Source organism: Rhineura floridana, chromosome 6 (assembly GCF_030035675.1).
Source record: "Rhineura floridana isolate rRhiFlo1 chromosome 6, rRhiFlo1.hap2, whole genome shotgun sequence".
NCBI lineage: Eukaryota > Metazoa > Chordata > Lepidosauria > Squamata > Rhineuridae > Rhineura > Rhineura floridana.
Genome location: NC_084485.1, coordinates 13,847,168 through 14,135,525, shown reverse-complemented (window position 1 = coordinate 14,135,525; position 288,358 = coordinate 13,847,168). Strand labels below are relative to the sequence as shown.

The 288,358-nt window shown below is 43.4% G+C and overlaps 1 protein-coding gene and 2 pseudogenes across 1 annotated transcript; 1 reads left to right on the top strand and 2 right to left on the bottom strand.

Annotated features, from left to right (window-relative positions):
* Positions 1-65,225: 65,225 nt before the first annotated feature.
* On the top strand, positions 65,226-226,413 carry NTSR1 (neurotensin receptor 1). The gene is made up of 4 exons (XM_061630259.1): positions 65,226-66,176; positions 202,594-202,795; positions 224,061-224,151; positions 225,619-226,413. The coding sequence occupies exons 1-4, from the start codon at positions 65,481-65,483 to the stop codon at positions 225,866-225,868; spliced, it is 1,239 nt and encodes a 412-aa protein (XP_061486243.1). The 5' UTR covers positions 65,226-65,480; the 3' UTR covers positions 225,869-226,413.
* LOC133386464 (7SK snRNA methylphosphate capping enzyme-like) lies at positions 143,482-190,742 on the bottom strand (annotated as a pseudogene).
* LOC133388188 (U1 spliceosomal RNA) lies at positions 186,092-186,219 on the bottom strand (annotated as a pseudogene).
* Positions 226,414-288,358: the final 61,945 nt, after the last annotated feature.

The window sequence follows — 288,358 nt, the reverse complement described above, 5'->3', positions numbered from 1 at the left end:
TTGCTTGTTAACATGTGTTTTTTAAATAATGTTTTTAACCTTTTTTTAAAAGATGTTTTTTAAGCTTTTTAAAAATGTTTTTAACGTTGTTTTGTTGTAACGTATTTTAAGGTCTGTTTTTATGATGTTTTAAAGTGTTTTTAGTGCTTCTGTTTGCCGCCCTGGGCTCCTGCTGGGAGGAAGGGCGGGATATAAATCAAATACTTAATTAATTAATTAATTAATTAAACTTCCATTATTCTCACATATCACATGTAAAACATAACACAGATGTTTGTCATACAAAATTGCTAGCTACTACTTTTTCTAGAATATACCTAATCTGTACTTCCTAAAACAATATTTGAATCAAAGCTGTCCTTTGAAATTCGCACTTCTCTGGATTTTGTGATGCAGTTCTCCAGCCGAAAAAGGTGTACAAAAGTGCGTATATTAGGGGGAAAGCATGTATAAAAATGCACCTATTAGTGAAAACTACATATAAAGATGCATTATACTGGGGAAAATACATACACAAACATGTATTAGATGAAACACAGACTAACATGCTAATGAATTTTCTGGAAAGCAAACTGCAAACTGTTGCAGAAATGGGACAATGGGGAACTTGTCACCCTCCAGATGGTATTGGGCTCCAACTCCCATCAGCCTCAGCTGGGCTGACCAATCGTCAGGGATGATGAGAATTGTAGTAAGCTACATCTGGAGAGCCCCACCCCTGCTTTATGTCTCTGTGAGTTGGAACTTTCCCTGTTTCACATAGGGATACGGAAGAAATTTGATTCAGTTTGCATTTAAAGCAGAATTTATCAAACTCACACTTTTTGAAGCAGTATGAGAACCAAAACACAACCATCCTTCAAAATTCACACTTATCTGAATTTTGTGATGCAGCTCTTCAACCAACCAATGTTTACAAAAACACATATATTAGAGAGGAAAATGTGCACAAAATGCATATATTAGTGAAAATAATGTACAAAACTGCATTAGATTAGGAGAAATTGCTTGCAAAAATCAGCGCTTGGAAGATTACTTTTAAAAAGTAATAAGTTACAGTTACATGGCCCCAAAAAGTAGTGATTACCGTTACAATTATAATTGCTCTGAAAGTAACTGATTACTTTAATTTTCCCAAAAGTAATCACTACAACTACATTTCAGTTACTTTAAAAAAAACACGTACAAGGTGCTGGCCTTGTAGCCTAAAACAACAATAAAAATAAACATCTAAGTAGCCTAAAACAACATTAAAAATAAACACACACATACAGAGGTAGTAGAATAATTCTTTTTATCCATAAGACAGCAATGGTGGTCTCTCCGCTGGTAAGGGAGGTGGGGAGGGAGGCAGAGGCCACTACTCAGATCTTTGCATGTCAAACCAGGTGCAACCCCCACTCTCAGCCAGCAAGAATAATCATTTCCCCCTGAGATGCAAAAAAGTTAAAATACTGCAAATGCAACACAGTAGCCAGAGAGGGTGGTGGAGGCCACTTTGTGTGCCAAGTGCACAGACACACACACACACACAGTCATCTTTCACCTCCACAGTTCTTTATCTCCATTCTGCTGCTGCCTCCTTCTCCTCCTTTATCCATTCTTCACCACCACCATCCATTTTTTAAAACAATTGTTTTTTCCACTCCACCCCATCTCACTCTCCACCTCCTCCCTCGTCACCCCCTACCCACCCACAGAGCACGAGGGAAGAGTGACGCTGCACAGAAGCCCAGTTTGAGGCACATGATTTTCATCCACGAATCAGAGGAGCAGAAGACTTCCCCTGCTTCCCCTCCCCAAGTAATGCCCAAAAGTAATGCTGGAAACATTACAGTTACTCCACAAAAGTAAGAAAATTACTCCTAGTTCTATTACAGTCAAAATGTAAAGGAATTACCCACTTGTTCCTCAAAAAAGTAATTCGTTTGTACTTCCAAGCTCTGGCAAAAATGTCTACATTAGTCGAAACTGCAGAGAAAAATGTGTTTATTAAGAGAAATTTACACTAAAATGCTGGAGAATTTTCATGAGGACTTTTTAAAAATAAAATTGCAAAATTTCTGCAGTACTATAGAGAACCAAATTTAAGATTGGAAAAATGAGGAATGTAGAGAACTGAAATTGTTAGATCCTTCCACCACTAGTATCCAATGAATCTCCACTAGATGCCCAATCTCATTCAACAGCCAATCAACATCGGATATCACATGCCTTATGAAGCAGACATATCACTTTCTGCCAGTATCTCCTAAGTCGCAGGTTATAGCACCAGTGGTTGCAATAGGTCTTGTAATGGGAGATAACAGATTCAGAATTATACACTCAGGAGATCACTCCACCCAAGCCCATTACAAGCTAAGTAGACTATGGCCAGGAAGACCTGGGTTCAAATCTCCACTTGGCTGCAAAGTTCAATGGCTTATCTTGGGCCAGTCATTCTTGCTCAGCCTCACCTGCCTCACAAGCTTGTTGTGGGAATGAAATGAAGGGAGGAGGAGCAATGAGTGCTGCTTTGAGGTCCTTGGAGGAAAGACAAGATATAAATGTAGTAAAAATTACATAATGGCTCATAATGAGTTTATTTCTACCAAAATTACCTTTGCAATGAGGGGAGAGGGGGGATAGTGATATCGTTGGGTATGTCTCACAGCAGTGGAGACCTCAGTCCTAAGACATGTGCTGCTGCCAAGGTCTATAGTTTTCAAGCCCTCCGGGGCCTCGCTGTGTAGCTCCAGGGGCTACAAAGTTCATAGTCTTCCCAGTGCCCTGTTCTGAGCAGGATCCACGAGACAGAGATGTGGGTGCAATTAAATCGTGTTTTATTAAAGTAATGGATACATCAAAAGCAGTGCGCTTCATAGAAACCCCTAAGCTATCTCACTAGAATTCCCTAACTGCACTCTAGGCATGCTCTTCAACATTGAAAGAAAGTTGACTCAGCATCTCCCACCCGGAAGTGGCAGGCTTAAATAGGCAGGGTCTTGGAGTGTACTCTCTGGCTCCTGCGCAATTCTTGCCTTTGGCCTGTCCGTTTCACCCTGCGTCGAGAGCGTGGTGAAAGGGGGCGTGCTTCCAACACCTCATCCAAAGGAACCTGCTCCTTAGCCAGAGATTCGAGGTCAGGTGGCAGCGAAGTACTGGACTCATCCCGCAAGCCACTGGGTAAAGGGGGAGTTAACACCCACTCCAGCTCATTGTCCAGCTGCTCCTCTGACATGTCTGGGGGCGGCACGCTCTCCCCAGCTGGGACGCTGCCGTCCGTGGGAACTGGCCTGAAATCCTCCTTAGTCCCTCGCTCAAGGTCTTGCGGAGTCTCAACAACTCCTGGGCCATCCTCGCCCTCTGACAGCTGAGAAGCCTGAAACTCATATCCCACCACTCCAGGCCCTCACAAGAGGATTGGGGCTCAACACCCAGTGGCAATGAACGCTTTTGCCTGTGCCCAGGAGTTCTCTGTTGCTACAAGAAACATAAAGTGGAGGTCTCTGGCTTTGCCGGCCTCCTTTCCTGCTGGTTCCCATTCCTCAGATAATTTTGCAAAGAGGGCTGATGATGAAGGGCTGGCAGGGCTTGGTTTTTACAAGGTCTTTCAGAGAAAACCAATACTGCACTCCCTAATTGCACTTCTGGCAATTAGGATTAAAACAATAATGTGAGATTTAGGTGTAATATGTCATAAAGAAAATAAAGCTTGTATCCAATGTAGTGCTAAGAACCGCCACACTAGCACAATGATTTATACTTGCACAGTGAGACTTCCCCCCCCTCCTCCACCACAAGTGCTCCAAAATCTGTTTTAGGGAGACGGGAAATCAGTCCTGAGCAGATTTGGGGAGGCTGTGAGTCATGCTTGGGGGAAGGAGAGGGGGCAAGCCCCGTTGAACAAGCATAAATCCTTGCACTGATGGGATGGTTACTTAGTGTTACACTGGATACAAGCAGAAATGTACACATAAAATGGCAGGCAGCTGGCTAGTCCCTCTTCCTCCATGAAGTATATTAGTGCAATAGGGAATTGCAAATAGAATATGAGTATTCTCTAAAGGAGTAAGGATGGGAAATCTTCCAATGTGAGTCATTTGCACACCAAGCTGTTATTGTTATTTTTATTGTTAACATTTGTTAGTTGCTTCATACTGGAAGGTCTCCAGGTGACTTACAACATTGCTAAAAACAAAAGAAACACATCATTCCATAAAAATCCCAAACAGTAAAACAGAAACAACAACAACCCCCATACAGCCACAGAAAGCTTTGGCAGCACACAAATTACAAATAGCTTCATCCTAGTCTATCATAAGCCTGAGGGAAAAGATTTTGCCTAGCACCAAAAATATGTCCATGAAGGGACCAGGTGGACTTCAGTGGGGAGCACATTCCACAGTTGGGGAGCCACAACTGAAAAGGCTATCTCCCTTGTCACCACCCTCCAACCCTCCCTCAGAGGGGAGACTTGGAGAAGGGCCTCAGAAGAAGATCTATGGGTCTAGGTAGGCTCATATCAGGAGAGGCGTTCCAGAAGATACTGAGGTCATGAACCATAAAGAGCTTTACAGGTCAAAAGTAGTACTTTGATTTGGGCTCAGAAGCATACAGGCAGGCAGTGTAATTGGAACAGAAATGGTATTATATTATCTGTTCGCCTCAAACCTGTCAACAGTCAGGCAGCTGCATTTTGCACTAATTGAAGCTTCCAAACCACTTTCAAAGGCAACCCAACATAAAGCACATTGCAGTAACCAACCTTGAGGTCACCACCGTATGGATTACTGTAGTCAGGTAATCCCTGTCCAGAGAGGACTGCAGTTGGGCCACCAGCCTAATCTGATGGAAGGAATTCTGTGTCACTGAGGCCATCTATGCCTCAAGTGACAGCAATGGATCCAGGAGAACCCCACACCACAAAGCCGCTCCTTGAAAGGGAATGTGATACCATCTAGAGCAGTGTTCACACCACTCAGCTGGTCAGAGGAACCACCCACCAATAGCATCTCAGTCTTGCCTGGATTAAGCTTCAGTTTATTGGCCCTCATCCAATCCATTACCGCAACCAAGCACTGATTCAGCACATCCATTGAGCCACCTGCAGAAGATGAAAATGAGAAATAGAGCTGTGTGTCATCAGCATGCTAATGACAACGTACTCCAAAACTCTGTATGAACCCACTCAGCAGGTTCATGCAGATGTTAAATAACATGGGAACAGAACCATTCCCTGTGGGACCCCACAAAGAGCCCACAAAGCTGAGCAATGCTCCACAAGAACCACCTTCTGGAGCCAGCCATCCAAGTAGGAAGGGAACCACCGCAATGTGGTCCCCCTAACCCCTAACTCAGACAGTCGCCTCAGAAGGATACCATAGTCGATGGCATTGACAGCCACTGAAAGAACAAGGAAGAGACTCACATTTCACATCTCCTGACACAGGTAATCACCAAGGCAGTTTCTATACCAAAATGAGGCCTGAAACCTGATTGAAATAGATCTAGAAAATCTGACCCCTCCAAGAGTACCTGGATCTGACTGGCAATCACCCTCTCAAGAACCTTGCCCTGAAATGGGGCATTTGCAACTGGTCTAAAATTATTAGGATCTTCCCAGTCCATAGAAGACTTCTTCAGGAGTGGCCTTACTATCACCTCGTTCAGGCAGCCCGAGACCACTCCTTCTTGAAGAGAAGCATTAATTACCTCCCTGGCCCACCTAGCTGCCTCCTCCCTGTCAAGTGTTATCAGCAAGGGTCCAAGACAGAAATGACTGAATAAACCCAGCCAAGTATGTTGTCCACATTCTCAGGCCACAGCAACTGAAACTCATCCAATGATATCAGGCAAGAAAGACTCCAGGCATCTCATCCAGCACCAATAATGGAGTCCAAATCCAGGTGGATGGAAGCAATTTATCCTCAAAAAACTTAGCAATCATTTCACAGCGGGCTTTAGATAGCTCTACCACCTCCCTGGGGCCAGTATGGAATAAACTCTTAGCCACTCTAAACAGCTCTGCTGGACAGCAAGCAGAGGACGCAATGCAGACACAGAAGGAAGTTTTCTTCACCACCTTCACTGCCACTGAATAGGCTCAAATGTGACCATGTGCCAGTGTCCGATTACATTTGTTGTGTTTCTCCACCTGCACTCAAGCCATTTCATTGCTCTGAGCACTAGGATACACAACTAAGGCATGTTCAGTCATAGAAACTGTATGTATACTTCTTGAAATTACCTGGAATGGATGGGAGGTTCCAAAAGCCTAAGATGCACAAGCTTTAAGCCACATCTTTTGCTATCTCCCCTCATTTTTTTAATTATGACCAACTTAATCAAAAGAGGTGAAAGGAGAGAAGAGCATCTAGCGCGAATAACGACGCGGACAAAAATGGCAGGTGCTGCTTTTGCAAATGGCTCTTCTGCGCTAAATGGGGTTGTTTCATTTAAATTGGCCCTGCAAATAAAATCCAGCATATAGTTATTTATTTAACTTATTTCAACCATGTATATACTGCTTAATACCATAGTCTGCAAACGGTGTACAGTAAGGTTAATATTAAACAAGTAATAATGATAAGATTAACCATGAAACTGGACAACATACTAAAAATGCCTGATGAAATGAAAAGCTTTTCCCCAAGTACTGGCAGCTCCACAGGGAGCTGGCTTGGTCTGATCTCAGCCAGGAGGGAGTTCCACAGAACTGGGCTCAAAATACTGAACGCAAGGCTCCTAGTGGAAATGAGCCATGCATCTGAGCCACGGGGGAACCACAAAATCTTTTACTGTCCCATCTGCTCGTGCAAATCTGTTAAGTCATTTGTGGCGTAAAAGAAAAGAAAAAAAGAACAGACGCAACCGCCGTTTGGAAAGCAAAGATTCCCTATCCGGCTGCCTGGAAGCTGCTTGCTGTTGGCAAAGTTGGTTTGTGAATCAACAGTACACAATGAGTGAGTGAATGAGTGGGTGGGTGGGTATTTGTGTGTGTGTGTAAGAGAGAGAGACCTGTAACTCTGCTGCAGTCACAGAGACTTCAGACTTTGGTACAAGAAGGAATGCTTACTTTATTGGAAGAAATACATAGTAGACAGGAAAGGCACTCTAGTTCTAACTAGCTAAGAAGGGCTGTGAACACACTAGTCACCTACCCCAAAGCGTTTCCATCAGCCACACCTGGAAGAGGAATGGTTTGATCTGTCGATCAGTTGTGAAATCTCTTTGAAGCTGAATTTTTAAAAATGCACTCAAGCTGCTCCCACCAGGCTTTACAGTAAAAAGGGGTGAGGTTTGACTAGCATCCTGTGCCCGTTTTCAGAAGAGAGAAGTGACGATGCACTGGAACTGGCAGAACACTGAGTTTGTTTTGTTTCTACACTTGGAGGTGCAAAGACCTCATGTGGTCATTGTCCTCATGCTGCAGGTGAGAGAGACAAAAGAAAGAAAATGTCTGGAAGAAGCAGGAAGGAGAGTTGGAATGAGTCATCAGCTTCCCTAAGAGTATCCATTTATAGGAAGGAAGAGTAGCAGATGAGCAAAGGACAGCTGCAGCCTAGCATCCTGGAAGACTCCTCTAAATCTCCCCTCAGACATGGAACTCTTAACTCAATCCAAGGTGCATTCCCACCATTCCAACACTTGCATCCTTGTATGTGTGCATCCCACTTTGCTAACTCCCCAGCAACTGGATCACTGTTGCTTACTGGGGGAGAGAGGGACGAGGCAGTGTGAAAGTTGGTGCAGAGCAAACGCGCAAACAGGAGCATCAGATTAGCTCCTCTGGTGAATTTGTACCATGCCAACCTCCCTGCTACCTCGCTCCTCCCTTGCTCCTTCCCAGGAAGCAACAGCAACCCATCTGCTGGGTAGTTGGCATGTGTATTTTTAATATTGTTGGGAGCTCCCTAGTCTAATGACTTCCATGGAACAATGTGCCCATCCAGGTATCAACAAAGCTGAGCCAGACATAGGGCCGGAGCCAGAGGGCGGCCAGGTTGGGCCCTGGCCAAGGGCCCCTCCTTAGGGTGGGTGGGTAACACTTCGAGTCCATGATCCATAGCAGCATCAGCTCCTGACCCTCGTGCAGATTGCAGAGAGGGAGCTCCCAGCCCCCCCTCCCACAACCGTGCAGGCCTGTAATGCCAGCCTGCACGCCCCACCTACCTTTCCCATTGGGGTGAATGCTGGTCACACTGCATGCATGGAAAAAAGAGGGGCAGAAACCAAGATGCCAGAAAAGTAGAAATTTATTGTTTGTAAAAACCCAACGCATTTCAGCCTGTTGATTTTCAGGCCTTCGTCAGGGGATTATAGGCTGGCGAGAAGTTCAAATGAGCAGACCGCTGACAACAATATAACAATATAAAGGAGGCGTTTATATTGTTGTATTGTTGTCAGCGGTCTGCTCATTTGAACTTCTCGCCAGCCTATAATCCCCTGACGAAGGCCTGAAAATCAACAGGCTGAAACGCGTTGGGTTTTTACAAACAATAAATTTCTACTTTTCTGGCATCTTGGTTTCTGCCCCTTTTTTCCCCTGGTTTGGATGCTAGCCACTTTCCGTTGTCACACTGCATGCATGCCTGCCATGAACCAAGATGGCAGCCAAAGCTTCCCTAAGGAGCTCTGCCACCATCTTGGTTGATGGCAGGCAGGCACGCGCAGTGCAGCCAGCATTTACCGCAGCTGGTGAGATACATGCAGGCGGGTGCCATGGGCCCGGGAGAGGCTGGTGCCCAAGGGCCCAGTCATGCCTGCTGCCAGCCCTGGCCAGATGTGACGTGGCACTCCTAGTGTCTGGATACAAGTGCTCAGTGCAGGTCCCGAGGACACTTAAACCCCATCTAGACAGAGACCCCACCAGTTGCACTTCCCAGAGAGCAGGGGAGCAAGCCAGCAAGAAAAGAAGGCAAACTGTGTTTCAGCAGACCACACCTAGGGATGGAGGCAAATTTAGTCTGGTCCTCATTCTTAAGTGAACCGACCTAATTCACACCTCCCAGAGCAATACACAGATCAGAATGTAATTACATATCCTTTGGATTTTGCAATATAGTTCTTGGTTCAGATACATAACAAAATGTGTAAAACAAGGTGTATTTTGGGATAAATACTTTTAGAGATATGCACACTGGGATAAAATATGTATCTAATTGGTTTGTGATAAAAATACAATCTGTAGTTAAATATATGTTTTCATACATAACTTTTTTAAAAAAAAGTAATTAATGCAGAAATAGGAACAGACTGATGAATAATCACATGCTATATGGATGCGGATCAGAAATAGAGTGACCCACCCCTCCCTAACTGCAGCAGAGCTTTCCGGCATGCACCTCAGGGTGAAGAAGCCACAAAGGGCTAATATGCAGCCATAGCCGCAGAGAGGACTCTAGAGGCAGACTAGTGTTCAGGTGAGTCCTTCCATGCCTCTGATTCAAGGCATATGGAGGGGAGCACTTTTAAAGCCTGATCTTCAGGGCTGCACCTACTGAGTCCCCATCACTCACATTCATGACAATTGCATTCTACTCTTTCTCTAACAGTGGTAGCTGATGGCTCTCTCGTCAGTGGGGCAGTGGAATCTGCTCTGAGTTTTAGTCCAAATTGTTAAGGAGTTGTCCAAAGTGCTGAAGTGGATTCCGCTGCCACGTTGACATGGAGTCACCAACTGCCACTGCTCTCTAATAAACTCTGAGTAATAAAAATTAAAGAAATGCTAAGAATGTAAACAACGGGGGGGGGATCTGGAGCTGTCCTTTCCTTCTCTCCTGCCATCAAATGACTGCCACAAACAGAAAATATTAAAATACACATTGGTCTTGAACTGAGAAATGCCCGTGCACACCAGCAAGCTGACAGTGCAGGAGCCCTATGAACACCTTCTGGTACAAGATCAAGATCAAGGGCATGGCTTCACTTCACCTTATACTAGGGAGATCAGAAAGAGGTGGGATTGTTTCTGCTTGAATGTTCCTTCTAGCAATGTATTTGAGACTCAGAATTTCCAGTCGTATGAGAACTTCCAGCCTGGAGAATGACTTTCATGAAATGACTTATAAATGTAAGCAAATTCCAGCATTCTAATTTGTGTACTTATCATCATTGACCATGCATCAGAGATCATTTGATATGCAAATAGCTGAAACTGGATTTCCACCCATTCACAAGCTTTGTGGGACACTCACATTCTCTTCTTAGGCTTCGCAAACAGAAAGTCTCAGGTTCAATCCCCAGCATCTCCAGGTAGGGGAGGAAATATCCTGTCTGAAGCCCTGGAGAGGTGAGCTAGATAAGACCAATGGTCTGACACAGTATAAAGCACCTTCCTTCATTCCTGTGTTCGGTTAGGTGATCTGCAATTACCCCAGAGTCCTTTGTAATGGTCGGTGAACCTAGAGAGGAGTTTTGTATTTATCAAGGTCTCTTTGAATGACTGGGAGCAATGCTATCTAAAATGTTCAGTTTCTCCCAGCTTTATATTATCATATGCATGCACACTTAGATCTGTATTGATTCGTGGGGGGAATTCTCCAGAGAACCATTATGACAAACACCATCATTACTGTTCCCTGAACCATAATACCTTGCAGTATTTTTCACTGTCCTTATCAAGATTTCACCCTTTGCAATCTATATCCGCCCAAATGGCTTAAAAAAACTGCTTATCTTTCTCCAACACATTTTCACAGGATATATATTACAAGAAAGGCAAAAGGGGATGTATGCCCATGCAAAGCCCATTTCTCTTAAACAAAGGAGGCAATATTTCAGTTCATGGAAATGAAAATCTAGCGGAGATTTGGGAAGTTTATTTAGTCATAAGTGGTGACAGCTATATTAAACCCTCTCCAAACAAGCAATCTGTTTACTTCAATCTCAGTATAAACAGGGAAAACAATTGTAACTTTCTTGTTCCTTTTTTTTTTTGTTACTCAGTGAAGCCAAGCTAGAAAAGATACACACACACACACACAGAGGCCACTTTCAAACCATACATTTATTCAGAGCTTGGAAAAGTTACTTTTTTGAACTACAACTCCCATCAGCCCAATCCAGCGGCCATGCTGGTTGGGGCTGATGGGAGTTGTAGTTCTAAAAAGGTAACTTTTCCAAGCTCTACATTTATTCCGCTATTATTCCACAGTCATAGCTTCCATTGTCAGAGTAGTTTAACAGTCAATCCCTCTTCCCAGAGAACTCTGAGAAGTGTAGCTTTCTGAGGGGAATAGGGGTCTCCTAACAACTCTCAGCGCCCTTCACAAGCTACACTTCTCAGGATTCTGTGGAGGAAGCCAGGACTGTTTAAAATGGAATAATGGTGGAATAAATGTATGGCATGAATGTGGTTACACACATACATTGGTGTTGAATAATTAAAAGTCCTGTCACTTTCCCACTGTCAGAGACAGTAAACGCCTCTCAATACCAGCTGTTGGGAATCACAAGTGAGAAAAGTGCTGTTGCACTCAAGACCTGCTTGTGAGCTTCCCATCGCATCTGGTTGGCTATTGTAAGAATATGATGCTAGATTAGAAAGGCCTTTGGCCTGATTCAGCAGGGCTCTTCTTATGTTCTTAAGAGGGAACTTCAACAGGTGTCATGTGGAATTTCAGCAGGTATAGCTTGCACATCTTTAATAAAGGTTCTCACTAATAATAAAAGAACTTGGCCCCATCCAATGAAGCTGAATGCTGGAAGATTCAGGGCAGGCAAAAGAAAATCTTCTCACAGAGCAGAGTTAAAATATGGGATTCATTCCAACACAAGATATTGATGGCCACCAACTGGGATGGCTTTAAAGAGGGTTGGACAAATTCATAGAGTGCAAGGCTATCAGTGGCTACCGGCCACAACAGCTATGTTCTACCTTCACTGTCAATGGCAGTATGCCTCTGAGTGCAGTTGCTGGGAATCACTAGTGGGAAGGGTCCTGTTGTGCTCATGTCCTGCTTGTGGGCTTCCCATAGGCATCCGGCTGGTCCCTGTGAGAATGGGATGCTGGACTAGATGGGCCTTTGGCTTATGGTCTTAAATAGGCTATGCAGACATAGTTCCCCTCCCCAGTATAACAGATGGGCTTGAAATGCATGTACAGTGCTATCTGCATCTGATGGCGCTATATAAATAAATAATAATATCTTAAAATGCTGCCAATTGGCTATTCAGGTAAGAGTTAATCCATTGCATTCTTCCTCTTCCCCACAAAATAGCTGATCAGAGGTTAACTTTTTAACAGGCTGTGTGTACAACCCAGCTGTACAAATGCTCCAGTGGGCTGGAACCCTGCTGTATTAGATTTATGTAGCTCTGCATTTAAATTTTGGATGTATCTTGAACCAAAGTGCAGCCATCTGGGAGATGAAATGTGTCATGTTCATGCTTCTTGTCAGAGTGAACAGGCTGACACTCATTCCTTCCATTCACCTCAAATGAAATCCAAAGATGTTATTTGGGTGGAATGTGTCAGGAATTTTGAAATACAGATACAAAGCTTCACCTGGGGAGTTCAGTGGTAGAGGCCACATTTTGCACGCAGAAGGTCCCAGGATCTAGGAGCACAGGATGGGGATAACCTCTTCCTGAGACCCTGGAGAGCGTCTGCCAGTCAGTGTAACTAATACTAAGCTGGAGGGACCCATGGTACCTAGGAACACTTGAGGAATTTGATGTTTTGTTTTGTTTTTTGTTGTGCAAATTGTAATACAATCCAGACTAATGACCAAATATCAGGCAGGAGCTGCCAGTATGGTGGGCCAGTGGTTCCATCAGTGCACCCATGTAGTCCTGACTTTACCATTGCTTTGGAATTGTTGTTGATCATAAGCTGAATATAAGGCAACAGTGCGATGTGGCTGCAAAAAAGGGAAATGCTATTTTAGGGTGCATTGATAGAAGTATAGTTTCCAAAACACGTTCAGTATTAGTTCCCCTCTATTAGTTCCCCTGGTAGGCCTCATCTTGAGTACTGCGTCCAGTTCTGGACACCACACTTTAAGAAAGATGCAGACAAACTGGAATGGGTTCTGAGGAGGGCAACAAGGAGGATCAGAGGACTGGAAACAAGGCCCTATGAGAGACTGAAAGAACTGCACATGCTTAGCTTTGAGAAGAAAAGACTGAGGGGAGATATGAAAGCACCCTTCAAGTTCTTGAAATGTTGCCATACAGAGGAGGGCCAGGATCTCTTCTCGGTCGTCCCAGAGTGCAAGACACAAAATAATGGGTTCAAGTTACAGGAAACCAGTTTTCGACTGAACATCAGAAAAAACTTCCTAACTATTAGAGCAGTATGACAATGGAACCAATGACTTAAGGAGGTGGTGGGCTCTCCAACACTGCCGGCTGTCAAGAGGCAGCTGGACAGCCACCTGTCAGGTATGCTTTAAGGTGGATTCCTGCATTGAGCAGGGGGTTGGTCTCGATGGCCTTATAGGCCCCTTCCAACTCTATTGCTCTATTCAAATGACTTGTTGCTTAGTGGAAGTCAGCACAAGGATTCCCGTTACTGCAACAAGAGTTTTCCCCCTCTCCTCCCCACATGCTTCCCTAGCCCTCTCCATATCTGCTCTGGAGAGTCAGGAGAACCTCCAGAACTGTGAGTGTGGGGAGGAGAGAGGAGATCATTCCATTGGGCAGGCAGAAATGCCTGCCCTGATGGAATAATCTCTTTAGTGCTACATTGAATACAACCACAGAAACTGAGGGATCTGCCTTGCTCCGAGTCACACCATTGGTCCATCTACTTCAGTATTGTCTACACTGATTAGCAGTGGCTTTCCAGAGGTTCGAACAAGGGACATTCTCGGGCCTACCTGGAGATGATTGGGTTTATTTATTTATTTATTTCATATCCCACCAGAAGGAGCCCATGGCAGCAGCTTGGGCTTTCTGCATGCAAAGTAGATGCTCTGCCACTGAACTACAGCCATTCCTCAAATATATGCATATTTAAAAACATATGTAAATGTGGATTTTCATGAGGATTTTTAAAACATGCCAACTAACTAATGCAGAACTGGGATGAAACAGAGTTATGAATGAACATGTTATGGTTTATATTGCACTTTGACCCAAAGGCCCTGAAAGCAGTGAACAGCATAAGAGAAAAGAAAGCTACACCAAAAAGACAAGAAAGACAATCCATCAATCAAAACAATGTAAAATGGCAAAATCAACAAATTCCCACTAATCACTGTTTGTGAGCTGCATTCATGCTCTCACCATAGATGTAGCGTCCCAGTATTCCACCTCTCAGTTGGAACCCAGATTTGCACAGACACACCCAACCTGGGCTGCTCACCTAGGAGAAAGTTCATCCACAGCCAGTCACCCATTGGAAGTGCCCCCCCACCCCAAAGGAAAAACCCAAAGGGGTGAACCCCTTGGTGTCATTCCTTTGGGGCCACCCCACTGGGCCTGAGTTGCCAGTGGCCATGTGCCAAAGTGATAACCAGTCAGAAATAGCCCCATTTGTCCATCCCAGGTAATACTTTCATGTGTTCATCCCATGAGCTGAAAGCAACAAACTTACCTAGATTGATCCCTTGAATGGAAAATTGTGCCATCCATTTCTGTTCCGGAGGCAGTTTTCTGCAATATATAGAGTGCCCCTACCTCCACTTCTCGATGCCTTAGAATTGTTCTCAATGAATCAATGTTTTACTGTTATTTTGACTTCCTCCTTCTTCTGCCTGCTGCTGCTGCCACCATTGAATGTATTCCTTTCAAGGGAAAGAATAAGGACCAGCCAGAAACTTTCCCACAAGGCACAAGATTACCATCTGTGTGAAACTATTCCTTTTACTTCTCATTATCTCTCCAGCACAGAGAAAAAGGAAAAGCACTGGAGAGGGAGGGGCACACTGTCACATCTTTTGTTGTGTCTCGACAATGTAGTCTCTTTCTTTCTGTTTACACATGCCTGTCATCACAAAAGAGAGATCCTCGAGTTCCAAAGAATGTCTAACTTTGTAATTGGTGCTGGGGAGAAGCTAACCTTAACATACATATCCTTTGTGGAGATGCTGTCTGGAGAATATAGCAACGGGTGATCTCAAAAGGAGATGATGGTAGGCAAGCTAACAGCCAACAAGAATATATCTACATCTATATCTATATATAGCTGAAGGCATTTGATGGATGACTTCTGATGGCTAGTGGCTACTGCAAACTGGTAGAATTTGGAGATCTCTCTCTCTCTCACACACACATACACACACACACACCCTATCTGCCTGGGTGAGAATGAAAGAAATTGTTTTGCGTTGGTGAATGACCTGTTGTCAATAAAAATCACCCTATATCATAAAAAAGCATTGTGTTGCGGGTGTGGATGAATAATGACAGTAATGAAATGATGGTCATGATGCATCTGACATGAAATTTATGTCTGTGTGTTTGATCTGTAAGCAAGTGATGTATATGTATGGAGGAGCAGGGGGAGGGGAACCAGGTATGTAAGAACTTTTGGGCAAGGGTCTATCTTGATGCTCCTGTGAAGCATCGGGCAAATCTCCCCTCACCTGCGATTCCCATGATGATTGACCCCTTGCTGCTATTACAATTTTCCTTAGTTTATGAGCAGCGTGGGGGACAATTTCTATCAGAATGGTGAGTAAGGGAGGGAAGGTTCAGAAGTTACCTGTCCCTGCAACCCTCCTTGTGCTGCTCAGCTGACAGGAAAAGAATGGTGAAAGGGGGGCTGGACTGCAGGGGGGAAAGTTAAACTTTTTCTGGAGCCCCACACCTTTTTCCCGTTGCTTAGTTGATCGGTGGGAGGGTAAGTTGTGGGCCTTGTAAGATTACACAATGGACCAGAAGCAGCTGGGGGGGGCATAGATTGCACACAAAAGACATGTTTCTTGGAGACTGTGCATACTGACTGAAGAATGCTCATATTGCCCAGAGAATGTACAAAATTCAGTCAAGCTATGTACATTCCCCAAGGCCTGTTGGAGATTATGCATAATGACCAGAGAATATACAAAATTCAGTCGTGATATGCAAATTCCCCAAGGCCTGTTGGGGATTATGTGTATTGCCTGGATAATGTACAAAATTCAGCTGAGATATGCACATTCCCCAAAACCTGTTGGGGATTTTGTATAATGGCTGGAGAATGTACCAAATCCAGGTGGTATATGCACATTTCCTTTTTCTACAGTAAGGGTGGGGACCATTTTTCAGTCCAAGGGCCCACCCTTCCAGGGGCTTCATGACAATGGTGGGTGGGGCCAATGGCCGAAAGGGGGCAGAGCAAAAACAGGGCCGGTTCTAAAGGGCAGCCAGGTGGGGCACTGGCCCGATGGGCCCTGGAGCTACAGGGGGGCCCTCAGCCACCCCTCCGCTCCCCTTCCACGATCCATGGCCCCCTTACACCCCCACCTACTTGTCTGCTGTCTTTTACCATTGCCCTTAATGAAGATGGTGGCCGCAATTTCCCTAAGGTACTGAAGCCCCTGCCGTCATCTTAGTTGATGGCACAGATGCACGCATGTAGCACACATGCGTGCCATCAACAAAGATGGTGGCGGAGGCGTCATCCCCTTAGGGAAACTGCGGCCGCCATCTTCATTAAGGGCAATGGTAAAAGAAGACAGCAGACAGGTAGGCGAGGGGCCGCATGTGTGCGTGCGTATGCACACACGTGTGTGCACATGCACACACACTGGGGCCCAGGGCAAGCTGATGCCCAAGGGCCCCAGCGTCCCTGGAGCCAGCCCTGGCAATAGATGTGACTCTTCTCCTTTGTACAGGAGGCTACATTCCACCCACGCACCAGTCAGAGGTTTGAACATACACACACACACACACATCCATATACCTCTCCATCCTCCATGCAGGCAAGGAAGAGGCATTATTACTGATCAAGCACACATTCTAATCAGGCCAAAGCACTCATAGATCAGACCTGGAGAGGCACTCAGGAGAGTCGCAAAGCCTGAACAGAGAGGCCTGGATAGAGAGCTACATTTGGCCTCCAGGCTTGAGGTTTCTGGCCCCTATAGCTCTGTTTCTGATTGTAGTAGAATCATTTCCTGTCTTGCAATGCAAGTCCTCTTCTTTTAAATCCCCCCCTTTTTCTTCCTTTAATCTTTTCACTCATGCTAATTCAAACACTTCAGTGCCGTAAACACACATACACACACACAGCCCATGGTGCTAATTGCAGGGGGGGGGAACAACTAACTGAAGCATTTGCTTTAAAATGTCAGGAGATGGGGGGGTGAGCTTTTGCCTTCGTTAATCCTTATGCTTATGCTTCTGGCTCTCCACAGGGGCAGATCCTTAATTAATTGCTTCCTGAACAACTTGTTCCCTCCCTGAACTGAAATCACCTGTGTAATTATATGGATTCAACTGCCCTTTGCTTGTTTTTATTATTTTAATCATGAGTGCTATTTTGCGCTGTCAAAATCACGCAAGTACCTTTTTTAAAAAAAATCATTTTAATTATTTGGCGCAGCTTATTTAGTCATTTGAGTGAAGGCTTGGGGGTTGCAAGGTTTTCTGCTGCACTCAGCTCTGGAGGTAATGTGACAAAAGCAGAACAAAGCTTTGTGAATCAGAGGGGCATTCCCTTCCCTTGAGTTGTCTCAGACTCCACCTGGATCTTCTGTCAGTGAGAGAGCATCTCAGGATGCATCTAGATGTATGTTTATGGTGGGATCAGTGTGCCTCACATGCAGAGCATGGCCACTGGATTGGGCTGACGGGAGTTGTAGTTCAAAAAAGTAACTTTGCCAATCTTTGCTCACATGTGCAAGTTTTTCACAGCATCCATGTGTAGTTGTGGAAATACTACCTCATATATACTACCTCCCTCCCATTTAACCTGGATTTAGCCTTTCTAGGGAAAACCCAATACTTAAAAAAAAAATTCCAGTGAGTCATTTGTGATATCTCAATGACCCCCTTTATTTGCTTATTACTTCATTTAATTTCCCACCTTTTCTCCAGGAGCTCAAGGTAGCTTACAAACATGGTTCTCCCCCCTCCTGATTTTATCCTCACAACAACCCTGTGAGATAGGCTAAGAGACAGTGACTAGCCCAAGGTCACTCAGTGAGCTTCAAGGAGGATTTGAACCCTGGTCTCCCAGTCCCACTCTGACCACTACATCACACTGCAACCTTTGTCTGACAGCATCCTCACACTCTCTTAAAAGAAGCACAATCTCTCAGGCTTCTTTTGGTATTTGGAATAGCTGTTGTGGAGCAGGGGGAGGTTGATTCTAGTTGAAACCATGATGATAATAAAATCCCATTCCTCTAATGCCATGGTCCCAGGCTGGTTGTCCTCTCCAGCAATTTAGGTTTAAATAACTATGCATGCAAGGCCAGACCATATCACATGTAATTTGTCCCATACTTTGGGAAATGAGAGGTAAACTAGGCTAAATGATCTTTTCCCTGTATATGCAATTGTACAATAGTATGAACACTAGTGTGGCACACACCCCGGAATCACCAACATCCTTGTAGTGTGAAAATCAGCTGCAATACTGATTGTAGCTTATGGTGCAACAGCAATTATTTTGGAGCCTCGGTCTGGTAGTAACCAAAGTCTTTAGCTCATGCACCAATGCTCGGTGTGAAAATAGAAGTGTTAGAAAAACATATTTGGTTGGAGGAGATGCAACATCTACAATCCATCCCATCATACCTGAGTGCCTTGAGGAAACACAAAGGTCATTCCATATTAGCATTTATTCAAAATGTGCATTGCAAAGCAAACCCTGAACAATGAGAGGTGGAGGGAGTAGAAGAGTCCATCACAAACGTCATTGCCTTTCTGTTAAGGTGATTCTGTGAAGGCCAGATCAGATAAGATATGGAAGATTGCCCGTCTCTGTATTTATGAAGATGTAACTCTGCCCAATCCACTGATGACAGTGGCTTACAACAAAATTATACAGCCATGACAGTGGCTATATACTATAGCCAGCATGGATTTTCTGTGTTCCGCAATGCTAAATTGAAAATACCCTCTATGCCATCTGCTTCCCATAAGCTTATTTCAAAACAAAACCTCACAAAACTTATAGTCCTGAACTCAGAAATGCTTGCTTAACAACCCTCTAAGTTTTCATGGCAATACACAAAACACTCAGAGAGAATTGAGAATTCAAAGAGTAAAACAAAAAAATTCAGACCCCTGTTGTACTTTTTTTCTGTCAGTGGTCTCATGATCTGTTGAAATTAATTAAAAATCAGCCATGTTCACAGAGTATCTGTAATCCTATTACTAACCTTGCCCCATACTCTTCTGCCTTCATAGTCAGCAGTTTAAAAGTTAAAAAATATCTGGCTGATTTTTAATTAATTTAAGAAATTTAATATTGAAGTCTATTATAGCGCTGGGCATGCTCAGTAAGAACCAACTGTCAGTGTTCTAAAAGTCACACTCACAGGTGCTTGGCTTGGCTAATCGAGGGTCACACCCACACCAGACCTTTGTTTCACTTTAGAGAGTCATGGCTTCACCAAAGGGTGCTGAGAGATGATAGGAGACTTTTATTCCTCTGACAGAGCTCCAGTGGCCAGAGTGGTTTAACAGTCAGCCCCTCTTCTGGAGATTGTATCTCTGTGAGGGGAACATGGTGTCTTGTAGCAACTCGCAGCACCCTTCACAAACTACACTTCCCAGGATTTTTGGGGGGGATGCCATGACTGTCTAAAGTGAAATAAAGGTCTGGTGGGGATGTGGCCAGTGACAGCTTTGGTTTAAATTTGGGTGGGAGGCTACATGTGCCTGCTGTAGAATAAAAAGGTGGCGGAAACCCTGAAAAGCAATGATACTGTTCACAATGTTTTCCTTTTGGAAAGGAAGGGGCTTTCCCTCTGCCCAGTGCCCACCCATCCAATCTCCTCCCCTCCCCCTCCCTCCCTCTTCCCTCTACCTCCCTACCCATTCCCTTCCTACCCTTCTCTCCTCCTTCCCCTTCCTCCCTCTCCTTCCCCTCCCCAGGTCAGTTTTACCTATTCTAAGCATTATTCCATGGGAGTAAATCCCACTGAACTCAATAAGCATGCAAATGATCAGACCTGTCCTCCCCTTCCCCTCCCCTCCCACCTGCTCCCCTTCCTGGCTGTTTTTGTTCTGTTTTGGCTGTTTTTGCTTGTTGTCTTGGAGCAAGATGGAAAAAGGATGCTGACAAAATCTTATTTCTATGCACACCTACATAGGGATAAGCTCCATCTAACACAGTGGGACTTACTTCTGAGTAAACATCTATAGATTACATTGCATTACTGTTTCTTTGCTGGGGAACACTGCTTAGTTGATGGGAATGTGACCCGGAGAATGCTCATGCCCTGCTATTAGGCTATGCACAGTCATCAGGTAAGGAACAGAATGCCAGACCAGAATCATAGAATAGTGGAGTTGGAAGGAGCCTATAAGACCATCGAGTCCAAATTCCTGCTCAGTGCAGGAATCCAACTTAAAGCATACTTGACAGGTGGATGTTCAGCTGTCTCTTGAATGCCTCCAATGATGGAGAGCCCACCACCTCCCAAGGTCACTGGTTCCATTGTCTCACTGCTCTAACAGGAAATTTTTCCTGATGTTCAGCCAAAATCTGGCTTCCTGTAACTTGAGCTCATTATTCTGTGTGTCATGGCCCCGTCAGAGGACTCATCAGACAAGGATGACTCGGGAGTAACAGCAGCAGACCCAGAAGCAGCAGACCCAGAAGGAGAAACGGAGGAAACTCCTGAGAACCCAGCTCCTTCTCCCCCTCAGCTGCAGAGCACCCCAGACACAGCTGAAGCCCTTCAGCCAGACGCAGACAGCAAACAGGATACTCCCCCCTCACCTGCACAACGTAGACAGCAGAAGGTCAGGCAGAAGAGGGGCAGGCCTGTCCACTTAAGGCCAAAATGCTGATGGCTCACACCTGCTGACAAACCTGCTCCTTAAAAGACAAACTTTGGCTTCAGCTTGTTGCTGACTACAACGTCAGGCGTGGCTTCGTGTGTTTCTAGTTTCCCTGAACCTTATCTTGGACTGACCTCTTGGCAATTGAACCCGGACCTCTACTGACCTCGCTTCTGGACTTCTGGCTTGGCACATAAGCTTGGAAAGGGCCTTGCCCTTATCATGCTTCATCCTCGTTAGCCTGGCAGATTTACAACCAGACTGCCAGCTAAGGACTTTCCCGCCCTGGTAAATACCCAGGAATTTCCAGCCCCCACCTGCACTGCTGTCTCAGTGCAGAGCTGACACTGTGTCCTGCACTCTGGGATGATTGAGAAGAGATTCTGGCCCTCATCTGTGTGACAACCTTTCAAGTACTTGAAGAGAGCTATGATATCTCCTCTCAGTCTTCTCTTCTCAGGGCTAAACATCCCCAGTTCTTTCAGTCTCTCCTCACAGGGCTTTGTTTCCAGTGCCCTGATCATCCTTGTTGCCCCCCTCTGTACCCATTCCAGTTTGTCTGCATCCTTCTTAAATTGTGGTGTCCATTACTCAGGATGAGGCCTAACCAGTGCCGAATCGAGGGGAACTAGTATTTCATGCGATTTGCAAACTATACTTCTGTTAATGCAGCCTAAAATAGCATTTGCCTTTTCTGCAGCCACATTGCACTGTTGGCTCATAGTCAGCTTACGATCAACAACAACTAGATGGCTCTTTGGTCTGCTCCAGCATGGCTCTTTGTATGTTCTTATGCTTAATGTCCTCTGGCCTAGCAGAAGTGAGCATAGGGACTTCCTCATCAAAAGCAGGGGGTTGGATTTGATGGCCTTATAGGCCCCTTCCAACTCTACTATTCTATGAAATCAAGGACTGAGATGGAAGTTAGAAAAAATGCCATGTGGATAAGCTTGTCAAAATTTTCAGAAAATTCCATCCCTATATTTGATGAGGGCTATCATAAAACTTCTTACATGTGTTCTACCACCAAGCTAAGGTCCTCATTATTCTGCCTCAAGCAAAAGACCTACATTTCCTAATGTCCCTCATTGCCCATTTTGTGAACATGTCCTGGCTGGACCCAGGTCACATTCCATTATTACCCTACCTTTCTTCTATAGAGGGACTTGTTCAGACACCTTCACTCTCGACCAGGCCATCAGAGCTGGGGAGGGGCAATAGCTCTGTGGTAGAGCATTGGCTTTGCATGCAGAAGGTCCAAGGTTCTAATCTTCAGGTTAGAGAACCTTCTCTGAATCTCTGGAGAACTGTTGCCAGTCAGTTTACTGAGCTAGATGGACCAATAGCCTAACTAGGCAGCTTCCTAGGTGCCTATGACATCCTAGAGTATTGAAGGAACTGGCTGAAGAACTTTCAGAACCGTTCTCTATTATCTTTGAGAAATCATGGAGGACCGTTGAAGTGCCGGATAACAAGGAGAGCTAATGTTGTCCCTATCTTCAAAAAGGACAAAAAGGAGGAACCAGGGAACTAAGACCAGTCAGCCTAACATCAATCCCTGGAAAAACTCTGGAGCAGATTATAAAGCAGTCAGTCTGTAAGCACCTGGAAAACAATACAGTGATTACTAGGAGCCAACATGAATTTATAAAGAACAAATCCTGCCAGACTAATCTTATCTCATTTTTTGATCGGGTAAGCTCCCTTGTAGACTGTGGGAATGCTGTGGATGTAATATATCTCGATTTCAGCAAAGCTTTTGACAAAGTGCCCCATGATATTCTGATTAGCAAGGTAGCTAAATGTGGACTGGATGGAACAACTATCAGGTGGATCCACAGTTGGCTCCAGGATTGTACTCAAAGAGTGCTTATCAATGGTTCATTCTCAAACTGGAAGGAAGTAATGAGTGCGGTACCACAGGGCTTGGTCCTGGGCCCAGTGTTCTTCAACATTTTTATTAACGACTTGGATGAGGAGGTACAGAGCATGCTTATCAAATTTGCAGATGATACAAAATTGGGGGGCACAGCTAATACCATGGAAGACAGAAACAAAATTCAAAGGGACCTTGATAGGCTGGAGCATTGGGCTGAAAACAACAGAATGAAATTCAACAGTGATAAATGCCAAGTTCTACACTTAGGAAAAAGAAACCAAATGCACAGTTATAAGATGGGGAATAATTGGCTCAGCAATACGACATGTGAGAAGGATCTTGGAATTGTCGTTGATCACAAGCTGAATATGAGCCAACAGTGTGATGTGGCTGCAAAAAAAGGCAAATGCTATATTAGGCTGCATTAACAGAAGTATAGTTTCCAAATCGTGTGAAGTATTAGTTCCCCTCTATTCAGCACTGGTTAGGCCTCATCTTGAATACTGCATCCAGTTGTGGTCTCCGCACTTCAAGAAGGATGCAGACAAACTGGAACAGGTTCAGAGGAGGGCAACAAGGATGATCAGGGGACTGGAAACCAAGTCCTATGAGGAGAGACTGAAAGAACTGGAGATGTTCAACCTGGAGAAGAGAAGACTAAGGGAAGATATGTAGCACTCTTCAAGTACATGAAAGGTTGTCACACAGATGAGGGCCAGAATCTCTTCTCAGTCATCCCAGAGTGCAAGACACGGAATAATGGGCTCAAGTTGCAGGAAGCCAGATTTTGACTGAACTTCAGGAAAAACTTCCTGTTAGAGCCATACGACAATGGAACCAATTACCTAGAGAGGTAGTGGGCTCTCCAACACTGGAGGCATTCAAGAGGCAGCTGGACAGCTATCTGTCAGGAATGCTTTGATTTGGATTCCTGCATTGAGCAGGGGTTGAACTTGATGGCCTTATAGGCCCCTTCCAAATCTACTATTCCATGATTTTATGACAGGGTTCACATGAGATTTCACAGTCTCTTCTCAGAGTAATGCAAGTATGCCTCTTGCTATCAACCTCCTCCAGCACTTCAGATTAAAAGCATCTGCCTCTGGTGTTCATAAGCCCATTTGTGATATTATGAGCTGTCCCCATGACAACCACTGCTGATGTCACAGGGCCTCACATTGTCCCCATCTCATTGGGATTCAAAGCAGAAAAGCAGGTGAAGTTATGAGGTGCCAGCCAAGATAAGGCATAGATGAGCTGACTGGTGTTTTAAGTTAAATAAAGACCCTTTATCCATATCAGCTGTTGTGATGCTCTTATCAAGGCATCTTTCCCAACAGCCACTGATCATTTTGGCACATGAGGAACCACAATGCAACACAGCTGGAGAAGCGACAGAGACACCATCTGATAAATAATTATTAGCCATATTGAAACATGCATAAAACTTTCAATAAACAACATCATGTTAATACTGGAGCAAAGCAAGGAAACCAGTGCTTCTAGAGAACGTGTGCTGAATCACTCTGTCTTTATTAAGGATGGAGAAGAAAATCAATTCAGTCCACATTCAAAGGGTAATGTACCTAATTTGCACTTTCCAAACAATACAAGAATCAAAACACAGACATCTTCCAGAAATCAAAATTCTATGAATTCTTCAACACAATTCTCCATTCAAGTAATGTGCACAGAAAGGCATATACTAGGGTAACGTGTCCATAAAAATGCATACAACTGTGAAAATAACATACAGGAATGCACTAATTTAAGGGAAATTGCATTGCAAAAATGTGCATATCAAGAAAGCTTATATATGCTCATTTATTTATTTATTTATTTATAACCCGCCTTTCCTCCAAGAAGCTCAAGATGTTGTGCAAGCATGGTCCTTACCCTTGTGAGATAGGTAAGGGTGAGAGACAGTGACTGGCCCAAAGCCACCCAGAAACATGTGTATATTGGGGGAAATTTGCACTAAAATATTGTTGAACTTCCACATGAATATTTTGTTAAATGGTTCACAAACTGAGGAGGAAATGTGGTGAACTGGACTTAAGACTGCAAAAATGAGAAACTGATTCTGACAGATTTGCCCATTTTTAGTCCTGGTACACCATATCTTTTTGATCCCCATGCCATATAGAACAATTTCTTAATTCAAGTCGATTCCCACTCCCTTAGTAATCAGTGAGATATGCCGAAACTGAGGCAAATTGTGTTAGTGTGTCCCCGCTTATGTTAGATGTAGCCAATGCGGTGCTCTCAAGATGTTGTCAGGCTCCATCTTCAATCATCCCTGACCATTGCCCACATTGGCTGGGACTGATGAGAGTTGTACCTGCAAGATATCATATTGCCGATATATTGCCGTTGTATAAATCTATGGTGCGGCCGCATTTGGAATACTGTGTACAGTTCTGGTCACCTCATCTCAAAAAGGATATTATAGAGTTGGAAAAGGTTCAGAAGAGGGCAACCAGAATGATCAAGGGGATGGAGCGACTCCCTTACGAGGAAAGGTTGCAGCATTTGGGGCTTTTTAGTTTAGAGAAAAAGCGGGTCAGAGGAGACATGATAGAAGTGTATAAAATTATGCATGGCATTGAGAAAGTGGATAGAGAAAAGTTCTTCTCCCTCTCTCATAATACTAGAACTCGTGGACATTCAAATAAGCTGAATATTGGAAGATTCAGGACAGACAAAAGGAAGTACTTCTTTACTCAGCGCATAGTTAAACTATGGAATTTGCTCCCACAAGATGCAGTAATGGCCACCAGCTTGGATGGCTTTAAAAGAAGATGAGACAAATTCATGGAGGACAGGGCTATCAATGGCTACTAGCCATGATGGCTGTGCTCTGCCACCCTAGTCAGAGGCAGCACGCTTCTGAAAACCAGTTGCCGGAAGCCTCAGGAGGGGAGAGTGTTCTTGCACTCGGGTCCTGCTTGCGGGCTTCCCCCAGGCACCTGGTTGGCCACTGTGAGAACAGGATGCTGGACTAGATGGGCCACTGGCCTGATCCAGCAGGCTCTTCTTATGTTCTTATGTTTAAGATCCGGAAGGCACCCCATCGGATACCCCTAGGTTTAAGCAAATAGAAACTTGGAGAGTGTGGATGTTTCCATTTTCTGCCTCTACCTCTATGGTTTCCCAGTTCTTCTAATCCACACCGATGGACCTCTTTCACGATCCCGCCAACAGCTGTAGCATAGCAGTGGAGGGGGGACAGGGAGTAGGAGAAACAGGATATTTTCAACTGTGGTGTCTATGCTTTGAAATTCAGTCCCAAGGAAAACCAAATTGGCATATATATTCATCTTAGATATGGAAACTGATGGCTGACGGAAGACCTTTTGGCAGTAGACATGATATTGATTACATTGCTAGCTGCTTTATCTGAGCTCCAGAAGATGTAAATGTTAGCTCCCATGTTATTTTGCTTTGCAGATAGTTGCTTGTTTTGCTTTTCTTTTATTAGCTGATTTGGACTCTTGAATGGAAGAAAAGTAGAGTAAGAAAATTAAATGCATAAATAATTCTGTATTTCCAGGTCAAAACTAGAGATTTGGTGTAGTAGACTTTTTGTTTTACACAAGTTGGACCTCATGAAAATTACAGTGTCCAGTTCTGGGTGTTCCACTTTAAAGAGGGATGAGGACCAGGGATAGCCAGCACGGTGTTCTCCAGATGCTATCGGACTCCATCTCCCATCAGTCCCAGTCAGCATGACCAATAGTGAGAAATGATGGGAGTTGTAGACCAATGATGTCTGGAGGGTACCACATTGGTTACCCCTGATGTCAACAAATTTGAATGGGTCCTGAGGAGGGCAATGGAGATTGTCAGTAGGATGGAAAACAAGTATAATGAGGAAAGGGTGAAGGAACTGGGTATGTTTAGCCTAGAGAAGAGAAGGGCAAATATCTGGAGGATTGTCATATGAAAGAGAGCAAACAGGATTTATTCTTGACAAATCCATGGTGGCTTCTGCTAACCTCAGTGATATTGCCTACTCTCTGGAACTTAAATGTCTATTCATACTTTCCTGGATTCTGATTCTTCATGTTTAATCCTCTGATATGTACACTGCTTAGTCTTATCAGTGATATATAGGTTTTTTCTGTTGTTAGGAAAGTTTATAGAATGTTATTGTCATAATCCCAGACCCCAGCAGCAATGGGGACTCAGAGTCAGAGGTTGCTGAGGATAGAGGCTCTTGGTCTATAGCTGGAGATCATAAGTCCACTGAGCCTGAATCTGACAGACAGGAGCCCCCAGAAGAACCTCCTGTACCATCAGAGCCTGCAGGTCCAGAGCCACAACCTTCACAGACACCTATCCCTGACCAGCCAAAGGCCTCCCACAACACCTCACCTGTCCAGCAACACAGACAGCACAGCAGGTGCAAGGCTATGGAATGGAGGAGGAGTGCCCTTCTTCAGGCCAGAGGGTTGGCCCTCTAAGAATGCTAAAGTTATCCATAAGGGGCCAGAGCCTAGGGAAGTAGTCTGGGGGCAGAGGCTTAAAATGGCTCAGTTTGCTCTCAACCTTTGTTAGAACAAGTTATTCAACTAGAGCTATCCATGGTCCTGAAACTCTTCATCTGCCTTCTCTGTGGGATCCAGAACACAGCAGTTCTCATGTAAACCAACCAGAGATTTTTACTATGTTGATATAAAAGTACCACCTAGGCAAATTATTTGCACTGAAGTGCCATGTCTTTCCTGCCCTGCTTGTGAGTATCTACAGATCTGTGGTTGGCTACATCTAGAAACAGAATGCTGGACTATGATAGCACTCTTCAAGTACTTGAAAGGTTGTCACACAGAGGAGGGCCAGGATCTCTTCTCAATCATCCCAGAGTGCAGGACACGGAATAATGGGCTCAAATTACAGGAAGCCAGATTTCAACTGAACATCAGGAAAAACTTCTTAACTGTTAGAGCAATACAACAATTACTTAGGGAGGTGGTGGGCTCCACAACACTAGAGGCATTCAAGAGGCAGCTGGACAGCCATATGTCAGGGATGCTTTAACTTGGATTCCTGCATTGAGGGTTGGACTCAACAGCCTTATGGGCCCCTTCCAACTTTACTGTTCTATGATTCTATGACTATATGGTTCCAGCAAGGCAGTTCTTACGTTCTTGCAACTTCCTTGAAGATGGCTTGATTAAAGCTGATGATTCACACCACTTGGATGTTCAAGAAAGCTTTGTTTTCTGCTGCTGAACTCTTGTTTTTCTCTTTAGCTTTGTGGGAAATCCACACATTATTTTTTCTTTCATTTCCCATTTTGTACTTCATTTGTCCCCCTGGTTGTTTTGATGTTGGCTCAACAATGAAATGCACCTTCTTGTTATTTCCATCAGATCCACTGTAAAGAAGAAGAAGTGTGTTTGCTAGTTTCTCCAGTCCAGAGTTTCTCAAGCTTCAAACACACACATACCTCAAATTAAAATGAGAGGCATACTTTTATACCTAAGTAAAAGAATTACATTTTAGGGTGCAAAAGAGAAAGAATTAACCACCCTTCATGGAGCCCACTCTCTGCATGTCATGGCTCCAAGTGTTTCCCTTGATGGTGGCAAGTCCAGCACTCATGCTGGGATACAATGGGAAGCCTCCCCAGAGGACAGGATTTTTAAGTTCTCCACATTTCTTCAGCAATCTGTGATTTTTTTTAAAAAAAATCCTCACGAAAATTCTCCACCATTTTAGTGCAAATTTTTCCAACACATTTTTGTAGGAAGTTCTGACAAAGGTACACATTTTTGCAAGCCATTTCTCATCACATCATGCCTTTCTGCATGTCATTTTCACTCATATATTCATTTTTATGCATGCTTTCCCCTAATATATGCATTTTTGTAAATATTGTTTAGCTGGCGAACTGCATCCCAAAATTCTAATAAAAGTGAATTTCGAAGGAGGGTTGTATTTCAGTTCTCATTGTTTTGGAAATTGCAAATTTGATAAATTCTGCATGAAATACGAACTGAATTTAAATTCTCACTCATCCCTACTGTAGGCAATGGATATCATGGCTGGAAACATGATTCACATTCTCACCCCACCTGTAACTGCCATATGGCCCCCAGAAGAGGAAATCTATTCGATTTCAATTTATTGCATTCAGCCATAGACCATTGCAAAATACAACAAGTTTAACAATTAAAACAACATAGAATTAAAATAGGCCAAGATACAGAAGTGCAGAAATACTCAAAGAATATTATGATTCTGCATATGAGCCACATGCAACTTCTTGGCCACCAACACAGGATCGGCTGCAATGTCGTCAATTTAACAGTAACAGTTACAGTTAAAACAACATGCAAATAAAATGAGCGAAAGTACAGAAATAAGAAAGTGCTCAGGAGATTTTATATTTCTGAATATGGGTCGCCCGCAGCTTCCTGGCAGCCAACGCAAAGTTGGCTACGGCTAACGTCACGTGATTCTGATTATCACATAAAAGCTCCACGACCTGTTCCTGCGTGGATTTATCAGGCGAGGTGTAAATATGATGGCCCAAGAATTTCTGTCTAGGCTCATCATACAATGGGCAATTTAACAAATAATGAACAATGTCTTCCACTGAATTGCACCCCAGGATGCATCTCCGTTCGTCAATTGGAATGCCCAAGAATCTCCCGTCTAAATAGGCAGAGGGCATCAGCTGGACCCTTAGTTCCGAAAAGGCTCTACGGACTGGGGCAAATGTTAGCCTCTCGAAATAATGTGGTTTGGCTTGATTAACATGCAATAAGGGATACCAGCTAGAAAATGGGGCAGCTACGATGGATGCCCAATCCTGTCTCACATCCTGATCAAAGACCCAGTTCCTAAGGGCTCAGGGGCTTAGACTTAAATATTCCCCCATAGTGAGGTTGTACATCTCTAGCTTTGCCTGGCAGCCAAAGGCCCATCCCCCCTTTGTAAATTGTTCTAACCAGCATGATTTGGTGAGGGAGTGATCGGCCATCCTAAAGACTCTGCGCCAGTACCTGAAACAGGCAAGATCAATTCTGGCTGCGAGCGAGGGAAGACCAAACTCCGCTCTGAGATGAGCTGCCGGTGTTCCAGGGGGGAGAGAGGAAATCTAAGCCTTTGGCTGAAAAAAAAGTTTCTCCACCCCTGCTTTAATGATATGTGGGAGGTGTTTCATGCAGCACTGAAGTGTGCCCTAGCATACAGTTTGAGAATGAGCATTCTGACCTGTTTTGCATATATATGAAACATAGAGAGTTGACTAAATGACTCCAAGGAAAGGGACCTTTCTAGTTCTAGAATGTTGTAAGTGAACTTCTCTAAACCTTCATCCCCTGGTCCCAAGGATCCTCAAAACACTAGGATGTCTCTTATGTTCAGAGGCTCCTGGTGAGCCCAACACTCAGACTGAGATTAGGGCCCTTATCGTCATGGGATCTCCTCTACAGCAAGGTATTACAATGTCTCCAGTGGACAATATCACACACAAGTTCTGTGTGCTATGTCCCTGCCAAAATCAGCTTTCCTGCTAAGGTAGTTCCTCTCACCCCCAGCCCTTCCTTTCTTCTACTGTATCTTGCCTTTTATTGCTCCTTTGGGAAACTGACTGTCAATTCCTCTTGGCCTTTCCACTCTGTCTTTCTCTCTTCACTGCCCTTGTCAGATTCCACAGTATTTATGTTTCCCTTTCTGTATCTCACTAGCAAGTCTAATTGTCCCTTTTCCTTTCTCTCTAATCTCCCCCTCCCTGGGGCTCTCTCAGACATGCTTAAAACTGCCTTGTTATGTTGCTACTGATTGTGCATCTCTCTTTTCTCTGGCATGCAGCCTTGCTACACCCTGTATGGCACACCCGACTCTGTCTTGAAGTGTGCTGAATGTGAAGCATTCAGAGTACCTGATATGCAACTGCCCCAGCAGCTCCTTACACTATGATTCTGTAGCTGCAAAGCTGTTTCTGGATTGCCACAGTCTCCACTTCAGGGGTCCGGGCAGAAAGAGGAGACAGGTCCTCAAGGATGTTTCATGATTCCTGGAAGAATTCTTGGTGTCCCTCGTTCCCCAGATTGTTGATATGGACGGTGCTGTTTTGGATGCATAAGGATCCACTCTCAGACAATGGATTCATGATTAGTATATAGGATAGAGCAAAATGTAAAGAAGGGTTTATGAAGAGCAGTGACTATATTCACATTATCTAACCCAATATGCATTTCACCAATCTTCACCCATCTGACTCCCACACCGTCTTCATTTTCCCGAGGTCGATTCAAGGGGCTTGTTGAGCACAAAGAACGTCTCAACACCAGTGATGTAGTATTTCAGAGAAAAGATCTAATCATAGCTGGAGTGGGAGCAATGCCTGGATTCCTCAGCTGCACCAAGTATGGCATCTTAGGGATTTTCAGATATGGCAACTGCGCTTTTACATCTTCATGCTTTAATTACTCCACCATGCTGATATATTCAAGTGTTCCAGCTGGCAACATCATAAGAACATAAGAAGAGCCTGCTAGATCAGATCAATGCCCTTCTAATACAGCATCTTGTTCTCACAGTGGCCAGATGCCTATGGAAAGCCTGAAAGAATGACCTCAGCACAATAGCAATCTCCCCTTCTCCAGTTCCCAGCCATTGGTAATCAGAAGCAGTGGTGGGTGGTGGCTCCATACCAGTGGGGCAGCTCCTTGAATGTTTGGACTAAAACCCAGAGTAGATTCCACTGCCCTGCTGAGATAGGCACCAGTGTTCAGGAGTATACTGCTTCTGACAGTGGAGAAGAGCATAGCCATCAGGGTTAGCGGCCAGTGGAGGTACTCCAGTGTTGAATTGCTGGCCACCATCCCATTTGGCTCAGGATGTCTTGTTTCCAGTGCATTTGATGTTGCTTCATTCCCCAGCCCCATTCATATAGTTAATGGGTGGGGATCCTCCAGACCACTGGCCAAATTAGGCCCATGGGATTCTTCATTTGGTTCATGAGGACATTTAAGTCTGGAGTCAAATGCAGGCCATGCTGCCAGGGTCAGACCCATTCAGGAGCACCCGACACGAGTGGATCTGATACCAGCGGAAAGCAGCGTGCTTGCATCCTGTGCCAAATTTAAACAGCATCAAATGCAAGCTAAGCTTGCTAAGGAACAATCAGGAGCATTTGGAGATCTGATTCAATTGTGCCATGTGTGTGTTTAGGGGGTAACCCTTTCTCTTGCACTGTTTTCCGAATGAAAATCCACCTGTCATTGCCTCTTCACTCTTCTGCTTTCCTCCTTTTCTCGAGGCTTATTCAACCAAAGATGAGAACACTTCAGCATAAGTTATGTAACGTTCCAGAGAAAAGCTCTGAACATGGGACATAAAGCTGCTTGAGGGTAAACAATTTTTGTTGGGAAAATGCCAGGGGGTGCCCTCAAACCACCAGCCCCATAGTCCCAGTTACATTCTACCACCCCTGCAGTTGCTATTAAACATTTGAAGCACAGACGGAGATACAATAGCAAATCTCCCAATATCACAAATCTGTTTGGGGCCTTAACAGGTAACAGATTAATTTTGGAGAAAAGTGTTTAATTGGTTACTTGGGACTATAGTTATCTCTTTCAATTTCCCCAGCAGCACAAACCAGCTACTATTTGGAATTTGCAAAACAAATAATCCCATCTCTTCCATTAACACCTGCTCCTGTGCCACTGAAAATAATACTTTTCCTTGGAGTACATTTGTCATTTTTTTTAATGAAGCAATTCTTCATCTCCATAAATCCGTTCCTCCATCTTACTCAACTTGTAAATGTGCTGAAGAATTTTCTGACACAGAAAGAGAAGTTTTTCATGTAACATGGCTGCTAGAATCCCTTCCAATGTATCCCCAAGGTTGGTATTTCATTGCTGAAAATCAGAAAGCTTTTAAGTGTGCCCCCGTTAAAACTGGCATGTGGATAATCAAATTTAGGTTTCATTCATGAATGAGGAATGTTATGTGCAGGGATTCATTGAGTGTACAAATGAAACCATGGAGAGGGGGATCAGGATTACAACCGCTGGCTCTACCCCTGCCTTTGACACACTCAAGGTCCCACCTGCACTACTGTGTTCAAATTCATGTCAGCTCCTTATGCGTGACACAGAAAGAAGACTATGTGCATTTGGGTATACATTAGGGATGCTCAAAGTTTTTGTTAGATCTGTATTTTTAAGCGAAACAGTCTGATTCGCATTTCCCAGAGTAATGTGTGGACTGGAATGCAGTTAGCCTTCATTTTTTTTGCACTTCTTTGAATTTTGCAATATAGTTCTTAGCTCAAAGAACATACTAAAATTTACATTAAAATGCCCAGAGACATTCTGGGAAACAAAGGGAATAGTGTGGAGCAGCTGGAGATCTGCACTACTCTTTCAAGCCACCCAGTCACCATCCAAGTTAAAAGAAAAATACTCTTCCAAAGTACTGGGATTGGAGACCACTGATAAAATCATGTATTAGGAGCTTTACCACCACCATCTCCAGATCCTGGCATTTTTCTTATGCTAGAGATCTAATTTTCAGTTTTGCAAAAATGCTCCATCTTCCCCTCAACACCCATCCTCTGGCATTTTCCTTAAATGGTAGGACTAGATATATAATTTTGATTTGCAGCATTTTTTTCATGTCTAAATCATCAGGGTGCCACAAAGCATTTCAGAGGTTTCTTTTTCAACTTGGACAGCCTTGCAAACATACTGCTTCTCCTTGTACAAGACCCCAATTCCTCCAAGGCACCCTACCTTGGCATGGAATTTTGGATTCATTCAAATTCAATGCACACCTCTACCTAACAGTATTTTATAAGGATATACTGGGGAAAAGGAACAAACTGTGTTGCATATTACAATATACAATTCATTTTCAAATGAACACCAAACAGAAAGCAAACCTATTTACAGTGCAATCCTATGCATATCTAGTAGGGATGAGCAAGAAATTTTATTCAGCTTACATTTCACACTGAATCTATCAAATTTCTGAAACAATGTGAACAAAAACACAGCCATCCTTTGAAATTTGAACTTATTTGAATTTTGTGATGCAGTTTGCCAGCCAAACAATATATACAAAAATGCATATGTTAGGGGAAAGTGTTCATAAAAATTAATATATGTGTGAAAATAACATTAAAATGCATTATTTGATGACAAATTGCTTACAAAAATGTATACATTAGTTAAATCTATCTACAAAAATATGTTTATTAGGAGAAATTTGCACTCAAATGCTGGAGAATTTTCATGTGGATTTCTTTCTTTTTTTAATCGCAAATTGCTGCAGAAACTTGGAAAACTGAATTTAATATTGGAGAAACTGAGAGAACCAAGATTGATATATCTTTATATATCCATTGGGCTACTCAGGAGTCCCATTGAGCTCAGTGGGGCTTATTTTTTGAATAAACATGCATAGGATTGTACTGTTAAAGGGTTAAGATAAAGACTTCACAGAAAGGTGGGTTTTGAAGCAGGTTTTGCCTCCCTAGCAGGATATATCTCAGTCACTTTTCCTTTTTACAAAGCTACTGAATCAGGCAAATCAATATCCCTTTAGGGAGAAAATCAAGATTTGTTTTCCCTTGCAAATCATGATTTAGCTCTCAATTCCAGCTTCTTTAATTGGAAACATTTCTTCTCATTCTATTTTATCTCTCTCACACACATTCTAGCATTGCTTGGGGAGGGATGTGTAAGAAAAAAAATCTTCATAAAAAGAAGAAAACCAGCATTTTCTGGAAGCTGTAGAATGTACTTCCTGAACAGACATCACCAGAGTTTGTTTTATTGGTTCAGAAAACATTATAAAGTGGTAATGTTTTCTCCAGGTCAAACTTTGTATAAGCTCTATTAGAGCAGTTACTATCTGATGCGTTTCATTCTGGAGGAAGCAACAGTCTATTAAAAATCCCCTTTCTTTGCACAGATGCCAATATATACAGCTGAATGCAGTTCAGAGGCTGGGCTATGCAAGTCAAGGCAAATTTATCTGAATGCAGAATAGTTTAAATAAAACTTTAAATTATTCTTGGTAAATAAAAAGGTGATACAGCCAGGGTGACATTGTTAGCCCCATTTAAATGCAAATCAAGAATTTCTGCTTTGGGATTTTATGAATTGTCATGTGAAGACAACTGAAGATCAAAGCATGATAACATTTTGCATTCAGGTAGCCTCTTGGAAAGCTTTAGTTCAGTGGTCCCCCAAACATTTTCCCCGTGAACCACTTGAAAATTGCTGAGGGTCTTGGCAGACCACTTAGGGCACATCTACATGGGAACATTTATTCATAGCAAATACACTGGTTTTATCTTTGTTATTGATTTGCACTGTCTGCAGTTACTGCTCAATGGTAGCTGCCAATAGGTTTTTCCCATTCACACAAGCAGGCATTCCTCTGGGAAGGATTAGTCTCACTGTTTCCTTATGGTCCTGCCTTCTTATTATACATTTCCACTCCCTCTGGTTGCTGGTGACTGAGCATACTCATTCTGTTCTACCAGCTGCATTAAGTTCCTTTAAAAAATCCTGGAAATATGAATATCTGTGTTTTCTCTGCCTATAATTGGTTTGTTGTTGTTATGTGCCTCCAAGTCGACTACGACTTATGGCTTTTGTAGCAACATAAAAAAGGCCAGCAGAATGGAGGAGAGCAGCCAGAAGTTGCTTGTCAGCCCACAGGAAACAAAATGAAAGACGGGAGGAGATAGTGGGCGTGGAGAGGGGAATGATTCACACACGTACCTAAAAGCAAAAGAGCAAAGCATCTGCAACCACTAGAGAAATGGAGTTGAGCTGTTTCCCCCCCCACACACACACTTTTCATATTATTAGCGGATTGGGTTAGTACAGATTTACAAGGGGAAAACTGCATGATAGCTTCTGCTTGCCAGTAACATCATGTGAACAATGCAAATTTAAAGGAGATGGCAGTAGCACTAAACACCCAGTAAACCACCAGGTAGATGAGCCCTTAATGATTTTTCAGGCCATTGTAGCAATCATAATGTGCTGTGCTAGATGCTGTATTGTTTTTAACTTTATTTTTGCAGACATGCTGAGGACCACCTGAATGAAGTTCATGGACCACAGTTTCAGGAGCACTGCTTTAGCTTGTCTGAGAAGAACAGAGGGGAGTTGGGAAATGTCAGTTGTTCCCAGGCTCAAGAAACAATCCTCCTCTTGAACCTTAACTGTACTGCAGTTAAAACCCTGGGCTACTAGCCCCTATGAAAAACAGTGAAGGAAACTGGGTCAGGATGGAAGGCTCAGTATGTAACTTCAAGAGAAAATGTTCATTTCAAAGCTTTTTCTTCTTCTTTTGGTCTTCCCTTATAGGGAAAGTATTGTTCTTAGATTGTGAGATCCATTATTTTAGTATAACTGTGAATGTGGAATAGTGTGTACATCCAAAAGCAAAAGGGAGCATCAAAACCAGGGATTCAGGTTCTATCTTACTCAGTTTGATTTCATGCAAAAAAATTTACAATCTCATACTGCTGCAGCATTTGTGTGAATATCCCAGTGGCATATACCTTTTCAACAGGTTGTTGTTATGTTCCTTCAAGTTGATTATGACTTATGGTGACCATATGAATCAGCAACCTCCAGTAGCATCCGTTATAAACCACCCTGTTCAGATCTTAAAAGTTCAGGTCTGTGGCTTCCTTTATGGATCAATCCATCTCTTGTTTGGCCTTCCTCTTTTTCTACTCCCTTCTGGTTTTCCCATCATTATTGTCTTTTCTAGTGAATCATGTCTTCTCATGATGTATCCAAAGTATGATAACCTCAGTTTCATCATTTTAGCTTCTAGTAATAGTTCTCATTTAATTAGTTCTAACACCCAATTATTTGTCTTTTTCGCAGTCCATGGTATGCGCAAAGCTCTCCTCCAACACCACATTTGAATTGAGTTGATTTTTCTCTTATCCATTTTTTCACTGTCCAACTTTCACATCCAAACATAGAAATTGGAAATACCATGGTCTGAATAATCCTGACTTTAGTGTTCATTGAGACATCTTTGCATTTGAGGATCTTTTCTAGTACTCTCATAGCTGCCCTCCCCAGTCCTATCCTTCTTGACTACTATTTCCATTTTGGTTAATGACTGTGCCGAGGTATTGATAATCCTTGACAAGTTCAATGTCCTCATTGCCAGCTTCAAATTTACATAAATCTTCTGTTGTCATTACTTTAGTCTTCTCAACATTCAGCTGTAGCCCTGCTTTTGTGCTTTCCTCTTTATTTTATTTATTAATTAATTTATTTATTAAATTTATTAGTCGCCCATCTGGCTGGTTGTCCAGCCACTCTGGGCAACGTACAAGATAAAAAACAATACATTAAAACGTTAAAATTTAAAACCATAACAGGAAAAACCTAACCCACCCCAAAAGCCTGCCTGAAGAGACAGGTCTTCAAGGCCCGGCGGAAGCTCATCATAGAAGGGGCATGATCATTTGGGAGAGAGTTCCACGGGGTGGGGGCCACTATTGAAAAAGCCCTCTCTCTAGTCCTCACCAGTCTAGCTGTTTTAACTGGTGGGATCGAGAGAAGGTCTTCTGAGGCTGATCTTGCTGAGCGGCATCCCTGACGATGCTGGAGGCGCTCCTTCAGATAGACTGGGCTAAAACCGTATAGAGTTTTAAAGGTCAAAACCAACACCTTGAATTGGGCCCGGTAAACAACCGGTAGCCAGTGCAACTCCTTCAGCACTGGAGTGATGTGATCTTGCCGGCGGCTGCCTTTAATCAGACGAGCCACCGCATTCTGTACCAGTTGCAGCTTCTGGACCGTTTTCAAGGGTAACCCCACGTAGAGCGCATTACAGTAGTCTAGGCGAGAGGTGACCAGGGCATGTACCACCAGTGGGAGCAGATGGTTGGGAAGGTAGGGGTGCAGCCTCCGTATCAGATGGAGTTGATACAGTGCCGCCCGGCTCACAGCTGAGACTTGAGCCTCCATGGACAGCTGGGAGTCAAGAATGACCCCCAGGCTGCGGACCTGGTCTTTCAGGGGCAATCGTACCCCATTGAGCACCAGGTCCACATCCCCCAGCCTTCCCTTGTCTCCCACAAACAGTACCTCGGTTTTGTCAGGGTTCAGCTTCAGCTTATTCCTTCCCATCCAGCCACTCACCGACTCCAGGCACTTGGACAGGGTTTCTACAGCCATCAGCATTCATTTCAGATCATTACTAGTTTCTGCTAATTGTATGGTATTATCTGCATGTCTTAAATTATTGATATTTCTCCCTCCAGTTTTCACACCTTCATCTTGGTCCTATCGCACTTTTCATGTTATATATTCTGCATATTGATTGAACAAATAGGGTGATAAAATACACCCCTGTCTCACACCCTTTCCAATTGGGAACTAATAGGTTTCTCCACTTTCTGTCCTTACAGTGGCCTCTTGTCCAGAGTATAGGTTGTACATCAGGACAATGAGATGCTGGGGCACACCCATTTCCTTTAAAACATTCCATAGTTTTTCATAATCTACACAATCAAAGGCTTTGCTATTATCTAAAAAGTACAAGGTGATTTTCTTCTGAAATTCCTTGGTCTGTTCCATTATCCAACATACGTTTGCAATATGATCTCTGGTACCTCTTCCTTTTCTAAATCCAGCTTGGACATCTGGCATTTCTTGTTCCATATATAGTAAGAGCCTTTGTTGCAGCATCTTGACATTACTTTACTTGCATGGGATATTAAGGCAATTGTTTGATAATTCAACATTCCTACTCTGTTTAAATTTCCCTTTAATTTCTCTAATCTTTTAGAATAGGGCTCTTGTTCTACCTTTTTTGTTTTCCTCTTCTATTTCTGTACAATAAATATTGTAATAGTTTTCTTTGTCCCTACGCACTAGTCACTGTATTATTGCATCTAGGGTTCTGACCATGCTTCTATCTCCTTTTGCTTTTGCTTTCCTTCTTTCTTTAACCATTTTAAGAGTTTCTTCAGTCATCCATTGAGGTAGTTTTCTCTTTGCGGTATTGTCATTTTGCATTCTTCCCTGATAACGTCTCTGACTTCAATCCATAGTTGTTCTGGTTATCTATCAACTAGGTTTAAAGCCTCAAATATGTTCCTTATTTGATCCTTATATTCTTCTAGGATGTTATTTAAATTGTATTTTGGCATTTTGATTGCTTTGTTGTTGTTCTTTAGCTTTACTCTGATTGTCGATATGACCAGTTCATGATCTGTACTGCAGTCTGCTTCTGGTCTTGTTTTCGCAGAAAGTATGGAACTTCTCCATCTCCTGCTACTAATTATATAATCAATTTGATTCCTATATCGACCATTTGGTGATGTCTACATGTACAGTCCTCTTTTCAGTTGCTCAAAAAATGTGTTTGCAAGAAACAAATTATTGGCTTTGCAGAATTCAATAAGTCTTTCTCCTCCTTCATTTCTATCTCCTAAGCCCCATTTTCCCACAATTTCTAGTTCTTCTCTGTTCCCTCCTTTTGCATTCCAGTCTCCCATGATCATCATCACATCTTGTTTTGGTGTGTGATCAATTTCTTCCTGTACTTCTGCATAAAATCTCTCCAATTCCTCTTCTTCTGCATTTGCTGCTGGAGCATAGACTTGGATGATGGTTATGTTAATAGGCTTCCCATTAAATCTCATTGATATCACTTGCTCAGACCTTGCATTAAAGCTCCTAATTGCTTTTGCTACATCACTTCTCACTGTTAAAGCAACCCTGTTTCTTCTTATTTTATCATTTCTTGCCTAAAATATTTTGTAGTTGCCTGATTGACAATTTCTAACTTTCCCTGGTTCATGCTGCTCACATTCCATGTTCCTATTGTGTGCGTCATACAACTCCAGACTCTCCTTTCGCATCTGTGCACATCAGCCTCTGGGCTTCCTTTTGACTTTGACCCAGCTGCGTCATTAGTCACAGCACTACTCATGCTTGTCCATTGTTCTTCCCCAGTAGCTTGCTGAGTGCCATCTGACCTGGGGGTCTCATCTTCCAGCACTGTCTTGTGTTGCATTTTGGAAACTCTGTTCATAGGGTTTTTGCGGTAAGAGGTATTCATTCCCATTGCTTTCGTCTGAGTTTGGATGCATTTTTGTCTGGTGTCTCAGCTTTGACCATTCCGCCTTGGGTGACCCTGCTAGGAGTCTAGCCTCTTGGTCTAGACTCCTGATAGCATTGCTCTCAGCTTCTTCAACACTCTCAAACCCCCTCACCACATTAAGGTGTCCTTTTCTGCCATATAGAAAGGTCTTCGCCAGTATTTCCCAACCTGGTGCCTTCCAGATGTTTTGGACAACAGCTCCCCAGCCTCAGCCAGCACAGCCAATCGTCTGGGATGATAGTGGCCCAAAATATCTGGAGGCACTATGTTGCAGGAGGCTGATTTACACCATCAGCTCTCATGACTAGAATATTCAATCAGCTGAATGAGCATATTTTTATCCTACCCTTTATCCAAGGATGTAAGGACAGCCCCTGTGGTTCTCCACCTCATGTGAAAGGTTGCCATCACTCACAAAGCCCACTGGCATGTATCACTTTCTTCTCATCCATGTGGGAATGAATGACACTGCCAATCAGGGCAACATAGAAATCACATCAGAATTTGAAGCTCTGGTAAGGAAACTTAAGGACTTTGGGCCCAGATAATTTTCTCATCCATTCCCGTACTTAGAAGAAGAGTGGAAAGGGAAAGAAAAGAACGATGGGTGAGTGACTGGCTACAAACGTGGAGCCAACATGAAATACTTGAATTCTGGGACCACGGGCTATGCTTCCTGGAAGATGGACTTCTGGCAAGTGATGGGTTGCACCTCACAAGGACTGGAAAGACTGTGTTTGGCCACAGCATGGAGAACTTCATCATTTAAACTGAATCCTAAGGGGAAAGAAGACATAAACTTGAAGGTAACAATTGATGAAGGCTTATGCACAGTAATAGGAACTGAGAGAACAGCTCTAATGGGACCCAGTTATGTGTGTGTGTGGAGGCTGGGCCCGGCAACCAAGAGGTCTTCTGTATCTTTAAAAGTTGTGCAGGGGGAAGGGAGAATTCCACCTTGTGGTTTTTCCTATTACAGGGTTGCAAGAACACCTGCACTTGGCTGACTTTCTCTTCTCCTAAAGATACAGGATCAGTCTCAGGCCCTGAACCTGGCAACCCTAGTGAGGTAGGTCACCCTATAAGCTCCGCAGCCGAGTGATGATTTGACGTCAGGTCTTCCAAGTCCCAGTGTGGCACTCTGACCACTATACAACCCCACATTACAAAGATGCAACTCCCACAATTTGGTGTGTGGCAGGGGTTTTAGTACAAGTACCATTTCAAGCAGGAAGGGGCCACAAAAGTTTGCCTATGGTGTCCCTCAAAGGACATGTGAAAGTTGTTGTCTTGCACATACCAAGTATGCCTTAAACGTATTCAAGATTAAACTGCAAATAAAAAATAAAGTGCAGGTAAGAGTATTTGTTGCTTGTGGGCACTTTTTGAAACAGCATATTATATTATTGGGGGGGATGAGAAAGAGAGAGATTGCCTCTCCTGCCCTCCAGATGGGTAATTGATAGTACCTGCTGAGTTACAACTACACCATTAAAACTGTGAAACCTTTTCAGCCTATGAGCCATGAAGTCCTGACCACTAAGTGGTGCTATTGGCAATCTTCACCTACATATGTGATCTTGAAAGCACAATCAAAGAGATATAGAATATGGCATTTTAGGAGGAGGAAATGGAATAACAAGTTAGGAAATATAGTGGCTGCTGCTGAATGATGTAACTCGTCAACATGGCCAGAAAGACAGGGTAGGGAAGGGCCATAGCTCAGTGGTAGAGCACATGCCTGGCATTGAGAATCCCCATCATCTCTGGGAAGTACAGGGAATTTTCCCCCATCTGAAACCCTAGAGAGCCATTGCCAATTAGTGAAGACCAGGAGAGGGGAAACTTTGGCCCTCTAGGTGTTGCTGAACTACAACTCCCATCAAGCCTAGTAAGCATGACCAGTGGCCAGGGATGATGCAAGTTGTAGTTCAACAACACCTGGAGGACCAAAGGCTTCCCATACCTAGTGTAGAAAATATTGTGCTATCAGACCAATGGTCTGACTCAGCATGACAGTTTGCTATGTTCCTATACGCGACCAACTCCTTTATATGTCCTTTGGCTGTGCTCTTGTCTTATTCTTCTTAAAGGCAATCTGCCGTGGTCCTCCTTCTTGTCATCTATTGTTTTAGGCATGGCAGAACATCCTATACAACCTCCTGGCATGAGTTTATACATTACAAAGTATATACCTTGACATAAGCCCTATTCAGGCATCCCAAACAGGGCTTAAACTAGGGGAGGTAACAGAGACACACATGCAGATCATGCCCCCCAGTGACCCAAGCAGGCTGTCTCAGGAAAGGCCATAGCTGAGTGATAGGGCATTTGCTTTGCATGCAGACAGTCCCAGGTTCAATTCCCAGCATCTCAAAATAAGGCTGGGATAGACTCCTGCCTGAAACCTTTGAAAGCTGCTGCTCATCAGTGGAGATAGTGCTGAGCTAGATAGGCCAGCACTCTGACATTTTTTGGTATGACAGAACATAATGGCCATAGACTTGGAGAATCATAGAATAGTAGAGTTGGAAGGGACCTACAAGGCCATCAAGTCCAACCCCCTGCTAAATTCAGGAATTCAAATTAAATCATACATAACAGGTGGCTGTCCATCTGCCTCTTGAATGCCTCCAGTGTTTGCACTGTTGGCTCATATGCAGGGATATAGCTCAGTGGTAGGACATCTGCTTTGCATGCAGAAGGTTCTAGGTCCAATCCCTGGCATCTTGAGGTAGGGCTGGGAGAAAACCTACTCTGAAATCCTGGAGAGCTGCTGCCAGTCCGTGCAGACAATAATGAGCTCGGTGGACCATTGGTCTCTGTCAGTATAAGGCAGCTTCCTATCTTCCTATGACTCCATTTCTGACCTTTGTGCATGGAGCGTCAAGGTCTGAAGCAGAATTCAGATCTTCCCACATCTTATCTACCTAATCGATCATCGTGCTTTGCAGGTGAGGGCCTCCTGCAGATACCATCTTATCAGAAGGTCCATTCTGTACGATATAGGAATCGGGCCTTTAGTGTTGTGGCACCGACCCTTTGGAATTCCCTCCCGTTAAATATTCGATACTATGGACATGCACTGGATTTGGCCCAGTGTTGAGACAAATCGGGCCTATTCGGGGCTGTTCAACCCTCAAACAAGTCGAGTTCAGACAGCCACGGACCACTATGGGTCAGGCTGGATGACCCAGATCTATCCTTGGCTGTCAGGGGCTGGGGCATCAGGCAAAAAGAGAGCTAGGCAGTGCAGGAAAACCCCACAAAGAGGCCATGACCTTCTGGGAGAAAATAGAGCCAGCTTCCTGCCTGCCTGAGAGTTATCGCTTCCAGAATGCTTTTCTTTTTGTTGTTAAACTGTTTTTGTTGACGTGTTTCTCACCTTGGAAGCCTTCAGGAGGAAGGGCGGGATATAAATTGAATAATAATGATGTTTTTGGCTGTTTTAATTGTTTTATCATTTGTGTGTTTGCTGCCCCTAGCTCCTTCGGAAGGAAAGTCGGGATATAAATTTAATAATGTTTTTATGATGTTTTAATGTGTTTTTAGCTTTGTTTGCCGCCCTGGACTCCTGCTGGGAGGAAGGGGGGATACAAATTAAATAATAAATAAATAATAATTAATAAATTCTGAGCTGCTTTTATATTGTATTACTGTATTTTATCATATTGTGTTTTAACGATTTTGTACGTCGCCTAGAGTGTCCATTGGCCAGATAGGCGACACAGAAATTAAATTTATTATTATTATTATTATTATTATTATTATTATTATTATTATTATTATTATTATTATTATTTATTATGAGCACATTCAGCTGGTTGTACTTCGAATCTTCCCTCAGTTCTGAACAGCACTCACTTAGAATTTCCCTTCAGACTTTCACACTCAACCCATGACTGTCTGAAGCTTCGTCCTGTGAAAGTGGGGCTGTTGGTTATAAGGCTAATGTACATGGTCTCTCCCCCCCATACATACATGTTCATTTTGAACTGAAGTGGGCTACAGTAAATGAGTAAAATGGATTAGAACCCTGATAGCTTCATCTTGATAGGTAGAAATGTGGATCTTCTGTGTGCATGCATTTGAATGATAAAATGTGTTTCCAGATCAATGTTGTACCAAGTGTGCACACAAGGGTCACATGATCCTGTTTTCCTGAAAAAATGTGAGTTTTTAAACCCCAGATGGGGAACTTTGTGGGGAGCCTTATTGAAGGACTTCAGCTCCCATGAGCTGGCATGGCCAATGGTCAGGGATGAGGGGAGTGGGGGGAGGGACACAGATTCCTCACTCATGCTTTTAAAATTGCCTTACCAACCTATGGGAAATGGGGCAGAATTTTTTTTTGCAATCTGACTTCTAAGTAATTATCTGTTATCAGGACTGTACAAAATTTGGTGCGAAAGCTTGATTTTAGAAAATTCCTAAATTGTATGGATGTTATATAGCAGCCTTTGCCAACTGGGTGCCCTCCAAATGTTTTGGACTACAGTTTTCATGGGGATTCATAATCTAAAACATCTGGCAGGCGCCAAGTTGGCAGAGGAAACTATACAACAGGGATTTGGGACCTGGGACCCTCCAGATGCTGTTGGATTATCACTCCAGCAGGCATGGCCAGTGACTAGGAATGATGGGAGTGGTAGTCCAACAACATCTGGAATTCCAGGAGCCTCAAAATTTGTCTCAAATTTTCATTGAAAGTGATATTCGAGAGCAATTTGAGCCCCAGGTCTTATAAACTTTGATTACTGCCTGGTGAATTCCTTTTAGAGCAGAGTCAGAAGACATTCCCCCCACCCCTTTTCCCCTAGAAAAAGAAGGCAACTTGACGGCCTTTTCTCTGAATATTCTCTGCCATTTGGGGGTGGAGGAGTGGCAGCTGTCCGTTCCCAGGGCCTCTATCCCCACAATGTCCTGAAAGGACACAAATACCACTTTCCCACCATACATTTATTCCACTATGTGGTGGCCACCCAGCTTCAGGGATTCTTGGATGAAACAGAGTATCTAGATCCATTTCAGTCTGGTTTCAGGCCTGGTTATGGGATGGAGACGGCTTTGGTTGCCTTGGTGGACAACCTACGCAGAGAGCTGGACAGGGGGAGTGTGTCCCTGTTGGTTCTCCTGTACCTCTCAGCGGCTTTTGATACCATCGACCATGGTATTCTTCTGGGTCGCCTTGCTGGGGTGGGACTCGGGGGCACTGTTCTGCAGTGGCTCCGTTCCTTCCTGGAGGGACGAACCCAGAAGGTGGTGCTGGGGGATTCCTGTTTGACCCCTTGGCTGCGCGCCTGTGGGGTCCTCTATGCTATTTAACATCTACGCCATCAATATACTGATGACACCCAACTCTATTTCTCCTCGGTTTTAAAGCAGTGCCTGGCATCAGTGGTGGACTGGATGGGGGCGAACAAATTGAAGCTTAATCCAGATAAGACAGAGGTGCTCCTGGTCAGTTGTAGGGCGAATCAGGAAATAGGGATATAGCCGGTGCTGGATGGGGTTACACTCCCCCTGAAGACACAGGTTCACAGTTTGGGTGTGCTCCTGGACTCAGCTTTAAATCTGGACTCCCAGGTTTCTGCGGTGGCCAGGAGCACTTTTGCACAGTTGAGACTAGTGCGCCAACTGCACTCGTTCCTTGAACCATCGGACTTGGCCATGGTGACACATGCCTTAGATTACTGTAATGCGCTCTACATGGGGCTGCCTCTGAAGACTGTTCAGAAACTCCAGCTGGTTCAATGTGCTGCTGCCAGATTGTTAACTGGGGCGGGTTACAGGGACCATATTACCCCCCTGTTAAAGAAAAGCTCCAATGGCTGCCAGTCTGTTTCTGAACACAATTCAAAGTGCTGATGATGACCTATAAAGCCCTATACGGCTTAGGTCCAGGCTATTTATCAGACCGTATCTCCCTGTATGAACCTGCCCGGGCCCTGAGATCTTCAGGAGAGGCCCTTCTCTCAGTACCCACCTCCTCTCAAGTACGTTTGGTGGGGACGCGGGATAGGGCCTTCTCGGTGGTGGCCCCTAGGCTGTGGAATGCTCTTCCTAGGGATATAAGAATGATCCCCTCCCTGCAGTCCTTCCAGCATCAAGCAAAGACTTTCCTATTCCAACAAGCTTTTGGTACTGATGTTGCTAAAGTTGGGACTGCTGGGAACTGCACTACTAATGCCGAATTTTACTATTTTTAAATTGGTTTTGATTCCTTTTTTTATCTAGCAGTATGATTGGTTTTAATATTGGATGTAGTTTAATTTCATTTTAATGTAGATTCTGTATGCATTAATTGTATGTGCTTTTATCTGGAAGCCGCCGTGAGTTCCAGTATTGGAAGGATGGCGGGATATAAATAAAGAATAACTAACTAACTATTATTCCACTTGAAATGGCCATGGCTTCCCCCAAAGAATCATGGGAAATGTCATTTGCAAAGGGTGCTGAGAGTTCTTAGGAGACCACTATTCCCCTCAGAGAGCTACAATGCCCAGAGCTCCCTGGGAAAAAGGGCCCACCAAATCTATTCCCACTCTATAAAAGGGTTGTCCAATTATAGGAAGGGGCTTTAAGGGTGCCTTAGTCTTTACTCCACTTTTCCCCACCTTTTGGCATATTCCACAAGATAGACAATGTTGTTTTACATCTTTGGAGATATTTGGCCAATAATAGTGTGCAGCCAATCTCCTCTTGGTCTTTTTTATTCCCAGATGTCCTGCACATGGGACATCGTGGGCTACCTCTAGCAATCTGGTTCTGTATTTGCTAGGTACTATTAATTGCTTCACTGGTTCACATTCATCCTTTCTCTCAGCAGGCATCCACAGTCTATATAAAATCCCATTCTCACACACAACTTGATTCCTTAGTTTGTCAGTGAAAGGAATCTGTTGGGTCAGAGCTTGTTCCTTTATCTGCTTCAAACTTATATCTTTATGCAGCTCTTCCCTGAATTGCTCTGCTTCTTTCTTATCAGCGACCACATGATACAGTTTGTCTCCTTCAGCAGGCCTGCTAGTGGTTGCTATGGTGACCTGAGGCTGGTTAACAGATTCCACCCTGTTTGTTTCAGCCCCCCTTAATATGGCTTCTTTTTCTCTGCCAATTTGCTGTCTGGTCACTACATAGATCTTTCCTTGGGCGCCCATTACATCTCTTCCCAGTATTACTGGCTCTTGTTGCTGGGCATTAATGCCTACTTTATATCGGCCCTCTCGGCCTCCCCAAGTCATTTCCACCAGGGCCACAGGCAAACTTTCTGGTTGACCCCTCACTCCTTAGATAGTCACTGTTCCTGAGGTAATATTACCTCAGATTTTATTAAATCTGGCCTCAGTAATGTCTGAGCGGCACCAGTATCAAGCAATGCCCAATAATTTGCCCCTTGTACACTCACTTCCTCTCTCAGACTTGAATCAAGGTCTGTTACTCCTGTCCAGTTTATCTGGCAGAACTGAACCTTTTTCGCTGTTTCTAAAGCCTTAGGCTCTATTTTCACTGCCCTTGTCTGAGCAGGATTACTAATGGGGTTGGCAACCTCACATTGAAAATGTAGGTGCCCCGGTCTACCACATTTGTAGCATAATTTCTCCTCACTTTTAGGGTACACAGATCCACTCTGGGGTGTCCTGTGCCCTTCAGATTTTACTGGAGGTCTCACTCGCTGTGGTACCACATCCCTTCTGCCACCATTATATGGTCTGGGTTTAAACTCTCTTGATGTTTTCCCCACCCAGCCAGTTCTGTTGGAGGCGAAGTGATCCGCCATCTCTGTGGCCTCCTGCACCGATGTAGGGGAACGGTCTTTGACCAGGAGCCTTATTTCGGGTGGCAATTGATGGTACAACTGATCCAATATCATGAGGTTTTTCACCTCCTCCACAGACTGAGCTTTTGCACTTGTCAGCCATTTCCCAAATATGTCCATCAGTTTTGCCCCCAGCTCCACAAAAGACCTCCCTGTCTGTATCTGGCAGTTTCTGAAAAGCTTTCTAAAATAATCAGGCCCCAGTGTGAATCTTTTAAACACTGCTTCTTTGAATTCAGCATATGTTACTGGCCTGTCTGAGGGGAAGTACTGATATACCTCTGCCAATTCCCCTTTAATCAAATTTGATAAATACTGCATGTATTTATCTTCAGGTAGCCCCCACAACTGAGCTGCCTTTTCAAAGGTTGTGAGATAAATTTGAGGATCTTGACCAGGCTCATAGACAGCAAAGTCCTTTGGAGTAATTTTTATTTTTGCTCCATCTCTGTCTTTCCTTGTCTCCTCAGAGTGAAATTTCTCTCTATCCAATTTTAATTTTTCTGCCTGTAATTCCGCATCCACTCTCATTCTCTCAGTTTCCATCCTCAATCTCTCAATTTCCAACTCCCTCTGCTTGTCTTTTTCCTCAGCTTCCATCCTCAATCTCTCAGCTTCCAACTCCCTCTGCGTGTCTTTTTCCTCAGCCTCCATCCTCAATCTCTCAGCTTCCAACTCCCTCTGCTTGTCTTTTTCCTCAGCCTCCCTCCTCAATCTCTTTCTGGCCTGAAGCAACGGCGGAGCAGGTTGCTAGGCCACGTTAGGTGCTTTAGGCCTTAGGCAGAACAGGTTGCTAGGCCACGTTAGGTGCTTTGGGCCTTGGCTGTGCTTTAGGCCTTAGACGGAACAGGTTGCTAGGCCACGTTAGGTGCTTCGGGCCTTGGCTGGTTATCTGTTTCGGCGGCGCACAAGGTGGGAGAGAGAGGACCTGGTGGGTCAGCTTCTCGGCATTGGAGCGTGAGAGAGAGGCTTGGAGTTGTTGAGGCAGGGGGCCTGCAAGGTTTGGAGTCTGGGCAGAGAGAGTCTCTGCTAGCCCTGGCAGGCCTGCTTCACTTAGCAGCCTCCTGTGCAGTCTGGCTGGCCTGTTAAGGGCCTGGAGGGCTGGCATTGCAAGGTTTGGAGTGGGGGCAGGGAGAGTCTCTGCTAGGCCTAGCAGGCCTGCTTCATTTGGAGGCCTCCTGGGTGGCCTGGCTGGCTTGTAAGGGCCTGGAGGGCTGGAATCATTTGGGGCCTACAGTTAGTGTTGGAGCATGGGTGGTAGTTTGGGGCCGTGTGACTGTGAGGCAGCCATTTTGGGAAGGTTGTCATTTGATAGGTGATTGGCAGCCATTTTGGAAAGGTCATCTGGAGGACATTTTGGTGAGGTCATCTGGAAGGCAGACATTTTGGTGAGGTCATCTGGAAGGTGGCCATTTTAGTAAGGTCTTCAGGAAGGTGGCCATTTTGGTAGGGTCTTCTGGAGGGTGGCTATTTTGGTAGGGTCTTCTGGAGGGTGGCCATTTTGGTAAGGTCTTATGCTGGCAGCCATTTTGGTAAGGTAATTTTTAGGTAGTAGCCATCTGGGTTGTGGGCCATGCCTCCTAAGAAGGGTGAGGGTGGCCCTAGGAGATGGGCAAGGCCCCAAAGCAGCCTGCTCAGCAGTGGCCTCCTTCACTCAGGACATGTTATCCTCTGTGGATTAGGGCCCTGATATTGTATCTGCATATTCAGGGGCAGTATTTGCTGGATATGGAAGGGGTGTTTCTCCTTCTGCCCAGAAGCAGCCTATGAGTGATGATTGTAGATAGGTTGGGGCCTCTGTGGGCAGGGGCTGCCTACCTCACTGCCGACTCTTTGTCTTCTGTCCAGGTTGGTGCAGTTCCATTTGGGGAGATGTCAGCTCCTCTGGGGGCCCATTTGCTGTTGGCAACAAGGGAGCGTGTTTGGAGGGAAGAATGCATGGATGTGTTTTCCCTGTTATACTGAGAGCCTGAGCAGAAGGAAAGGGATAAGCAGGAGGAGAGAGACAATGAGAAATTTTAAAAAGAAAAGGTGGATAGGACCTGGGGTAATAGGATGGCAGGAATTTTAATTTATATGGGGTGGTGATTCAGCACCAGCCTATGAGGGCAGCAGCGCCAGCCTATGAGGGCAGCAGAAATACCTGGACATAATATTTAGGGTGCATACAGAATTCATGGGGTCAGCATGGCTGGCCTATGATAAATCTTTTCGGATGAGAGTGGCAGTGGATATAAACCTACAGTGGAACAGAAAGGACCCTGGTTGTGGTTGCAGTTCATGATTGCAGCTCGACCCGTGCAAGAGGATAGGGCAGATAGTAGGCATTTACTGGGTCAGTCTGACACTGTGGCGCCTTCCTGTGGGTCCACGGGGCAGGGGATTCAACCCTGCCTGCTCTGTTAGGAGTTCAGTGTTAAGGGCTTTTGCAACAGGAACCTGTGTAAAGTTAGTGTTCCATCTGAACTGGCTCCCATCCTTTTACCAGCTGCTCTAGAGCTGAGGGGTTTAAGGGTTTTCAGAAGGGGAAAAAGCTCGGATCTGGAGGGCAGCCTTCAGGTAAGGGGTCCCACCCTGATTAATATTTGTGGGTTTTGGCTTTGCTCCATCAGCATCCTAGGCAGGCGGACGCACTCTGCGTGGGGAAAAGTTTTTGGTTTGGTTTTAGGATTTCATTTGTTGGGGAGCATAGCCCTTATGGAATTTTAAGTTGGTAGTTGGAATGGAGCTAGTGGTGGAGGAGAAAATAGATAAGGATTTTTTTTTTAATTGTTTTAAATTTTTAAATTGAGTTTTAAATTGTTTTTAAAAGATGTATTTTAAATTTGTATATTTGTTTTTAATGATTTTAGTTACTGTAAACCACCCAGAGAGCTTCGGCTATGGGGTGGTATATAAATACAATAAATAAATAAATAAATAAATAAATCTCTCAGTTTCCAACTCATGTTCCCATCTTAACTTTTCTCTCAAATACTCTATATAAGCGGGATTGCTTGAGTATCCTTCTGGGGTCGCTTCCCTGACAGGTTGTTTTTGCTGGGCAGTTGCAAATCCTATAAATCCTACCCTCAATTCATCTACCCCTTTACCCTCGTGAGGTAAATTGAATGTTATGCACTTCTCCACCAGCTCCTTTCTTTTCATTTTTATGTATTCAGCCATGGTCACTCACTCTTTGCCACACACTCTTTGCCAGTCACTCTCACAAGTAATCTTGTTTTTTTATTTCTGTTTGCCACACCACTGTTAGGGATTCTCCAGTATTCGTATCTCACTACTACAGCCAACACCTGTGACGTATTCTCCTGTGTTCGTATCCCACCGCTACCACCACGTGTGACGCCCTTCCCTGGCTCTCCCTGTCAGGTTCCTACCTGCGCGTGGCTACTGCCTGTCACTAGGCACCACCAGGGACTCCACCAGTCCGGACTGTCCTTTTTTATTGTTTCTCTCCCTGCTCTAGCACAGATCTCAACAGATCCCCCTGCTAGGCAACCACCAGTAATGTCCTAATACTAGTATTCCCAGAGACTCTGAATACTGTATTGTTATTCTCTTCACCGCTGCCACCATTTGTTACAGTTCCCCTTCAGCCTTGGTCATTACCTTACCCTCCTTTCTGGTCTGTGAAACCCCAGTCAAGGATCAGGCCTTTGGTAAACCAAATTAAGTATTTATTAAAGATAACAAAGCTAACAAGATTAACAAGATTTCTTCTTAAGGCACATAAGCATATGGTTTTACTCAATACTAATCCGAACTCCACCTCCCTCCTTCTTCACTCTCTCCTGGCAAAACAACTCTCTCAAACCCCACCAAGCAACCCACTCAGTTCTCTTCTCCCCCCCGATTCCACTCACACTCTTCCTTTTATACATTCAGCCATTTTAAACATTCAGCCAATCATCTAGCATTCTACTGCCCATTCACTCCCCCTCCTCTTTCACTACTTACCATGTATTTTCTAAACAACCAACACTTACCATATATACAGTAATATAGGAACATCACATTGACCATTAAACCAATCAGGGAATTGTAGCTCTGTGAGGAGAATAAGGGGTCTCCTAACAACTTTCAGCACCCTTCACAAACTACACTTCCCAGGATTCTTTGGGGGAAGCCATTACTGCTTAAAGTGAAATAATAGTGGAATAAATGTATGGTGGGAATGTAGCCTTAGTCCAGGGCATTGCATAGGATTCAAAATGGTGGCCAGGCTGCCATCACAACACAAAATAACCTTGATGGAAGAAAGACGCTGAGCTACTGTCATTGGAATGGTGAGTCCCATCTAAAAAATAAAACCTGTTAGATAATTTCTCCTCCTCCTGGAGAAATCTTGTGACAATCCCCCCCCCCATTTCTCTGGACACAAATAGGGTGAAGAATTTCGAAAGGCCATTTGCACACAACTCCACTAGCTTTATCAGCCTTGGATTGCCAACAGAACACCCAGTGCTGTTGAGAAGCAGAAACGATACACAGTTTAACAACCCATGAACAGAGGAAGCTACCTTATACTGAGTCAGACCATTGGTCCACCTTGCTCAGTATTGTTTACACTGACTGGCAGCAGCTGTCCAGAATTTCAGGCAGGGGTCTACCTGGAGATGCTGAGGATTGAACCTGGGAGCTTCTGCATGCAAAGCAGTTCCTCTGCTACTGAGTTCTTCCTGCATTTATATTCAGTAATACGACAAATTTGTAGGGCAGTACAATATCTCCGAGAGGAGGTCGGGTCTCCTGCTCCCCTGGTGCATTCACTATTGTTGTTGTTATGTGCCTCCAAGTCAACTACGACCTATGGTGACCCTATGAATCAGTGACCTCCAAGAGCCTCTGTCATGAACCACCCTGTTCAGATCTTGTAAGTTCAGGTCTGTGGCTTCCTTTATGGAATCAATTCATCTCTTGTTTGGCCTTTTTCTACTTTCTTCTGTTTTTCCAAGCATTATTATCTTTTCTAGTGAATCCTGTCTTCTCATTATGTGTCCAAAGTATGCTAACCTCAATTTCATCATTTTAGCTTCTAGTGATAGTTCTGGTTTAATTTGTTCTGTCACTCAATTATTTGTCTTTTTTGTGGTCCATGGTATCCGCAAAGCTCTCCTCCACCACCACATTTCAAATGAGTTGATTTTTCTCTTATTCGCTTTTTCCACTGTCCAATTTTCACATCCAGAAAAAGAAAAAGAGCGCCAAGCTTCCACAGGTATGCTAGAATAGCTCAGCTCATGCTGCCATATGTTTGTGTGCCCATGTTAACCCTGGCTTCAAACGTTAACTTTTACAAATTTTAGAAAACTTCCAAAGACCAAGACATAGGTTTGCCTTAAATTTCTGGACGAAAATGACCCTCCGCCTCCAGCAATTGGTTAAAAGTTGTGTTTGTTTTTACTTTGGAACTCTATATTATGGAGATGGAACAGTGTTGTTAAGGCAAATCTCCAAATGTTGGCAGCAATGTTGGGAATGTAAACAGGTCTCCCGTTGTTTCTCAGCCCAGCCGACAGCAAGCTCAATTTCACTTTACACAGTCATGGCTTCTCCCAAAGAATCCTGTGAAGTGTAGTTAGTGAAGGGTGCTGAGAGTTTCTAGGAGATGCCCTGTTCCCCTCACAGAGCTACAATCAGAGTGGCTCACTCTTGAACCATTCTGGCCACTGGAGCTCTGTCATGGGAATAGGAGTCTCCTCTCAGCACCCTTCACAAACTACACTTCCCGGGATTCTCTGGGGGAAGCCAGGATTGTCTCACATGAAATCAAAGTCTGGTGTAGGTGTGGCCAGCTGATTAGGGAAGCCCAATAGCTGGGAGTCTGGCTTTTAGAACGCAGACAGTTGGTTCTTACTGAGCATGCCTGACATTATCATTCAGTTCAATGCAAATTTTCTTAAATTAATTCAAAATCAGCCAGATTTTTTTTTAACTTTTAAACTGCAAAAGATGAAGGCCAGATTATGGGGCAAGGTCTGTAATAGGATTACAGGTACTCTGTGAACACAGCTGATTTTTAATGAATTTCAACAGATTATGAGAACTCAGAGAAAAAAGGCCAAAAGGGTCTGCGTTTTTCTCTCTCTGTTTTTACGCTTTGAACTCTTGATTATCTCTGACTGTTTTGTGTATCACCATGAAAATTTACAGGGTTGTTAAGCAAGCATTTCTGAGTTCAGGACTCTAAATTTTGTAAGGTTTTGTTTTGAAATGAGTTTATGGGAAGCATCAGAATGGCATGGGGGTATTTTCAATTTAACATTGCAGAATGTGGAAAATCCATGCTGACTATAGTATACAAGGTGGCTGTATAATTTTCTGCAGTTCACAGGTAAGGCACATTAAAAAAAAGGCACAATAAACCTTGGTAGTGTATTTTTCTTCCCTTTCTCAAAATTCCTTGAATATTTCACCTGTACAAATTCCCTGTGAAATTTTGCTTTTAGGCAAAATTCAGTATTGACTCTTGGTGTTACCCACATAAGTCTATTTATTTAGAGAAGTTCTGAAATGGCAAAATTGCAAGTCTACATCTGAAACTGGTTTGGGGGGAAATCTGTTTCCATTCATTGCATTTGCCACACAGAGTATGTGTGCACCTGCGCAAGCATGCATCTGTGCTCTCGCAAATGCTTGTGTTTTAAACTTCCCCTTGAACCATAACAATACATTACGTAATACAGAACATCGGAACCCTTTAATTTTTTACACCTCTCTTACCAGAGGAGCTATTTGTAAGCAGGGAAATGGCAGCGCAGCCAAGAATGTAATTACCGCCTTGACCATTTGTACAGGCACCTTGGTGCTCTCTGGAGCCAGACAACATCCTAAGTTAATTTAAAGCCCGAGGCCAGCAGATCTGCTGCAGCAATTGGAGTAACAAAAGAAAACGGGGTGTATGCTATTAATTTACTTGAGCAACCATAAATCAGTTGAGGGCATCATGCATTGGGGACATTTGTCCAAGAGTGTTTCTGGCAGTTGCTTCCACGAAAAACGAAGTATGTCTCTCCAGAGTTACTTTACAACTAAAGGCTTCTAAATCCCTTGAAGTTATCCAGCCAAGGGAAATTAAAGTACAGTTGCATTAACTGGAATAAAATGTTCCAGGTTGTGGTACATAAGGGCATTAACAAAAATAAGTTTTCCTGACATTTGGTAAGCTTTCCCCTTAAGGTTTCAAGTGAATCTTTATTTAAAACCCTGTTCATAGGAAAGGTCTTTCCGGTGATATTTTCCTAAAAGATTTTCAATCAGTGTAACATTTGGGGTTGTGCTTTCTCTCCATTACACTGATTTTTTTTAAAAGAAAGCTCCTGGCACAAATGCACCCAAACAGTCAAGCTGAGTACAAAGGCCGCAGAAGTTAGAAACAAATATAAAGAATTTAGGTTGGAGCCAGGATTAAATAAAGGATTTTTAAATTTTTTATTTTGTTTTCTCAGGATTGTTTACAATGCATCTATGTGGTTTAAAGGATATATTGGAGGAAAGACCTTTGATATTTCTGAATCAAAGGTTTCGCTTTTCCTGTTACAATGTCTTCCTGCTCTGAAAGACAAATCTGCCAATCAATATGAAAAGCTCCATTAGACACAATTACAAGTGAATGCTGTAGAGGCTACAGATCTGAAAAAGGCATGGGAAGAATTCAGATTGTGGTGTGTCTACTTTTTAAGATGACAATAAAATAAATCTGCCAGAACATCATTGGTCATCCTCCAAGCTGGCAAGGCTCATCTGACAACAACAAGAACTCAAGCCTTTTGTGTTATCAACCCAATCCTGTGGAATGCTCTGCCAACAGAGATTCAGCAAGCACTTTCTATTCTGATTTTTAAACACCTGTCACCAGGCTTTGGAGACAATTGAGGCAATTAAGACAATATCTGTCTATAATAGTTAGTTGATTTCTAATTTTATTTTTTTTAATGGTTTGTTCTGTGTTCCTTTATGTTTTAAACCACTTTTTTGTCTTTGTCTTTGTTTTTTTAAATGAATTGTTGTTGTTATGTGCCTTCAAGTTGATTATGACTTATGGCGACCCTATGAATCAGCAACCTCCAAAAGCATCTCTTGTAAACCACCCTTCTCAGATCTTGTAAGTTCAGGTCTGTGGCTTCCTTTATGGAATCAATCCATCTCTTGTTTGGCCTTCCTCTTTTTCTACTCCCTTCTGGTTTTCCCAGCATTATTGTCTTTTCTAGTGAATCAGGTCTTCTCATAATGTGTCCGAAGTATGCTAACCTCAGTTTCATCATTTTAGCTTCTAATGATAGTTCTGGTTTAATTTGTTCTAACACCCAATTATTTGTCTTTTTTGCAGTCCATGGTATCCGCAAAGCTCTCCTCCACCACCGCATTTCAAATGAGTTGATTTTTCTCTTATTCGCTTTTTTCACTGTCCAATTTTCACATCCATACATAGCGATTGGAAATACCATGGTCTGAAGGATCCTGACTTTAGTGTTCAGTGATACATCTTTGCATTTGAGGACCTTTTCAAGTCCTCTCATAGCTGCCCTCCCTAGTCCTAGCTTTCTTCTAATTTCTTGACTATTGTCTCCATTTTGGTTGCCAAGGTATTGATCATTCTTGATAAGTTCAATGTCCTCATTGTCAACTGTAAAGTTACATAAATCTTCTGTTGTCATTACTTTAGTCTTCTTGATGTTCAGCTGTAGTCCTGCTTTTGTGCTTTCCTCTTGAACTTTCATCAGCATTTGTTTCAAATCATTACTGGTTTCTGCTAAGAGTATGGTATTGTCTGCATATCTTAAATTATTGATATTTCTCCCTCCAATTTTCACACCTCCTTCATCTTGGTCCAATCCCACTTTCCGTATGATATGTTCTGCATTTAGAGTAAACAAATAGGGTGATAAAATACACCCCTGTCTCACACCCTTTCCAATTGGGAACCAATCGGTTTCTCCATATTCTGACCTTAAAGTAGCCTCTTGTCCAGAGTATAGGTTGCGCACCAGAACAATTAGATGCTGTGGCATTCCCATTTCTTTTAAAGCATTCCATAGTTTTTCATGGTCTACACAATCAAAGGCTTTGCTGTTATCTATAAAGCACAGGGTGATTTTCTTCTGAAATTCCTTGGTCCGTTCCATTATCCAACATATGTTTGTGGTACGATCTCTGGTACCCCTTCCCTTTCTAAATCCAGCTTCGACGTCTGGCATTTCTCACTCCATATATGGTAAGAGCCTTTGTTGTTGCATCTTGAGCATTAATTTACTTGCATGGGATATTAAGAAAATAGTTCGATAATTACTACATTCCCTATGATCCCCTTTCTTTGGAATTGATTTATTTATTTATTATTTGGTTTATCTCCCACCCTTCCTCCTAGCAAGAGCCCAGGAATTGGGATGTATATTGAATCCTTTCAGTCTGTGAACCAGTGTTTAGCTGTCCATATTTTTTGACATTTTTTCCCCAAAATCTGGACAGATTCGGCCTCAGTAGCTTGTAGCAACTCGACTGGTATGCCATCTGTTCCTGGTCATTTATTTCTTCCAAGTATTTTAAGAGCTGCTTTCACCTCACATTCTCAAATGTCTGGTTCTTCATCATACGGTTCCTCTGTGAATGAATGTGTCATCCTGGCAGGGCTGGCTCTAATGGGCAGCAAGGTTGGGCCCTGGCCTAGGCTGCCATGGCCCAGAGGGGCCCCTGAAGGCCCCCTCTTTAGGGTGGAAGAGTAGCACTCCCCTTCCACGATCCACGGCAGAATCGCTGCCACAGATAGCACCGTCCGTCTGTTCCGTCGCTCTGCCTACCTTTCCTGTGTGTTGTGGCTGTGTGCACAGCATTGCCCTTAACCAAGATGGCAGCTGAGGTTTCCCTAAGAGGCTGCTGTGTCCGCCACCATCTTGGTTGATGGCAGACCTGCATGCGCATAGCACACATGTATGACATCAACCAAAATGGCGGTGGAGGCTTCAGCCCCTTAGGGAAACGTTGGTCCCCATCTTGGTTAAGGGCAGCGCTGTGCGAGCAGCTGCATCACACAGGACAGAAAGATAGGTGGAGCGAAGGAATAGGCGGGTGGTGCAATTTGTGGCAGCGTGTGCCGGGGCCCAGGGCAGGCTGGAGACCAAGGGCCCCGGCATGCCTAGAGCCAGCCCTGGATCCTGGCATCTCTTTTATATAATTCTTCAGGGTATTGCTTCCATCTTCCTTTTGTTTCATCTCGGTCAGTCAGTGTGTTTCCCTGTTGATTATTCAACATCCCTATTCTTGGTTTAAATTTCCCTTTAATTTCTCTAATCTTTTGGAATAGGGCTCTTGATTTACCTTTTTTGTCCTATTTCTTTACAATAACTATTGTAATAGTTCTCTTTGTCCCTACATACTAGTTGCTGTATTATTGCATTTAGGGTTCTGGCCATGTTTCTGTCTCCTTTTGCTTTTGCTTTCCTTCTATCTTTAACCATTTTACATTCGGTCATCCAGTTATGAGTGCCATCTGACCTGAGGGTCTCATCTTCCAGCACTATCTCGTGTTGCATTTTGGATACTCTGTTCATAGGTTTTTCATGGTAAGAGGTATTCAGGGGTGGTTTACCATTGCCTTCCTCTGAGTCTGGATTTGTCTTAGTTTGATGTCTCAGCTTTGACCATTTCCCCTTGGGTGACCCTGCTAGGAGTCTAGCCTCTTGGTCTAGACTCCTGATGGCATTGCTCTCAGCTTCTTCAACACTCTCAAACCCCCTCACCACCTTAAGGTAAAAAAAAAATCCTCATGAATATTATTCAGCATTTTAGTGCAATTTTTCTCCTAATAAAACATTTTGTAGGCTATTTTGACTAATGCAAAATGTGTAATATTAGTCACATCAGCCTACAAAATGTTTTATTAGGAGAAATTTGTAATAAAATGCTGGATAATTTTCATGAGGAATTTTTTTTTTTAAATGCAAATTGCTGCAGAAATCTGGAGAACAGAATTTCAGAGTGGAAAAAGGAGAAACCGAGAGAACCGAAATGGTTCTTTCCTTCCCTTGACTTGAATCAAGCTTTAGATGAGAATAAGTCTCCCTCAGATTGTCATACTTGCTTTAACATGGTTTTCTTTTGAGAGATAAACAAGAAGGTTGATTGTTAGGCAGGCTATTGACACCATGAGAGTCTTACAAAGTTCAGACACCACAAGATGTCCCATTAAGAGTGCTTAAGCGAGAGTGCAAAGGCCTCTGGGCCAAAAAGTAGTCTACTTTTCCTCTGACATCTATGACTGCTGTGGTGGACACTCTAGCTGAAATAGAAGGGGTGACATTTTTGCTGGCCTCCCTCCTCCCCTCCTCTGGAATCCTTATCCCAGGATGGTTGGCATTAGTCTTGTGGTGGGAGCAGAGATGGGCAAATATGTCAATTTGCTTTCTCTCTGTTTCACAGTGCTCCACATTTCCACATCCATTTCTGATTTAAAAAAAAAAAAAGTTGCCATGAAAATTCATCAGCGTTTCAGTGAAAATTTCTTGTAATAGCCATTTTTGGAAAGCAATTTTCCTTAATATAACGTTATTTTTATGCTACTTTTGCTGATATATGCATTTGTATGCGCACTGTACCCTAGCACAGTGATTCCCAAATGTCCCCCCCATGGACCCCTCGAAAATGTGTTGGCAGACCACTTCATCATCTTTCTGCCTGTTGTAGAAATTGTAATGTGCTGTGCTAGGTGCTGTTTGATTTTTAATTGTACTTTTATTGCTTCTTTTCCTTCTTATCTTGTGTTTCATTGTTTTACAATTTGCGTTCCATGGAATTCAAATTGCAAATTGCAGTGAAAGACATAAAAGAAGCAATAACAACACAATTGCAAATCAGTATGAATATTTAAGGTGGACAGGCCACAGGCCACCTGAGTGACACTCATGGACCACAGTTTGGGAACCTCTGTCCTGCCATATGCATTTCTGTACATGTTACTTGCCTGGAGAATTGCGCATTCCAAAGGATGGCTGTGTTTCACTTTCCATATCGTTTTGGAATGGGTGAATTGGTATGCCTTTAAATGCCAACTGAATCCAATTTCTCCCCCATCCCTAGATGGCAGAGGGGACAGTCCATCTGAAACAGAAGCAAGCATCTGCTGTTGTCTTTGTCTGCTTCCCTCTCTTCGTTGGATTCCTTACCACATCATTTGCCATCACACCACGAAGCCTGGCGGTTTCAAGCTTTCTTCCTTGCTGAGATAAAATTGAAGGTACAAGTCGATGTCCGCTGTTCCATTCTGTTCTTAGTCCATGGGTTTACTCCGCCCTGCTTCCTGCTCAGCTTTCATCCTGATTGAATGTGAAGAATTTCTAATCTTCTCCATAGCTTTTGCTTACTTCCAGGAACTGATATTCAGATGCAGGCTACCTCTGAAAGGGGAGATAGCCATCAGGGTTAGTAGCCATGGATAGGCTTATACTCCGTGAATTTGTCTAGTCCTCTTTTAAACCATCAAAGTTGGTGGTCATCACTACATTTTGTGCATCAATTATTCTTTTTTTCAACATCCCTTTTCCTCAAGAACAACGTTACTCTTCCATGGCTTGGGGGCATGAAAGCACTTTCTACCCTGTCTTTCATCTTCTACGAAGTGGCCTGGCTCAGTTCTTCAGTGTCATGGCATTAATGACCAGGAATTAATGGGCTACTGAGAGGATATCCAGTGTTTCAATACTCTATATCTAGTGATGAGTGAACGTGTCAATTTCAGTTTCTATTTATTTCAATCTTAAATTCAGATTGCTACATATGTCAATTAGTTATTTTTTTAAAAAAACTCCTTGCGAAAATGTGTCAGCGCTTTAGTGTACATTTCTCCTAATATCCATATTTTTGTATGCAATTTTGACTTGTGTAGATATTTTTTGCAAGCAATTTCTTTTAATATAACACATTTTTGCAAGCAACTTTCCTTAACACATTTATGTATGGTGTTTTCATGAATATATGCATTTAATACACATTTTTACCATAGAATCATAGAATAGTAGAGCTGGAATGAGACTATTAGGCCATCGAGTCTAACCCCATGCCAAATGCAGGGATCCAAGTTAACGCATTCCAAACAGGCGGCTGTCCAGCTGCCTCCTGAATGCCTCCAGTGTTGGAGAGCCCACCATCTCCCTAGGTCATTGGTTCCATTAACTGGAAAACTACAGTGCAAAATTCAGAGAAGTGGAAATCAGATAATCATAGAATAGTATAAGAACATAAGAACATAAGAAGAGCCTGCTGGATCAGGCCAGTGGCCCATCTAGTCCAGCATCCTGTTCTCACAGTGGCCAACCAGGTGCCTGGGGGAAGCCTGCAAGCAGGACCCGAGTGCAAGAACACTCTCCCCTCCTGAGGCTTCTGGCAACTGGTTTTCAGAAGCATGCTGCCTCTGACTAGGGTGGCAGAGCACAGCCATCCTGGCTAGTAGCCATTGATAGCCCTGTCCTCCATGAATTTGTCTAATCTTCTTTTAAAGCCATCCAAGCTGGTGGCCATTACTGCATCTTGTGGGAGCAAATTCCATAGTTTAACTATGCGCTGAGTAAAGAAGTACTTCCTTTTGTCTGTCCTGAATCTTCCAACATTCAGCTTCTTTGAATGTCCACGAGTTCTAGTATTATGAGAGAGGGAGAAGAACTTTTCTCTATCCACTTTCTCAATGCCATGCATAATTTTATACACTTCTATCATGTCTCCTCTGACCCGCCTTTTCTCTAAACTAAAAAGCCCCAAATGCTGCAACCTTTCCTCGTAAGGGAGTCGCTCCATCCCCTTGATCATTCTGGTTGCCCTCTTCTGAACCTTTTCCAACTCTATAATATCCTTTTTGAGATGAGGTGACCAGAACTGTACACAGTATTCCAAATGCGGCCGCACCATAGATTTATACAATGGCATTATGATATCGGCTGTTTTATTTTCAATACCTTTCCTAATTATCGCTAGCATGGAATTTGCCTTTTTCACAGCTGCCGCACACTGGGTCGACATTTTCATTGTGCTGTCCACTACAAACCCGAGGTCTCTAGAGTTGGAAGGGGCCTATAAGGCCACTGAGCCCAATCCTCTGCTTAATGCAGGAATCCAAATTAAAGCAGACTTGACAGGTGGCTGTCCAGCTGCCTCTCAAATGCCTCCAGTGTTGGAGAGCCCACCACTTCCCTAGGTCATTGGTTCCATTGTCATACCACTCTAACAGTTAGGATGTTTTTTCCTGAAGTTCAGTCGAAATCTGGCTTTCTGCAACTTGAGCCGATTATTCCATGTCCTGCATTCTGGGACGATCAAGAAGAGATCCTGGCCCTATTCTGTGTTGCAGCCTTTCAAGTACTTAAAGAGTGCTGTCATATCCCTCAGTCTTCTCTTCTCAAGGCTACACATGGCCAGTACTTTCAGTCTCAAAGAATAGCTGCATTTTGTTTCGCATATTGTTTCAGGAACTGCAAATTATGGAGATTTGCATTAAACTGTGAACTGGACAGAATTTCTTCTCCATCTCTACCTATGCCAGATACTGCCAATGGTAAGTCTCTGCCCATCCACCCGCCCACCCACATATCTTTCACTGATATTTCCCTCATGAAAAGCAGAGGCCAGTGGGACAAAATTTATGCACGCACACACACAGAGTGAGAGTGAGAATGAGAGAGTGAGTGAGTGAGCGAGATTTGGAAAATTCTCCATGGAAATGTTTCTGCCCATGAGATTAAAACTGGAGGTAGGTCGTGCTTTCTGTCCTATGTCATCTTATGTCACCTCACCAGTTCACATGCCTCTCTTGTAATTTAAGGATAACTTCTGAACTTCTAGAGGCACTCATCAATTTGACACAATAATGTGTGCAATATGTGGCATTCCTATGGCCCTTCAAAGCACCTCCGGTGCATTATCAGAGCTGTCCTTACAGCAACTCTACAATAGAAAGCAGGGTTATTGTCCCCCATGTTGCAGATGAAGAGGTGGGATGAGGAAGAGAGAACAGAGGCTTATCTAAAGTTGTTTATTGCGTTCATGGTTGATGCAAGATTTGAACTCAGTACATCTCAGTTCACAGTGCAGTCTCTTAGCGAGACCATTGCACTAGCTCTTGGCCAGAGCTGGCATTGTCATGAGGCAATGATCACAAATGGGCAGCAAACAGAGCTTTGAGGTGGTATTCAATGTGTCCTATTCACAGTAGACCCATTCAGGTTAATAGATATGACTAATGTAGGTTCATTAATTTCAGTGGGTCTGCTCTGACTAGGCATGGAAGAATCTATTGATTCCACTTCTCCCATTCTCTCATTTTTCTAAACTTAATTTTAGTTCTTCACATTTCTGCAGAAATTTGTGGTTTCTTTTTTTAAAAAAAAAATCCTCATGAAAATTCTTCAGCATTTTAGTGGGAATTTTGCCTAATAAACACATATTTATGCAGTTTTTTCCTACTCATTTTTGCAAGAAATGTCTTATGTAATGCATTGATGTATATTATCTTTACCAATATATTATTTTTATATACATTTCCCCCTAATGTATGCATTTTTGTAAAACACATTGCTTGGTTGGAGACCTATGCTGCGAGATTCAGAGAAGTGTGAACTTTGAAGGATGGCTGCGTTTCATATTGTTTTTGAAAGTGTGGATTTGATAGATTTAGCTTTAAATGCAAACTGAATTGAATTTCTTCCCTGTCCCTAACTCCAAGTAGGACTTAGTTGAATACAACCCTGAGTGCCACTTTGTCCCTAAGTTAGCCTGATGCCTTCTGGTGCCATGGAGAACTCTGTTCTATCACCAGAGCAAAAGTAAGAATCAACTACCAGTCTGGTCAGCAGGGCCGGTGCCAGAGGGTGGCCAGGTCAGGCCCCGGCCGAAGGCCTGTGTGGCCCATAAGGGCCCCTAGAGGGCCCCTCCTTAGGATGGGAGGGTAGCACTCCCATTCCATGATCTACAGTAGTGGCGGCACCCGACCCTGCTGTGGATCACAGAGAGGGAACTCCCAGGCACCTCCCAATACAGACAGCATGGGCTTCAATAAGCCCACACACATGTCCTGCCTACGTCTCTCATCCCTGTGAATGCCATGTGCCCTGTGTGCACATGCCTGCCATCAACCAAGACAACAGTGGGGACTTCCCTAAGGGGCTGACACCCCTGCTGGCATCTTGGTTGTTGGCAGGCATGTGTGCTATGCATGCACATCATTCATATGAGATAACATGAGAGGTAGGTGGGATGCATGGGGCGGTGCTGCAGGCCCAGGGCAGGCTGGTGCCCAAGGACCTAATCATGCCTGGTGCCAGCCCTGTTAGTCAGTGTTTGTGCATAGGATAGGTGAGGCACCATCTTGTCCTTCACCTTGGGCAGCAAAATGTCTTGAGCTCACCCAGTTCAAGGATAGAGCAATACGGTGATCCACCAGACAAGAAGTGTGACAAATTCATCTGCTAGAGCAGGAATGGGGAATCTGTGGCCTTTCAGATGTTGCTGGGCTACAACTCCCATCATCCCTGACCATTGGCCAGGCTAGTTGGTGGCGATGGGGGTTGGAGTCCAACAACATCTGGCGGGCCAGATATTGGAGATGGTTAACTCCCTACCATCTGCGATCCTGTTCCACTGCTTCATTCCTTGTGGACAAAACACCAGGGATGGGAGACCTTTCCAAACCTCAGTGATGTCCCAGTCTCAAGAAAGCCTTCAAAAATATATCCAACTCCTTATGGAATTCATTTACCTGAACACTTTGCAAACACTGACACATGAAGGAAAACTGTAAAGTAGATTTTTCTTCTATATTCAGACGTTTGGCACAGATGGAAAATCTTTGTGGGAGAGCACTTTCACTGTTTCTCATTTTTTCCAGTCTTAAATTCAGTTCACATTTCTGCAAGAATTTACATTTAAAAAAAAAAAATCCTCACGAACATTCATCAGCATTTTAGTGTGAATTTTTGCCAACACATTATTTAATGCAGTTTTGACTAACATACACATTTGTGCAAGCAATTTTCACTAATATATTATTTTTGTGCACATTTTCCCTTCACGTGCTCGTTTTTGTACACATTGGTTGGGGGAGCGCATTGCAAAATTCAGAGAAGTGCAAATTGCCAAGGATATCTGTGCTTCTGTCTGCGTATTGTTTCGAGAAGTGTGAACAAAATGAAATTTCTCCTCCGTCGTTACTCATGTAATGTACACACAACAGGAGGAACAGCCGAGTCTCTCACTTGCCCGCTGTCTCGCTCACTCATCTTGGGGAATGAAAGGGAGAGAGAAAGAGATTATTATCCTGCTAAACCACATTAGCGCTATTCACATCTGGAGAGTGCAGGAGCCTAAAGAATGAGGCACACACAAAAAGAAAGGGATGGGAGGAGAGGAGAGTCAGAAGGAAAGACACAGGAGCTGCTTGCTGCTCTCACACTGGACTGACAACTGAAAACTGCCGCACGCTTTTTTTGGAGCTGCCTCGGCACCAGGCTGCTTCAAACTGCTCTTCCTTTCCTCTCTCTCTTATGCACACACAGAGAGAGAAACGCTTGTCAAGCAGGCTCCTCCTCTCCATCACATTAAAAAACGAGACAAGTTTCCACTTTGCGTTTTTGCACTCGCCCTGCTTGGCGGCGACGGGCACCAGTCACACCCTCCGTACAAGCTACTGTTGGCAGGCAGCCTCCCTCGAAGCTCGGTACCCGTTGGGACTCAAGAGCATCTTTAAGGCAAGCATCCTCAGCAACGTTCAAGGAAGCCTTGTCTTCTGCAAGGAGAATCAACATGCACCTTAACACAACTTCTTCGCTGTACCAGCTGGAATACCTTATGGGTCAATTTTACTTGCTTCCCACCAACTATGTGCTGCCTTCATCCGGGAATGTCTCCAACAGTTCAGAGCCTGAGTCCAAGATGCCCGATGAGGAGAATCTCGATGTGAACACGGACATCTACTCCAAAGTCATGGTCACCATCATCTACTTGGTGCTCTTCTTGGTGGGGACCATCGGCAACTCTATCACCGCCTACACCCTGGTGCAGAAAAAGTCCCTGCAGAATCTGCAGAGCACGGTCCATTACCACCTGGCCAGCCTGGCATTCTCTGACCTGCTCATTTTCCTCCTCTGCATGCCCATTGAACTGTACAACTTCATCTGGGTGCATCACCCCTGGGCTTTTGGCAATGACATCTGCAAGGGCTACTACTTCCTGAGGGACGCCTGCACTTATGCCACGGCCCTCAACATTGCCAGCCTCAGTGTCGAAAGGTACATGGCCATCTGCCACCCCTTCAAAGCCAAGAGCATCATGTCCAGAAGCAGGACCAAAAAATTCATCAGCTGCATCTGGGTTGCCTCATTCCTGCTGGCCGTTCCGATGATCTTGACCATGGGAGAGGTATACAAGCAACCCCAAGATCCAAGCTCCGTGATCTGTACCCAGATAGTGGAAGCTTCCACACTTAAAGTTGTCATCCAGGTCAGTCTCTCTGCTTTGTTTAGTGTTGCTGCTGGCAGCTTGTCTAAACTGCCGCCGGCTATGTTTAATACCTAGAGAGCAGGGATTAGTTAGTGATTAAAAAAAAAAGAGGGAAAGGGAAAATGTAGCAAGCAGACGCTCATTTTCCTATAAAGCCATAAGCTTTCCTCTGTCACAGCAGATGACAGCAGCTCTCTCTCTCTCTCTCTCTTGCATGCTCAGTTCCTCGTGTTGCTCTACAGTTGGGAGTCTTTGCATGATGCTGCTCCCAAATAACTAAAGCAAGCAGCTTGCTGAACTGTGCAGAAGACCTGCTTGCAATGGGCAAGGCAGTTGCAAGGATGCATCACGCATTACACTGTGGAAAGGGGCATCTATGGTTTTTAGAAAAGTGTTCACCTAAAAAAAAGGTGAAGTGTACATGCAACAAACACATGTTTGCAGACACAGGGAATCCTATATGTACAATCTTGCAAGTGCTACTGAGTTTGGTTCTGGTCTCCCTGTGGCAAGTATGCTCAGCTGCAAACCCAGGTTTGTTGGCTACGCAATGTGTGAAATAGTCCTAAGGATCAACAGCAGAGCTGTGTGTTATCTGCACCAGTGAAGTAAGTTCTGTGGTGTGCAACTCTGCAAACTGTACAAATTGCACATATACAGCAGATTTTGCTTATTTTACACAATTCATTCTGTAATGTTTACTATTTTGTATAAATTTACACCACTTCTGCTACTAAAGAGGCAAGGAACTAGTATGCAGGGCACTGAAATCCCCTGTCAACTGGAAACATTATTCAGAAACTCACCGGAGGTCTGGTATTTCACCACACATTACTAAAAATTCTTCTCAACAGTGGGGACTAGAAGCTTGCTTTTATTTTATTTATTTGTTTGTTTATTTATTATTTGATTTTTATCCCACCCTTCCTCCCAGTAGGAGCCCAGGGCACCTCCAGTTGTATACATAACTGAAGGTTGTGTCCAGTGCCAAATTGCAGCATTTCTCTGAGCTTATACACAGAATGGCTGTATACACACACTTGCCTGCATACAAGGCTCAGTCTATCCATGATGATAAGTGTGCAAAAGTTGCAAAAGTATTAACTTATGTTACACACAAGCATATTATTTGGAAACTGGAAAGGAAGAAAAACGAAAAGTGTAATTTTGCATGCAAACCAGCAAAGCAAACCAGTACATGTGCAAGGAATCATTTCCACAGAAGCACGCTGAAATAAAGTATCATGTTGTTGAAAAATACCAACAGGGCTACTGTTCAGCAGTGTGGTATTTTCTCTACTTACTGCTAGAAGGGACACACACACTCCCAAATGTGTGCCAGTGTGCATGGTGGAGGATAACATAGTAAGGACAAATCATGGCATTTGGGCTGGCAACTGAGTGTGTGAAGACAGTTACAGGACCTTTTCATTTGTGGCTCCCTATCTGTGGAATATGCTCCGCAGCAAGGTCCACCTGGAGCCTTCATAGACATCTTTTCGGCGCCAGGTAAAGACTTATCTTTTTTCTCCAGGCATTTGATAGACTAAAGTGTTGTTTATATTAGTGTTCTGCCAAAGTTTTTTGTGCCTGTATGGGGGTGGTGGTGGTTGTTTAATATTTGCTTTTATGGTATGATACATTTCCTTTTGCTGTTAACAATGTTGTGAGTCGCTTGGAGACGTTTGGGTAACAAGCGACTAATAAATATAAACAATGATAATAATTGCTCTTGGATTTAAACCTCACTATACCCTGATACTGTGCATGTTTATTGGGAAGTTTATTTGGAAGTGTTCACTGGGACTCATTCATAGGACTACAGCACTCAACCCAGTGCTATGTGTGTTTCCTTAGAAATAAATTCCAGTGAGTTCCTAAGATTTACTCCTAGCTAACTGTACATAGCCTTACAGCCAAATCCTATACATATTTATTGGAAGTGAGTAGGCATAAGGGTATCATCCACAGCCTTGTAGACTCCAGTGCTTTAACTTCAGTGGCTTAATAATCGATTGGGACTAGGGTTGCCAGGTTCAATCCCTGAGACTGATCCTGTATCTTTAGGAGAAGAGAAAGTCAGCCAAGTGCAGGCGTTCTTGCAACCCTGTAATGGGAAAGACCACAAGGTGGAATTCTCCCTCCCCCCTGCACAACTTTTAAAGTTACAAAAGACCTCTTGGAAGCTGGGCCTGACAACCAAGAGGTCTTTTGTATCTTTAAAAGTTGTGCAGGGGGAAGGGAGGATACCACATTGTGGTTTTTCCTATTACAGGGTTGCAAGAACTCCTGCACTTGGCTGACTTTCTCTTCTCCTAAAGATACAGGGTCAGTCTCAGGGATTGAACCTGGCAACCCTATTCATAATATATTTGCACCATCCACAGTTCTTGCTCAATGTTAGCTGCCGATCAGTTTGTCCTATTCACACAAGTAGGCATTCCTCTGGGAAGGATTAGTCTCACTGTTTCCTTGTGGCCCCTAGGGCTGTGGAGTCGGAGTCAGGAGCAATTTTGGGTGGAGTCGGAGTCGGGAGCCCCTGTTCCTAAAAGGAAGCACTTCAGGACAAACTGTCTACAGATCCATGGGAGAACAAAGACAGTTTCCTGTCATAGCTGGGATGTATCCAAGGCCCAGAGGGAATGCCACAGAAAGTAAATGAGCAACATCCTCCTCCAAAAAGAAAGGCAGAGTGAACTTTGCTTCATAGTTCACACAGATGTAGGAACAAATTATTTAAGAGCACACCAACTTTGTTGTTGCTGTTATGTGCCATCAAGTCGACTACGACTTATGGTGACCATATGAATCAGTGACCTCCACTAGCATCTGTCATGAACCACCCTGCTCAGATCTTGTAAGTTTAGGTCTGTGGCTTCCTTTATGGAATCAATCCATCTCTTGTTTGGCCTTCCTCTTTTTCTACTCCCTTCTATTTTTCCCAGCATTATTGTCTTTTCTAGTGAATCAGGTCTTCTCATTATGTGTCCAAAGTATGATAACCTCAGTTTCATCATTTTAGCTTCTACTGACAGTTCTGGTTTAATTTGTTCTAACACCCAATTATTTGTCTTTTTCGCAGTCCATGGTATCCACAAAGCTCTCCTCCAGCACCACATTTCAAATGAGTTGATTTTTATCTTATCCACCTTTTTCACTGTCCAAATTTCACATCCATACATAGAGATCGGAAATACCATAGTCTGAATGATCCTGACTTTAGTGTTCAGTGATACATCTTTGCATTTGAGGACCTTTTCTAGTTCTCTCACAGCTGCCCTCCCCAGTCCTAGCCTGCTTCTGATTTCTTGACTATTGTCTCCATCTTGGTTAATGACTGTGCCAAGGTATTGATAATCCTTGACAAGTTCAATGTCCTCATTGTCAACTGTAAAGTTACCCAAATCTTCTGTTGTCATTACTTTAGTCTTCTTGACGTTCAGCTGTAGTCCTGCTTTTGTGCTTTCCTCTTTAACTTTCATCAGCATTCATTTCAAATCATTACTGGTTTCTGCTAAGAGTATGGTATCATCTGCATATCTTAAATTATTGATGTTTCTCCCTCCAATTTTCATACCTCCTTCATCTTGGTCCAATCCCGCTTTCCGTATGATATGTTCTGTGTATAGATTAAACAAATAGGGTGATAAAATACACCCTTGTCTCACACCCTTTCCGATGGGGAACCAATCGGTTTCTCCATATTCTGTCTTTACAGTAGCCTCTTGTCCAGAGTATAGGTTGCACATCAGGACAATCAGATGCTGTGGCATCCCCATTTCTTTTAAAGCATTCCATAGTTTTTCATGATCTACACAGTCAAAGGCTTTGCTGTAGTCTATAAAGCACAGGGTGATTTTATTCTGAAATTCCTTGCTCCATTCCATTATCCAACGTATGTTTGCGATATGATCTCTGATGCCTCTTCCCTTTCTAAATCCAGCTTGGACGTCTGGCATTTCTTGCTCCATATATGGTAAGAGCCTTTGTTGTAGAATCTTGAGCATTACTTTACTTGCATGGGATATTAAGGCAATAGTAATTACTGCATTCTCTGGGATCCCTTTTCTTTGAAAGTGGGATATATATTGAATACTTCCAGTCTGTGGGCCATTGTTTAGTTTTCCATATTTCTTGACAATTTTTTTTCAAAATTTGGACAGATTCAGTCTCAGTAGCTTGTAGCAACTCTATTGGTATGCCATCTATTCCTGGTGATTTGTTTCTTCCAGGAATTTTAAGAGCAGCTTTCACCTCGCATTCTAAAATTTCTGGTTCTTCATCATACGGTTCCTCCGTGAATGAATCTGTCATCCTTGCATCTCTTTTATAGAGTTCTTCAGTGTATTGCTTCCATCTTCCTTTTATTTCATCTCGGACAGTCAGTGTGTTCCCCTGTTGATTATTCAACATCCCTACCCTTGGTTTAAATGTCCCTTTCATTTCTCTAATCTTTTGGAACAGGGCTCTTGTTCTACCCTTTTTGTTGTCCTCTTCTATTTCTATACAATAACTATTGTAATAGTTTTCTTTGTCCCTACGTACTAGTCGCTGTATTGTTGCATTTAGGGTTCTGACTGTATTTCTATCTCCTTTGCTTTTGCTTTCCTTCTCTCTTTAACCATTTTAAGAGTTTCTTCAGTCATCCATTGAGGTCTTTCTCTCTTTTTAACAAGAGGTATTGTCTTTTTGCATCCTTCCCTGATAATGTCCCTGATTTCAGTCCATAGTTCTTCTGGTTCTCTGTCAACTAAGTTTAAAGCCTCAAACCTGTTCCTTATTTGATCTTTATATGCTTCTGGGATGTTATTTAAATTGTATTTTGGTGTTATGATTGCTTTGTTGGTCTTCTTTAGCTTTACTCTGATTTTCGATACGACCAGTTCATGATCTGTATCGCAGTCTGCTCCTGGTCTTGTTTTTGCAGAAAGTATGGAACTTCTCCAACTTCTGTTTCCAATTACATAATCAATTTGATTCCTATATTGACCATCTGGTTATGTCCACGTGTACAGTCATCTTTTTGGTTGCTCAAAAAATGTGTTGGCAAGAAACAAATCATTGGCTTCACAGAATTCAATAAGTCTTTCTCCTGCTTCAGTTCTGTCACCTAAGCCCCATTTCCCCACAATTCCTAGTTCTTCTCTGTTCCCTACTTTTGCATTCCAGTCCCCCATGATTATCATCACATCTTGTTTTGGTGTGTGATCAATTTCCTCCTGTACTTCTGCGTAAAATCTCTCCAATTCCTCTTCTTCTGCGTTTGATGTTGGAGCATAGACTTGGATGATGGTTATGTTAATAGGTTTCCCGTTTAATCTCATTGATATCCCTCGCTCAGACCTTGCGTTGTAGCTCCTAATTGCTTTTGCTGCATCACTTCTCACTATTAAAGCAACCCCGTTTCTTCTTGATTTCTCATTTCCTGCATATGTAGTTGCCTGATTGAAAATGTCCCATTCCAGTCCATTTTAATTCACTCACATCAAGTATTGTAATGTTGATATGCTCCATTTCTTGCTTGACAATTTCTAACTTTCCCTGGTTCATGCTTCTCATGTTCCATGCTCCTATTGTGTGCGTCGTACAACTCCAGACTCTCCTTTCGCATCTGTGAGCATCAGCCTCTGGGCTTCCTTTCGTCTTTGACCCAGCTGCATCATTAGTCACAGCGCTACTAGTACTTGTCCTTTGTTCTTCCCCAGTAGCTCGGTGAGTGCCTTCTAATCACTCTCAGGGCAGTTAGGGAGCATGAACTTAGGGATGGAGGGGGAATTTGATGCAGTTCGCATTTAAAGCCAAATGTATCAGATTTGCACTTTCTGAAACTGTGCAAGTCATATTGTCAGTCATCCTTTGAAATTCACACTTATCCAAATGTTGTGATGCAGTTTTTCAACCAAGCAATGTTTACCAAAAATGCATATATTAGGGGAAAGGGTGCACAAAATGAACATATTGGTGAAAATAACATGCAAAAATGCATTATATTAGGAGAAACTGCTTGCAAAAATGTGTACATTAGTTCCAGGCTTGACGAGTAGTGCAAGGCTCTTTGCAAAAGGGCTTTTTGCTCTTGGAACCTCAGGTTGGACCAACATTTTTTTTAAGTCCTTGAGAATATTATCATGTCATGGAGAAGGGTTCTTGCTTAGTTTTCTCTCTGACAAGCAGGCCAGTTTCTTTGCCTTTTTCTTTTTTCAAAGAAGAGGGCATTCCAAGAGATGGTTCCCTCACTTTTATAGGCAGAAATGGCAGAGCCCTCAGAACTTTGTACCTATTGCTTGTTTCTGAACATTTGGATTGACTAAGAGTAGACCCACACCATACATTTAAAGCACATCCAACACACATTTAAAGGACCTGACTTCCCCAAAGAATCCTAAGAACTGTGGTTTTCTCCTCACAGAACTTCAACTTTCCAGCACCCTTAAACTACAATTCCTATAATTTTGGGGGGAAGTCACGTGCTTTAAATGTACATTGGATATGCTTTAAATGTATGGTGTGGATCTGCCCTTAGCACGGAATGTAGCTCGGATCCCAGACTGGTGCAGACTACAAAGGTGCATTGCTGTGTAGGGTGCTGGGGAAATGAAATACAACCAAGCTAAGCAAATCAACCATAAAAGGATTGAGTAACATATAGTTTTTTTTCTAAGGCAGAGATGGGGGGCTTTTTACATCATGAGGACTGCAGTCCCTCATGGGAAACTTTCCAGCAGTTGTGTGCCAGTGTCATTTATTTAGCAAAAATTATATACCACTTGATACTAATAAAACCTCAAAGCAGTTTATAATAAAAAATAAAATATTAACATTATTTTTAAAATCCAGTTAAAACAATGTTTTAAAAACATTCAAAAGATTATTCAAAATCATCAGTAAGCTACAAAGTGATTAAAACACATCAACATCTTTTTTTTTATATAGTTTTTATTCAAATTTTTCCAAAAAACAAACAAAACAAAGTAAGAAAAAACATAACAATACTACAACAAAAAATAAAAATAAAATGGTTGACTTCCGATTTGTCACAGATCAGCTATAAGTATATAATATACATCAAACCTGTCCCTTAATATGTACATACAGAATCCCTTTTCTCCATAAGCTGTCTTAATTAATCATCAAATCCCAGTATCATCATTTTATTTTGATCTTTCGACAAAAAGTCTAAGAGAGGCTTCCAATCCTTAAGGAATGTATCTGTCGATTTTTCTCTAAGTAAACACGTCAATTTATCCATTTCTACTAAGTCCATTAATTTCAGTAGCCATTCTTCCATTGTTGGTATTGATTCCATTTTCCACTTTTGTGCATATAATAATCTTGCTGCCGTAATCATATATAATAATATTCTTCCATATTTCTTTTCTATTTGTTTATCCATAAAACCCAGTAAAAAAAATTCTGGTTTTGACTGAATATTTATCTTTAAAATTTTTTGCATCTTCCTACCTATCTGTGCCCAGAATAATTTCGCCTTTTTACATGACCACCACATATGATAAAAAGATCCTTCTTGTTGTTTACATTTCCAACAAACATTAGAGACATTACTATACATTTTTGACAGCTTTTCTGGAGTCATGTACCAACGGTACATCATTTTATAAAAATTTTCTTTAAGATTATAACATATTGTAAATTTCAAGCCTTTTTTCCACATATTTTCCCATTGATCCATTTGTATGTTATGACCAAAATTTTTTGCCCACTTTACCATGCACTCTTTTACTTGTTCTTCCTCCATATCCATTTTCAATAAAAGTTTATACATTTTTGCAATTATGTTTTCATCATTTGTATACAAACCTATTTCAAAATCAGATTTACTTATTTCAAACCCATACATTTTCTTGTCCATTTTATATCTTTCTAACAATTGTAAATAGGCAAACCAATGAAAACTATATCCTTCCTTTATCAATTGTTCTCTCTCTTTCATTGTGTATTCTCCATGTACATTTTCTAATAGTTCTTGATAAGTTAACCATTTCTCTTTTCCAGACATTTCTCTTCTATAAAACGCTTCTTGACTTGAGACACATAATGGTATTTTCGAATAAAACCTTGGTTTGTATCTATTCCATATTTTCAACAGAGAACGTCTTATAAAATGATTGTTAAAGTCTACGTTTACTTTTACTTTGTCATACCATAGATATCCATGCCATCCCCACTTCAGATTGTGGCCCTCCAAATCCAATAGTCTTTTATTCCTCAATAAGATCCATTCCTTTATCCAGACTAAACAGCAGGCAGCAAAATAAAGTCTCAAATTTGGTAATCCCAGTCCTCCTCTTTCTTTAGCGTCTTGAAGTAATTTAAATTTAACTCTTGGTTTTTTTCCTTGCCATACAAATTTAGAAATATCTTTTTGCCATTGTTTAAAAGGTAAATCAGAGGATATTACAGGTATTGTTTGAAACAAAAACATCATTCTCGGTAATACATTCATTTTTATCACAGATATTCTACCCATTAATGACAGTTGTAGTTTATCCCATCTTAGCAAGTCTTTCTTAATCTCTGTCCATAATTTTTCGTAATTATTATGAAACAGCTTTGAGTTTTTATTTGTCATGATGATGCCTAGATATTTCAACTTTTTTTCTATTGTAAAATCTGTCTTGTCCATTAACTCTTTCTGTTCCCTTAAAGTTAAATTTTTCACCAACATCTTTGTTTTTTGATTGTTGATCTTAAATCCTGCTAACGGTCCAAATTCTTTTAATTTGTCCATCAATATATGAATTCCTTCCAAAGGGTTTTCTAGTACAATTATCAAATCATCAGCAAATGCTCTCAATTTATATTCTTCTTTTTTTATTTTTAATCCCGAAATCCTTTTATCTTGCCTTATATCTCTAAGCAGCACTTCTAAAACCAGAATAAATAAAAGGGGAGATAATGGACATCCCTGTCTTGTACCCTTTTGTATTTCACATGAATCCGTTAAGTCTCCATTAACAATTATCTGGGCCTTCTGTGATGTATAAATCGATCTGATCCATTTTATAAAGTTGTCTCCAAAATCCATTTGCTCCAAAACCTGGAACATAAATTTCCAATTCAAATTATCAAATGCTTTTTCAGCATCTAAAAAAATCAAAGCTGCTTGTTTATCATTTCGTTGTTCTAAATATTCCAACACATTCAAAACATTCCTGACGTTGTCACGTAATTGTCTTTTAGGTAAAAACCCTGATTGATCTTCCTGAATAAATTGTTGCAATATTATTTTCAATCTTTCAGCCAAAATCATTGTAAAAATTTTATAGTCATTATTCAGTAGAGATATTGGCCGATAATTTTTTGTTTTAGTTAAATCTTGGTCCTCTTTAGGTATTAATGTTATATTAGCATTTTTCCAACTATCCGGTATCTTTCCCTCTTGCAAAATAGAATTCATTGTAGACTGTAAGGGTAGCAAGAGTTCTTCCTCCAAACATTTATAATACATTGCAGATAGCCCATCTGGTCCTGGCGCCTTTCCTAATTTAATTTTATTTATAGCTTCAGATATCTCTCTTGACGTAATAGGGCCATTAATAACTTGTCTCTGAAAATCTGTAATTTTCGGCAAATTCTGTTTAGATAAATACTCTTCTATTTTTTCAGATGGAATTTCTTGACACTTATACAATGTTGAATAATATTGATGAAAAATCTTTTTGATTTTTACATTATCTGTCAGCGTCTCATCTCCTTCTTGTATCTTTAAAATAATATTTTTTTGACGTTCTTTTCTTAATTTATATGCTAACCATTTCCCAGGTTTATTTGCAAATTCAAAAGTCCTTTGTTTAGCAAAATTTAATTTCCTTTCAATTTCTCTAACTGTCAACATTGATACTTGCTTCTGTAACATTTTAATTTGATTTACAATAGAAACTTTAGCTGGATTCTTTTTCAATTCTTCCTCTTTTTGTTTTATTTCTTCCAAAATTAATTGCATTTTCTGTTGTTTCTTTTTTTTTAATTCAGAATTACATTTAATAAAGTATCCCCTCATAAATGCCTTACTAGTATCCCAAACAATATTTTCACTTGTTCCTTTATATAAATTATATTCAAAGAACTCCTTTAATTTCTTCTTACATTCTTGTACTACTTTATCATTCTGTAATAAAGATTCATTTAGTCTCCATCTAAATCCAAGATTTTTTTTTTTTAAAGTTAATATCACAGGATTGTGGTCCGAAAAAGTTTTTGGTAATATATCCATTTTAAAAATATCCTTCGCTAAAATTTTTGACATCCAAATCATATCAATCCTCGAAAATGTTTTATGTCTTTCTGAAAAATAAGTAAATTCCTTTGCATTATCATTTATATATCTCCAGGTATCCACCAATTCTAAATGTTCCATGAGTTCAAAACAAATCTTCGGTAATTTACCTTGTGTCTCTTTGATATTTTTTTCAGAAAGCCTATCAATTTTTGGTGAGATTACCCCATTCCAGTCACCCATGACACACCAATGCTCATATGAAAACTCTGACAATTTTTCCATAAGTCCTGTATAAAACCTTGTTTTATCTTCATTGGGGGCATAAATACCCACTATCAAAATGTTTGTACCTTGTAAAGTAATTTCAACCCCCACAAATCTACCACTATCGTCCAATAATACCAATTTAGGAAGCAATTGTGGGTTAATATAGAGAACAACTCCATTTTTTTTTTTTTGGTCCAGCTGAAATAAATTCTTCACCCAAATTTTTACAAACCAAATATTTGGAATCTTTCTTCTGAATATGAGTTTCTTGTAGACAAATTATATCCAATTTTAATTTTTTCAAATAATGAAACACTTTCTTTCTCTTCTGCGCCGTGTTGGCTCCATTTATATTCCAAGTTAGGTATTTGTAATCCATCATTAAACGTGTATTTTAAAATTTGCCTGATGCTCCTTTTGATCCATCATCTTCCTTCCCCTCCTCTGCATATCCTTGTTGACTTTGTTTCCCAGGAACTATATCCATATCTTTGAGTTTATCTTCTTCCATATCTTTTGAAGCTTTTCTCAAGAAGTCCCTTGCTTTTTGAACAGTATTCAGTCTGTATTTCTGTTGTCTGAATGTAAAAATCACTCCTTCTGGAACGTCCCACCTAAATTGAATTTTGCATTGCTTAAGTTTTTCTGTAAGGAAAGCATATTCTTTTCTCTTACGTAAAAGTCTAATAGGAATTTCCTTCATCACCAGTATTTCCTTACCATCAATTTTAAAGGTATATTTAAAGTGTTGCTGTAAAACCATATCTCTGGTCGTCTTCTTTACGAAATGAACAAGCACATCTCTTGGAATTTTTTTCATTGTTGCATATCTGGAGTTAATTCTATAAACTTTGTCTATTTCAAATTCCATCCTATCTTCATTCAAGTCCAGAAATTTTACTAAAGCATTAACAATTTTATCTCTAATGTCTTCACCTGTTTCCTCAGGGATTGCACGGAATCTCAAACAATGCTCTTTATTTCTCATTTCAGTCACAGCTAAATAGTCCAAATTTTTTTCTAGTTCCAGATTTAGTATATCTGTTCTATTCTCCAAGGTTTGTACCTTTTCTTTAGTATTTTTTGCATCTTCCTTTATTTGCCCAATTGTCCCTTTAATCTCATCCACTTGTGTTTTAATATAGTCTTTTATATCTGTCAATTCAGTTTTCATTTCCTGTTTCATTTCCTGTTTTATAGCATTAATCCCTTCCATTATTTTTTGAAACATTTCTGGGGGTATATCCTCTTCCTGTGTATCAATAGAACCTCTTCGCCCCTGGGCCTTGGTTGTTTTTTTAGTTGTCATTTTCAAAAAGAGGCCTTTAATTTCTAATATTAATCACTGTTTCAGAACCTAAGGGCAGTCTATTTCTTTTCTTTTTTTCCCTCCACCAAAAAGAAGAGTTAATATTCCAGGCCTATTATTGAAATCCAGCCAGCACAACACAGTCCTTATCTGCTTCCAAGAATGCAAAACAATTCTGGTTGCCAAGACTAAACAATTAGTAGCATATACGAGCAGCGGATTCATCCAACAAGAAATAGTCCAAAGAGAAAAATAGTCCAAAATATAATAATTACCTCTCATCCGTTTTTAAACTTTAAAAGTCCAAATTCAAGCCAGCTTTTTGTCGTAAAAAAAGTATATAAGTTGTTTATATTTTCTTTCTTCCTTAATTATATTTAAAAGAGAAAAAGTATGACTCACCCAGGTTTCTCAATTGCTGATTCATAAACAAATCCCTTTTATTGCAGTAATTTAAGCCGAATGATAAGGTTTAGGCAGAAGTGGGCTCGCTGGTTAAGAACGTTTTTTTTTGAGAGAAGAAAAAACGCTTCGCTTTATTCCAGTTCAGCTTGCGTGGAATTCCTGACTCCGTCTTCAGCCGATCGGCTTGCCTTCTTATCTCAGGAATTTCCTGATCAATTCCAGCCGCCGACAGCTCAACGAAGTCTTGTGGAAGATCTGATCGGTTCTCCTATACCTTGGGGAACATTTAAGCCAGTCCAAGATTCCTCTTGGCTGGCTTTTAACCTGAAAAAAGCTTCCTCTGAGGCAGAGCTCCCTCAGAGACAACCACCAGCCAGCACCACTTCCCGGAAGTCCCCAAAACACATCAACATCTACAGGTCTGACTATGCTTGCCTAGACAAAAATGTTTTCAGCGGGTGCCGAAAAGAGTACAGAGAAGATGCCTGCCTGATGTCAATAGGCAAGGAGTTCCAAAGAGTAGGTGGAACAAAGGGACTTGGCTCTTACCATTGTGTTGTAAGCTACATTCCAGCCATGCAAAAATCAGAGGCTTCCACACCCGCACCTTAACCCACCCACTCATCTCTCCATCCTGGCACAAGAGACGTTGTTACAGTTCAAGGACGCATCCAGGTAAAAGCACCTCAAGGAGGATGCAAAGCATGCTGGGGAGCTCTGTCACCCTGGAGAGGAGGTGTGGCCTAGGGTCAGTCCCAAGGACCAGATAGAGAGGTCTGGAGGGCCACATCTGGCCCGAGGGCCTGAGGATCCTCACCCCTGGTATGACAGGGAGCCAGATATCGTATCACGAGGGAAAGAGCACACAGCGGTTAACAGGACAACTAGAGGTGAGGATTGCTCCCAAACACCTCCTCCTAGTATTCTGTGCTAGGATAAGACAGCTTGCTAGAGATCAAGCCCCACTTCTTTCTCCTGCAGAAGTTGGGAAGGGAAGCAATGGCGTCAATGTGGGCACAGAAGTGATGCTTATCGAATTTGCAGGTGACACAAAGGTAGGAGAGAAGCTAACACCACAGGAGACAGAATCGAGTGTCTTGCCCAAAGCCAAAAGACTCAGTGACGTCACATCATGTCTGTGATTTTCTCTCTTTTTATTAAGTTATAGATATATCAAAAGCCTTGCGGCTCATTAACCTCTCTATGCTTTCTAGGAACTGAACTACCACTGACTAAGCATGTCTTCGCAGTTGTCAGATGTTGACTTAGCAACTAGCCCCTCCCCTGAGTCAACTTAAGTAGTCTTGGCTTTTGCGAGTAAATGAAGGCTCCTCCTCAACTCCGTCCATTGGGCTTCCTGCCTCTGAAGCCTCCAAGTGCAGGGCAATGGGGGTTGGATCTCATGTTTCCCCCTCCGACTGGTGGGGGCTGACTGCCTGCTCGAGCATGGGAAGCTGTAGGGTACTCAGCTGGGGAGCATCAGATGGACCAGGCGATGCCTCTGGCGTGGTTGAGGGGGGCATGTCTAATGAAGCAGTCTCTAACAGGGCAGTCTCTGACAGTTGAGGTTACACTTCAGCAAGAAGGCCAAGATTGGGGGGAGTTGAGCATCCAGTGACCTGGGTCTGAGCATGCCATGAACTCTCCTCGCTGCTAATCCCTTCCCCCAGCTCATCACTCCAGTCCTCCAAGTCGGTATCACCCTCATCAATGCCTCCCCTCCCAACCTGGGCCACAACATCAAGATACAAGGCCATCTTGACAGACTGAAACCCTGGGCTGAAACTTGTAAGATGAAATTCAGCAGAGAAAAGGGAAAGTTAGTTACTGTAAACCGCCCAGAGTGCTTCGGCTATGGGGCGGTATATAAGTACAATAAATAAATAATAAAAGTCCTGTATTACAGCTGTGCAGAGCACCAACTCCAATCCAATCTGGGGCCAGTCTGGGGGACCCCCAACCCAATCTGGGGGCTGATCTGGCCCTTTGGATCAGCCCTGATCTTTCCCGGGATGATCCGGGGCTGACATGAACCAGATCCAGGCCCTGAAACCAATCGGGGGCCAAGTCCTAATTTTAATCAGTATAATTCAAGCCTAATTTTAGACATGCAGTCTGGGAAGGTCAGAAGGAGACGCAGGTTGTGTCTCCTTGTGGACCCTATTTCCCGACTACATGTTTAAACACGGTTTTACACCCTGATTAAACATGTGGGGGGAGAAGGCTGTAGCAGCAGGCCTCCCTATCAAGGGAAGAAAGTGCAAGGGAGCGTTTGTTGTCAGGGGGGAAGAGAGAAAGAGACTAGAGTACAGTCACAGTCAGAGCTTGGAAAAGTTACTTTTTTGAACTACAACTCCCATCAGCCCAATCCAGTGACCATGCTGGCTGGGGCTGATGGGAGTTGTAGTTCCAAAAAGTAACTTTTCCAAGCTCTGGTCACAGCCCCCTCCCTCCCAACCTCCTTCCCTCTCTTCTTTTCTCTCTTTCCATTTTTGCCCAGGCTGCACTCCTGCCACTGCTGCCTCCACCTGGCCTCCTCTCGCTCCCTCCTCCCATCCCGCAACAGGAGCCTGAGCCAGGGCAGAGGTGGTGAAGCAAGCAGTGGCAACACCAAGCAGGCTGGGAGTTCTGAGCATCAGGGGACATGGGCTGGGCTGACATATTTCCCCCCTCCTTAATGGGGTGAGCCGCTCTGCCTCTCAGACCTGCCACTGCAGAGGAGCACCAAGAGGTGGCCTAGGCAAGAAGCAGTGTCTCCCCCAGCCACTGGCCACCCCCTTTGGACAGCCACAGATTGTTCCAGGTGCGTCCAATTTGACACAATCCAGTATAGTCTCACCTGGGCTGGATTCAGCCATAATCCAGGCTTCGGCCAGATCAGTTGCTCAGCCATACTGTATACACACATACAGACACACACAGTGTATACTTATAATTTTTAGTTGTAATTTTATTATGTATATTTGTTTCAATATTGCTGCTTTTATTTATATTTTGATGAGATTATTATTATTACTGTTATTATTACTATTATTAGCATTAGCATTTATTGCCCTTTACCAATAGGTTCAGTATAGGTTACAAAGTCTAAAATACAATATCAAAAAGAATTAAAACACATTTCAGTCACAAGAATAGGGTGGGTTCTGAAAACATACATCTCAAGAGCTGAAGACCAGAGTAAAGAGGTGTGTCTTTAGCATTTGCCAAAAACTGTATAGCGAAGGTGCCAGACGGACGTCTATAGGGAGGGAATACCACAACTTAGGGGCTACCACAGAGAAAGCTCTCTCCCGGGCCACCATCCCCTGAATTTCTGAGGGTAGCAGAGTTACCAAGAAGGCCCCCTCTGCTGATCTGAACATGCAAGAGGGCCTGTAGGGAAGGAGATGGTCTCTGAGATATTTGGGGCCTAAGTCGTTTAGGGCTTTCAACACTGTCAACTTGTCTGATTTTGTTGGTATTTTAAATGAATATTTTATATTGTTTTAAACTGCTTAGAGATTTTTAATGATTAAGCAGCATATAAATATTGTTAAATAAATAGAAATAATTTAAATACATAAACAAACAAACAAAAGCAAAGTACAGAATGGAAGTAGACTTGGCTTGGCAGCATCATACATGAAAGAGATCCTATGTATCTCAGTTGACTGTAAACTAAACACAAGCCAGCATTGTAATGTGTCTGTTAAAAAGGGAAATGTGATTTTAGGCTGCATTAACAGAAACCTAGTCTCTCAGTCTTCTGAAGGAAGAAGCTCTGTCCAAGACTTCTAGGCTCATGCAACGAGAGGAGAATGGGGACGTGCTTGCTGACTCCAGTCCCTCAGCTGAGTCCCCGGCACCTGGGGGTGAAAGCTTGCATTGGAGAGCATGTTCTACACATGTAGGGTGTGATATATAACTCTGACCATGCACTGTTTTAAATCATGTGTGGAGTAGTAGTTAGAGTGTTGGACGAGCGGTGGGTGCATCTGTGGATTTCCATCCCTCTCAATTTCTCATTTCTCCAGTCTTCCGTTCTCCATATTTCCACCTCAATTTTGCAAATTCCTTTTTTAAGTCCTCATGCAAACTTGTCAGCATTTTAGCACACGTCCAACCCAACACCCACATTTTTGCATGCAATTTTACCTAATATACACGTTTTTACAAAGCACTTTTGCCTAATATACACATTTTTGCCATTTTCACCAATATAATGCATTTTGTATGCTCACTAATCTATTCATTTTTATGCACACTTTCCCCTAATATACGCATTTTGTACACTTTTCTCGAGGGGAGCATTGCAAAATTCAGAGAAATGCACATTCTGAAAGATGACTGTGTTTTGGTTCATGTATTGTTTCAGGAAAGGCAACTTAGAGAGATTCATCTTTAAATGCAAACTAAATCAGATTTCCCCCCCCCCCATCCCTAACTAGGACCCGGGAGACTCAGGATCTGGTCCCCTCTCTGGCATATAGTTCACTGATTGCCCTTAGGCCAGTCACTCAGCCTAACCCACCACACAGGGTTGTTGTGTGGACAGCATGGGGAGGGGAAAGAGTGTATGCACTGCCTTGAGTTCCTTGGAGGAACAGTGAGATATTAAGGTAATAAACTAAATAAATAATAAAGCTTCACCTGGCCTAGCTTCGGAAAGAAGGCAGACGCATATCTTTCCCCATGACTGAGGCAAGTCGTAGAGGCAGATTTAGTCAAGGAACTGTTCTCACATGTTTCCTGAATCCTGCAGTAAAAATGCCACTGGGAACATTGTAAACTACTGGAGCAGGAAGGCCCTGCAATAGTTTTTTAAGGCTCCAGGAAGTTCTTCGTTGCCGAATGTGTTTTTTGAACAAATGTGACCCGGGGGCATTTTGCACAGCAAATGACAGTGCTTGTGCTGTTCAAATGAGTAATATCTATTCACATATTAAGAGCACTCAAATCCCCAGCGCTTCTGATTCCAAACAAAGTGGCTTCTTAACAAATGAGCAATGATGCAAAGCTGTCCATACCACTACTAAGAATGACAGAGCAGTAGATAAAATGTTACGATAAAAACAAGGCAGACGAGAGAGGGATGGGGAAAGCATCACAGAATGTTAAGAGTGGGAAGGGACCTTCTAGGTCACCTAGTCTCACCCTCTCTGCTCAGTGCAGGAATCTTGCAATTACAGCATCCCAGACAGGTCCGCGTTGTGCTGAAAATACCTGAGAGCAAAGGGGAGTTCACCAACTCATGGGGCAAATCAGTCCCATTGTCAAACAGTTCTTACTGCTAGGCTGTTTCACCTAATGCAGTCTCTCCCAACCTTTGGCTCCCCAGATGTTGTTGGACTACAACTCCCATCAGCCTCAGCCAGCATGGCCAATGGCCAGGAATGATGGGAATTGTAGTCCAGCAACATCTGGGGACCCAAAGGTTGGGGAAGGCTGGCCTAATGTTTAGCCTACATCTGCTTCCCTGCAGTTTCCACCTATTAGTTCTAAGCTCAGCTCTCTGAAGCAATAGGGAACAAGCCCTTCTACTACGTGAAGATGGGCATTGTGTCTTTGTTTCATTTTCTCTTCTCCCACCTAAACACACCCAGGTCTTTCAACTGTTCCTCATAGGGCTTGGGTTCCCATCAGCCAGTGAGAAATGAGATTTGTGTGCACAGCAAGCAGCAGAGGCTGGTGGCTCTGATGCCAGTGACACCTTGGACAGTTCCTTCAATGTTCAGATTCATTGCCCCACTGACATCGGAGGCACCAGCCTCCAGTGAGAGGAAGGAATGGAGGAATCAGCAAGAGGGAGGCGGGAGTGATGTTGTAAGGGAGACAGACATGCAAAGGTCTTAAATGCAAAAACACATAATCAGAGTAGACATTGGCAGTTAAACGATGGAATTTGCTCACACAAGAGGCAGTGATGGCCACCAACTTGGATGGATCTGACAGAGGATTAGACATTCATGGAGGATAAGGCCGTCAGTGGCTACTGGCCATGATGGCTACTCTTTGCCTCCATAGTCAGAGGCAGGATGCTTCTGAATACCAGTTGCTGGAAGCCGCAGGAGGGCAGAGTACTGTTGCACTCAGGTCCTGCTTGTGGGCTTCCCTTGGGCATTTGGCTGGCCACTGTGAGAACAGGATTTTGGACTAGGTGGGCTATTGGCCTGATCCGGCAGGGCTCTTCTTATCTTCTTATGTTCACAGCACTTGTGGGACGATACCTTCAGACGGCGGGTGTTATTCCATGCTAGTCCTACTCAGAGTAGACCTTTCAAAATTACTAGAAATGGCTTATTTAGGTTCATTAATTTCAATGGGTCTACTCTAAATGTGCGGGGTGAGGGTGGGGAAACGTTCACATGCGCTTCCATATTTTGTTAAACTCCCAACATGTTTTAGACAGTGGCTAAAATAAAATTTAAAAAATAGCTTGGGAAAGGACAGTAGCTCAGGGCTTAAGCATCTGCCTTGGAAGCAAAATGTCTCAGATTCACTTCCTGGCGTCTTGAGGTAGGGCTGGGAGAGGCCCCTGCCTGAAACCCTGGAGAGATGCTGGCAGTCAGTGTAGACAACACTGAGCTAGATGGACCAATGGTCTGAGTCAGGATAAGAAAGTGAGAGCAGAGCTTGGAACAGTTACATTTTTGAACTACAACTCCCATCAGCCCCAGCCAGCATGGCCACTGGATTGGGCTGATGGGAGTTGTAGTTCAAAAAAGTAACTTTTCCAAGCTCTGAGTTAGAGTTATGGCTAAGTAAGCAGGTGAGGGGGAGGCAGTGGGGACAAGCATCCCAGCGCTGCTCTCTTCTAGCTCATGGGAAGCAGTCTTCTGGAGGGCTTCCTGCACTTGTGGAGCTCCCCACACATTTCAAAACCAGATTTTCCAGGGTTCTAGAACACACCAGATGCCTCCACAAGTGCAGAGGGCTCCCTGCTTCAGATGACTGTCTTCCATGAGTCAGAAAGCCACAAGAATAGGAATGCAGGAAGCAGCCTTATACCGAGTCAGACCCGTTGGTCCACCTGGCGCACCATTGTCTACACTGAGTGGCAGCAGCTCTCCAGGATTTCAGGCAGGGTTCTCTCCCAGCTCTGTGTGGAATAGGGTTGCCAGGTTCAATTGGATGAGTTTCAGTTGGTGCAGCTTGAGGAAGTGGACAAGGTACTTGGAATGGTGCGGGTGACTACGTCTGCTCTGGACCCTTGCCCATCTTGGCTGGTGAAGGCTGGCAGGGCTGTAACCACCGGCTGGGCCAAAGAGGTGATAAATGCCTCCTTGAGAGAGGGAGTAGTCCCTGGTAGTCTTAAGGAGGCAGTAGTGAGACCTCTTTTAAAGAAACCTTCTTTGGACCCAGGTATTCTGAACAACTATAGACCGGTGGCGAATGTCCCTTTTTTGGGCAAGGTTTTGGAGCGGGTCGTCGCCACCCAACTCCAGGCGCTTTTGGATGAAACCGATTATCTGGATCCATTTCAATCCGGTTTTAGGTCCGGTTTTGGAACTGAAACAGCCTTGGTCGCCCTGTATGATGACCTCTGTCGGGAGAGGGACAGGGGGAGTGTGACCCTGTTGGTTCTCCTTGATCTCTCAGCAGCGTTTGATACCATCGACCATGGTATCCTTCTGGGGAGGCTCGCGGAGTTGGGAGTTGGGGGCACTGCTTGGCAGTGGCTCTGCTCCTACTTAGCAGATCGTCGCCAGAAGGTAGTGCTTGGGGAACATTGCTCGATACCCTGGACTCTCCATTGTGGAGTCCCTCAGGGATCGGTTTTGTCCCCCATGCTTTTTAACATCTACATGCAGCCTCTGGGTGCGGTCATCAGGAGTTTTGGAGTGCGCTGCCATCAGTACGCTGATGACACGCAGCTCTACTTCTCCTTTTCACCTTCTTCAGGTGAGGCTGTCGATGTGCTAAACCATTGCCTGACCGCGATAATGGACTGGATGAGAGCTAATAAACTGAAACTCAATCCAGACAAGACCGAGACACTGTTGGTGAACCCTTTTTCTGCCTAGATGGTGGATGTTCGACCTGTTCTAGATGGGGTTACACTCCCCTTGAAGGAACAGGTTCGTAGTTTGGGCGTCTTTTTTGACCCTTCCTTGTCGCTTGAGGCTCAAGTGGCCTCGGTGGCACGGAATGCGTTTTACCATCTTCGCTTAGTCGCCCAACTACGCCCCTATCTGGACAGTGACGATCTCGCCTCAGTTGTTCATGCTCTGGTAACCTCTAGATTGGATTACTGTAATGTGCTCTACGTAGGGCTGCCCTTGAAGACAGTTCGGAAACTACAGCTAGTGCAAAACGCGGCAGCCAGGCTGCTGACGAGGACCAATCGGTCTGCGCATATAACACCTGTCCTGGCCCGTTTGCACTGGCTACCTGTTTGTTTCCGAGCCAGATTCAAGGTGTTGGTTTTGACCGATAAAGCCTTACACGGTGTGGGACCGCAGTACCTTGTGGAACGCCTCTCCTGCTATGAACCTACCCGTCCACTTCGTTCAGTATCTAAGGCCCTCCTCCGGGTACCAACTCATCAAGATGCCCGGAGGATTACTACTAGATCTAGGGCCTTTTCTGTGGTGGCCTCCGAATTGTGGAACAGCTTACCAGAGGAGATACACCTGGCGCCTTCGGTATTTTCTTTTAGGCGCCAGGTTAAGACATGGCTATACTCCCAGGCATTTTAATGTTTAATGTTAATGTTTAATTTTTAATGTTTATGTGAATGTTTTAAATTCTCCTGTTGTTTGAAATAGATTTTATTGTAACATTGTATTTTAACTCCGTTTTTGTACACCGCCCAGAGAGCTACTAGCTATGGGCGGTTTAAAAATGAAATAAATAAATAAAAATAAAATAAATAAAATCCCTGAGACTGATCCTGTATCTTTAGGAGAAGAGAAAGTCAGCCAAGTGCAGGTGTTCTTGCAACACTGTAATGGGAAAAACCACCAGGTGGAAGTCTCCCTTCCCCCTGCACAACTTTTAAAGATACAAAAGACCAGAGCTTGGAAAAGTTACTTTTTTGAACTACACCTCCCATCAGCCCAATCCAGTGGCCATGCTGGCTGGGGCTGATGGGAGTTGTAGTTTAAAAAAGTAACTTTTCCAAGCTCTGCAAAAGACCTCTTGGAGGCCGGGCCTGGCAACCAAGAGGTCTTCTGTATCTTTAAAAGTTGTGCAAAGGGGAAAATTCCACCTTGTGGTTTTTCCCATTACAGGGTTGCAAGAACACCTTCACTTGGCTGACTTTCTCATCTCCTAAAGATACAGGATCAGTCTCAGGCCATGGACCTGGCAACCCTAATATGGAGAGGGATTGAACCCGAGACCTTCTGCATGCAAAGCAGATGCTCTATAAATGGGCTAGGGCCCTTCCCCAAATGGACTTGTCCCTCTGCTTCTCCTGGAACAGGGCTCCTGACATGCTAGTTTTTAGTATGTGCAGGATGTTGTTGTTAGGGAGTGTTTAAACAGAGGGCATTTCCAGACACACAGTTTATTCACCTCGGTGTGGTTGTCATCCCACACCATTTAGTGCAATCATCCTGTCACTTTTTGAACTGTAAAAAAGAAAAATTATGGAAAATTGCACCAGAAAGTGCAGGATAATAACCAAACGTTGGCAGTATTTTATAACGCCTGCTAGGGATAGAAAGATCTGTTGATTTCGGTTCTCTCAGTTTGTTATTTTTCCAATCTTAAATGTAGTTTTCCACATTTCTGCAGCAATTTTGTGCAGAAAATTTGTGATTTTTTTTTTAAAATCCTCATAAAAATTCTTTAGCATTTTAGTGTTAATTTCTCCTGATAAATTATTTTTGTATGCAGTCTTGACTAATGTATACATTGTTGCAAGAAATTTCTCATAATATACTGCATTTCTGTATGTTATTTTCACTAATATATTCATTTCCATGCACACTTTCCCCTAGTATATACATTTTTGCAAACACTGCTTGGTTAGAGAACTACATCACCAAAACCAGATAAGTGTGAAATTTTGCTTCTCATATTGTTTCGGAAAGTGTAAATTTCATGGATTTGGCTTTAAATGTGAACTGAATTTCTCCTCCTTCTGTAACCATCACATGTATCAGGTAGAATGCTCAATAAACCAGTGCTGGTGTGTTATATAGATGGTCTTGACTTAGTATACATAGGCAGCTTCCTATGTCCTTCTTTTTCACCGGCCACTTAGATTTGAAGGATAAGCAAATCATTTGGGCAGATTCTTATCAGGGAAGGTGGAGGTTCATGTTCTACTGCACATATTGCCTCTGCATGGAAAAGCCAGGCTGAATCTGTCCTCATGCATTGGCTGTTCCCAGCTTTGGTAAACTAAACAAGGATTGTTAACTTGTGGTCCAAAGAGAGAGTATCAGAAACAGCTATTTGGTGCTAGTTACTTGACTCTCTGACCTCATGGATCGGGTGTAGTATGTTTTCTCCTTTGAGTAAGAATTAAAAACGGCTAGACAAGAAACCCATTTACTCTCCCTACCTCCACTCCCCCCCCTTTTCATCCCATTCAGCTATTCTTTCTCTTGTTTGGAAAATGTCAAGAGATGTCAGGTTAAGCACACATCCTACTTCCTTCCTTCCCATCTTGAAATTTGCTTATACCGTCAGACTCCCTCTCTATGGCAACAGACCATGGCTGCAACAACAGCACACAAAGTTTGAAATGAGCAGAGTTTTTGCAAAGCAATAGCATAGTAGTGAAGGTACAAAGGGTTGATGTCTCCCAAGTACTTTTCTACACCGTTTGAAAAAAAAAACAAGAATTCAGCAGAGAGAGAGAGAGAACTCAGCATTTTGGGTAGCTCAAGGCTTTTTTGTTTTAGCTTTGGGGAGGCATAAAGCTGTGGGTTAAATGCAGGAACCAAACATATTTATAACGTCTATGTGTCAGCTCTTCCCAGTCTCTGGCTGGGACATGCTCATGTGCCACATGAAATGAATTCAATAGTTAAAGGCTGCTCTGAGTCACAAGCACCCATCCAAAGCAGGCTGTTTACAGTGCTTCGCTATGATTTACTGTCCTGGATCTGCCTGCTTCCATGGGAAGGGAGAATTCTGCCACGTGTCTTCTCTACATCAGGCTTGATTGGAATGTTCCATCATTCCAGTGTTGGCACACAGCAAGAGTACACAGCCACAGCTCTGGGCTCACACAGGCAGCTGCCTTATACATAAACTGAGCTGCCAGTCAGAGTAGACAATACATCGGACCCACTATTGTCTACTCTGTCTAGCAGAAACTATCCAAATTTCAGGCAGAGTCTTTCCCATCCCCTGCTGCTGAGCTCGTCTATATTTATTTATTCATTTATTCAATTTATATCCCACCCTTCCTCTCGAAGGAGCCCATAGCAACAAGCACATCATGATAAAGCAACTCTCTGAAAAGCATTCGAAAAATAGTTTAAAACATTCAGGCAGTGATCTCAGGGTTGCCAGGATCAGTAATACCTGGTAAACAGGAGTGCTTTTAAATTCCTCCTGCAAGTCAATAATTAAGGAGACAGATGCACCGCAGAGGGCATTCCACAAATGGAGAAACACCACTGAAAAGACCCTGTCACAGGCCATCGCCAACCAAGGCACCCCCAATGGCAACACCACCAACAAAGGCAATTGTAGGGTCTGAGATAGCTGATATATGCTATACCACTGAGATAAGATCCTTCTCTGACCAAAGGCTGACCTCTGCCCAGCATCCTATAGGATCATGAAGACACGCAGGGAATAGGGTTCTCAGAGGTGGACCAGTCTTACTCCTTAACACTCTGAAAGCAAACCTTTTCATGCATACTAGTGAAATATGCCTCCAGTTAACAGGCATTTGAGAAACACTGTTGTACATCAATGGTAGCCAGGGGTTTATACTGACAAATAAAGCTGACAAGAGGAGGGAGGACAATTCACACTGCACCCTGTGAGCTGTCAAAGTTTGCCTTCCATCTCCTGGTTTGCATTGTCTTAATATTTGCTCTTTAAAGAGGGGCAAACTGTTGTGTAAATAAGGACATAAGAACCTATGAAGGGCCTGCTGGATCAGGCCAGTGGCCCATCTAGTCCAGCATCCTGTTCTCACAGTGGCCAACCAGATGCCTAAGGCAAGCCTGCAAGCAGAACCTGCATGTAAGAGCATCCTCTCCTCCTGAGGTTTCCAGCAACTGGTATTCAGAAGCATACTGTCTCTGACAGTGGAGGTAGAACATGATCTGGACAGACATTTTGCCCTGTTCCTTCAAGAGGGCCAGCATCATTATGCCTTTGTCTGTGGCTCTCCAGAGCTCTTCCTTCCTTCTTCTTTTTAAAGTCCTGCAGCTCTTTACATTATGGAGACCATGTAATTCAGATAACAGTGTGAACCAATAACCCATCAGCCTCCTGTTGCGCATGGACCTTAAGACATTATACCTATCCTTCCTTCCTTTCTTTTGCATTTTGGATTTGATCGTCTCAGACTGTGACAGTCCTCATCTACGGAAACTGAAGCTGAACAGCAGTACCTTGACCAAGGCCAGTCACTGAATTTATGGCTGAGGAGGGAGATCTCTAATTATGTGGAAATGCCTTACAATGTATGTACTGCCCTCAAGTCAATTCCGACTTATGGCGACCCTGTGAATAGGGTTCTCAGGAGGCTGAGAGGCAGTGACTGGCCCAAGGTCACCCAGTGAGCTTCATGGCTATGTGGGGATTCGAACCCTGGTCTCCCAGGTCGTAGTCCAACACCTTAACCACTACACCACACTGGCTCTCAATGCCTTACAACAGGGATGTTGTAACTAGTGCTCCTATCACCTCCGACTCTTGCCCATGCTAGCTGGTCCAACAGCATCTGGAGGGCCACAGGTGGAGATGGAAAAAACTGTCCATTTTGATTTCTCTTAGTTACTAATTTTTCCAATCTTAAGTTCCCCATTGGAAAGGGTGTGAGACAGGGGTGTATTTTATCACCCTGTTTGTTTAATCTATATACAGAACATACCATATGGAAAGCAGGACTGGACCAAGATGAAGGAGGTGTGAAAATTGGAGGGAGAAATATCAATAATTTAAGATATGCAGATGATACCATACTCTTAGCAGAAACCAGTAATGATTTGAAACAAATGCTAATAAAAGTTAAAGAGGAAAGCACAAAAGCAGGACTGCAGCTGAACATTAAAAAGACTAAAGTAATGACAACAGAAGATTTATGTAACTTTAAAGTCGACAACAAGGACATTGAACTTGTCAAGGATTATCAATACCTCGGCACAGTCATTAACCAAAATGGAGACAATAGTCAAGAAATCAGAAGAAGGCTAGGACTGGGGAGGGCAGTTATGAGAGAAGTAGAAAAGATCCTCAAATGCAAAGATGTATCACTGAACACCAAAGTCAGCATCATTCAGACCATGGTATTTCCGATCTCTATGTATGGATGTGAAAGTTGGACAGTGAAAAAGGCGGATAAGAGAAAAATCCTTTAAAATGTGGTGTTGGAGGAGAGCTTTGGGTATGGACTGCGAAAAAGACAAAAATTGGGTGTTAGAACAAACTAAACCAGAACTATCACTAGAAGCGAAAATGATGAAACTGAGGTTATCATACTTTGGACACATCATGAGAAGATAAAAGATAATAATCCTGGGGAAAACAGAAGGGAGTAGAAAAATAGGAAGATCAAACAAGAGATGGATTGATTCCATAAAGGAAGCCACAGACTGAATTTACAAGATCTGACTAGGGTGGTTTATAACTAATGCTATTGGAGGTTGCTGATTCATAGGGTCGCCATAAGTCGTAATTGACTCGAAGGCACATAACACACACACAAGTTTAGGTCTCCACATTTCCACATCAGTTTGCAATTTTTTAAAGAAATCAGAATAACAACCTGAATTTCTCCTAAAGTACACATTTGTATGCAATTTTGCCTAATATTTACTTTTTGCAAAGCAATTTCCCCTAACATAATGCATATATGTATGCTGTTTTTACTTGCATATGTCTTTTTCATGTACACTTTACCCTAGTATATGCATTTCTGTACACATTACAGAACTGCTTTAATTTAGATTCCTGCACTGAGCAGGGGTTTGAACTCAATAGCCTTATAGGCCCCTTTCAACTCTACGATTCTATGATTCTATGCAGTGGAAAATTCAGAGAAATGTGAATTTTGAAGGATGGCTGTCTTTTGATATGCAAATTGTTTCTGAAAGCACCTTTAAATGAGAACTGAATCAAATTTCTCCCCCGTTCCCTACAAGGCATCACATGAGCTTGCCACAAGTTGTATTTTTTCCCTTGGATTGGCAGTGGCTCTCCAAGACCTCAGGCACATATATTTTTACCAATATTGTTGATTTTGGATTCTTATAATTATATATGCCAAGGGCTGGACCTGGTGGTGACATAGTAAAGCAGGAACATGCGGGAGCACGGCCCCAGTACTTTTTCCCAGCAGGAAAAAATGGCATCATTTTCTGGAGCAGTAATTGCCAATGCTAACTCCAGCTCCCATATCTCTGACCCTTGGCCATGCTGGTGGGGGCGGATGGAAGTTGGAGTTCAACAACATTGCGGGGGGGCAGTTCCACTATCCGTGCACTGCTGTGCAACAGAGCCTTGGGAACAGTGTCTCATAAGCGATGAGGATTGTGGGTAGGATTGTGTTTTAAAATTTGATATAACTGTTGGAGACCAGCACCCGAAGAAGCAGAGGGATGAGAAGATATCAGACTTGTGGACCTGAAGTCTTTCTTCCTATGGCATGAATCTTTTATTAAAGGGAAGGCTGTGCAACGTCACATCACAAAAGAAATGCAGCTTATCTTCACAAACGTGCACGGCATTTACTTAGAATAACTAATCCTAGCCTCTTTGCACTGAAACCAGTCTTATGGCTGGATCAAAATTAAATAAGTCTTTCCTTTCACTGCTTTATATAATCACTTGGCTTACTGAGCTTTGCTAGTTCTTAGATAATTTTATGTATGTGTCTGTTGATCATAATGCATTTGCTTCTTCTTGCAAGCCATCAGCAGCCGTGAATTTAAAAAAGCAAGGAAATATGGGCAGGTGGAGAGATGGAGTTTGCATCACATGGTTTCTTTTTTTTCCCATGGAAGTCTGCACAAAAACCAAAGGGCAAAAGTTAATTTTGCTGGTCCTTCATTGCAGAAGAAATCAAGTGCATCTCATACTTGGCTTTAATATTAAAAGAAGCCATTCGATTGTCTCATTTCAATCCTCAAATGCTTTAACTATGGGGTCTTTCACACATGGCTGCATACACAACATACATTTAACGCACATGACCTTCCCTAAAGAATCCTGGGAACTTTCAGAACCTTGGACAACTCCTTGAAAGTTTGGGCTAAAATCCGGAGCAGTTTCTATCGTCCCACCGTCATAGAGCCACCAGCCGCTACTGCTTGACACAGTTCCCCATCTTTATGATGAATCTTTGCCAAGCCCTCTTACATCCTAACGCTCTGAGCAATTTAAGACGTGTGAGCAAAGAAAGTTTATTTTCTGCGGTGCTTCAGGCAATCTAGCCTCTCTCTCTCTCTCTTCTTGGGGTAGAGGACAGAAAGTTTCCAAGAGAATATCCAGCTTTTAGCATTTTTCCTCCCAACAGTCATCTTTGCGATTCCATGTACCTTCTCCTTTGATCTCCAAGTAGCTTCATTTTCTACATCCCATTTACTTAAAATGCTGGCCTTTTAAAAAGGAAGAGGAGGCAGCCTAAGGACTTCCGCTGAACAAGCAATAAACTTTGGGGACCTCCATGGACCAGAATGACCTCAAGCCTCACCCTCTCTCTGGATAGAGGCAGGTGCTGGGTCTCTTCAGTGTTGCTTGCATGGCCAGGAAACTAGGAGGGCATCCTTTATTTGTGTACAACAGGCTTCCTCAACTTGGTGCCCTTCATATGTTTTGGAATACAACTCCTGTCATCTCTGACCATTGGCCATCCTGATTTTGGCTGATGGGAGTTGCAGTCCTAAACATCTGGAGTTACGCTTGTAGCTGGTGGATGATCTTTAGTGAATGAAAAATGGCTGTGTTCTACCTCCACAGCTACAGGTAGTATGCTTCTGAATACCAGTTATGGGAACTGCAGGAGGGGAGAGTGCTGTTGCACTCAGGCCCTGCTCTCAGGGTTCCCATGGGCATCTGGTTGGCCACTGTGACAACAGGATGCTGGACTAGATGGACCATTGATCTGATCCAGCAGGATCTTTCCTTATTTTCTTATGAAAAAATATTTTCCTATTTGATGGGCAAAACAGCCCTTCTAGAAGATTCCACAGTTAAGGGATCATTTTATAAAAAGTAACACAGGGATCAAGAATGGATAGTGATACTACTTGGAGTTGTTGCACATTGCAGTTCTATAATGCACAATTTCAGGAGCAAGGTGAGATAGTTCATCAAAATCCTCCCAGAGAGAGGCTGGAATAATAAAGCTGAATTGACTAGAAGTCTGACTCCCAGACTCCCAGATCATTTCTTACATTCCTTCTCACCTCAGAATACTGCATAGAAGCTGTAGGAGGGGGAAAAGGTTATGCCTATATGTCACCTTGAATCATTTCTACCTGAGCACCTTTTTCTTAAAAAAAAACTACTACAGAAAAAGGGAATTCATGTACACAGGTTGGTCTTATAGGGGTTGCAATAGGCATACCTCATTCAACTCCATCATGAAGGGGACCCAAATGTAGATTTGCAGATTTAAACTGTGTACACATGATTCACTAGAAAAGACAATAATGCTGGGAAAAACAGAAGGGAATAGAAAAAAAGGAAGGCCAAACAATAGCTGGATTGATTCCATAAAGGAAGGCACAGACCTGAACTTACAAGGTCTGAACAGATGGATCTGGTTTATAGTAGATGCTACTGGAGGTCGCTGGTTCATAGGGTCGCCATGAATTGTAATCGACTTGAAGGCCGGGCTGGGCCCGGCAACCAAGAGGTCTTCTATATCTTTAAAAGTTGTGCAGGGGGAAGGGGGAATTCCACCTGGTGTTTTTTCCCATTACAGGGTTGCAAGTACACCTGCACTTGGCTGACTTTCTCTTCTCCTAAAGATACAGGATCAGTCTCAGGCCCTGAACCTGGCAATCCTACTCACAACTGGGGGGCATTGATTCACCCTAAACCACTCTCTCAGTCTTTTTCTGTTTTTCATTATCTTTTTGAAAGCCCCTCCAAGATTGTCACCATTCCCAGCACACACACACACCACAGGTGGTGGAAGCAAAATGAATATATTTTGATGCTTACAAAATTGGAAAAATATGCCTCCTGCTGAAAATGCAAATTTAAACCTACACACCCAAATCAAAATTCACACTCAACCCTAATTCTTTTTAAGCTGAGTGATTGACAATATGTGAGAAAATACATATAATGCAATCTGTTAGAAACAGTATTCTTAACAGGTTTCTAAATTTCTGCAGATTATCAACATCATCCCATACATGTCTACTCAGAAGTAGACGTCACTGAGTTCAAAGAGATTTACTCCCAGGTGAAGGAGTCTAGGATTGAAGCTTCATTTACCTGTGATGAGATAAAGTTTTCCTATCTCTTCAAATTTCAGTGGTGAGTCAGCAGGGACATCAGTCTTTTCACAAATCTCATCAAAATTCATTTCACACATCCCTAAATCCCTACAGTTGTTTATCTGACCAAGACGCTCCAAATTTGTCTATGATTTTGCTCTTAACTGAGCAATACTGCTCAGTGTGACTCACTGTCAAGGTTAACTGACAGACATCCCAAGTGGTGGTAACTAGTGATGAGGGACAATTTTGATTCAGTCTGCATTTTAATGTGAACCTACGAAAACCATAATACAACTATCCTTTGAAATGCACACATCTCCAAATTTTGCAATGTAGTTCTCCAACCAGAAACAAAACAAAACAAAGGTGTACAAATGGGCAGTGTTCCATGCAACTGTTGGATAAAATAAAATATTTAAAATGAGGATTTGTTTAATCCTTCAAAAATCCAGAGACCATATCAGAGAAAAGGAAGAGGAAAGAGAATATGTATCTGTAGGCAAGGATGATGCTATCAAATTGTCTGTAGATTTCTGAAAAAAGATCTTCTGCGCACTGCCTATTTAACTTCAGAAATCAGGCAATAGGAAGCAGCGGTGGCAGCAACCAATACCAAGGAACTGGGTGGAAAGTAGAGATGAATGAATGAATGAATGAATGAATGAGATGTGGGCAACTCCCAAGAATGGACAGATCTGTCCATTTCATTTCCCTCCATTCCTCACTTTCCCATTTCTTCACATTTCTGCAGCAATTTGCATTTTAAAAAGTCAGCATTTTAGTGCAAAAGTCTTCTCTTATACATGTTTGTATGCAGTTTTGTCTCACATACACATTTTTCCAGAGCAATTTTCCCTAAAATAATGCAATAATATATACATTTTTTATGCACACTTTGCCCCAGTATACACATTTTTGTACATATGACTTGGCTGGAGAATTGCATTATAAAATTTTGGAGAAGTGTTTTGGTTCTCATATTAGTGAGACTTTGGTAGGCTCACCTTTAAAAGCAACTACAATTGTTTCCCTCCCCCACCCCTGAAAACCACAAATCTGTTTGGGGAGCTGCTTCAGCCATTCTGATCCACAATCCAAAGTAGCCTGAGTTAGGTTATTTCATGCTTTCCCAAGACAGTGTACACCAATCTATGGGGCATTAATCTGCTCTGTTATACGGCACGGGACCACAATACCTGCTGGAACGCCTCTCCCGATATGAACCTGCCCGTACACTGCGTTCTACATCAAAGGCCCTCCTCCGAGTTCCGACTCATAGAGAAGCTTGGAGGGTGGTAACAAGAACTAGGGTCTTCTCAGTGGTGGCCCCCGAACTATGGAACAGTCTCCCCGATGAGGTGCGCTTGGCGCCGACATTGCTATCCTTTCGGCGCCAAGTTAAAACCTTCCTCTTTTCTAAGGCTTTTTAATCTATCTTAATTCAGTTTTAAAATGTGTTGTAACTGTTTTTAGATTTTTTTTATTCTCTGTATTTTTGCTGTATGTTATTATGGGATTTTACTGTATATATTTGTATTTCTTTGTTGTACACTGCCCAGAGAGCTATGCTAGTGGGGCGGTATAAAAATTTAACAAATAAATAAATAAATAAAATAATAGTGCAGCGATTTTTAGTGCCATGTAAAGGGAGGAGAAGCTATTTTGGCCCAAGGACCACATTTCCTCTTGGCTAGCCCTCTGGGAGGGTCACATGCCAGCAGTGGGCATGACCAAGACGAAGGTGGGTATAGATACACCACCCCAGAAACTACAGACATACACGCAATCATACCTGCAGGCACACATTCAGCACAGGCCACACACATATATATGCGTGCACACTAGGGATGGGCGAGAAATTCAATTCAGTTTCCATTTCAAGCCGAATCTATCAAATGCACACTTCCCGAAACAATACGAGAACCCAAAATTCACACACATCTGAATTTTGCGATACAGTTCTCCAACCGACCAATGTTTGCAAAAATGCATATATTGGGAGAAAGTGTGCACATGAAGATATGAGTGAAAATAGCATGCAAAAATGCATTATAGTCGGTGAAATGGCTTGCAAAAATGTGTACATTAGTCAAAACCGCCTACAAAAATCTGTTTTTTATTTGATTTTTTTAAGTTGCGCATTGCTGCAGAAATGTGGAGGACTGAATTTAAGATGCAAGAAATGAAAAACGGAGAGAAGCAAAACTGACAGACCTTTCCATCCCTAGTGCATACACACACTGTCCTCATGCCAGCAATTAGGTTTGGGGAGAAAAAGAGCTTTGACTTTTCATGCGGAAGGGGAGTGTCTTCCTAGAGACTGCAGCTGAGATGGGAGGGTTAAGTCTACCATCCCCTGCTGCAGTCTCCAGGAGGATTGTCCCCCCTCCAACACACTCTTTCACACAAATTTGGTTCAAAAAAAGAGGGTGTCGCAGCAGACATGGAGGGAAGAGTTATCCATTCTCTTCCCAGCTGTGACCCCCCCCCAAAAAAACAGTCCACACACTGTAGTTTGGCTTCAGAAAGCCATCTAATAGAAAGGGTTTTCCCCCCAAGTCTAATTGCAGCAGGGGGAGGTGTGTGGAGCAAAGAAGGGATGCTGCAGACTAGATTTTTTTTTTTTTTGAAGGAGCAGTGGCTGCACCCAGGCCTCAGGCTGGCCCTTCCCTACCTTGATGCAGAATGATCCCCATCAATAGTTGCAGCATTGTGGATCTGAAAATACTGCCAATATATACTAATTTGTCATTTGGGCCACAAGGGGAAGATTAAAGCTGTCAACATATTCAAAACATTCATTTGAGTTTTTCCTTTTGGTTTAATGGCGCATCATTAAAATCACTGAGTTGGTGAAGGTAACTGCTGTTTTGAAGTGCCTTATAAATAGACGCATTGGATGGCAAATTATTGTAAGCACTTCATTTCCATCTGGGAAGAGATCCATTTCCATTTGTGTGGTGGCGGTTGTTTTTTAAAATTAAATTCTTGGCTTTGGATACTAGCTGTGAAAAGGCCAGCTATGGAATGAAGGCTTCGAAGCTGTACACTCACTGGAATCCTGGAGTTACACTTTGATCTCCAGAGCTTGGAAAAGTTCCTTTTTTGAACTACAACTCCCATCAGCCCAATCCAGTGGTCATGCTGGCTGGGGCTGATGGGAGTTGTAGTTTAAAAAAGGAACTTTTCCAAGCTCTGGATCTCTCTGTTTGCTCTTGTCCTAGAATTACAACATAGTAAGAGCCCTGCTGGTTCAGACCAAAGGCCCATCACAGAGCTTGGAAAAGTTACTTTTTTGAACTACAACTCCCATCAGCCCCAGCCAGCGCCATGCTGGCTGGGGCTGATGGGAGTTGTAGTTCAAAAAAGTAACATTTCCAAGCTCTGCCTATCTAGCTAAGCATCCCTTTTCCTGCTGATTGGGGCTGATGTGGGTTGGAGTTGTGGGGAGGGGGAGATCTGTCAGTTTCAGTTCTCTCAATTCCTCATTTTCGCAATCTTGAATTCAGTTCTCCACATTTCTGCAGGAATTTGCATTTTTCAAAAAAGAAAAATTAGTATGAATTTCTCTTGATAAATACATTTTTGTATGCAGTCTTGACTAATGTACACATTTTTGCATGCAATTTCTCCTAATATAATGCATTTTTGTATGTTATTATCACTAATGTACTGAATTTTATGCACACTTTCCCCTAATATATGCATTTTTGAAAACTTGCAGAAACTCAAACATCTTTAGGGGGGAAACCTAAAGCAGGGAGAGACCAAAAAATAATCCAGTGAGCACTGCACGTGGGCACTGAATGCAGACTGATTGCTGGGAGGGAGAGGTGGAAAACCAGAAGGGAGGGGGAATGGAATGAAGTGTCCTGAACATTTGGTTGCAGCAGATCCATCTTCTCAATCTTGATGCCCTGGTATCAAGATTCTTTTAGTGTGTTGTGTTATTAATGCACAGAAGCACGTTGAGCTGGGCCCAAATGTCTTACCAATTTTGCCACCATGCTTGCAGGGAGCAAAGCTGGAGGACCATTTTGGGGATTCGGGGAAGGGGCAAAAGGGGGAGAAATGGAGGGAGCAAAGTTACCATTGGTGTCCCGAGGTGTGCCCATGCCTGGAAGATGCTCCCTCCTCCCAGGCATCAAGGAGGGGACAGGAAGCATTGTCCCTCTCACCTCATCTCAGTGATGCCCCTAAGAAAATAAGAAGAGCCTGCTGGATCAGGCCAGTGGCCTATGTAGTCCAGCATCCTGTTCTCACAGTGGCACCCAGATGCCCATGTGAAGCCTAAAATCAGGACATGGGTGCAACAGCTGAAATTCCCAGCAACTGGTGTGCCTTCAACAACAGAGGAGGAATATGGCCATCCTGGCTAATAGCTACTGATAGTTCCTTTTAACTGGAGACACCTGGGACTGAACCTGGGTTGTTCTGCATATAAAAGCATAAGCTCTGCATTCTCCCATATCATTCATTCATTGGCGATCACTCGTGGCCGAGTAAGATTGTCTTCCAAGATAAGATCTTTAACGGTGGGTCCATAAGTGACTGTGGAAGCCACTTCTGGATCCACACAGCCTCCCACAGTCAAGATGAGGATTTGCTTGACGTGCCTTCCGCTTAGCTCGTTTGTCCCTTTCGCCCTGTACTCGTGCTTCTTCAAAGTCCATAGCACCTTTGATAATAGCTGACCTCCAATTGGGATGCTCATGGGCCAAAGCTTCCAGTTCTCAATGCTCATGTTAAATTTTTTTAGATAAGCTTTAAGAACATCTTTAAACCTCTTTTGCTGTCCACCAATATTCTGTTTTCCATCCTTAAGTTGAGAGTAATGTTGCAGCTTTGGAAGACGGTGATCAGGCATTCAAACAACATGGCCAGTCCAGTGAAGTTGATGTTGAAGGATCATTGTTTTAACACTGGTAGTCTTTGCTTCTTCCAAAACACTAACATTATTCCGTCTGCATTCCCAAGTAATTTGCAGAATTTTCTGGAGGCAGCGTTGGTGGAATCTTTCAAGAAGTTGGGAGTGGCGTTTATAGATGGTCCATGTTTCACAGGCATACAGTAAGGTCACTAGTACAATGGCTTTGTCAATAAGCATTTTGGTCTCCCTGCGAATATCCCAGTCGTCAAACACTCTACGCTTCATTTGGAAGAATGCAGCACTCACAGAGTTCAGATGATGTTGAATTTCAGCATCGATGTCAGCTTTTACAGAGAGACGGTTGCCAAGAAAGGAAAAGTGATCAACGTTCTCCAGTGTTGCACTACTAAGCTGGATCAATGGTGCTACAGAGGGACTAGTTTGCACCTGTTGATGAAGCACTTTGGGTTTTTTTTATATTAAGTGAGAGCCCAAGCTTTCCATATGCTTCTGCAAAGACATTTAGGATAGTGTGAAGAATGTACAGAGACTACATTATCATCGGCATATTGAAGTTCTATGACAGAGGTTGACATTACCTTACTTTTTGCTTTCAGCCTACTGAGATTAAAAAGCTTTCCATCTGTTTGATATACTATTTCCACACCAGTAGGAAGTTTCCTCTCAATAAGGTGTAGAATCATAGCAATGAAGACAGCAAATAAGGTTGGAGCAATGACATATCTCTGTTTTACGCCTGATGCGGCTCTGAATGGATCGCTCTGAAAGCCATTGTTATCCAAAATTGCCACTGTCATGTTGTCATGAAGGAGTCACAAAATATTCACAAATTTATCAGGGCATCCAGTTTTCAGAAGGATGGTCCAGAGAGTGGTTCAATTCACAGTATCAAAGGCCTTAGTCAGATCAATAAATGCCATATATAAAGGTAAATTCTGCTCCTGGCATTTTTCTTGACGCTGTCATGCAGTGAAGATCATGTCCACTATCCCCGTGGAAGGGTGGAAACCATTTTGAGATTCAGGGAGGACATCTTCTGAGATAGGTAGGAGGTGATTTGCGAGGATCCTTGCAAGGATTTTACCTGTGATAGCAAGAATAGAGATGCCTCAATAGTTCCCACAATCTGTTCTATCACCCTTCTTTAAAAGGGTGATAATTATGGCATCCCTAAAGTCTTCTGGGATCTCCTCCCTCATCCAGATTTTTTCGATGAGCTTATGAAGTTGTTGTGTAAATTCAGACCCACCTTCTTTAAAGACTTCAGCAGGAATCCCAGCAGGTCCACTAGCTTTGTTGTTCTTCATTGGATTGATGGCTTTACTGACTTCATCCAAATTAGGGAATACTGCAAGCTTGTCTCTAGTTTGTTGTTGTGGAATTTGCAAGACCTCACCAGCCACAATAGAGTTACAATTAAGGAGGTTGTGGTAATGATCTTTCCAACACAGTGCAATAGATGCTTTATCCTTAAGAGGTTTGATACCATCTATTGAACATAAGGGATTTTACCGTAATTTGTTGGTCCATATATGGCCTTTGTGGCATTAAAAAAGCCCCTTGCATCATGAGCATCTGCAAAATGCTGGATTTCTTGAGCTTTCTTTATCCACCAGGTATTCTTAAGTTCTCTAGTTCTTCTTTGGACCTCAGCCTTTGCACTGGCATAGATTTTTTCTTAGCAGCACACTTAATGTCCTTCTGCCATATCTGGAAGGCTTTCCTTTTCTTGTTGATGATATGTTCAATCTCACTATCATTCTTATCAAACCAATCCTGATGTTTCTTAGTTTGGTGTCCAATAGTTTGTTCACATGCTGCAATAATGGGAGTCTTCAGTTTAATCCAGTGTTTCTCGACGTTTTCAGGGAGTTCCGTAGGTAGATGTTTCTTGAGGGTTATTTGAAAGCAGTCTCACTTAATAGGCTCTTGAAGGGTGTGGATGTTCATTTTACGCCTTGGTTCTCTTCCTTGGAGCCTACATTGAGGAACAATATTAATGGCCATAGTGGATTGTATTAATCGGTGATCTGTCCAGCAGTCATCAGCACTTGTCATGGCCCTAGTGAGGAGTAAATCATGACGATCTCTGGCACGGACAATTACGTAATCCAGGAGATGCCAGTATTTTGACCAAGTGTACTTCCATGATGTTTTAAATTTATTTTTCTGGTGAAAGAGTGTGTTTGTAATAACAAGATTATGCTCTGCACATTTAGCCAGAAGTAGAATTCCATTCAGGTTGCTATTGCCAACTCCTTCTTTCCCAATGGTTTCTGGCCATAAATCGAAATTCCCTCACCATTGAGGTGAGTCTGACAACTTCGCTGTAGAGTTTAGGCAAATGCTAAAGATACACCCCCTTACCTTGGCCTTTGACACCTGAGACACACATTTTTAGGACCCACCCTATTTTGGGATTTGAGGTTGTTTTTAAATTGCTTTTCATGCCGTATTTTAAAATGGTCGTAACCTGCCCTGGGATCTTTGGGTGAAGAGCGGGTAATAGATGATGATGATAATAATGGCATTGAGGGCTAACAACGTTTAGCCGTTTGCGTTATCATGACATCACATCAACATTGTCATTATAATCATTTTTTTGTGTGTGTGACAGTGCTTATAGAGTACTGGTACCTGCTTTTTTATCTCCATGCCAGCCATTTTCTGCCGGCAACCACGGTACTTTTATCAAGATATGAGTACCAGCACCTTGTTTTCTACCAAAAAAATCCCAACAACAACCCCACAGCCCGATTTTTATTATTACCTACATTCATATCCCGCCCTTACCCCCCAAAAGGAGCCCATGGTGGCAAACATGTAACAAAACAACCAAATGATATTCAAATTATCTTAAAAACAATTCCATTGTAGATGCGCAGTGGGATAAAGGTATCTACTTTAAAGGCCTGTTGGTAAATTAGGTAAATTGCCACAACCAATAGGATTAAATGGCGAATAATTCCCAGGTCAGTGAGGACAAGTAAAAGGAAGTAAAACAGTTCAGAGAGTAGCAGTGCAGGGTTGTATTTGCAAGTGCTGGCAATGAAAATGGAAGGTGCTTTTGACACTCGTGAAAACACAAAGCAAGGCAGGTTGTCCTTTGACGAGTCTTGATGATTTGCCACTTGTTTTTTAGCACATCCTCTCCAGCGCCACGAGGAGTTCATGCTTTTTGCAAGAATAACAGCTGCTGAGCTCAAGGACCAAGACTGATTTCTGACCTCTTGTACTCGTCCATCGGCTTACTTGCAAAAAAACCAAAACAGTGGGCCACCATATGTCTCTTCTCATTTTTCAGTAATAGAGCTCATTTCTGTTTTAAGCTGGCTGTCAGGAAATATGAATCTCACCAAGTTCAAGATGACATACAGGAACTTGCTCTGGTGCCCTGCAATTAAGGCAGAGTGACTTTATTCCTTGTTATGGGCATGAGGTGACTCTGCCAGGTGACGCACTCAGAATCCTAGGAATCTTCCTTGGAATCCATTAACAGCTTTACAGGCCAAAGTCCTCTCTGATTCCGCAAGCAACCTGCAGTTAATTTGGCACTTTGAGCACTCAGCTCCCTAATATTTATTTCAATGCAAAATGACTAGAAACAGATGTAGACTTTATCTGCCACATTCTCTTAAATGCTGCCAAATGCCAGCAGCAGCACAGCAGCTAAGCCTGCAAGTCAGTGTTCAACTTGCTGTTTAGTGAGTCAGGTGTTTAATCTGTCAGGGGATATGAAGTTGGATAGAAAATATCAGGTCTGGACTCTTTTTGGTATCACTTTGTTGATTATATTTGTTTTATTGATGCGGTTTTAAACAGTACTTTGGGATCTGTGTTTACATCGTTTTGAGCACTTTAAGTAAACCACTTTGAGGTCACATTGTGACAGAAAGCAGTAAGCAAAAGCATCCATATACAAATAACAGAGCTTGGAAAAGTTACTTTTTTGAACTACAACTCCCATCAGCCCAATCCAATCCAATCCAATCCAGTGGCCATGCTGGCTGGGGCTGATGGGAGTCGTAGTTCAAAAAAGTAACTTTTCCAAGCTCTGACAAATAACATTTGTGGGTGGAGACACTAACAGAGGGAGAAGGAAGGAAGCTGTTTCACACTCCAGCGGCGGTTGTTGCTGGCTCCATGTCAGTGGGGCAGTGGAATCTGCTCTGGGGTTTAGTCTGAACTTTCAAGGAGCTGCACAAAGTACAGACTAAAACCCAGAGCAGATTCCACTGTTCCACTGGCATGGAACCACCAGCCACCACTGCACTCCAGGGTAAGAGTCAGCTGTTGTGGATCTTGACCTCTGGATGGGAAACAGGAGGGAAGTGGGTGTTGTGCATCAGGTTTGTAGGGCTCTTACTTACTTACTTTCTCATGGCTCTAGTTATCATCATCATCATCAAGGATAAAGGAGAAACTCAACATAGTTTGCATTTAAAGGCAAAGCTATGTAATTTGCACCTTCCGAAAAAAATACATGAACCAAAACAGCCATCCTTTGAAATTCAGACTTCTCCAAACTTTGCAGTGTCATTCTCAAGCCAAGTAATATGTACAAAAATACATACGCCAGGGTTTAAAATATGCATTAAAATGCAAAATAATACACAAAAAATGTGTTGTATTGGGGAAAATTGCTTTGCAAAAAATGGGCATGTTAGGCAAAATTGCATATAAACATGTATGTGTTAGGAGAAATTTGCACTAAAATGCTGATAATTTTTTATGACTGTTTTAAGGAAACAAATGGTTAGCTGATATAGAAATGTAGAGACCTGAACATAAGAATGGAAAAATGAGAAGCTAAGAGAAATCAAAATTGGCAGATTCACCCATCCCTAACCATCATCATCATCACCATTATTTGTATGCCATCTTTCTGTAGAAACAAATAACGGTAACAAGACTAGGAGCTTCACATTCTTTCTGAGATGGAAAGAGATAATGGGATTGTGTATAGAAGAAATTGAAGACATTTACAACTAGTTTCACCACCAGCTTCTTTACAGAGTCCGGAGTGTTGTTCTGAAAAATCTACATCTGATATCGAGAAAGCGATTGGTGAGGAAAAAGACATGATTCTGAGTTAGGAGGTTCCTCATGCACCAGGGTACCACCAAAATGGTTAATTAATTATGATGCATGAAATATCAGATTTAGATTGGTAGCTTAAGATGTTCTAATAATATATATTTTTAATTGGGCTGTGTGTAAAAAGGGAAGATGCAATGATACATATTACTGTATCATGGTAAGGTACTTATTTATTTAGAGTATTTGTGCCCTACTGTTCTAAAAAGGCTCCCAGAGTGGCTTACATACAATCAATTAAAACAGTTTGGGACAGCCCCTGCCCACAGGCTTGCAGTGTAAAAAAAATGACATAGGGAAAAGGGACCTGGAGGGAAGACCAAAAAAAAGCAAACTCAGGCACCAATTCCTAAATAGTAGTTTATTTATTTATTTGTTAAATTTATATCCTGCCCTTCCTCCCAAAGGGAGGCCAGGGTGGCAAACAACAGTGATTATAGTCAGCATGGATTTCTCACATTCCCCAATGTTAAATTGAAAATACCCCCATGCCATTCTGATCCTTCCCATGAGCTCATTTCAAAACAAAACCTTACAAAACTTATAGTCCTGAACTCAGAAACGCTTGCTTAACAACCCTTTAAATTTTCATGGCGATACACAAAAAAGTTAGAGAGAATCGATTGTTCAAAATATAAAAAGAGAGAGAGAAAAACAGACCCCTTTTGGACCTTGTTCTGTCAGAGTTCTCATAATCTGTTGAAATTCATTATAAATCACCCATGTTCACAGAGGACCTGTAATTCAATTACTGACCTTGCCCCATACTCTGACCTTCATCTTCTGCAGTTTAAAAGTTAAAAAGAAATGTCTGGCTGATTTTTAATTAATTTAAGAAATTTTGGCTTGAATTCAATGATAATGTTGGGCATGCTCAGTAAGAACCAACTGTCCATGTTCTAAAAACTAGACTCCCAGCTGCTGGGCTTGGCTAATCAGGGGGCCACACCCACACCAGACTTTGATTTCATGTGAGACAATCATGGCTTCCCTGAGTGAATCCTGGGAAGTGTAGTTTGTGAAGGGTGCTGAAAGGAAACTCCTATTCCCCTGACAGAGCTCTAGTGGCCAGAGTGGTTCAACAGTCACCCACTCTGATTGTAGCTCTGTGAGGGGAATAGAGCATCTCCTAGCAACTCTCAACACCCTTCACTAACTACACTTCCCAGGATTCTTTGGGAGAAGCCATGACTGTGTAAAGTGAAATTGAGCTTGCTGTCGGCTGGGCTGAGAAACAACGGGAGACCGGTTTACATTCCCAACATTGCTGCCAACATTTGGAGATTTGCCTCAACAACACTGTTCCATCTCCATAATATAGAGTTCCAAAGTAAAAACAAACACAACTTTTAACCAATTGCTGGGGGCGGAGGGTCATTTTCGTTCAGAAATTTAAGCCAAACCTATGTCTTGGTCTTTAGAAGTTTTCTAAAATTTGTAAAAGTTAACTTTTGAAGCCAGGCTTAACATGGGCACACAAACATATGGCAGCATGAGCTGAGTTATTCTAGCATACCTGTGGAAGCTTGGAGCTCTTTTTCATCGGAATGGGAAAGAATGGGACTTTTCTGACCTTCCTCCTCCCTGTTTAGAAAACAGATCTGCAAACGTTGCCACCCGTGATCGGTTTTGTGAAAGCTTTCTCTTAAGCGATAAACACAAGCTTTCCAAAATCAAGCTTGTTATAGGTCAGAACCAAGGACTTTGCAAAAGAACTCTTCATCAGTTTGCAGTGGAGTTTTTTCTTTTCATCAAACAAGACTGCAACACCTAAAACACAGGAACATGGGAAGCTGCCTTATATTGAGTCAGACCGTTGGTCCATCTAGCTCACTGTTGTCTACACTGACTGGCAGCCACTTTCAATGGTTTTAGACAGGGGTCTCTCCTAGCCCTTCCTGGATACACTGAGGACCTGGGACCTTCTGCATGCAAGGCAGACACTCTACCACTGAGCTACAGCCCTTCCCTAAGACTTGATCAAAACATAAAAAGCAAAAGTAGATGTGTAGGTCCATAAAGGGGAAGGGGTGCCAAAGTCCACAGCTGTGCAATAGGACTAGGGATGGGGGAGAGATTTGATTCAGTTCACATTTAAACCAAACCTATCTCATTCACACTTTCCAAAACATTATGTGAACTCAAACGCAGCCATCCTTCAGAGTTCGTGCTTCTCCAAATTTTGCAGTGCAGCTCTCCGGCCAAACTTAATAGGAATGGGCCGCTGGCCAGTGCTCATTCAAAAGCATTCCGTCTGCCTAACAGGCTGGTATTGATTTAAGTTCATTCTTTGTCCACAAGCTGCTGCTTTTACTGATCCATATTCCCTCCTCAGAAAAAAATATAATGATATTGATGTTTTTAAATTGAAGGAAATATCGATAAAATATCCATATCAATACCAATATATTTGATGCAGTTTTTTTTTAATTTTCAAAAATCACTACGTAAAAATCCGATCTGCAACACTAGCAAATAAGCAAATTAATGGAAAATTCGGTACCAAATTGGGTGGGATTCTAGCACATCCGTAAAACTGAATTCTCCATCTTACAGTTCATCAAGTTGCAACTAATGTCAGTGGTAGTTCTGGCTGCCCTACCCTTGATAAAGAGCAGTCCCTCCCCTGAAGCCTAATCTTTCCCCTAGATCAGTTCTTAGGAGCAGAGCGAGTTACATCATCCCTGCCAGGAGGACACAGAGCCTCCTGCCATGAGCATCCCCCAGACAGCTGACTTGATGGCAGTTACAATCCTCACAGGAGGGAGCTTGGAGTTACTCTCCCTCCTCAACAATGTCAGTGGCAGTTCGTGCTGCTTGGAAATATAGGAGAAAACATGCATCTGAGTAGATGTAACAGGTTTGTATTCAACTAACTTTTGCTCAAAGTAGACCCACCCATTGAAATTAATGGCCACGGCTAACAAGTTTTGAGTGAGCAGACTTTTGGGGGTTCTTCCAGATGAGGACTTGCCTTATTCCCTATTCTTACATTGCTCCTCCTCTTAAAACAAGCTGTTGTTCTTTCAGTGGAGATTGTCATTGTCTGTCATGTCACAAATTAAAAAGGCATTTTTATATAAAAAAAGAAATCCCAGGGAGAGGGAACCACAGCTCTAGGGGGGTGTCCCCATGTGCCCCACCCTGGCCTCAAGGCATCAAGGGCGCAGTCCCTTTTGGTATTTACTCCGCTGCTCTGCATTTTAATCTAATGTAATCATTCTATGGCTGTTATTTATGTTAGATGGCTGTTTTAATGATTTCTCATATGATACCACCCTGTGTTCTGGATTGCAGGAAATGCAGGGTATAAAAACATCTAATAAATAAACAATATTCTATGATGGAAGTTGTCTGGGAGGGTTTTCCCCTTAAAGGGAGCTGGTAAATGTTTTAGTTGAGGAGAAAAAAATTAAGGTGGAGCTGATTTATTCTGATTTAGCATCAGGATAAAATATATTCTGAGCCTGGTAATGCTCTGTGGTCACATCCACACCAGACATTGAAAGCAGTATCATACCACTTTAACAGTCATGGCTTTCCCCAAAGAATCCTGGGAACTGTAGTTTGTTAATGTTCTCCTAACAATTCTCAGCAACCTTTACAAAATACAGTTCCCAGGATTCTTGGGGGAGAGTGGCCCATGACCGTTAAAGTGGTACAAGAGCATTTTAAATGTATGGTATGGGTGTGACCTTTGACTCACAATTAGCACTGAATGAGACAGCCAAACAAACAACCCAGCTGATAAATTAATATTCCTGTAAGGAAAAGATGCGTAAGCATCCAGTATCCTGTTTTTCACAGGGGCCAAACAGATGCTTCTTGGAGATACATAAGCAAGGCACAAAGGCAACAGCCATCCTCATTCTACTGTATGACCGCCCCCCCCCAGCAATGGTTCTTCAATGGGTTATTGCTTCCAAACAGAGAGATATCATGGCCAATAACCATTGAAATGCATATCCTAGAGAGCCAGTGTGTAGTGGTTAGACGAGTATTGGACTAGGACATGGGAGACCAGAGTTCAAATCCCCATTTATTCATGCTTGGGCCAGTTACTCTCTCTCTCTCAGGCTAACCTACCTTGCAAGGTTGGTATGTGAGAATATACTGGAGGGGGAGAAGGAATCATGTATGCTGTCTTGAGCTCCTTGGAGGAAAGGTAGGATATAATTGTAATTAATAATAACCACCACCATGGGGGGGGAGAAGAAGAACCACAGCTTGGAAAAGTTACTTTTTTTGAACTACGACTCCCATCAGCCTCAGCCAGCATGGCCACTGGATTGGGCTGATGGGAGTTGTAGTTCAAAAAAAGTAACTTTTCCAAGCTCTAGGAGCAAAGGATGATGGGTGCAAATGCAGCTTTCAAATCTCACTTCAGCCATGAATTCTCTAGGCAGCGTATTGGGAACTTTTATTCCCCAAGGCCAACACAAATGTGACAGCAGATTCTGAACTAGGAATTTTGCAACACAATCCAAACCCAAGATCTGCTGGGATGAGGGAGTTTGGATTTACCCCATCTTGGTCTTTTCTGGCTGGGCTGGGGCTTTGCCAGGCCTTCACCAAGATAAATCCTTCACCCCAGCTGAGCCGGAGATAGGCCAGAGTAAGTCTCTTACCCAGTAGTGTAGTGGCAAATTTAGAAGTCCAGGGTCCCTCCATGAGTCATCAGAATCAGCCTTGTTTCTTTCTCCTTGCACAGACTCACTGCAGCCAGAAAGGAGAGTGCATGGGGAAAGTGAGGCAGAGGGCTAAGAGTGGGAAGAGAGTGAGGTGAGGTGGCATTTCCTCACAAAGGGAGCAAAGGAAGGCTGAAGAGAGGGAGAAGGAAAGCTGCCTGTAAAATACAAGGCGAATTGCTTGTGAAGCAGTTATTTTTCCTTCGATTGTGATTTTTGCAGATTGTCTGTGAGAAAGTGGAGGGGAGAGAGACAGTGCCTCACGGAGGGTGGGGGGAGATAGAAAGAGCAAAGGGCTAAGAAGAATGAGGCTGTCTGTATTTTATAAGGGGAAGAAACCTACTTTTTGTAGATAAGCTGTGAGAAGGAGTTCTGTCTCGTGCAGTGATTTCTGTAAAATACCCCCACTCTTCTTAGCTCTTTGTCTCTCTCCCCCACCCTCTACTTTCTCCCAGACAGTGTGCAAAAACCACCGCTGAGAGAGGGAAAAAAGCTTTACAAGCAATGCACCTTGTATTTTACAAACAGCCTTCCTTCCTTCATCCCCCTTTTCAGAGAAAACCCACAGCTTTGTTGGGGGTAGCGTGAGATGTTTCTGCCACTCCAGGCGCTTGCACCACACTGTCTTTTCATTGGAAGTTTTGTAATCACTGTTTTCTTAATAATGTTATTTGTTATTTAATTTTGTAAATTGTATTGTTTTATGGATGTATTCCTGTATTTGTGTTTTTCTTGTAAGCCGCCTTGAGGGCCTTTTGGCCGTAAGGCGGGGTATAAATAAATAAATGAATTGTTGTTATGTGCCTCCAAGTCGACTACGACTTATGGTGACCCTATGAATCAGTGACCTTCAAGAGCATCTGTCATGAACCACCCTGTTCAGATCTTGTAAGTTCAGGTCTGTGGCTTCCTTTATGGAATCGATCCATCTCTTGTTTGGCCTTCCTCTTTTTCTACTCCCTTCTGGTTTTCCCAGCATTATTGCCTTTTCTAGTGAATTGTGTCTTCTCATGATTTGTCCAAAGTATGATAACCTCAGTTTCATCATTTTAGCTTCTAGTGACAGTTCTGATTTAATTTGTTCTAACACCCAATGATTTGTCTTTTATGCGGTCCATGGTATGCGCAAAGCTCTCCTCCAACACCACATTTCAAATGAGTTGATTTTTCTCTTATCCGCTTTTTTCACTGTCCAACTTTCACATCCGTACATAGAGATCCAAAATACCATAGTCTGAATGATCCTGACTTTAGTGTTCAGTGATACGTCTTTGCATTTGAGGACCTTCTCTAGTTCTAATAAAATGCTGCTTAGCCTCACTCTTAGCCCCATCCTCCCTCCCCCCCAGTTTGGCTGTCTTCACCTACCCTCCATGTTGGCTGCTATGCATCTGCGTGGGACTGTTTGAAAGCCCTTCGTTTTAGTAAGATTCTGATGCAAGCCGCATCTTAAATCTGGCTTGGCTGTCCCTCCTCAGTAGACTCCCCTCCCTTAATTCCTGTTGACTCTCTCCCTCCTCATGTTTCTCTCCTCCCCACAACAATAGATGGTGCAAACCAATTAGCATGCAAGGAGATTCATACTGACTGCTGATTAGCTATAGTGACTCCTGACCTTGCTGGACCTAAGGCAAGAGGAAAGGGCGTAGTTTTTCAATGCAAGCATGCACTTGCCATTGGGGAATTGCATTGGCTTGATTGTCTGTAGAGACAGACAGAAGGACTCCAGGAGGGAGCCAGCTGCAAAAATAGTAATGGGGCACCATCCAGGAGTGTCCCCTCAGGAAAACCTGCTGTTACCCCAGCTGAGCTGGGCCTCTGCTGGCTCAGTTGAGGCTCAGTCAGCAGAACGTGCACTGGCATAAGTCCCCCAACACACCAGGCATGGTAGGTGAGGGATGGGGCAAGGAGACACTTACTCCCTATCCCAATCTAGGGATGGGGGAGAATATCTGCCAAATCAGACTTAGTACTGGATTTCAACCGAATCCGACAGTCTGCTGTCTTTTCGGACCAGCACTGATTCCTTGCAACACAACGCGGTTATAACTGGCACGGATTTTTAATTTTTTTTCCTGATTTTACGTAATTATCTTCGTAATTGTATTTCCTCTGAGCTGATGCATTCATAATGGCTGTGTAGGTGTGATAACGATCGCCATTAACATCCATTAACCAGAGGCAAGAGACAGACTCAAAGGCGATTATCTGCCTTGTTGATATGTAAATAGGGGGGGAACCAAGTGGAACACACATTTGCATAAGCATTTCCGCAATTATTTATTTATTTATTTTTGCCAACAAAAAAACCCAAGCAGATCAAATCGGCAAGTGCAAAATATAGGCGGATTGGGATCGAACGATGGGCTATCGGAATACAAGCAGATTGGAACCAGGCACCAAACCCCATCCCGATCAGTTTAATCATGTGACCTAGGGCCCAATCTTCATAACTCAGGCCCACACTCACCTGGCAGCTCAGCCGGCAGTAGCCCCTCCCAGAGGCTCCTGAATGGAGTTTGGAATAGGGATAACTAACACTGGCATTAAGTTATGTCGGTATAAATTATGCTGGCTTCCTGTAGTTAGGATTGCTCTGTTGGTTTCCATCCATCCTCTAGTAAAATGTGACAGGGAGACGGGGCAATACAGAGGTGAGAAACAGCGAGCCAGAGGTTGGGTGCTGAATCCTCCATCAGTTGCTTCCTCCCTGCACTCCCCTCTCCCAGCTGAGATTTCCAGAAGCACATTTTCTGTGACTAGAGCACGGAAAACGCTACAGAAGCAGTTGGGGAGGGTTAAGCTCACCTTCCTTAAGGCATTTGGTAGGCATCCCGGTTTCCAGAGTCAGGTTTCTGCCATGTAACCAGCTTGCTTCTGACTCAGCCTCCACACATCTGCAATGTGTAAGGCAGTAAAACTAACAGGTCTTGCAGGATTGTTGTTATAAGGATTGTTGAGATAAAGAATATGTTATGTTATAGTAAGTTATGGTTTATTTCTAGGCCACCTTTTGGCCAAAAAGGCCCCCAAGGTGGCTTACACACAAATAGAAAAACAGAAATACAAATAGAGACAATACGATTTACAAAAATTCAAGCCAACAAAATCCTAGCATTTCTAAAATACAACAACAGCTACAAACGAAAAACACTTATCTTCCTGTCAAAGCACAGTCCCCAGAAAAATGTCACTGAGCAGGGGTGAGGTGGCAAGGCAGGTGGACAAGCTTGCCCCTGATGGTCCAAGAACCGTCTCATCCCTGCAGCAGCATCTCCCAGTCTGCAGCTCCTCCTTAGAAAGGTCCAGGCAGAGGGGTGGTGCAAGGCAAGGCAACTTACACTACAGCAGCCATTCCAAACCATTGGGTCCCCAGATGTTGTTGGATGACTATGCCCATCATTCCTAGGGTTGCCAGGCTCAGGGCCTGAGAATGATTCTGTATCTTTAAGAGAAGAGAAAATTCAGCCAAGTGCAGGTTTTCTTGCAATACTGCAACAGTGTAATGGGAAAAACCACAAAGTGAAATTCTCCCTTTCCCCGCACAACTTTTAAAGATACAGAAGACCTTGTGGTTGAGCCTCCAAGAGGTCTTCTGTATTTTTAAAAGTTGTGCAGAGGGGAGGGAGAATTTCACCTTGTGGTTTTTCCCATTACAGTGTTGCAAGAAAGCCTGCACTTGGATGAATTTTCTCTTCTCTTAAAGATACAGAATCATTCTCAGGCCCTGAACCTGGCAACCCTAATCATTCCTGACCACTGGCCATGCTGGCTGGGGCTGATGGGAGTTGTAGTCCAACAACATCTGGGGACCCAAAGGTTGGGAAAGGCTGCGCCACAGTATTCATTTATACCCCAGCCCACAAATAGTAGAGGCTGGTCCATTGGGGGAAATAGGGCACTGCCCCACCAACCTTGGTCTGCCCTCAGCCAACCACCACTTGCCTGGCTTCTTACTTACAACCAATCCAGGGGGTGACCCTGCCTGTCAGCTTCCTCTTCCTTAGTCTAAATGTTGCCCTTGTAGAACTCAGCAGGGAAGAGGGGGAGAAAACTAGAATTAGTTGACTCCGCTTGTCATTGGCTGTTGTCGACCTACTGTGGCATTGTCTGCCAACTGTTGGGCCTCCCTGTCTTCTGCCCCACCGATCCCAATAGGCACCAGCCGCCACTGCCCACAAGTTGCACACAACAGAGCCCAACTAGAATTGGCATTGGCTCCACTCCTTAAGTCCAGCTAGGCTGGACTAACTGGCCCAGACGAGAGCAGTTATCTGGTACAATGCTTGTTGGGCAGACTGGGTCTTTATTTATTTATTTATTTATTTGTTACATTTATATACCGCCCCACAGCCAAAGCTCCCTGGGCGGTTTACAAAAAAGGGCAGAAGGTAAAACATTGAGCCTAGCAAGCATGAAAGCTTTTCTGTACTTGGAAATTGACAAATTTGTCATATAATTTGTTGTTGTAAATTCTCTGTGGAAGCGGTGTGTGTGTGTGTGTGTGTGTGTGAGAGAGAGAGAGAGAGAGATGTCCAAATGCTCTTCCATATTTTGTTAAACTGCCAAAGTATTTTAGAAAGTGGCTAAAATAAAGAGGATTGTAGCTTGGAGAAGGACTGTAACTCAGTGGCAGAGCACCCGCCTTGCATGCAGAAGGTCCCCGATTCAATCTTTGGCATCTCCGGGTAGAGTTGGGAAAGGCTCCCTGTCTGAAACCCCGGAGAGCCCCTGCCACTCATTGTAGACAATACAGAACCAGACGGATCGATGGTCTGACTCGATAATAAGACAGCTTCCTTTGTTCCTAGGCTGCTTAAGTCCTAACAGCCTCTCTTATCTTACATAGTACAGAACTGATCTTCTCTTAATTACCTCTTTGGGGGGTTTTTGGCTCTCACATCCACCAGTTATTTAAAACTTCTTCTTTGACACACCATTAAGGTGAACAAAACCAGAATTCTCTCTGGAATCACATTATCAATTCAGCACTGAAAACTCTCAGCTAAAGTAAACAAAGATCCACTTGCCTATTATTAGGATGTGTTTGGACATACTTGAAATGCCTGGCTCTGGGGAAGAATTAATGATGGGCACTTTTATGTATTATTTTGGGGCTGAATGTTTTATATTAAAAAATGGTTCTTGGGTTGTTTTCCTTCTGTGAACGGGATTTCAGCAAAATGACAACACATGCACATGAAAATACAAAAAGGGAAAAGATGTGTTGAATGCTTTGGTATTGCTTAAAGCAGGGTTTTGTCAGAATGACGGGGGAAACAATGATCTGAGTTCCCCCCCCCCAATGTAAATAATACAAAATAGGAATGTGTTGACTGAACAAATATAGGACGAGCATTTGTTCTGGAGAGGCAAAGGATATGAGTAGCCACAACTTTTTTATTCATTGCAAACTGCATGTGCCGCACAATCCCTGCTACCAAAGTGATGGAAACATAACAAAATAACAGGATAAATCACACCAATAAAATGGATTTAAGACCAACCTTCACAATTAAAAATCCAATCCACAAAACACGTTGCTTTAAAATGCGGCCATAATATGTCAACAAAGGAGGAAAGATTGTTCCAGTTTCCTCAGCCAGTGCAAAATGCCCTCTGCAAAAGTTGTGCTTTAACCTGTCTCTGAAAGACCAGCAAAGAAGTGGGCAAATATGCTTCTTTGGCCTGAGTAATCCCAGTCCCCTCACAGAGCTACAATTTCCAGAGTTTCTTGGGATGAGGGATTGATTGTTAAACCACTCTGGGAATTGCAGCTGTGTCAGGGAAATAGGGGTCTCCTAACAATTCTCAGCACCCTTAATAAACTACAGTTCACAGGATTCTTTGGAGGAAGCTATGCCTATCTAAAGTGGTAATAATACTTTAAATCAGAGTTTGGAAGATTACTTTTAAAAAGTAATAAATTACAGTTACAATTACCTCCCCCCCCCAAAAAAGTAGTAATTACCGTTACAATTACGATTGCTCTGAAAGTAACTGATTACTTTACTTTTTCTCAAAAGTAATCGCTACAGTTACATTTCAGTTACTTTTAAAAAAAAACGCCTACAAGGTGCTGGCCTTGGCTGCTGCACATCTAAGTAGCCTGAAACAACAATAAAAATAAACATCTAAGTAGCCTAAAACAACATTAATAATAAACACACACATACAGAGGTAGTAGAATAATTCTTTTTATCCATAAGATAGCAATGGTGGTCTCTCCGCTGGTAAAGGTGGTGGGGAGGGAGGCTGAGGCCACTACTCAGATCTTTGCACGTCAAACCAAGTGCAACCCCCACTCTCAGCCAGCCAGCATAATCTCTCTCACTTAACCACCTCCTGGACCCTGCCCTGCCACCAACTAAGGGACACTCACCCAAGCAAACATTTCCCCCTGAGATGCAAAAAAGTTAAAATACTGCAAATGCAACACAGTAGCCAGAGAGGTTGGCGAATGCCACTTTGTGTGCTAAGTGCAAACACAGTATTCACACACATACACACACACACACACACACAGAGAGAGTAATCTTTCACCTCTACAGTTCTTTATCTCCATCCTGCTCCTGCCTCCTTCTCCTCCTTTATCCATGTTCTTGACCTCCAGCTCCTTTTTCCCTCCACTCCATTCTTCACCACCACCATCCATTTTTTAAAACAATTGTTTTCTCCACTTCACCCCGTCTCACTCTCCACCTCCTCCCTTGTCGCCTCCTACCCACCCACAGAGCACGAGGGAAGAGCGACGCTGCACATAAGCCCAGTTTGAGGCACATGATTTTCATCCACGAATCAGAGGAGCAGAAGACTTCTCCTGCTTCCCCCTCAAGTAATGCCAGAAACATTACAATTACTCCACAAAAGTACTAAAATTACTCCTAGTTCTATTACAATCAAAATGTAAAGGAATCACCTACTCGTCACTCAAAAAAGTAATAAATTACAAGTTACTTGTAACGAATTACTACCAAGCTCTGCTTTAAATGCGTAGTGCACATGGGGCCCTGATCTCAAATACATTCAGGAGCTGAGAGTAGTTCTCTTCATACTTACCTCTTACTCTCTCACCCGCCCAACCCACTCACTGCCCAGAGCTGGCATCTATTTCAATAATGCACTACCACTGTGCCAGCCTGACGCCAACTTGGCAATTGGACTACACATTCCATTCATAAATCATCTTTGAAAGTAATTACATGGGGAGTTGGAAATAAGACTGCCGTGGAACACAGCCATTCCTTTAATTTTCATTTAATTAACATGTTATCGTTTAATCCATTTGAATCGGGGGTAGAAAAAAGGCAGAGAGAAAGCTTATTTGAGGAGAAGCAGAAATTGTAATAGATAGGTAGTTTGGAGCCAAGGTATGGAAGGTGTAAAACATTCATCAAACTGTCTTTATTACTATAAATCTCTTTGTGTGTCTTGGATGTTAAATAGCAAGAAAACTGGAGGCGGAGGAGAAAGAGAGAGAGAGACTGGCCCTGGTGACATTTCATACTTTCATTAAGTTTACTTTTCTGGAACAAGCAGAATGTCTATTTGCCCCTGAATTTTGCGACGCAGTTCTCCAGCTTAGCAGTGTTTTCAACAATGCATGTATTAGGAGAAAGTGTGCATAAAATTAATATATTAGTGAAAACAATATACAAAAATGCATTACATTAGGAGAAATTGCTTGCAAAACTGTGTGCATTCGGCAAAACTGCATACAAGGATGGGTTTAGTAGGAGAAATTCTCACTAAAATACTGGAGAATTTTCATGAGGATTTTTTTTAAAAAAAATCACAAATTGCTGTAGAAATGTGGAGAAGCTAATTTAAGATTGGGGGGGGGGGAATGAGAAACTGAGACAACTGGAATGGATCTCATCCCTAGGTTGGATCAAAGAGAAAGGCAGGACCAAAAAATAACAATGACTACAGGAATGTCCCAGGAGCTCCAGTAAGGCTCAAGTGGAAGCAGACTTATAGTATTTCTGGTCCTGAAGGATCCAGCAGCCAGCCTGGGTGGGCGGAGTCAGCCCAGGGCCTGAAGGTATTTCACTGAGAACGTGCCACTTGCAGTGCGGTGGTTCACCATGTGGGGGAGCTGCACACAGAGCCAGCAGCTCCTGACAACCAACAGCCGACAGCATCACATTAGATCAGGGGTTCTTAACCTGCAGTCCATGGGCTTCAGGGAGTCTGTCAACTGGGCTAAAAAAAGAATCAATTTCCAATGTTTTAAAATAAATTGTATTTATTTATTTATGGGGTCCATAGGTTTCATCAAAGGTCTGTGATCCAAAAGAAAAACTATTGCATTAAGTGTTAGTGCAAAAAGGGGACTATTTACAAGGCTATATGTATGTATCTGTTGTGAAGCAGGATCCCTCTATATATAGACAGGGAAATTTACAGAAAAAAAATATTGACACCAATATACTAGCTTCAGAGGAGAGATTTTCCTCAGGACTGCTGCAGGAAAGGAAAGAGTTACTGTTTCCTCCTCTCCATACCTGCTGTGATCCTGATAAAGATCAAACACACACACACCAGTTTATGTCAGCAGCAGCCTGTGTGGCTCCCACCAATTCAACTGCACATCCCTGACCTTGCCACCATCCTGCGCCAGCCCTGTCCAGGTAAGCTGCAGAGATACAGTTATCAGGAAGACAGCTTTGCCCCACTGTTGAACGATAGTGGCTGGCCCAGGTTCACTAGTGAAATTCATGGCTGAGTCAAAATACAGCATTGTTCTTCTTTGTTTCTTGAAACAAAACTGTGGTCAGCTGCCTATTGCAAACATCAGTTTCCAGTCTATATCATTTTCTGTTTTGTTCTGAATCTGTTCTATCCTGTTTTCCTCGCAGTATGTGATGTATTTGTTTGTTTATTTGTTAAAAAAACCCAGATGGGTCCAATACTAGTTCAAGCTTTTGAGGGGCCCTTAGAAAGGATGTTCTCAGTAGCCCACCTCCTCCTTGTCAGTATTGCCCACTGCCCATTCACTAGCCAGTCCATTTCCTCTGGATTCAATAGGCCTCTCCTCCCAGACAGAGAGGAATGTAGGAAGCTCCTTTTTACTGAGTCACACCATTGGTCCATCTAGCTCAGTATTCCTCCTCTAGGATGCACACCTTAACGTGGTGAGGAGGGTTGAGAATGTCGAAGAAGCTGAGAGCAATGCCGTCAGGAGTATAGACCAAGAGGCTAGACTCCTAGCAGGGGCACCCAAGGCGGAATGGTCAAAGCTGAGACACCAGACTAAGATCAGAGCTTGGAAAAGTTACTTTTTTGAACTACAACTCCCATCAGCCCAATCCAGTGGCCATGCTGGCTGGGGATGATGGGAGTTGTAGTTCAAAAAAGTAACTTTTCCAAGCTCTGACTAAGATGCATTCAGACTCAGAGGAACCACCTCTGAATACCTCTTACAACGAAAACCCTATGAACAGAGTATCCAAAATGCAACACGAGATAGTGCCGAAAGATGAGGCCCCCAGGTCAGATGGCACTCAATGAACTACTGGGGAAGAACAATGGACAAGTATGAGTAGCACTGTGAGTAATGGCACCACGGGGTCAAAGCCAAATGGAAGTCCAGAGGATGATGTGCACAGATGCGAAAGGAGAGTCTGGAGTTGTACGACGCACACAATAGGAACAAGGAATGTAAGAAGCATGAACCAGGGAAAGTTAGAAACTGTCAAGCAAGAAATGGGATGCATCAACATTATAATACTTGGCGTGAGTGAATTAAAATGGACAGGAATTCCACTGAATGACACTTTCAGTCAGGCAACTACAAAATATTTTATGCAGGAAACGAGAAATTAAGAAGAAATGTGGTTGCTTTAATAGTGAGAAGTGATGTAGCAAAAGCAATCAGGAGCTATAACGCAAGGTCTGAGCAAGTGCTATCAATGAGATTAAACGGGAAAACTATCAACATAACCATCATCCAAGTTTATGCTCCAACGGAAAACACAGAAAAGGAGGAATTGGAGAGATTTTACACAGAAGTACTGGAGAGGAGCTTACTGAATTCTGCGAAGCCAGCAATTTGTTTCTTGCAAACGCATTTTCTGAGAAACCAAAAAGGTGACTGTACACATGGACATCACCAAATGGTCAATATAGGAATCAAATTGATTATATAATTGGTAGCAGAAGATGGAGAAGTTCCATACTTTCTGCGAATAATAATAATAGTAATAATAATAAAATTTTATTTTTGAGTCGCCTATCTGGCCGAATGAACGGCCACTCTAGGCGACGTACAAAATACAGTGATACAATAACATACAATATTCCCTTGTTTAGAACTACCGGTATATCAGCACACATCAACAGAAATGAGGGGGGAAAGCCCAAAGTAACTCGCACAGTGAATTTTGGGGCAACTATAGTTCACATGTATACAACGGGTGAGGGACAAAAACCAGACGTTTGTTGCAGCAGTGTGAAAGACATTTGTACAAAATGCCAGTATTCTGGCCGAAAAAGCTACAGTTTCTAAACATAACAGGCATTGCAATGTGAAAGTAATTTTTGAAATTGGGACAGAAGTGCTACCATTTTAATTCCCAAAACTGACATCATTCCTGAACATTGGCCCATGCTGGCTGGGCTGATGAGAGTTGGGAGTTCAACAACTGGAAAATGAAGGAGGCCACAGGTTCCCTATCCAATCTGTCCACTTCAGACATTTGCAATTATAATGCCAAAATACAATTTAAATAACATCCCAGAAGAATTGAAAGATCAAATAAGGAACAGATTTGAGGGTTTAACCTTAGTTGATAGAGAACCAGAAGATCTATGGATTGAAGTCATAGACTACTGTAAGGACAGAATATAGAGAAACTGATTGGTTCCCAATTGGAAAGTGTGTGAGACAGGGGTGTATTTTATCACCCTATTTGTTTAATCTATATGCAGAACATATCATACGGAAAGCGGGATTGGACCAAGATGAAGGAGGTATGAAAATTGCAAGGAGAATTATCAATAATTTGAGATATGCAGACGATACGATACTACTAGCAGAAACCAGTAATGATTTGAAACATATGCTGATGAAAGTTCAAGAGGAAAGCACAAAAGCAGGACTACAGCTGAATGTCAAGAAGACTAAAGTAATGACAACAGAAGAGTTATGTAACTTTAAAGTTGACAATGAGGACATTGAACTTGTCAAGGATTATCAATACCTCGGCACAGTCATTAACCAAAATGGAGTCAAGAAATTAGAAGAAAGCTAAGACTGGGGAGGGCAGCTATGAGAGAAGTAGAAAAGGTCCTCAGATGCAAAGATGTATCACTGAACATGAAAGTCAGGATCATTCAGACCATGGTATTCCCGATCTCTATGTATGGATGTGAAAATTGGACAGTGAAAAAAGTAGATAAGAGAAAAACAACTCATTTGAAATGTGGTGTTGGAGGAGAGCTTTGCGGATACCATGGGCTGTAAAAAAGACTAATATTGGGGTGTTAGAAAAAATTAAATCAGAACTGTCACTAGAAGCTAAAATGATGAAACTGAGGTTATCATACTTTGGACACATCATGAGAAGACCTGATTCACTAGAAAAGACAATAATGCTGAGAAAAACAGCAGGGAGTAGAAAAAGAGGAAGGCCAAACAAGAGATGGATTGATTCCATAAAGGAAGCCACAGACCTGAACTTACAAGATCTGAACAGGGTGGTTCATGAGAGATGCGCTCTTGAAGGTCACTGATTCATAGGGTCACCATAAGTTGACTTGAAGGCACATAACAACAACAAACTCAGTATTGTCTACACTGACAGGCAGAAGTTATCCAGGGTTTCATGCTGGAGATTCTCCAGCCCTACCTGGAGATGCCGGGGATTAAACCTGTAGCTTTCTGCATGCAAAGCAGGTGCTCTACCACTGAGCTGCAGGCCTTCCCCAAAGAAGGAGAAGGGACACACAAGGTGTGCAGCGGTTACTGCTTCTTGTGTCACCGCTCTCATGGCTTGCTGTTTCAAAGAGGGCAAATAAGCAGTAGTAGAGCCAGGATGGCAGATTCAGGGATAGGTAGTAGCCCTCCCCCCACTGGGGAATAGCTTCAGCAGGTACCTATCAATGTCCTTCTTGGGAAGGACCTACAAGCATTGTGGGGAAATTAAAGTAGCAGCTGCAGTCGCTTAGCCTGGCACCTCTCTCAGTGCTGGGCCCGATTTTTTTTTTTACAAATAAAAAGGGCTGGTGCTGCCAGCTTCAGTGGAGCCCCCTGGGTACTTTGGCCCTTGACAATTGCCCAACAGTGTCGTGGGCTGATGCCAGGAATGTCGGAGAATTCCGACAAAAACAGGGAAGGAGGCAAAAATTGCTGCAGTTCACATGTCTGTCTGTGGTCAGGAATGGAAATCAGTCAAGCAAATACCATCAGTGTTTGCTCACATCGTCGTCGTTAAGTCCGCAACTACATGTAACGTTAACAATATTATCTTGACATTTCCTTTACATTGAAATGAATGTAAATTACCCGTTACAGAAATAGTTATGTACCTTACAGGTGTGTTTTCATTGTAGGACATGTCAGTACTGCATCTTGTTACTTTTTCTGCAGGTGGCCTCCTCCCAGCCCCCTCTGATCCATCACTGCCACCACTATGGAGAAGGAGGAGGCTGGAGAGGAGGGGCCCCGGGGCCAAATGGTACAGCAGAGGCCTCTGCAACAGCCTCTCTGACTGCAAAGGAGGAACAGGAAGAGGAGGTGCCACACCATGGGCAAAGAGTAGGGTTACCATCATTTTGTCATTTCAAAAAGAGTACATTTGGCTTCAGTCAGTGAAAAGTAAGAGTATGCTGTTGCACCATCTCAAAAAGAATACATGTACTCTTAAAAGAGTACGGTTGGGCCCCAAGAGGCAGGCTGCATGCTGGGGCAGTTAAAAAATCTGCTTAATTCCAACCATGGGGGGTCAGAATTAAGCAGATATTCATCCAACTCAGCCTACAGCCTGTCTCTTGCTCTGCGGTGTGGTGCCTCCTCTTCCTCTTCTGTGGTCTGGTGCTGCTGGGGACACTGTTGCCATGGCCTCCGCTCTGTTTTTTGGCCCGAGGGGGGCCTTCTCTCCTGCCCCCTTCTTCTCTGTGGTAGTGGGGGTGGTGGGGTGACGAATCAGCACCACCAGTGAATCTGTGGTGTGTAAGAGAGGGGGGGCTGTAAGGGGTGTGGCTGTCCAAGGGGGCTTGGCATAAAGATACCCACTTCTAAATTTGCCACTACACCACTGGTAACTTACAGAACTTACACAACTTATTTTAAATAGCAGGCAGCAATATGAATAACATAATTGGCAGAAACGGAAAGGCAGTAGAACAGAAACAGCTCGGATTGCGATGGCTACAGTTCGGAATGGAAATCGCTGCCTTCTTACAACCCTAGCAGATGCTGGGCCTGATTTGGAAGTGTTCATGTTTTTACACACATGTGCGTGCATATACATAATAAAAACCTTCAGTGTCATGTTATGTAGCCTCAAGTCAAGATTCCAAAGTTGTCAATTGGGGGGGGGGGGCTTGTTCTTTTAAATGAACCAGTGTTCACTCTAGTTGGTAGGAAATGCTTTCTCTTTTCCCTTGCTGTACAGACTGCTGCTGCTGCTGTTTTAGGTTTGACAGCAGCACATTCTAATTTATAGAGCTTCTTCTTTGGGGGAAGAGTGTGGTCCTCACATAGCTCATTTCCCCTCTAAGGTCTGATGACCTTTCATAGAATCATAGAGTAGTAGAGTTGGAAAGGGCCTATAAGGCATTATGCAGGAGAAAACGGACACTCCCGGCCCTACCATTAGGCAGAGTGAGGCAGCCACCTCAATTAGCTGTTTCTGGGTGTCATGAAAGGACGTTGTATTGTTAGTTATGTTATTTTATTTTTTTACTGCCAGGGAGGGGCAGAGGCACTTCTGGGCTTTTCTTTCTCAGGTGCCAAAATTAATTGGCTGGCACTGGGTGCTAAGTATGTACCTGGCATCTCCAGATAGGTTTGAGAAAGACTCCTGCCCAAAAGGGGCTCACAGAGTGGAATGGGACCACTACACTAGCTTCCCGGCATGTGGGTTGCTGCTGCTTACTGGGAGGGAGACAGGGAGGGTTGGGGTGGTGGGGAGATTGTCACGGTGCAAATGCACAGGTGGAGCTAATCCAGTGCTCCTGTTGGTGTATTTGCATAGCCGCAACATCCCCACTGTCTTGCACCTCTCCTCCCACTAAGTAATAGCAGCCCACCTGCTGGGAAGCTACACCACCTAGCAAGCTGCTTCTGCTCCTGTCTGAAACCCTGGACAGGCGCTGTCAGCCAGTGTGGACAAACTGAAATAGATTGGCCAATGATCTGACTCAGTATTAGGCATCTTCCTATGGGCAAAGCCAATGGCAGAGCATGAGCATCGCATGCAAAAGGTCTCCAATTCAATCTTGGCACCTCCAGGTAGGGCTGAGACTCTGGAGAGCTATTTCCGGTCAGTGTGCTTACTATACAAGGTTGAGCTGTACCATTGGTCTGACCAGGCAGCTTCATACATTCATATATAGGACAGGAGGCTAAAGAGAGTGTAGCCGAGTGCAGTGTTCTTCAGCCTTGGGTCTCCAGATGTTGCTGGACTTGTTACAGATGTTACAATCCCCATCATCCGTGACCATTGGCTAAATTGGCTTAGGAAGATGGGGGCTGTAGTCCAACAACTTGGGAATCTAAGATTGACTAACACTGGTCTAGAGGAAGGCTGGGAGGGTGAATCAAGAAGCCCAGAAGTGGTTTTGGAAGGGGAAGGGAAACTGGGAAAGAATAGTTGGAGAGAAGAGGTGCATGAAGTTAGGGGCTTCAGAGGTAGGGAAGGTGCATCAGTTCACATACCAATTTGAAATCACTAGCTGCAGGCTTCTAGCACACACTGTAATGTGCTGCAAAGTTTATTAGCCTTCAAAAACCCACGAAATAAGACATTTGCATCTCTGAGGCATAGGAACGCCATCTCCCTGAGCAGCTTATGCACACTGATCTGATGTGGCAGATGGGGAACATCAGCAGCGTGGAGTATCCAAGTGTGGCGCAAGCTGCCTCTTATCTGTGCCAAAACTCAAGTGGGTCCATTGAGGAGCCATTGAGGGTTGAGCAGAAGCCCACGCCCTTCTGCATTCTTCCCATTGCCCTTCCAGGTATTCCTGCAGCCCTGAAGCAAATGTGCTTTTAAAGTAAGTGTTTACTTTTAGCAGTCCAAGGTTTACCTGAGGTTGAAGAAGTGGAACCTCAGCATCTGGATGAGCTGCCATCCCACTTCCAATCAAGCAGGAGTAACACACTGACTTATTTGTGAGAGACGCTGGTTTTTCTTTTTGTGCTTACCATGCTGTCGCCAAAAAAAAAAAATCCTTCGCTGCAAGGAAGAGTGCCATTTAACAGTAACTGCATGCATATCAGCTGTGGGTGTCTTTGTTTCTATGTGTGGAATGAGGATTACCCCAGGAAAGACTTCAAAACTAAAGCAGAGAAAAAACAGTTGGCAATTAAAGGTCTGAAAGAAATTACCTATGTAAATTGGGCCAGTTAGCACAATCAAGGATAGCCACCACCATCATGTTCTGCTAGTGAGTGCCCACAGCAGAGGTCACCCACTGTGGAGTCCTCTGGATGTTGTTAGGCTACAGTTCCCACCAGCCCCAGCTTGACAGTCAACAACATCTGGAGGATGTCACATTGGTGTCTAGGCCCAGGGAGATCTAGCTGGCCAATGTTAAAAATATTGGGCTACACTGGACAGGCCTTTGGTCTGATCCCAATGGCAGGGCCCACTCAAAAGCATGTGCTACGTACCCTCATCTCTAGTTTATTGAGATGGAGACAAAGGAGCAAGCAAAAGACGTGGCCAGACTCTATAACTTCTGTCCAGTCAAACTACCAACTGCTTTTTCCCTCTCCAAAGTGATAGATGTCACCTGACGAGCAATTCCCAGCTATCAGGAGATCTTTGCCTATTTTTAGCTTCCACTGATGCATCATGAACAGATCATCCTGGTTTATTAGCAAACAATCAACTTTACACAAAGTGACCCATAACCATATTTTCTTTTCTTTTCTTTTGTCCACTCCCTACTGGGTTATTTCAAGGAGTGTCCTCAAGCTGCTAATGAAATGTTCATCAGATTCTAGTCTGGAGCACTGTGTGCATCAGACTGGTGCTTCCAGTTCCTTCATTCCAGTTGTTCTGCCTTGTCTAGCCTGCCCTGGTCCCTTGCTAGTCCAAATGGCTGCCAAGGGCAATTGCATGGGGATTGCAACCCTTTTGTTGTTGTTGTTCTATTGCTTTTAGAAGCAGTCTTTCAATCCTGCCTTCCTATTTTTTCTTCCAAGCTCTTCAGAGGAGCAAATTTCATCAGCCTATAATGGTCTCCTCACCAGCCAGGGACCATTGTGGGAGCTATGTGTAGCTTGTACAGAAGGCATTGGGGTTGTCATGCCATGAAGGTACCAGCCAATCCTTGAGATGAGAACAGGCTATATATTTAAATCAGGGTTTCGGAACCTCAGGCCCAAAGACTGGATAAGACCCTCCAGGCTTCTCCATGTGGCCCTCAGAACTCTCCCCAGGCCATACCATTCATTAGCCGCCCTGGGCTGGGAGGAAAGGTGGGATATAAATTTAATAATACTTAAATAAATAGCTCTGCTTTATACTCTGAGCATTTTTGCCTGGCTGAAATGTGTCCTTGAACTCTGATAATGACTCTTGCTTGTCAGGATGGAGGATAGAGAGACATTGTGACTGTGTTTAGCAACTAGCCTACTGCACAAAAGGAAATGTTTCTATTTGTTGATCTGCCTGCTTTTGCTTCTGGCTCCACTCACCATTGGCCTGTGGCCCCCAGAAAGTTGCCCAGGAGGGAATGCGGCCCTTGGACTGCAAAAGTTTCCCCACTCCTGATTTCATTGAGTGACATAATGGAGAAGGGATTTTGGAATAGATCTGCTGTCTTTTCCTTAAGCTTAAGGTTCCAGTGCTCTAAGCTCTTTAGGCATAGATCTGAAAAACATGCACAGTGTATCCACTTTAACTTTATTCATTGCTCCTCTGGTCTATGAGTTAATAGCATGCAAATACATTTGCTCTGAATATCACAAAATTAAGATGGGAGAATCTCAGGGGTGCAGAGGAAGAAAGTTTTCACAGTCCACATCTTTTTGGCATTATCTAAACTATCTAAAGGAGAGGCTCCTGCTCCAAGGAGCCAGAGAGGGTAGACACATTGCAAACACCAAGTGTGCTTCATCAGTCTTGCTAGGCAACCTCATCTAAACATTTTGTGCCCAGCAGGAGAAAGTTAATCCATTCGCTCAAAAGCAGCTAGTCTTAAGGATGACTAATCTCCTTGACAAGGGCCATACCTGGAAGATGAAGATCTCTCCCGAGCCCTGCGTGGAGTATCCATCATGAGTGGCAACTGTTGCTCTCTGCACGCAAACTGGAAGGCAATTTGTAACCTCACTTTCAGATACTATGAATCTGTTTTAGATCTCAAAAGCCCGTCAAGGGGCCTCTGAAGACAGGCATGCTGAGAAACGTCTGCACCACTGCATGTGGCAGTGACAGGCAGCCCTCCATCTCTTTCACAGGGGCAGAAACGGTCCACTGGAGAAGGATATATTGTCCAGATATTCTCGATGCCCATGCCAGGGAATTCTGTTTGCTAGTTTCTGTGCTCCTAATAGCATGTAGAACAGGGTTAGCCAACATGGTGCCCTCCGGAAGTTTTTGAACTGCATCTCCCATCAGCACTCCCCTCCCTCAGCTAGCATGGCTAATAATCAGGGATGATGGGAGTTGGAGGCACCATGTTGGCTACTCCTGTTATAGAAGAACTTGCCCCAACTTTCCCCTCTCCCCTGATGTTTTGAACTACAGCTCCCATCATCCCCTGCTGATTTTATGGCTTTGGGGTGTTTTGCTTCTGAAAATAAAAAGTGGTATATAAACCCTTTTCATAAATGAAATGATAAATAAATCATCACAGCCAGGCAAAAGCACTATAGGAAGGCGTGGAGCAGGGCCAATCAGGGACATGGCCTGGAGATAGTCAGGAAGGCCAAACAGAGAGTCCTGGAGGGCCACAGGTGGCCTGCAGGCCAGGAGTTCACACACGCTTTAGGAGGAAGACTAAAGCTGAATTTTGCATTTTCCTGTGGATAAACCAGCCCCACAGCAATGGAGAGTTAAGAAAAAAACCAATTAAAAAGAGCACCGCAGCACCTTAAAGACTAAGACCACATTCACACCATACATTTATTCCATTGTTGTTCTACTTCAAACAGCCATGGCTTCCCCAAAGAATCCTGGGAAGTGTAGTTTGTGAAGGGTGCTGGGGGCTGTTAGGAGTCCCCCTATCCCCCTCAGAAAGCTACAATTCTCAGAGTTCCCTGGGAAGAGAGACTGACTGTTAAGCCGCTCTGTGAGGAGAATGGGACTCTCCAAACAACTCTCAGCACTCTTCACAAAAGACACTTCCCAGAATTCTTTAGGGAGAGCCACGGCTGCTTAAAGTGGAATAAAGATATATGGGGTGAGTGTGGCTTAAGTGATTGTTGTGGTATAAGATTTCATGTACTAGAGGCCCTGTTGTCAGCTACATGAAGTGCAGAAGCAGCTCACCTAGTGGAACAGAGCCACAATGTTAGCTTCCCAGCAGGTGTTTGTTCCCGCTTAACAGGACGGGGAAATGGCAGAAAAGTGGGTGGGGTGACAGTGCACTGGTGGAGCCCATCAAGTGCTCCTGCAGATGCATTTCCACTGTGCCAACCTCCTGCTTCACCCCTCATGCTCTCCCTCTTGGAAAGTGGCAGCGACACACATGCCGGGAAGCTTGCATTGGACCTCTGCCCTGCCTGACAAACAACATCGGATAAAGCATTGTCCTCATTTGACAAATAACATACATAGGGGTGTCAAAGGGGGGGGAATGAAAATACTGAAGTGAGAGGGAAATGGAATGCAAAACAGTTTCCAACTGTGACAAAATCCCATTCTCTTTCCAAGTGTTACTTCTTCCCAGAAGACCTGGGATTTGGGAAAAGGCATCTCTTTCACTTCTACATGCTCCAGAAAACCCATAGTCACCGGGAGTTATCTGATGAAGGCTTCCGGGTCAAATCTGCTTGCTGGCTTTTTTAAACGGCCCTGCCTGTGTGCTTTTAACAGCAGCCTCGTATACAGAAATGAAGAAGATAAGCCTCTCCATGCACCTGTTTCCTTGCACGTCAAGCTGCTGTTGAAAGGGGCTCTTGTTGGAAGGGAAAAAGTGAAGGCACAAGAGTGCTTTTTCATTACTCCATTCATTTCCGTAAATATATATTTATATATATATTCCCTCTCATTGGAAATTTTATCCCCTGATTTGGGGACATGTTGAGGAACTGGGAAGGTAGTAATTCCTGCCACTCAAGGTCTTCCCCTGATCCTCCCCTGCTGTGCCCACAAATCACCCCCAGCACACCTCTTATTGGCTCTACTGACATCGGGGCTCTGCAATTGGTAGGGCTGATGTTGCGTATTGCTAAGTAGATGTACCAGGTGAGACTGTGGCCTGTTTCACCCCAATATTTCAGTGGTGAACCTCCAAGGTCAGGTTGGGGGTCTTTCATATAAGAAAAGCTCTGCTGGACCAGACCAAAGGCTCATCTCATCCAGCATCCTGTTGTCACAGCGACCAACAAGATGTCAGTGGGAAGCCCACAATCTTCCCATCGCCTATTAGCTGAACCCTTTGATCGGTGATGCCATGAATTTAGCTCCATGCCATTAAAAAATAAAATCTTTCACCTGCTGATTTCTGCATCTCAAATGTCTGTTTGAAGGACAGGAGCAGAACAGACTACTCTCTGGACAGTTGGCAACCCTATTTACCACTGCTCAAGTTGCACATGCTTAGTTTTTCCTACACAGGATGGGCATTTTAAAAGGCACAACGCATATTTCATATCCCTCAGTAGAGAAAAGCATGCTTCATTACTGTCAGGATTAAACAGACAGCCGGGTTCTTTTTTTTTAAATCATCTATTTTTGTCAAAGAAGCAACAGTTATACTGAAAATAGGTACCAGATGTACTTTCAAAGCCAGAAAAAAGTCTCTTTTTTGGCTATATAATTGATTTTTGTTTTAAATACAAGCCCTTTGGTCTCCCTTCCACCCTGTAACCTCTGTTTTATTTTATGCATTCAAGTGGTAAATCAGAGCTCAAACTGGAGGAGAGTCAGCCTTCCCAGGCAAGACCACGGGCTCTTAATTTTAGAGGCCAGTGGATTATGTGACAATTCCATAAGGAAACAGAGTGACCTGTAAATGACCCAAAATAGGGGGAAAAGCTGTTCTGAAATCCTCTGAGTTCTTTGCTGTCTCAGATTAATAATTTTCCAATAGCAACTTTTGAAAATGAAGTACAAATTGTTCAGCATTTGTCAACTTTGAAAAGACCTAATGTTGGCAGCAATCCTATGTGGTTTTGCTAAGAAGTCAGTCTTGCTGAGTTCATTAGTACTTCGTCTTGGACTCCCAGCTAAGTGGGCAGGATTGTAGCCTTACCAAGTACAGGCCGTTTATGTTTGTAAGAATAAATTGATTCACAAAACTTTATTTAGTTATAATATTTTAGTGGGAAGTGTTTTTAGGAGAACTAATGTTAGAATACAGTTCCCAAAAATGTGACTAAAACATAAAACAGAATCTTAAAGTGCACTCCAAACCCAAGAGCCACTGGAATGAGAGAGCCTGGACTCTGAGGATCTTTGGCTTTGCGTATGCCAGCAAAGTCCCTCACCCAGGTTCAGTTGGTGGAATTTAAACCAGCATAACTTACACTGGAGTATGTCGAAAACAATGGGGGCATTCCAGGGATGTGACAAGATGGGGCAAGGTGAGACACCTATTCCAAACTTTATTCAACTGGGGCCCAATTCTCATAACTGGGGTCCACACCTGCCAACTTAGTTGGCAGTAGCCCCTATCAGAGGCTTCTGAATGAAGTTTGGAATAAGGGTAAGTTATGCCAGTGGAAGTGATGCCAGCTTCTTATTGTTAGGATTGCTCTGCCCATTGTTCAGACATACCAGGTAGTTCAAATCCCAAAGCCAAGTCAAAACCCTGGTTTAATTTACTGAGCTGGACAAGAACTGGGCTGGGGGGAGTAGCTAATTCACAATACAGCCAAGTGTCATGAACTGGACTTTGAACCAAGTCATTTTGAATTACAACAACATCCATATAAATTTCTAATCTAGTACAATTCGTAGAAGATAAGGCTATTAACGGCTACTAACCACAATGGATATGCTCTGCCTCCATGATTAGAGGCAGGAGGCCTCTGAATGCCAATTGCTGGGAATCACAAATGGGGAGCGTGCTGTTGCCTCAGGTCCTGCTTGCGGGCTTCTCATTCAGGTATCTGGTTGGTCACTGTGGGGCATCAAGGCTCTTCTTACATTCTTATGTTCTTTGCCTTCTCTTTGATATGCTAGTTTGTAATGATCAAAAGAGAAGGAAGCATTGAAACGTTCAATCCTCCACCAACAGTTTTAAGTGGCATTGATACATCACCTGAATTGTTCAAATACACCCAATTTTATTTCATTTGCACAAATATGCAGCAAAGATGGTAATCAGTGGGAGGTGAGTGTGTGATTGCTCTCCAGCAGAATTACTTACACCCTGGCACTGACGATCTGATCACATTTTTGTCCTCTTTTTCTTAAAATACATTTAATCACAACACTGCAAGCGTACCATGGCATTCTCTACCTCTGGCAATACCCTGAAAACATAGGCTGAGGATATTCCAGAAAATATGCTAGATATTCTAGATCAGTGCTAGCAACACTAAAATAAATTGCATTGATTTTTATCACAATGGCAATTTAATTACCATGTATTTTGAAAACAGAGAGCCAGTGTGATGTATGGCTAGAGTAGAGGTGGGGAACCTGTGTTGAATTACAAATCCCACCAACCCCAGCCAGGATAACCAATGGTCAAGGGTTATGGGAGCTGTAATCTAGCAAATATCTATAGGCACCCCTGTTCTACAGCAGCCTGGGTCAACTGCAATGTGTAGTCCTGCCCTACTTTGCAAGGAGTTCACTGTGCACAACATGTTAGTTCATTCAGCCTCATACACCAGAGTGCCATAAATGCAGGGCAAGGCACAGCTAGACCTCTCCCCTGATGTTGCTGCCCTTCCCAAATCCATGGAATATCATAATAAATAATAAATAAATCAAATTTAATTTATGTGTCGCCTATCTGGCCAGTGGCCACTCTAGGCGACGTACATACAATAAATTACAACAAAATAGAATACAAAAATACAGTGTAACAGTTTAAATTATGCTAACAAACAATATATGGTAGGCAGTATTTAAATCATAAGAACATTAAACCTCCCCAGAAGTCCCAAAAGCCTGTTGGAAAAGTCAGGTCTTTAAGGCCTTGCGGAACATATTCAGGGAAGAGACGTGCCGAAGATCTTGTGGGAGGGAGTTCCAGAGGGTGGGGGCCGCCACTGAGAAGGCCCTCTCTCTAGTTCCCGCCAATCTAGCTGCTTTGGTTGGCGGGATTGAGAGAAGGCCTTGAGTGGCCGATCTTGTCAGGCGGCATAATTGGTGGCGTTGTAGGCGCTCCTTTAGATAAACTGGGCCGAGACCGTATAGGGATTTGTAGGTTAGTACCAACACCTTGAATTGGGCCCGGAAAACAACTGGAAGCCAGTGTAGATCGAACAGCGCTGGCGTGATGTGGTCCCGGCGACGACTGTTTGTAAGTAGCCGAGCCGCCGCATGTTGTATAAGTTGTAATTTCCAGACCGTTTTCAAGGGTAACCCCATGTAGAGCGCATTACAGTAATCTAATCGAGAGGTGACCAGGGCATGTACCACCAGTGGGAGCTGATGAACAGGAAGGTAGGGTTGCAGCCTACGTATAAGGTGTAGTTGATACCAAGCTGCCCGGCTCACAGCCGAAATCTGAGCCTCCATGGACAGCTTGGAATCAAGTACAACCCCGAGGCTGCGGACCTGGTCCTTCAGGGGTAGACTCACCCCATTGAACTTCAGGTCAACAAATCCCAGCCTTCTCTTGTCCCCCACGAGTAGTACCTCGGTCTTGTCGGGGTTCAGTTTCAGCCTATTCCTTCCCATCCATCCACTCACGGACTCCAGGCACTTGGACACGGTCTCCACAGCCAACTCTGGTGAAGATTTAAATGAGAGATAGAGCTGAGTGTCATCCGCATATTGGTGACACTGCAGCCCAAATCTCCTGATGATAGCCTCCAGCGGCTTCATATAGATGTTGAATAGCATGGGAGAGAGGTTAGAGCCCTGTGGCACACCACAATTGAGAGGCCAAGGGTCTGAAACCTCCTCCCCCAATGCCACCTGTTGGTACCTATCAGAGAGAAAGGAGCGGAACCACCGTAACACGGTACCTCCTATTCCCAATCCCTCTAGGCGATATAAAAGGATACTGTGGTCGACAGTATCAAAAGCCGCTGAGAGATCGAGGAGGACAAGAAAGGTGAATTCTCCCCTATCTAATGCCCTCCTCATATCATCTACCAGAGCGACCAAGGTTGTTTCAGTTCCGTGACCAGTCCTGAAGCCCGATTGGTATGGATCCAAATAATCCGTTTCATCCAAGTGTGTCGACAACTGATTAGCCACCACTCGCTCAATGACCTTGCCCAAGAATGGTAAGTTCGAAATTGGGCGGAAGTTATTGAAAACTTGGGGATCCAAGGAGGGCTTCTTCAAGATGGGCTTTACAATTGCCTCCTTGAGGGCTGATGGCATCACACCCTCTTTCAAGGGTGCGTTTACCACCGCCTTAATCCCCTCACCCAACTTCTCTCTGCAGCTCATAATGAGCCACGATGGGCAAGGATCAGTTAGACAGGTGGTAGGCTTTACAGTCGAGAGCACCTTGTCCACATCCTCAGAAGAGAGAGGCTGACAATGATCCAAACAAACCGGCGTGCAACTGGCCAACTCTGGTTCATCTACTGTGTCCACGGCGCACGGGATCGAGCTCTGTAAGCGTTCAATTTTATCGGCAAAGTGCTTAGCCAAGATGTCACAGGAGGCTTTTGACTGTTCCAAGGGTTCCTGAGCAACTGGACCGACCAGGCTTCGGACCGCTTGGAATAACCTCCTGGGACAGCACTCTGCAGATGCAATAGAGGCAGTAAAGAAAGTTTTCTTTTCTGCCTTTATTGCCACTTGGTAGGCAGTTACTGCTGCTCTAACTTGTGTCCGGACACCTTCGGAGAGGGATTTCCGCCACCGGCGTTCTAGTCGTCTCACCTCCTGTCTCAGAGTACGCAGCCGTGGTGTATACCATGGAGCTAACTGAGTTCTGTTCAGGGGGAGAGGACGTTTCGGAGCCACCCGGTCTAACGCCCCGGTGATCCTTTCATTCCACTCCATCACCAGGGTTTCGCCCGGGCGACCTTAAGCAGGTTCCAATTCCCCTAGCGCAGTCAGGAATCCATCAGGATCCATCAGGCGCCTGGGGCGGACCATTCTAATAGGTCCATCACCCCTGCGGAGGAGGTGTGGCATCGAAAAGTCCATGTTTACCAGGTGGTGATCTGACCATGACACAGGGGTGGAAAGAACCACTCCCAACTTCAGAGCACTTCTCTCCTCTCCCAGGACAAACACAAGGTCGAGAGCATGACCGGCTACATGGGTGGGCCCAGTATTACTAAGGTGCAGTTCCCAGGAAGCCATGGTTTCCAGGAAATCCCGAGGGGCTCCAGTGAGAGTGGCCTCGGCATGCACGTTGAAGTCACCCAGTACTAACAATTCTGGGGGCAACGCCCGTACAGCCGAGACCACCTCGAGCACCTCGGCCAGGGAGTCTGCTGTGCAGCGGGGTGGGCGGTACACAAGCAGGATCCCTAAACTGCCCTTCGGGCCCAACCTCCAGTACATGCAATCAACAAACTTGGTCCTATGGAGAGGAGGTCGGGCAAAAACTAAGGACTCCCGGTAAATGACTGCCACACCCCCTCCCCGCCTTCCCACCCTCGGCTGCTGTGCGCAACGGAAACCTGGTGGACACATGGCCTCAAGAATGGGAGCAGAGGCCTCATCCAACCAAGTCTCCGTAATACATGCCAGGTCTGCATGCTCATCCAGGATCATGTCGTGAATGAGTGAAGTTTTTTATACCACAGACCTGGCATTACACAACAGCAGACGAAGGTCGGTAGGAACCTTGCATCCCCCAGTTATTGTCTGGTTTTGGGCAGACCCGGAACAGGGGATGGGTATAATGCATCTACCCCCCGTTCCCCTATGCTGGCCTGGTCTGCCAACATGTACTCAATGTTTGCTTCTTATTTATTTATTTGTTATCTATGATATTTACATGCATACCATGCCCTTTAGCCAAAGAGGCTTTCAGAGCGGCTTACCAAAAAAATCACTTCTAATGACAGTTATGAAAGTTCCAGCCAGTGTAAGAGGCGTTTCTGGCAGACCTTATTCAATTATATTGTACAAGTGGTGCCTACATGAAAACACTGCATCCTCACATGGAGTACATGGCTGTCATGCCCTAGAATCATAGAATAGTAGAGTTGGAAGGGGCCTACAAGGCCATCGAGTCCAACCCCCTGCGTAATGCAGGAATCCAAATCAAAGCATTCCTGACAGATGGCTGTCCAGCTGCCTCCTGAATGCCTCCAGTGTCGGAGAGCCAATCATCTAGAATACTTCATTCTGTACAACCCCTCTGTCCAGTTTCAAATGTTTTTTTCCAACTGACCCTCAACATTTCTTGGCAGCTAAGCATGCTCAATCTTCATTGGGCTGGGGGTTTTTTTGTGTGTGGGGGTGCTCCTTTAGATTTTTTTTTTAATGGTTGTGCATCTGCAAACTTTGATGTATGCCAGAACAGGCTGATGCTTCCGTCTTATTTATTAGGGACCCAATATGGTTTCAGTCCTATCTACACTCTCCTGTTGAGCTCACAATGATCACTATGAATGTACTGTGCTTGCAGCAGTGAAGCCTTGGACACCAATTGATTGAGCAGGTGTAGAGGCACACACAGAGACAAATACTCTTCATAAACATTCCAACCACTCAAGGAAACTTTTATCTTTTGTTTCTGTCCCTACGAAGCGTAGAGCTATTTTATGCTCATTGACAGAGGTCACACACATTTGCCAAACACTCAGTGGTTCGTGCCTGGAAGGTATGAAAGATTGCTGGCATCAGTCCAACACTGCTTAGTCTGGTGCTCCCGTCTCCCTCCCCTTGACATTCATTACTGCATCTCAGCACAAACACTAATGAGAATCCCCCTTTCCTTTAGGATTGAAATTAAAAAGCTGCAATTACCGAAGTGTCTGCTATTAACAGAAGCTATTATTGTTATTACTATGTAGGAGAATTAAATTTACTGAATTAGAAATTTGGAAATTAAAGGGTGGCTGTTTTATTTGGAATTGGCTTCTTATATCATTAGAGACCCAGTGTGGCATAGTGGTTAGAGTGTTGGACTATGACCTGGGAGACCAGGGTTTGAATCCCCACATAGCCATGAAGTTTACCAGATGACCTTGGGCCAGTCACTGCCTCTCAGCCTCAGACTGAGGTCCACCACACCCGTTTGTTGCTCAGGGTCAACTGACTCCATGCATATTTCTAGAGTTGAAACTACTTCTGTGGGGTGAGAGGGGGAATTCTTTCTTGAGTCAAACTTGTTTTCGAAAATTCAAATTGAGATCCCACCATGTGTGAGATGTGTGGCCTGAAATGGTCATTATAGCACGTGCTTTGGATACAAATAAATGATAGCAAAACATATATGTGTACATGTGTGTGTGTGTGTATAACCTATTAATTTAAGCATAACAGTCATACATGTGAAGCTGATCCCATTCATCCCTACAACAGCTGTACAAGCTTGGTTGCATTGTACAGATCACAAACTGAAGCTAAAGCTTATCCAAAACTATCAAAACAGTTTGTAACTAAGCACGGATTTGAATCCAGGATTTCCTGAGCTGAAACCACAAAAAACTTCATGCCACAATAAGTAATGTATGGGGGGCAAGGGAGTAATAGATCCAGTTACAAGAGAACTACATTAAAATGGCAGCTGGACATTATATTCCCTCCCCCATATCTCCAACAGTGAGAAATGAGAAGACGAAATTGACAGATTCATCCACTAACCTTTCCCAACCTTAGGGTCCCCAGATGTTGCTGGACTACAGTTCCCATCATTCCTGACCATTGCCCATGCTGGCTGGGGCTGATGGGAGTTGTAGTCCAGCAATACCAAAGGTTGGGAAAGGCTGATTTAGCTACAAGATAGAAAAATCTGTCTCGTTTTTCCAGTCTTAAGTTAATCTCACTCCGTTTCCACAAATGTTTGTGATTTAAAAAAAAGAAGTCCACATGAAAAATCATATGCATTTTCATGGGCATTCCTTGTGATATATGTATCTTAGAATGCTATTTCCCCAGGTCCATGCATTTTTGCAAGCAATTTTCCCCTAATAGAATGCATTATGTACATTATTTTCACTGATATATTATTTATTTATTTATTAAATTTCTCCCCTCCTTCCAGAAGGAGCCCAGGGCGGCAAACAAAATACTAAAAGCACTTTAAAACATCTTTAAAACAAAACATCTTGAAAACATATTTAAAAAACAACTTTTTGTTGTTGTTATGTGTCTTCAAGTCGACTACGCCATATGGCGACCCTATGAATCAGTGACCTAAACAGATGCAGGCTGAGATAAGGTCTCTACTTAAAATAATTGTTGAAAGAGAAAGGTCTTCAGTAGACACCAAAAGGATAATAGAGTTGGCGCCTCTCTAATATTTAAAGGGAGGGAATTCTAAAGGGTTGGTGCCTGTCTGCTTTCTGTCTTGTGTGGAACAGACCTCCTGATAAGATGGTATCTGCAGGAGGCCCTCACCTGGAAACCGTGCTGACCAACTGGGTATATAAGGGGTGAGACAATATTTCAGGTATCCTGGTCCTGAGCTGCATAGGGCTTTGTATGCCGGTACCTTGAACTTGGCCCAGTAGCTAATGGGCAGCCAGTACAACTTTTTCAGCTGTGGAATAACATACTGTATTGGCAATATCCTGTCCCTGTGAGCAGTTGCGTTTTGCACCAGCTCTGGACCAACCTCAAGGGCAGCTCCATATATAGAAAGAGTCGAGATAATCTGTTTCATCCAAGAGTACTTACAACTGCTGCACCACAAATCTCTCAATCACCTTCCCTAAAAGGGGGTATTTGTGACCAGGCAGTAGTTGTCACAAACCAAGGGGTCCAGGGGGGTTGGATCACTGCCTCTTTCCGGGCAGCTGGGACCACTCCCATAAAGCCGCATTGACCACACCCTGGATCCACTAGATTATACCCCCTCAGCAAGCTTTCATAAGCTAAGAAGGGCAAGGGTCAAGAGGATACATTGCTGGCCACATCATCACAAGCACCTTGTCCATGTCATCAGGCTACATCTGTTGTTCAGTAAAGCAAGTTATGAGACTCACAGACAGGTTTTTCAGTGAGAGAAGGAAACCTGAAGCAAAAGAGTTAAGCAGAGCAGAGGGGTTGCCAGGTTCCTCAAGGCCAGCAGGTGGTTGGCAAGGGCAACCTGGAAGATAAGAAGCTGCTCTCGCAGAAGCTCTGGTGTGGGGGGAAAGTCGTTTGGAGTGAGAGAACTGTGTTTTTGTATTTTGTCAGTAAAGACTCTTACAAGAAACTTGCCTGGCCTGGCTTATTTACTGGATCTATTTGACACCAGAATTTCTTACTTGTATGATAACTATACGCACGCACCGACAGGGGTTATGGGCCCAGCTTATCATACAAAGTAAGGGGTTCAAGAGTCGTTTACGTGACGTTGTTGCAGAGAAAAGAAAGTGCAAGAAAGAGGCAAGTAAAGAGTGGACAACATGGCTGTAAACCTGTCATCCGGGATGCCGATGGAGAGACTGAATGCTGTAAACTACTCCAGCTGGAAATGGAGAATGAGAGCAGTTCTGATTAAAGAAGATTTGAATGATGTCGTAGAAAACCCCCCTCCGGCAGCTCCTTCAGCAGCGTGGACGAAGAAAGACGAGAAAGCGAAGGCTTTTATTACTCTGGGGCTGTCTGATTCTCAACTGTTGCTGGTGAGTAATGAGCCGACAGCTAATCAAATGTGGGAGAAGCTAAGAACCGCTCATGTGCAGCAAACCGCAGAGAGCCGGCTGTGTTTAGCGCGGAAGCTTTATCAGATGCGTTTTACAGATGAAGTGACTATGACAGAGCATCTGGCTGAATTTTGTAGATTATTTGCTGAACTTCAAGATAGAGGAGTACATCATAGTGATATTCAGATGGTCTATATACTGTTATCTTCTTTTGATCGAAAATGGGATGTACTGGTCTCTAGTTTGGAAACTTTACCAGACGGAACTTTATCTCTGGACTTTGTAGAGCAGAAACTTCAACAAGAATGGATTAGGAGACAAGAGAGTAAGAGGACTGAGTTAAAAGAGACTGAGGCTGTACAACAACAACAATATCAAAGAAACAGGCAAGAGAATAAAATATGTTATTTTTGTGGGTCCCGAGGACATATACAGAGACATTGTTTAAGTAAGAAGAGAAGTAACAGGGACTTTGGATGTCAGAGACCAAGCGTGAACTTTATTACTAAGGAGGACAATAAACTAATTAACTCTAAATGGCTGTTAGACAGCAGAGCATCTAATTGCCTGATCACAGACTCTAGTTTATTTTACACATCAAAGCCAGTGCAAGAGAACATTTATCTGGCTGACGGATCGACTCAGGACGCAATTGCAAGAGGCACACTCAAGTTAAGTAATTCGGGAACTATATTGACAGATGTGTTATTAGTTTCTGGTTTAAAATATAACATACTATCGGTGAGAAAACTGGCTCAAATAGGTTGTAAAATTACATTTGAAGGGAATAGATGTTTTGTGAGAAAAGATGGTGAAATCTGTATGCAAGGGAAATTACAGAACCAAATGTTTATAGTAGAGAGTAAGCTTGATAAACCCACGTGTGCCTGGATAGGAGTAAATAAAAACATACACGAAAACTGTATACATGAATGGCACAGAAAGTTAGGGCACGCACATTTTGAGAAAGTGAAAAATACTCCAAAGCATAGTCAAGATTTGGAACTAACACATTGTGAGCATGTGGATGAATGTGAGGTATGCTATAAAACAAAAATGACTGTGACTCCTGTCAATAAGAGCTGTGAAAGTACTACCACTAAACCCTATCAGCTCATACATGTGGATTTGGCTGGACCTTTCCAGTGCTCAAAAGGTGGGGCAAGATTTTATTTAGTGATTGTAGATGATTTTTCCAGATTTACACATGTATTCTTATTGAAAAAGAAAAGTGAAGCAGAAGATAAATTAAAGGCATTTATACAGAGGACAGAGACACAATATGGGGTTGTTATCAAAAATATCAAATCAGATCAAGGAGGAGAATTTACCAGCAATTCGTTTAAAACATATTTAGAAAAGAAAGGAATAATTCAAAGTCTCACTGCTCCTTTCTCACCATCCTCCAATGGAACTGCAGAGAGGAGGAACCGGTCACTGCAGGATTCAATGAGAGCCATGCTGGCTGATGCAGATATGAATAACACCTATTGGGGTGAATGTATTCTGTACACTGCTTATATTCAGAACCGCCTTGTGCACAGAATAATAGGCATGTCTCCATATGAGAAACTGACAGGAAGAAAACCCAGGGTAAAACACATAGAGCGTTTTGGAGCAAAATGCTGGGTGCATGTTTCAAAGCAGAAAAGGCATGGTAAATTGGCCTCAAGAGCTCAGGCAGGTCGCATTTTGGGATTTCAGAATTCATATTATAGAATTTGGTTGCCTGAGAAACACCAATTAGTGTTAAGTAGAAGCATAAAGGTAATAGATAAACCTTGGAGAGACAGTCAAACAGTAATACTTGATGATGCAAGCAAGCAGAAAGCAGCAGATGTTCCTTTGGGGCATCAAATACCATTAAGAACCGCATTGACTGACTTAATTCAAAGTGGCAAACGTACTGTGAAAAGACTGAGGAGTGAAGACATGGCAATACAAGATAAAGAGGTGCCAGGTACTAGTGCAGGAACAAGTGCAGACACAGGTGCAGGACCAAGTAAAATTGAGAGTGATGAAGAAATGGAAATAGATACTGTTAGACGGTCAGAAAGAAAAACAAAAGGAAAACCACCTCATAGATTCACATTTAACGTTACACATAAGAATGATGAGACAGATGAATATCCTGTAGAATGGGAAAAAGAAGGTCCAATAGACAAAGAAACAATGGATCTCATGTGGAAATACTGTATTGAAGAATGAAATATAAATGAGTGTTATCAAATAAAAGTGAACAAAATGCTGTAAAACTTGTATGAATAAAGAAACAAAAACTGAAATGTAAATGTAAATAGATACTGTAATGAAACAAAAACCATGTACTGATGTGTATTGAAATGAAAAGTTAATATTGTATAAATGTAACAATGAACATGTAGTTTTGTAATCTGTGAGTCTCAGGTGGGGGCTGTTGTTCAGTAAAGCAAGTTATGAGACTCACAGACAGGTTTTTCAGTGAGAGAAGGAAACCTGAAGCAAAAGAGTTAAACAGAGCAGAGGGGTTGTCAGGTTCCTCAAGGCCAGCAGGTGGTTGGCAAGGGCAACCTGGAAGATAAGAAGTTGCTCTCGCAGAAGCTCTGGTGTGGGGGGAAAGTCATTTGGAGTGAGAGAACTGTGTTTTTGTATTTTGTCAGTAAAGACTCTTACAAGAAACTTGCCTGGCCTGGCTTATTTACTGGATCTATTCGACACCAGAATTTCTTACTTGTATGATAACTATACGCACGCACCGACAACATCAACTGAAACTGATCCCAAGAAGTTGCAGCAGATGTTGCACTGGACACCTCACTGGGGACTACAGTAGATGTGGATGGGACATTAAGATTGCTACGGAGGCAAGCAACTTTACCTCAAAGTGCCTTGCAAACAATTCACAGTGGGCTTCCGAAGGGTCTAAAACTCCATTTCCAACATGCATGTTGACATGCACTTTTCACTAATATATGCATTTTATGCATTCTTTAGTTAGATAACTGCATCACAAAATTCAGAGAAGTGCAAATTTTGAATGAGACCTCTGGTACAGTTCACGTCAGGAGGAGCAAATTTGGAAGGTCTGCATTACAATGCAAACCAAATGAATTTCCCCTCAATCTCAATCAATAGCTGTTGTTGGACTACTTGCGCTCATCACCCCTAACCACTGGCCATGCTAGCTGGAGGAGAGGGCAGCTGGAATCCACCAGCAGCGGGAAGGGTATGTGTCCCCCACATCCGGGCTAGCAAAGCACCTGGACTTGGCTTTCTCTTGACATCTCCAGTGACATTACAGCGAAACAGGAAGAAGAAAGCCCACCTGGTTACAGCTGCCATCAGAAACCCTCACCTCGCCCACCGCCACACCCAAGAGCGCACCCCTCCCAGTCCCCAACATTAAGTAGTCCGGGTTCTGTTCCAAGCAATTCACTGCTGCTCTTTGCCATCAACTGCACAGTTTCCAGGCCCTTTGGTGGGCCAAGACAACTAAAGGTGCTCCCACGCCCGGCCCAGCAGCTCCATCTTGCTCGAAGACTGCAGGAAGACAAGGCTGGCTGGCTCTGTCCCATGTGGGAGAAAAGATGCCTCTCTTCCTCCCTTCAAAAAAGCGTTCAACGTTCATCCGTGCTGGCCCACCACCCCCAGCAGCGGCTGATCCAGAGAGGAGGGGGCAATGGCCTGGGAGTGGTGCTGCTTGAGCCAGAGCCCAGTCTTCAGGGTGCACCACCAGGGCAGGCCGTGTGGAAGAGATAGATGGGGCATTGGAATCCTTTTGACGTGTTCCTGGGGATTGCCACCAACTCACAGCTGGAGAAGCCAATTTCTGGTGAAGTCAAGTATGAGGGAAACTGGTCGGGTTTCAGCTTGATGCGATAGTAATGTCTGCAGATTGTTTCCGTCAGGTTCTTCCTCTTCCCTTAGGAGGACCAGGCCTGGGGTTTGAGGACCAGGATCCCGCCTGGGTGCAGGTGGCGGTAGAAGCGCTTGAAGAGGAGCTTCAGCCCCTCGTCACCCCAGTTGAGGTGCGCCCACTTGGTGAGGCTGAGGCAGAGGATCACATTGTACTCGGGCTTCTGGGCTTCCAGCAGCTCGTCCCGCTCCAGCACGTAGTTGCCCTTGACAAAGAACACATTGTTGGGAAAGATGGTGGCATCTACCCCGTCCTGGGGCACCCTTGGTGCAGCAATTGGCCCTCGGCTGGCCATGAGAAAGGCCAGGAAGGTCTTCTTGGCACGGCTGCCCCCCCGCTGCCGCCACAGCCCCCCTGCTACTCCTGCATCTCCTTGGAAAGGTAGAGCCAGATGTTCTGGCGGGCCAAGTGGATGAGGGCCCCGTCAATGTCCACCCCCACTAGTCTGGCAGGGCCCCACTTCTTGGCCACACTCAAGGTGAGGTGCCCCACGTTGCAACCCACATCCAGCACCTCTTTGCCCTGGAACCACTTGGGGGAGGGCCCAGCAGGGGCCCAGCAGGAGAGAAGGTGGCCTTGTCATTGTCACCGGTCCCACTGCAGCCTGGCTGGGCCCAGGCAGACTCCTGCTGCAGCTGCACCAGGGAAGCGTCCGTGTCCCCCCTCCTCCGCTTTTGGTCGGGGCTTTGAGGCGAGGCAGCGGTGGGACCGGGACTAAGAAGGCCTCCTTGTCTGCGGCCATCTTGATCATACCTTGCATGGGGCGGCGGCGTGACCCAGCGGCCGCCGGTACCTCCGGCTCCAACCTGCTCTCTCCTCCCAATCAATAGCTGATTTGTGTCTTGATACCTTGTTGCTGTGCATTATTTTATCCTACAACATTGGCTGTCACATATGTGGGAACTCAGGAAAAACACAATCCCATAACAGAGACACATTTCCATTGCATTACAGAGAGGGATTTAAAGGTGCAGTAGCCACTTTTGATGGGGGCTGCACATTTCACAGAGCATTCTAGCCACAAGCCTGTAAAGACGTGCCCTTCTTTGTTCCCTCTCTCCCACTAAACTGGAAGATGGACATTAAGGGCCCTCCAGACGTGCTTTTTATGGTGCATTCGTGATTATTTGTGCTCATACACAATCCCACTCTCAATACTATTTGCACCTGCAAATGTTTTGGGGTGGACATACTACTTCATTTAGTGCATGTTCCACAGCTTTCTGCTGAAATCCTGTAACTTTTTATGCCACATATGTTCGGGTGTGGGAGGAGAAGGTGTCACACTTTTATTGCAGGCTTCCCAGAGGCATCTGATTGGCCACTGTGAGAACAGGATGCTGAACTAGATGGGCCATTGGCCTCGTCCAGCAGGGCTGTTCTTATGTTGTGCTGTAATGGCCTTCCAGATTACAATAATGTGATAATATTGGGGAAGCATTGCAGGACAAGTAATAAAGCAGAATGATCCAATCCAGTATAAATTCGCCACCAATGCACTATTACTAAGTCAATTACATGTTGCAGAATACACATACACACACACACACACACAAAATCACCAGTATGAAGGGGCTCTGAGTTTGTCACAAATCAGGAATGCACACCACATTTGCATTGGTGACTGCTGTGGGCTGATTACCTAATCATTCATTGCCTTTCGTGGCTAATTGGGCCTTTGATGGGCTGCTGAAGAGCTTTTCATTCATCTTATCCAATAAAGGGCAGTCAACAAAGTTTGCCTTTGCTTTTGCAACTGATTAATCTGTCTGATAAAATGGGATCAATTGTACATGAATAGAAATGAATACAGCTGGAGTTTTGCAAATTGTAGGAAAAGAACAGTGAAATTAATTAGATCTGAAAATTATCTAATAATGTGGAATTTGAGAAAGTCATCAGTCAGGGAAATGAGATAGTCAATTTGTGCTTTACTGAGACAGATGTTACAAAGATATGCATGCTGCAGGCTGCTTTAGTATGCCTGATAGCGTTTGAGCAAACGTCTTGCTGCATAGCAGGTTGAATTTGTTTCTCTCCCCTTTTTGTTGATGTCCCTGGAGTTTCAGCATTATATGCAATCACCTTAAAAGACACACACACACACACACCTGCATCTTGGCAGCATAATATCACTATGCATGTTAGGAGAAATGGATGAAAAAGCTCCCTGTGCATTGCTGAGGATAACACCCATTGGCAAACAGTAGGGCTGAGCTGAAATTTCTCAGAAAAAGAATTCTTTGCCTTTTTTTTTAAAGCTCCTCCTAAACTAGTGGAGAATTTCATCCTCCCCCAAAGAATGCCCAGCAAAATGGCAACTGGAGCATAGGAAGCAGCCTTATACTGCGTCAGACCCATTGGTCCATCTAGCTCAGTTATGTCTACACTGACTGGCAGCAGCTCTCCAAGGTTTCAGACAGGGTCTTCCCCAGCCCTACCTTGAACATGAGACCTTCTGTACCCAAAGCAGATGCTTTGCCACTGACCTGTGGCCCTTCCCCTAACCTGAACTCATATGAACATACCCATATGCTTTGGTCATCAGTGGGGATCCTCGTCCAGGTGTCCCCCCAATTTTAAAGAAATGTTTTCAATTGCTGGTGGAACTCAAACAAAAAGAAGACTGCCTAGCCTCTTTTTTATTTTAATTTATTATTTGATTTATATCTCACCCTTCCTCCCAGCAGGAGCCCAGGGCGGCAAACAAAAGCACTAAAAACACTTTAAAACAACATAAAAACAGACCTTAAAACACATTAAAACAAAACAACATTAAAAACATTTTTTTAAAAAACTTGAGGCCAGGAGTTCCATATCCAGGGTGCCACCACAGACAAAACCCTCTCACATCTCGCCACCAACCTTGCTTCAGAATGCAGGGGCACATGCAAGAGAGATGGAAAAGTCAATCTTACCTAATGGGTCAATTCAAATAAGAGGAGACGGTCTTTCAAGTTACTAGACCCCAAGCTATTTAGGGCTTTATAGGTAAGTAGCAGCCTCATATCTGGTGAAGCTCGGATGTTCTGAAAAAAAATCAGTGCCGTTTTGAAAGGTTCCATCCACCATCTTGATTCAAAATGGCATCCAATTGCATCCAAACATAGATGAAAACCTGGTTGTTGATCTCAGGAATCATCATGCAAAATTTGGTTACCAAATCTTAACAGGTGTCCAAATGTGTTGTGAAAAAAAACTTTCCAAAATATATAGTAGATGTAACCAGCGCCTTGAACTGCACTTGTAAAAACGTTAGTGCAGCTGAAACAATAAGGATCTTACATAATCCCAGCACTTTGGTATAGTCATGATTTTTTTTTTTAAAGACAGCTTTTGCACCACTTGAAGTTTCTGGGTAGTTTTCCAGGACAGCCCTACATCGAGTCACAGTTATATTATTTATTATCATTTTAATATCACAGAAGGAAACAATTTGCTTGGCCCCTACTCCTTCCAGTCCTCCTCTCTTAGCCCAATTGCTTCCTTCAATATGAATTAAGAAAATAATTTTATTCAACACTCAACAGCACACTGGCACCTTTAACCCCTTTAACACTCAAAGCCTTCTCCTGGGAATGCTCTAGGTCAGGTACCCTGAAGATGTTTTGTACCAGAAGACCCGTCAGAGGGGCAGATGGAAATTATAGTCCAAAGCATCTGGAGGGCAGCAGATTGGAGGAGACCCATCTAGATTCTCCATTCCTGCCTTCTGTTTGATTATGGGGACAGGTGCTCTGATGGGGGAGACATGGCCATCTATTCCAGGGAATGTGTCTGTGCCTTGTGTGCTGGAGAGGTGGTTTTATGCTGAGCAGGATGATGTCAACACAGTGTTCTTGTTGTAACCGTGTATTGATTGGAGCCTTGCCTTGTATGCATGGCAATAGCAGGACATTGTCAGTGAGCAGCATTGTGATTAGAGGGGGGCAGTGGTTTGCAAGGACGCTTTTGGAGTGGTTAGCAATGTTGCTGCATTAGCTCTTGTTTCTACAGCTGTAAGGAGTGCACAGAACCATGGATATGTTGCATCTTTGTTAGTTGTTGTGTAGCAGCTACACCACCTAGCATAGTGGGATCCTTAATCTTGGGCAACCCATTCTCCTAATCTCAACAATTGTTCAAACCACAATGGAGGTTCTTTGTATATTGATTTTTGTGAAATGTTTACCACCCTTCATATGGTTTTAAGAGATGATAAAAGGCAGCATCAAAACAAAGCCCAATTTCTTGGATGGATGTCGAAGGGAAAACAGAGGCTTAGCACAGAAGATAAATAAAAGGATCCATCATTCGCATGCCCAAAGCCAATCTTTAGTTGGAGGAAATCAGTTTGGAACAATAGAAAAACTGCACCAGCTGATTTGCAACTGTGAATATTTATGACAAGAATGAATTTGCACATCTTGGGTAATTAAAACGGTAAAGTCAGAGTAAAACCTTCCCTGTGGAGGCTACGTCTGAGAAAATTAATTTTGATTACCTGTCAGATATGAGGAAATTAAAACCTGCGGTCTTTTGAAAGATCCTGGGAACAATGGATGTCAGTCCTTCGTTGGATATAGGAAGCTGCATTGTTCTGAATCCCAACGTTGGCCCATCTAGCTCAGTATTGTCTACTCTGACTAGCAGCATCTCTCCAGGGTTTCAGACAGGAAGCCTTCCCCAGCCGTGCCTGGACATGTCACGGATTGAACATGGGACCTTCTCCATGCAAAGCGGATGTTCTGCCACTGAGTCCAAGGATGTCCCAGTTCCTCCCAGTCCATTAAGGCTGCTTTTGAAGACTCCTGCTTTCGGGGGATAGTTTGCCCAACAGTGTGGGCAGGGGGAAGAGTTGTTTTCTAAAAGGAGGCTTTGGGCCTTCGTGTGCAGAGTTCACCTTGCAGCTATTTTGACTGGGGTAATTAAACAAATACTCAAGACCAGCTCATTAGTATCTTAGATTGTAGCTGGAGGGAGGAGGATGTGCTTCTGTCAGATGTTTGGGGTGTGGGATATTGTTACAGAGTGCATCTGCAGGAAAAGGAAAACACTCAGAAAAGGGCAACCAACCTGATCAAGTGACTGGAGCAACTCCCCTATGAGGAAATGTTACATTATTTTGGGCTTTTCAGTTTAGAAAGAAAAGCAAGCATCATGATAGAGGTGTATACAATTATGCATGGTGTGGAGAAAGTGGATAGGAAGAGGTTTTTCTCCATCTCTAACAAAGCTAAAACCTGGGTCAATCCAATGGAGCTCAAAGGTGAAAGATTCAAGACAGGCAAAAGAAAACACTTCACACAGGGCATAGTTAAACTGGGGAATTCACCCTCCCAACAGATGTAATGATGGCCACTACCTTGGATAGCTTTACAACAGAGTTAGACAAATTCATGGAGGAGAAGCCTGCTAGCCATGATGGCTATGCTCTGCCTTCACTATCGGAGGCGCTATAGCTCTGAATATGAGTTTCAGGGCAACACAAGTGGGAAGAGCGCTGTTACATAGGGGTAAGGGTGTAGTCGCCCAGGGTCTCAGGGGGTCTTAGACCCCTTGCTTTTTTAGGAGCAGGGTCCCAGTAGGGTCCCATGTCTCCAGCATCTTACGAGCCCATCAGCATGAAACGGGAGTGTGTTAGCCACTGAGAAGAGTCTTTTAACATACTTCCTTGTCGTTTCTTGCTGATTGGAGCCAATCAGAGTGAAAGGAGCTGAATCAGCCACTGAGAAGACTCTTCTCAATAGCCAACACTCCCACTTTTCATGCTTGTTGGCTGCTAGGAATGTTTGCTGCTGTGGGAGAAGGCATTAACAAGGATCTCATTCTCAACCCTGCAGCAAAAAAAAAAGGCAGGGTGGAGGGCAGTGGCTGTGCCTAACATGAAGGGACCCTGCACTTCTGAATTTGGTACTGCACTACTGCACAGGGGTAGCCAACATGGTGCTCTCCAGATGCTCTTGGAGTACAACTCCCATCATAACACATACTTACATGGTGACATTTGCTCCCACAAGATGCAGTGATGGCCACCAGCTTAGAGACTTTAAATGAGAATTAGACAAATTCATGGAGAATAAGACTATCAACAGCTACTAGAAATGATGGCTATGCTCTGCCTCCACAGCCAGAGGTCGTATGCTTCTGAATACCAGTTGGTGGAAATCGCAGGAGGGGAGAGTGCTGCTGCACTTAGGGCCTGCTTGCAGGCTTCCCATGGGCATCTGGTTGGCTATTATGAGAACAGGATGCTGGACTGGATGGACCATTGGCCTGATCCAGCAGGATTCTTGTTATTTTTGTAACAGAGCTTGAAAAGTTACTTTTTTGAAGTACAACTCCCATCAGCTCCAGCCAACATGACCACTGGGTTGGACTGATGGGAGTTGTACTTCAAAAAAGTAACTTTTCCAAGCTCGCCTGCTCAGTGCAGGGTTCTTGCAACTGTAGCATCCCCAGCTTATGGCCAGCCAGGCTCTGCTGAAATGTCTCCAGCAAAGGACAGCCCACCACATCCCAAGGTCATCTCTTCCACTGTCAATCATCTCTTACCATTGGGATGTTTCTCTAAATGTTTAGCCAAATCTGCTTCTTTGCAATTCCCACCCATTAGTTCTAGTACTGTCCTCTGGGCAGTGGAGACTGGTGGCTCCAATGTCAGTGGGGCAGTGAAAGAAGCTCCAGGTTTTAGTCTAAGCTTTCAAGGAGATGAAAGCACCTTGGACACCTCCTTGAAAGTCCAGACTAAAACCTGAAATGGATTCACTGCCCCACTGACATCAGAGCCACCAACCTCCACAACCACAGTGTCCTCCATCTTCCTTGTGACAGCCCTTCAGATATCCCATTTTGACAGCCTCCGTAGACACGAAAAAGCACCAGGCTTATGGAGCTCCTAATGGACCACCTTATATCCCAGGTTATGGTCTGAAGGCACATAAGGCTCGCTCTCTGCTGATGCTAAGCAGGGTCAGGTCTGGTCAGTGCCTGGATGGGACCTGGGAACCATATGTAAGCCGCCTTGGGTTTCTAGCATGAAAAGAAAGGCAGGGTATAAATGTAATAAATAAATTAATATTCAAAAGAACCATGTGGTAGAACCTGGCTGAGACTGTACCACTTGGGTCTAGCGGGTGGAAGAACTGCATATTCCAAGGCTCCTCTGGGGTGGGTGTAGGGGAAATCCCAAACCAAATCATATACCTGGCAATTTCGCAGCAAATGAGCCAATTGTCACTTTTCCCATCATTCTTACTGAACACCACCCTCCCTCCAGCCTCCCGCTTCTGTGGCTTCTGTGAGAAGCCCCAAAGGACTCCCTCTTTCAGGACCATTGCAAGCTTCCTTTGCCGGTAGGTGGAAGGGAGTGTTCTTTTGCATTGGTGCCGACAAGGCCGGCTGACTGGCATGTGCCTCCCAAGGGAGATGTTAACAAGAGGTTATGCATTTCTGGGAATTGTGCGGGACAGGGAAGGAGGCTGTCATTGTTCAAGTTACAAGCGCATATCAGGCTTCTGAGATCCCTCCTTGGTTAGGAGCAGCAGTGGAGATGTACGGGCAAAGTCAGAGGGTATGAATGTAATAAATAATAAATAAATAAATACCTAGCTTAGCTCATTGGGTTGAAGGTATGCTTAAAAGACACACACATAGCTTTGGTACATCTCATAGACATGTGTTGTCTGTTCTACAAATAGAGTCCCAGCCTTGTGCTTTCTGAAATGTTCCCTTCTAGGTAATTCAGAGATACCCTGACTTCATCCTCCGCATCAGCCTTCTTTTTAACAGTGCATAAGCCTCCTCATTCATGAATATGTTTAGTCGTCTATTAATAACAAAATGGAAGTGCCACTTTCCCCTGCGCACATGGGTTCCCAAAGATAGGAGATCCGTCCATCAGCATCAGAGGCAATCATGCGCTCTTGCGCACTCTCTTGTTCCCAAGACTTCTCAGAGCTTTTTGTCTCTTGCTTGCTTTACATAGTGAGGGATGTAAAATGCACATCAGAGTGACAGTCAAGTTTTCCTTTTGAAGCAAGCTTATTCCCATCCCTCAGCTTTCAAGCTTGTGTATTTTCTTCTTTGTGAATGAGGGTGAGTGCTCAAACTCACAAAGCACTTCTGTTCAGCGAAAGCATCAATTTCATTCAGATCTGTGCAAATGGAAGAGGCTTTTTTGAAGTGGCATCTGAAAGGTGAAGCAATTTTAGAGGATGAGTGGGAAATTATTTTTCCAGTGAAACGATGCTGCCGTCTCTCTAATTTTCTTCACAGATCAATGCAGCTAAACATAGATGTAATTACTAGATACCAAAACCATCCTTTAAGAAGGAGAAGAAACTGAGCCTAGGCAACCAAAAAAGAAATCATCACACTGATGAGTTGGAGGCGCAAGAATAATAGTGCAGAAGGCTTAAGCAACAAACTGGTGGTTGTAGTATCTCACTTGGAGAGACTTAATTACTTTACTGGGGAGGGAAAGGGAATAAAAATATTTTATAGCACAGTGGGGAGGAGAACCTTTCTGGGAGTCCAGAGTCTGTGAGTTCAAATCCCCGCTCACATCTCCTGGGCGTCAAGGGCCAGCTAAAGATCACCCCCACAGGGAGTGGCTCAGGGGTGACGTGCCCCGCCACCTGTGCAGCCGTGGGCAAGCTGCATAGTCCCAAGGAGCCCAGTTGCCCCCCAGCTGGCAGTTGCGGAGAAGGAAGGGGCTGGCTTGTGCAGCTGTGGCAAGCTGAGCAGGCCCTAGCCAGCTGGAGAGGACTAGCCTCAGAGGGAGGCCATGGGAAACCCCCTCTGAATACCCCTATTCATAGGGTAGCCATAAGTCGGGATTGACTTGAAGGCAGTCCATTTCATTTCATTGTCATTTTCCCCCCTTAAAACTGTCCTCACCAATAAAGGACACAGAACACAGAGTAGGTGCTCTCCCACATTTCAGAGATAAAAACAGGGACACTCTTGGGTATGTGTAACTCCCTTATTCTCAAATCAAGGTGCACTGTTTAAACACAAAAAGGCTCCCATTGCCCTCTGCTGAATGATGTCCTTTGTCCATTGTGTCTACCCTGCAACAGCATTTCCTGCACTGACTTCTGAAATAAGCTGTTAGTAAACTCTACTGATTTACCTAGCTCTTTAAACCTAATAGGCCCTGCTGAGTCAGACCAAAGGCCCATCTAGTCCAGCATCCTGTTTTCACAGTGGCCAGCCAGATAGGAAGCCTTCAAGCAGGACTTGAGTGCAAGAGCACTCTCCCCACTTGGGGGTCCCAGAATTCCAGTAACTGATATTCAGAGGCCAGCAGCCATTGATAGCCTTACTTATCCTTCTTGAATTTGTCTAACCCTCTTTTAGAGCAATCCAAGTTAGTGGCCATCACTCTAACATTAGTAAATATTCTGGGTTTAGGATGTCAAGGATTGCCTGCACCTAGGGTTGCCATATTGCCCGGATAGCCGGGTTTTACCCGGATTCTAAGCATGCCACCCAGCGCCCGGCTAGCCCCTTAGGTGGCCCGGATACTCAGCTTTCATTTAAAAAAAAATTAAGTTTCTAGGTGGTGCGGTTCTCGAGATATATATAAAAACGTCAGGCACCCCCCCGTTAAATCTTTTTTTAAACTACTTATAGCACTTCGTAGCTTTAACCCCGCCCGTTCAGGATTGCAGCAAATCAGGGATTGTGTTTCAGTTTCATTGACCTGAGGCAGCGTCTAGAAAACAAAATGGTGGTCCCCCCCCCCCCGTTTATCTGAAAATCTCATAAATTGGGTAAGTGTATACATTTCAGTTTTTCCCCCTCTTGTGTGTAGGAGTCAGATCCTGGGCAGTGTTTTGAAAACCTTCCCAATACTTGCTTTTGTGGGGGTAAAAGCATTGCTAATCCCATATGTTCAGAGTAAATCCTATTGAATTCAGTAGGAATTACTTTTGAGTAGACATGATTATGAATGTGCTGAAAATCAATGGGACTTTGGAGTGAATGTAAAAAAGAATTGTGTTTGTGTTGTCTTTCTGTCCCCCCCCCCCAGTCCTATTTTAAAGCAAGTAGGCAGGGCTTACTTAGGTATTACAGTTTTTATTCTGTAGGAAACTAATACTGATTTTTTAAAAACTAACTCTGATTTTTCTGCAATGACCAACTGGTTTGACAACAAACTATTATATGGGCTGTATGTATTTATACATCTGCTGTGTGTGCGTGTATGGAGTCTTTCCAACACCCCTGTGAGGTAGGGTTGGAAACCAAGGCAGCTCCCAACAAGAAATAAAGCCATTTAAAATCCAATGACCATAAAACAAGTATAAACAGTTGCAAAACAGCGTAAAGTGGCATGATTCGGAATTTTGGGTTGTGTGAATGAAGTTGCTTATCACTTGAGGTTGCAGTTCTGTCCCTGTTTGAGTAAGCCCCACTGAATACGCTGGGACTTGCTTCTGAATAAATAAACTTAGGATTGCACTATAAATATCTTTACAATTTGTGTAAATAATAAATATATTTGATAGTCATGCTTATATACATATTTCTTCATTTATCATATTTTTGGTTTTTGGTTAGGAATCCAGACTGGTTGTGAGATGCTTAGTTTTTTGCCTTACTCATAGGAATCTTCTTGTGGTTGGTATGGTATTACATTTAGGAAAGTGTTACTTACTGCCTTCTGTGTTTTTTTTCCTATTTGCATTTCACTTATCTTTAACCTCACTCCGTTACAGCCATAGAAGCAACAGCAGCATATGCAAGATAATTAACTCCCATTAGTGATAAGAACAAGAATTTATAATTATTATTTCAATTAAAACAAGAGGCTTATCATTACTTTGAAGAGGACCAGATATTTATTTTCTTTCTGAGCCCAGGACTGGGTCTTTCATGATGCCCGGGGGGGGAGCAGGAGAGTAGTCGATAAGACAGACATCCTGGCATTGATAATCGAATTAGCAAGGTATGTGTGGGGTTGTTGTACACTTCCAGGCTCAGTTTCATTTTGAGTATGGAGGTGGAACCTGTGTATATGTGGTTATCAAAGGGAGAAGAAATTTTGAGTTAAGCAAAGTCAGAGCTTGGAAAAGTTACTTTTTTGAACTACATCTCCCATCAGCCCCAGCCAGCACCATGCTGGCTGGGGCTGATAGGAGTTGTAGTTCAAAAAAGTAACTTTTCCAAGCTCTGGCAAAGCTCTGCTTTTATAAAACCTAAGAAACATACAGATACTTTGAATGTCTGTGTGCCTGCACCAGTGGAATACTGGAGGAACTTGTAAAACTTGCTGCAACAGTATTTAGAACTGAGCATGTGGTGTGAAAGACTCCTTTTCCTAACATTTTGCCTTGTTTTTCTCCACCCACCACATATCTGAAATATATCGTATATGTAATGGTTAACCGTGCTGCTGCTCTGACTTACTTTATGTTTGTTGCTATTTTGTGTTTTTATTATGTTTTTATATTGATTGTGTATTTTTATTGTTTTTATTATATTTGTAAGCTGTGCTGAGCTCTGTTTTTAACAGCAAAAGGGCAGGATATAAATTCTCTTAATCAATCAATAAATACTCCCTAGTGTTGGAAACTAGAGTCTAGGCATTTAAGGCTGAAAATGTTGCTTTTAAAAAAAAGATTTCTCACATCTTTCCCCAGTTTTTGGTGGTAATTCCTAGGCACAAAAACAAAACAACTGGACAATCCAAATATTAATATGCAAATATTTGCATAATATGCAAATAATTTGCAAATAATTTTTATAATATGCAAATTAACCTACCCGGATTTGTGGAACTGGAATATGGCAACCCTACCTGCTCCTCGGCACTCAGATCAAAATCAGCTTGTCTCACCTGGCCATCCATTGCCCCATTGTCAGAGGCACAGTGGATAATTCATTAAAATGGGGCCTTTTCTTTTAGGATGGTCAGATCTGAAAGTTTTGTTTCTCCCATGTCCTCATTTTTCCAATCTTAAAGTCAGTTCTCCACATTTTTCAAGAAAAGAGGAGTCCTCATGAAAATTCATCAGCATTTTAGTACAAATTTCTCTAAATAAACACATTTTATGCAATTTTGCCAAATATACACATTTTTGCAAAGCCATTTCCCCTAATATAATGCATTTTGTGTGCTAACGTCATTAATGTGTGCATTTTTACTCACACTTTGACCTAGTATGTGTATTTATGTGCACGTTACTTGGCTAGAGAACTGCACTGCAAAATTCAGAGGTGTGAATTTCAAAGGATGGCTGCGTTCCAGTTCTTGCATCGTTTCAGAAAGTGCGAATGTGGGAGGCTTGCCTTTAAATGCAAACTGAATTGACCCTGTTCCCTCATCCCTACTTTCAGTCCCTAAACTTTGAAACGTCCTCTCTTGGGGACAGAATTATTAGAAAAAAATGCTGCAAAGCTGCTGCAAGCAGATAAGATAAAACTTAAACAAATGTATATAAAAACTGCATAAAAACAACCAAACAAGACAATTGCAAAAGGTATATTAATAACCAACAGCCTTGTGGAAGAGGCGTGCCTTACTACCCCTACCAAAAAGTAATCGAGGGAGACACTTTCCTCTCTTCTGTAGGAAGGAGGTTCCACAGATGTAGGGCAATAAAATATTGTAAGAGCTTAATTCCTAGCCAATGCCATCTGACCTTGCCACAAAGGTAGCACAGACCTAAAGACCTTCTGACTAGCCAGCGTTTCCCAACTAGTGGGCCACCAGATGTTGTTGGACCACAATTCCCATCTTTCCTGACCATTGGCAATGCTGGCTGAGGCTGATGGGAGTTGTGGTCCAACAACACCTGGTGGCCCACTAGTTGGGAAAGGCAGGACTAGACTTTAACTGGTGAGTGGGTGCCTCTGGGGAGAGATGGTCCTTAAAGTAGGAAGATCCCAGGCTATGCAAGGCTTCAAGGGTTACTATTATTTTTTATTAGATTTATTAGTCACTTGTTACCCGAAGGTCTCCAAGCAACTTGCAACAATGTTAAAAACAAAAACAAATATATCATGCTATAAAAACAAAACAATAAAACAACCTCACCCCCAAGCAGCCACAGGAAGCTTTGGCAGCATACTAATGCCAACACCATCATCTCAGTCTATCAAATGCCTGGGAAAAAAAGACAAGTCTTTGCCTGGCACCGAAAAGATGTCAAAGAAGGTGCCAGGTGGACCTCACTGGGCAGCGTTTTTCACAGATGGGGAGCCACAACTTAAAAGGCCCCCTCCCTTGTCACCACCCTCCAAGCCTCCCTCAAAGCAGGGACCTGGAGAAGGGCCTCAAAAGAAGGTTAAAACCAGCAGTTTGAATTGGGCCCAGAACCTAATTGGGAACCCTCACAACTAGTGCAAGAACAGGATGAATGTGTGACCATCTTTCACCATCCATTAGAAAGCAAACAGGAGCATTCTGCTTCAGGTGAGGGTTCTGAGACTTCTTCAAGGACAGCACCTTGTAGAGCACATTGCAGTAATCAGCCTGGAAGCTACAGCAGCATGTGTCAGCATGGCACGGTCTGACCTGTCCAGGAAAGGGGACAGTTCCCTTATTAGCAGAAGGTGGAAGAAGGCACTTCCAGTAGCAACTCCAACCAGCTTCTCAAGGAGAAGCACCAGCATCAGGAGTGCCTCCCAGGCTTTTTGCCTGTTCAAATAGTGTCAGAGATGCTATCACTCACAGGCAAGCTGATCACCTCCTGTCAAGACTGAGACATGGGCCGTTGCCCAGAGGTGAGCCTAGACGAACTAGTAGCCAGAGCCAGAAGAACCTCATTGGTCAGGAAGGACGCCAACAAAAACAGAAAGCCTTTTATAGGCCTTCCTGTCCAAGTGGGCTGAATGGGCAGCTTTGGTAGGTAGGGCCTTCCAGAGCCTGAAAAAACTTCACTACCAGGAAGATTGTTCAAGCTGAAGTTTGGATAGTTTGCCCCATGGGCAACTGGAAACAGGACCAGAGATTTAATAATAATAATAATAATAATAATAATAATAATAATAATAATAATAATAATAAACTTTATTTCTACCCCGCCCGTTTTCCAATAGGACTCAGAGCGGCTTACAACTAAAAACAACACCAATTAAAACATACAGAAGTATACTATTAAAAAAGAATTAAACTATGAGAAAAATTAAAACCATAAAATATAGGTTAAAAACAGCGGACAATTTAAAATAATAAAATCATATGATGTAGTCAACCAAACCTATGATGCTTAATCCTGGTTGTTCTTTATCCCAAATGCCCGTTGAGATAAAACAGTCTTTACTTGTCGCCGGAAAGATGGCAAGGAGGGAGCTGATCACACCTCACTCAGAAGGGAGTTCCACAGCCTAGGGGCGGCCACCGAAAAGGCCCTATCTCGTGTCCACGTCATATGTGCTTGCGAAGGTGTGGGGAACACAAGAAGGGCCTCACCTGAAGATCTCAAATCCCAGACAGACTCATGTAGGGAGATACGATCTGTCAAATAGCCTGGACCTGAGCCGTATAGGGCTTTGTAGGTCAAAACCAGCACTTTGAATTGTGACTGGAAACAAATTGGCAGCCAGTGGAGCTGTTGTAACAGGGGAGTTGTATGGTCCCTGTAAGAACTTTAAGGAGAGCTTGTTGGAACAGGCCAGCAGTGGCCAACAAGATGCCTCTGGGGAGCAACTGGCATTCAGAGACATACTGCCTCTGACACAGGAGGTAGTACATATCCATTGTGGTTAGCAGCCATTGATAGCCTTACATAGGAAACTACACATAGCATTGAAAGCTGCCTTGCACTGTCAGACCATTGGTCCATCTAGCTTAGACTGGCTGGCAGTGGTTTTCTGTAGTTTTAGGCAGGGCTCTCTTCCAACCCTGTCTGGAGATACTGAGAAATAGGGATGAAAAGATCTGCCAAATTCAGTTCTCTCCGCTTCTCATTTTTCCACTCTTAAATTCAGTTTGCCATCGTTCTGCAGCAATTTGTAATTTTTTACTGCATTTTAGTGCAAATTTCTCCAAAAAATCCCACATTTTTCGTAGGCAGTTTTGACTAATGTACATATTTTTGCAAGCCATTTCACCTAATATAATGCATTTTTGCATGTTATTTGCACACATGCATTCCCCTGATATGTGCATTTTTATAAACATTGTTTGGTTGGAGAATTGCATTGCAAAATTCAGATGTGTGCAAATTTCAAAGAGTGGCTGTGTTTCGGTTCCCATACTGTTGCGGAAAGTGTGGATTTGATAGATTTGGCTTGAAATGTGAACTGTATCAAAATGCTCACCCATGCCTACCACAAATTACACCTGGAACCTTTTGCATGTGCTCTACCACCGAACCACAGGCCCTCCTTTGTTCAATCCCTGACTGATACCTCTAGCTCATAGCTATTTCTTCCCATCACCAGTACCAGAGCTTGGAAAAGTTACTTTTTTAAACTACAGCTCCCATCAGCCCCAGCCAGCATGGCCACTGGATTGGGCTGATGGGAGTTGTAGTTCAAAAAAAGTAACTTTACCAAGCTGCGCCAGTACCTTTATCTTGCCTAGACTCAGTTTTAGCTCATTTTCCCTGATCGATGTAGGAGAGCCTGGACCTTCCAGAAAAGTAAGCAACACATTCCATTGTGCCGCCACCACATAGATCTACACTAAGTGATGACGCTGACAGACTCCAACTGCACCAGTTTAACAAATACGTAACGATTGCTTCTAGATATGTAAAGAAAGGCTGCCCTGATTCCCATCTTTCCTGACCATTGGCAATGCTGGCTGAGGCTGATGGGAGTTGTGGTCCAACAACACCTGGTGGCCCACTAGTTGGGAAAGGCAGGACTAGACTTTAACTGGTGAGTGGGTGCCTCTGGGGAGAGATGGTCCTTAAAGTAGGAAGATCCCAGGCTATGCAAGGCTTCAAGGGTTACTATTATTTTTTATTAGATTTATTAGTCACTTGTTACCCGAAGGTCTCCAAGCAACTTGCAACAATGTTAAAAACAAAAACAAATATATCATGCTATAAAAACAAAACAATAAAACAACCTCACCCCCAAGCAGCCACAGGAAGCTTTGGCAGCATACTAATGCCAACACCATCATCTCAGTCTATCAAATGCCTGGGAAAAAAAGACAAGTCTTTGCCTGGCACCGAAAAGATGTCAAAGAAGGTGCCAGGTGGACCTCACTGGGCAGCGTTTTTCACAGATGGGGAGCCACAACTTAAAAGGCCCCCTCCCTTGTCACCACCCTCCAAGCCTCCCTCAAAGCAGGGACCTGGAGAAGGGCCTCAAAAGAAGGTTAAAACCAGCAGTTTGAATTGGGCCCAGAACCTAATTGGGAACCCTCACAACTAGTGCAAGAACAGGATGAATGTGTGACCATCTTTCACCATCCATTAGAAAGCAAACAGGAGCATTCTGCTTCAGGTGAGGGTTCTGAGACTTCTTCAAGGACAGCACCTTGTAGAGCACATTGCAGTAATCAGCCTGGAAGCTACAGCAGCATGTGTCAGCATGGCACGGTCTGACCTGTCCAGGAAAGGGGACAGTTCCCTTATTAGCAGAAGGTGGAAGAAGGCACTTCCAGTAGCAACTCCAACCAGCTTCTCAAGGAGAAGCACCAGCATCAGGAGTGCCTCCCAGGCTTTTTGCCTGTTCAAATAGTGTCAGAGATGCTATCACTCACAGGCAAGCTGATCACCTCCTGTCAAGACTGAGACATGGGCCGTTGCCCAGAGGTGAGCCTAGACGAACTAGTAGCCAGAGCCAGAAGAACCTCATTGGTCAGGAAGGACGCCAACAAAAACAGAAAGCCTTTTATAGGCCTTCCTGTCCAAGTGGGCTGAATGGGCAGCTTTGGTAGGTAGGGCCTTCCAGAGCCTGAAAAAACTTCACTACCAGGAAGATTGTTCAAGCTGAAGTTTGGATAGTTTGCCCCATGGGCAACTGGAAACAGGACCAGAGATTTAATAATAATAATAATAATAATAATAATAATAATAATAAACTTTATTTCTACCCCGCCCGTTTTCCAATAGGACTCAGAGCGGCTTACAACTAAAAACAACACCAATTAAAACATACAGAAGTATACTATTAAAAAAGAATTAAACTATGAGAAAAATTAAAACCATAAAATATAGGTTAAAAACAGCGGACAATTTAAAATAATAAAATCATATGATGTAGTCAACCAAACCTATGATGCTTAATCCTGGTTGTTCTTTATCCCAAATGCCCGTTGAGATAAAACAGTCTTTACTTGTCGCCGGAAAGATGGCAAGGAGGGAGCTGATCACACCTCACTCAGAAGGGAGTTCCACAGCCTAGGGGCGGCCACCGAAAAGGCCCTATCTCGTGTCCACGTCATATGTGCTTGCGAAGGTGTGGGGAACACAAGAAGGGCCTCACCTGAAGATCTCAAATCCCAGACAGACTCATGTAGGGAGATACGATCTGTCAAATAGCCTGGACCTGAGCCGTATAGGGCTTTGTAGGTCAAAACCAGCACTTTGAATTGTGACTGGAAACAAATTGGCAGCCAGTGGAGCTGTTGTAACAGGGGAGTTGTATGGTCCCTGTAAGAACTTTAAGGAGAGCTTGTTGGAACAGGCCAGCAGTGGCCAACAAGATGCCTCTGGGGAGCAACTGGCATTCAGAGACATACTGCCTCTGACACAGGAGGTAGTACATATCCATTGTGGTTAGCAGCCATTGATAGCCTTACATAGGAAACTACACATAGCATTGAAAGCTGCCTTGCACTGTCAGACCATTGGTCCATCTAGCTTAGACTGGCTGGCAGTGGTTTTCTGTAGTTTTAGGCAGGGCTCTCTTCCAACCCTGTCTGGAGATACTGAGAAATAGGGATGAAAAGATCTGCCAAATTCAGTTCTCTCCGCTTCTCATTTTTCCACTCTTAAATTCAGTTTGCCATCGTTCTGCAGCAATTTGTAATTTTTTACTGCATTTTAGTGCAAATTTCTCCAAAAAATCCCACATTTTTCGTAGGCAGTTTTGACTAATGTACATATTTTTGCAAGCCATTTCACCTAATATAATGCATTTTTGCATGTTATTTGCACACATGCATTCCCCTGATATGTGCATTTTTATAAACATTGTTTGGTTGGAGAATTGCATTGCAAAATTCAGATGTGTGCAAATTTCAAAGAGTGGCTGTGTTTCGGTTCCCATACTGTTGCGGAAAGTGTGGATTTGATAGATTTGGCTTGAAATGTGAACTGTATCAAAATGCTCACCCATGCCTACCACAAATTACACCTGGAACCTTTTGCATGTGCTCTACCACCGAACCACAGGCCCTCCTTTGTTCAATCCCTGACTGATACCTCTAGCTCATAGCTATTTCTTCCCATCACCAGTACCAGAGCTTGGAAAAGTTACTTTTTTAAACTACAGCTCCCATCAGCCCCAGCCAGCATGGCCACTGGATTGGGCTGATGGGAGTTGTAGTTCAAAAAAAGTAACTTTACCAAGCTGCGCCAGTACCTTTATCTTGCCTAGACTCAGTTTTAGCTCATTTTCCCTGATCGATGTAGGAGAGCCTGGACCTTCCAGAAAAGTAAGCAACACATTCCATTGTGCCGCCACCACATAGATCTACACTAAGTGATGACGCTGACAGACTCCAACTGCACCAGTTTAACAAATACGTAACGATTGCTTCTAGATATGTAAAGAAAGGCTGCCCTGATTTTGGATGTACAGATGATGCAGCTTACCTAGCAATTGTGTCCCTTTCGGCTTGCAAGCATTCTACTCTCTCTGTCTTGCTAGAAAATTGATCTGACAGCTTTGCTGACATGCACTGAATTTCAAACTCTAGGAAAATGAGCTATGCGAGGGGTGACAGCTGGAAATCGATATCAAAACCAGAGCTTGGAAAAGTTACTTTTTTGAACTACAACTCCCATCAGCCCAATCCAGTGGTCATGCTGGCTGCGGCTGATGGGAGTTGTAGTTCAAAAAAGTAACTTTTCCAAGCTCTGATCAAAACAACACCTGGATGCGAAGACTTGATTTCCTGAGTTGTAGGGAAATGTGTATTTTGGAATTTTCAGAAATTCTTACTAGACCCACGGAAGAGAAACAATTTTCTCATTAAACTTTCTAAATACAACAATATGATACAACAAATACATCTATTTCCAGCTGTCAAGCTCTGAGTGATTTGCAGTTTTAACTGCCTGAAGGCAACAGCATCCTCCAAAATAGCATTATGGGGGGCTTTTTAAATTATTCATCACATTCATATCCCACATTTCCACAAAGAAGCTGGGGGGGTTAATCCTTTTTATTTGCGCAACAGACCTGTGAGATGGGCACACAGTTGAAACAACAACTGGCCCAAGGTCATCCAGTGAGCTTCATTCATGAGTGGGGACTTGAATCCAGATCCTCCTGGACCAAATCCAGCACTTCATCCCAATTGGCTCTCTAATTTGAAGCACAGCTTACCAGAGCTCAGCTCCAGAACATCTAAACTGTATTTCTTAGTGGGTCACTTCCCCTATGTCTGGAATTAGGAAGTAAGCCTTGCAGGTCCAAGAACTCCCCCCCCCGCCTTAACCCCTCATATCTTAGGCTGTGCACACACAAGAGTGTTAATATACACATGGATCACAAAAATTGATTTTTTTCTGTGCATGTTTTTGTGCACGTTTGTCCAGACATGAGCACTTTCAGTTGAACTCTGTCTCGGTTTTTCCTGTTCAGATGAGCGGGCAGCGCTTGATGGGATGTATTTGCATTGTGTGTTATTGTCCCCTCCTCTCAACAAGTATTTCCCCACACTCCCAGAATCCTGAAGTCCATTGTGGGCATGTGCTCGGGTATTTGTTCACCCGCGTGTGAGCCATTTTTTAAATTATTCTTGACGTACGCATTTTCTGATATACCAGACTTTCACAAAACAGTGGGTTTAAAAAAGATGTGTGTATGCCTTTCCTTCCCCACCAGCAGTTCACCCTCCCTGAGTTCTGAAAACCTGAGGTCCATTGCGGGCATGCTCAATTATTGTTCCTTCGTTCCTGCCCCAACATTTCACAAATTCGATCCTTTCCAAAGACTCTCAAATCTTTCAAACACCTGAAACTTTGAAAGCAGAATGCATTGTGGAAAATTAAGCCAATCGTATGCAGATTTGCTTGATTTGTGTTCTTTATTTGGATTGCAGAAAGTGAAGGGATTTAGGGTTGGAGCTAGGATGGATCACCTCGATTCAGGGGACAATGCAGAGTCCTGCCCATAGCTTAAAAAGTGGTTTTGTTCTTTGTTACAGTGAATGTGCTGAGTAGAAATCAGAATGCTGAGAAGTGACACAAAGATATGAAGAAAGCTGTAATGCTTTACACTGGCCCCGGGGAACATCAGCTTTTATTTATTTACAGGAAAATACACCATTAACACATTCCACAATCCTCCCCTTCTATCATTAAGAATGCAGTGCCTGCCTCAAGCAAGCGTCCTGAGCCAATTTCATTCTGTGAAATCTTCATACACACAAAAAAATACTGTACCTAGGGTACTTCTCCATAAAATAAAAATACACAAATAAGAGACTGCCTCCTCCCCCTCCTCTTTAATGTACAGATGCTGAAATCCAAGCAGTTTTTCTGTTCCTATATGCCATTCTCACAGGAGAATTGTAAATGTTTTCATCAGAAATGTGGAAATGGCACTTTGATTGTGTATAATGTTTGGACAATTAAGCTGACTCACTGTGCATGTGATGAGCAATGCTAATTCATACCTGTACCATACCCCTTAGGGATTGTTTTTTAATGGTAAAGGATACACAATTAAGCTGATTGCGCATATGATGTGCAACAATGATTTAGAACTGCATCAGAGTGCTTAGCTTTTGAATTGTGGCATAATGCACAATTAGGGCAACTGCTCACATGATATGCAACCGTGAAGAAAAGCATGAAACTAAGTACTATAATTTAGTATTTACTTATTATAAATAAATTACATTTTATAATTTATTTATAGTAAATACCAAGTCATTCCACTGGTCCATCTAGCCAGTATGGCCAACTCCAACTGGAAACGGCTCTCCCAGATCTCAGGCAAAGGTTTATCCTGCTCTGCTACCTGAAGCCCTTTAACATGGTGATGTTGGGGCTTGACTTTCAGCATGCAGGGAATGAGGACTGCCAATGAGCTGTGGCTAGGAGAAGCTCATCCAGCAGGCAGAGCTGCACCAATAACCTCCCAACTGTAGAATCACTGCCACTTACTGGGAGGTGGAGCGGAGGTGTTGGAGCTACAAGGATGCACCAATGGAGCCAATCTGGTACTCCTCCTGGTGCATCCACGAAGCCCTGACCTCAACCTCACCCCTTCCTTTCTTCCAACTGGTAAGCGGCAGTGACTCTGTTGTCAGGAGGCTATTTCTGCAGTGTTGCCCCACTGAGCCCTCCTGAAGTGGACCCTCTCCTTCAGATCAAAATTATGGGTTGTATGTATCCAATGCTGCCATTGCACAAACAGAACAGACTTGTGCTTATGCAATAGGACTTCCCCTTGTCTCCCTCCACGCCACCACAGCCCGCTTTGCACTCTCAAAATCTGCTCCAGAGGCTTGGGAGAACAGACTCAATAGCTCTACTGAAATGTTTTATACAAATCTAAGTTGCGATCACACTTGGAATACTTTGCACAGTTCCACTTGCCACTCCTCAAAAAGGATGTTGTACAGCTGGAAAAGGTGCAGAAAAGGACAACCAAAATGATCAAGGGTCTGGAGCAACTCCCCTATGAGGAACATTTGCAATGTTTGGGGCATTTATATATATTTTTTGGTTTAGAAAAAAGGCTTATGGGGGTGGAGGGGAGACATTCAGGTTCACCGACAGATGGGATAAAAGGGTCCGTTGTCCCAGGCCCAGGCCACCAGTGACCCCAGACTCTTACCTTTCATTTAAAATAAAATAACTTCCTAAATGTTCTGAATCAAGAGATATATACCAAAATAACAGCTGACCCCCCACTGCAACTTCTGTTTTAAAAAATGAGGTAGTAGCCAGCTACTCCCATCCCCATCCTTTCAGTTTTTTATCCAATAAGATGTCAGAGTTGTAATTGTTGAGGGATTTGTTGACCTCAAGGAAATAGCTATAAGTTCTGAAAACAGCTGACTTTTCCTGCTTGTCTGCACATCGCTTGAGTTATAGCAGCCAGAACTCAGTTTTCTTTCTGGGTGAACACATCCGGCATGAGGTCCAGAACAGATCACAGTAGGATCTTGGTAGGAATTCACCGTACACAATTTCAGCGATGATGATAATAAAAATGTGCATGCAGGTTTTTCAATTAGTTGAAAAAATAGCATATTATACATTTAATCTATCAAATAATTTTTGGACAGAAATAAAAAAGGACAAGTACTTTATGATGCCGTTATAGTCAAAAATGTAAGGAGTCAAACAAGTGTACATTTTCCTGAGCTGCTAAAGAGGGCAGCTTATTTGTCTAATTCATTTCCAGTTTTGAAAACCTTTCCAATATGAAGTTTTAATCCTATACTCACTTCTCTGGGAATAAAACTGCAATGCATTTAGTCCCATATACCTGGGAATAAACCCCATTGATTTCAATACTTTTAAGTAGAAATGGTTAGGATTGCGCTGTAAATCAAGGGGAATTTTGAGTAGACATGGCAAAGGATTGCATTGCAAATCTTTCTCTCCCCTTCCAATTCTATTTTAAGCAATTTTAAGCAATTAGGCAGGGCTTACATAAGTGCCACTACTGTTAGGAGACTGAGACTGATCTTTTTTTAAAAAAAATATTCTGCAATGACCAACCAGTTTTAGCAATAAACTATTATATGGGGTATATATATTTTTACTCTGTGTGTGTGTGTGTGTGTGTGTGTTGGCAAGCTTTCTTTTTTTTTTGTATTTGCTGTTAAATATCAGAACTGTGGAATGCCGCAGTTAAAGGAATGGGGGGGGGCTGTCCTTGTCCATGTTTTACGCCTTCAGTGCATGGTTCGTGAATATGACATTACATATTTCCACCTCACTTGTCTTCCTGGGTCTTCCCTCCTTTTATCTTTGCATCAACCCTGTGAGGTAGGTTAACCTAAGAGCTGGTTTAGTCAAGCTGTACATGCTCAGAATATATTTGTGTGTCGGCAAGTTTTGTGGGGGGTGTATTTTGTTGTAAAATATTAGAACTGTGGAATGATGCAGTTAAAGCAATGAGGGGGGCTGCCTCTCTGCAAGTTTTTTCCCCTTCACTGCAAGGATTGTGAATACGACATGTGTTAGCACCTCTCTTTTCTTCCTGAGTCCTCCCTCTCTTTTATCTTTGCAACAGCCCTGTGAGCTGGATTAGGCTGAGAATTGGTTCAGTCAAGCTGTACAATTTTTTTAGCTGCTCCTATATTTTTAATTTTATTTTAATGTTTAAAAATGTAACTGTACTGCCTTCAAGTCGATTCCGACTTATGGTGAGCGTATGAATAGGGTTTTCATGAGGCTGAGAGGCAGTGACTGGCCCAAGGTCACCCAGTGAGCTTCATGGCCGTGTGGGGATTCGAACCCTGGTCTCCCAGGTCGTAGTCCAACACCTTAATTACTACACCACACTGGCTCTCATATTTTAATGTTTAAATGTTATTTAATATGGTGACCCTATGAATAGGGTTTTCATGGTAAGCGGTATTCAGAGGGGCTTTACCATTGCCTTCCTCTGGTTATTTAATAATGATATGATGATTTTTTTTAACTACTGTATTTGTAACTGTTGCAAAATGCCTTGTGAGGGCAGGAACTCTGAAAGGCAGGTTAAAGATCTTTTAAATCAATACATCTTAAATCAAGACTGTGGATTCAAAATAACTGTTCATGTTTGTAATATATATATATACACATAAGCAGAGGTTCTTGCCAATAGATTGCGGGAAGATGGGAAGTGATGAACGGGAATGTAAAGGCCCCAATCTATATATAGTCTACCGGGCCCAGGAAGTCCTGTTTCCTGGAGACACAATAGAGGTTTGTAGAATTATGCAGGATGTGGGGAAAATGGACAGAGAGACATTTTTCTTCCTGTCCCATAATAATGGAGCCCAGGTTCATCCAATGAAGCTGATGGTTGGAAGATCTAGAACAGGCAAAAGGAAGTCCTTCTTCGCACAGTGCACAGTTAAATTATGGAATTCACTACCAATGCATACACTGAAGGCTGACAACCCACACAGCTTTAAAAGACAAATTCATGGAGGATAAGATTATCAACGGCTACTAGTCAGGACATCTATATCACCTCTGAATACCAATTGCTGGGAATCACAAGCAGGGAGCACGGTGTTGCCAATGGTGGCTGGTGCCCATTGAGATTGGTAGGGCAGAAGGCAGGGAGGCCAACAGTAGGTGAGACGGAGCCAATGACAGACAGAACAAACACATTCGTTTGGGCCCCATCCTCCTCTCTATCGAGTGTTACTATGGCAAAACTAAGGAAGCTGACAGGCAGGGCCACCTCCTGGACTGACTGTAAGTAGGAATATGGGCAGGTGGGGGTGGCTAAAGACAAAATTAAGGCTGGTGAGACAGTGCACCATTTACCCTAATGGACCAGCATCCACTGGCTGTTGCACCAAGGTCCTCCTTGTAGGCTTCCAATAGGCATCTGGTTGGACAATTTGAGAACATGATGCTGGACTAGATGGGCCTTGGGTCTGATCCAGCGTGGCTCTTCTTATGTTCTTATGATGTGAGGCCATGATACAGATCCTCTTCCTATCATATTCTGGGAGCCATTACAGTGCAGAGCCTTCTCCTGCAAACACAGTAATATGAGAAGCCATGGGGTTCTTCCCTGTGCCAGTGTTGCCCCCACTTTTGGAGATAAATGATGGTGCTATGGAGAGGACACATAGTGTGGGATCTTCTAATGTGGTCTGACCTGGGAAGGAAACAAGGAAAGGAAATGTACTGCCTTCAAGCTGATTCCGACTTATGACGAGCCTATGAATAGGGTTTTCATGAGGATGAGAGGCAGTGACTGGCCCAAGGTCACCCAGTGAGCTTCATGGCTATGTGGGGATTCGAACCCCGGTCTCCCAGGTCGTAGTCCAACACCTTAACCACTACGCCACACTGGCTCTCAACTGGGAAGGAAGGATGTGTCAATTTTGTTCTCTCGTTTTCTCATTTTTCCAGTCTTAAATTCGGTCTCCATATTCTGCAGCAATTTGCAATTCTTTTTTTTTTAAATCCTCATGAAAATTCTTCAGCATTTTAGTGTGAATTTCTCCTGATAAACACATTTTTGTATGCAGTTATCACTAATGAACACATTTCTGTGAGCATATTCTCCCAATATAATTCCTATTTGAATGTTATTTTCACTAACACATTCATTTTTATGCACACTTTCCCCTAATATATTTACTTCGGTAAGCATTGTGAAGTTGGAGTGTTGCACTGCAAAATTTGGAAAGGTGCAAATTCCGAAGGACAGCTGTGTTTCAGTTCAAGAACTGTTTCAGAAAGTGCGGATTTGGTAGATTTACCTTTAAATGTGAACTGAATTGAATTTATCCTCCATCCCTAGTCTAGACCTTCTGACCTTGCCCATGTCACTGGCGTAAGACCATAGATGCAGGGCCAGTTCTAAAGGGCGGCCAGGTGGGGCACTGGCCCGAGGGCCCCTGGGGCTACGGGCCCCTTTGGTCCCCTGCCGCAGATCGCACGGCGAGAGCTTCAGAGCGCCCGCCATTCCCTTGCAGCACTGCCCTTAACAAAGATGGCGGCTGAGGTTTCTCTAAGGGGCTGAAGCCTCTGCTGCCATCTTGGCTGATAGCACACATGAGTGCTGCGCACGCGCATCCCTGCCATGAACCAAGATGGCGGCAGAGGCTTCAGCCCCTTAGGAAAACCTTGGCCGCCATCTTTGTTAAGGGCAATCGCAGAACAGCTGAGAAAGGTAGGTTAAGCAAGGGAATGGCGGGGTATGCAATCCATGGCAGCAATCCTGCCACGAATCACAGAAGGGGAGCGCCGGAGCCTGGGGTAGGCTTGTGCCCAAGGGCCCTAGCACGTCTGGGGCTGGCCCTGCATAGATGGTCTGTGAGAGGAGGGCCATGCTTTCCCACCCTCCACCCCAGCCATCTTACTCTCCCTCCTGCATCATAAAATTGTGACTTTCCATTGGGTTTTGCTTGCAAATAAATAAGAAACAAGTGTCAATTGCCCTGAATAGAGCAGTCATGTCTAATAGAATAACAAGAAGAGATGTTTCTTTGTTTTGACAGGTGCATCATTAGTGGTAAGGAGCAAAGTAAATCCATTGCCCTCTCTTGGGAGCAACCTTGGCAGACAAGATCTCTTTGTGAACAGGGAGACTCCTGGCTGCTGAGCTCCTGCTTAAGGGCCCTCCTCCCACTACCTCCACCATACCCACAAGTATTATTAAAGGAGAAAAGAAGAAAGACAGAATATCGCCCACAGATTGCAGGTCTGGAGTTTCCAAATGTCAGAAGCACTGAGCACTGCATCGACATTCATTAAAATTCCTAGAGGGACAATAGTGAGCACAGTTTGGTTGGGAACTAAAATTAATTGTGATAGGTGATGGGCAGGAGCCCTGTGGCCAAACTGAAACACAAACTGATTTTGAAAAGAGGAAACTCAATAGACAGATGCATAATTTATAGCCAAATCCAGCTGTTGGTGTGGACTGTTTGGAAGGAATCGACGGATGAGAGACCAGGCTTGCTTCAGCTCGGAAAAAGAAATGGGAGATTAACAGCTGGACTTTTATGTTAAATGTGTGGTTTGTCTCCAAAAATGGCAGCTGTACATTGACTCCTCCCTTCTCACCCCGTTGTAACATTCAGTAGAAAGTACCTTAGGCAGGGGTGTAGTCATCCAGGGTCTCAGGGGGGTCTTACTTTTTTGGGAGCAGAGTCTCAGCAGGCTCCCAATGTCTCTAGCATCCTGTGAGCCAATCAGCCTGAAAGGGGAATGTGTTAGCCACAGAGAAGAGTCTTCTCACAGGTTTCCTTGTCTTTTCCTTCTGGTTGGAGCCAATCAGAGTGAAAGGACGTGAGTCAGCCACTGAGAAGACTCTTCTCAATGGCCAACACTCTCCCCTTTCATACTGATTGGCTCCAGTGGACATCTGTTGGTGTTGAGGAAGACATTAACAAGGATCTCATTCTCAACCCAGCAGCAAAAGAAAAAAAGGGGGGAAGAGGGTGTGGCTGTAACTATCATGAAGGGATCCTGCACTTCTGAATTTGCCACTACGTTACTGACCTTAGGAGTATGCAGGTGTTCCTCCCCCCACACACACACATACCCCTGCATATAGTGAATGTGTGGAGGGTGAGGGGTGACACCCACTGCTGCCACCACCCTGACACTTGCACCTTCAGTGTCACTGTGAAAGAGGTTCTGTGTGCATACAGCTGTACTCCCAGGGGCATCTCCATGTGGTTGGACCCCTCATGGCCCCAGAGGCCCCTACACACACCCAGCTGTACATATGTAGACCCCTTTTCACTCTCTCATCCACGCCATGCATTGCATGCACTATTATATCACTTTAACAGTCCTGGAGAATCCTGGGAACTGTAGTTTGTTATGGATGCTAACCGTACAAACCTACCATTCCCCAGCACCCTTAACATACTACAGTTCCCAGGAACCTCTGCAACTGCTCAGTCCTATTCTGATATTCTGTCCACTACACCACAATGGCTCTCAAAGCCTTCAAAATTCTGCATCAGATACCAAACCAAAAACAGCTGAATCCTGTAGCCTGTATAAATTAAGCAAATATCCATTTCTTGTCTAGTTTTTCATAGTTGCTTCTCCTGTTAGTCATGGAGAAATGGCATTCTGTGGCAGAAATGTGAAGAACAACTTAAAACTGGAAAAGTGAGAAAGCAAAATGGACAGATTCATTCATCTCTAGCGGTCATCCACCTCTAAAAATCTTACCAACTAGCCTCTCTGAACCTCAAGCACCTATGATTTCACTAGGCTTTACCCTCTCTCTTTTAATATTGTACTAGGGTTGCCAGGTTCATGGCCTGAGACTGATGCTGTATCTTTAGGAGAAGAGAAAGTCAGTCAAGTGCAGGTGTTCTTGCAACCCTGTAATGGGAAAAACCACAAGGTGGAATTCTCCCTTCCCCCTGCACATCTTTTAAAGATGCAGAAGACCTCTTAGAGGCTGGGCCTGGCAACAAAAAGGCCATTGGTTTGATCCAGCAAGACTCTTCTTATGTTTCTATGACCTAAATTAGTCATGTTCATTAATTTCAATAGGTCTACTCTGAGTAGGACTAGCAATGTATACAATTCATCATCATCATGATAAATTTTATTTATGAATTGGTTGGAATAAGACAGCGTCTGTCTGATATAGACCACCAACAGCAATACTTTTAATAAAAAATCAAAGACACAACCAAAATTTTTTTAAACCAATGCCTTATTTACTGACCTTAGAAATACCTAAACATCGCAAAGCCTTTACTAAGATCCGATTAGATGTGATGCCTTCAGCTGTTATGGATGGCAGACTACTCAAAATACCATATAAAGATCGAGTATGTCTTTGTGGAGAAGGTGATGTGGAAAATAATAAACACATACTTCTTCACTGCCCCCTATATAAGACACTAAGGCAACAAATAATTACCCCATTGTTAATAAACATACTTCACAAATCTGAATTAGATCAATTAGAATATCTATTGGGAGATACCTCCCCTAAAATTACACTTCAAATAGCAAAATATAGTGTAGCCGTGCAAAATATACGATCTAATATTGTAAAAGCTATTTCTTTCTGTAAATGATAATTATAATCTGTCATACTGGATTAGATATTTATTGACAAATGTGTTGTCTTAATAAGTTATTATAAAGTGCCAAGCGATTGATTATAGTTAATTTAAGATGATATGTTAGATATATTAACATTGTAAATTAAAGTTTAACCTAGGCCTCACGGAAATTTAATTAACAAATCTAAGTTTTAAATGTTCTTAAGCTATTTTAAAAATTCATGTTTTTATATATAAAACTATGTATTAACTAAAATGTCGTATAGCATATTGCTACATGTATGTTTTTGTCTTACTATGTTTTAAGCTGACCTATGGTCGAATAAAGATTGGATTGGATTGGATATTTATGAATTGCTTCCTACAAAACATCTTGAAGAGATTTCACAAGTGGTCCTTTAGGGTAGTGGCACCTACCCTAAATAATAAAAAGGCACCAATTCTGGTTTCCTGGCCCACACAGAGGAGGGCCAGGATCTTTTCGATCATCCCTTTTTGCAGGACATGGAATAATGGGGTCAAGTTACAGAAAGCCAGATTTCAACTGAACATCAGGAAAACCTTCCTAACTGTTAGAGCAGTTCGACAATGGAACTAATTACCTAGGAAGGTGGTGGGCTCTCCAATACTGGAAGCCTTCAAGAGGCAGCTGGACAGGCACCTGTCGGGTATGCTTTAATTTGGATTCCTGCATTGAGCAGGGGGTTGGACTCAATGGCCTTATTAGGCCCCTTCCAACTCTACAATTCTATGATTCTATGTTATCTTTTCGGCGCCTACTGAAGACCTTCCTGTTTCAACAAGCCTTTGAAGTAGAGACCTTATCCCAGTCTGCATATGTGTTGGAATCGCTTTTTAAGATGTTTTTGAAGCTTTTTTTTTCTTTAGAAAAAGATGTTTCTAAAGATGTTTTGTATCAATATGTTTTTAAGATGTTTTGTTTTAATATATTTTAAAGTCTGTTTTTAAGATGTTTTAGAGTGTTTTAAGTGTTTTGTTTGCCACCCTGGGCTTCCTCTGGAGGGAAGGGTGGGATGTAAATTTAATAAATAAATGATTTGCCTAAAAGAACACTTTAGGCAGTGAGTTGTGATTCATGCAGGGAAAGGAGGTTAAATGGTCAGTCTGTGAAGCCCTACATATTTATAGAGCTCAGCTGGCATCCTGTCAAGCTGATTTCCCAGTGCTTTGATGGGTTTGTGCTTCTCTTCACCAGCAGGACATACATTGGAGCCCCATCTCCATGATCACATGTTTCCCTCCAGACAGCAATTATTCAAAATACAGGTTAGGGAAGAGGATCAATATTTTCAGCTATGGCACAAGATGACCCTTTCACTCAGCATCCAATTTCATTCCACCCACAATAGCCATGTTTAGCAGCTGGTAAGTCAATGATTCACTAGCCTTGTCAGGAAATTCAAAGGAAAGACTTCATGTGCGGCTTTGAGACGGCCTGCATTTTTATCGTACTTTAAAACAATTGCGGTTCATAGAAAGTCACCATGATATATGCTGGGTAACTGATAAACTGGTTACTTTCCATCTTTGCAATAAACTGGATGTTTGTAAAACAAATGAACATTTGCAAAATAAGTGCCCAGAAAATGAGCATTTCTTTTAAGAAACAATTTGGCTGCAGGTTCCAGAATGACAAGAATGCATAATTAAGTTATGACGTTGTCTGCCATCAGATGTGGCAACAGACCTTGGCTTGTATCTAAAGCAGTGCTAAGTCACTCATTCCATTAGTGCAAGGATTTCTGTTTGCGCAACAGAACTTCCCCCATCTCCTCTCCCTATCCATTCTGGGGGATTCTCTGGAGGAGATTTGGGGAGGTCAGTGATGCTTAACAGAATGGCAGGGCCTCCACCACATCCATAGCCCTGATGGTGGCCACGGTGAAAAGTGGTGGTAGGGATGGGATCTGTTGACCAGTGCCAGTTCAAAAGCATTCCATTGACCTAACAGACTGGTATCAATTTGAGTTCATTCTTCATCTGCAATCAGCTGCTTTTACCGATCCTTTTTTCCCCCTTAGGAAAAATATGGATATCCATATCAATATTTTGAAAGGAAATATCGATAAATTGAAGTAAATATCAATAAAAATATCAAATATTTTAGACACTAATTTGGGTGGGGGGAATCATTTCTGAAAACAGCTGTGGAAAATCAGTACATAAAAATCCAATCTGCAACAACAATAGCGAGTAAGTGTTTTAATGGAAAAAAATGATACCAGATCCGAATTGGGTGGAATTTTAGTACAACCCTCGCAGAGGGTAGGTAAATTGCTGCTCCAGTCTAGAGCTGGTGCAGTGATCAATGCCATTATGTGACAGCAGTGGGGCTGCCTGGGGATCCCTCTCCTCTCTGCCCCAGAATGCCCCATTCCTGGGCTTTCCACAGGGCACTGCTAGCAGGGATCATAGTGCAGCACTTCCATCTGCCTGCATATTCAGTGGATGGAATGGGAAGCTCTATGCCGGCAGAGTGTTGCTTGCATTACTGCATAGGCCCAGGCTGGCAGGGCTTGGAGGAGGGACACCTCTGCCCAGTCCAAGGGTGCAAAGGGGGCTTGGATTACTATGCCAGCCATTCTTGTGTAAATTGGATCTACCTCTATCTTAGCTCCTCTCCAGAATGGATACTGAAGGGCTAAAATTATTTTCTCAGCTGTGGCTTTTCCTTACTGTGACACTATAATTTGAACTGCAAAGAAAAACTCAAGCTAAACAAAAATTAAGCGAGGCTAAAATGTTTCATTCAAAGCAATCAGTAGATGAGATACACAAACAGAGTGGTAAAAAAATGAAGATAGACTACAGCTCATTTTCAGAGTAGTATCAACAAATGGGCTGGGAAAAAAGGACTTTAAAATATTTGTATTTAAAACCCAAAGACATCTCTGTTTTTGAGCAAGTCGTACTGGAGACATGTCAGTTTAGGGTGGAGGTATGGAGAAGTGGGGGAGGGGATCTGGTTCAACCTGAAACCATACTGAAAAACATCCCTTCTCTTGGTTTGAATTTCCCTTTCATTTCTCGAATCTTTTGGAATAAGGCTCTTGTTCTACCTTTGGACAGGGTGTATTTTATCACCCTATTTGTTTAATGTATAGGCAGAACATATCATACAGAAAGCGGAATTGGACCAAGATGAAAGAGGTGTGAAAATTGGAGGGAGAAATATCAATAATTTAAGATATGCAGACGATACCATACTACTAGCAGAAACCAGTAATGATTTGAAACTAATGCTGATGAAAGTTAAAGAGGAAAGCACAAAAGCAGGTCTAGGTCCTGCTTGAGGGCTTTCCACAGGCATCTGGTTGGCCATTGTGAGAACAAGATGCTGGATTAGATGGGCCACTGGCCTGATCCAGAAGACTTTACTTATGTTCTTATGTAACTTCCCATGTGCATAATGGTGCATAAGATTTTTAGTTAGCAGAAACCAGGAATGATTTGAATCGAATACTGTTGAAAGTTAAAGAGGAAAGCACAAAAGCAGGACTACAGCTGAACATCAAAAAGACTAAAGTAATGACAACAGGAGATCTATGTAACTTTAAAGTCAACAATGAGGACATTGAACTTGTCAAGGATTATCAATACCTCAGCACAGTCATTAACCAAAATGGAAACAATAGTCAAGAAATCCAAAGAAAGCTAGGACTGAGGGCAGCTATGAGAGAAATAGAAAAGGTCCTCAAATACAAAGATGTATCACTGAACACTAAAGTCAGGATCATTCAGACCATGGTATTCCCAATCTCTATGTATGGGTGTGAAAGTTGGACAGTGAAAAAAGTGGATAAGAGAAAAATAAACTCATTTGAAATGTGGTATTGAAGGAGAGCTTTGCAGATACCATGGACTGCAAAAAAGACAAATAATTGGGTGTTAGAACAAATTAAACCAGAACTGTCACTAAAAGCTAAAATGATGAAACTGAGGTTATCATACTTTGGACACATCATGAGAAGACTTGATTCACTAGAAAAGACAATGCTGCTTGGAAAAACAGAAGGGAGTAGAAAAAGAGGAAGGCCAAACAAGAGATGGATTGATTCCATAAAGGAAGCCACAGACCAGATCTGAACAGAGTGGTTCATGACTGATGCTATTGAAGGTCACTGATTCATAGTGTCGCCATAAGTTGTAATCGACTTGACGGCACATAACAACAACAATTTTTGTACAATAATTATTGTAGTAGTTCTCTTTGTCCCAACTAAGATTAAAGCCTCAAATCTGTTCCTTATTTGATCTTTATATTCTTCTGGAATGTTATTTAAATTGTATTTTGGCATTATGATTGCTTTGTTCTTCTTTAGCTTTACTCTGATTTTCGATACGACCAGTTCATGATCTCTACCGCAGTTTGCTCCTGGTCTTGTTCTCACAGAAAGTATGGAACTTCTCCATCTTCTGCTTCCAATTATATAATACATTTGATTCTTCTATTGACCATTTGGTGATGTCCACGTGTACAGTCATCTTTTTGGTTGCTCAAAAAATGTGTTTGGCTTCACAGATTTCAATAAGTCTCTCTACTGCTTCATTTCTGTCTCCTAAGCCCCATTTCCCCACAAGTCCTAGTTCTTCTCTGTTCCCTACTTTTGCATTCCAGTCCCCTATGATTATCAGAGCATCCTGTTTTGGTGTGTGATCAATTTCCTGTACTTCTGCATGCAATCTCTCCATTTCCTCTGCTTCTGTATTTGTCATTGGAGCATAGACTTGTGTGATGGTTATGTTTATAGATTTCTCATTAAATCTCATTGATATCACTCAGACCTTGTGCTGTAGCTCCTAATTGCTTTTGCTGTGTTACTCTGTTCATAGGGTTTTCATGGTAAGAGGTATTCAGAGGTGGTTTACCATTGCCTTTCTCTGAGTTTGGATGCATCTTAGTCTTGCGTCTTAGCTTTGACCATTCCCCAAACCTCTGGAACAGATTTGAGAAGGGCATGGGGCAGGGGCAGGAGGGGGAGGAGGAGGGAAGTTCTGTTGCACACACAGAAACCTTGCACTGACAGGACATGTTCATTGCATACCAACTTGAATTGGAACACCATTGCTGAGACAGGACAGGTTTCAAAGGGCAGAAGTGGCTTGCTAGGTGGGGTGGAGCTGCTATGCTAGCTTCTTGCTAGGTGGATCACAGTTGAAAGATTAATCATTATCATCATCATTTTAATTTTGTTGTCCCCCTCTCACCCGGAATGTGGGTCCCGAGGCAAATTACATAGATTTAGAAATACACAGCATGCATAAAACCATACAGAAAATTTAAAAAAAACAAAAGCATACAAAAAACCATACATAAACAAATCCATACAATCCTTCAAATCCTTAAAAACATCAGTATAATGGCATAAAGGATAGAAATGTAAACAAATGCTTGCATTAAAGATGGGTCTTCAGCAGCCTTCTAAAAACGGGAAGAGAGGGATCACTCACAGGGAAGGTCAACATGGTGCAAAAACACCAGCAGGAGTGCCAGATTGGCGCTGCCAGTGTATTTGCGCTTCACCAACCTCCCTGCCGTCTCACCTCTCCTCTAGCAACAGTGACTCATCTGCCAGGAAGCTAGCACAGTGGCTCCACCCCACCTGCTGAGCGCCAAAGGACATTACTGTGCAAATCTGTTGAGCAACTTCAGTACTTTCTAACGGATAGCCATTGGCCGCAAACTGATGGACACTCAACATTTGCTGAAAATGGTTTGTAACAATGTTAATCCTGCTTCTGCAAAAGAGATGTGCTTTTCTCCGGACACTTCTGGTTCCAGACGAATGAAACTAATTTAATCAACTACTCTAACAATCAAAGTGCTTGAAGTTAATTAAACGTACATTTCCAATGAAAGCCCAAAAGATTTCAGGCATGAGATTAGTTGCTTCTGAATTACAGCCACGAAGAACAAAACAGAGCCTTAATAAGAAAATATTTGCTGCATAATTGCAAAATCAGTTTCCTTAATGATTTGCACTGCTGGTAACACCGAGAAAAATGAGGAGGAAATTTGCCATACAATGAAACCATGTATCTATTTCCTGTGTTTCACAGTAGGAGAACAAACCCAATTAGGTTTAAACATCTCTCTAGACTCCAGTGCAAAGATACAACTTCTATACATGCTTCGATTGGCGGGCTGAACAGTTCAATTTGCTAACATTGTCCATTGATATTCCAGCTATTTTCATCTCTCTTGCTTTAACTGTTTCACACAAGCTACCATAGCTAGCCCAAATTTGTAGTAGTGGCAAGATTTGCATTTATTTATATCACTTTCTCTGGGTGGACTCCAACATTATCTCAAATCGTGTTGGTGTTATCTATGCAAAAATGATTATCTGGAGTCCATCCAGTCAACCAAGCAGAGAACTGATGGGTATAGATACAAACCTGGGACTAACACATCTAAGACCAAACCTCTCCCAAGGGCAGACTTTCCCAACCTTGGGTCCCCAGATGTTGTTGGACTACAACTCCAGTCATCCCTGACCATTGGCCATGCTGGTGAGGAATGATTGGAATTGTAGTCCAACAATAACTGGGGATCCAAGGTCAGTAAATGCTGGTATACAGTAATAAGTCTACCTGTACTTTAAGATCTTCTTTGGAGGCTCAGTTCTTTGTTTCCCCATTGTCTAAGGTATGGCAGATGGTTACTTCGACAGAGCCTTCTCAGCAGTGGCACCAGAAGTACAAATACACTGGCAGGAGTGCTGGATTGGCTCTGCCACAGCATTTGCACTTGCATTTGCAAGGTCCTTCACATGGCCTTGCCCCTACCCTTCTCCTTCTCAGTAATAACCACCTGCCAGGAGGCTAGCATAGTAGCTCCATCCCACCTGGTGAGCCACTTCTTAGTAGTACTAAGATTATGGAATTCCCTTCCCAGGATGATTAACTCTATTTCCTGCTTTTTGGCACTTTGATGCCAGCCAAAGATGCAGTGAGCTTTTGATAGTATGTAAGTGAAAACTCTGCTTCATGGTTCTGGTACTTAACTATGGCTTCTGGCTTTGCTGTTTTGCTGTGTCAATATTTTTCTTGCCTATTTTATGTTTTAATGGATCCCTGTTCCCCTCACATAGCAACAGTTCCAAGTGTTTCCTGGGAAGAGGGATCGCGGAGTTGGGAGTTGGAGGCATTGCTTGGCAGTGGTTCCGCTCTTACTTAGCAGGCCGTCTCCAGAAGGTAGTGCTTGGGGAACATTGCTCGACGCCGTGGGTTCTCCAATGTGGGGTTCCGCAGGGGTCGGTTTTGTCTCCCATGCTTTTTAACATCTACATGAAGCCATTGGGTGCGGTCATCAGGAGTTTTGGAGTGCGTTGTCATCAGTACGCTGATGACACGCAGCTCTACTTCTCCTTTTCATCATCTACAGGTGAGGCTGTCGATGTGCTGAACCGTTGCCTGGCCGCGACAATGGACTGGATGAGAACTAACAAACTGAGGCTCAATCCTGACAAGACTGAGATGCTGCTGGTGGATGGTTTCTCTGATCAGATGGTGGATACATATCCTGTCCTGGATGGGGTTACACTCCCCCTAAAGGAGCAGGTCCATAGTTTGGGAGTCCTCTTAGACTCTTCCCTCTCACTCGAGGCTCATGTAGCCTCGGTGGCACGGAATGTGTTCTACCAACTTCGGTTGGTAGCCCAGTTACGTCCCTATTTGAGTAAGGAGGACCTCACATCAGTTGTACATGCTCTGGTAACCTCGCGTTTGGACTACTGCAACACTCTCTACGTAGGGCTACCTTTGAAGACAGTTTGGAAGCTACAGCTAGTGCAAAATGCGGCAGTCAGATTGCTAACTAGAACCAAGTGGTTCGAGCATATAACACCTGTTCTGGCTCACCTGCACTGGCTCCCAATATGCTTCCGGGCCAGATTCAAAGTGTTGGTATTGACCTATAAAGCCCTATACAGTGCGGGACCATGATACCTGTCGGAACGCCTCTCCCGGTACGAACCGGCCCGTACACTACGGTCTTCTACGAAGGCCCTCCTCCGGGTCCCGACTCATAAGGAGGCCCGGAGGGTGGTGACAAGATCTAGGGCCTTCTCAGTGGTGGCCCCCAAACTGTGGAATAGTCTCCCCAAGGAGGTGCGCTTGGCGCCGACACTATTATCCTTTCGGCGCCAAGTTAAAACCTTCCTCTTCTCTGAGGCATTTTAATCTCAATTTAAATTAATTTCAATTTAAGTTAATTCAATTTTAAATATGTTGTAATTGATTTTAGTTTGTGTTGTTTTTATATGCTCTGTTGTATTGTACTGTGTGATTTTATTGTACTTGTGATTTTATTGTACTTGTGTTCACCGCCCAGAGAGCTATTGCTAGTCGGGCGGTATAAAAGCTGAATAAATAAATAAAATAAAATAAATAAAATCCATTGTTAAACTGCTTTATCATGGGAAAAGGGAGTGCTTGTTCAACTGCTCCAGGAATTATAGTTCTGTGAGAATAGGGGTTTCCTAACAACTCTCAGCACCCTTAACAAACTACAGTTCCCAGGATTCTTTGGGGGCAGCCATGATAGTTTTAAATGGTATAATATAGCTTTAAATGTGTAGTCCAGATGGGGGCTTGGGCAGAGACTTAATTCACTCTGCCTGCCAGTCCCCAGTCACATGAGAAAACAGGATTTGCTAAGGCTGTGCTAGGCCGCCTCCAATGCAAGTCAAAGCCTGATTCGGCAATCTGGATCTGACTGCAATTTGGTTTGGATCAATCCTCACCCATTCCAATCCAGAAACCCAAATCTTGTACTCCCATTCACTTGCACTGGGACACCAAAATGACCATGACTTCTTTGGGGTGTTTTTTTCTTGCTTATTTTTCTTGCAAGGAGTGCAAGGAGTTTTCAAACACGATCGCCCCCTCAAGAGAGAATTAATCCTGCCAAATTTCAAACAGGTAACTCCAGCGGGTTTTGTGCTAGCCACTTTTAAAGATTGTTTTTCCCCCAAAAAAATAAAGTGTTTTTTTAAAGACTGGACTGCACTGATTTATGTAATGTTACACTATGAGTGCTGCTTGTCCACAGACTGTATAAAATGTAGGGTTTTACACAGCTCCCTCACCTAATGAAGTGGACTGCCTTCAAGTCAATTCCACCTTATGGCGACCCTATGAATAGGGTTTTCATGGTAAGCGGTATTCGGAGGGGGGTTACCGTTGCCACCCTCTGAGGCTGAGAGGCAGTGATTGGCCCAGGATCACCCAGTGAGCTTCATGGCTGTGTGGGGATTTGAACCCTGGTCTCCCAGGTTGTAATCCAACATTCTAACCACAACACCAACTGGCTCTCACTGACGTAATACAGGGCACCAATCTGGGGCCCAAATCTTCCCTGTTCTGACCTGGCCCAATCCAGATCTGACCTCAGATTAATTTAAGTCCTCTCCATCTGCTCTGTAGCAACTTTTACCAGCCTCAACCCAATCCAGATTCAGCACAAGTCAGATTGTTTCAGTTTGGGATTCAGGCAAATTGGTTGTACAGCCCTAGCATCTGCGGTTAGCTCCACCCCAACCTCCTTAGACTGCTGAGCACTACCATTTAACTCACCCCCTGACCCTGCTCAGATACTCCAGCTCTCACAACGATGCATATGAATTAGGGCTGTACACAGATCCCCCCAATCTCTCCCTCTGCTCAGCAGCTGTTGAGCCAAAGAAGAGATCCTGGGGGAGGCTACTAATGGCACGCACCAAACCTACCTCTCCAAAGCGGCTACAGTTGCAAACTGTGGTGAGGGCGCAATGTTTGGGGTGCACAAAGGCAGTCTTGGCAGTGTTGTTGTGGTGCTGAGTGCTCTTCATCCTTGCAGCAGCAGCAGGGCTAAGTGCTCTTCCTCTTCCTCCTCACAGCAGCTGTCACCTGGGCCATGAGCCACAAGGCAGGCGAGTGATTGAGGTTGCGCTCTCCTTTCTGAAGGCTCATCCCTTTCTCCTTTCCTGGCCAGGTTTCCTTGTTAACAGGCAGAGCACTGAGTACTCTCAAGGGATGGACTGGGATCCCTGTGCTTGCACCCACATATAGACGCTGTACCCCTGCAGGGCTGCTACTTATCTGCTGATAACAGAAATAGCGATGATGTGGGGCAGCCGTCCAGGCAGGAAGGAGAGCCATGCTGCCTCTTCTTCCTTCTTGATGCCCCACCCCATGACAGCCTCTGGTCGCTCTGCATCATCCAGTTTAACCCCCAGTAATGCATGGCTGTCTGAACCCAACTTGGCTGAGGCCCCAAAACATCCTAATGGGCCTGATTTGGCTCAGGATTCGGGACTCAGCCGAATCTGGTGCACAGCCCCAATATGAATCCTATGTATCAATGACAAACCCATCCTTACAGTGCCAGTCCTTAAGTAGCCAAATGGCACTTCTCATCTGAAGAGGGAGGAATCAGCAGATTTGGGGAACCTCACAGGTTTGCAGAATTATTAAAAAATAAGAAAAAAAAACTGAAGGTGGGGACCCAAAAACAAATAGATGAAAACAGGGCAAGCTCAGTAGCCACTGAAAACAGAATATCTGGGGGTTGGGGGGGGGAGAAACCAGGGAGGATGGTGAACAGAATAGAGTATCCAGGAAAAGGGCAAGACTGGCTGGGTGCCTGGAACTCAGAATAGGAGCAGCCCACTCTGCGACATTTTTGTTTATCATATTGTAGCTTTCCTTCCAACTATCAGTGTTCTTCTGTGTACAGTTTCAAAGGTCACATCTGTAATCCATAACAGACTGTATCAATTTTGAAATGAGTTAGCAGGCTGTATGAACAGCATTTGACAAGCTACTTTCCCTTCTTTTTTCAGGGTTCCCCACAAGCTCTTTCTCTCCCTCCCTCCCTCCCTCCCTCTCTCTCTCTCTCTCTCTCTCTTCCGTGCAAGTGTGAAAAAGCTGCGTGGGGAAGGTGATTGCACTGAAGGGGAAAGGATTAAGCAGCCTCTCTCCATGTACTCTTCCTCTGTCACTTGCAGCCTGCTAAAAAGAAAAAGAAAATATGCAGAGGAAATAATCCTGGGACTTTGCATAACTTATCATAGTTTGAATTTGAGCCTCCAACTTGCTTATGCAGGCTATCAGGGTGGTTCTGTGATCCAACCTCTCAAAACAAATCTATCCAGCTACTACAGATGATTTGTAATCAGTTCCCCAGTAGGAGATGATACTCAGCTGCCGACTGCAAATGCTAAGATGGGTACCTGGAAAGAGAAATCTAATTTTAATTGGCTACACTGAACATCATGACTGAGTTATTACCCAAGGTTATTTTGTTCCTTCTCCTGACATTCCCAGGTAATGAGTTTCCTAAAATTTGTCATTCTCCCATTTCCCTAGCATGAAATAATGTCCGTGGCCTTCAGTGATGACCCCCTAGGAAACATATCCCCTGCTGTGCTGAAAAGAGCATCCTGATGAAAGGGATTGCACATAGTTTTTGTAATGTGAGTAGGAACTCAAGTGAATTAGAAATGTGAGTAGGAACTCAGGTGAATTAGAAATAGTTGTATGGGGGAATCAGTTGGGGGTGGGACCAGCAGGAAAATGAAAGAAGAGCTCTCTGTCTGGGGTAGAGCATTACAGCTCTTGATTCTGCAGCAACACACTGTCAAGTAAAGTTTGTTCCTTCTAACCAGTATTTGTAGTTCATTTCAAATCTTGTAAATATGACAGTTTTCAAAGGCACTGATACTCTTGTCCTCAGACTAGATGGAAGAGGGAGGCTTGTGGATCCCGTAGGCACCCACCTGGGGATGGGGGTGGGAGGCAGAGAAGAGCTCAGTGGTGGAGCACATGCGTTGTATGCAGACAATCAAAGGTTCAGTCCTATCCCTGATATCCCCAAGTACAATGGCCTCAGGTAACAGCCTACGAAACAGCAAGGCCATGTCCTAAACCAAATGTCACTAGGGGCAAAGAGCATCATTAGTGCCCCTTCCATTTGTTCAGGTTTTGAATTTTTTTTTTAAATAGTGTTTAGTCAGCACCAGCCCAAGTTATTTAGTGTTTACATGAGGGAAGCCATGATTTTGTCATGCAATTTATTTATTTATTTATTATTTGATTTATATCCCGCCCTTCCTCCCAGCAGGAGCCCAGGGCGGCAAACAAAAGCCCTAAAAACACTTGAAAACTCCATAAAAACAGACCTTAAAATACATTAAAACAAAACAACGTTAAAAACATTAACAAAAAAAAGCTTTAATATTTAATATTATCAAATCCCATCACTCCTAGGGGGGACTTGCTCCTCTACTCTGCTCAAAGCTCATGAGAATCAGGAAGCCCTGTATGCTACCCACTCTGACTGTGGATGGTTGAAAAACTTCTCTGGAGCTTTTGAAAAGAATTTTAAAAAATGGAACAGAGACAGTACTGCAACTCATAAAGAGATCCACTGAAATGCAGATTCTGACGCATACTCATTATCTGAACTGGGTCATGATTCCCCCAAGATAGGATCAGGTGAGTCTGCTTTGGAATCTGAGTTCTACAAATTCCTCCCTAATCCCTAGCTAAACCCCCACCCCCAAAGTTCAGCCCATTTCATAAATTTGTTGCACACTTTGTATTCATGATGTTGAATCCATAAATTTGCATGCACGTACCCAATCACAATTACTCACTTGCTGGCCAGAGCATTTGCATTATTTCAAGAAGAGTTTTTACATTCTTGTTCTGCCTTTGCTCACTTTCTTATTTGCCACCTTTGTATTCTGCCCTCCCTGCTCCCGCAAATGAGCTCAGGGAGGCACATGCATGGAGCCATCTCATTTTGACTCAGAATTATTGTTGCTAGTGCAGATGTATCTAAAATCAATTGAGATACAGGGTGGGTTTTTAAAAAAGAAGTTCCACATTGGGTTTTCATTCTATGCAACTCTGAAGTTCTTGTTATTTTTTCCGCTTACTCCCTGGACATCTAGAAAAAGCAGGGAGAAAAACCATTGTTCATCAATCAGTGAAGGCTGGTGGTTCTGATGTCAGTGGGGCAGTGAATCTGCTCTGAGTTTTAGTCTGAACTTTCACGGAGCTGTCCAAGGTGCAGAGTGGATTGACTGCCCCTCTGACATCAGAGTCACCAGTCTCCACTATCGTCAATGCATTTCTCAAATGAAAGTGTTCCTTTCATCAGTTCAGATCTCTGGCCCTAATCTGATGCTCTCCCATGCGCCTGGGTGGGCCACAACACTGGACTCGCAAAACCATTCTTGACATTTCCAAAAGAAATGAAATATGGCTGGGTTTTCCAATGACCCCTATTTTAACAAGGAAGGAAAATAATGTTTTGTTTCAAGAAGGTGTACACTCTTTATCAGTCATGTGGGTTCAAGCCCACCTTTCTTTGACAATATAATGTTCATGCCGAGCTCTCTGGTTCCACCTGCTCATCCATCTCAAGCAACTTTCCCAATTGTTTGTTTTCAATTATTTCTCAGCATGAGAGGTTGCAAATTATGCAGTTGAGTTTCCTGCATTTGGAGAAATCAGAGGGGTCATCACACCCGGAGTGCAATGGATGAGCCTCACCCTGGGAAAACCACCTTCATGATCATGATATCCCCTGCCAGTAAGACTAAGTAGACTACTGCATTCTTGCAAGTAATCAGTTAGAATGCTTGACAAGGAAGTTTATCATCTCACTTTTAGTTTTTTCCTCTCTAAAACAATTTCCATGTTACCTTGCCCCTCTGACTACAGCTCTTTGTCGCCCATGTTCTGTTTGGATAGATTACTAACACGCAAGTGTTGCCGATAAGTCATGTAGGCTTTGTCCAGAAAGTCTGGGGATCTGGATCATGTTGGGTTATAAAAAAAAAGAGAGATATCCCTTAAATTAAGAAGTGGTTGTATGGGTGATGCTTTCAAGTTGTCTGAATCGCTTCCCTGATTTTGGAATTCTGAACTGTGGTTGTACAAGTGATACTTCGAAATCAACTGAACTGCAACCTCACTTTCAGAGTTCTAAACCGTCTGGTCTTCCTTCCATGCGCTATACTTGTGTGATTGGAACAGATTTCAGTTCCTACAGTTCATTTATGTCTTTTCCTCTCCTCTTTGTCAGTGATTGTTCCTGTAGAGAAAGTGGAGACATTGTTCTCCCTCTCTCATAATACTAGAACGTGGGGCCATCCAATGAAGCTAAATGTTGGCAGATTCAGGGACAGACAAAATAAAGTACATCTTCACACAGTGCATGGTTATTATGGAATTTGATCCCAGAAGAGGCAGCAGTCGCCACCAACTTGAATGGCTTTAAAAGAGGATTAGGCCCATTCATGGAAGGTAAAGCTGTCAATGCCTACTAGCCACAACACTTATGTTCTACCTCCACTGTCAGAGGCAGAATGCCCCTCAATACCAGTTGATGGGAATCGCAAGTGGGAGAGTGTTGTTGCACTCAGGTCCTGCTTGTGGGCTTTCCATGGGCATCTGGTTGCCCACTGTGAGAATAGGATGCTGGACTAGATGAACCTTTGGCCTGAACCAGTAAGATTTTTCTTGTGTTCTTATGTATGCATTTATCCAACATGGGGGGGGAGCCATCTTGAAATGATTGTCTGAACAATTGTGGCATTTTAACAATGTGCAGACATGTGCGCATCAGCAAAACATTGCACAAAAGGAAGCTTGAAGAAGTTATATCTGTGTTGACCTCAAGACTGTGTCTTTTTGCTGTGTTGGATCAGTGCTCATATAATCATCAGTAACATGGAATCGGGGGAGAACCAAATGAACCGATACCACTAAAAATTGCAGCAAACTTTCACGTACTCCAAATCTGGAACAGATAGAAAATCTGAACAGTAGCCATTCTCCTAACTAAAATGGATTTCAGGATGTAGAATGCAATAGAATGTGTGTGTGTGTATATATATATATATTAGATGAATAAACAGCTCCACAGAGTCAAAATGGATCTGAAATTGCAGCTTAGAATATTTAGGACCAAACTACACATTAATACTCATATTATGTAAATAGTGAAGCGCTTTTGCTTTTAACAGAAAGCCGCCTTGGGAGGCTGTGAGTTTAAATGCGTGAGTGAGGAAGGAGAGGGGATGCTTAATCCTTTCCCTGCTGCTGTGCTCCTGATGAGAATTCCTCCAGTGCCTGTTATTCCATGCGTGTGTGCACAGACACACACGCACGCACACATGCCTATTATTAGCAATCAGAGCTTTTCTCCCTTTGTGAATAGCAGATAAGGAAGGCAATTCCAACTGGCATCCTGGCAGGGGGAGAGTTAAAGCCTTTCCTCCCATTGTTATGTGCCTTCAAGTCGCTTACAACTTATGGTGACCCTATGTATCTGCAACCTCCAGTAGCATCTGTTATAAACCACCCTGTTCAGATCTTGTAAGTTCTTGTAAGTTCAGATCTTGTAAGATCTTGTAAGTTCAGGTCTGTGGTTCCCTTTATGGAATCAATCCATCTCTTGTTTGGCCTTCCTCTTTTTCTACTCCCTTCCATTTTTCCCAGCGTTATTGTCTTTTCTAGTGAATCAAGTCTTCTCATGATGTGTCCAAAGTACGATAACCTCAGTTTCATCATTTTAGCTTCTAATGATAGTTCTGGTTTAATTTGTTCTAACACCCAATTATTTGTCTTTTTTGCTGTCCATGGTATCTGCAAAGCTCTTCTCCAACATCACATTTCAAGTGCATTGATTTTTCTCTTATCAGCTTTTTTCACTGTCCAGCTTTCACATCCATACATAGAGATCGAGAATACCATGGTCTGAATTATCCTGACTTTAGTGTTCAGTGATACATCTTTCCATGTGAGGACCTTTTCTAGTTCTCTCATAGCTGCCCTCCCCAGTCCTAGCCTTCTTCTGATTTTTTGACTATTGTCTCCATTTTGGTTAATGACTGTGCCGAGATATTGATAATCCTTGACAAGTTCAATGTCCTCATTGTCGACTTTAAAGTTACATAGATCTCCTGTTGTCATTACTTTAGTCTTTTTGGTGTTCAGCTGTAGTCCTGCTTTTGTGCTTTCCTCTTTAACTTTCAACAGTATTCGATTCAAATCATTCCTGGTTTCTGCTAACTAAAAATCTTATGCACCATTATGCACATGAGAAGTTACATAAGAACATAAGTAAAGTCTTCTGGATCAGGCCAGTGGCCCATCTAATCCAGCATCCTGTTCTCACAATGGCCAACAAGATGCCTGTGGAAAGCCCTCAAGCAGGACCTGAGTGCAAGAGCACTCCTCCCTCCTATGGTTTCCAGCAACTGGCAATCCACACATTCAGACTGGTCTCAAATCACTTCCAAGCTGCTTCAAACACCACCACTGCCCCTTGCAGCTGGGATTCCTGATGAGATGGGACAGAACACCAAAGAAGGAAAGCACCTTGGGACCAAATTTGACCAGAAAAAAAGGGAAGGAAATGGTTAAGCATCCCCTGCACCCCTCCTCACCATTCCTCCACACAAAATCACAGCTCCCAAAACTGCTTCTCATTTTTTTTAAGCATTAGGGCTTCATTACACAAACTTATTTATTATTTTATTTATATCCTTCCCTTCCTCCCAGCAGGAGCCCAGGGTGACACATTTATATGTAATGTGTCGCTTGCCTCATACAAGACTTCCATAGGCCTCTTCAGGTATTTAATGCTATGAAGAGGAAACCATTTAGCTCCATCCCAGCCACCAAGCAGCTCCCTCATGCTGGCTTGTGCTACATCGGAATCCCAGAGCTTCCTGTACTCATGGAGATTTCCCACACATTTTAGATCTCTGGAAGACTGGGATTCTAAAATGTGCAGGGAGCAGGGGTGTAGTCATCTAGAGTCTCAGAGGGTCTTAGACCCCATATTTTTTGGGAGCAGGGTCCCAGCAGAGTCCCTATGTCTCCAGCATCTTATAAGCCAATCAGCATGAATGGGGAGTGTTTAGCTACTGAGAAGAGTCTTCTAACATGCTTCCTTGTCCTTTCCTGCTGATTGGAGTCAATCAGAGTGAAAGGAGGTGAGTCAGCCACTGAGAAGACTCTTCTCAGTAGCTAACACTCTCCTCTCACGCTTATTGGCTCCTAGGGATTACTGTTGTTGTGGGAGAAGGCATTAGCAAGGATCTCATTCCCAACCCTGCAGCAAAAAAGGGGGGCTGTGACTTAACACAAAGGGACCCTTCATTTCTGAATTCGCCACTATAATATTGGCAGGGAGCCTCTGTGAGTACGCAAGGCTCCTAGAGGCTACTGGTACCTATTAGGACTGGCACAGCAGAAGGCAGGGAGGCCAACAATAGGGGAAGCCAGAGCCAATGGCAAGCAGAGCCAACTAACTGTAGTTTTATCCCCATCATCCTCCCTGGTGAATTCTACAAAGGCAACACTAAGACTAAGCTGACAGCTAGTACCACCCCCAAAACTGCTTGTCTAGAAGGCAGGCAGGCAGGCAGCAGCTGGCTGAACGGCAGACTTAGTTTGGTGGTAGTCAGACCTCATCTGGAATATAGTGTCTAGTTCTGGGCACCAGACTTTATAGACAAACAGAGGCCAGTTCAGAGGAGAGCAATGAAGATGGCCAGCAGTATGGAAAACAAGTCCAGTGCAGAAAACGAGTCCAGTGAAGGGCCGTGGCTCAGTGGTGCAGAAGGTCCCAGATTCAATCCCCAGCATCCCCAGGTAGGGCCAGGAGAGACTTCTTATCTGAAACCCTGGAGAGTCATTGCCACTCAGTGTAGACAATACCCAGCCAGGTGGAGCAATGGTTTGACTCAGTAGAAGGCAGCCTGGAGGAGAGTGCTGAGGGAGGCCAGGATGTCACTCTTCAAATCTACGAAGGGCTGCCACTCAGAAAAGGGCCGGATCCATTCTCTGCTGATCCAGGAGGTGGGAAAAGATCAAATGAGCTTAAGGAAGGGCAGGTTTTGGCTGAACGTTGGGAGATATATCATGACGTTAGGAGTGTGACAATGCAGCCAGTTACCTAAGGCACGGATGGGGAAGCTCAGGCCTAGGGGCCACATGCGGCCATTCAGGTCTCTCCATCTGGCCCTCAGAACTCTCCCAAGGTCATGGCCCATCTTGCCAGGCTGCAACCAAGGATTCCAGCTGGCACTGGCTGTCCACCTATCCATCCTCGCGATGAGGAGGGAGGGGAGGAGGAGAAGAGAGAAACCTCTGGAGGGTTAGACGTAATATTTTAGTACTTTCCACTAACCCCTTGGTTTGCCATTAGCATAGCACCACCTTATAACCTGCCTGAACCCAAACCCAAACGCACACCTCTGCAATGGGCCAGCAGTTACTTTCAACAACTGGCACAAATTTGCAGTAATATATTCCCTCCGCCCCCATTCTCTTCTACTCAGATGCACAAATTCCACATTCATAACTTCAAGCCATTTCTTCTTTTGAATCGCACCTAAGAACATAAGAACATAAGAAGAGCCTGCTGGATCAGGCCAGTGGCCCATCTAGTCCAGCATCCTGTTCTCACAGTGGCCAACCAGGTGCCTGGGGGAACCCCGCAAGCAGGACCCGAGTGCAAGAACACTCTCCCCTCCTGAGGCTTCCGGCAACTGGTTTTCAGAAGCATGCTGCCTCTGACTAGGGTGGCACAGCACAGCCATCACGGCTAGTAGCCATTGATAGCCCTGTCCTCCATGAATTTGTCTAATCTTCTTTTAAAGCCGTCCAAGCTGGTGGCCATTACTGCATCTTGTGGGAGCAAATTCCATAGTTTAACTATGCGCTGAGTAAAGAAGTACTTCCTTTTGTCTGTCCTGAATCTTCCAACATTCAGCTTCTTTGAATGTCCACGAGTTCTAGTATTATGAGAGAGGGAGAAGAACTTTTCTCTATCCACTTTCTCAATGCCATGCATAATTTTATACACTTCTATCATGTCTCCTCTGACCCGCCTTTTCTCTAAACTAAAAAGCCCCAAATGCTGCAACCTTTCCTCGTAAGGGAGTCGCTCCATCCCCTTGATCATTCTGGTTGCCCTCTTCTGAACCTTTTCCAACTCTAGAATATCCTTTTTGAGATGAGGCGACCAGAACTGTACACAGTATTCCAAATGCGGCCGCACCATAGATTTATACAATGGCATTATGATATCGGCTGTTTTATTTTCAATACCTTTCCTAATTATCGCTAGCATGGAATTTGCCTTTTTCACAGCTGCCGCACACTGGGTCGACATTTTCATTGTGCTGTCCACTACAACCCCGAGGTCTCTCTCCTGGTCGGTCACCGCCAGTTCAGACCCCATGAGCGTATATGTGAAATTAAGATTTTTTGCTCCAATATGCATAATTTTACACTTGTTTATATTGAATTGCATTTGCCATTTTTCCGCCCATTCACTCAGTTTGGAGAGGTCTTTTTGGAGCTCTTCGCAATCCCTTTTTGTTTTAACAACCCTGAACAATTTAGTGTCGTCAGCAAACTTGGCCACTTCACTGCTCACTCCTAATTCTAGGTCATTAATGAACAAGTTGAAAAGTACAGGTCCCAATACCGATCCTTGAGGGACTCCACTTTCTACAGCCCTCCATTGGGAGAACTGTCTGTTTATTCCTACTCTCTGCTTTCTGCTTCTTAACCAATTCCTTATCCACAAGAGGACCTCTCCTCTCATCTCGATCTCCACTCGAGGCCATCCTTCCTCCAGTCCCCAAGTAGCTTTCAGCAAATCTCTGTTTTGCACTGCGTAGCTGTAGCTGACTGCAGGGCATCATCTCCGTACGCAACAGATATCTCTGCTATTCTCTGCTAGGATCACCTGCCTGTTCTATTGTTGCTATCTCTCTGGATCCAGAACAATATTATATAGAGAACTAGTCTCCGGGACATTCAATATTAGCCACCTTTTCAAAGGGTGTTGATGCTATTTGTTGACTTGGTTATTCCAGAGAATGCACACAACATTCCTCCCAAATTGTTCCATCCCTATGCTTTCGCTATTTCCCCCCCTCTCTTTTGGTTATGTAGCAGGCCTTGTTAAAACAAACATTCAATGCAATTGCATCACAGGCTTTCTGGTGTGAACTGACCTTGTGCTATTGCCACCTGTGCAAAAGGGCGGTCAGTGGTGTGGTTGTTGATAGTATGTAAGCCTTGCCTCTTGCATGATTTCTGACTCTCTCCCTCCATTTTGGTTGTTTGTTGAGCGGCAGAGAGGAGGGCTAGTAAAACAATTCTTAGTTACTTGCTTGTTTGAATTATGTAGAGGTAGATCGAGAGGATATGACTCACGTCTCAGCATGGCTAGGAGGTGATTATTATTACATCTACTGCCCCTTTATTGCCCAGCTGGTGGCTGGTCTGGACAGATATAAATATGTAATGCAGCTGAGACTCAGCCACATATGAGCCTTCCTCTTGGCACAATTCTTTTCAGAAGGAGAAAAGTTTCCCTCAGCTTGGCTGCTTAAGATGAAGGAGAATATGTAAGTCTTCCCGCCGGCATGAACTGGCCCCATGTGATTGTCTTCATTTGACCACTGCTTTCTGGTAAAACTGATATGACAAAGGGAAGCCTTGTCAATTTCGTATCTGCCTTGTGGGGTTTCTGTTTATTTAATTCATGTATTCATATGGGCACTGGTGCTGATGTGCAATCGTGGCATGTCCTTCTAAAATAGAACTTTAAAATTCCACGCGGCAGATCTGCAACTGCAGAAGAAAGGACTAGACAGGTGCTCCGAGGATTTCAGTGGGTCTATTCGAAACACGACTAAGGGCACAATCCAAATGTTGGCTGCTGCCCAGCATGGCTTAACAGAGTGGTGGGGCCACTGCTACATCCACAGCTCTGCCACACATGCTGGCGGGGTGGACGGTACAGGACTGGCAAATCTCTGTGCCAGCCTGCCACATGACCATAGTGGGGCCCACCTGGGATCCAATGGATCCTGGGTCAGCTCAGCGCCGCCCTACCTCCGGAATGTCCTGTTTTAGAGTTTTCTGCTGGCTGCACTTCTGCCCACCTGCACATTTGGCAAGCAGAACGGGAAACTTTGCACTGGCAGAGTGATGCTGGCAGCACTCTACAGGTGGAGGCTGGTGGAGATCAGCAGGGTTCAGTAGAGGACATCTATCTCCACCCAGTTCAGCACCCTTCCATCAGCCTGGCATCAGTGGGGTTTGGATTGTACCCTGAAGGGAGCAATCCTGAGTGACGGAAGCCAGCATAATTTATGCCAGTTTAAATTAAGCCAGTGTAAAGTACACCAGATCCAAACCCCATTCAGGCTACTGCTGGCTGAGCTGGCCCAAGCCTGGCATAGGGAAAACAAGCCTTTCAAATAGGGTTTGACTTACACCACCCTTTTGGCTGGTGTAAGTTCCAGCAGGTTGCCACATCATATGGCAGAGGTGAACAGAGTTAGGATCCAGTGCCCATTTTTCAGAGTTTATGCCAGCATAAATTAAACTGGTCTCGACTGAGCCAGGAAGAGTTATGCCGATGTAGCCCAGCTGAGCCAGGAACCAGCTGGTTGAGCCAAAGAGCCACCAGATCCTAACTCGCTCATCCCAGGGCATCATGGGTTTGGACTGCACCCTAAGTCTGCATCCAACCCATAACTTTTGTTAAAAGGGGGAGGGGAAAGAATTCACTGAATTGTGCAACGTAACTCTCACCTAGGTGGAAGAAAGAGCTTCTGTCTGTTTCTTGGAATGGAAGAAATTGGGGCAGCAGCTACACACCCACCCACACCAGTTCAGTGCTATATTATTACAGTACACAGCAGCTGGAGGTTAGCACATGTCAGATGGAGAGCAAAATGAAAGTTTAATGCTTAGTTCTTTCATAAATGCTAGAAATTACTTTGGTGCTGAGGAAATAATTGCATTGCACAAACGTTAGCAGAGAAGGAACCGAATTGCTTTTTATCTCCAGCAATCAGCAGCCTGATAGCCAGGTGGAAGTAGGTTAGTGCCTCATTCTGTCTTGCTGGCAGCAAATAGGAGGCACCATTGGCTTGTTTCCAGTGGGAATTTAGCAGACTACTGATACCGTTGAGTATCCATGCTAGGATTAGCTCCATCTATTGCCATCCACTTCCACTAAATGTTTCAGCCAACGCTTTCTCTGCAAAGGCAATCATTCTATAGTACAGAGACTCTAGGGCCTGACTGCCATTTCACACTGCTGAGATTATTATATTGGGCACTGTTGATTCACCACTAATCTAGGACTGTCCCTTTTGGTTTCTCATTTTTCCAATCCACGCGTCCATATCAGTTTGTAATTTAAAAAAAAGTGTGTGTGTTTTAAAAAGTCTTCATCAGTATTTTAGTACAATTTTTTCGTAATATACATAATTTGTACGCAATTTTATCTAATATACATATTTTTACAAAGCAACTTTCCTTAAAACACTTTCCTTAAAACAAAGCATTTTGTATGTAATTTTCACTAATATATGCACGCTGCCTGTCTCACACCCAGGGAGAACCAGCCTTCTGCCAGTTGCAGACTCTCAGTCTGAAGGCATCTGGTGACTTTCTCCTATCATTCAGTTCACTGCACAGGCTCTCACCCTTTGCAGGAACTACACAATCACTTTACACCCTCCCCACTATCAATCTCCTCTGAATTGGTTTTTTTAAAAAACAGAAGAGGGTAGGGCCTCACCCTTGGGACTCTCTAAGTGGATCCCCAAGGGCAGCTGGGCTTTTATCCCCCTTGACCCAGCCAAGAGCTGATGCAAGAGACTGAAAGATTGACTGCAGCCTCTCTCTGGATTCAGAGTCAGCCAGGGGGGTCTCCAGTCCTTGCAGCACCTACCAGAGACCTCAGCTGTCTTGAGAGACGGCAACCCAGAGGAGCAAGCAAGCACTCAGATGCTCAAGTACTCACTCCCAGGGCAGGTCTTCTCCAGTCCCGCAGTGCTGCAGCTGTCACGGCAGTGATTCATCACTATATATGTTGAGGTGCAATTAAACCAATTATGGATAATATATGTTAGGGGCAATAACAATCCCACTCAGTACTACTTAGATGGTTGTGCTTTGAGTGCCCAGCTGAGTCAATAAAAGATTAATAATATGCATTAGATATGCAACAGATCCAGCATTTGGATCTGCCTTGCAAAAATCACATCTCCATTTTTTGGATCAATGTCAAATCTGTATGGCAAAGTGAAAATATCCACAGACACAAAAGGGGCAGGTTTCACAAATCCCAAGTTTGGTGGTAGACAGTGCTTGAGCAGAGAGTGCTTGAGGGGTGACATGATTGCACTCTTTAAGTACCTGAAGGGCTGTCACATAGAGGAGGGTACAGATTTGTTCTCTGCTGCCCCAGAGGGCAGGACTAGGTCTAATGGTTTTAAGTTGCAGGAGCGTAGATTCAGATTGGACATTAGAAGGAACTTCTTGACAGTAAGGGCAGTTCGGCAATGGAACCGACTGCCTAGGGAGGTGGTGGGATCCCCTTCGCTGGATGTCTTCAAGCAGAGGCTGGACAGCTATCTACGGGAGATGCACTAGCTGTGGATTTCCTGCTGTGAGCAAGGGGTTGGACTCGATGGCCTACAAGGCCCCTTCCAACTCTATGATTCTATGATTCTATGAGCAGAAGTTCCATCCAATTCTGCTGGAATAATTGGATGTGAGAGAAAGCAGCACATTTTGGGAAATCATATCAGCCTACCCTTTGCAACTTGGCACTCAAAAACAATCACTACAAGTTTCCCTGCTATCAATCCAAGTTTAATGCTATAGGAAATGTCCAGTAAATGGGCGCAATATTTTAAATGTTTCCAAGATTTTTAAACTGCCATGAATCCATTAATCTTTGGAGGCGCCGCTCCCATGAAACTTTAATTCATCTCATGATTCTGTAGTGACCATAAACAATCCCAGTCCCACTTTCGCTCTATATATGACATCTCCCAAGCCCTCAGTTCAGTGATTTCCATGGAGAAAGAACATTGTTCATCCTCTCCCTTGTTTCATAAGAAGAAAGCAATGGTGCGTTGTTGTTTTCTAGCCAGCAAGCATATGCGAGCCCAGAGTATGGAAAAGGTGCCAACAAGATTAGCTGAAAGCACAAAATGGTCTTAGTCCTGCAGAAAGCCTGGTGTTGACTGTTTCATGCTGTTGCCTATAAAACAAGTAACCACTTAGAGGTTTTATAACAATCTAGTATATAAATTTTGTTGTTGATTTGTTAAATAAAATGGTCATGGCAGTAGATGGCTGTGGAAGGGGAGGAACCAAATGGCAATTGGTCCTAAGCCAAGGTGATGGAGGAGGCCTCACTGTTTCACATCTCCCTCTGATGTAACCAGGTCAACAAACTGATAACAGAGACAGGTCTGGGAGACAACAGCCAAATGGAGTTGGTCCAGCCAAATATGTGAAAGGGACCTGGCTACCTCATCTCTCCCTCTGAAGCATCCAGCTGCAGAGTGGAAATGAAGTGAGAGAGAAGGGGGAAAGACTTACCAACCCAAATGCAGTTCATTAACCAATTTGTGATCTGCCCAGATGTTTCACAAACCTTCGCCAGCCCAGCTTTTGCAAATCCCAAGGAGGCAGCTAAAATTGAAGAAGTAGGCCTCCATACAGGGCATGTAGGCTGTGTCTGGCTTGGTAGCAGGCATACAGCAAATGGGGAGGGGGCAAATGAGGGCATTGCTCCCCCAAAATGATAATTCTGCCCCCCCCAAATGAGAGCAGCTATGAGAGAACTAGAAAAGGTCCTCAAATGCAAAGATGTATCACTGAACACTAAAGTCAGGATCATTCAGACCATGGTATTCCCAATCTCTATGGATGGATGTGAAAGTTGGACAGTGAAAGTATAAGAGAAAAATCAACTAATTTGAAATGTGGTGTTGGAGGAGAGCTTTGCACATACCATGGACTGCAAAAAAGACAAATTGGGTGTTGGAACAAATTAAACCAGAACCATCACTAGAAGCTAAAATGATGAAACTGAGGTTATCATACTTTGGACACATAATTGGAAGACACAATTCACTAGAAAAGATAATAATGCTGGGAAAACGGAAGGGAGTAGAAAGAGAGGAAGGCCAAACAAGAGATGGATTGATTCCATAAAGGAAGCCACGGACCTGAACTTACAAGATCTGAACAGGGTGGTTCGTGACAGGTGCTCTTGGAGGTTGCTGATTCATAGGGTCGCCATAAGTCATAGTCGACTTGAAGACACATAACAACAACAAACTTCACAAATCATAGTTCCTAATTAAAATGTATAAATTGGGATTTATTTTTGTCATTGCCTAAGAAAACAGGCTAGAGCTGCAAATGCAAAGGCCAAAAGAAAGAATCAGTTGAAATGACTTGCATGAACATTTACGTGAAGTCAATTGATTTGATATTTGATTTGCTGTTGTTATTGGGTTTGAAAGCCATTGCTGAGATGATGCCTCTTTAGAGGAGCATGGCTAGCCTACAAGCCAGCTTTAAACCTGCCACGGCACCCGAAGTAGGAATCCTTGAGGAAACTGTAATTCTATGGAAAGAGGGAAGGGGCCTGAGCAACCTTGCAGTACAAATGTCTCCATAAGCAGAGCTTGGAAAAGTTACTTTTTTGAACTACAACTCCCATCAGCCCAATCCAGTGGCCATGCTGGCTGGGGCTGATGGGAGTTGTAGTTTAAAAAAGTAACTTTTCCAAGCTCTTTGATGGATGCTATGATATTTAAACTGGTTTCAAAGCAGTTTAAAATTCTAGTGCACATATGGATAAAATTTCATTCAAAACGTGACAGATCTTTTTTATTGCATTTGATGTTTGAGGTGCCCTCGATTAGATTCAAGCACAAGTTAATTTCATCCCCATTTGCTTTATTTAAAAAAACCCCACATACATTGGTTTTTAGAAGTGCTATAACTTGGATTTGCTCGTCCAATCAATTCTAATCCTCTGGGGCAGAGGTTATTGGCTATTTAGATCACTAGCTACACAGAGACTAGTCATTAAAATCCACACCAAAAACACAGCTTTCTGGAGGGAAAGGAAGAAAACAGAGCTCAAGGAGAGCCCAGATGATGATGATGATGATGATAGATGAATGAATCTACAATCAGAAATTATTGATACAGTAATGTGCTACCTTATGTCACAGCAACCCAAAGTCATCCTGCTGTCTATTTTGATAACAAGGTAAATGGCTTATTTCAGTTAACATGGGGGCAACAAAATATTGATGAAACAGGATGGAGTAAGGGAACCATAAACTTCTCAGGAAGATTAATTTAGCCCCATCCTACACCCAAGATTTTGCCACTTGAATGCATGTGTTTGGTGGGTAGAGATTTCATCTTCTCTGCCATTTTACAGTTTTCACCATAGGTCTCTCTATAATTAGAGAATGAGATGATGCACAAAGAACAGTGACACTGTATGGGCAGTGGGCACCTTGGCAGGCTTGGGGTCGCAGGAAATGTCAGAGCTCACCATTCTTGGGACTTGTAGCTCCTCCAGACAACCTGCTAATTGAACGTTCATCCTGATGTGCTTGCGCAAAACTTGTTATAGAGAAGCATGCACAATGTGCGATTGTTGAAAGAAGCTGATCCAATGCTGAGGGCAAGGCTAAAAGCACAGAAACTCAGTGAACATGGCACTGCCTTTCATGCAAGTAATGTGTGCTTGGATTTATACCCCTGTACATGCTTCCTTGGAAGTAAACTGCATTGGAAGTAAACAACATAATATTCTGCTGCTGTATATTTCATTGAAAGAAGGAGATTTAAGGTAATCCTGTAAATCACAGAGTTGGACAGGGCCTTGTAGGACCATCTCATCCAATCACTGCTTGATGTAAGATTTACTAAATTATTATTATTATTATTACTACTACTACTACTACTACTACTATTGGAGAAATTTGATTCAATTCACATTTAAAGGTGAACCAACCTAATTCACAGTTTTTGAAACAATATGTGAACTAAAACACAGCCATCCTTCAAAATTTGCACTTCCCCCAATTTTACAATGCATTCTCCAGACCAGTGACGTGCGCTAAAATGTATATACTATGTCAGTGAAAATAATGTAGAAACATTCATTATATTTGGGGAAATTGCTCACAACAATGTGTATATTAGACCAAATGACATATGAAGATGTGTATATTAGGAGAAATTCACCATTAAAATGCTATTGAATTTTCATGAGTACATTTCTTTTTTAAAAAAATAAATAAATCACAAACGGATGCGGAAGTGTGGAGAAATGGATGTAAGACTGGGAAAATGAGAGACTGAAAGAACTGAAACTGACAGATCTTTCCACTCCTTAGCATTGGGGTTATGTCTTATATCTGGCCCTCATCCTCAAGGAATTCAAGACAGGTAACAACAGCAACAAGACCCTCCGTGGCGCAGAGTGGTAAGCGGCAGTAACGCAGCCAAAGCTCTGCTCATGGCCGGAGTTTGATTCCAATGGAAGGAGGAAGTCGAATCTCCGGTAAAAGGGGTCGAGGTCCACTCAGCCTTCCATCCACCCGTGGTCAGTAAAATGAGTACCCGGCATATGCTGGGGGGTAAAAAAAGGCCGGGGACGGAACTGGCAATCCCACCCCATATATACGGTCTGCCTAGTAAACGTCGCAAGACGTCACCCTAAGAGTCGGAAACGACTCGCACTACAAGTGCAGGGACACCTTTACCTTTAACAACAGCAACACAAATAAAATAAACAAAAAGCAATAATTGAAACCCATATACAATAAATATGTAGAACAACGAAATACAGTTTATCAGACAGCCAATAACTGGATTATAAAACTCCTGTTCCTCTTAGTACAAAACCACAAATCATAAATAGTAGAATTGGAAGTGGCCTATAAGGCCATCAGGTTCAATCCCCTGCTCAGTGCAGGAATTCGACTTAGAGCATACCCAACAGCTGGCTGTCCAGCTGCCTCTTGAATGCCTCCAGTGTTGGAGAGCCCACCACCTCCTTAAGTAATTGGTTCCATTATCGTACTGCTCTAACAGTTAGGAAGCTTTTCCTGATGCTCAGTCAAAATCTGGCTTCCTGGCTTTCTGTAATTTGCAGATATTTCATGCTAGAGCATCCCCAAGGGTTGGCTGTCTGTCCTCTGCTTGAAAAACTCCAGAAGTGCTATATAAATGCTGGGTATTTATTACTATTAGATCCAAATCCCAAAAGAGTAACCATGGGGCAGAGCCTTCCAAATTTTAGGGAGGCAGCATAAGGTACGCCAGGGTAAATTATGCTGGTGTAATTTACCCCTATTCCAAACGCCATTCAGGAGCAGGGCTACCACCAGCTGAGCCAAACAAGCCTTTAAAGTAGAGTTTGACTTACACTATCCTTTTTGCCAGTGTAACTCCTGCTGGCTTGCCAGGTCATGTGACTGAGCAGAATGGAGCATGGAATAGGGGTAAGCCTCCTGCTGCTGCAGAAGGCCCCTTTTTCAGGACTTATCCCAACGTCATCTTAGCTGGCTGAGCTGGGATGGAGGATTTACGCCAGCATATCTCTGGCTGAGCTGGAATGAAGGACTTCAGCCAGCATAGCTCTGGCTGAGCCCAGGATCAGCTGGCTCAGCCAGAGATCCACTTATTCCAAACTCCACTCATCCTGGTGGATCTGCTCAAGGAGCAGTCCTAAGTATGGGAAGCCAGCATCATTTACATTGATTTAATTTATGCAAACCCCACTGAGGAGCAAGGCTACTGCCAGCTGAGTATGTCCATGTCTAGCAGAGGGAAAACAAGCCTGTAAAATAGAGTTTGACTTACACCACCCTTTTTGCCAGTGTAAGTTCCGCTGGGTTGCCAGATCTTGTGACTGAGATGAATGGATTAGGATCCAAAGTAAGTCCCCACCCACCTGCCTGCCCAGTCCTGCACCCACCACACCCCCAGAATGCCCCTTTTTGGGGACGTACGTCAACGTCAGCTGTGTCCCAGATGCGGCTGGGATGAGGAACATACATTGATGTATCTCTGGCTGAGCCAGGGTTGAGAAGATCTGCCAGATCCTAATTTGTTCATCCCAGCAGATCTTGGATTTAAATTGCTCCTTTAGTCTATTGCAGAGACACAGAGAGCCCTGTGATACTTTAAAAAAACTAACCGATTGTCATGGCATAGGGGCTTTCCTAGACAAAAACCTCCTTCACCAAAGGCAACTTTTTTCCTTTTCTTTCTTTCAAATATGGAAAATGGACAGAAATGCAGAGACACATAAAAGAATATTTACAATACAGGAAAAACTTTCATACAAGTCAAACGTCAAATTGCATTTTCTCCCTGGGAAGTCAATAAAAGGAAGCCTGTTAATCCAAAAAGTCTCAAAGCGCTATCTGCTGTCTCTTAAGCAAATAAATGCTGTGAACTTTGACATTTGTACCCGTCTCCATACTCTGATCAGTCATTTCTTAAAGGAGGGGGAAGATCACACCTTTTCTTTGTCATTTTTTCCTATTTGCAGTCAATGTTCATTATGCTTTTGAGTCAGATACACACACACACACACACATTGTGATTTGTGTTTGTAATGGCCATTGGCTACCAACAATACAACTTGACTGACTGACTCTTCTTTCGGAAGAAAGGATTGTTTTATTGCATATTTTCATTATGGATGTTTAGATTTTAATGCCATCTTGGGATTGTTTTATTGTGTGTTTTAATTATGGATGTTTAGATTTCAAAGCTTATATAACTGGATTGTATACCTGTAAACTGCTTAGAAGTCTATTTTGGCATTAAGGGGTGTGTTTTGTGTGTGTGTGTGTGTGTGTGTGTGTGTGTGTGTGTGTGTGTGTGTGTGTGTGTGTGTGTGTTAACAACAGCAACAATAAATGTTGTAGGCCCTGTTAAAATTAATATTCATTACACAATGCTCCTCCAATGTCAGTGTTTCCAACACCTTCAAAGGGAAGCAGAATTTCACTTTCAGTCTCCTATTTGGCTGCTCACAACCTTTGTCCCATCTCTTGCTTTCTCGTCCAGGTCAATGCTTTCATCGCCTTTGTTTTCCCAATGGCCGTCATCTCCGTTCTGAACACCATAATTGCCAACCAGCTCATCATCATGTTCAAGCAAGCTGCACAAGAAAACCAGGTGTGCACTATTGGAGGGCAGCAAACCATGCTCAGCATGTCCATGGAGCCTGGTCGTGTACAAGCCCTGAAGCATGGAGTTCGAGTCCTACGTAAGTACCTCTCTAGTTTTAAGCACTGTTCCCGCGTTCCTACATACCCTGATTGCCTTTTTTTTCCTAAGGTCTGGCACTTGAGACTTGAAAGTTAGCTGTTATAACCTCCTGAAAAGAAACTTCCAGAACACCTTTCTCACTGATGAAGTATTTTGGCCTCTGTTTGAATTATACTAGCAAAAAGCCTGTCATCAGAATGGGTGGGCTGCGTGTGGAGAGAAACTTTTGTGAAGATACTTCTCTTCTTTTTGGCTTGGGGGAAGTTGGGGTGTGTGTTAGAAGTACAACTATAGGGATCATTCAGTTAGTAACCCAAGGGTTAATTCTACTTGACAGTCAGACAACCAAGGGGGGAGGTGTTGCCTAGCAACCAGTCAGAATGGCATGATCCTTGGTGAGGTAACTTGTACTGCAATTGGCTGTATAGATCTGAGAGAGTTTTCTTCTGTGTGCTTCATTGTTGTACATCTTCTTGCTGTGAACAAGGTCTGAACTACTAAGAAAGACACAACCTCTCTGTTTATTTCTCCTCATATTGTGTTCTGTTTTTGTTCAGTTTACTCAATAAAGTTTCTCAGCAGTCTCATGTTGGCTCCAACTGTATTGGCGCTCAGAGGGGGAAAGAATGTGTTTCAACTGCCTCTCACTAAATGGGACATCTCTGGTTTGAATGTGGGTCTCATTCACATCTGCAGTTTGACAAAAGTTTTATAATGTTGGTTTTGCTTTGTGGTCATAATGCTTCAGCCCTTCTGTGAATGGCCTCCATTTTGCTCCTTCATGATACATGCATGATACATGATACATGCTTGTTATGAAACATGATGGCTGAAATTTCCAGTGCTTTCCCAGAATACATCATACTGAGTCCCAGGCAAGGGCAAATGATTCACTCTTGCTTATGCTCTCTATGATCCAGGATAACTGCCCTAGTGCACATCACCCTTTCAGCTACTGCTGAGGTTTCGGTGTGAATTAGTCATTAATTATCACTGAAAAAAATCTGTTATCACATCTGACATTTCTTTTAAAGCAGTTCATCTGTAAGTGAACAAAAATATTTTCACAGAGCTAGATGAATCCTAGCTAAATGAGTTTCCAAAGCAAATTCTGAAAAGGAAAAAAAACCCCTAAACTGCTATTTTATTAGGTTTTACAATATATAAAATACAGATTTCTGCCACATCTTCAACATAGTATTTAATTACCGCAATACAATTCGCCTCCATTTTTACAGTTGAATATACTGCAGCTGTCAACTGTCTCGTCAGTCAATATTATTATTGTTAAATCTAACATTTTAGCCTGTTCATCACCTCTGGAGAGTTAAAGATTCCCCCACCCCCATCCCTTAACCCTAGATACCCACCACTTTCTCATTCTTAATGTTGGAAGAGGATCCATTGCTGCAAAATAACTTTCCTCTTAGGTAGGAGTGGGAAGACTTCAGACTTGCGCTTCAGTGGTGCGTGGCAGATGGTGCTGCACTCACCAGGATGGGTATGGGGGAGGGTTAAGGCAGTGGTGAGAAGCTCCAGGCTGGCAGCCCCACAGGTAAGCACACACCTGTGGAGCCACCCTCACCAACCCAAAGGTCTCCTGACCTCACTACCACCTCTCTCCAGCAGATACCTGCCCAAGCAGCTGCAGTCGCACCACCACAGGGAGGGCACTGTGACAGCAACTCAGATGCTCCTCATGAGTAGAACCAGGTTCTCCTCACCCTCCACATTCTGGAACTGACCAAACAGTAATTTTTTACATAATTTCCCCTGTCCGCGTTCTGTTAACTCCAGTTGGAGTAGGAAGGTAGATTCTAGCCCTGTCCATCTATACTGCCACCCTGCCCCACCCCACCCCACTACTGGGCTTGTGGGGTTTACTTTGGTTTATACCAAAACCCCAAGATCTATACTGTTAGAAGAAGTACAAATAATAAAGGAAGGAAGGAAGGAAATACCCCAAAAAGGACTTAGTACTGTATGTTCAATATAGCTATAGAAAATAGAGTGACACTTAAAATGGTATAGGAGAGAGAAGCAGTGGAGCTCTCTTTTTAGAGGGAATGGTTGGAACCCTGAGCAGGAGCATTCCTTTTAGGATAGTAGTTCCCAAACTTTTTTCCTCCCCTGACCACTTGAAAATTGCTGATGGTCTTTGTGGACGACTTCATGATTTTTCTGCCTGTTGTAGCAATTGCAATGCATTTTGCTAGATGCATTGCATAGAACTCAAATTGTAATACAGTAAAATACAACAGAAGAAATAAAAGAAGCAATGAAATGCAATTAAAATCAGGAGGAATGTTTGATGCAGGCATGCCACAGATCATCTGAAGAAAGCTCACAGACCACCGTTTGGGAACCCCAATTTTAGGACATTTGTAAATGCAACATTTGTAAAGGTATATTCTTAAAAAGAGCTTTAGATCTGGTATTTTCACTGATTTCGAATAGGCTGGGTTCAAGTTTCCAGGTCACTTTAACTGAGGAAAATTTGAAATGCAAATATAAGGAAACGAGATGCAAATTTGAAAAACAGCGTAGTTGATTACATGAATTTCCAAACTAGGAAATTCTCCTATACCCACCCACACACCCTTTGTATTCAACTAGGAAAAGAGGTTTCCCTTCCTCACATCTATTGAAAAAGGCTTGGGTCCCCATATAGCTAACTTAGTTGTGACTAAGCCCCATTTGAAGATTAGACAAATTAGACAAATTCATGGAGGACAGGGCTATCAATGGCTACTAGCCGTGATGGCTGTGCTGTGCCACCCTGGTCAGAGGCAGCATGCTTCTGAAAACCAGTTGCCGGAAGCCTCAGGAGGGGAGAGTGTTCTTGCACTCGGGTCCTGCTTGCGGGCTTCCCCCAGGCACCTGGTTGGCCACTGTGAGAACAGGATGCTGGACTAGATGGGCCACTGGCCTGATCCAGCAGGCTCTTCTTATGTTCTTATGTTCTTATGAAAGTAATGGGACTAAAAGCTTGCGCTCATTTCGGTGGGACCTGGGCTGCAGTTCCTTGCCAGCTTCTTTGTGTTTTGTGCGAAAGGCCAACTGAATAAAATAGGAACCACTTCCCAGTAACCATGCATAGACTCATGCTGCAAATCATTAATGCCTAATTTAGCTTGATCAGAATCCTAGAATCTCACACACATTATTTTAAAATGTTCACTCTAATATTGCCATAACCACACAGGATAAGGGGAGGGGTTCCCCCATAGCTGTATATATTATTTCAAGTAAAGGCCCATTTGAAAGTTTCAGGGGAACATTGCTGCCTGGAGGATAATGCAACTCTTTCTTATTCCTCTTGTCATATACAAGGGAGGGTCAATCAATCTAAACTCTGTTATGAATGGTGGGCTATTACAGGAGCAAATTACAACACTCCTTCTTCCCAAAAAATCAATGCACACGTGTAATGCTGTACAGAATCCACTGACGGAGCAATGCATTCTGAAATAAATTTATTGTTCAGCCCTGTTGGCAAAAGACAACTAAGGTGAATTCATTTATTAAGTAGTCTCATGACTCTGTCTGACAACTCACTCCTGAACTAGTTATCCAGAGAAAATGGGGATGTTATGAGAAATGCAGAAAATATCGATTATATCTGTTATTGGGAATGAAAATCACATATTCACACCTTTGGATACATGTTCTATAGCAACAGGTTTTCAGTTGGTTAGTACAGATGTACACGAGAGAGAGAGGATGGTGTGGTAGTGTTGTACACCAGCCTTTCCCAATCTTTCGGTCCCCAGATGTTGCTGGACAGCAGCATCAATCAGCCCAGCCAGCATGGCCATTGGTCAGGAATTATGGGAACTGCAGTCTAGTAGTGTCAGGGCTGGCTCCAAAGGGCGGCCAGGTGGGGCCCTAGCCAAGGGCCCCTGGGGCTACAGGGGCCCCTAAGGGGCCCTTCCATTCCCCTGACACGATTCATGGCAGGATTGCTGCCGTGGATTGTACCCCGAGAGCTCTGGAGCCCCCGCCATTCCCTTGCTTCAACCTACTTCTCTCGGCTGTTGTGCGGTCAAGATCCAGCAGTCCAGTGTGATTCTTTTACTGAGATGGGGTATGGGGCCTTGTGGGACCCAGAGGAGAGCACCCTGCAACCATGGGGACAGATGAATGAGCCTTACCTCTGGCCATATCCACAGTACACATTCAAAACAATAACATAGCTTCCCCTAAAGAATTCTGGGAACTGTAGTTTGTTAAGAGTGCTAAGAGTTGTTAGGAGACTCCTGTTCCCCTCACTGACCTACAATTCCCAGAATTCTCTGGGAAGAGTGACTGACTGATAAACCACTCCGGGAACTGCCTGTCTATGAGAGGAATAGGGGTCTCCAAACAGCTCTCAGCAGTCTTAACAAACTATAGTTCCCAGAGTTTTTTTTTGGGGGGGGAGCCATGACTGCTTGTATCATGGTGCTTTAAATGTATAGTGCAGGTGGGGCCTCTGAGTGCAAAAAGTAAAGCTCAAGAATGATTTTAAACTTTAAAGGATGAAATTGATTGATTGATTGATTGATTGAAACTTTATTTTTACCCCGCCCTTTTTCCAAACTGGAACTCAGGGCGGCTTACAAATAAAACTATATGTAGTTAAAAACATAGAAAAACATACAATTAAAATACAATTAAACTATGCACAACCTTAAAACCTTAAAAGGCACTTAAAAATCTAAAAACAATTTAAAATAATACAAATAATAATATAAAACAATAAAACAAGCCTTGTAAAGCCCAATCCTAAACACTTAAACACAATCTCCGGCAGCAGGCCAATTAACTAGGTTCGTACTTTTTTACTTTTTTTCCCCAGACTAATTAGGCAGATCGGATTCCAAAGAATTTATTGGCTTGTGCCAATTTGGGAACTGAGCCCATCTGCCTATTCATTAAACAGATTTGCCTGCCTAGGATTGTAGTCCTTCTGCTCAGCTGCCAATACCTCCCAAGTGGGGAAGTTCAAAGAGCTCCCCAGGGATGCTGTCGGCTTTCGAAGAGCTTCTGAGCAGCTCTTCCTGCCTTGAAGATGATACAGGTGTTTCTGTGCGAGCCCCAGAGAATAAGGCTATAGATCGCTGTTGGCTATTTTGTTCATTTACACGCTGATAACCTACAGCACCATCAATATGCATCAGGCTCTACAGAGCTCTGCAAGCAAAGAGAGGCAGGTCTCTGCCTGCAAGGAGCTTACAGTGTAAGTTACAGCAGTGGGAACAGAGTGAAAAGAAGAAAAAGGAGGGAAAGGGGCAAGGGTAGGAATGGGTGATTATGAACAAATGCAGTCACGTGCTTTGTTGCAGATGGTATGAAGATTAAGAGGCTAAATGAAACCCTCCTCAGACAATGGGAGGAGTGAGGAGGAGGTGGAGGCACTCAGAGAGGAAGTTCCAAGGGCAGGAGAAACACCTTTCCTGTTTATCTAGCACCACTAGTGCCACCACTGAAGGTTGCCCAGTTGGTGGTGACCCCATTTGTGGAATTTCTTCCTTACTGAAGTGCATCACTCACTCACTCTATCATTATTAACTTCTGGAGCTATTAAAATGTTCCTTTTCATCCAGGCATTTGATGGTTGAAAGACCTGTCTCTGCCCACCCTGAAATTATTTGTTTTGAGAGCTGCCGTTTGCTTTTATGAGATTTAAGCTGTTCTTAGAGGATTGTTTTTCACTGTTTCTAGAAGTTCAAATTGTAGTGTTTTAGTAGTGCTATGGCTCCTTTGGAGAAAGGGTGAGATATAAATTTAACAAATGAATAAATGAAACTCTCAGCCATGAACAGGGCCAACACCAGGTGTGACTGGGCCCTTGGGCGCCAGCCTGCCCCAGGCCCTCTGCTCCCAGCCCCCCCTCCAGAGTGTGCAGGACTGCTCCACCTACCTCTTCTCTCTTTCTGTGAATGCCCTGCACATTGGGCATGCAGGTCGCTGCCATCAGCCAAGATGGCAGCAGAGGCTTCTCTAAGGGGCTTATACCCCCGACACCATCTTCGTTGACGGCACTTATATAAGCTACACTGTGTGCACACACATGCCTGCCATCAATCAAGATGGCAGTAGGGACATCAGCCCCTTAGAGAAGCCTCTGTAGCAGTCTTGGTTGATGGCAGCTGCGCACACAGCATGCAGGGCATTCACAAAAAGGGAGGAGAGGTAGGTGGAGTGGGCAGGTGCCACGGGTCCGCAGTCTGTAGGGGTGGGGGCTGGGAGCTCCATCTCTGTGATCTGTGGCAGAGTTGGGAGTTGACCCTGCCAAGGATCATGGAAGGGGAGCACTGCCCCCACACCCTAAGGAGGTGCCCTTCGGGGGCCACTCTGGGGTGCAGGGGCCCTCTGCCAGGGCCTGACCTGTCTGCCCTTTGGTGCTGGCCCTAGCCATGAAGATGGCTTGTTTAAAGGGTTGAGGCAGGGATGTGGAACCTTTTCCAACCTGTGGGCCGCACTCCCCTCTTGAGAACCTTCCAAGAGCTGCACGCCAGTGATGGGCAGGGCTGGATGCTAAAAAGTGGGCAGAACAAGAAGTGTAAAATTTATCTTCCTACAGTAGGCTAGTTTGAACACCTGCAGCTCTTTAGCTTCCATCCAGATAAGCAAGAGGTATCATCAGAACTCAAAGACACAATCCAGCCAGAATGGGGTGTGAAGCAGGGTCAGTGTGGGGTGTGGTCTGCATCGGACAGGGCAGACAGGGAGGCCACATTCAGCCCCAGAGTTAGACAAATTGATGGAGGAGAGGTCTAACGACAGCAGTTGGCATAACTGAGCCTCCATGTGCAGAAAGAGTATATCTATGAATACTAAACGCTGGATGCAAATGATGGGGGAGGAGTATTGCCAATATGACCTGCTTCCCAAAGGCACTTGGCTGGGTACTCTTAGAAACAGATGCCTTGTCTTATTCTTTACCTCCAGCAACTGTCATTCAGTGGTACACTGCCTCTAAACATGGATGTTCCATTTACCTATTGTGACTAATAGCCATTGATATGGATCTGTTCTCCATGAATCTGTCATGTTATTAGGGAAGAAGGACTGGCAGCAAGAAAAAACTAATTTGTGTCACTAATGCAATTGTTGCCACTATTCAGGGTTGCCAGGTGCTCATTCCCTGAAGTGCCTGCACCTGGATGCCAGGTACAAACAGGTGACATAGGTGCATGCCTGAATGAGTGCTAGGATAGCCTCCTTTCACCACCTTTCATACCCCTCCTGAAAATGGCCAAATATGTGCCGGGGGCACATTTTGCAGGGCAGGGATGAAAATGTTGTGAGATACACACCACTGTTGCAGATCAGTCCTATTTAGTAACTGTGTCTCCAGTCCTTTCTGTTAGTTACTTCCATTTTGTTAAATCGTTGTGTTCTTTTGGAGGGGGGATGTTTGTAGGCCAGATTACTGTGATCCCCAGCAGCCTTTGCTTGGACACCTCCAATTAGGGATATGGGACAAATATCCCTGGATATAAACTATATCGGAAGGACAGAGAAGGACGTATTGGTGGCGGAGTCGCTCTATACGTGAAAGAAGGCATTGAATCCAGCAAGCTCGAAACCCCAAAAGAGGCAGACTCCTCCACAGAATCGTTGTGGGTAGTGATACCGTGCCCCAGGAGGGACTTAATACTGGGAACGATCTATCGTCCCCCTGATCAAAATGCTCAGGGAGACCTTGAGATGAGATATGAAATTGAGGAAGCATCCAAACTAGGAAATGTGGCAGTAATGGGTGACTTCAACTACCCGGACATAGACTGGCTGCATATGTGTTCCAGTCATGACAAAGAAGCAAAGTTTCTAGATATTCTAAATGACTATTCCCTAGATCAGTTGGTCATGGAACCGACCAGAGGGACGGCAACCCTGGACTTAATCCTCAGTGGGGACCGGGACCTGGTGCGAGATGTAAGTGTTGTTGAACCGATTGGGAGCAGTGACCACAGTGCTATTAAATTAAACATACATGTAACTGGCCAATTGCCAAGAAAATCCAACACGGTCACATTTGACTTCAAAAGAGGAAACTTCACAAAAATGAGGGGATTGGTAAAAAGAAAGCTGAAAAACAAAGTCCAGAGGGTCACATCACTCGAAAATGCTTGGAAGTTGTTTAAAAACACTATATTAGAAGCTCAACTGGAGTGCATACCGCAGATCAGAAAAGGTACCGCCAGGGCCAAGAAGATGCCAGCATGGTTAACGAGCAAAGTCAAGGAAGCTCTTAGAGGCAAAAAGTCTTCCTTCAGAAAATGGAAGTCTTGTCCGAATGAAGAAAATAAAAAAGAACACAAACTCTGGCAAAAGAAATGCAAGAAGACAATAAGGGATGCTAAAAAAGAATTTGAGGAGCACATTGCTAAGAACATAAAAACCAACAACAAAAAATTCTATAAATACATTCAAAGCAGGAGACCATCTAGGGAGACAATTGGACCCTTGGATGATAAGGGAGTCAAAGGTGTACTCAAGAACGATAAGGAGATTGCAGAGAAGCTAAATGAATTCTTTGCATCTGTCTTCACAGTGGAAGATATAGGGCAGATCCCTGAACCTGAACTAACATTTGCAGGAAGGGATTCTGAGGAACTGAGACAAATAGTGGTAACGAGAGAGGAAGTTCTAAGCTTAATGGACAATATAAAAACTGACAAATCACCGGGCCCGGATGGCATCCACCCGAGAGTTCTCAAAGAACTGAAATGTGAAATTGCTGATCTGCTAACTAAAATATGTAACTTGTCCCTCAGGTCCTCCTCCGTGCCTGAGGACTGGAAAGTGGCAAATGTAACGCCAATCTTCAAAAAGGGATCCAGAGGGGATCCCAGAAATTACAGGCCAGTTAGCTTAACTTCTGTCCCTGGAAAACTGGTAGAAAGTATTATTAAAGCTAGATTAACTAAGCACATAGAAGAACAAGCCTTGCTGAAGCAGAGCCAGCATGGCTTCTGCAAGGGAAAGTCCTGTCTCAGTAACCTATTAGAATTCTTTGAGAGTGTCAACAAGCATATAGATAGAGGTGATCCAGTGGACATAGTGTACTTAGACTTTCAAAAAGCGTTTGACAAGGTACCTCACCAAAGGCTTCTGAGGAAGCTTAGCAGTCATGGAATAAGAGGAGAGGTCCTCTTGTGGATAAGGAATTGGTTAAGAAGCAGAAAGCAGAGAGTAGGAATAAACGGACAGTTCTCCCAATGGAGGGCTGTAGAAAGTGGAGTCCCTCAAGGATCGGTATTGGGACCTGTACTTTTCAACTTGTTCATTAATGACCTAGAATTAGGAGTGAGCAGTGAAGTGGCCAAGTTTGCTGACGACACTAAATTGTTCAGGGTTGTTAAAACAAAAAGGGATTGCGAAGAGCTCCAAAAAGACCTCTCCAAACTGAGTGAATGGGCGGAAAAATGGCAAATGCAATTCAATATAAACAAGTGTAAAATTATGCATATTGGAGCAAAAAATCTTAATTTCACATATACGCACATGGGGTCTGAACTGGCGGTGACCGACCAGGAGAGAGACCTCGGGGTTGTAGTGGACAGCACGATGAAAATGTCGACCCAGTGTGCGGCAGCTGTGAAAAAGGCAAATTCCATGCTAGCAATAATTAGGAAAGGTATTGAAAATAAAACAGCCGATATCATAATGCCGTTGTATAAATCTATGGTGTGGCCGCATTTGGAATACTGTGTACAGTTCTGGTCGCCTCATCTCAAAAAGGATATTATAGAGTTGGAAAAGGTTCAGAAGAGGGCAACCAGAATGATCAAGGGGATGGAGCGACTCCCTTACGGGGAAAGGTTGCAGCATTTGGGGCTTTTTAGTTTAGAGAAAAGGCGGGTCAGAGGAGACATGATAGAAGTGTATAAAATTATGCATGGCATTGAGAAAGTGGATAGAGAAAAGTTCTTCTCCCTCTCTCATAATACTAGAACTCGTGGACATTCAAAGAAGCTGAATGTTGGAAGATTCAGGACAGACAAAAGGAAGTACTTCTTTACTCAGCGCATAGTTAAACTATGGAATTTGCTCCCACAAGATGCAGTAATGGCCACTAGCTTGGATGGCTTTAAAAGAAGATTAGACAAATTCATGGAGGACAGGGCTATCAATGGCTACTAGCCATGATGGCTGTGCTCTGCCACCCTAGTCAGAGGCAGCATGCTTCTGAAAACCAGTTGCTGGAAGCCTCAGGAGGGGAGAGTGTTCTTGCACTCGGGTCCTGCTTGCGGGCTTCCCCCAGGCACCTGGTTGGCCACTGTGAGAACAGGATGCTGGACTAGATGGGCCACTGGCCTGATCCAGCAGGCTCTTCTTATGTTCTTATGTTCTTAAATTCAATTCAGTTCCCATTTACAGGCGAATCTACCTCAGCTGCACTTTCCAAAACAAAACATGGACCAAATTATAGCCATTCTTTGACATTTGGACTTCTCTGAATTTTGCAGTGTAGTTCTCCAGCCAAATCATGTGTACAAAATGCATATTCTGGGGTAAAGGTAAAGGTGTACATAAAACACTTTATATATTACTGAAAATCACATACACACATGCATTTTGCTTTGGGAAAATGTGTATATTAAGCTAAAGACAACTTTTGGATTACTTCAAGGTTCAGTGGTGGTTTTTCTTAGTATATATTTTAAGAGCATTTGTAGTAGGGAGTTCTATGCCACCACAAAATAACTCTTACAATCTTATCAATTCACTAATAGGCGAAAAACCTTGCGGTTTAAGAATGTACCTATAGCCCACAGATATTTATATCCAACTTTAAACAGCAGGGAAATTGGGCAGCTATAGTGAATGTGCCAGAGGAGCAGGAGACCTGACCTCTTCTCTGAAATATTGGACTGCCCTACAAATTTGTCAAAATGCAAACGCAATTTGGGTTGGACTTTCACAGTCCAATCCACTCCCTGTGTAGCTTGGAAGAATTTGGTAACATATGCCTCTGAGCATATGGTGAGTGGTGCCAACACCTGCCATCTCCAAAGTTCGAGAATTACACTTTTGTATGTTTGCTGGGGTTCTTCTTACTTTGCTTCTTTCCTGTGTTACTATTGTTTCTACAGAGAATCTAATCTAGAAAATTTTATTTCCCTCATTATTCACCCTAGAAATCTGTCAAATTTATTTTTATTAATTTCAAAGCCTTTTTATTGGTCAGTATCATATGATGATGAAGACAGCCTTTGTGTTTCAAACTGGAGGTTATGCTCTATTTCTATTTTGAGCGCATTAACAGTTGAATCTGAAACTGCAGTTTGATGTAAAATCAGGCTGATTAAAATATGTTGCTACTTAAGCAATGATTCTAGCTGTTGGAAAAAACAAATTTGGCTATCTGAGATGCATGTTTTCAGCCTGCTATGTTTAAACCACTCCACTTAAGAAAAGGTGGGCATGGTCAATTAAAAACATAGAGCACATCTAGAATTTTGTTAGAATATATTTCACCTTCCACTCTTGTGCAAACTGAGACACTCCAGATGTCTACTGGAGACTATTCTGCAAACAGTGAGTGTGATTATTCCACAATTGTTTTTGGAATCTTTTAGTGTATATTTTGTAAAGTGTTGCTGTGTTTCACATATTCACAGAAACAGAAGCAAAAGAAAATGATTTACTATAGGAAACTTCACTATAATTGCAAAGTAAATCAAACATATTTAAAATGACTATCTGAATTATATTAACTGTATCTTAATATTGTTGCTTCCTCCCTGCTAAAACAAGATCAGCACAGCACATGTCTTGCTTCTATTATTTGGGCTGATTGCTGGTGTTCTCTGCTTTTTAATCCAGGAGGTAAGAAATGGGATCCTGTGCCAGTTTGCTGAGAATGGATTGATCATTTGCATGCTTACTGAGTTCAGTGGGATTTACTCCCATGCAATTGTGCTTAGGATAGGTAAAACTGACCATGGGGGAGGGGGAGGGGAGAGGAGAGGGAAGGAGAAAGGGAGGGGAGAGGGCAGCAGAAGAAGGGGATTGGAAGGGGAGGGGCAAAGGAAGGGGGAGGGAAGGGGCAAAAAGGAGGTGATGGGAGGAAGGAGGAGGGAAGGGCAGGTTTGATTATTTGCATGCTTATTGAGTTCAATGGGATTTACTCCCATGCAATCATGCTTAAGATAGGTAAAACTGACCATGGGGAGGAGGAGGGGGAGGGGAAGGAGGGAATTGGAAGGGGATGGGGAAGGGAAGAGGGAGGGAAGGGGCAAGAATGAGGGGATAGGAGAGAGGAGAAGAAAGGATGGGTTTGATCATTTACATACTTTTTGAGTTCAGTGGGATTTATTTCTGTGCAATCATGTTTAGGATAGGTGAAACTGATCTGGGGAGGGGCAGGGAGGGGTGGGAGAGGGGAAGAGATTGGGTGGGTGGGCACAGGGCAGAGGGGAAGCCCCTTTTCTTTCCAAAAGGAAAACATTTTGAGCAGTATCATTGCTTTTCAGGGTTTCCCCTACATTTTTATTCTACAGCAGGCACATGTAGCCTCCCCCCCCCAAATTTAAACCAAAGCTGTCCCTGGCGGCATCCACACCAGGCCTTTATTTCACTTTAGACAGTCCTGGCTTCTCCCAAAGAATCCTGGGAAGTGTAGTTAGTGAAGGGTGCTGAGGGTTGCTAGGAGACGCCCTGTTCCCTTCACAGACCTTTAATCAGAAAGGCTGACTATTAAACCACTTTGGCCGCTGGAGCTCTGTCAGGGGAATAGGAGTCTCCTCTCAGCACCCTTCACAAGGGTTGGGCTGTGTGGGTTGGGGGATAGCTTCTACTTTGTTGTTTAGTTTTATTGCTTGTTTTTTGATGTTTATATACTTTTATATTTGATGTTTATATGCCTTTATTTTGTACGTCGCTCAGAGCGGCTGGGTTTCCAGCCAGATGGGCGACTAATAAATCGAATAAAATAAATAAAAATAAATAAAATAAACAGATACTCCTTTGGAGCAAAGGTCCCTGTACCTTTGGCATGCTTACCCAATACACAGGCCCCTGAATTGCTTCTAAACACTAGTCATCCTATGTGTGGCATCAGCCCTGACCAAGATATAGTTGATTTAAATAATTCATTGCATAGTCTGGAATAGAGAGATGAGGTTGGGGGTTTTTTGCTCTTAAAACTTTGCATAACTGCTTCCACTGATCAAGGCTAGGTATCCTATGCAAAGGCCTTTTCAGAGCCTTTATGTTGTGGATATAAGGGACAGTCCTCCAGGAAGCTCTTTCGTACAAGAACCACTGAAATGGATGGCAACTGGGCAATAATATGGCTTTGATGCAGTTTGCATAGTATGGTCCATCAGGCTGTATCCAAGGAGACCAAATCTCTCACCCTCACCATCACCCCCTCTTTTTCCTTCTGCAAATTTATCCCAGGAACATCTAATTACATGTCTAACTCGCTTTTAAAAACTAACAGCAGAGTGATTGCACTAAATATTATAAAATTACCATAAATATGTTACTAAATGGTTATTCATTTTCTGAGTCATGGCAGCTAATGTGATAGATATAGATTCTGACAGAGAAGTTCTATATCAGAGGCCACAAACAAGCACTCACATCTCTCCCAAGTCTTTCCAGTTCCTTCCTATGGAGTTTTTTGCAATTTTTTAAAAAATGATAAGCTTGCATCAGGTCAGATATTACAGTTCCATAATTTCTGGATCCTGGTCCAAAACTTCTAGCAGCTGTTAAAAATTATGCTTTGCTTTACATTAAGGAATCAATTTAATTGTCAGTTCTTACATGGACATTCATGATATATTCATGGAATGTCCACATTTTTGTGAATTCCCTTGATATTTTCACCCTTCACTGCCAAGCCACCTTAATTATGGCACCTACCCTTTGGAATCCCCTCCCCTTAAATATTAGACAGGCACCGGCTCTGTTGTCTTTTCACTGCCTACTGAAGTCCTTCCTCTTTCAACAAGCCTTTTGAGTAGAGAGCTTATTCCAGAAAATGCACACAACTCCATGATACAATGTGGCCATAAGCCAAAAATGCATTCACAAATAAACATTCAGGGCCTTTAGGTGAAGTAAACTGTTGAGAATATTAAAGTAGTCTCAGAACAAGCAAAGCTGACAGATGGTTTTTCCATGGAAGCCTGCTATTTAAGTCTGTAAAATTGGGAGTAATTTTTTTTGCAGGTTTTGCATTTCACTAGCTACATCAGAACAGTTTCTTGGGCTTCCATTTCATATGGAACTAATGCAGCCCATGCACCATTGCGGCCAGTCATTTATTATTTATTCGTTAAATGTATATCTCGCCCTTCCTCCCAGAAGGAGCCCAGTGGCCAACCAGATGGCTATGGGAAGCCCACAAGCAGGACCTGAATGCAACAGCAGTCTTACCACTTGTGATTTCCGGCAACTGGTAAGCAGAGGTATACTGCCTCCAACAGTGGAGGGAGAACACAGCCATTTTGTCTTGTAGCCATTGACAGTTATCTTGAGGGCTCTGTACCAGATTCGGTTGAGGCCCAAGGCTAAGCCAAATCAGGCCTATTTGGAGGGTGTGGGTGCAAACTTGCAAGGGGCTTTCCTGTGGGAAAACTGCTTGTGAAGCAGCACCTTATAGAAATGATACAATGCCCCCCCTACCCATCCCAGCTGTATGTTTAATTAGGATTTTATTACAATAATTAAACATTAGCCCCACCCCAAAAGTTATTTTGGGACTGGCTCTGAGGTTAGGCGGTTGGTCCCCTGGCTGGCCTGATGCTCCCCCAGAATTTTCATTCATTATACCTATTCCCACTCATTTTCTTTTCTCGTTGCTTTCAATGGGAGGCCCATCTTCAGCTTGGGTGTTATCTGATCTAATGGCATAATTTTTGGTGCATTGAATCTGCACTAATTCAGATAGATTGGGGAAGGGGTTCTGGTTTATATTCAATTTAAAACAGCACACAATCAATGCTATCTGAACTAAATAAAGCTAGACTGTTCTAGAGGGATGAATAAAAGCTAAACGATTTTTCACACAGAACTCTTCTGTTTGATTTCCCATTTTTATAGCTCAAAATAAAGGAGTTCATTCATTCCCTTTTTTCCCCTTCACTTGAAAAATGTTTATACCCTTAATATACAGTATTGTTCAAAGCATTTGACATATAGCTTGCTGCAGTCCTTCCATCAAGCCTGGAAGGTAGGGGAGTGTGTATCATTATTTACATACAGGCTAAGCTGAAAGAGAGTTGTTTTAGTAAAGCCAACTACTGCATTTATGGGAGAAATAAAATTTGAACTGGGGACTTGATGATTCATTGCACAGCCTTTTTGCTAGATGAGGAAGATTAAACTAAATGAATTCCCTGTGTTGCCAGGTCAATTTGGATTGCAGAACTTTTTGTTTTAGTTTTGGGGGGTTTTCGGGGGGGGGAATAAAGAGATGCTGCATAGCAGGAGGCCCTCATTGCTTGGCTCTGAAAAATGCACCCAGGACTTAACCAAAAGCTGGGAGCTTGTGTCTGATTCATCCAGCCAAGCCCAATATATTGCAGAAGTCATTCAAACAGCTCGTTGTCTCGAGATGAGAAGGTTGCTCCCAAAGCACAACCAAATTAAAAGATCACATTCTGAAATGGATTTGTCTGCTCATCGGAAATAGACTCAGTCTTCACCCGTGTCACACAATAAAGGTTTCCCAACGAATGATCCAATCTTCTTTTTCAACAAAGCAGATGGGTTTCTGTGTGTTTTTCTTTTTTCCTGGCATGGATTGAACTCCTGATTAACGGGTGACCCCCCCAGGCATGAAGTGCCATCAGAAGCAGAGAAACCGGTGATGCTAAAAAAAATCAGAATCAGATAGATTGACAGTGAAATGATACTCAGTTGTTCCATTTATTGGGATCATATATACAGTAGCTAAAGCAACCAGGTGTAATAGGAGTACAGTAGGGCCCCGCTTCTCTGCATTCCACTTCTCGGTGTTCCGCTAATATGGAGGTTTTCAATTACAGTAGGGCCCCACTCATACGGAGCTTGTTCCGCTTTTTCGGCATTTTCCAGCATGACGAACTCCGAGAAGGGCATCGGGCACCATTTTATTGTCGGTGTTCCACTTTATGGCAATTTTCACTTTACGGCGGGGGTCTGGAACCTAACCCGCTGGATGAGTGGGGCCCTACTGTGGTTGCCTAGCATTGTACCTTCGGATATGGGGAGGAAGGGTGGGATGATGATAACAACAACAATAACAACAACAGCAACAACAAACTTAGCTGCTGAGTGCCAACAGGATTGTAGCCTAAATAGGACCACTGGCAAACAAGAGAGAGGCGTCCACTTGCAGGAACCCCATAATCTGCAGAAGCACATTTTTGTTCAGGAAATAAACGTAAAGGGGCAAAAAAAAAAATCCAAGACAGACAATGGTGGGGTGAGGGATAAAATGGAGTATCCTGGAAAAGGGCATGGCTGGCTGGCATCTTAAAGAGGAGATCCCCATGCTGCAACATTTTGTTGCAGGTTCCACTTGTTCCTTCTCACAGTGATCTCAGATGGTTGAGTGCCTTTCAGTTTGGAAGCAAAATGGGGACCTCCCAAAATAAGGTGATGGTTTCTACACCCAGAGAGAAAAGAATGTAAGTTGGTAAACTGAAAGAAAAGCAGGGGGAGGGGGACAATAAAAAAAACCGCAGCTGACCTGAGCATTTCTGAATGGTCATTTTATATGTTGTTATACGCTACAGCTCATCACTGATTCCTATTCAAGGTGCCTGCTATTGCAGAACACGCTGTAGAGCAGGGATGAGAAACTGTGGACCCTCCAAGTGTTCTTGGACTCCAAATCCCATCAGCCCCAGCCTGCATGGCCAATTGTCAGAGGTGATGAGAGTCCAGCAACATCTGGAGGGCCACAGGCAGAGCTTGGAAAAGTTACTTTTTTGAACTATAACTCCCATAAGCCTCAACCAGCATGGCCACTGGATTGGGCTGATGGGAGTTGTAGTTCAAAAAAGTAACTTTTCCAAGCTCTGGCCACAGGTACCGCATCCCTGCTTCAGAGTAAGGTGCTTGTTATTATGCACAGCAATTGCTCATTCTTATTCCCTATTCCCCTATTATTCAGATACAAGCATTTGCTCATTGTTCCTGCTTCCAAGCATTGCAGCAGGCATTGCTTATCCCAGGAGCGGACAGCCTCCGGCCTGCAGGTCCAATTTAGCCCACGAGGCCATTCCTTACAAACTGTGACAACCTGCCTCGCACCTGATGTTATCTGTGATGTCAGGTGTGAGCCAGGTACCCACATGGCTATAATTGGGAACTCAATCTGAGTTCCCGACTGCTCTTTTTCTGGAGCAATCACACTCCAACCGCCACGGGAGAGGTGCGGGTTAGGGAGAGGGTGTGGAGCCTGGGGAGAGTTCCAAGGGCCAGACAGAGATGTCTGCATGTCTGCGTTTAGCCCCCAGGCCTGAGGTCCCCCCCCATCCCACCCTTAGCCATGCCCCTGATCCTCAGCCTAATGCATGCAGCCAACAAGTAAGGGGGGGAAAGATGGACAGAATGGGAGAGAGAGACAGACAGAAGAGGGTGCCCTGCTCTGTTCCAAACTTCTTCTGGTTGTGGCCCAAAGCCCACCCCTGGCTCCAGGTCCACCCCTTGCAAACTCCGTGTTCATGTGTACGAGCCCTCTGATGTAATAATCTGAAAAGCAGTCCTATTTTTCCATGTAGAACTTATGCTGTAGAAATGGTGGCCATGCCAGCACCAGCCTGCCATGGGTCCCTGCCTCCCCTCTGTGTGTGCATGCAAGTGTGCACACTTAAGTACGCCCTGGTAGCACCACCTCATGTAGCAGCATGCCTGCCTGCCATCACCTAAAATGGCAGCATGCATGCTGACACACTGATGTGTGAGGTGAAGTGACCAGGCGTGTTTAAGCACCTGCTGCCTGCACAATCATATATGGGTAGGGTTGCCATATTGCCCGGATAGCCAGGTTTTACCCGGATTCTATGCATGCCACCCGGCGCCCGGCTAGCCCCTTAGGTGGCCCGGATTCTCAGCATTAATTAAAAAAAAATTAAGTTTCTAGGTGGTCCGGTTCTCGAGATATACATAAAAACGTCAGCCACCCCCCTCGACTGTTAAATCTTTCTTTAAACAGTACTGTACTATAGCACTTTGTAGCTTTAACCCCGCCCGTTCAGCATTGCAGCCAATCAGGGATTGTGTTTCAGTTTCATTGACCTCAGGCAGTGTCTAGAAAACAAAATGGTGGTTTCACCCCCACCCACCCTGTTTATCTGAAAATCTCATAAATTGGGTAAGTATATACATTTCAGTTTTTTTTCCTCTTGTGTGCAGGAGTCAGAGCTTGGGCAGTGTTTTGAAAACCTTCCCAATACTTGCTTTTTGTAAAAGCAATGCTAATCCCATATGCCCAAAGTAAATCCCATTTAATTCAATAGGACTTACTTCGAGTAGACATGTTATGTATGTGCTGAAAATCAATGGGACTTTGGAGTGAATGTAAAAAAGAATTATGTTTGTGTTCTAACTCTTTCTGTTTCCAGTCCAATTTTAAAGCAAGTACGCAGGGCTTACTTAGGTATTACAGTTTTTATTCTGTAGGAAAGTAATACTGATTTTTTTAAAACTAATACTGATTTTTCTGCAATGACCAACTGGTTTGACAATAAACTATTATATGGGCTGTATGTATTTATACATCTGCTGTGTGTGCGTGTGTGTGTATGGAGTCTTTCCAACACCCCTGTGAGGTAGGGTTGGAAACCAATGCAGCTCCCAACAAGAAATAAAGCCATTTAAAATCCAATGACCATAAAACAAGTATAAACAGTTGCAAAACAGCGTAAAGTGGCATGATTCGGAATTTTGGGTTGTGTGAATGAAGTTGCTTATCACTTGAGGTTGCAGTTCTGTCCCTGTTTGAGTAAGCCCCACTGAATACGCTGGGACTTGCTTCTGAATAAATAAACTTAGGATTGCACTATAAATATCTTTACAGTTTGTGTAAATAATAAATATATTTGATAGTCATGCTTATATACATATTTCTTCATTTATCATATTTTTGGTTTTTGGTTAGGAATCCAGACTGGTTGTGAGATGCTTAGTTTTTTGCCTTACTCATAGGAATCTTCTTGTGGTTGGTATGGTATTACATTTAGGAAAGTGTTACTTACTGCCTTCTGTGTTTTTTTTTCCTATTTGCATTTCACTTATCTTTAACCTCACTCCGTTACAGCCATAGAAGCAACAGCAGCATATGCAAGATAATTAACTCCCATTAGTGATAAGAACAAGAATTTATAATTATTATTTCAATTAAAACAAGAGGCTTATCAATACTTTGAAGAGGACCAGATATTTATTTTCTTTCCGAGCCCAGGACTGGGTCTTTCATGATGCCTGTGAAGCAGGAGAGTAGTCGATAAGACAGACATCCTGGCATTGGTAATCTAATTAGCAAGGTATGTGTGGGGTTGGTGCACACTTCCAGGCCCAGTTTCATTTTGAGTATGGAGGGGGAGCCTGTGTAGATGTGGTTGAGAAATTTTGAGTTAAGCAAAGCTCTGCTTTTATAAAACCTAAGAAACATACAGATACTTTGAATGTCTGAGTGCCTGCACCAGTGGAATACTGGAGGAACTTGTAAAACTTGCTGCAACAGTATTTAGAACTGAGCATGTGGTGTGAAAGACTCCTTTTCCTAACATTTTGGCTTGTTTTTCTCCACTCACCACATCTCTGAAATATATCGTATATGTAATGGTTAACCGTGCTGCTGCCCTGACTTACTTTATGTTTGTTGCTATTTTGTGTTTTTATTATGTTTTTATATTGATTGTGTATTTTTATTGTTTTTATTATATTTGTAAGCTGTGCTGAGCTCTGTTTTTAACAGCAAAAGGGCAGGATATAAATTCTCTTAATCAATCAATAAATACTCCCTAGTGTTGGAAACTAGAGTCTAGGCATTTAAGGCTGAAAATGTTGCTTAAAAAAAAAAGATTTCTCACATCTTTCCCCAGTTTTTGGTGGTAATTCCTAGGCACAAAAACAAAACAACTGGACAATCCAAATATTAATATGCAAATATTTGCATAATATGCAAATTAACCTGCTCGGATTTGTGGAACTGGAATATGGCAACCCTATATATGGGTGATGTCAGCTGGGACAGCAGAGCTCCTGCTCTGCAGTCCACACCACTGTCCGGTTACGGCCCACAACCCGATGCTGTCAGGGATCGTGGAGTGGAAGCTCCACCCTTCTAGCTGCAGGGGTCCTCAGCTAGCAGTAAGGGCCCTCAGCCAGCTGCAAGGCCCTTGGTCGGTGCCCAATCTGACCACTGTGATTCCCCTGTTATGTTTGTATAATATTTATGGTAAGTGCTGGTTTTGTAGGTTAAATATGGTTAGCTGGGAAGGGGGAGTACATGTGATGGAACGTTAAGAATGCTGTGTTGTGATTGGCTGAGCGTCTGGGTGGTTGAATGTATATATGGGAGAATGACAGTTGGTCAGGGAGTTCAGTTCTGGTTTGGGGTTTGAAGAGGGCGAGGGGTGGTTGTGTATTTAGATGGGTATTGAGGCAGGTTTAGGAAAAGTATATGAAGTAAGAGAAACTATAATATATTGAAGATCATTTATATGTAACCACATGCATGACAACTGACTTCAAAGTAATCTTGTTTATTCCCAGTGTTATTTAATAAATCTGTTTGGTTAAGCAACACGCCTGATCCTTGGCTGGGTTCATACAGAGGAGGAGGGTGGGCAAAGCAAAAACCACAGCTGGAACCAGTATCTATGGTGGCAGCGGTGAATGGTTAGTGTATCAGCAGCAGGTCAACCCAGGGCTGTAGCCTTTAAAGACAGAAAGATACAGGGGGGTTGTGGCCTGAAAGTGTACCTAGACACTTAATAGCAATCTGTAAAAGGAGGAGACTAAAGCAAAGTCTCAGGGCAGCATTGCTTTACAGTGTCAGGTAGTGATGCCTAGTGGTGGGATCATGAGAGATCTGTGCCGGGGCCAGCACAAGAGAGGAGATCTGACAACCACCCACTGGAGCTGGGCCTGATTGTGGCAGACATTTAGTTGAGCCAGCTTTTACTCCCTGGTTGTGGGATGTCGATGCTGGTTAACGTAGCACAGAACACAAATCACCAACTTCCCTTGCAATGCCACAAGAGCACAGACCACCAACTAGAGAGACTAACTGGGTTTTTTCCCCTCCGTTGCAGGAGCTGTTGTGATTGCCTTTGTGGTCTGCTGGCTTCCGTATCATGTGCGGCGACTTATGTATTGCTATGTACCAGAAAATCAGTGGTCAGAGTGAGTAACTTGATCCTGTACATGATACTAAATGTTTTAATGCAAATCATGGTGGCCAGCAGCCCAGCTTCCTTTGCCCCTCCCCTAACAGCTGGCTGCTGACCTGTTAGGAGAAGACATGAACTAGAAGGGAAAAACTGCCGTCCTGCTCGGTATACTACCTGAATAATGCCTCAGTTCCCCCCTTTCCCCCCCTTCTCCTTCATAGGAAGGAGATCTACTGATCCAGACCACTCTAATTGCATCTCCAGTCAATGACCTTGAGTCAGGCTCGGAAGGTTTCATAGCCCTCAAATCCATTGGAGTCAAAGAGGAATTTCCTAAAGGAAAGCCAAGTTGCCAGATGCTGAATCTCAGACCGGAAGCATGAGCATGGATGGCTTCATCCGCCACCCCAGGCTATTTGCTCTCTAGGGTTTGGTCCTTATTGGAGCAGGCAAAGGCTACAACCTGAGGCCAGTCAGAAGGACCACAGTTCATGACTCCAAGCCAGAACTTTCTCCCTTGAAATTCCCTGAAATTTCACTTGACGAACAGCTCTCTGTCATTAGATCCTGTTTGGGGTTATAACCACTCAGCTGTGCTTTGTTTATCAGAACGCAGCAAGGGCCAGGCTCAAAGCATTTGGATTCTTGGATGGTGGGAGATGGTCATCAGTCTAAGTGGTCTATAAGCAGATATGTGGTCCAATGTAGGCTAGAGATAGAGGAGTGATTCAGTTCAATTTGCATTTAAAGCTGAACTATCAAATCTGCACTTTCCAAAACAATATGAGGACCGAAACACAGCCATCCTTCAAAATCCACGCTTATCTGAATTTTGTGATGCAGTTCTCCAACCAAACCATGTTTACAAAAATGTCTGTAGGGGCATGTGTGCATTACAACACATAGGTTATTGAAACTAATATACAAAAACATTAGGAGAAATTGCTTGCAAAAATGTGTGATCAGTCAAAACTGCATGCAAAGATGTGTTTATTAGGAGAACTTTGCAATGAAATGCTGAAGAATGAGGATTTTTTAAAAAAAAAAACCAATTGCTACAGAAATGTGGAGGACTGAATTTAAGACTGGACAAAATGAGAAACTGAGAGAACTGAAACTGACAGATCCTTCCATCCCTAATGTAAGCAGGGGCCAGGTCAGGTCCTAGAGCAGCAAACAAGGATCAGAGGGGCCAGAGATGGGGGGGGGATTTGGTTTGGTTCACCTTTTAATGCGATCCTAACTCATTTGCATTTCCCTAAACAAGATGTGAAGCCCTTCTGCCCTACCAATCCTGATGGGAACCAGCCATCGCTAGTTCTGTTCCCCCCGTCTGCTATACTACCGACTGCTACATACATTTCCTTTACAATTCGGGGTTGTGTCAACAGCTGTCAAACTGGGTTTTTGATGCACAGTTCAGTGATCTGTATTTTTTTTCCCTTGCTCATTTTTTCCTCCTTTTCTTCTCCCCCATTAGCTTCCTTTTTGATTTCTACCACTACTTCTACATGCTGACAAATATCCTCTTCTATGTCAGTTCAGCCATCAACCCAGTCTTGTACAACCTGGTCTCTGCCAACTTCCGCCAAATCTTCCTCTCGACACTCATGTTTGTGTGCCTGCCCTGGAGGAAGAAGAAGAAGAGGACCAAGTTCAACAGGAAGTCCAACAGTGTCTCCAGCAACCATACTTTCTCCAGCCAAGTCACCAGAGAAACCACATATTGAGACTTAGGCACTGCCAAGGAAGGAAAGAACAAGAGTCTCGATTCAAGACAGAATCAGAAGTTGTGAAGAGGGCTGTACTGCTTTTCTACATGGCCTCCAAATTCACCATAGCATGAATGTGTTTAGCTGGTTGTCATACATTGGAATGAGTAGGCATCTGCTCTACAGATTAACATTGGGGTTGTGTTAATACATTGGCCTCTGCCTCTTGTAAGTAATGTCTCCATGTCTTGTGATTTTGATCTAGCATAGAAGTTACCTGTGATGTCATCCAGGAAGCATAACATTTATAAAGTCAGTGTTGGCCAAGCTTGAATGCCTCTTATGCTGCAATCCATCCATTTCTCAGTTTGGAAGTGCCCGGGAGGGAGTAATATTGCAAAAGGTCGAAAGCTATCTCTCCTAATGATCTTGAGATGATATAGAGACTGTGTAATTATTGTGGTTGGGGTTTGGAGTTGGTTTGTTTTGTTTTTTTAGTGAAAATGGATTGTTCTTTTTAGGATGGGAAAAGGGAATTAATCCCAGAGGTCTTTAAAGAAAGAGGGATGTAAATTGTTCAATAAAGAAGGGCATGCAATACTCAGGGAAAGAGGTTATTATTGTATTTTTGGATCTAGGTCTGAATAGGTTCCACAATGAGTGTTTGCGAGAACCAGTTAGGCTCCCTTTCATTTGATAAGGGGAGAGTGGGATGCCTTGGGAAGGTCATGGTGCCATCCTGGGTTCAGCTTTGAACAGTATTTCAATTTGTCTGGCCTGGGAAACAGTTGCTTTCTCCATTTTGTATGTGTCTGGAATAGCAGGACCACATTCCTCAGTCAAAGCCTCTAGTCAGTGCTGCAATGTATAAGCACTGGTACACAGAATGCCAATGTTGTTGGCCAAGACAAGGGTGCCTACTGAGCAAAACAATACCTGCTAAGAGCGAGCAAGAGAGCAAGAGAACTTGTATCTTTTGTGCACTGCTGAAATTTACTTAGGATGGAGGAGACACAATCAGTTTTGATTACTGGTCAATGTGGCTGCTGTGTCTACAACTGTGTAACACTTGTGTCGTGCCAATCATATGCTTGGTGCTATACAGGTAAAGGCTCTGTTCAGAGAGCTTACAGCCTACCATGGATGATGAAAAAGGGCAAGGGGATGGGTCATAGCTCAGTGGTAGATCATCGGCCTTGCATGCAATAGGCCCCAGGTTCAATCTCCAACATCTCTGGTAGGTCTGGGAGAGCCCCATGAGTCTGAAACTCTGGAGAGCCACTGTATTGTAGGCAATATTGAAATAGATGGACATAAGAACATAGAGTCTTCTGGATTAGGCCAACGGCCCATCTAGTCCAGCATCCTGTTCTCATAGTGGCCAACCAGTTGCCCATGGGAAGCCCGCAAGCAGGACCTGAGTGCAAAGAGCACTCCCCGCAAGGGCCTGACTCAGTATAAAGTAGCTTCCTATGTTCCTGGGTTAAGAAATTGTAAGTCAGTAGCAGTACTGGAGGTAGTGATCAAATAGCAGTGGAGGGGCAGGAAAGACTTGAATCTGGATGAGATATTAAAAGGAGGGTGCTCCCCATTTCCCCCCCTCACAAACTATATACAGGAATACCCCGCTATATGGACCTTCACTTTACGGACACTCGCGAGTACAGACATATTTACAGTAGCACCATTCCCGTTTACGTACGCTCGCTTCGCAAGAACGGACACTTAACGGCATGACGCCATCGCCCGATCAGTTTCCAACTACAAACTTTTTCTTAAAATAAGGCCTACTGTGTTTATTTTAGTTATAAATGTGTTATTTACATCAGTTATAGCCGTATATGACGATTGCAGTGCAGCATATGCATCGATAAGTGAAAAAAGGTAGTGCTTCACTTTAAGTACATTTTCGGTTTACGTACTCACTCTGAACCCATTGCATATGTTAATGCGGGGTATTCCTGTAGTAAGTTGGGATGAGAGATGGTGGCCAGCCTAAGCCAGCCTTCCCCAACCTGGTGCCCACCCCCGATGTTTTGGAATCTGACTATCATTCCCAACCAGCGTGCCATTTCTGCAACTTTATGGTTGCAAAGTTACCCTCCCTCAACTTTATACCTAAAGAGATGGAGAAAAACACCTCTCTGTCTACATCAGTGGGGGAACCTGTGGCCTTCCAGTTGTTGCTGGACTCCCAACTCCCATCGTCCCCACCCAATGTGGCCTATGGTCAAGGATGATTGGAGTTGTAGTCTGACCACATCTGGAGGGCCCCAGGTTATGGATATCTGGCTTAAGGTTACCCACTATACATAATGTCTGAGATGAACCTAATCTCCCTAGTTCTAAGGCCAGGGTCTGGCATTGGTATGTTGTTCTCCTAAAAGGCAGGGTCAGCTCTTTAACATACAGAACACAGAGTTGCCTCACATTGCATCTTTGCATTGCTTCTCTGTTTCCCAAGATTTCCTCCCCTCTCTAATAGTTCCTTGGTATGCCAGTCAGTATCACTAGTGCAATGGCAAGTGTAGCTGGGAAGTGCATCTGTTCTCACAACCTTCCATTCTAAACATCACAGACCATTTGGTGATGTGCTGATAGAGCAATTAAGCATGAAGGCAAAACGCAACTGCCGGACCTCTCCAAGAGAACTATAGCATCTTGGAACAAATCCATTCTGGATAACCCAGCTTTTTCCAAATCTAAGGTCTGCTGTACAGAGTCAGCATCTCCACTTGATATATCTTTTGCTTTGTTGTTGTTATGTGCCTTCAAGTCAGTTACGACTTATGGCAACCCTATGAATCAGCAACCTCCAAGAGCATCTGTCATGAACCACCCTGTTCAGATTTTGTAACTTCAGGTCTGTGGCTTCCTTTATGGAATCAATCCATCTCTTGTTTGGCCTTCCTCTTTCTCTACTCCCTTCTGTGTTTCCCACCATTACTTAAGGTGGAGGCAATCAAATGTTTGAATGCCCTTTTACATTCAAAACAGCAATCACCTCAGTGGTGAAACCTCTAATCACAATAGTGTTGTGTGCAGAGCTTGGAAAAGTTACTTTTTTAAACTACAACTCCCATCAGCCCCAGTCAGCGTGGCCACTAGATTGGGCTGATGGGAATTGTAGTTCAAAAAAATAACTTTTCCAAGCTCTGGTTGTGTGTTATAACCTGTTTATTTATTTATTATTTGATTTATATCCCACCCTTCCAGCAGGAGCCCAGGGCAGCAAACAAAAGGACTAAAAACACTTTAAAACATCATAAAAACAGACTTTAGAATACATTAAAACAAAACAACTTTAAAAACATTTTTTAAAAAGCTTTGAAGACATCTTTTAAAAAAAGATTAAAAACAGATTGGTTTAAAAAAAAAAAAAAACCTGCTAGGTACAACTGGGTAGTACCATTTCAGACCGGAAGTGGGAGGATCACCTCTTTGAATGGTTCCATGTATTTAAAAACAAAACACTTCCTGCACATGCAAATGTAGATACCAGGGAAAAGGTCCATAGTCCAGTGCTGGAGCACATAGGGTAGCCAGCATTGTGCCTTCCAGGTGTTGCTGAACTCCAACACCGATCAGCCCCAGCCAGCATAGCCAATAGTCAGGTTGATGGAGGTTGTAATGCGAGAACATTTGGAGGGCATCACTTTGCACTACAGTTCTCATCACTCCTTGGAAACTGGAGTCTAACATCATCTGGAAGGCCACAGATGCCTCATCCTTGAATGATAGGATCGCATGGGAGAATAGCTCAGTGGTAGAGCATCTGCCTTGCATGCAGAAGGTCCCAAGTTCAATCCACAGCATCTCCAGGTAGGGCTGGGAGAGACCCCTGCCTGAAACCTGGGGAGCTGCTGCCAGTCAGTGTAGACAGAAGTGATGGGCCAACAGATGGACCAATGGTCTGACTTGGTAGAAGGCAGCTTCCTATGTTCCTTGCTAAAAGTATTGACCAACTGTGGCTTTTGAATTCCATTCAAATAGTGACACTGTAGCTGATAAGCTTGGGGTTTTAGAACAAAATAAAATGCAAGTAAATCGGTCAAAACAAGGAAGAAGAAAAAATATACATGCACATAGACCCAAGTGTGTGCTTGAGTACTTAAGGATGTAATAAACTGCCTGGAAGCAGGTGTTTTGGTTAATATTCCTTCTTTTTGGGGATGTATGAAGTTGCGTAAATAATAAAGTGCTGCAAGGCTCCAGCAGTGAGTGGAGGTTGGACTACATGACATCCCTTCCAACTCTGTGATTTTGTAGCATTGCAAAATATAAAACAATAGATAAACCACATGCATCACCTGTAAACATTGCACCAAATTCAATAAATGTAGGTAATATTACTAAAACCATAAAGAGCCGTGCAAAAACTCTAGGAATAACTAAGAACATGGGGAAAATAGATTCATTTCAGGAAAGAAAGGAATGCAGTAACTGTATTTTTTCTGTGATTTTATAGATGCTTTGGAGGGCCCCTTTTTAAGGGCCAAAAAGCAGCATATAAATAGTTATATACATAAATAAATAAATATTCAGTTGGTGTAGTTAAGAACTGAAAGAGAGCAGGTCCCCAGCAAGTTGTGTGTGTGTGTATGTGAGTGCGCACATGAACACATACACATAAACTTATCTATAACTGTGACCAGAAAATCCCCCCGTTACAGTTTGATCCTGAACCCAACAGCTTGAAAGTTTAACAATCTATTTCAGATATTCTATAAAAATGATTTTTTAACCGTGAAAAAACAACTTAGATAATCTGTGTGTATCTGTTTTCAAAGCCCTGGAGTGAATGTAGAACATTACAGCCAGGGCCGATTCTAAAGGGTGGCCAGGTGGGGCACTGGCCTGAGGGCCTCTGGAGCTACAGGGGCCCCTCTGCTCTCCAGACAGGAGCTTCCGAGCTGCCCGCCATTCCCCCGGTTCACCTACCTTTCTCTCCATTGTTTTTTGCGGTTTGCCATCAATCAAGATGGCGGCTGAGGTTTCCCTAAGGGGCTGAAGCCTCTGCCGCCATCTTGGCTGATGGCATGCATGCATGCTACGCGCGCGCATTGCTGCCATCAACCAAGATGGCGGCAGAGGCTTCAGCCCCTTAGGGAAACCTTGGCCGCCATCTTGATTGATGGCAAACCTGTGCGTGCAGTGCACACAGCTGCAAAAAACAGCGGAGAGAAAGGTAGGTGAAGCGGGGGATGGTGGGCGGCTCAGAAGCTCCTGTCCAGTGAGCCACGGCTGCATCCGCGGATCGCGGAAGGGGAACAGAGGGGCCCAGGGCAGGCCGGCCCTGATTACAGCTCAAACCAGTTAGTGACACTTTACAGATCTTTTCTTACAGGGAGAAGGGATGAGATATACTGGTTTTGGTACTGGATTGGACTCATCTGGTATGTATAAAGTTGTTTGATTGTGGAAATGGTTGCAGATTTACGTTGCTTATCAGCAAGTGCACGCACAACTGAATGAACTGCCAAAGGAAAATTATGAGAAAATCCTCTTCAGGTTTTATGGGAAGACTGCAAGTGGTGGTTTGACATTAAGGAATCCTACATTTGTGCCAAGTTGGGCTAGATAAACCTTGTGATCTATTGAAACACTTCTAAGACTCATTTCCAATTTAGGTGGTATTTTCCTTTAAAAAGTTTCAGGGAAATGAAGCAAGACTAGATGGATTACATCTATTAAAATGGTCCACACCATATGACAGCTTGAGAATACAATTTTCAAGGTTCCCTTTTTCTCGGGAGCACCATCCATTTGACAGCAGGTGCAATCAGACTCCAAAACGCCTTGCGCTTCTGATCCATTTTCTCTAGGAAGGTCTTTTTTTCCACTCCAAAAGTGCAGCATGCATCCGTGCATGTAATGCACTGCCAATCTTGGCCTTTTGTGCAACAAGCAAGGTTTCCTTTCAATGACTCTGATCTTAAAGAAGCAAACGCTACAGAAGGGCAGACGGGAGGCTTAATGGGGACACATGGTATAAACAGGAAAAGTAAACAGATGCCTTCATTGGTTATGTCAAGTGGACTTCCCCCCCCCCAGAACATAGAGCAATCACACTGCTAGCGCTGAATACCATTGCTTGCTTCAGTCACACTGTCCTCTTTATATAGGGCAACAGATTTTTCTATCAGTGGACATTCATGCAAACTGTATGACATGGCAAAAGTTGCTCGTGCCCAATGATTTTGAATCGTGTTCCTATATTTTGTTGAGTGTGGTATGTTATACATTAATACTGTTGCAAACTGAAAACAAAAGGGGAAATTGATATCGCTATTCCTTGCAATCAAACGGTTTCTACTGCAGTATGTTCATATTCTGTTTTAGACTAGGGTCGTCAGAACAAAACCTAAAAAACAACGGACAGCCACTCTGTTTTAATTTTCTTCTTCTAAATGGTGGCATTTCAGCCCACCCTTTCCCTGGAATCCAAGATAAGGAATAACTTTATAAGTAAGTAGAAACTATTCTATGATTCTCAGCAAAACAAATTTTCTTTAAAGAAAAAACAGTCAGTCTCAAGAACCACCCATTCAGCTTTCTCCAGAGTGCTTCACTGAGAAATTCTTAGGGCAGAGCTACACTTTAAAAGTAACCAGGGTTGTCAGTGAAAGGAAAGGGCTCAGTGGTGGACACAGCTTCCATGGAAAGGTCCCTGGTGCAATCTCTGGCATCTTCAGTTAAAATGATCGGAAAGACTTTTGCTGTTCCCTGGAAAATCAATGCCACTTAGGGTAGACAATATTAAGCTAGACTGGGGGTCACAAACATGTGCCCATGAGTACCTCCTATGGCTCCCATGATAGGTGGGAATAAATATCCTTTCAAAAATCCACAATGCACAAGAGACTGTTTGCTCTTCCTGCTCAGTTCCTGTTTAAACTGGCTCAGTCTGTCCTACACTGAACACTCACTCTTCAACATGTTCACATTGCACTGGATGCTTACAATTCGACACCCTCCCTTCCATTCTGAACAAAGAAGAGCTGCAAAGATCTTCTGTCTGGGAGTGAGCATGGCAGTGGCTGATGCAGGTGCCTTTTCCCCATTGATAGCATGAGAGCATGCCCACACTATTTTGTGGCCCTGTTTCTTTTTCTGCTCTTTTAGATGCGGCAGCCATTTTGTGACATGCCACGCCCACTGCAGCAACCATTTGGGATTATGCTTCAGACCCCACAGCAGCCATTTTATGTTATCCCACACATCCCATTGCAGCAATTTTGGGACTGGCATCTATAACACTTCCTCACAATTCTAAATGTGCCCATTGGCCAAAAAGTGTGATGAGCCTAGGACTAAACATTTTAGCCTGTCCACTGAGGAAAGGTGCTCCAATCCCTTTATTACCTTCGGTTGTTCTTTTCAACCACTTTCTCACTTTTTGAAGTGAGGTGGTAAGAATTGTACACAGCACTGTAAAATACTAAGGAATACTACCCCCTATGCCAGTATTACTGTTTTTCCAGCTCTTTTGTTGTTTAAAAAGCACTTGTACACTGATTAAAAATAAGTCAATTCCCGCATACAGGCTTACAGTCATACAAGATATAGTGTTAGCGCCTTCCTCCATTTTGATTGGAAGATGTCAATTAGCATCAGTGGGGCTAAACCCACTGGACAAAACAACTTCGGCTAATAATTCATCTTAAGAATCCACGCACGAGCCACTATAAAAATTTGCCCTGCCTCTAAACGGAGGATTACATTAGGTAAACAGCATGGGACTCTCAGGAATTTCGTTTTAATTACTTCAAATGGAGCGAATTTGCTATAAGCACATAACTGAGCCATGTAACATCTGGGCTATGATTTTAACTGCAAACACCTGAATAGCTGAGGGTACATGTTGACCCCCTCTGGTAAAAAAGGAGAGGAGATATGACACTAGAGAAAAAATGGAAATGGACGGAAGAGGAAAACAACGAAACTCAGGCACCAGTTCTTAGAGTTACAAAGCTCTTATAATGACCAGCTTGAATGGAAACAGTTCAGGGAAAGAAGAAACCAAATGTATTCCGCTCTCTTAGTCAAGCTAATGGAGTCAGCCTTCCTGTCTCATTTCTCATTCCTTTGCAGCCAGATGGAATGTTGCGTACTGCCCTTCCTCACTGGTTGACACTGGTGTGGGTGGCAAAGTACACAATGTGATGGCATCAATTCAGGATACAAAGTAGGTTGTATTACATGTTATAGAAGAGGAGAATTTAACACGAGGATGCCATTTTCAGTGGCAGAGCATGGATTTCTTATAATGTGAGGTTCTGCCCTAGCATTCCTTCCAGAAAATATTCTGGCTCAGATTTTGCCAGACCACTAGCTTTTATTTATACATGCATTGATAATATTTCTTAATTACTCTTCATCAAAAGATTTCAGGGCACTGCACAAAAGCATGAATAAAATTGCACAAAATATGTGCTAAGTGCAATTTAAACCAATACAATATATAAGCACAACAAAATTATGAAGACAAAACCCAAACCCACCCACAATGCAACAAACAGAATAGAAAACAACTCCAAAAATTATCTACAAACTAAAATGTCTGGGCAAATAGAAAGGTCTTCATTTGGTGCCGAAAACCTAGTAATGTCAGTGCCAGGCAAGCTTCCTTAGAGAAGTTCAGAAGTTGAGGTACCACCAAAGAAAATGCCCTCTCCTTTGTAGAACATACCTCTACTTAAGAAGGTACTTAGAGCAGTACCTTTCCAGAAGATCCAAAGCTATGGAGCAACTATTGATGTCTTTCTTTGAATCCTTGCTGTTCAGTCTCAGAGCATGAAAGGCCACATCCTAATTCTCCCTGTAGAAGCAACAGAGATCTCAATATACCATAGGCGTAGAGGCATCTTGAAGGGATAAAGAGACTATTAGACTGTAAGTTTCTGGAATGAGGGACATCTGACAGTCACTTTTTAGGGAAATTTGAAAGGAAGACATTTAAGGCTTAGGGCACAATCCAACTTGTATTTACACCGGGCTGAGGGGAGTTGGATATGGTGGACCCCCAGCTGAGCCAGCAAGGTCCTGGCTCTGCCCCGGTGCAGCCAGGCCCCTGCCGAATCAACTGGGGGTCCACTGGGAAAGCCCAGCCTGGCAGAAGGGGTGCTGGTGGAAGGCCCGAGAAAGGTGCGTTCCAGGGGCATGTCGGAGGAGGGGCTAAGGGGAGACTTATGCAACATCCAGTTCAGAGCATTCCTGCAGGTCCTGATCTGGGCCAAAGTTATGCCAGGAAAAAGGTTGGTCTAAGAAAATAATTACAATGGAAGTCTATGGAGAGTGCTTACTCCCCAGTAGCGGTATCTGTGACAGCTGGCTTTTACTTTCCGGTCTCTGCATGCAGCTCCCAGCTGAGCCTGCATTCAGCTGACCCAGGGTCTCTTGAATGCGAAATGGGTGCCGCAGATCTTCCCACCGGCTCCTCCTCTGCCGGCTTCCCATGAGTTGGATTTCTCTGCCTGTTTGTAAGGATTCACGTCTGCCTGGAATTGCATGGAAGCCATGCCTATTAATTTCAGGCATTTTGGGGGTGGGGGAGGGGCTGTAGCTATTTACGTACACAGTAGGAATCATTTTGCATATTCAAAGGCTGAGACCTGGTGCTGAAAAAAATGTCGTAGAGCTACACCCTGGTGAACCCTGACTCAGATTAAGATCTGCCATATAATATTTTTGGTTGTTTCCACACTAGTGTCCTTGAGCCCTGTCAAGATACTGCTTTTTCATAATCATCCTGAAGTAGAATTAAAATGGTGGTCTCACATTCTGCATGACCAAAATACTTCTATACTGTAATCAGAAACATGTCCCTTTCAGCAAAAGTCTCCTGCAATGTTCATTAGTAGGTTCCATCTTGCAGCTTCTGCTCATACCGATGAACAGCTTCTTAACTGCAGCCTCTTAATTGCTGATTTCCTCTTTTATTGTTTATTTTCTTTTAATTAACTGCAAAATAGTGCTCTTCCACTATCAAGGAAATAAATAATAATGAGAGGAAATCAATAAGCCTCCCCTGTTCAGAGTAGCCTCTTAGTTGTTATTAAATGTCAACTCAAACGAGAACAACTAAGAGGCTATTCACAAGTAATGCTATTACTACACTCAGCTAGAACCAATGCAAATGAAAGTAGCTGCAAGGGGAAAACTTTTAATTAAAGTTATCGTGGCCCTGAATAAACGTCATAAAAGTATGTGACTCCATATCGGACAGTTTGCCATTGCATTTTAAATATTAAAGGATCAACACAAATCCGGTTTGAACAAAAAATGGAGGACAATGCAGAAAACATCAGAATGTGACAGGCTGGTGCCATCATCTTAATCTTGTTTTCTCTGGAAAAAGTGAACAAAAGATGGCAATTCCAAACTAAACTGTGAGTGTGGAAACAACCTTTGTTACAACATCTTGCCCACAAGCTGGCAAATGCTTATATTTGTTTAATGTAACTGTTCTGCACCTGTTGTTGTTGCAGAAATAGAAAAATGCACAATTAATTTTTTTTAAAAAAGCAAAAGTCCTTACGTTACTATTTTTTTTAAGTCCATTGTTAAATAAAGTATAGACATAACAAAGGGAATTAGGGAAAGGGCTTTATTTTACCTGTCCCCAATTTAGCAGACTAAAATATTCTCAAAATGTAACAACATCATATTTGTATATTGGATATTTTTAGTATTCTGTAAAGAATAAGCTTGATATTAGCATTTGTACTGTATGGTACTATTTTGTCATGCATTGATCTTCAGAAATAAAAGAGCCTTGGGTTTTATTTTGTTTGTTGGCTAATTGTGTTCCTGTGGCTTAACTGTACATTTTACATTCTGAGATGATATATCCCCCTGCCCCAGAGAGATGAAAACCATGAAGCCTTGCACGATGAAAGCCCAAGATAACAGCCACCCAGCAATTATGCAGGAAACCCTGCTCTAAATTGGCTTCATTTCCCCTTAGTAACTTCTTTATGTAGCCAAATCTGATTGGCTATAGTGTGTTTTCACTATTGTCAGGAAGAAATGCAAACTGCTGATGGATTTCCTCTTTTGTTTTTATGTGATAAGTAAGCAGTCACCAAATCTCCAAATGCCTAAAAGTTACTAAAAGGTGAGGAGAAAAGGGGCCAAGGAAGCTTCCTAAAGAACCACATTCCAGGGTCTAGGGTAAACAGACTCTGCCCCCCATATTCACCCACTTCAGCCCAGAAGACACAGCAGGGCCTCATTAAAATACCAGAGAAAGTGCACATGATTCTGAAGGCCATTTAAGGCAGGGTAATTGTCCTATCCCAAGATTGCATTCCATGGTGGTTAGGGCACTACAAAAAAAAGCTAGGTTACAGGATGTTGGGCATGTTGTAATAGCCTCCCTAAAGAAAAAAGATCTTGACTCTGCATTGAAATGAGTAAAGCAAAAGAGCTTGATGAATCTCTCCAGTGCCACCATCAAGAAAGCCTTACTTCTCACCTTCATAGTGCTTGCCTTAGGAAATGAGTCAAAAGAAAGCAGGCCCTAACCCACTGATCTAAAGGCATGGGGAAGTGTGTATGAAAGGAAATGCCTCCCTCCCCCCCCCCCCGAAAAATGCAGAGCCCAGACCATTTAGTGCTATCTGTACTACATTGCCATTCTGGCCAGCTCTAGATATGTAAGCAGGCCTAGCATCAACATGCAGCATCCTCAGGCAGCTCCCAGGGCCCTGCTCTCAGCCAGCCCCTTTGTGCTCCATTCTGAGCATCAAGTGGTTCATTTTGGGGGACCTACAATGTTAACTCCCCACTATGGCCAAAGGCAGAATTGCTCCAGGAATTGTGAGCAATTTAAATGCCAGCTCCATTGGAGCGCTGCTATTTGCCTTCACTGTAGGCACCTGCAGCACCAGGGGGGGGGACATCAGATGACAATTTGCCAAGGTAGATCTACAGATCTGATGTACCAATGCAGATTTTTGTAAGCTGCCTGGGCAGTTTTCCTAAAAGGTGAGGGTGGCAGTCAATATATTAAGTTAATAATAATTTAAAAATATTAGGATTTTTGCTTTATTGTGGGATTTCATGGATTGGCGTGGAGGTGCTGTATGTATGACAACTGAGTGCATTTCATTGTCACTGGGACCACCTCCACATGTGCAATGATCTTACACAGCAGAGGTCAGCCTACAAATCATGTTCTTATATGCACACAATGGGAGCTCAATATGCAGAAGAGTCATCTGTTTTATGTAGTGGTTTACAGACCACAACATTCAGTTTAGATTCTTATATGGCTCTTTGGAAAACAGCCCAATTCAGAAAATCATGTCTCCCCATTTGCTATTATGGAATTTTTTAAAAATGGCTATTTCTATTTTCCCCCATATGACAGAAATGAGTGAAATTTGCAAACATAGTAGCCCCTCTGTCAAATTCCAGACAAATAGGCCCAGATAAAACCTGCCAAATTCCAGACAAATTGGCTCAGAGGTTTGTGCTAAGCACCTCTAAAGTCTGTTTTTTTTTAAAAAAAATCTAAAACTACCTTTTTTTTTGCAGAAACGGAGGAAATTTGCAGGCGTGATAGTCTCCTCTAATGGGCTGAAACCTGGCAAATTTCAGGATAGCTGCAGTTTTCCTGCAAGACCAGCCTATACAATTGTGCCCCTAATAAGAAACTTGCTAAATTTCAGAAGAATAGATGCAGAGAATTTTGCATTAGATTCCTTTAAAGTAGATTGGGGTAGAAAACTAAAAGAGATTCACTTCTCTCCCTGTGGCCCCAAATCTGTCTGAAATGGCCCACTTCAGCTTGGGATTTGCTCGAATCTGATGTACAACATTCATTTCATGTACACAGTACTTATACCATGAACAGAGAATAATCTCCAGTTCAAACCAAAGTGTTTTTAAACCTGACAATTTGTCAAACATACATATATTTATTAACTATTAATCAGAAGTAATTTTTTGCTGATATGGATGGATGGATGGATAAACTACTTGTGTAGAAAGAAATTTTTTCCACTCTGAGGCTTTCAGTGCTGGATGAATTAACTTTACAAATCCCAGTTAAAGATTTACAGCTGCTGAGCAGGGAAGAGAGAAAAATATCTGCAGCTGATTTATGATCTGCAAAAGAAGAAAAGGTGAAATTGTTTTTGTAACGGCATGAAGATATTAAGGAATCAAATAATTCATTGAGTGAATCAATTTTTCCTGCTATTCCATCAGCAGTAAATGTTCAGAATAAAGTAAAAGGTGTGCACCATGAGCTCTGCAATGATTTTTAAAAATTGCTGTCTCCCATGAGCAAGAATAATATAAAATGATTTTTTTTATTCTTCTTTCAAGTCTAGTCTGGCAGATTGCCCGATCAGAGAAAAGCAGGTTCTGTGATCATTTTAAAATGAATATTCAGAGAAAATTGAAATATGTCCAGTATTTGACTATCAATACTAAACTTCATTATATCTTTTTGGCTTCAAATAATACATAGAATAGGCCTGTCCCTACATTATCTTATACATAAATGTTGCAATTATAGAAAATCCCAGTTATATTATAAACCAATATAATAGACACTCACTCTGCAAAGCGAACTCTGAACTGACAGTAGCTGGGAAAGATTATACAAAACGGACCGAAGAGAAAAAACACTCTTATCTGAAAGCTGTATGGGAAGAATTTGTCCTAGCAGCAAGTTAGAAGACCTCCACTAGATTTTAGGCAATGGTTACAGTTTTTATTTATTTATTTATCTTATTATTTGTTCATTTATTTTTATTAAGCACATTTCTTATTCACCCTTCACGAGGTTTATAAGAAGGTCATTTCAAAATTCATAAGAAAGTACTTCTCTTTTTATATTCCACTTAACAAGAAATCTGCCTGGGTTTTGCATGAATATTCCAAAAAAAGTTATTGTCAAGGTAAACCATGCGGAGAATACTTCCTGTTTTTCTGAACTTTTATAGGTTGTCCCTTCTTTGTTTTTCAGCTTGTGTGGCTGGTAATTTTTAGCATGCTGTTGTATAAGGTATATTCAACAATGTATGTTGCTGGTCTTGTAGCTATCCAAACGTTAAAAGTCTTACCCTTTTATGGGTTATTAATGTGCTTTTGTATTTCACTTTATTACAAATTGCCCGTAAGAAAAGGTCCTGTTGACCCAAAACACATCGGGCTTGAATAAATATCTAAATAGCTGATATCCTCGCTGTTTGCTGCATCTTGTTTAAGCTTGGCACTTGAGTTTTTCCTTTCCTGGGTTTTCTTTCTCTTCTGGTGCCTGTCAGGCGTTTTCATCACCACAGTCATGGAAATCACAGTAGGAATGTATCCATGGAGTATCAATATTATAAAACACATTTATCCATGTTACATTCAGGAACTCTTAATCAACAGAGTGCTAACCTCTTAAACACAATCCAGCTTCCAGACTATGGCATCTTCCTCTTTCCTTGGCCTAGGGCAGTGGTTCCTAACCTTTTCCCCCCACAGATAGGGTTGCCATATTGCCCGGTTAGCCGGGTTTTGCCCGGATTCTATGCATGCCACCCAGCGCCCGGCTAGCCCCTTAGGTGGCCCGGATTCTCAGCTTTAATTTAAAAAAAAAATAAGTTTCTAGGTGGTCCGGTTCTCGAGATATGCATAAAAATGTCAGCCCCCCCGACTGTTAAATCTTTCTTTAAACAGTACTGTATGCACTTCCTAGCTTTAACCCCGCCCATTCAGGATTGCAGCCAATCAGGGATTGTGTTTCAGTTTCATTGATCTGAGGCAGTGTCTAGAAAACAAAATGGTGGTTTCACCCCCTGTTTATCTGAAAATCTCATAAATTGGGTAAGTATATACATTTCAGTTTTTTTTCCTCTTGTGTGCAGGAGTCAGATCTTGGGCAGTGTTTTGAAAACCTTCCCAATGCTTGCTTTTCGTAAGAGCAATGCTAATCCCATATGCCCAGAGTAAATCCCATTGAATTCAATAGGACTTACTTTTGAGTAGACATGGTTATGAATGTGCTCAAAATCAATGGGACTTTGGAGTGAATGTAAAAAAGAATTGTGTTTGTGTTCTAACTCTTTCTGCCCCCTTCTCCAGTCCTATTTTAAAGGAAGTAGGCAGGGCTTACTTAGGTATTACAGTTTTTATTCTGTAGGAAAGTAATACTGATTTTTTTAAAACTAATACTGATTTTTCTGCAATGACCAACTGGTTTGACAATAAACTATTATATGGGCTGTATGTATTTATACATCTGCAGTGTGTGCGTGTGTGTGTATGGAGTCTTTCCAACACCCCTGTGAGGTAGGGTTGGAAACCAAGGCAGCTCACAACAAGAAATACAGTCATTTAAAATCCAATAACCATAAAAACAAGTATAAACAGTTGCAAAACAGCGTAAAGTGGCATGATTCGGAATTTTGGGTTGTGTGAATGAAGTTGCTTATCACTTGAGGTTGCAGTTCTGTCCCTGTTTGAGTAAGCCCCACTGAATACACTGGGACTTGCTTCTGAATAAATAAACCTAGGATTGCACTATAAATATATTTACAGTTTGTGTAAATAATAAATATATTTGATAGTCATGCTTATATAAATACTTCTTCATTTATCATATTTTTGGGTTTTGGTTAGGAATCCTGACTGGTTGTGAGATGCTTAGTTTTCTGCCTTACTCATAGGAATCTTGTTGTGGTTGGTATGGTGTTACATTTAGGAAAGTGTTACTGCCTTCTGTGTTTTTTTTTTCCTGTTTGCATTTCACTTATCTTTAACCTCACTCCGTTACAGCCATAGAAGCAACAGCAGCATATGCAAGATAATTAACTCCCATTAGTGATAAGAACAAGAATTTATAATTATTATTTCAATCAAAACAAGAGGCTTATCAATACTTTGAAGAGGACCAGATATTTATTTTCTTTCTGAGCCCAGGACTGGGTCTTTCACGATGCCCGGGGGGGGGGGAGCAGGAGAGTAGTCGATAAGACAGACATCCTGGCATTGATAATTTAACAAGGTATGTGTGGGGTTGTTGCACACTTCCAGGCACAGTTTCATTTTGAGTATGGAGGTGGAACCTGTGTAGATGTGGTTGATCAAGAAATGGTGGTTGGAGAAGAAATTTTGAGTTAAGCAAAGCTCTGCTTTTATAAAACCTAAGAAACATACAGATACTTTGAATGTCTGAGTGCCTGCACCAGTGGAATACTGGAGGAACTTGTAAAACTTGCTGCAACAGTATTTAGAACTGAGGATGTCGTGTGAAAGACTCCTTTTCCTAACATTTTGGCTTCTTGTTTTTCTCCACCCACCGCATCTTTGAAATATATCGTATATGGTTAACCGTACTGCTGCCCTGACTTACTTTATGTTTGTTGCTATTTTGTGTTTTTATTATGTTTTTATATTGATTGTGTATTTTTATTGTTTTTATTATATTTGTAAGCTGTGCTGAGCTCTGTTTTTAACAGCAAAAGGGCAGGATATAAATTCTCTTAATCAATCAATAAATACTCCCTAGTGTTGGAAACTAGAGTCTAGGCATTTAAGGCTGAAAATGTTGCTTTTAAAAAAAAGATTTCTCACATCTTTCCCCAGTTTTTGGTGGTAATTCCTAGGCACAAAAACAAAACAACTGGACAATCCAAACATTAATATGCAAATATTTGCATAATATGCAAATAATATGCAGATATTTGCATAATATGCAAATACTTTACATAATATGCAAATTAACCTGCCCGGATTTGTGGAATTGGAATATGGCAACCCTACCCACAGACCACCTGAAAAAATTACTAAGGGTCTTGGTGGCCCGCTGAATGATTTTTCTGCCTGTTGTCACAATTGTAATGCACTGTGCTAAATGCTGTATGATTTTTAAATGTATTTTTACAGACATGCTGTACCTAAATGAATCTTGTGAACCACTGCTGGTCCATAGACCACAGTTCGGGAAACCCTGGTCTAGGGAAAACCCTGCTTTGGGCTGGCATTTTAGAGCCCTACCAGACAGCTGTACAGATAATAAGCCTGTTAAGTTACCAACATCTGTGTCAAACCTGAATTCAATTATTTTATTTATTTGCAACATTTTTATATGACTATTAGTCAACTAGTTCTCTGGCTGGTGGACAGATTTATTTATTTTATTAAACAACCCATAAAATATAAAATATAGCATAGACTTAAAGTCAAGTGGGGGGTATTAAAACAGAATGAGAACAAACCCAAAATCAAACCAGTGACAAAGAAAATAGTAGTGCCAAAGATCTGCAAAGCACTGAAACATGTTTTAAAATGTGAAAACCTGGGAAAATGCAACTGTCTTCACCTGGTGTGGGAATGACTACAATATATGTACCAGGCGAGTCCCTCTGGGGCAGGTATTTCACAACCGGGGCCCCTTCCCTTTCTCATCTCCCATTTCTCCTCTTTTGGTGGGAGCACCCAGAGAAGGGCCTCTGAAGATGATCTTAGGGGCTTGGTGTTGGAATATATGTGGTTCAACTCCAACTTGTGGGTTGAGGCTGCATGGGGTTAAAAAGGGTAGCTAGAGAGGAGACCTCTTGGTTGCTAGGCTATACCTGTCCTTTGATCTCCTGCTGTATCTCCCTTCCTGCTAGACTGATATGCAAAAGACGTTGATCACAACTCCATCCCTCCTTCTTACTTCTTCTTTCTCTTGAATGGGGAGCAGACATATTCCTTTGTCTCTCCCTCTCCTCCAAAGCATGAGGGCAAGCACTGGGCTCAGTGTTTGCTTCTCCAACTTAGCTAGTTAGGTAGATATAGGGCTCTTTCCTATCAAGCATGTACTTCAAGAATAAAGTCGCTGTTTCTTATTTTAAAGCTTAAAGTCTCTGTCTGACTAATTTGCAGGGAAGGTATCATCTTTAGCAAAGATTCAAACACACACATAGGCTCGCTCAGTACTCTCCGTTCCCAGCATCGCGACCCTCCGACACTTGGCAGGTATAAAGAAGGATTCCGTGGATAATATAGTATCTGTACTTTTGGATGGCTGGAAGGAATTAAACAGAGGCTGTTCAGCGCTCAAGTGTTTAAACCATCTGTGTGTGTGTGCGTACGTGTGTGTGTGTGTGCGTACGTGTGTGTGTGTGTGTGCGTACGTGTGTGTGTGATTACTGATATTCAAAAGGCTTTGGCTCTCAATCACAAATATTATTATTATTCCTTTCTATCCCAATCTTCCTCCCACAGGAGCCCAGGGCAACACACAGTAATTGGAAATACAATCATAATGAAACTGGAATTAACATAATAATCAAACCTCAAAAATACAACTCAGCAGATGGAGACAGCAAACAGAGCAATATTTGTGCTAGGCAAGAGTTGAAAAACATGGAAGAGATCCAGAATATTTAGACCTTTACATACCTTTGTTATGCTGCATGCCGGTGGGGGAGGGATCCATGCAATCTTGATTACTAGTTTGATTTAAAGACACATATAATGCTGCCTTACTTGTCCATTGAGCCCAGTATTGTCTTCATGGACTTTCAGCTTTCCACGGGAGATGCCAAAGACTGAATATGACTCTTTCTCAATGTGCTATACATCCCATGAGGAGGGCATAGAGTGGTTGTGTAATGGCATCCAGGCTATACATTTAATGTATGAATTGCACGGTCTTGCTGATGCATCCAGTGATGGTTATGCATGTGTGACTGTACCCTAAGTCAGGTGAGTGAGGTACCACCATGTGTTTTTAAATTTTTTTTTAAGTGTTTTTAAATTTATATATTTGTATATTTGTTTTTAATGTTTTTAATTGTTGTAAACTGCCCAGAGAGCATCGGCTATGGGACGGTATACAAATGTAATAAATAATAAATAATTTCCAGTACAGAGGTGCATCTGCCTGAAATAAATGTAGATGTTAGGTGTGTGCATCAGCTCTGTATGGGGGCCCAACAATGAGGTGAAGCTTCAACTATTCTGAGTTAAAGCACAATGACAATAACCCCCAACTCAGATCAGAGCCCCCCCAAAGCCTCATGTTGCTCCGTTGTTTCTGTAATTTTCTGTCACTTATAGCTCTATGTTTTTCTATATCTCTTCTTATTTGTTAAAGCGTAGCAGTGGATGATTTTTTTTAAGTTAAAAGCTTCATTTAAATGTTTTAAAAATCCTAAAACAACAACAGCAAAACAGCTATTCAGAACCCCACAGGTAGTGTCCTAACAGCCTCACATTATAAGGCCTATTGGAGGCCTTTGAGGCCCATCAGAAGACACACAAAAAAGCACCACAAAGGAAAGGTTCGCATTCAGCTGCAAAGTTTTTAAAAATGTAGAAGCAAAAATGCACACCACTTCTCCACCTCATGATTATTTTAAAGTAAGAAAGAACAAGAGACAAACTCTTTGCCCCCCCCACACACACACACTCTATAAGGGATTACAGAGGAAAGTGAATCTCTTTTGTTTCCCCCACCCAAAGTCCTTGGACCTATATGTCTGTAGTTTTGTGCCCTTAAGCTCCTCTGAAGGAAAGGGGCCTTTTGTGCCTGTAAATTTAATCCACTTTGGCCAAAAGGGGAGGGAGTTATAGGCATTTATAGGTGGAGTCGCAGTGGTCTTTCGATATACCATTCACATGGCCAGGTATCCTCTCCCACAGTCCTCAGGATTCGAATGCGTTTATTTGAAGTCGGGTGCCCAGGACAGAATAGGGATTCTGTTGGTGTACTGCCCACCCCGCTGCCCAACTGTCTCCCTTCCTGAGCTAACCGGGATAATCTCGGAGTTGGTATTGGAGTCCTCTAGGCTTGTAGTATTGGGCGACTTCAATATCCATGCCAGTGTTGCCCTTTCTGGAGTGGCTCAGGATTTCATGGCCTCCATGACAACCATGGGTCTGTCCCAAGTAATATCAGGCCCCACTCACGCCGCTGGTCATACCTTGGACCTTGTCTTCTGTGTTGGACGGGATATTTGTGATCTGGGGGTGGAGGAACTCTCATTAGTTCCGTTGTCATGACAGACCACTACCTGGTCAGGTTCAGACTTACTGGGACTCAGAACCTCTGCAGGGGTGGGGGACCGATTAAAATGGTCCGCCCCAGGAGACTGATGGATCCAGATGGTTTCCTGACGGCTCTTGGGGACTTTCCTGTCACCTCGGCAGGTGATTCTGTCGAAGTCTTGGAATGAGGAAATGACCAGGGCGGTAGACGCAATCGCTCCTAAGCGTCTCCTTCTGCAGATCGGAACTAAATCTGCCCCTTGGTTTACTGGAGAACTGACGGCGATGAAACGCGAAAGAAGGAGACTAGAGCGACGTTGGCGGAAAACTCTGAGTGAATCTGACAGAAAACGGACTAGAAGCTATTTAAAGACCTATTCCGCAGCAATGCGGGCTCAGAAGAAATCTTTCTTCTCCGCCACCACTGCATCTGCTAGCTCTCGTCCTGCGGAACTGTTCCGAGTGGTCAAGAGTCTTTTAAGTTCTGACGCACATGAATATGATGCTGCCACTCAACAGCCCGCTGTCACGAGTTTGCTCGATATTTTGCAGATAAAGTCGCTCAGATTCGCTCTGACTTAGACACCAAAATTAATACAGTCTCTGTGGATGTAACTTCGGCCTCCACTTGTATAATTAGAATGGATTCCTTTCAACTTGTTCAACCCGAGGATGTGGACAAAATCCTTGGAGAGGCGTGTCCTACCACCTGTATGTTAGATCCTTGCCAATCCTGGCATATAAAAAATGCCAGAAAGGGACTGGTCGAGTGGGTCAAGGAAGTGATCAGCGCCTCTCTACAACAGGGCAGATTACCACCCTGTCTAAAGGAGGCTGTAATAAGACCTTTGCTGAAAAAATCCTCCCTTGACCCCTCATTATTAGGTAATTATTAGGTAATTATCGTCCAGTCTCCAATATTCCTTTCTTGGGCAAGATAATAGAACGAGTGGTAACCGCCCAGCTCCAGAGATTTTTGGATGAGACGGATTATCTAGATCCATTTCAATCTGGTTTCAGGCCCGGCTATGGGACTGAGACGGCTTTGGTCGCCTTGGTGGATGACCTACGCAGGGAACTGGACAGGGGGAGTGTGTCCCTGTTGGTTCTACTGGATCTCTCAGCCGCTTTCGATACCATCAACCATGGTATCCTCCTGGGTCGCCTTGCTGGGATGGGACTTGGAGGCATGGTGCTACGGTGGCTCCGATCCTTCCTAGAGGGGCGAACCCAGAAGCTGGTTATGGGGGATACCTGCTCGACCCCTTGGCCATTGACCTATGGGGTCCCCCAGGGTTCAGTCCTGTCCCCCATACTATTTAATATCTACATGAAACCGCTGGGAGAGGTTATCCGGAGTTTTGGGGTTCGGTGTCACCAATATGCGGATGACACCCAACTCTATTCCTCCTTTCCACCTAATGAAACCAAGGAAGCCGTCCAGGTCCTAAACCGCTGCCTGGTATCAGTGATGGACTGGATGGGGATGAACAAGCTGAAACTAAATCCTGACAAGACAGAGGTGCTCCTTGTCAGTCGGAGGGCGGATCAGGGAATAGGGATTCAACTTGTGCTGGATGGGGTACTCCCCCTGAAATCTCAAGTTCACAGCTTGGGAGTACTCCTGGACTCGACTTTGAGCCTGGAGGCGCAGGTCTCTGCTGTAGTCGGGAGTGCCTTCGCTCATTTAAGATTAGTGTGCCAGCTGCGCCCATTCCTTGACCTGTCAGACTTGACTACGGTAACACATGCCTTAGTTACATCCCGATTAGACTACTGTAACGCGCTCTACGTAGGGCTGCCTTTGAAGACTGCTCGGAAACTTAAATTGGTACAAAGAGCGGCAGCCAGAATGTTAACTGGAGCTGGGTTCAAAGAACATACTACTCCTTTGCTTTACCAGCTCCACTGGCTGCCAATCTGTTTCCGGGCACAATTCAAAGTGCTGGTTTTGACCTATAAAGCTTTATACAGCTTAGGTCCAGGCTATCTGTTAGACCGTGTCTCCCTCTATGAACCTGCCTGGATTTTAAGATCATCCGGTGAGGCCCTCCTTACTATTCCATCTTTCTCGCAAGTTGTTCTTGCCAAGACACAGAATAGGGCCTTTTCGATGGCTGCCCCTAGATTGTGGAATTCCCTCCCTAGCAAGGTTTGGTTGGCTTCCTCGCTATCGTCCTTTCGCGCCCAGGTGAAGACTGTTTTATTTAGGCGGGCTTTTAACTGAAAATGTTACAGTTTTAATCTATTTGATTTAATTTATTTTTAATTGTTTTTAACATGCATATTGGTTGTTCTGATTGTTTATTGTTTTAATTGTGAGCCACCCTGAGTTCCTTGGAAGAAGGGCGGGGTATAAGTATTTTAAATAAATAAATAATAAATTTTTAGATTCCCCATTATAGAGCTTTGTTTTATACAGAGAAGCTTGGAACCCAAATTACAGCTCAAAACACACAGAGCGACTCAGAAACAGATTAGAATTTTCAAAAATGCACAGATACAAAGGAATCCTGGGAGCCGAGCACACCCCCTAAATACATATTGGATGTTTAAATTTTATATTGTCGCTGTTTGACATGTGAAATTGGTGTGCATAAATATTTAATAGCAATGGATGTCTACTACAATCAGATCAATCATGCTGGAATTTTATTGCGGTTATGTTATCCATTTCTGTACTTTTGATTCCTTTCTGTCTCCTGTATCTTAGCAACTGGTTACACATAGGGGGAGAAGGCCCTGCATTAGGCATTCTGCATCTACTGTTTGTTATTTGTTTCTGTTATTTCCTGGTAGTCTTACTATGGGGTTTTAATCATCCATTTTATATTCCCTCCCCCCCGGATGCAAAAAGGCATATGGCTAAATTATCAATATATTGTAAATTGAACTTGTATTTAATACTCCATAAAAGCAAGTATAACTGTAAAACTTGTCAGATCTTACAACTTCACACAATGAGAGATAAATGAGTAGGCTCTGGCTAGGACAGGGGAGAAATTGGATTCTGCTTGCATTTTTAGTTGAATCTCCCTCATTTGCACTTTTGAAAACAATACACAAACACAGCCGTCCTGCTAAATTTGCACTTCTCCGAATTTTGCAGCAAAGTTCTCCAGCCAAGTAATGTATACAATAACGCGTATACCAGGGTAAAGTATGCATATACATGTATATATTAGTGAAAATAACATACAGAAATGCATTATATGGGTGAAAATTGATTTGCAAGAATGTGTACGGTGGGCAAAGTTCCATACAAAGATGTGTATATTAGGAGAAATTCACACTACAATGCTGGTGAATTTTCATGAGGCCTTTTTTTTTTTTTAATGCAAACTGATGTGGAAATGTGAAGAATGGAACTTAAGAGTGTGAACATGAGAAAATGAAGGAAACTGAAATGTACAGATTCACCTATCCCTAGCTCTGGCCACAAAAGCTTTTGCCACAATAAAATTTGTTAGTCTTTAAGGTGCCACCAGACTCTTGCTATTTTCACTGCAGCAGACTCAACACAGCTTCCCCTCAGGAAAACGTTCCGATAGAGCAGCCCTGTTCGTCTGCCACAGCAAATGCTTTATTGGATCCAGATTTAGTCATGCATAGAGCAGACCCTACCATACTAAACACAACTAACTCTGGATCCAACCCAGTGAATCTTTAGGTACTCCATATTCTGTGTTAGGCTTTGAGAATCTTTCTGGGAATTAGAAGGAATTCACTTTCACAAAGAATCATGTTGGGCACTAGTGCAAATGACTTAAAAAAATGGGATTGGATAAATTTAGATAAGATGCCTTATCTTCCTAGATGGCAATGGCTATTAGCCCTGAACCAGCTTTTAGCCATTAAGTTAGGCTTGCCTACAGAAGAACTCCACTAAGTGGTTGGTCCCACTGGGCGAGGTGGTTTTTTAGTGATTTCTCCATACCCCCCACTGGCAGCCTGCTTTGTTCCCTAAAATCTGCTGCGGGGGTTGGGGGACCATCTGGGATAATGGTGGAGTTGGTGCTGGGGACCACAGGTGGGAGGTGAAATCTGGGGCAAATGCCTCTCCTCTCCCCACTTTCTCTATAGCAGGGGTGGGGACCTATCAGGCCCTCAGAACACTCATCAGGCCACTCCTTGCTAGCTCTGCTCTGCACTCATCTCAAATGAATTTGCTTGGCAGGAATGTGTCCTGAAACCTGTGATAATGTTCCATCTTTGCTTGGATAAATGGAGGGATGCGTGGAGAAACCTCTGACTTTAATGTGGTTGGAACTACAAAGACTACAAAGAACCTCATCTGTTGCTCTGCCCACTTTTGCCTCCAGACCCATCCATTACTGTCACATGGATACCTAAAAGACTGCCTCATCTTCTACATACCCAGTCAATCACTGTGTTCTGCAGGAGAGGGCATCCTGCAAACACCATCCTATGAGGAGGTCCCTTCTGAACAATATAGGAATCAGGCTCTTGGAGTGGTAGCACCTACGTTTGGAACTTCCTCCCATTGCATATCAGACATGTGCCTTCTTTAATGTCTTTTTGGCGCCTACTAAAGATGTTTCTCTTTCTTTTTTTTTTTTTTTCAATAATTTTTATTCAAATTTTCATAAAACATACAAGACAAAATCACAAAACATTCAAAGACAAAAAACAAAATCAAAAATAGTTAAACAAAAAGAAAAAAAGAAAAAAAAAAAAAAATAAAAAATAAAGAGTAAAATATTGACTTCCCATTTGTCAAAGATCAAATCAGTTATAAGTCTATAATATATAGCAATCCTGTCTCTTAAGTCATATTATAAAATCACTTTCCTCCAGTAGTTATCTTACTTAATCATCAAATCTCATAAACATTACTTTATTCTTTCCACAAAAAGTCAAAGAGAGATTTCAATTCTTTAAGAAATATATCTATCAATTTTTTTTTCCAGATAAGCATATCGATTAATCCATCTCATTACTAATTATGATAATCTTATTGTCATAACCATAGTCAAAATAAACATTTCAATTAATCCATCACATCAGAATCTGTTAGGTTCAGTAATTTCAGTAGCCATTGTTCTATTATCTCTATTAGTTCCATTTTCCATCTTCCATCTTCAGTAGTCTTGTTAAGTCCAGTAATTTCAATATCCAATCTTCCATTATCAGTATTCCATAATAATCTTGCTGTCAAAGCCATAGTCATATAGTAAGAGTCTGATGGGAATTACCTCTATCCCAAATATTTTCTTGCCATCCATTCTGAATAGGTTGCTGAAATACTGCTGTAAAATCATATCTCTGTTCTTTTTTTCAAAATACACTGGGTCATCTCTTAAAAGTTTTTCCATTGTCACATGGCTGCAGTTAATTCCATAGATTTTCTCTATATTGGGCTCCATCACATCATTCCAGTCCAGAAGATAATCCATGCCATTGATAACTTTATCTCTAGAATCTTCATTAATTTCTTCAGAGATAACATTGAGTTCCAAACAATAGATTTTATTTCTAAAGTCCATAGACTCCAAATCTTGTTCCTGTTCCACGTTTGTTCCAATCTCCGGGATCTCCTCTCTCACAGGGACCCCTATTCCAGTCTCCAGGGTCTCCTCTCTCACAGGGACCCCTGTTCCAATCTCCGGGGTCTCCTCTCTCACAGGGACCCCTTCCAGGGTCACCTCTCTCACAGGGACCCTTATATCTTTAATCTCCTGCTTCATTTTACTCAATTCAATTTTCGTTATCTCAATCTCATCCATTATTTTCTGAAACATAGTTATTTCCAGATTCTCAGCCACTTTCTTAATTGCCATTTTAAAAGAAAAATATAGGAAAACCACTTCTTATTTCAGCAACAATTGGGTTAATACTCCAAACTTGGTGACATCACAGTATAAACAGAGCAGACAGCCTTATCTCTCCAATAGTTAAGTAAACAAAATGCAGTTCCCAGGATCGAAACAATTAATGGCAATCGTCAAGAAACAGATTCGTCAAAATAAAATAGACCAAAAAGAGAGTAGTCACAAAACAGTATAATATTTTTCAAAATAAAAATCTGGAATAGAAATCCCTCTTCTGTGTGTATCTTTAGAATGCAAATCCAGGACAGCTTTTTGCAACAAAAACAGAGATAAGCTATTAATTAGTGCGTAGCAGAGAGAAGTTACGGCTCCCCAGTGAGATGTCAAAAACCGATCAATCTGGCAAATCTCTTTTAAACAGCAACAATTTAAGTCAAGTAAAAGAAAAATATAGAAAGAAGGGTGCTTGCCTGTTAATGCGTTCTCTCTTAGAAGATAAGATGAACGTTCGCTTTAACAGATAGAGCTTGCTGTTGAAAATCCGTCCCACCTTCGTCGGCTGGACCTCGTCCCATAAATTAATGAGATCTGGTCGTCCCAACAAAAATAGGCTTTGAGGTTAATCTCTTCGTTTCTCCCTACCCGGGAGAAGTTTAATCAGTCAAAAAAAAAGAAAAAACTGACTGATATATCTGAATAAGCTTCTTTTGAGGCAGGAGCCCGTCTCAAAAGCAGGCACAGGCTAAGTCACCCTTCCCGGAAGTCTAAAGATGTTTCTCTTTCAACAACCTTCTAAAATCTTTATCCCAGCTGATATCTGTCTCAGATTTGAATTGATTTTATGCAGGTGCTGTTGTCCTTTTAAAATGTGCATAGATATGCAATTGTTTTAACTTTTTAAAAATACATATAATAGTTTTTGTATGTTATTGCATTGTAAATCACTTTGGGATGCCATTCATCATCATCACCATCATCATCAAAGAAGAGGAAGAAGAAGCCCAGAGAGTTGCCCAAGAGGGAATGCAGCCTTCAGGCTGAAAAAAAGTTCCCCACCATCAAACTATTGCACTTTATATCTCAGCTTTCTTTCATGGAATTCAAGGCAATGCACCTAAGGTTCCCAGGTAATCTCCCATCCAGGCCCCCACTAGACCACAATGTGCTGTATCATATTTTATGGAATAGTTTATGGAATCAACATTTTTGCATATATTGAAAATTTAGCAGATTTTAACATTCTATGTGATTTTTAAATGGCAGCTTTGTAGACTGAATTGCCACTCTCAATATGTTCTCACTTGAAGGCTTGCAGAAAAAAAAGAGAAGGAAGAAGACAACTGAAGTCCTAAAGCAAAATGTCCATCACATTCCAAATAGATCTCTTTGGTACCCCATCCAGCCTTAAAATTGAACTGGCTCTTTACACTACCACTCTGATCCAGCAAGGAAGGTCCACACATGCAAGCAGCCTTTGGCGTATAATTGCCAATCCATCTGCCTCTGAGCTCCACTGAACTTGATGGATGTACGTTTGGCACCACAGGTTGTTTTGGGTGGCTAGTTGCCTTTGCTTTCAGCTGGATGGTGCCAGGATATTTTACAAATTGATACTGGATTTTCTCTTTTGTCTTCTCTGGAAACCCAAAAGAAACTGGAGATTTTTTAAAAAGTTTTTGGAAGAAGGAGTGTGAGGCAAGAGAGAGTTCCACCAATTCAGAGCCTCACCGCCGCTCCAATATGCACAAGGAGCTCTTGCACTATCACTTGCCCATAGTGAATGAAAGGGTCACCTCTTTGACTGTGGAAAGGAAGCAGAAGTCCATGTAGGAGAAGGGCCATAGCTCAGTGGTAGAGCATCTGCTTTGCATGCTGAAGGTCCCAGGTTTAATCCCTGACAACTCCAGGTAAGGGTGGAAGAGAACCCTTCTGAAAATCTGGAAAGCTGCTGCCAATCAGTGCAGATAATACTGACCTAGATGGACCAACAGTCTGGCTCAGCATAAGCTTCCTATGTTCCTCTGTAATTTTGTTTGTTGTGTCTTTTCTTGTGAGCAGAAGGCAACAAGCAATTCTGCTAATCAGATAGCAAGGAACAAGTTGAATGATGCCCACATTTTCATTTCAGTTACAAAAAGTATATTCACAGTTTACACAGGTTTTTTGTTTCTCATCTTCACTTTTGGAGAGGATGGCTCCATAAGACTTAGAAAACGTTAATTTCAGCGTTAATTTCCTGCAAGGTTTTCACCCCTCTCCCCAGCCCTATTGAATTTATGCTTGAATTGCAAACCAGGCTGCAACAGATTTATGGAGAGGATTTCAGCAGTAAAGGCCACCACTCAGCAAGAGATCCATCTTGGGGAATTTATTAGTATGGCAGGCCTTGGCTGGGTTGAAAAGCACAAAACAAAGCATGAAAGTGAGCAGCGCTCCTGAAGGGATGTGCGGCTCATCATTAAATTCAATTACGCCAAACGTTCCCTGTGCACTTGCCAGAATTATGAGCATGAACTGGTGCACAGTAACAGCCTTTCACTTAAAAGACACTGAGTCTGATTGCAAAGGCATGGTGAGAGGGTGCTAGACAACTGCTTGGCTTCCATACGTGCACCCATTGGGGTGGTTGGGACAGCTATGTGCACCAATGGTCATAGCTCCTGTCTGCACTTGCACACATCACCCAATAGTCAACCCGGTTGTTATTTTTTGTTCTTTTGTTACATCAAATTTGAAAACAGTATATAAATACAGTGCAGAGAAAGATAAGGAAGCACTGTCAGTCACAGTCCAAGGCAGTATTCACACCATACATTTAAAACACATTTTCCATTCCAAAGAATCCTGGGAACTGTAGTTTGCAAAGGGTGCTGGGAATGGTAGCTCTGGGAAGGGTAAATTACAGTTCCCAATATTCTTGGGGGGGGGTTGATTTAAATTTATGGTGTGTATTATCTATTTATTCATTCACGTCATGTCATTTATGAATCGCTTCCCAGCAGGCATCCCAAAGAGATTTCCAATAGAATTACATAAATAAAAAGCTACCAATATAAAAAACATTTAAAACAACTGCATATATCAGTTACCTATATAAAGCCTATATATAAACAGTTAAAACAGCAGCACATAAATAAAATCAATTCAATTCCAAGAGAGACAATAACGTGTCTGCCTGATATGCAAGGAAGCCCAAATAGTTTGATTGAAAAGTTGCAGCTTCTCCAATCCAGCTATACTAGGGGAAGGTAAAAATCCCCCTCCCCCTGAATCCTTTCACGGCCTCCTCTCCTTTCCTATCATTTCAAGGGTTTGCCTCAAAATGCTCCCACCAAATTAGAATGAACTCCCAAAATGAAATAAAAGGAGACCTGTTCTAATTATGATCCATTCTAAATGGCCCTGTTAACAACCTAATGGCTGTATTCTGGACCAGTTCCAGTCTTCAGAGGTGGCCCCACCTACTGAGCATTACAGTAATCTAACCTTGACGTTAGCAGAGCATAGACAGCAAAGAAGGATTACAGCTGGCAACCCAGCCAAAGTTAATTAAAGACACTTTGGGCTAGGGCTGACACCTGTGCAGCCATTCATCGGATCAGAGCCCAGCGGCATTATCTCGCTTTTCTGCAAGATATTTTTACTTGTTCTTCATGGAAGTCTTTCATTATTCTCATGCCATTCTTAATTCTAAAGGGGCAAATGAATGTTTCTATCTCATCTATCTCCCAAATCCTCCACAACAGCCCCAATTTGTGAAGGACATATGCCACCACTCCCCAGCCACCGCTGTCAGAAGCTATTTCAGTTCATGCCTTATTAATCCACAACCCAGGGAGGCAGTCTGATGATCCTTTGAAGAAAGTTTTCCTTGAAGTAGATTTAAATAAGTTCTACCTTTGACAGGTGTCAGTCATTTTATTCTTCTGTGGAACCTCAAAAGCCTGGTTTATTTAATTTTAAATAGCAGCCTTCTTCCAGTTCACAAAAACTTTCCTTTCTTAGGGACTGATTACTTAATGCTAAATAAGATTAACATCATTATCTAGCAATAATGCAGCATAAACATCATGTGGCTTCCAGGCGGTCAAAAGATGCATACGCAGCCTGAAGGCGATTGTGCAGAGCATTCCACAATTGTGGCAAGTCACGCTATTGGTCCATATAGTTCAGTATTGTCAGTGGCTTTCCATGGTTTCAGAAATGAGGCATTCCCAGTCTTATCTGAAGGTGCCGGGGATTGAACCTGGGACCTTCTACATGCAGAGTAGATGCTCTGCCACTGAGCTATATGCTTTATATATAGATGGCCCATTTCTATACAAATAATCCTGTATCCATCCATGGCATCTCAAAGGATCTCAGATAGTTCCAACTTACTTGCTGCTGAAACTGTCTCTCAGCCAAGCTAAACTCACACAGTGAGATAATAATCACATGTGATGCCCAAGGATCATGGAGGAAGGTGGAATACCACTTTACATGAGGGCCGTTTCACATGCTACACCAGTCACAGGGAGTAAGCTATCTGGAAAGTTGGGTGATGGGCACTCCAAGTGGGAAGCATTACAGAGAGAAGTTTGCCATGTTTATCTCAGCAGGCCAGTGCCCCGCATTCCTGGCAATGGCTGGCACCACTGTGAAGATTCTCCTGCAATTTGAAAAATTAGGAACAGATACAGTCAGACCTTCGGTCTATCTAGCTCAGTACTGTCTACACTGACACACAGCAGTTTGTTCTTCCTATGGCTGCAGCCTTTCCTTTCAGTTACAGAATTTCATGCTCCCAGGGATGGGTGCCTTTGAGCATGTCAATCAAATGTTTATAACAGTCAACCATTTTTTTTTAAATCCAAAATATATAGCAATTTGAAATCACAGCCTCAGTAGAACCAATTATTAACCATTGAAGGTGACAAGTTAGGAACTAGTATCATAAGATGGGGTGGAGAACCTCAGGCCATGGGCCTAATTAGGCCAACCAAGCCCCTCCCCCATTGTGACCCATGAGGCTGTTTCAGCCAAGCCGCACCCACCTGCTGAACGCCTGACATCATATATGGTATGAGATATCATACCATCTCATCAGGAGGTCAGTTCCGTATAATGTAGGAATTGGGCCTTTAGTGTGGTGGCACTTACCCCTTTGAAATTCCCTCCCATTATATATCAGACAGGTGCTGTGCCTGTTGTCTTTTCAGTAAAATGGAAATGGACTGCCTTCATGTCAATTCCAACTTATGGCAACCCTACGAATAGGGTTTTCATGGTAAGTAGTATTCAGAGGGGGTTTACCATTGCCTTTCTCTGAGGCTGAGAGGCAGTGACTGGCCCAAGGTCACCCAGTGAGCTTCATGACTGTATGGGGATTCTAACCCTGGTCTCCCAGGTCATAGTCCAACACCTTAACCACTAGACCACAGTACCATTGAATAATTCCTTTTTCAAAAAGCCTTTTAAGTGGAGATTCTTTTCCCAGTCTTTTTCTGTATTGGATCTGAAATGATTTTTAATATGTTCTTATTGTTGGTGTTTTTACTCTTAATTTCTTTGGTATGTTTCATGGAAAGTGATTTGTAAATGACATGAAACACATAAATGTTTTGTTTGCTTGCTTGCTTAAAATATTTCTATCCAACCTGGGCTTTGTGGGTGAAACAAGGGAGGTGCCAAATAGACAGGACTGAGTGAAAATGGGAACCCTTTAGAGAATATCAGAACAGACTGTGATTTTTTTTAATTTCATGGGAATGAGATAATAATAATAATAATAATAAAATATTTGTTAGTCACCCATCTGTCCGAGTCAACGGACACTCTGGGCGACGTACAGCAGTTCAAAATACAATATAAAAACAATATACAAATCAACAGATCACAACAACAACATCAATTTATCTAAACCATCTTTCAATTAATACACCATAAAACTAATCCACCCCAGAAATCCCATAGGCCTGCCTAAATAGCCAGGTCTTTAAGGCTCGGCGAAAACCCATCAGGGAGGAGGCATGTCAAAGGTCAAAAGGAAGCGAGTTCCAGAGGGTGGGGGCCACAATCGAAAATGCCCTCTCTCTGGTCCGCACCAGCCTAGCTGTTTTCACCTGTGGGACCGAGAGAAGGTCTTGTGAGGCTGATCTTGTTTGGCGGCATAATTGGTGATACTGGAGGCGTTCCTTCAGATAAACCGGGTCGAAACCGTATAGGGTTTTAAAGGTCAATACCAACACCTTGAATTGGGCCCGGTAAACAACTGGTAACCAGTGTAGATCTACCAACACTGGGGTGATATGATCACGGCAACGGCTCTGCTTTATCAAGCGTGCCGCCGCATTCTGTACCAGCTGCAATTTCCGGACCGTTTTCAAGGGTAACCCCACGTAGAGCGCATTACAGTAGTCTAAACGAGAGGAGACCAGGGCATGTATCACTCGTGGGAGCAGATGTACAGGAAGGTAGGGTCGCAGCCTTTGTATCAGATGTAGTTGATACCAAGCTGCCCGGCTCACTGCCGAGACCTGAGCCTCCATGGACAGCTGGGAGTCAAGAATGACCCCTAGGCTGCGGACCTGGTCCTTCAGGGGTAATCTTACCCCATTGAGCACCAAGGTTAAATCTCCCAACCTTCTCTTATTACCCACGAGCAACACCTCGGTCTTATCGGGGTTTAGCTACAGTCTGTTCTCTCCCATCCACTTACGGACTCCAGGCATTTGGACAAGGTATTCACAGCCAACTCTGGTGAGGACTTAAATGAGAGATAGAGCTGAGTATCATCCGCGTATTGGTGACACTGCAGCCCAAAACTCCTGATGATGGCTCCCAGCGGTTTCATATAGATGTTGAATAGCATGGGGGAGAGGATAGAACCCTGTGGCACTCCGCAATTGAGAGGCCAAGGGTCTGAAACCTCATCCCCCAATGCTACCCGTTGATGCCTACCGGAGAGATAGGAACGGAACCACCGTAAAACAGTGCCCCCTATTCCCAATCCCTCCAGGCGGTTTAAAAGGATACCGTGGTCAACGGTATCGAAAGCTGCTGAGAGATCCAGGAGGACGAGGAATGTGTATTCTTCCCTATCCAACACGCTCCTCATATCATCTACCAGAGCGACCAAGGCTGTTTCAGTTCCGTGTCCAGTCCTGAAGCCCGACTGGAAAGGATCTGAGTAATCTGCTTCATCCAAGTGTGTCTGTAACTGTTTAGCCACCACTCGCTCAATCACCTTGCCCAGGAATGGTAAATTAGAGACTGGGCGGAAGTTGTTCAACTCTTGGGGATCCAAGGAGGACTGGGCTTTATCACTGCCTCCTTGAGGGCTGATGGCATTGCATCCTCTTCCAAGGATGCATTTACCACTGCCTTGATCCCTTTGCTCAGTCTCTCTTTGCAGCTGATAATGAGCCACGAAGGGCAAGGATCAAGCAAGCAAGTGGTTGGCTTCACAGTAGAGAACACCTTGTCCACTTCCTCAGAGAGAAGAGGCTGAAACCAATCCCAGTAGACCGGAATGCAACTGGCCGACTCTGGTCCACTACTTGTAACCACGGCGCACGGAATCCTACTCTTCAGGTGCTCGATTTTATCAGCAAAGTGTTTGGCAAAAATGTCACAGGAGGCTTTAGAATGCTGCATGGGTTCCTGAGCAACTGGACCGACCAGGCTTCGGACCACTTGGAACAACCTCCTGGGACAACACTCTGCCGACGCAATAGAGGCAGCAAAGAATTGCCTCTTTGCTGCCTTTGTTGCCCGCTGGTAGGCCGCTATTGCCGCTCTAACCAGTGTCCGATCGCCTTCAGCGTGAGATTTCCGCCACCGGCATTCTAGTCGTCTCACCTCCTGTCTCAGACCCCGCAACCGTGGTGTATACCAGGGTGCAGTCTTGAGTTCTATTCAGGGGGAGAAGACGTTTCGGAGCCACCCGGTCTATTGCCCCAGTGATCTCCCTATTCCACTCCATCACCAGGGTCTCGACCGGGCGTCCTTCAGTCAGCTCCAGATCACCCAGCGCATTCAGGAATCCCTTAGGTTCCATCAGGCGTCTGGGGCGGACCATCCTAACAGGTCCTTGTCCCCTGTGGAGGGTATGCGGCATTGAGAGATTCCTATTCACCAGATAGTGATCTGACCATGACACGGGGTTGGAAGAAACAGTCCCCATTTTCAGAACACTACCCTCCTCTCCCGAGACAAACACAAGGTCAATAGTATGACCGGCTACATGGGTGGGACCTATATTACTTAGGTGCAGTTCCCAAGAAATCATGGTTTCAATGAAATCCCGAGGGGCTCCAGTTAAAGAGGTCTCAGCGTGCACGTTGATGTCCCCCAAAACCAATAAGTTGGGGGAGAGCAACCGCACATCCGAGACCACCTCGAGCACCTCGGTCAGGGAGTCTGCCGTGCAGCGGGGTGGGCGGTACACAAGCAGAATCCCTAAACTGCCCTTTGGTCCCAACCTCCAGTACATACAATCAACAAACTTGGTCTCGTGGAGAGGAGGTCTGGCGAAAACCAAGGACTCCCGGTAGATAACTGCCACTCCCCCTCCCCGCCTACCAATCCTCGGCTGCTGTGCGTATTGGAAACCTGCTGGGCACATGGCCTCAAGTATGGGAGCCGAGGCCTCATCCAGCCAGGTCTCTGTAATACACACCAGGTCTGCGTTCTCATCCAGGAAAAGATCATGGATGAGCGATGTTTTCTGAACTACAGACCTGGCGTTACACAACAGCAGTCGAAGGTTGGACGGAGTCTGACATCCCCCAGTCATCTTCTGGTTGTGAACTGGCCCAGAACGGGATGGGTATGATGCATCTATCCCTTGTTCCCCTAAACTGGCGTGGCCTGCCACCTACACCTCTCCAGGATCTGCCGCCTAGCCTTATAATGTCATGGCTCCCCACCCCTCTCACCGCACTCCCCTCTGGCCTGCACATGTCCCCCTCCCCGAATGCCGATCAGGCAGGCCCCCCACCCCCGATAAAATTTTAGAAATTGCCCGTGCCTCTTTTGGCCCAAAATAAAATTGGATCGATCCGCCCGTAGTCGCTGGATCTCTTCTTCTTGTCTCCTGTCGTGGCCAAAGCGGCCAAAACGCCCTGTTCTCCTTCCCGATCCTGAGTCTTGTTTTGCTATCGTGGCCAATGAAGAACACATTGAACCAAATCGCTAGTGCCACAGCCTCTCTCCTCTCACCACTATGGCCAAATGTCGAAACCACAGCAGGCAACAAGAATACACTTGTCGCACCACACCCGCTGCCAGCCACTTCTTCGCCCGAACAGAGGCGCCCCAAAACCTCCAAGAAATGCCGCCCTCGGAAACAACCAAGCGGCGGTGGCGGCGGAGTGGCACTGGCCGCGGCAGAGAGTGTCGGCCACAACAGCGGTGATGAAAATGCACCAACCGCAGCGGGAATCACAGGCCACAGCGGTGGCACCGAGGCAACAGAACAGTACGAGCCGCGGGCGAGGACACCGGCCACAGCGGCGGCAAAAGGCACAAGCCGCGAGAAGGAACACAGGGCACAGCTGCAGCAGCGGCGGCAGGATGACACAGCCGCAGCCCTGAGGGATACGGCCACAGCGGCAGCAACAGAGGAGGCACAGACCACAGCGGGATGCGCAGGCCGCAGGCGGCGACAACAACGGAGGAGGCGCCAGCCTCCCGGAGAGCACAGGCCACAGCAACGGTGGGCGGCAAAATGACCCAAGCCGCAGCGGAAGACACAGCCGCAGCCGCAGCACAACAGCAGCGGTGGCGAAGCAACGGAGGTGGCGGCAGAGAAGCACAGGCCGCAGCGAGAAACACAGTCACAGCAGCCACGGCGCCGGCAGAGCCAAGACAAGCCACGGCCAAGAGCACAGCCGCAACGGCAGCAGCAAAAAGGCACTGGCCACAGCGAGGAGCACAGCAGCATCAGCAGCGGAGAAGGTAAAAAACCGCGTTCATCCCCCAGCTACAGTTTTTGCGTCTCTCAGTTCTTGCGGTCGCCGCCCATGCCTCAATCACCACGCCGAGATTACAAGGGCAAAGAAAGGGTGGGTAGCACCACTAGGGAGGAAAAAAGGGCACTCGCTCACCTATACAGTCCTACACGAGCCCATACGATGTTTAGGCTACTTAAAAGATGTTCAAAGAGGTGTTTAGAAAGGCCTTAAAAAGATAGACGGCGGAGCTCTGAACACAGCTCCTCCACCTCCGCCGCCATCTTCATTAAGATAATTGATCATAAGCTTAGGTTTTATTCATAGCATTGTTAAATAATAAATCAAATTTTCCATTTACATAGTGAAAACATAGGGTGGTATTCAATGCCAGTCCTATCAGAGCAGACCCACTGAAGTTAATTCACATGACTTCTGCTCTGACTACGACGTAGTTGAATACAATTAATAATTTCATATTGCAATCAGTTTATAATTTGTAGCTATTAGGGCTGTGTTTTATAGATTTATAGATTACAGCAAAGCCTTTGATTGTGTAGATCATGAAAACCTATGGAATGCTTTAAAAGAAATGGGGTGCCATAGCATCTGACTGTCCTGATGCGCAACCTATACTCTGGACAAGAGGCTACTGTCAGGACAGAATATGGGGAAACCGATTGGTTCCCCATTGGAAAGGGTGTGAGACAGGGGTTTACTTTATCACCCTATTCGTTTAATCTATACATAGAACATATATGGAAAGTGGGATTGGCCCAAGATGAAGGAGGTGTGAAAACTGGAGGGAGAAATATCAATAATTTAAGATATGCAGATGATACCATACTACTAGCAGAAACCGGTAATGATTTGAAAAGAATGCTGATGAAAATTAAAGAGGAAAGCACAAAAGCAGGACTACAGCTAAATTTCAAGAAGACTAAAGTAATGACAACAGAAGATTTATGTAATTTTAAAGTTGACAACGAGGACATTGAACTTGTCAAGGATTATCAATACCTCGGCACAGTCAACCAAAATGGAAACAATAGTCAGGAAATCAGAAGAAGGCTATTTATTTATTTATTCATTACATTTATACCCTTCCTTTCTTTTCATCATAGAAACCCAAGGCAGCATACATATGGTTCCCAAGAGGTCTCCTATCCAGGCACTGGCCAGACCTGACCCTTCTTAGCTTTAGCTGGGTGCTGGCCTCATATGCCTTCAGACCATAGCCTGGCAAAACTGGGGAAGGCAGCTATGAGAGAACTAGAAAAGGTCCTCAAATGCAAAGATGTATCACCGAACACTAAAGTCAGAATAATTCAGACCATGATATTCCTGATCTCTATGTGTGGATGTGAAAGTTGGACAGTGAAAAAAGCTGGTAAGACAAAAATAAATTCATTTGAAATGTGGTGTTGGAGGAGAGTTTTGCACATACCATGGACTGCAAAAAAGACAGATAACTGGGTGTGGGAACAAATTAAACCAGAACTATCACTAGAAGCTAAAATGATGAAACTGAGGCTATCATACTTTGGACACATAATGAGAAGACATGATTCACTAGAAAAGAAATAATGCTGGGAAAAACAGAAGGGAGTAGAAAAAGAGGAAGGCCAAACAAGAGATGGATTGATTCCATAAAGGAACCCACAGACCTGAACATACAGGATCTGAATAGGGTGGTTCACGACAGATGCTCTTGGAGGTCGCTGATTCATAGGGTTGCTATAAGTCGTAATCGACTTGAAGGCACATAACAACAACATTAGGGCTGTGCATGCCTCTCCCTTAATCAAATCTGAGGCCCAGTCCAGCACTTTGGGTCAGCCACAGCCTGCACCAATCCAGAGCTGACCCAACCCATATCCGGGTCCTGCATCAATTTGGGGCCAGCCCTAGTCTTGCGAGGCTAAATAAGCAATGCTTCCCCGCTGCACTATCCTGCCAGCCACTACTGTGCATGATTAGATGTCCCAGTGAGATAAAGGGAACTTACTTTCCAGTAAGAATGTCTGCCTGCCTCTCCTTCACCCCCCCCTTGACCATTTCACCTTTTCACAGCCTTAGGTCACTCTGAGCAGTCTGTCCCAACCCTGGGAGATCCAGGGCTGTCACAGCCCAATTCGGACGAAGGCCTGAGCTGACACTATATGGCCTGATTCAGTTTAGTATTTATCCAAATCCAGTGCACAGTCCTAATAAGTATGTTATATCTATTTGATGACATTTGGAACTGCCCTGGGCTCCTGCTGGGGGGAAGGGTGGGATACAAATTAATTAAATAAATAATAATAATATTATAATAATTTGTATTTTACATATTTTGTATATTTATATTAATCAGTATTTTCTATTTCTGTTTCTAGATCGCTCATCTAAACGGATTCCAGGTTGGTACATAATGGCTATCGCTAAAACTAATCATACTGGATGCAAAGACAGCAAAACCAATAAAATATCAACATCAACATTAATCATGAATTAGCAAAATGAAAATGTTTAAAGCTACGGCGCCGTCTAAGCATAACCATTTTAAATGCAAATAAACAATTTTTAACCTGGCACCAGAAAAAAATTGTAATTTTCATGTCAGTCAGATCAGGCCAGCAATGTTCTGGAGAAAAGATTCCATCATATGGCTCAGCTGTATATTTGTTTTTGGCTTTGCAGTGTGGCGTTCTAGCAACAAGCCAAGGGGATAAAATTCTAATCAGGCCAGTAAAGTTCCTGATGAGTGGTAATGCTCTACACTGCTTGCACAGGGCCACTACCACTTGCAAACATCTGCCACTTGGAAGCAACTCCTGGCAGATGTGATGATTCACCAACTCTTAGTCAGACCCCTTGCAGAATCATGTCTTGCAATATTTAGCAATATATCCTGCCCCAGGCTCATTGCTTTGGCCTGGGCAAGCATCTGTACTAAGCAGAAAGCACTTGGCTATGCACATAACATATCCATGACAACTGTTCTGGAAACTACTTGTCAATTTGCTTGCTTGTTGAGACAAACAGGCTTGGTGAAACATGCAGTGGCCCATACCCTAGCAGTGCTCATGGCAGTGGGGAACATTTTCACGTATGCATTGAAAGATTACATAAGAAAAGGCTTAGCTTGTGTTAAGATTGCAGGAGGAGAACTTTAAGATGTTAAAAAAAAATTAAGGATGTCATTTCATCAACACCAGGAAGAGGAAAGTTGCTTCTCAGACGGTGTGGTATTTGGCTTTAGTTGAAAAATGAACACAAATGTTAAGGTGTTGAGGGGACAACCACAAAAAAGCAATGGCTTTATTGGGGAATGGTTTGACTTTTGTATACAAATGTAAGAGATCGCAAGACTTGAGCAAACGTTATGGTTACCCCAGAGATGCTGTTGAAAACAATCTCCCCATGACAAGAGGTCCCCACCTAACCCAAAATGATTATTTATCTGAAAGAGCACCTCCAGCCTCATCAAGGATGCCGCGCAACAAGATCAGCCTCAAAAGGCCTCCTCTCTATCCCACCAGAATGGTGAGGACTAGGGAGAGGGCTTTTTCTATTGTGGCTCCCACTCTGTGGAATTCCCTCCCAAACTATCTCCGTCACACCACCGCTATGATGAGCTTCCACCGGGCCTTGAAGACCTGGCGGCTTTTGGGGTGGGTTAGGTTTATTATATTGTTGAGATTTTAATGTTTTCATGTATTTGTATGTTTTTATTCTGTACATCACCCAGAGTGGCTGGACAACCAGCCAGATGGGCGACTAATAAATCTAATAAATAAATAAATAAAATTGTGAGGAGTCACTGCATGACTCATCCCCATCACATACAAATACTCACACACTTTTAAACTGCAGAAGATGGAAGTCAGAGTATGGGGCAAGGTCAGTAATAGGATTACAGGTACTCTGTGAACATGGCTGGTTTTTAACTGATTTCAACAAATTATGAGACCACTGACAGAAAAAAGCCCAACATGGGTCTGTTTCCCCCCCTCTCTTTTTACACTTTGAATTCTCGATTCTCTCCGACTGTTTTTTGTATCACCATGAAAATTTAGAGGGTTGTTAAGCAAGCGTTTCTGAGTTCAGGACTATAAGTTTTGTAAGGTTTTGTTTTGAAATGAGCTTATGGGAAGCATCAGAATGGCATGGGGGTATTTTGAATTTAACATGGCGGAGTGTGAAAAATCCATGCTGGCTATAGTATACATTCTCAAGGCTGTATAATCTATCATGTGAATGTACCCTGCAAATGCTCAAGTACATGTTACAAAAGTGTTTCCAGTTGTCAACTGTCACAAGATCCTCCACTGTGTTACTGCAAATTGTTCAAAGTTCTTTAGAAAAGTAGAACCCCCTTCCTCACTTTGCTTATTGCTTTTCAAAAGGGACAGGAGGACAGCAGAAGAAATAGAGAACATTTTAGTTTATTGTGTTAACATCTCTTTACCCAGTCATTGATGCCGGGTGGCATTCGGTAAATTAGAAAAGAAATCACATTTCAGAGTCCATACCCGGAAGGAGTGAAAAATCAAGTTACAGATTTTGATGGACTGCAGGGGAATATCTTCTGTTTATCATTAGTAACCATGATAAGAGAGAGATCATTTATCAAACCATGCTTTAATGCTTTGCAGGAAATACTTGTCTAGGACCTAATGTGCTAAGCCAGTGCAACACAATGCCATTTTGCTGGAAAGGGCTATTGTCTTCATGCCATGCTCATGGGCTCTCCAGTGACATGAGCTGGGGAGCAAGATGCTGGTCTGGCCAGGCTCTTCTTATGGTCTTAGGCTTGCACACAGAAGCAGTCCCGGCCATCCTTGAGTATGTGCTCCCATGGACAAACATACTGTGTGAACTAAATAACACACACACTTACAGCAGTTGCAGTAGCTGGATAAATATGACACTGTGATCATGGAACTTGCTACAATCCATATCCACCATGGCTGACTTCACGCGTTAAGAACATAAGAACATAAGAAGAGCCTGCTGGATCAGGCCAGTGGCCCATCTAGTCCAGCATCCTGTTCTCACAGTGGCCAACCAGGTGCCTGGGGGAAGCCCGCAAGCAGGACCCGAGTGCAAGAACACTCTCCCCTCCTGAGGCTTCCGGCAACTGGTTTTCAGAAGCATGCTGCCTCTGACTAGGGTGGCACAGCACAGCCATCATGGCTAGTAGCCATTGATAGCCCTGTCCTCCATGAATTTGTCTAATCTTCTTTTAAAGCCATCCAAGCTGGTGGCCATTACTGCATCTTGTGGGAGCAAATTCCATAGTTTAACTATGCGCTGAGTAAAGAAGTACTTCCTTCTGTCTGTCCTGAATCTTCCAACATTCAGTTTCTTTGAATGTCCACGAGTTCTAGTATTATGAGAGAGGGAGAAGAACTTTTCTCTATCCACTTTCTCAATGCCATGCATAATTTTATACACTTCTATCATGTCTCCTCTGACCCGCCTTTTCTCTAAACTAAAAAGCCCCAAATGCTGCAACCTTTGGAGAGGTCTTTTTGGAGCTCTTCGCAATCCCTTTTTGTTTTAACAACCCTGAACAATTTAGTGTCGTCAGCAAACTTGGCCACTTCACTGCTCACTCCTAATTCTAGGTCATTAATGAACAAGTTGAAAAGTACAGGTCCCAATACCGATCCTTGAGGGACTCCACTTTCTACAGCCCTCCATTGGGAGAACTGTCCGTTGATTCCTACTCTCTGCTTTCTGCTTCTTAACCAATTCCTTATCCACAAGAGGACCTCTCCTCTTATTCCATGACTGCTAAGCTTCCTTAGAAGCCTTTGGTGAGGTACCTTGTCAAACGCTTTTTGAAAGTCTAAGTACACTATGTCCACTGGATCACCTCTATCTATATGCTTGTTGACACTCTCAAAGAATTCTAATAGGTTACTGAAGGAAGACTTTTTGCCTCTAAGAGCTTCCTTGACTTTGCTCGTTAACCATGCTAGCATCTTCTTGGCCCTGGCGGTACCTTTTCTGATCTGCGGTATGCACTCCAGTTGAGCTTCTAATATAGTGTTTTTAAACAACTTCCAAGCATTTTCGAGCGTTATATTTGCCCCTGTGAATTTTGCTTATCTGAGGACAGTTAGGACTCCTCTTATGTACTAGAAGGTCATCATGAGTAGTGATGTAAGAAAACATCACTTAGCATTCTGCCCTGCATTCATTGCATGCAGCACTGTTTCTGTTCTGCTTCAGTTTGACTTCTGTTATTTACCTCACTGTCTACTGTGGCGATATTACATGACTTATGTAATTTATGTAATTAATTACATAAAGTACATTGTCGTTATGTTATTACACCCCATTTATTTCAATGCACAAGAAGCACAATACACAATGGGTAAAAAATGTAACAAACTACGTGTCATTTGTGGACTGATAGCAACAGTGAACACCGATCATATTTGCTGGACTGATTTCTGTTCCAGACATTGGATAAATAAATGAACATCAGCAACATCTGTTCCTGTTCTGTTTTCATCTGAATTCTTTGACATCCCAAATTATGAGAAGCAGCTCCCAGCTTTAGTGCACTGTAGCCTAAACTGATTTCCACTGTTGCAAGATCCCTCTCAAAGCAATTCACATAAACCCTTGCTCCCTTCATGAGAATAGCAGATACAGGCATTCTATAGATTAAGCAAGAATTAGGGCTGGGATTCAGTATGTGCAAGAAAAAAGATGACTCAATAGACTTGTAGCCAGGCTTCCTTGATAGGTGGGGCAGCCTCATTTCTAGGAGGGGTATTTGGGGAGGTGTATAATGCCAACCAATCCCACCCCTACTCACTGGTGGAGAGGATGTGAGGGTGAGGCCAGGGGAAGGAAAAGGCAGTGACACTCCCCCCCCCTCCTCCATGCAGAGAGTGTCTCACCTTACCTAATGGGCTATGTAAAGGTCCAGTTAACAGAAAATTTAGTATGAACACCAGGAATTAAATGGCTGGCATTTTTTGGTGTGTGTTTCATAATAAAAAAAGGATGTTGAGGATACAAGAGGATACCAAAAGGTGTAAAACAAAATAGTTTATTCTGTAACTAAGAAGTTAAAAACTAGTGCGGGGCCTGTTTTCTCAAAAACTCAGCTTTAATCTTGTACCACAACACTGCCAATACAAAAAAAAAACACGTTTAGAAACAGAGTAAGAGCACATTACAATATAACCATAGACAAGAATTTCGAGAGAGTGGTGCTAAGAGCAGTATGCGTAACTTTCTTGTGAAAGTCAATGAGATTGAGTCCTTAACTTTGTAAAATATTTACTGCATAATCAACTTCAAGCGTCTTGATGGTGGGGGTTTTTTTCAGGATCACGTACGCAATTATAGGATGATTGTGCTCATGAAAAATCCACCCTCAAGTCAGGGAAAGAAAGTCTTGTGTGAGCAGACGTTTGGGGGCTCTTCCAGATGAGGCTTTTGTTTTTCACTCACCCTGCTTTATTCGCTGAATTTTTCAGAGGGTCCTATTCTTAAATTGCTCCTGTTCTTAAAACAAGCTGTCATACTTTAAATGGAGGTTGCCGTTCTGTCATGTCACAAATTAAAAGGACAATTTTCCAAAAGAATCCTGGGGGGGGGGAAACATAGCTTGGGGGGGGCAGTGCACCCATTGCCTTACCCTGGCTACCAGGCTGGGGCTCAACCAGCCTGAAATGTTGCAACTTTCACTGCAATTGGAAGGTCTCTCAGCCATAATTTGGTGGCAGAGCATGTACTTAGCATATAGTTCAACCTCTAGTACAGGGATGGGGATCATGTGGCCTTCCAGATGCTGTTGGACTTCATCTCCCATTATCTCTGACCATTGGCCATGCCATTGTAGAAGGTGGGAGTTACAGTCCAACAACAACTGGAGGGCCCAAAGTTCCCCATCCCTGCTCTAATGAGAGGATCTCAGGTTGAAGAGCTAGCAGGAAAGCTCTGTCTGAGACCTCGCATAGTCCCTGACAGTCAAAGCAGGCAGTATTGGGCTAGATGGACCAACAGCCTGACTCAGCACGAGACAGAACCCTTATAACTACTTCTAACTGGGCCTCATCCTAGCTTACTGATTGGTTAGGAACTGTGTCTAGGTCAAAAACTCTATTGATTGCTCTTCTTCTCTGCTCTGTACAGTATTCCACAAATAAATGCAACCAGCTGCAGAAGAAAAGTAGTACCTCTTATAGGCTCACCCAAAGCAGAGCTTGGAAAAATCACTTTTTGGAACTACAACTCCCAACAGCCCAATCCAGTGGCCATGCTGGCTGGGGCTGATGGGAGTTGTAGTTTTAAAAAGTAACTTTTCCAAGCTCTGATCCAGAGTAGCCCTTGCCAGGATTACAACTCCCATCAGCATCAGCCAGTATGTGCTGGCTGGGGCGGAGGAGAGCTGTAGTCCAAAACAATTGGAGGGCACCAGGCTGGTGAAGGCTGATTCAGAGAAGTTTCACAGACTTCACCCGCTGTTCCTCCATGCAGCATCGTACAGAAGATCCACCTACACAAAGCAGCTTGCTGAAGCTCAAGTTATGCACAGAGAGATTGGGGGTGCAGATGGTGTGCAAGGCAGCAGGCCAGTTTGAAGACAGAGTCCCAGTTCTTAGTTCTCTGCCACCTTCCTCCCCCCCCACACAGACCCACACTAAATGATTCCTGCCTCCACATACCCAGTCATAATGCAGGTGTTTCTCACATCACTTGTGGAGTTAATGAGACATCAGCCTTCTTCATGTTGTCAACATGAAGCCTTTGACAGCAGGAAAAACTGCAGTTGTATTTATTCCATTCAGAGTGTTTAACCCATCCTGTCCCAAAAGTCTCAGTAATACTAGCATGTACAAGCTTACCAAGAAGTAATACTTACAAAATACTGTAAGTGGAATGCAGTTTTGTTCTGTCGAATGAAGAGGCATTTTTTGTATATTTGATAGTTTCCCAAAGGTCAGTGATGGTTGGTTGACATTTGTAGAGCTGGCTGAAGATGGCCACTTTTTGACTGCGAGAACTTATTTCTTGAATAGAACACAAAAGCCAGACTGAAATGGGTCAATACACACACTGAGCATGGGATATAGATCAATTTTGGTGAATGGGATTCCACCTGAAAATATTTTAGTTATATCACACACAGGTGATCCACACAAATGCACACTTGATAAAATAACAGGCATATAAAGCCTCTTGTTGGTTTTGTTAGAAATTCCAAAAGGATGGGCAGCTGTTTCCATAGGTAGTAGACATGTTCAGAGATGAGAAATTTTGGGAGAAAGATAAAACCGGCATTCAGAATTGTTACTGGCATCAAGGCCAGCATCGGCACATGACACCCTTTAGCCTAGACGTTTCTAGCTTGTGGCCTTCTAGACATTGTTGAATTAGATATGGAGGAGAAATTTGATTCAGCTCACATTTAAAGGCAAACTTATCTAATTAGCACTTTCCAAAACAAAACAAAACTGAAACACAGCCATCCTTCAAAATTTGTACGTCTCTGAATTTTGCAATGCAGTTCTCCAGCCAAGTTTCCATATACGAAAATGCATATGCTTGGGCAAAATATGCATACACATGCATATATTAGCGAAAACAACATACAAACATACATTATAAGTGGGGAAAATTGCTTTTCAAAAATGTCTATATTAGGCAAATTTGCATACAAAGATGTGTATATTAAGAGAAATTCACACTAAAATGCTGATGAATTTTCACGAATACTTTCTTTTTTAAAAAAAATCACAAACTGATGTGAAAATGTGGAGAACTGAACTTAAGAGTTGGAAACTGACAAACTGAGAGAAACTGAAACTGACAAATTCTCCCATCAGCCCTAGCCAGCACGGCCAATGGTCAGTGATGGAGAAAATTGTAGTCTAGCAACATCTGGAGGGTTACAGATTAACCATCCCTGCTCTAGCAGCTGCTCACGGCCCTCCACTGCTGATGCCATTGTCCCTGGATGCCTTCTTCAGCACTCCACTGAGTGGGGAATGAACACCATTGCAAATGAGCACAATTCCCTGGAAAAGGTTTGCAATGGTCACTGCCAGGTTCTCATTGGAGTAGCACCACTATTATTGTCACTGCCATCCTTGCCTTCTTCTCCTTCCTCCTAGGAAGAAAGAAGCTGCCTTACATCAAAATCAGGCCATTGAGCCATCAATACCAATCTGGCTTAACATAAGGCAGTTCCCAATGTTCTAGAGGGTTCCTCCAAATGTAGAGCTGGCCCCAGCTGGATTAGAATTTGCTAACTCACTCCAGACTAGGGATGGAAAGATTTGTCATGGAATCATAGAGTTGGAAGGGGTCTAAAAGGCCATCAACCCCTTGCTCAATGCAGGAATCCAACTTAAAGCATCCCCGACAGGTGCCTGTCCCGCTGCCTCTTGAATGCCTCCAGTGTTGGAAAGCCCACCACCTCCCTAGGTAATTGGTTCCATTGTCATACCACTCTAACAGGAAGTTTTTCCTGATGTTGAGTCGAAATCTGGCTTCTGCAACTTGAGCCTATTATTCCGTGTCCTGCACTCTGGGATGATCGAGAAGAGATCCTGGCCCTCCTCTGTGTGACAACTTTTCAATTACTTGAAGAGTGCGATGGTATCTCCCCTCAATCTGCTTTTCTCCAGGCTAACCACGCCCAGTTCTTTCCATCTCTCCTCATCAGGCTTTGTTTCCAGTCCCCTCATCATCATCCTTGTTGCCTTTTTCTGAACCTGTTCTACTTTGCATCCTTCTTAAAGTGTGGTGTCCAGAACTGGACACAGTACTCAAGTTGAGGACTAACCAGTGCTGAATAAAGGGGAGCTAGTACTTCATGCAATTTGGAAACTGTACTGCTTTTAATGCAACCTAAAATAGCATTTGCCTTTTTTGCAGCCACATCACACTGTTGGCTCATATTCAGCTTGTGATCAATGACATTTCCAAGATCCTTCTCACATGTAGTATTGCTGAGCCAAGTATGCCCCATCTTATAACTGTGCATTTGGTTTCTTTTTCCTAGGTGTAGAACTTTGCACTTATCCCTTTTAAATTTCATTCTGTTGTTTTCAGCCCAATGCTCCAGCCTATCAAGATCCCTTTGAATTTTGTTTCTTTCAGTTCCAGTTCTGTCCATTTCTCATTTTTCCAATGTTAAATTCAGTTACCACCTTTCTTCAGCAATCTGATAAATCATCATGGAAAGTATCAAGCATTTTAGTGCACTTTTCCCTACTAAACACATTTTGTGGGCAGTTTTGACTAATGTACACATTTTTGCAAGCCATTGCTCATCATATACTGCATTTTTGTATGTTATTTTTACTCATATATTCATTTTTATGCACACTTTCCCCTAACATATGCATTTTTGTAAACATTGGTTGGTTGGCGAACTTCAAATAAGTTCAAATAAGTTCAAATTCAAAGGATGGCTGTGTTTCAGTTCTCACATTGTTTTGGAAAGTGCAAATTTGATAGATTTGGCTTTAAATGCAAACAGAATTGAATGTTTCACCCATCCGTTCTCCAAACCTATTTGTGAATTGCCATTTATGATATTGGCAGCCAGAATATGCCAAGTCAAAACAATTAAGGGTTACAATAAAGACAATAAAATAACAATTAAATATTGCACATATTTAATACAAAATGTCAGACAAAACAGCATTACAGAAAGTAATCTGAAAAACAGAAGAGGGTGAACAGGAACTCAGAAATATTAACCCAAAAGATTCATTTATATTAAAGAAAGAATCATTTTGCTTAATTTGGTCTGACTTCATTAGATATCGTTTGAGGTATTAATTTGTATCAACTTTTATTAATTTACAAAGCCCTGAACAACTTAGCTCCAAGGTACCTTAGGGACCACCTGAACCCTTATATCCCAACGCAATCACTGAGATCACGGGCAGGAATGGTGTTGCTTGAGTTGGCGAGGTTCATTTAACACTGATGCAAAATTGAGCCTTCAATGTCATCAGCCCAGTTCTCTGTAATGCTCTGCCAACAGAGATCCAACAGGCACCCTTTATTTTAACTTTAAATGCCTGCTGAAAACCTTTCTGTTCCGCCAGGCTTAGGCAGGTAGTTAGGATGTCTCTGCCATAGCTGACCTTGTTTTTTTCGTGTTTTAATTTTTTTAATCAATTTTTTATTTGTTGTAAACAGCTTTGATGTTTTTTAAATGAAATAGCAGTATACAAATATGTTTATAAATAAATATGCCAACGAACAAGCCAAGGCTGCAGAAATGCCAATGAGATATACAAGTCTGTGGAACTCTTCGTAAGTAATTTATATAGTCTTTGAATTTCAAGCTTCCAGTGACTTTGAAAGTACCTTATGCTTCAGAAAGATTGTGTGGGGAAATAAAATGCAAAGGAAAAACTACATTTTTATGAGACAAAATTTTAAATATTGTATTTCCAATTCTTATATTTCTGAGTATTATTTCTCAAGTTTGATGTTTCTTTTACTTCATTAACATGCTTGTTTGATCCTGGATCTTATTGGGATGCTAAAAGTGTTTTTTCTTTATGTTTGTTTGTCTGTTTTGTTATGCTGTTGGAAACTCAATAAAATGATATTTTTTACAATGCAAAAGAAAAAAGTTATACGCATATCAAAAGCATGGAAGCAAGCATGGAAGCACCAGCGTGCCCTGGGCCCCTCTGCTCCCCTTCCGTGATCCGCAGGAACAGCCACGGGAGGGATCGCAGGACAGGAGCTTCTGAGCCACCCACCGTCCTGTCCCATCCCATCCCCCCCGCTTCACCTACCTTTCCGCTTTTTTTGCTGCTGTGCGCACTGTGCGCGCAGGTTTGCCATCAATCAAGATGGTGGCCAAGGTTTCCCTAAGGGGCTGAAGCCTCTGCTGCCATCTTGGTTGATGGTAGCAATGCACGTGTGTAGCACACATGTGTGCCATCAACCAAGATGGCGGCAGAGGCTTCACCCCTTAGGGAAATCTCGGCCGCCATCTTGATTGATGGCAAACCGCAAAAAACAGTGGAGAAAAAGGTAAGTGAAATGGGGGGATGGTATGCGGTTCAAAAGCTCTTGTCCCGCAATCCCCGGCTCCTGACCTGCTTCCACAGATCGCAGAAGGAGAGCGGAGGGTTCTCTGTAGCTCCAGGGGCCCTCGGGCCAGTGCCCAACCTGGCCATCCTTTAGAACCGGCCCTGCATGGAAGAATAACAACATTAAAAAGCCAGTCTCAGATCTCCCAATATACACAGTTCCAATAGCTTGGGTGCCATAACTGAGGTGTTCTTCATGTATCTACCAGCCACGCCAGTGATGGCAGCAGAGCACAATGCAGGGACTCCACTGAAGTCCAGAGAAATCAGGGAGGGGTTCTTCATTTAGATCAGTGGTCCCCAAAACCTTTTCCCCCGTGAACCACTTGAAAGCTGCTGATGGTCTTGCATTCCCTGCAAGCCACCCTGGGCTCCTACTGGGAGGAAGGGCAGGATATAAATCTAATAATAAATAAAAAAAATAAAATTCCATAGAATTTAAACTGTAATAACAATAAAATACAATGTAATAAATAAGAGAAGCAAAAAATGTAATTAAAAAACCAGTATGAATGTTTAATGCAGACATGTGTCAGACCACCTGAATGATGCTCGTGGACTACTGGTGGTCCACGGACCACAGTTTGAAAACCTCACATTTAGATATTGTGGCCTCAGCTAGGGATGCACAAATTTCTCAATTTCTGTTCTTCTCAGTTTTCCAATCTTTGGCCATATTCACACCATAAATTTATTCCACTTTAATTTCACTTTAAACGGTCATGGCTTCCCGCAAAGTGTAGTTTGTGATGGGAGCTGAGAGTTGTTAGGAGGCTCCTATTCTCCTCAGAGAGCTACAGTGGCCAGAGTGATTTAATGATCAATTCCTCTTCCCAGGGAACTCTGGGAATTACAGTTCTGTGAAGGGAACAGCAGTCTCCTAACAACTCTCAACACCCTTAACAAACTACACTTCCCAGAATTATTTGGGAGAAGCCATGATCGTTTAAAGTGGAATAAATGTATGATGTGAATGTGGCCTTAAATTAAATTCTCCACATTTCAGCAGCAACATATGCTTTTTTTCAACCCTCATGAAAATTCATCTGCATTTCGTGCAAATGTCTCCTAAAATATACATTGAGAAAAAACTCAGGATACCAGTCAAAGAACATTTCTTTTAAGAATTATGTGTTCCCTGTCTTATTTTGGCTGCACTTTCCCCATATCTACTCCCCCCCCCAAAAGAAAACTAATTTTAAAGCTACTAATACCCAAACAGAACCTAAGGCAGAGCTTGGAAAAGTTACTTTTTTGAACTACAACTCCCATCAACCCAATCCAGTGGCCATGCTGGCTGGGGCTGATGGGAGTTGTAGTTCAAAAAAGTAACTTTGCCAAGCTCTGAAAGGAACACACTCTGCAAATGAAGGTGCCTGTTCTTCTTTCCTACCTTCCAACAGCAACACAAACAAATGAGAACAACATCAAATCGTCCAAGCCATGAAAGGTACCCATTCACTAAAACTGCTAAGGGCTTATACTCAAATGTAGCTGTTAAGCTCCTGCTCAGAATCTGTTCATTATTCAGAGACTTCTGGCACCTCCAAGAGCAGCCCTGATACCTATTCAAATGAAACCTGTCACCTAATAGTGATGAACAATTGAGACTGGCTCACAAAGGATGTAATTCAGGATCAGAGTAGTATGTGTCACTTGTTTAACACTGCAACACTTCCTGGAATAGGGTCACATGCAGCCTTGCATGTTTATTTTCCTCCCTCCTCCTCCCCCTCCCGCTCCCCCTCCCCCCACACGTTACTGCACAATAGATTTGGATCTCCTTGGCAGAAAACAATCCTTACACATAGCAGAATAAAGTGAGCTTAGATGCAGAGACTTTGCTCTCCATTGTACAGCTCCTCTTTGTTCTCACAGAGAGTTGGAATCAGATTTAAGACACGCTTAGAGTAGCTCCATTAAAATCAGTGGTGTTTACATTAACATGAATCACATTGATTACAGTGGATCTACTTTAAGCATGACTAACAGAACAATCCTAATTTGCCACTGCCACCTCTGAGGCTCTGCCGTGTGGTGTAGTGGCTGGATCCACAGTCTGGCTATTTACAGCGGCAGCAGAAGCAGAACATGGGGAGCATATTGGGCCTGATATCTAAGCCAGTTTCTACAGTGCTGGCTAGCACCATCTATGAGAGCAGCTCAGGGTATGCAGGACATGCAACAATGGGCTCAAATTGCAGGAAGCCAGATTTCGGCTGAACATCCGGAAAAGCCTCCTGACTGTTGGAGCGGTACGTCAATGGAACCAATGACCTAGGGAGGTGGTGGGCTCTCCAACACTGGAGGCCTTCAAGACGCAGCTGGGCAGCCATCTGTCAGGTATGCTTTAATTTGGATCCCTGCATTGAGCAGGGGGTCAGACTCAGTGGCCTTATAGGCCCCTTCCAGTTCAATGATTCTATGGTTCTATGTTTCCTCTAGAATGCTATTCCTTTCCCCAAAGGATGAGAAGCAAAGATCTCCCTTCTGGTGATTCTTAACCTCTAAACCAGACTAGGATGGAATAGCCCTTCAAATACAAGTCTCCTTCAAACAGATAGAGGACTGGCCCCTGTCAAGTAAGACCCCTGGCCACCTAGCCTAAGAGGCTTTCTGTGCTGTGTCCTATGTCAATTTACTCCCCTTTCATGACAAATGACTTTCTATGTATTTCTCTCCCTTGCAAGGTCCAGTGTTATTATTTCAGCATGATGCACATGAGAGGAATAATGTTATGCTGTGAAATGTTGGTGTGTCTGAACCACCACTGCTTTGTTCTGATTTCGATCCACTTTCCCCCTCTGTTGTTTGATGCTAGGCTATTAACTAACAAGGTGGTGTGGCTAATCTATTATGTGGTGGGAGAGAATGGATGTTTTGCCAGGCCTAAATCAACAGCCCTACTTATCTCAAGTACTTATGCTTATTTCATTGAGCCTTTATTAAATTGTACAGCAGTCAGCTCTCTTGGGCAGGCAAGTTACTGAGCCCTGGCAAGTCAACAGAGTACATGCTCAACTCTGATCACAAAGGTACATTCAAGAGAGAAGTTATATTTGGTGTTGTCTGGGGCTGGAAAAGTAAAACTTAAAAAAAATGATGCTAAGCATGTTTGGGATTCCCCCCTTTCCCTTGTCACAATCTGCAGTTGCAAGAGATGCAAGCATATAACCCTGATACCAGAGCTTGGCAAAGTTACTTTTTTTGAACTACAACTCCCATCAGTCCAATCCAGTGGTCATGCTGGCTGGGGCTGATGGGAGTTGTACTTCAAAAAAGTAACTTTCCCAAGCTCTGCCTGATACATACACACATGAGACCAAGTTTGTTGATTGCATGTACTGGAGGCTGGGCCCTAAGGGCAGTTTAGGATTTCTTCTTGTGTACCGCCCACCCCGTTGCACAGCTGACTCCCTGACCGAGGTGCTAGAGGTTATCTCGGCTGTGCGGGTTCTCTCCCCCAACATTTTGGTTTTGGGGGATTTTAACCTGCATGCCGGGACGGATCTCATAGGAGCCCCTCGGGATTTCATGGAAACCATGACTTCCTGGGAACTGCGCCTTAGTAATTGTGGGCCCACCCATGTAGCTGGTCATGCTCTCGACCTTGTATTTGTCTCTGGAGGGGGTGGTAGTGCTCTGAAAATGGGGGCTATCTCTTCGAACCCCGTGTCATGGTCAGATCACTATCTGGTGAAAATGGACCTCTTACTGTCACACACCCTCCGCAGGGGACAGGGACCGATTCGGATGGTCCGCCCCAGACGCCTGATGGAGCCAATTGGATTCCTGAATGCGCTGGGAGATTTGGAGCTGTCTGAAGGCCGCCTGGTCGAAACCCTGGTGACAGAATGGAATAGGGAGCTCACCGGGGCAATAGACCGGGTGGCTCCGAAACGTCCTCTCCCCCTGAATAGAACTCAGACCGCACCATGGTATACACCACGATTGCAGGGTTTGAGGCAGGAGGTGAGACGGCTAGAACGCCGGCGGCGGAAATCTCGCTCCAAGGACGATCGGACACTGGTTAGAGCAGCAACAGCAGCCTACCAAGTGGCAACAAAGGCAGCAAAGAAGGGCTTCTTTGCTACCTCTATTGCATCCGCAGAATGTTGCCCCAGAAGGTTGTTCCAAGTGGTCCGAAGCCTGGTCGGTCCAGTTGCCCAGGAACCCATGGAGCACTCTAAAGCCTCCTGTGACGCATTTGCAAAACATTTTGCTGATAAAATCGATCGCCTGAAGAGCTTAATTCCGCACGCCATGGACACAGGAAGCGGGCCAGAGGCGATCAGTTGCAATCCGGTCCGGTGGGATCGGTTTTAGCCTCTTCCCTCTGAGGAAGTGGACAAGGTGCTCTCTACTGTGAGACCGACCACTTGTTTGTTTGACCCTTGCCCCACGTGGCTCATTGTGGGCTGCAAAGAGAGACTGAGCGAAGGGATCATGGCGGTGGTAAATGCTTCCTTGGAAGAGGGTGCATTGCCATCTGCCCTCAAGGAGGCGGTAATAAAGCCCATCTTGAAAAAACCCTCCTTGGATCCCCAAGATTTCAACAACTTTCGCCCAGTCTCTAATTTACCATTCCTGGGCAAGGTGATCAAACATGTGGTGGCCAAACAGCTACAGACACACTTGGAGGAAACAGATTACTTAGATCCATTCCAATCGGGCTTCAGGACTGGATATAGAACTGAAACAGCCTTGGTCGCTCTGTTGGATGATTTAAGGAGGGCGTTGGATAGGGGAGAACACTCCTTCCTCGTCCTCCTGGATCTCTCAGCGGCTTTCGATACCGTTGACCACGGTATCCTCCTGGATCGCCTGAAGGGAATGGGAATTGGGGGCACTGTTCTACGGTGGTTCCATTCCTATCTCTCTGACAGGCACCAGAGGGTGGCATTGGGACAGGAAGTTTCAGACCCTTAGCCTCTCAATTGTGGTGTGCCACAGGGTTCTATCCTCTCTCCCATGCTATTTAACATCTATGTAAAGCCGCTGGGGGCCATCATCAGGAGATTTGGGTTGCAGTGTCACCAATATGCGGATGACACTCAGCTCTATCTCTCATTTAAGTTCTCACCGGACTTGGCTGTGGAGACTATTTCCAAGTGCCTGGAGTCGGTAAGTGAATGGATGGGAGGAAACAGGCTGAAACTGAACCCCGACAAGACCAAGGTACTGCTTGTGGGAGATAAAAGAAGAATAGGAGATATTGACCTGACGCTGAACGGGGTTAGATTGCCCCTGAAGGACCAGGTTCGCAGCCTCTGGGTCATTCTTGACTCCCAGCTGTCCATGGAGGCTCAGGTGTCAGCGGTAAGCCGGGCAGCTAGGTATCAATTACGTCTGATACAGAGGCTGCGACCCTACCTTCTGGTCCATCTGCTCCCACGGGTGGTGCATGCCCTGGTCTCCTCTCGCTTAGACTACTGTAATGCGCTCTACGTGGGGCTACCCTTGAAGACGGTCCGGAAATTACAACTGGTACAGAATGTGGCGGCATGGTTGATTAAAAACAGCCGCCGCCGTGATCATATCACCCCAGTGCTGGAAGATCTGCACTGGCTACCAGTTGTGTACCGAGCCCAATTCAAGGTGTTGGTTTTAACCTTTAAAGCCCTATACAGTGTCGGTCCAGTTTATCTAAAGGAGCGCCTCCAGCATCACCAAATATGCCGCCTGACGAGATCTGCCTCACAAGACCTTCTCTCGGTCCCACCAGTTAAGACAGCTAGGCTGGTGCGGACCAGAGACAGGGCATTCTCAGTTGTGGCCCCCACCCTCTGGAACTCTCTGCCATACGACCTTCGCCATGCCCCCTCCCTGGTAGGTTTTTGCCAAGGATTGAAAACTTGGTTGTTTCAGCGGGCATACAGGTCTCCTAGATAGTTTTAGTTTACAGTGTATAGATGTAGGTTGGTGAATTATAATTGTTTTATATGTTAAAACTGTATTATATGTTGTATTTTTAATTATGTACGCCACCTAGAGTGGCCGTTCATTTGGCCAGATAGGCGGCCTAAAAATAAAATTTTATTTTATTATTTATTATTATTACATACCATTTTCCCACTGGAAATCACCCCTGGAAGCTGTCCGTTGTTTAAATGGCAGCTCCAGGGACAAATTGCAGCTTTAGAGGAGGGTGATTTGCAGCAGATAAACAGCACTGGGAGGGGGTTAACCCTGCTCCCACCTGCCCCCCCCATGCCATAGCTGCAAACCCTATTCAGGAGCGAGGCGGCTGCCAGCTGAACTGGCCCAATCCTGGCAAAGTGAAAACAAACCTTTAAAACAGAGGTCGACATACACCACCCATTTTTCCGTTGTGCATTCTGCTAGGTTTCCAGGTCACGTAACTTAGCTGAACAGACTTAGGATATGGCATAAGTTCCCCCTCCCTTCCCAATCCCTCCCCCGTAAGTTCTGCTGGTTTCCTATGTTTAGAATTGCTCTGTAAATCTGGTGCCTAAAATGTGGCAATGGTGGTGAGAGATGGATGATGTTGTGTGGTCACTGCAGAAAACCTACATGTAGGACATAATGTTCTTATGTCAGCTGATGGACTGACTATAGGGAAAAGGCTTACATTGCAGCCACACTCAGGAGAACTACATCTCCCATGATCCTCCTGCTGCTTCTCAGATGGAGAGAGATAGAACGGAGGGGAAACCTGCCTTCCTCTCCCTTCCCTGCATGCTACCGCTGCCGCCGGCGCTTCTTCCACCACTCCTTAAAAGGTTGGTAAAGGGAAGGAGGAGTCTGTTTGGAGGATTGCAGGCTGGTGGGGAACTTTTCCTCTCCTTTGAAGAAGTTCGTTTTTGAGCCTGAGCGCAGAGGACTTTGCCGGCATTTCAAGGGAAGATACTGTGCTATGGCTGTAGCCCAACACAGCAGAAAGGCAGCCTTAGTTTCTTGGTAACCGAATGGTAATGAGAGTGGATTCTATCTGAACCATTTTTGCGGGTTGTTGTAGTTCTTATCAGAGCTTGGAAAAGTCTTTTATCTGCTGCAGCCTTCATCCGCCTTCACAGCCATTGTAGCATATACATTGTTATCCGCCTGTTCTGCCATTGAGGACATTCTTGGATCGTTCTTTGTCTGGTTTCTCTCCCTTGACCTTACCGCTATGGGTGACCCTGCTGGGAGTACATGACACTCGACGGCATCGCTCACAGGGTTCATTGGAACACGCAAGCCCACTCACCACTACAAGGTGACGATCCAGGTGCCAAATATTACATTATCAACGCAAAATCCCTTGGTGCATTTCAGTGTGTCTGCCCACTGATCTTTTTTGGCCCGGCTAAACATACCTTGTTTCTTCAAGTTACATCATGATCAGTCCCTTTTCCTTCTAAACCTTTGTGACGTCCTTACAATCCATTGTGAATGTATTTGCCAATCTGTCAACGTCCTCCTGGAATTGGCTGCCCAAAACCTGAACATGGCAGCCCTTCAAACTGAGGCTTTTTTTTTTCAGCTGAGTACAGCTGTCAGTGAATCAAAATGGAGAACATACACAAAGCAGGCTGCAAGCAGATGAAAAAAGCACAGTTTTATAGCCAGACTGATACAGAAATTCCTCAGGGGTACCTCAGAACAACAGAATCAATCAGAGAGTTGCTACCTTATCAAAGCTAGCTCCTCCATTCCCAACAGCAGCATTCCCCTGCCATTTGCTAATGTGCAAAGGTAATGAAGCTCTCAAAATGTCTTCCCTTCCAGTCAAGGAAATCTGCCAAACAACACATTGGTTTACACGAACATAGGCTTCAGCTTCAGTTGAACTTAGTTGAAAGAGTTGTTGGTAATGATAATCCTGAAGCTCAGTTTGCTTATTTTTTTAAGAACATAAGAGGAACCCTGCTGAATCAGGCTGAAGGCTTATCTCATCCAGAATTTTGTTCCCTCTGTGGCCAACCAGGTGCCCATGGAAAGCCCATAAGCAGGAGCTGAGCATCTCAGCGTGCTCTCCAGTTGTGATTCCCAACATACTGCCTCTGACAGTGGAGGCAGAGCACCTATCTCAAAGAACAGGATTGCAGTTGCCAACTAGATAGAACTTCTGCATCCTAACCCAGCATATAATAGGCAATCTAGTAGCAAACACTCGTTCAAGGGGATGGGGGCTTTATCTGGCAGCAGAACTGACTTTGGCTACTGCCTTCTGGAAATGGAAATGGACTGCCTTCAAGTCGATCCCAACTTATGGCTACCCTATGAATAGGGTTTTCATGGTAAGCGGTATTCAGAGGGGGTTTACCATTGCCTCCCTCTGAGGCTAGTCCTCCCCAGCTGGCTAGGCCTGCTCAGCTTGCCACAGCTGCACAAGCCAGCCCCTTCCTTGTCTGCAACTGCCAGCTGGGGGGCAACTGGGCTCCTTGGGATGATGCAGCTTGCCCACAGCTGCACAGGTGGCAGGGCACGTAACCCCTGAGCCACTCACTGTGGGGTGATCTTTAGCTGGCCCTTGACGCGAGTGGGGATTTGAACTCACAGACTCTGGGCTTCAAGCCAGTCTCTCCTCCCCACTGTGCTCCTAGCAGCCACTATTTGACTTTCTCAGAATGTTGCATTGTTCTGGGAAGGCAACACAGGAAAATAGGAAGCTCCCTTATACCAAATCAGACCATTTGTCCACCTGACTGAGTAATGTCTACACTGAACCTGGGACCTCCTGCGTGCAAAGCTAATGTTCTACCTCTGAGCTACAGCCCTTTCCCCAAAGTAAGGACTGCGTTCACCAGGAATCAAACCGGGCCTACCATGTGGCAGGTGAGAATTCTACCACTGAACCAACAATGCAGACTTCTGGCTTGTGGGATCTACTTTGGAATCTACTAGAACCCCAGTGTCCACCAGCTAGAGCCAGGTGGAAAAGACATACACTTAGACTTCAAGAGCAGAGACGCTCGGATGGTTTCAGTACCAGAGCTGAGCTAAGTTAGGAACATAGGAGGCTGCCTGATACTGAGTCAGAGCATTAGTCCATCTACCACAGTACTGTTGACACTGGCTGGCAGTAGCTCTCCAGGGATACTCTTAGCCCAACCTGGAAATGCCAGGAATTGAACCTGGGATCTTCTGTATGTGTCGGAGATGTTCTACCACTGAGCTACTCCCCTTCCCCAATCCTTCACATACAACGCTATTTCTGGCCATCCCACGCTTTCTTCATTTCATTAGTTTAATGGGGGTGGGTGTCATTTCGTGGTTGATATTGTTAAACAATGGGGACAGGCAGAGCAACCCAAATGCCACGGAGCCGGCGGAAGGGGGAGGAGGAGCTGGCAGAAAGCTCCACGGGATGCTCCTCCCGTTTGGGAGCTGCCAGCCCAGCTGAATGCCCACTCCTTCCTGATGAACAGGCCTCCCAGGGACCAAGTGCTCCCCACAACAGAAATTTTACTGCGCCAGACTTTTGGCTGACCGAGTTTGTTGGAGGATCAGGACTTAGGGAGGGGTCTGAATGCAAGGATCATGTGTATGTCCCCCCACAGCTCCTCCCCTGCCACGCCCCCAGAACACCCTATTTTTGGAGCTTCCGCCAGCTTTCACTAGCCCTCCACAGCTATCCCAGTGGACCCTGGCCATGCCAGCAGGCTCCTGGCAGTGCCACGGCTCAGCCATGGCAGAGGACTGCTGCCAGCAGAAGCTGGCTGAGCCCAGTACAGCCGGGAGCCTGCTGGTGGCACAGGGGACCCGCAGCATCCAACTCACCTAAGCCTGGCGGAAAGGTGCGTTGGATTGCGCCCTTACAGACCCTTGCTGATCAATTGGCAATCACCTTCCTCCCATCCCTGTTCTTGGGCATTTGAATGTCCCAGAACAATGCAATTTCCTCTAGATCCGACTTAGCGCTTTCACTGTGTCAATTCACAGAGTCAGCTATCCAGTCATCAAACATAGTGGTCATCAAGTGTTGTGAAAAACCAGCCCATAAATAATATGACTCTTCCAACCGACTGAGCCCTTTGCAATTGCAGGAGGAAAAGCTTGCACGCCCTGCAGAGATTGACAACACAAAATTAATTCAGTTTCTGTGCACAACCAGGTCACTGAATAAAACAACATGGTTAAACAGATAAATGTGCTTCCTTGGCCCTTTTGCTAGCTGAAAGCAATTACGGCCTAAGGTGATATCTCAGCTCTAATTTGCAGAAGGCAGAGACTTGTTGTGCATTATGAATAGCTTATTGGAGACGACAGCTTTGACCTCAGAATGCTAATAACATTGCCATCTCTGATGGCACCAAGCTAGGCTGATGCATTCTATCTCTCACTAATTTGGGCAATTTTTCAAGAGGCACGGACTACATATGTGATCATGTCCCTTTAACTGGACCAGAATGGCTCTATCATTATTTCACCCACTTCTTTTCTTCCAAGCTGAAACTGTTATCTCTTGATCACTTCTAAGAGTGCCTGTTGATGCCAGTGATGACCACCAACTTGGATGGCTTTGAAAGAGGCTTAGACAAACTTCTGGAGGATAAGGCTATCCAAGGCTACTAGATGGCTATCTTCTACTAGAGACGGGCAGATCTGTTATTTTTGGGTTTTTTCTCTGTTTTGCATTTTCCCCATCTTCAGTTCTCCATATTTCCATATCAGTTTGCATTAAAAAAAAAACTAATGAAAATTCATCAGCATTTTACTGTGAATTTCTCTTAATAGACACATTTTTATAACCAATTTCCCCTGACATGCACATTTCAGCAAAACAATTTTCCTAATATGATACATTTCCGCACATTATTTTTACTAATATATGCACAAATATATGCATTCTAGTATGTACATCTCTGTACACTTTTCTTGGCTGAACAGCTGGACTGGAAAATTCTGAGAAGTGTGAATTTCAACTGATGATTGTGTTTTGGTTCCTGTATTCTTTTTGAAAGTGCAGATTAGATAAACTCACCTTTAAATGTGAACTGAATCAAATTTCTCCCCCTTCCCTATGTTCTATTTCACTGTTGGTGTCATTCTGCTTTTGAATATCAGTTGCTGGGGAGCACAAGTGAAGAGAGTGCTGTTGCACTCAGGTAGGGATGTGCTTTATAGTTTGGTGCTGGCTCGATTGTCATTTTGACAAACTGGTAGCTGATTATGGTCCATTGCAATTAGCGCTTCATTATCTTCTGCTTTTCCCATCACGGACTTTTCCTTTGCTGAAAAATAACATTATTCTTTTTGGGTTTTTTTCAAACAATGGCCTGTGTTGTTGCTTTTTTAATTCAAAAGTAAATGAGCCAGATAATTGCCCATCAAGTTGGCATCTTTCCTCAGGGTTATTGTCTGTCCAAGGAGAGGACATGAAAGTTTCCACATACACACACACAAAATTAAATGAGGTTTGTCCAGGTGTTGTTTTTCCAGATCAGATATGTGATGTAATTTTGAAAGTTGAAAACTGAACACAATTTATCTTTTGAGTCTTGAGTGCTGCTGCCTGGTCAGTTCTTGAACTTACAGTTAACCTGGGTGAAGTTTATTTATTTATGTATTTATTATTTGATTTATATCCCGCCCTTCCTCCCAGCAGGAGCCCAGGATGGCAAACAGAAGCGCCAAAAACACTTTAAAACATCATAAAAACAGACCTTAAAATACACTAAAACAAAACAACGTTAAAAACATTTTTAAAAGCTTTAAAAACATCTTTTAGAAAGGGTTAAAAACATTATTTAAAAAAAACAAATTAACAAGCAATTCTAACACAGACGCAGACTGGGATAGGTCTCAAAAGGGTTGTTGAAAGAGGAAAGTCTTCAAAAGGCACCAAAAAGATAGCAGAGATGGGGCCTGCCTAATAATCAAGGGGAGGGAATTCCACAGGGTAGGTGCCACCACACTAAAGGTCTGTTTCCTATATTGTCCAGAATGAACCACCTGATAAGATGGTATCTGCAGGAGGCCCTTGTGATGCGTCCTTCCCTGGCTCTCCCTGTCAGGTTCCTACCTGCACGTGGCTACTGCCTGTCACTAGGCACCACCAGGGACTCCACCAGTCCGGACCGCTCTCTCTTATGGTTTACCTATCCGCTCTAGCACAGATCTCAACAGATCCCCCTGCTAGGCAACCACCAGTAACGTCCCAATACTAGTATTCCCAGAGACTCTGAATACTGGTATTGTTATTCTCTTCACCGCTGCCACCATTTGTTACAGTTCCCCTTCAGCCTTGGTCATTACCTTACCCTCCCTTCTGGTCTGTGAAACCCCAGCCAAGGATCAGGCCTTTGGTAAACCAAATTAAGTATTTATTACAGATAACAAAGCTAACAAGATTAACAAGATTTCTTCTTAAGGCACATAAGCATATGGTTTTACTCAATACTAATCCGAACTCCACCTCCCTCCTTCTTCACTCTCTCCTGGCAAACAACTCTCTCAAACCCCACCAAGCAATCCACTCTTTCTCTTCTCCCCCCAGATTCCACAATTCACCACCTCACATTCCCCCAGATTTACCTGTCATCCTTCCATTTATACTGTCAGCCATTTTAAACATTCAGCCAATCATCAAGCATTCTATTGCCCATTCACTCCCCCTCCTCTTTCACTACTTACCATGTATACTCTAAACAACCAGCACTTACCATATATACACTAATATATAGGAACATCACATTTCCCCCCCCTTAAACAACTGCAGAGTATTATTCCTGTTCCAGGATTTATACGTCGCGTTAACAAATAAAAGTCTCTATGGGGAAAATGTCTTTCTTTGTTCCTCTGTCTGGTCACGTCACTGCAGTCCCAGCCACTTGCCTGGAAAGTCCATCGCCCAGTACATTGTCCTTGCCTTTGATGAACTGGAAGTCCACTTGATAGTCCTGTAGGGCCCAGGACCACCTCTGCAGCATAGTGTTATGGTTTTTCATAGTCTGCAACCATAACAAGGCCCGATGATCCGTAGTCACTGTGAATCTTCATCCCCACACGTATGGGCGCAACTTGTTCAGTCCCCACACGACCGCTAGGCACTCCTTCTGGACCGACGAATAGTTTTTCTCCCTCGGCGTCAGCTTGCGACTCAGGTACGCCACTGGATGTCTAGTGCCTTCTCTCTCCTGTAGCAAGACAACTCCCAGCGCGAGGTCCGACGCATCTGTAGCCACGATGAATGGTTTCTCATAGTCTGGTGCTATTAATATGGGTCCTTGGCACAAGGCTTGCTTCAGTAAATCAAAAGCCTTCTGACATTCATCCGTCCATACCACACGCTCAGAACACTTCTTCTTTGTTAATTCATGCAAGGGGGTTGCTATTTCCCCAAAATTTCTCACAAACTTCCTATAAAATCCAGCCACACCCAGAAATGCCCTTACTTGTTTTTTGGTTAAGGGGATCGGCCACGCTTGTATTGCCTCCACCTTGCTCCATAAGGGGGTGATTTTCCCACTCCCCACCTTATGTCCTAAATAGATTACTTCCTTTAGTCCAAACTGGCATTTCTTAGCTTTTATTGTGAGGCCTGCTTTTCTTAAGGCCTCCAATACTGTTGTCAGGTGTTGAACATGCTCAGGCACCGACTTGCTAAAAATGGCCACGTCATCGATATAGGCCACTGCAAAATCTGACATGCCTCGCAACACAGTATTGATTAGCCTCTGAAATGAACTTGGTGAGTTCCTTAGTCCCATGGGTAAGGTCACAAACTCATATAACCCATCTGGTGTACTGAAGGCAGTTTTGGCT

Bases quoted from the DNA above. Each gene is read 5' to 3' on its own strand.
- NTSR1 (XM_061630259.1), top strand. From the start codon at position 65,481: ATGCACCTTAACACAACTTCTTCGCTGTACCAGCTGGAATACCTTATG. The intron at 66,177-202,593 runs GTCAGTCTCTCT...TTTCTCGTCCAG, and splicing joins CACTTAAAGTTGTCATCCAG to GTCAATGCTTTCATCGCCTT. The intron at 224,152-225,618 runs GTGAGTAACTTG...CTCCCCCATTAG, and splicing joins CCAGAAAATCAGTGGTCAGA to CTTCCTTTTTGATTTCTACC.